Source organism: Staurois parvus, unplaced genomic scaffold, assembly GCF_062004578.1.
Source record: "Staurois parvus isolate SC_StPar_1 unplaced genomic scaffold, SC_StPar_1.0 ptg000213l, whole genome shotgun sequence".
In the NCBI taxonomy this organism is placed as follows: domain Eukaryota; kingdom Metazoa; phylum Chordata; class Amphibia; order Anura; family Ranidae; genus Staurois; species Staurois parvus.
Window position 1 is genome coordinate 1,727,681 of NW_028318009.1, and position 288,358 is coordinate 2,016,038.

Below are 288,358 nucleotides of genomic sequence, written 5' to 3' on the forward strand. Positions count from 1 at the left end.
GTTGTAAAATGAATCACATGCAGGTACAATGCAATACATATTTAAAGGGAATTATAATAGTTATGGGTTTATTTGGTTTTAAATGTTTTTACTATTTATGTAAAATTTTTGCATTTCAAAGAAACACTTAAAACAGGGTTAGGGAAGGAAAATGTCCAAAGCATTATACATCCCCTTTAAAGCTCCATAATATATGTTTTTTTTCTCTATAGTCCCCAGTGCTGCAGGCATATAGCCGGTGTTAGTAGTGCCTGCGGGCCGCAGTGGCCCTAGCGGTAAGCTTAAACGATCAGCCCCTGGGCTTTCAATCAACCTACTGCCTTAGACAGATGTCACCAGAACAGATTCACCCATTAAAAGATTTACCCTCACTTCCTGTTCCTGGGACTCAAAAATATTGGATTTCCCTTCACTTTCTGTACCAGAGACAGAGGTCACTAGGACAGCTAGAGAGGGCAAAACCCTCCACTGGGGACACTGACCAAAGTAAACAAAAATGTGAACTTACCTTCTCTCCTCGGCTCTCCTTTCCTCTTCCTCCTTCACCATAGCTCTCCTTTCCTCTTCCTCCTTCGCCATGGCTCTCCTTTCCTCTTCCTCCTTCTCCATGGCTCTTCTTTCCTCTTCCTCCCTCTCCTTCACTCTCCTTTCCTCTTCCTCCCTCTCATACATTTGGCCTTGTATGGCCTCTGCAATGATCCTGTTGACAAAATAAATAGAGATTAGTAAGATTTTACAAATTATACATTTGTATAAGGCATCATCACATACAATATAATACATGTAAAAAGGGAAATATAATGGCTATGGGTTTATTCCATTGAACATGTTATACTTTTTTTTACCAGACATATTGTTACTATTTATATCAAATCTTTGCATTTTAAATAAACACTGAAAACAAGGTTCTTCCATGAAGCAGAACTCATAGAGCTCTATAGGTTTTGTAATGAGAGAGCTCAGCAACATCTGATTACTTCCAGACACTCTCTCTGGCTAAAACTTTGTATGGCCCGTGTGAACAGAGCAGGTAGGAGAGGGGGCGGAGTCACTGCTCTGACTCTTACTTTTGTAAGCTTCAGCATCTGCAAACAGGCTTATTTCACCAAAGAGATAGACGTTTGGGAAAACATGTAAAAAGGGCCCAGAGCTCCAACTGATGGCTGGAATTAAAAGTACTATTTTTTTAAATCAAATATTTCCTATTTACCCAATTTATAGTTTTTGGGTTTTTTTTTCACAAAATGGAAAAAAAAAAATGTATAATCCATGATATCCCTTAAAAAGTTACATAAAATTACTTTTTTCCTCTTGAGTCCCTAGTGCTAAAGGTATAGCGGCTATTTGTCTCAGAACTGCCCCAGGGCCATTAGAAAACAACAGCCGGTCCCAGTGGTGTCTGTGGGTTCCAGCGGCTTTAGTGCTAGGCCAGGAGCTTAAACAATCAGCCCCTGGGCTTCCAATCATGCTACCGCCTTAGACAGGTGTCACCAGAACAGATTCACCCATTGAAAGATTTCCCCTCATCTCCTGATCCTGGGACCGCTCACAAATATTGGATTTCCCATCACTTTCTGTACCCGAGACAGAGGTCACAGGACAGCTAGAGAGGGCAAATCTTTCCAGGGGGGACACCGAGCTCTATACAAACTTGCAGGGGTTCTGACTCAAATAGAGGTTTGGGCTTCACAAGCAAGCTGAGACTTGTTTACAAGGAACAATGTGTACTTACCTCCACTCTTCAATTCTCATCCTTGTATCTCTCCTTTCCTGTTCTTCTAGTGAGATTCTGACATCAATGCCAGGCACCTCAATGTCGTGCTCCTCACTGCTGCAAGACAAATAAGAAAAAACAACATTAGTTTTCAAGTTTTTATCATTGAAAGTAAGAAAAAACAATTTGGCCTCATTCACAGGGACATCGGCATTTACACCAGAACGGTACAGCCATTCACTTGTATGGCCGGCTGTATGCGCCACCTACGGCTCCCCAGGTACAGGAAAGCACCAGGAATTTTACACCTGGGGAGTTCAGAGCTACTAAACATCCGTGTGCTTGAGGCCTTTCTGAGCCTATGCTTCTGGGTCGGGCCAGCTAGGTGCACGTTTAATAACATCCAGCAATGAATTTAGCACCAATTTCTTTTATTTACCCACCTGGCTCCATAGATTCTTAATCATGTGTATGAAAAAGTGATGACTGCACATCAAATATGCTAAAAAGAGACCCTATCACCTTGCCCAAGAAGGGAAAAGTGACAATGTCTGTGGAAAAGGCATCCCCGACCCCATGTACACACCTTATCTGCATTCTGTCATAGCTCCCTGCTTCTCTACAGCCGGCAAGAATGTCTGTCACTTCCTGACATGGAGGAGCAAGTCGCCTACTTACCTGTGATAGTACCCAGGCCCAGCAGCCAATCACTTGGGTCTAGGCACTGTCACATGACTGAGGAAGTGACTTCACCACTCCTAGGTCATCATCAGAGCTGATCTCAGGCCCAGTGGTCAAGAAACAAGGAACTGAGGGATCGCAGGTACAAATATGGGAGGTATGGGGATCAGGAGCCTGAACATGTGAGCTGTCAGTCACTTGACTATCTCTCTTCCAATCACAGAGCTCTCTCTACTTCATTAAGCAGGAAGAACTTCTTGGGGCATTGCAGGTTCCACACCATAGCCCACATTTTATGATTGGGCTGTAAAATGTGGATATCTGTTCGTCGTTATAAACCAGCCCCTAAGATTTTCTATCTTACTCAAAGTGAATATCTAACTTACCTTCTCAGCAGTCGTGAAAGGAGTGCTCTTGCACTCCTGTCAGTGGTCCTTCTGATCATCTTGAGAAATAGTTTTTAGTCTCTCTGTTAAGAAATAAGAGAAAAATGTTAGAATTACATTCTACAACAATTCAGATAAACTCTACGCAAAGTACATAAGTGTTTTTAGGACACAGTCCTCTTTGAAGGACTCAAACTTTTCCTTTTAAGTCTTAGATAGAGTAAGGCATGGCTGTGACCCCTGTCTGTTTTATTTTTCTTTGTCTTCCATTAGATAGTTTTCATTGCACTTCCTGCCCAGGAGACACAGCGGGAAATAAGAGGAGATCTCTCCAAAGCCAGAGGATATCCCGCCTTAGACGGATGTCACCAAAACAGATTCGTCTATGGGAAGATTCTCCATCTTTCTGGTGACCTGCCCCCTTCTCATCTCAAGGTAAGGATTAGTAGCCCATCATTGGTATTCGGGGGAGTATTAGTGCCACAAGGGCAAGATACAAGCAAACAACGGGCCGCATCTGGCCAGAGTTTACAGACCACTGAGCTAGAGTCTCTGAGAAGCGAAATAGCAATCAAATATTGGAATTTCCATCACTCTCTGTCTTTGTGACAATAATCACCAGGACAAATAGAGTGAATCTACTTAACGGGGGTCACTTGGCGTTATAACAACTTAGCCGGGGTTCTAACCTTACTTTACTCTATTCAAAACTAGAAAAAAAAAGTTCTGACTATATATACCCCTTAAATTTGTAAGTGAGGGGAAGGCACCTCAAAGGAGACACAGACAGCAATACAAACCTGACAGAGGATCTAATCTTCCCCAACTATCTAAATGGAAATTGTGGAGTACCACTTTAAGTCAGATAGATAATCCTCTGCCATAGTTCTAATATGGAGAATGTAGGAATATGTGAATGATGGTCAAGGTGTGTCCCATAGTGATCTATCTATCTATCTATCTATCTATCTATGTTTTTGTGGGGGTGGGGATCTATTGTTGCTGGGGTGTAATGTTTCTGGGGGGTCAATTGTTGCTGGCAGGGATCTACTGTTGAAGGAGAGATCTATTGTTGCTGTCTGCTGGAGGGTCTATTGATGCTGGCTGCGAGGAGACCTATTGTCTGCAGGGGGTCTATTGTTTTTGGCTGTAGGGGATCTATTTTACTGCTTTTCTTGTTATCATTAAGAAATACCATACAAAGTACCAAGGAACAGTGCTCAGATGTGGGTAGGGGTGGAAACAAGGGGTGACTCGGAATGGGGGTGTTCCTGCACTTATTCTCTAAGAAGAAAAGCTCTGTATGTACCATAGATTGTAGACTAGAACTTTCACACAGACTAAATAATATTCACTGATTTGGGTTGTTTTTTTTACAAAGAAGTGTAGCAGATTACATTTTGGCGTCCATTTATGAAGAAAGATTTTACAACAGAAGCTATGAAAAATGTGGGGGTTTTTTTCAAATTTTTCGGGCTTTTTTCATTTAGCAAAATCATTAAAAACCCAGCTCTGATTAAAGACTACCAAAAGAAAGTTCTGTCTGTGTCTATAAAATGGTCAAAATTTCCTTTGGGTACAGTCTCGCATGACCGAGTAATTGCCATTCAAAGTGTGACAGCGCTGAAAGCTGAATATTGTCCTGAGCAGGAAGGGGGTGAAAGTGTCCGGTACTGAGGGGGTTAAATCAAATATTCATTGTAGCCCAGTGACTGTAACCCTCAATTCTCCATGGACACGCCTGCAAATAACTGTCACTGGTTGGCTTTGCTAAAAATAACTCACTTGCAAAGGTCAGTGAAAAATCAGGTTGTGGGAGTGCTAGGTGTATGAAATGGGCCCCTTAGAGCAACACTGCAGGGGCCCTTATTACAAATGATAGCAGTGCTGGAAGGTATAGAGCTGAATGACACTGGAAGGTCAGGGGCAATAATAACAGGAAAAGGATTATTTGCTGTAAATATGTATGTAGAAAATACAATGAAATCTTACCAGAACAGAATCCGCTGTCCTCTGAATAAAGGTTAAATAGGTTCGTAAACCAGAAATAAAACCAGAAATCGCTCTGTCTGCAGCTGATGGCTATGCGCTTGTGTTCACGAAGACGTCCAAGACAGAAATGACTCAGTAGCTCTACCTCAGCCAACACCTAGATATTAGCCCCGCCCCCCTCACTGTGGTCGGCCCCGCCCCCTCACTGTGGTCAGCCCCGCCCCCTCACTGTGGTTAGCTCCGCCCCCTCACTGTGGTTAACTGTCAATCAACTTTTTTTATTTATTCAAAACTTTATTGACAAAACGACAAGCTAACAATATATGGATTCATTGGTATGAGTGGGATTACAGTGATTTTTCCATTAACATTTGATAATCAGTAAACATTTTGAAATGAGAATAGGAGTCATTTTACGAGTGAAGATTCATATCTGTGCGTGCGTCATCAGGCATTTGTTTGTGCATTTTTGCATGTTTTTAAGCATATTTTTGATGCAGTTTTATGCATTTTTTTTCGTAGGAGAAGACTTACACAAACAACACTACCAAAATGTACCAAAAAAAACAAATGTACAATTTGTCAAGTTTTATTATTTCAAATATGAATGATGTGCTTCTGTTTGGCCCAATCTGAAATTAATAATAAAATTTCATAATATTCAATAAAAAATATAATCTTAAATTAATTCTACCCATATCTTCTAATTTTCTTTATGGATTTTGTATGACAATATTGGAAAAGGTGATGGATAGAAATAGACAGATAGATAGTTTTGGAAATCAGCCATAGCCTGTGTCTCCTGACTGCATGCTGTGGAGGTGAAAAGTCTTGTGAATGATCCGGTATTCATTAATGAACTATTCATCTTATTTAAAATCTTTAATTTGTATGTACCTTGAATCCATTGGGCTGATTTAACCCTTTACTGCCAGAGTTTTTTTTTTGTTTTTTTTTCAGATGTTAAATTGTACATTTTATTCTCCCAGGCATTGTATATTTTCTGTCATGAGCAGGATGATAGTTATGCTTGGCTCCTCCCACTACACCCGCTGGATGGCAGTTATGTCTAGCCCCTCCCACTACTCATTCAAACAGCTACAGAGCTGCCAGCTGTAATTTCTTCTGTGCGATACAGACTGTACCTCCCTAGCTATCCAATCTAATCAATTGTTGTTATTTCTAATCTGTATAATGGACTCATATTTGGTCTAATATTATTAATAAATTATTAATAATAATCAATAAAAATGATAATCTTAAATTAATTATACCCAAATCTTTTATTATTATTTTTAATGTTTTTTTTATTAAAATATGGGAAAAGTGGTAGATATAGATAGATGGATTTTTTTTTTAATTAGTCATAGCTTGTGTATTAAAGCCTTTCCCCTGACTGCATGCCAGAGCCTTGTGAATGGTCCATTTTTCATTAATCAGTTAATACAGCTTATTTAAAATCTTTCATTTTGATGCACCTTTATGAAGGCCATAGACGGTTTGTTTATCGGCCGATTTCTCGTCAGAAAGAATAATCGGCTGATTTTCGCACTGTTAGTAGGGCAATGACATTGTCCAATTTTCACAGTTCCTCCCTGTTTTTTTTTATCTGTCATGCTGGAAAATTTGTGAAAAACAGCCGATTTTCACAATCATTGGTGGCAACATCGGTTTACAGAACAAACGATGTTTCGTTTTTCGTGGAAAAAAAAAATCGTCCGATAAACGAACCGTCTATGGCCTGCATAAGTGTATGATTGATTTAGCCCCTTCACTGCCAGAGCCATTTTTCTTAAAATTGCTAGAAAGGTAAGTTAGAATTCCACTTTGGATAAACTAGGACTTTGGGGGGGGGGGGTGCTATCTTTAGGGCTGCTTTTTAAATCAACAGAAATACGCATTTATTAGCCAATTTTAAAATGTTAGCCACTGTGTGGAGCCTGCTATGCCCTATGGAGTTCTCTTTGCTTAATGCAGCAGAGAGAGCTTCATGATTGAACTAGAACCAGTGATATGACTTTGATGGGTCATATAAATAGGAATCCATGACAATTTTTTTTTTTTTTGCACTATTCCATGCAGAGTAGTATCCCCTGACCCCCATGAACCCTCTGTACCTGCACTGCCTCCCGGATTCCACCACAACCAGCACTAAAATAGGTCAATGACCTGGGGAATGGTGAGGACACTTTCCCAGTTATGTGGCAGTGATTAGACCAAGTGATTGGCTGCTAGACCCAGGTAACATCACATGGGAGCAGGTCACATGCTATTTCATATCCAGAAATAGGGAGTATTCTTGCGGGCTCTCAAAACCAAGCAGTAATTGATAAAAGAAAAATGGCGATAAATGCATTGGTGCATAGAGTTTGTATTTGATGCTTGTCACAAAGGCAGAAAAGCACAACCTGTATTTAAATATCTCTCATAATTTGTTATTAGGAGGATTCTCAGCATAAAATCCACTGCTGGGTTTACGTGCGGAGAAAAGGCAGTGCCGACACATCTATGGGAGAGGCATGCCCCAATTTGTACCAACCCTGGAATGGTAAGTTGAGGGTTCACGTTGAATAAGATGGGAAGTTTTGGTTACAATGGATGCTCCAGTTGCAGTAAATGCTTGACTTTTATTTGTTTATTTGACTGTTGTTAATACGAGGGGGATCTAATGTACGTGACGTTTTAGGCTCTCATGGCAAGTGGAAATCTTTAGATATTAAAGCTCTAGATATTAGACTTTATCTGTGATCGAGTTTCAAACTCCTCAAAAACTAGTTCAGAGTCCATCAGTTCAATCAAGTATTTAACAATCCAACTGGTCAACCTGTAGAGAGAGCTTCCAGGAACCCTAAAATTGGATATTACTAAAAGCTGAGCTTGCTGACCTGCTGCTGGAGTTCCACTTTAACGAGCAGATGAACCTAATAAAATGAGCACTGTGTGTATCTGAGTATTAGCAAACTAATCAGTCTCTATTGCTTCCATGTAATGAATCGGTTATGTTATGGAGCTGAAAGATGTATATGATAAACTACAAATTTGGTGACGTCACTGCACTTGAGTAGCATTTTGACCACCCTCATGATTCATGAGAAAATGACAGGTATACTCCACGACTCCCACTCCAAATTCCTCAAAGTTTGGAGCCCATGGTGGACTTACGCTGTCCCTACTCTGCCTCCCTCCATTCTGGGTATCCCAGATCGCTGTGTCCAGGAACAGGCACCCTTTAGTGCAGGCAGTGGAATCCCTGCTGGCTGTAAGTGCTCAATACACTTTGATCTTTGGTTTTGCTCCCCTGCAGCTTCTTTCTTGCTTGCTTCGCAGGGTTGAGATTGAGTGCATTCTTCATTGCTTTGGACTGAACCAGATGGGCCAGATTTTGACTCTCATTTCTCTCTCTCCCACTCTCTCTCTCGTTCTCTCTCGTTTTCTATTGTTCTCTCTCTCATTCTCTCCCACTCTCTTTCTCTCTCACGTCCTCTATTGTTCTCTCTCTCTTGTGCTCTATCTCTTTCTCTCTCGTGCTCTCTCTCTCACTCTCTCTCGTTCTCTCTCGTTCTCTCCCGTGCTCCCTCTCATTCTCTCTCTCGTGCGCTTTCTCTCTCTCTCCCATGTGTTCTCTCACTTTTTCTCGTTCTCTTTCTTCCTCTCGTGTTTTCTCTCTCTTATGCACTCTCTCTCTCAGGCCTTCTTTCTCTCTCACTCATGCATTCTCTCTCTCATGCTTTCTCACTCTCTCTCTCCCTCTCTCTCTCTCTCTCGTGTGTTCACTCTCTCTTTCTCATGCTCTCTGTCGTTCTCTCTCTTGTCAATGTTTTTTTTTGTTTTTTTTTCTTGGGCCTGTTATCGTCTGTTTGCTGTATTGCTTACCTCTCAAGTTGGGCTGCTTTGGTTGTCCCAAAAGAAAATAAAATGTATCATACATCCAAATTATGTGATGACAGAATGTGGTTGTGCTGACGCTGTCCATAACTATTACATACAGCTTAAAGGCATCTCCCAAGCATGTCATTGAAAGGATTCGTGATTTTCCCATGTTGCCCTCGAAGTCATAAAAAAAGAGGTCCCACTCCCTTATGAATAAATTGTTTATTTACATTGGATTGGATGGATGTCCTCCACAGTAGTGGCCTAACACCTCTACCTTTTGTTTTTCAACCCCTTGCCTATTAGCAGACTACAGAAGCTGATAAGCAGCACAAACAACAACCACGGAGGGACTTGAACCCTCAATCTTCTGACCTGAAATCAGACGCCTTATCCATTAGGCCACGTGGTCTTTTGTTAACCACATCCCCGCCGCCCTATAGCAGACCATACATGTACATATATGAATATATTTAAAGACACCCCCCATATCCAGCAAAGAGACAGCTGGATATGGGTTTTGTCCCTTTGCTGGATATGGGGGTGTGTCTTTGCTGGACTGGACTGTCTTTGCTGGATATGGGGGTGTGTTTTTGCTGGACTGAACTGTCTTTGCTGGATATGGGGATGTCTCTTGCTGGATATAGGGGATGTCTCTAAGCAAGTGGGGTCTGTTCCTTTCTTCTTTTTACTTTTGTAAGAATTTTTACATGTCTGTTATCATTATTCTGCAATAAACAGTTGAATTGTGTTTTTTCAAACAAGCCGCGGTTTGTCCTCATTGGGACCCTTTGACCTGAAATCAGACGCCTTATCCATTAGTCCACGTGGTCTTTTGTTAACCACATCCCCGCCGCCCTATAGCAGACCATACATGTACATATATGAATATATTTAAAGACACCCCCCATATCCAGCAAAGAGACAGCTGGATATGGGTTTTGTCCCTTTGCTGGATATGGGGGTGTGTCTTTGCCGGACTGGACTGTCTTTGCTGGATATGGGGGTGTGTTTTTGCTGGACTGAACTGTCTTTGCTAGATATGAGGATGTCTCTTGCTGGATATAGGATATGTCTCTAAGCAAGTGGGGTCTGTTCCTTTCTTCTTTTTACTTTTGTAAGAATTTTTACATGTCTGTTATCATTATTCTGCAATAAACAGTTGAATTGTGTTTTTTCAAACAAGCCGCGGTTTGTCCTCATTGGGACCCTTTGACCTGAAATCAGACGCCTTATCCATTAGTCCACGTGGTCTTTTGTTAACCACATCCCCGCCGCCCTATAGCAGACCATACATGTACATATATGAATATATTTAAAGACACCCCCCATATCCAGCAAAGAGACAGCTGGATATGGGTTTTGTCCCTTTGCTGGATATGGGGGTGTGTCTTTGCCGGACTGGACTGTCTTTGCTGGATATGGGGGTGTGTTTTTGCTGGACTGAACTGTCTTTGCTGGATATGGGGATGTCTCTTGCTGGATATAGGATATGTCTCTAAGCAAGTGGGGTCTGTTCCTTTCTTCTTTTTACTTTTGTAAGAATTTTTATATGTCTGTTATCATTATTCTGCAATAAACGGTTGAATTGTGTTTTTTCAAACAAGCCGCGGTTTGTACTCATTGGGACCCTTTGACCTGAAATCAGACGGCTTATCCATTAGTCCACGTGGTCTTTTGTTAACCACATCCCCGCCGCCCTATAGCAGACCATACATGTACATATATGAATATATTTAAAGACACCCCCCATATTCAGCAAAGAGACAGCTGGATATGGGTTTTGTCCCTTTGCTGGATATGGGGGTGTGTCTTTGCCGGACTGGACTGTCTTTGCTGGATATGGGGGTGTGTTTTTGCTGGACTGAACTGTCTTTGCTGGATATGTGGATGTCTCTTGCTGGATATAGGGGATGTCTCTAAGCAAGTGGGGTCTGTTCCTTTCTTCTTTTTACTTTTGTAAGAATTTTTACATGTCTGTTATCATTATTCTGCAATAAACGGTTGAATTGTGTTTTTTCAAACAAGCCGCAGTTTGTCCTCATTGGGACGCTTTGACCTAAGGGATCTCTTTCCCTTGGTCTCTCCTCCCTTTTTCTATGCTCTAGTTGGTTCCAAGGACACCACAGTGTTATTTTCACATGTGAGTCGGTAATTAGTATGTCACCAGTATCTGGGGTTATTTTTGTTGAAATCCCCTTATCTACAATTCACCATTACATATGGTTGAGGGCATCCCGTTTTTTTATTTTTTTGTTAGATGCTGTGAAGGGCTGGGGAGACATTTGGGTCTATTAGACCCCTAATGTCTCCATAAAATTGCTGTAACAGCTGTTGCCACCATGCATTGACAAACGCAAGCCCAGGGTGAGCACGTGTATGTAAGCAGTGCTCATGGCAGTAGGCTGAGTTAAAGTCCACTTTACCAGATACCCAATTTATGCCGGGGTTATGGGTCTGTAACTATGGAATTCCCAGGATGACAGGGAATAGCGGGGACGAAATGACATCTAGGCATAATAGTTCCTTGTGCCCAGATGGAGATATTATTACGGGAATTGGCATTGTTTCCTGCCTGACTGCCCCAGATCTGATGTTGGATCCGTCTGCCAGAAATACTGTTAGTCTCTGCGCTTTGGCCCTTAGGGGTATCTGATGTTGCTGAACAAATGTTGTGTCAATGAAGCAACTGCAGGCTCCAGAGTCAATAATAGCTGTAACTGGTAGGGTTCTTCCTGAGAGCTGAAGTGAAACGGAGATGGTGAGCTGAGCAGGGTTGACAGCAGGCATTTTAGCAGGCAAGGTTGGCAGAGACTTACTTGATTTTGCAGGGCAGTTTCGCACGTAGTGCCCAGGTTCTCCGAAGCAGAGGCATAGGTTGCCCTGTCAGCGGCGTTGCCGCTCTTCCGGAGTGAGGGTGGTACGTAGTAACCCAATTTGCTTGGGTTCAGACCCGTCAGAACTAGGAAGAGCCATGGCCAGACACAACAGAGGTCCTGTGTTCGATTCTGAATCCTTACATTGGTGGAGGCAGTTCAGAGTGGTGGGGGGATGACAAAATTACTGAAACCATTCCCCCGTATGGCCCCCCGTAGCACAGCCAGCACAAAACTCCCAAATTCCCCCTCATAGCACAAGTCCTCCCCCCAGTACAAATCTCCCCAAATCCCCCTTCCTAACACAAATCCCCCCTAAAAAAAATTCCCTTCCGAGCACAAAACCCCCCTGCACAAATCCCACCCAATTCCCCCTTCCTCACACAAATCCCCCCTCAATAAAAATTTCCCTTCCTAGCACAAAACCCCCCAAGCACAAATCCCCCCAAATCCCCCTTCCTAACTCAAATCCCCCCTCAAAAAAGTTCCTTCCCAACACAAAGCCCCGAATTCCCCCCTCCAAAAACAATTTCCCTTCCTAGCACAAATCACCCTTCCTAGCACATATTGCCACCCTCCCCACCTCTCACTAATCCTCTGCTCCTTGCCCCTTCCTAGCACATATTCAGAATCGGAAAACAGTTCAAAAATCTTCGGAGCGGTTCTTTCTTTTGTTTCTTCTGGTTTCCTGCTCCTTCTTCATGCTGCTTGGCATTCCTTGCCTTCTCTAATTCTTTCATCTCCTTCTTCTTCATCTCCTCTTTTTTCACTTTCTCCTCTTTTCCCTTCTTCATCCTTTCCTGTATCTCCTTCCTCTTCTTTTCAAAGTCCTTCCAGTCCAGTTCTCCAACCTTCTCTAATTCGATCATCAGCTTCTTCTTCATCTCCTCATATTTTTTCACTTTCTCCTCTTTTGCCTTCCTTCTCTCCTCTGCTGTCTTGTTAATATCGCTTAAGCACTCCTTTCTGTACTTCTCATCTTTCTTCTCTTTTATTATCTGTTTCTTCCTTTCCTCTTCTTTCTTCTTTTCCTTTTGGTCTCTCTTCTTCACTTTCCCCATCTGTTTGATACTCTTCATCTCTTTCTTCATTTCACATTGTTGGTCTACCGTCCAGATGATTTCTTTTACCCACTCTTCTTGCTCCATGCTCCTTGCTCCTTCACATTCCGGTATACCACACCACTCTATCAGATAGTTTACCTCCTTCTGTTTTTCCTTTTCCTCCTTTATCTTTCTCTCCTCATCTTTCTTCATCTGCTTGTTTCTCTCCTTTTCACTCATGCCCTCTATTTCCTTTTTCCGTCTTGCCTCCATCTCCGTCTTCTGTGCTAGCACCCGATGGAGGGATCTTGCAGTCTGCGGTAGATCATGCCACTTCCTTATGTTCTCCCACTTTTCCTTCACCTTTCTCGTCTTCTCACATACTTTCTCGTGGCTAGGCAGATCCATGAACTGTAGTTCCTCATCTTCATCAATGAATTCTTCCTCTTGCTCTGTTCCGTGTCTCTTCTCTTGTTTCATCATCTTCCTCTCCACTTCATAGTACATTTCTAACTCTGAGTAGAGGGCATTCCATTTCTCTGCTTGCTGCTTGTTCACTGTCCCCTTCTTAATTGCCTTCCATTCTTTTTTCAGCAGCTTCTTCATCTTCTCCAGTAACACCTTCTCTTTCTCCTTCTCCTCCTCTTCTTTCTTCAGCCTTTCCTCTATCTCCTTCTTCTTCTTTTCAAAACCCTCCATTATCTTCCAGTACAGTTCTCCAGCCCTCTCTTCCTTTTCCTCCTTTATCTTTCTCTCCTCATCTTTCTTCATCTGCTTGTTTCTCTCCTTTTCACTCATGCCCTCTATTTCCTTTTTCCGTCTTGCCTCCATCTCCGTCTTCTGTGCTAGCACCCGATGGAGGGATCTTGCAGTCTGCGGTAGATCGTGCCACTTCCTTATGTTCTCCCACTTTTCCTTCACCTTTCTCGTCTTCTCACATACTTTCTCGTGGCTAGGCAGATCCATGAACTGTAGTTCCTCATCTTCATCAATGAATTCTTCCTCTTGCTCTGTTCCGTGTCTCTTCTCTTGTTTCATCATCTTCCTCTCCACTTCATAGTACATTTCTAACTCTGAGTAGAGGGCATTCCATTTCTCTGCTTGCTGCTTGTTCACTGTCCCCTTCTTAATTGCCTTCCATTCTTTTTTCAGCAGCTTCTTCATCTTCTCCAGTAACACCTTCTCTTTCTCCTTCTCCTCCTCTTCTTTCTTCAGCCTTTCCTCTATCTCCTTCTTCTTCTTTTCAAAACCCTCCATTATCTTCCAGTACAGTTCTCCAGCCCTCTCGTGTTCAAACTTTTTTCCAATCTTATTTGCTTCCAACCTCCTTATTCTGTTTGCCTTTCTCTCCTCCAGCCACTTCTTGTCGGCTTCTCTTATCTTTCTGCGGCTTAGTACTGTTTTGCTGTGCACTATGAGTGTGGGGTTGCCTCGGTTGAATTCATATTTTTCAAATTCTTCCACCGATTTATTCTCCGGAATGCTGTAAGAGAAATAAGAAAAGATTAGTCTCTCATTTCTTCAAGTTTTTGTCATTGGAAAAAAGAAAAAACTAATTTTAAGCCTGGACTGCTGGGCCGGACCATCAAGGTGCCCTTATATTAATATCCACCAATGCATTTAGCGCCATTTTTCTTTTATCAATTACTGCTTGGTTTCGAGAGCCCGCAAGAATACTCCCTCCCTATGAAATAGCATGTGACCTGCTCCCATGTGATGGTACCCGGGTCTAGCAGCCAATCACTTGGTCTAATCACTGCCACATAACTGGGAAAGTGTCTTCACCATTCCCCAGGTCATTGACCTATGTTAGTGCTGGTTGTGGTGGAATCTGGGAGGCAGTGCAGGTACAGAGGGTTTATGGGGGTCGGGGGATACTACTCTGCATGGAATAGTGCAAAAAAACAAAAAAATAGTCATGGATTCCTATTTATATGACCCATCAAAGTCATATCACTGGTTCTAGTTCAATCATGAAGCTCTCTCTTGTGCATTAAGCAAAGAGAACTCCATAGGGCATAGCAGGCTCCACACAGTGGCTAACCTTTTAAAATGGGCTAATAAATGCAGATTTCTGTTGATTTAAAAAGCAGCCCTAAAGATAGTAGCCCCCCCCAAAAGTCCTAGTTTACCCAAAGTGGAATTCTAACTTACCTTTCTAGCAATTCTAAGAAAAGAGGCATGCCGGTTCTGTACATTGTGTTCCGAATCCTGATTTGTCGTTGTGTTTTCTCCGCAACCCTCCTGTTGAAAAAATAAATAGAGATGAGTACGATCTGGGTTGTAAAATGAATCACATGCAGGTACAATGCAATACATATTTAAAGGGAATTATAATAGTTATGGGTTTATTTGGTTTTAAATGTTTTTACTATTTATGTAAAATTTTTGCATTTCAAAGAAACACTTAAAACAGGGTTAGGGAAGGAAAATGTCCAAAGCATTATACATCCCCTTTAAAGCTCCATAATATATGTTTTTTTTCTCTATAGTCCCCAGTGCTGCAGGCATATAGCCGGTGTTAGTAGTGCCTGCGGGCCGCAGTGGCCCTAGCGGTAAGCTTAAACGATCAGCCCCTGGGCTTTCAATCAGCCTTCTGCCTTAGACAGATGTCACCAGAACAGATTCACCCATTAAAAGATTTACCCTCACTTCCTGTTCCTGGGACTCAAAAATATTGGATTTCCCTTCACTTTCTGTACCAGAGACAGAGGTCACTAGGACAGCTAGAGAGGGCAAAACCCTCCACTGGGGACACTGACCAAAGTAAACAAAAATGTGAACTTACCTTCTCACCTCGGCTCTCCTTTCCTCTTCCTCCTTCACCATAGCTCTCCTTTCCTCTTCCTCCTTCGCCATGGCTCTCCTTTCCTCTTCCTCCTTCTCCATGGCTCTTCTTTCCTCTTCCTCCCTCTCCTTCACTCTCCTTTCCTCTTCCTCCCTCTCATACATTTGGCCTTGTATGGCCTCTGCAATGATCCTGTTGACAAAATAAATAGAGATTAGTAAGATTTTACAAATTATACATTTGTATAAGGCATCATCACATACAATATAATACATGTAAAAAGGGAAATATAATGGCTATGGGTTTATTCCATTGAATATGTTATACTTTTTTTTACCAGACATATTGTTACTATTTATATCAAATCTTTGCATTTTAAATAAACACTGAAAACAAGGTTCTTCCATGAAGCAGAACTCATAGAGCTCTATAGGTTTTGTAATGAGAGAGCTCAGCAACATCTGATTACTTCCAGACACTCTCTCTGGCTAAAACTTTGTATGGCCCGTGTGAACAGAGCAGGTAGGAGAGGGGGCGGAGTCACTGCTCTGACTCTTACTTTTGTAAGCTTCAGCATCTGCAAACAGGCTTATTTCACCAAAGAGATAGACGTTTGGGAAAACATGTAAAAAGGGCCCAGAGCTCCAACTGATGGCTGGAATTAAAAGTACTATTTTTTTTAATCAAATATTTCCTATTTACCCAATTTATAGTTTTTGGGGTTTTTTTTCACAAAATGAAAAAAAAAAATGTATAATCCATGATATCCCTTAAAAAGCTACATAAAATTACTTTTTTCCTCTTGAGTCCCTAGTGCTAAAGGTATAGCGGCTATTTGTCTCAGAACTGCCCCAGGGCCATTAGAAAACAACAGCCGGTCCCAGTGGTGTCTGTGGGTTCCAGCGGCTTTAGTGCTAGGCCAGGAGCTTAAACAATCAGCCCCTGGGCTTCCAATCATGCTACCGCCTTAGACAGGTGTCACCAGAACAGATTCACCCATTGAAAGATTTCCCCTCATCTCCTGATCCTGGGACCGCTCACAAATATTGGATTTCCCATCACTTTCTGTACCCGAGACAGAGGTCACAGGACAGCTAGAGAGGGCAAATCTTTCCAGAGGGGACACCGAGCTCTATACAAACTTGCAGGGGTTCTGACTCAAATAGAGGTTTGGGCTTCACAAGCAAGCTGAGACTTGTTTACAAGGAACAATGTGTACTTACCTCCACTCTTCAATTCTCATCCTTGTATCTCTCCTTTCCTGTTCTTCTAGTGAGATTCTGACATCAATGCCAGGCACCTCAATGTCGTGCTCCTCACTGCTGCAAGACAAATAAGAAAAAACAACATTAGTTTTCAAGTTTTTATCATTGAAAGTAAGAAAAAACAATTTGGCCTCATTCACAGGGACATCGGCATTTACACCAGAACGGTACAGCCATTCACTTGTATGGCCGGCTGTATGCGCCACCTACGGCTCCCCAGGTACAGGAAAGCACCAGGAATTTTACACCTGGGGAGTTCTGAGCTACTAAACATCCGTGTGCTTGAGGCCTTTCTGAGCCTATGCTTCTGGGTCGGGCCAGCTAGGTGCACGTTTAATAACATCCAGCAATGAATTTAGCACTAATTTCTTTTATTTACCCACCTGGCTCCATAGATTCTTAATCATGTGTATGAAAAAGTGATGACTGCACATCAAATATGCTAAAAAGAGACCCTATCACCTTGCCCATGAAGGGAAAAGTGACAATGTCTGTGGAAAAGGCATCCCCGACCCCATGTACACACCTTATCTGCATTCTGTCATAGCTCCCTGCTTCTCTACAGCCGGCAAGAATGTCTGTCACTTCCTGACATGGAGGAGCAAGTCACCTACTTACCTGTGATAGTACCCAGGCCCAGCAGCCAATCACTTGGGTCTAGGCACTGTCACATGACTGAGGAAGTGACTTCACCACTCCTAGGTCATCATCAGAGCTGATCTCAGGCCCAGTGGTCAAGAAACAAGGAACTGAGGGATCGCAGGTACAAATATGGGAGGTATGGGGATCAGGAGCCTGAACATGTGAGCTGTCAGTCACTTGACTATCTCTCTTCCAATCACAGAGCTCTCTCTACTTCATTAAGCAGGAAGAACTTCTTGGGGCATTGCAGGTTCCACACCATAGCCCACATTTTATGATTGGGCTGTAAAATGTGGATATCTGTTCGTCGTTATAAACCAGCCCCTAAGATTTTCTATCTTACTCAAAGTGAATATCTAACTTACCTTCTCAGCAGTCGTGAAAGGAGTGCTCTTGCACTCCTGTCAGTGGTCCTTCTGATCATCTTGAGAAATAGTTTTTAATCTCTCTGTTAAGAAATAAGAGAAAAATGTTAGAATTACATTCTACAACAATTCAGATAAACTCTACGCAAAGTACATAAGTGTTTTTAGGACACAGTCCTCTTTGAAGGACTCAAACTTTTCCTTTTAAGTCTTAGATAGAGTAAGGCATGGCTGTGACCCCTGTCTGTTTTATTTTTCTTTGTCTTCCATTAGATAGTTTTCATTGCACTTCCTGCCCAGGAGACACAGCGGGAAATAAGAGGAAATCTCTCCAAAGCCAGAGGATATCCCGCCTTAGACGGATGTCACCAAAACAGATTCGTCTATGGGAAGATTCTCCATCTTTCTGGTGACCTGCCCCCTTCTCATCTCAAGGTAAGGATTAGTAGCCCATCATTGGTATTCGGGGGAGTATTAGTGCCACAAGGGCAAGATACAGGCAAACAACGGGCCGCATCTGGCCAGAGTTTACAGACCACTGAGCTAGAGTCTCTGAGAAGCGAAATAGCAATCAAATATTGGAATTTCCATCACTCTCTGTCTTTGTGACAATAATCACCAGGACAAATAGAGTGAATCTACTTAGCGGGGGTCACTTGGCGTTATAACAACTTAGCCGGGGTTCTAACCTTACTTTACTCTATTCAAAACTAGAAAAAAAAAGTTCTGACTATATATACCCTTTAAATTTGTAAGTGAGGGGAAGGTACCTCAAAGGAGACACAGACAGCAATACAAACCTGACAGAGGATCTAATCTTCCCCAACTATCTAAATGGAAATTGTGGAGTACCACTTTAAGTCAGATAGATAATCCTCTGCCATAGTTCTAATATGGAGAATGTAGGAATATGTGAATGATGGTCAAGGTGTGTCCCATAGTGATCTATCTATCTATCTATCTATCTATCTATCTATCTATGTTTTTGTGGGGGTGGGGATCTATTGTTGCTGGGGTGTAATGTTTCTGGGGGGTCAATTGTTGCTGGCAGGGATCTACTGTTGAAGGAGAGATCTATTGTTGCTGTCTGCTGGAGGGTCTATTGATGCTGGCTGCGAGGAGACCTATTGTCTGCAGGGGGTCTATTGTTTTTGGCTGTAGGGGATCTATTTTACTGCTTTTCTTGTTATCATTAAGAAATACCATACAAAGTACCAAGGAACAGTGCTCAGATGTGGGTAGGGGTGGAAACAAGGGGTGACTCGGAATGGGGGTGTTCCTGCACTTATTCTCTAAGAAGAAAAGCTCTGTATGTACCATAGATTGTAGACTAGAACTTTCACACAGACTAAATAATATTCACTGATTTGGGTTGTTTTTTTTACAAAGAAGTGTAGCAGATTACATTTTGGCGTCCATTTATGAAGAAAGCTTTTACAACAGAAGCTATGAAAAATGTGGGGTTTTTTTTCAAATTTTTCGGGCTTTTTTCATTTAGCAAAATCATTAAAAACCCAGCTCTGATTAAAGACCACCAAAAGAAAGTTCTGTCTGTGTCTATAAAATGGTCAAAATTTCCTTTGGGTACAGTCTCGCATGACCGAGTAATTGCCATTCAAAGTGTGACAGCGCTGAAAGCTGAATATTGTCCTGAGCAGGAAGGGGGTGAAAGTGTCCGGTACTGAGGGGGTTAAATCAAATATTCATTGTAGCCCAGTGACTGTAATCCTCAATTCTCCATGGACACGCCTGCAAATAACTGTCACTGGTTGGCTTTGCTAAAAATAACTCACTTGCAAAGGTCAGTGAAAAATCAGGGTGTGGGAGTGCTAGGTGTATGAAATGGGCCCCTTAGAGCAACACTGCAGGGGCCCTTATTACAAATGATAGCAGTGCTGGAAGGTATAGAGCTGAATGACACTGGAAGGTCAGGGGCAATAATAACAGGAAAAGGATTATTTTCTGTAAATATGTATGTAGAAAATACAATGAAATCTTACCAGAACAGAATCCGCTGTCCTCTGAATAAAGGTTAAATAGGTTCGTAAACCAGAAATAAAACCAGAAATCGCTCTGTCTGCAGCTGATGGCTATGCGCTTGTGTTCACGAAGACGTCCAAGACAGAAATGACTCAGTAGCTCTACCTCAGCCAACACCTAGATATTAGCCCCGCCCCCCTCACTGTGGTCGGCCCCGCCCCCTCACTGTGGTTAGCTCCGCCCCCTCACTGTGGTTAACTGTCAATCAACTTTTTTTATTTATTCAAAACTTTATTGACAAAACGACAAGCTAACAATATATGGATTCATTGGTATGAGTGGGATTACAGTGATTTTTCCATTAACATTTGATAATCAGTAAACATTTTGAAATGAGAATAGGAGTCATTTTACGAGTGAAGATTCATATCTGTGCGTGCGTCATCAGGCATTTGTTTGTGCATTTTTGCATGTTTTTAAGCATATTTTTGATGCAGTTTTATGCATTTTTTTTCGTAGGAGAAGACTTACACAAACAACACTACCAAAATGTACCAAAAAAACCAAATGTACAATTTGTCAAGTTTTATTATTTCAAATATGAATGATGTGCTTCTGTTTGGCCCAATCTGAAATTAATAATAACATTTCATAATATTCAATAAAAAATATAATCTTAAATTAATTCTACCCATATCTTCTAATTTTCTTTATGGATTTTGTATGACAATATTGGAAAATGTGATGGATAGAAATAGACAGATAGATAGTTTTGGAAATCAGCCATAGCCTGTGTCTCCTGACTGCATGCTGTGGAGGTGAAGAGTCTTGTGAATGATCCGGTATTCATTAATGAACTATTCATCTTATTTAAAATCTTTAATTTGTATGTACCTTGAATCCATTGGGCTGATTTAACCCTTTACTGCCAGAGTTTTTTTTTTGTTTTTTTTTCAGATGTTAAATTGTACATTTTATTCTCCCAGGCATTGTATATTTTCTGTCATGAGCAGGATGATAGTTATGCTTGGCTCCTCCCACTACACCCGCTGGATGGCAGTTATGTCTAGCCCCTCCCACTACTCATTCAAAGAGCTACAGAGCTGCCAGCTGTAATTTCTTCTGTGCGATACAGACTGTACCTCCCTAGCTATCCAATCTAATCAATTGTTGTTATTTCTAATCTGTATAATGGACTCATATTTGGTCTAATATTATTAATAAATTATTAATAATAATCAATAAAAATGATAATCTTAAATTAATTATACCCAAATCTTTTATTATTATTTTTAATGTTTTTTTTATTAAAATATGGGAAAAGTGGTAGATATAGATAGATGGATTTTTTTTTTTTAATTAGTCATAGCTTGTGTATTAAAGCCTTTCCCCTGACTGCATGCCAGAGCCTTGTGAATGGTCCATTTTTCATTAATCAGTTAATACAGCTTATTTAAAATCTTTCATTTTGATGCACCTTTATGAAGGCCATAGACGGTTTGTTTATCGGCCGATTTCTCGTCAGAAAGAATAATCGGCTGATTTTCGCACTGTTAGTAGGGCAATGACATTGTCCAATTTTCACAGTTCCTCCCTGTTTTTTTTATCTGTCATGCTGGAAAATTTGTGAAAAACGGCCGATTTTCACAATCATTGGTGGCAACATCGGTTTACAGAACAAACGATGTTTCGTTTTTCGTGGAAAAAAAAAAACGTCCGATAAACGAAACGTCTATGGCCTGCATAAGTGTATGATTGATTTAGCCCCTTCACTGCCAGAGCCATTTTTCTTAAAATTGCTAGAAAGGTAAGTTAGAATTCCACTTTGGATAAACTAGGACTTGGGGGGGGGGGGTGCTATCTTTAGGGCTATGCCCTATGGAGTTCTCTTTGTTTAATGCAGCAGAGAGAGCTTCATGATTGATCTAGAACCAGTGATATGACTTTGATGGGTCATATAAATAGGAATCCATGACAATTTTTTTTTTTTTGCACTATTCCATGCAGAGTAGTATCCCCTGACCCCCATAAACCCTCTGTACCTGCACTGCCTCCCAGATTCCACCACAACCAGCACTAAAATAGGTCAATGACCTGGGGAATGGTGAGGACACTTTCCCAGTTATGTGGCAGTGATTAGACCAAGTGATTGGCTGCTAGACCCAGGTAACATCACATGGGAGCAGGTCACATGCTATTTCATATCCAGAAATAGGGAGTATTCTTGCGGGCTCTCGAAACCAAGCAGTAATTGATAAAAGAAAAATGGCGCTAAATGCATTGGTGCATAGAGTTTGTATTTGATGCTTGTCACACTGGCAGAAAAGCACAACCTGTATTTAAATATCTCTCATAATTTGTTATTAGGAGGATTCTCAGCATAAAATCCACTGCTGGGTTTACGTGCGGAGAAAAGGCAGTGCCGACACATCTATGGGAGAGGCATGCCCCAATTTGTACCAACCCTGGAATGGTAAGTTGAGGGTTCACGTTGAATAAGATGGGAAGTTTTGGTTACAATGGATGCTCCAGTTGCAGTAAATGCTTGACTTTTATTTGTTTATTTGACTGTTGTTAATACGAGGGGGATCTAATGTACGTGACGTTTTAGGCTCTCATGGCAAGTGGAAATCTTTAGATATTAAAGCTCTAGATATTAGACTTTATCTGTGGTCGAGTTTCAAACTCCTCAAAAACTAGTTCAGAGTCCATCAGTTCAATCAAGTATTTAACAATCCAACTGGTCAACCTGTAGAGAGAGCTTCCAGGAACCCTAAAATTGGATATTACTAAAAGCTGAGCTTGCTGACCTGCTGCTGGAGTTCCACTTTAACGAGCAGATGAACCTAATAAAATGAGCACTGTGTGTATCTGAGTATTAGCAAACTAATCAGTCTCTATTGCTCCCATGTAATGAATCGGTTATGTTATGGAGCTGAAAGATGTATATGATAAACTACAAATTTGGTGACGTCACTGCACTTGAGTAGCATTTTGACCACCCTCATGATTCATGAGAAAATGACAGGTATACTCCACGACTCCCACTCCAAATTCCTCAAAGTTTGGAGCCCATGGTGGACTTACGCTGTCCCTACTCTGCCTCCCTCCATTCTGGGTATCCCAGATCGCTGTGTCCAGGAACAGGCACCCTTTAGTGCAGGCAGTGGAATCCCTGCTGGCTGTAAGTGCTCAATACACTTTGATCTTTGGTTTTCCTCCCCTGCAGCTTCTTTCTTGCTTGCTTCGCAGGGTTGAGATTGAGTGCATTCTTCATTGCTTTGTACTGAACCAGATGGGCCAGCTTTTGACTCTCATTTCTCTCTCTCCCACTCTCTCTCTCGTTCTCTCTCGTTTTCTATTGTTCTCTCTCTCATTCTCTCCCACTCTCTTTCTCTCTCACGTCCTCTATTGTTCTCTCTCTCTCGTGCTCTATCTCTTTCTCTCTCATGCTCTCTCTCTCACTCTCTCGTTCTCTCCCGTGCTCCCTCTCATTCTTTCTCTCGTGCGCTTTCTCTCTCTCTCCCATGTGTTCTCTCACTTTTTCTCGTTCTCTTTCTTCCTCTCGTGTTTTCTCTCTCTTATGCACTCTCTCTCTCAGGCCTTCTTTCTCTCTCACTCATGCATTCTCTCTCTCATGCTTTCTCACTCTCTCTCTCCCTCTCTCTCTCTCGTGTGTTCACTCTCTCTTTCTCATGCTCTCTGTCGTTCTCTCTCTCTCTCTTGTCAATGTTTTTTTTTGTTTTTTTTTCTTGGGCCTATTATCGTCTGTTTGCTGTATTGCTTACCTCTCAAGTTGGGCTGCTTTGGTTGTCCCAAAAGAAAATAAAATGTATCATACATCCAAATTATGTGATGACAGAATGTGGTTGTGCTGACGCTGTCCATAACTATTACATACAGCTTAAAGGCATCTCCCAAGCATGTCATTGAAAGGATTCGTGATTTTCCCATGTTGCCCTCGAAGTCATAAAAAAAGAGGTCCCACTCCCTTATGAATAAATTGTTTATTTACATTGGATTGGATGGATGTCCTCCACAGTAGTGGCCTAACACCTCTACCTTTTGTTTTTCAACCCCTTGCCTATTAGCAGACTACAGAAGCTGATAAGCAGCACAAACAACAACCACGGAGGGACTTGAACCCTCAATCTTCTGACCTGAAATCAGACGCCTTATCCATTAGGCCACGTGGTCTTTTGTTAACCACATCCCCGCCGCCCTATAGCAGACCATACATGTACATATATGAATATATTTAAAGACACCCCCCATATCCAGCAAAGAGACAGCTGGATATGGGTTTTGTCCCTTTGCTGGATATGGGGGTGTGTCTTTGCTGGACTGGACTGTCTTTGCTGGATATGGGGGTGTGTTTTTGCTGGACTGAACTGTCTTTGCTGGATATGGGGATGTCTCTTGCTGGATATAGGGGATGTCTCTAAGCAAGTGGGGTCTGTTCCTTTCTTCTTTTTACTTTTGTAAGAATTTTTACATGTCTGTTATCATTATTCTGCAATAAACGGTTAAATTGTGTTTTTTCAAACAAGCCGCGGTTTGTCCTCATTGGGACCCTTTGACCTGAAATTAGAAGCCTTATCCATTAGTCCACGTGGTCTTTTGTTAACAACATCCCCGCCGCCCTATAGCAGACCATACATGTACATATATGAATATATTTAAAGACACCCCCCATATCCAGCAAAGAGACAGCTGGATATGGGTTTTGTCCCTTTGCTGGATATGGGGGTGTGTCTTTGCCGGACTGGACTGTCTTTGCTGGATATGGGGGTGTGTTTTTGCTGGACTGAACTGTCTTTGCTGGATATGGGGATGTCTCTTGCTGGATATAGGGGATGTCTCTAAGCAAGTGGGGTCTGTTCCTTTCTTCTTTTTACTTTTGTAAGAATTTTTACATGTCTGTTATCATTATTCTGCAATAAACAGTTGAATTGTGTTTTTTCAAACAAACCGCGGTTTGTCCTCATTGGGACCCTTTGACCTGAAATCAGACGCCTTATCCATTAGTCCACGTGGTCTTTTGTTAACCACATCCCCCCGCCCTATAGCAGACCATACATGTACATATATGAATATATTTAAAGACACCCCCCATATCCAGCAAAGAGACAGCTGGATATGGGTTTTGTCCCTTTGCTGGATATGGGGGTGTGTCTTTGCCGGACTGGACTGTCTTTGCTGGATATGGGGGTGTGTTTTTGCTGGACTGAACTGTCTTTGCTGGATATGGGGATGTCTCTTGCTGGATATAGGGGATGTCTCTAAGCAAGTGGGGTCTGTTCCTTTCTTCTTTTTACTTTTGTAAGAATTTTTACATGTCTGTTATCATTATTCTGCAATAAACGGTTGAATTGTGTTTTTTCAAACAAGCCGCGGTTTGTCCTCATTGGGACCCTTTGACCTGAAATCAGACGCCTTATCCATTAGTCCACGTGGTCTTTTGTTAACCACATCCCCGCCGCCCTATAGCAGACCATACATGTACATATATGAATATATTTAAAGACACCCCCCATATCCAGCAAAGAGACAGCTGGATATGGGTTTTGTCCCTTTGCTGGATATGGGGGTGTGTCTTTGCTGGACTGTCTTTGCTGGATATGTGGGTGTGTTTTTGCTGGACTGAACTGTCTTTGCTGGATATGGGGATGTCTCTTGCTGGATATAGGGGATGTCTCTAAGCAAGTGGGGTCTGTTCCTTTCTTCTTTTTACTTTTGTAAGAATTTTTACATGTCTGTTATCATTATTCTGCAATAAACGGTTGAATTGTGTTTTTTCAAACAAGCCGCGGTTTGTCCTCATTGGGACCCTTTGACCTGAAATCAGACGCCTTATCCATTAGTCCACGTGGTCTTTTGTTAACCACATCCCGCCGCCCTATAGCAGACCATACATGTACATATATGAATATATTTAAAGACACCCCCCATATCCAGCAAAGAGACAGCTGGATATGGGTTTTGTCTCTTTGCTGGATATGGGGGTGTGTCTTTGCCGGACTGGACTGTCTTTGCTGGATATGGGGGTGTGTTTTTGCTGGACTAAACTGTCTTTGCTGGATATGGGGATGTCTCTTGCTGGATATAGGGGATGTCTCTAAGCAAGTGGGGTCTGTTCCTTTCTTCTTTTTACTTTTGTAAGAATTTTTACATGTCTGTTATCATTATTCTGCAATAAACGGTTGAATTGTGTTTTTTCAAACAAGCCGCGGTTTGTCCTCATTGGGACCCTTTGACCTGAAATCAGACGCCTTATCCATTAGTCCACGTGGTCTTTTGTTAACCACATCCCCGCCGCCCTATAGCAGACCATACATGTACATATATGAATATATTTAAAGACACCCCCAATATCCAGCAAAGAGACAGCTGGATATGGGTTTTGTCCCTTTGCTGGATATGGGGGTGTGTCTTTGCTGGACTGGACTGTCTTTGCTGGATATGGGGGTGTGTTTTTGCTGGACTGAACTGTCTTTGCTGGATATGGGGATGTCTCTTGCTGGATATAGGGGATGTCTCTAAGCAAGTGGGGTCTGTTCCTTTCTTCTTTTTACTTTTGTAAGAATTTTTACATGTCTGTTATCATTATGCTGCAATAAACGGTTGAATTGTGTTTTTTCAAACAAGCCGCGGTTTGTCCTCATTGGGACCCTTTGACCTAAGGGATCTCTTTCCCTTGGTCTCTCCTCCCTTTTTCTATGCTCTAGTTGGTTCCAAGGACACCACAGTGTGATTTTCACATGTGAGTCGGTAATTAGTATGTCACCAGTATCTGGGGTTATTTTTGTTGAAATCCCCTTATCTACAATTCACCATTACATATGGTTGAGGGCATCCCGGTTTTTTTTTTTTTTGTTAGATGCTGTGAAGGGCTGGGGAGACATTTGGGTCTATTAGACCCCTAATGTCTCCATAAAATTGCTGTAACAGCTGTTGCCACCATGCATTGACAAACGCAAGCCCAGGGTGAGCACGTGTATGTAAGCAGTGCTCATGGCAGTAGGCTGAGTTAAAGTCCACTTTACCAGATACCCAATTTATGCCGGGGTTATGGGTCTGTAACTATGGAATTCTCAGGATGACAGGGAATAGCGGGGACGAAATGACATCTAGGCATAATAGTTCCTTGTGCCCAGATGGAGATATTATTACGGGAATTGGCATTGTTTCCTGCGTGACTGCCCCAGATCTGATGTTGGATCCGTCTGCCAGAAATACTGTTAGTCTCTGCGCTTTGGCCCTTAGGGGTATCTGATGTTGCTGAACAAATGTTGTGTCAATGAAGCAACTGCAGGCTCCAGAGTCAATAATAGCTGTAACTGGTAGGGTTCTTCCTGAGAGCTGAAGTGAAACGGAGATGGTGAGCTGAGCAGGGTTGACAGCAGGCATTTTAGCAGGCAAGGTTGGCAGAGACTTACTTGATTTTGCAGGGCAGTTTCGCACGTAGTGCCCAGGTTCTCCGAAGTAGAGGCATAGGTTGCCCTGTCAGCGGCGTTGCCGCTCTTCCGGAGTGAGAGTGGTACGTAGTAACCCAATTTGCTTGGGTTCAGACCCGTCAGAACTAGGAAGAGCCATGGCCAGACACAACAGAGGTCCTGTGTTCGATTCTGAATCCTTACATTGGTGGAGGCAGTTCAGAGTGGTGGGGGGATGACAAAATTACTGAAACCATTCCCCCGTATGGCCCCCCGTAGCACAGCCAGCACAAAACTCCCAAATTCCCCGTCATAGCACAAATCCTCCCCCCAGTACAAATCTCCCCAAATCCCCCTTCCTAACACAAATCCCCCCTAAAAAAAATTCCCTTCCGAGCACAAAACCCCCCTGCACAAATCCCACCCAATTCCCCCTTCCTCACACAAATCCCCCCTCAATAAAAATTCCCCTTCCTAGCACAAAACCCCCCAAGCACAAATCCCCCCAAATCCCCCTTCCTAACACAAATCCCTCCTCAAAAAAAATTTCCCTTCCTAGCACAAAGTCCCGAATGCACAAATCCCCCTTCCTAACTCAAATCCCCCCTCAAAAAAGTTCCTTCCTAACACAAAGCCCCGAATTCCCCCCTCCAAAAACAATTTCCCTTCCTAGCACAAATCACCCTTCCTAGCACATATTGCCACCCTCCCCACCTCTCACTAATCCTCTGCTCCTTGCCCCTTCCTAGCACATATTCAGAATCGGAAAACAGTTCAAAAATCTTCGGAGCGGTTCTTTCTTTTGTTTCTTCTGGTTTCCTGCTCCTTCTTCATGCTGCTTGGCATTCCTTGCCTTCTCTAATTCTTTCATCTCCTTCTCCTTCATCTCCTCTTTTTTCACTTTCTCCTCTTTTCCCTTCTTCATCCTTTCCTGTATCTCCTTCCTCTTCTTTTCAAAGTCCTTCCAGTCCAGTTCTCCAACCTTCTCTAATTCGATCATCAGCTTCTTCTTCATCTCCTCATATTTTTTCACTTTCTCCTCTTTTGCTTTCCTTCTCTCCTCTGCTGTCTTGTTAATATCGCTTAAGCACTCCTTTCTGTACTTCTCATCTTTCTTCTCTTTTATTATCTGTTTCTTCCTTTCCTCTTCTTTCTTCTTTTCCTTTTGGTCTCTCTTCTTCACTTTCCCCATCTGTTTGATACTCTTCATCTCTTTCTTCATTTCACATTGTTGGTCTACCGTCCAGATGATTTCTTTTACCCACTCTTCTTGCTCCATGCTCCTTGCTCCTTCACAATCCGGTATACCACACCACTCTATCAGATAGTTTACCTCCTTCTGTTTTTCCTTTTCCTCCTTTATCTTTCTCTCCTCATCTTTCTTCATCTGCTTGTTTCTCTCCTTTTCACTCATGCCCTCTATTTCCTTTTTCCGTCTTGCCTCCATCTCCGTCTTCTGTGCTAGCACCCGATGGAGGGATCTTGCAGTCTGCGGTAGATCATGCCACTTCCTTATGTTCTCCCACTTTTCCTTCACCTTTCTCGTCTGCTCACATACTTTCTCGTGGCTAGGCAGATCCATGAACTGTAGTTCCTCATCTTCATCAATGAATTCTTCCTCTTGCTCTGTTCCGTGTCTCTTCTCTTGTTTCATCATCTTCCTCTCCACTTCATAGTACATTTCTAACTCTGAGTAGAGGGCATTCCATTTCTCTGCTTGCTGCTTGTTCACTGTCCCCTTCTTAATTGCCTTCCATTCTTTTTTCAGCAGCTTCTTCATCTTCTCCAGTAACACCTTCTCTTTCTCCTTCTCCTCCTCTTCTTTCTTCAGCCTTTCCTCTATCTCCTTCTTCTTCTTTTCAAAACCCTCCATTATCTTCCAGTACAGTTCTCCAGCCCTCTCTTCCTTTTCCTCCTTTATCTTTCTCTCCTCATCTTTCTTCATCTGCTTGTTTCTCTCCTTTTCACTCATGCCCTCTATTTCCTTTTTCCGTCTTGCCTCCATCTCCGTCTTCTGTGCTAGCACCCGATGGAGGGATCTTGCAGTCTGCGGTAGATCGTGCCACTTCCTTATGTTCTCCCACTTTTCCTTCACCTTTCTCGTCTTCTCACATACTTTCTCGTGGCTAGGCAGATCCATGAACTGTAGTTCCTCATCTTCATCAATGAATTCTTCCTCTTGCTCTGTTCCGTGTCTCTTCTCTTGTTTCATCATCTTCCTCTCCACTTCATAGTACATTTCTAACTCTGAGTAGAGGGCATTCCATTTCTCTGCTTGCTGCTTGTTCACTGTCCCCTTCTTAATTGCCTTCCATTCTTTTTTCAGCAGCTTCTTCATCTTCTCCAGTAACACCTTCTCTTTCTCCTTCTCCTCCTCTTCTTTCTTCAGCCTTTCCTCTATCTCCTTCTTCTTCTTTTCAAAACCCTCCATTATCTTCCAGTACAGTTCTCCAGCCCTCTCGTGTTCAAACTTTTTTCCAATCTTATTTGCTTCCAACCTCCTTATTCTGTTTGCCTTTCTCTCCTCCAGCCACTTCTTGTCGGCTTCTCTTATCTTTCTGCGGCTTAGTACTGTTTTGCTGTGCACTATGAGTGTGGGGTTGCCTCGGTTGAATTCATATTTTTCAAATTCTTCCACCGATTTATTCTCCGGAATGCTGTAAGAGAAATAAAAAAAGATTAGTCTCTCATTTCTTCAAGTTTTTGTCATTGGAAAAAAGAAAAAACTAATTTTAAGCCTGGACTGCTGGGCCGGACCATCAAGGTGCCCTTATATTAATATCCACCAATGCATTTAGCGCCATTTTTCTTTTATCAATTACTGCTTGGTTTCGAGAGCCCGCAAGAATACTCCCTATTTCTGTATATGAAATAGCATGTGACCTGCTCCCATGTGATGGTACCCGGGTCTAGCAGCCAATCACTTGGTCTAATCACTGCCACATAACTGGGAAAGTGTCTTCACCATTCCCCAGGTCATTGACCTATTTTAGTGCTGGTTGTGGTGGAATCTGGGAGGCAGTGCAGGTACAGAGGGTTTATGGGGGTCGGGGGATACTACTCTGCATGGAATAGTGCAAAAAAACAAAAAAATATTCATGGATTCCTATTTATATGACCCATCAAAGTCATATCACTGGTTCTAGTTCAATCATGAAGCTCTCTCTTGTGCATTAAGCAAAGAGAACTCCATAGGGCATAGCAGGCTCCACACAGTGGCTAACCTTTTAAAATGGGCTAATAAATGCGGATTTCTGTTGATTTAAAAAGCAGCCCTAAAGATAGTAGCCCCCCCCAAAAGTCCTAGTTTACCCAAAGTGGAATTCTAACTTACCTTTCTAGCAATTCTAAGAAAAAAGGCATGCCGGTTCTGTACATTGTGTTCCGAATCCTGATTTGTCGTTGTGTTTTCTCCGCAACCCTCCTGTTGAAAAAATAAATAGAGATGAGTACGATCTGGGTTGTAAAATGAATCACATGCAGGTACAATGCAATACATATTTAAAGGGAATTATAATAGTTATGGGTTTATTTGGTTTTAAATGTTTTTACTATTTATGTAAAATTTTTGCATTTCAAAGAAACACTTAAAACAGGGTTAGGGAAGGAAAATGTCCAAAGCATTATACATCCCCTTTAAAGCTCCATAATATATGTTTTTTTTCTCTATAGTCCCCAGTGCTGCAGGCATATAGCCGGTGTTAGTAGTGCCTGCGGGCCGCAGTGGCCCTAGCGGTAAGCTTAAACGATCAGCCCCTGGGCTTTCAATCAACCTACTGCCTTAGACAGATGTCACCAGAACAGATTCACCCATTAAAAGATTTACCCTCACTTCCTGTTCCTGGGACTCAAAAATATTGGATTTCCCTTCACTTTCTGTACCAGAGACAGAGGTCACTAGGACAGCTAGAGAGGGCAAAACCCTCCACTGGGGACACTGACCAAAGTAAACAAAAATGTGAACTTACCTTCTCTCCTCGGCTCTCCTTTCCTCTTCCTCCTTCACCATAGCTCTCCTTTCCTCTTCCTCCTTCGCCATGGCTCTCCTTTCCTCTTCCTCCTTCTCCATGGCTCTTCTTTCCTCTTCCTCCCTCTCCTTCACTCTCCTTTCCTCTTCCTCCCTCTCATACATTTGGCCTTGTATGGCCTCTGCAATGATCCTGTTGACAAAATAAATAGAGATTAGTAAGATTTTACAAATTATACATTTGTATAAGGCATCATCACATACAATATAATACATGTAAAAAGGGAAATATAATGGCTATGGGTTTATTCCATTGAACATGTTATACTTTTTTTTACCAGACATATTGTTACTATTTATATCAAATCTTTGCATTTTAAATAAACACTGAAAACAAGGTTCTTCCATGAAGCAGAACTCATAGAGCTCTATAGGTTTTGTAATGAGAGAGCTCAGCAACATCTGATTACTTCCAGACACTCTCTCTGGCTAAAACTTTGTATGGCCCGTGTGAACAGAGCAGGTAGGAGAGGGGGCGGAGTCACTGCTCTGACTCTTACTTTTGTAAGCTTCAGCATCTGCAAACAGGCTTATTTCACCAAAGAGATAGACGTTTGGGAAAACATGTAAAAAGGGCCCAGAGCTCCAAATGATGGCTGGAATTAAAAGTACTATTTTTTTAAATCAAATATTTCCTATTTACCCAATTTATAGTTTTTGGGGTTTTTTTTCACAAAATGAAAAAAAAAAAATGTATAATCCATGATATCCCTTAAAAAGTTACATAAAATTACTTTTTTCCTCTTGAGTCCCTAGTGCTAAAGGTATAGCGGCTATTTGTCTCAGAACTGCCCCAGGGCCATTAGAAAACAACAGCCGGTCCCAGTGGTGTCTGTGGGTTCCAGCGGCTTTAGTGCTAGGCCAGGAGCTTAAACAATCAGCCCCTGGGCTTCCAATCATGCTACCGCCTTAGACAGGTGTCACCAGAACAGATTCACCCATTGAAAGATTTCCCCTCATCTCCTGATCCTGGGACCGCTCACAAATATTGGATTTCCCATCACTTTCTGTACCCGAGACAGAGGTCACAGGACAGCTAGAGAGGGCAAATCTTTCCAGGGGGGACACCGAGCTCTATACAAACTTGCAGGGGTTCTGACTCAAATAGAGGTTTGGGCTTCACAAGCAAGCTGAGACTTGTTTACAAGGAACAATGTGTACTTACCTCCACTCTTCAATTCTCATCCTTGTATCTCTCCTTTCCTGTTCTTCTAGTGAGATTCTGACATCAATGCCAGGCACCTCAATGTCGTGCTCCTCACTGCTGCAAGACAAATAAGAAAAAACAACATTAGTTTTCAAGTTTTTATCATTGAAAGTAAGAAAAAACAATTTGGCCTCATTCACAGGGACATCGGCATTTACACCAGAACGGTACAGCCATTCACTTGTATGGCCGGCTGTATGCGCCACCTACGGCTCCCCAGGTACAGGAAAGCACCAGGAATTTTACACCTGGGGAGTTCTGAGCTACTAAACATCCGTGTGCTTGAGGCCTTTCTGAGCCTATGCTTCTGGGTCGGGCCAGCTAGGTGCACGTTTAATAACATCCAGCAATGAATTTAGCACCAATTTCTTTTATTTACCCACCTGGCTCCATAGATTCTTAATCATGTGTATGAAAAAGTGATGACTGCACATCAAATATGCTAAAAAGAGACCCTATCACCTTGCCCATGAAGGGAAAAGTGACAATGTCTGTGGAAAAGGCATCCCCGACCCCATGTACACACCTTATCTGCATTCTGTCATAGCTCCCTGCTTCTCTACAGCCGGCAAGAATGTCTGTCACTTCCTGACATGGAGGAGCAAGTCACCTACTTACCTGTGATAGTACCCAGGCCCAGCAGCCAATCACTTGGGTCTAGGCACTGTCACATGACTGAGGAAGTGACTTCACCACTCCTAGGTCATCATCAGAGCTGATCTCAGGCCCAGTGGTCAAGAAACAAGGAACTGAGGGATCGCAGGTACAAATATGGGAGGTATGGGGATCAGGAGCCTGAACATGTGAGCTGTCAGTCACTTGACTATCTCTCTTCCAATCACAGAGCTCTCTCTACTTCATTAAGCAGGAAGAACTTCTTGGGGCATTGCAGGTTCCACACCATAGCCCACATTTTATGATTGGGCTGTAAAATGTGGATATCTGTTCGTCGTTATAAACCAGCCCCTAAGATTTTCTATCTTACTCAAAGTGAATATCTAACTTACCTTCTCAGCAGTCGTGAAAGGAGTGCTCTTGCACTCCTGTCAGTGGTCCTTCTGATCATCTTGAGAAATAGTTTTTAATCTCTCTGTTAAGAAATAAGAGAAAAATGTTAGAATTACATTCTACAACAATTCAGATAAACTCTACGCAAAGTACATAAGTGTTTTTAGGACACAGTCCTCTTTGAAGGACTCAAACTTTTCCTTTTAAGTCTTAGATAGAGTAAGGCATGGCTGTGACCCCTGTCTGTTTTATTTTTCTTTGTCTTCCATTAGATAGTTTTCATTGCACTTCCTGCCCAGGAGACACAGCGGGAAATAAGAGGAAATCTCTCCAAAGCCAGAGGATATCCCGCCTTAGACGGATGTCACCAAAACAGATTCGTCTATGGGAAGATTCTCCATCTTTCTGGTAATCTGCCCCCTTCTCATCTCAAGGTAAGGATTAGTAGCCCATCATTGGTATTCGGGGGAGTATTAGTGCCACAAGGGCAAGATACAGGCAAACAACGGGCCGCATCTGGCCAGAGTTTACAGACCACTGAGCTAGAGTCTCTGAGAAGCGAAATAGCAATCAAATATTGGAATTTCCATCACTCTCTGTCTTTGTGACAATAATCACCAGGACAAATAGAGTGAATCTACTTAGCGGGGGTCACTTGGCGTTATAACAACTTAGCCGGGGTTCTAACCTTACTTTACTCTATTCAAAACTAGAAAAAAAAAGTTCTGACTATATATACCCTTTAAATTTGTAAGTGAGGGGAAGGTACCTCAAAGGAGACACAGACAGCAATACAAACCTGACAGAGGATCTAATCTTCCCCAACTATCTAAATGGAAATTGTGGAGTACCACTTTAAGTCAGATAGATAATCCTCTGCCATAGTTCTAATATGGAGAATGTAGGAATATGTGAATGATGGTCAAGGTGTGTCCCATAGTGATCTATCTATCTATCTATCTATCTATCTATGTTTTTGTGGGGGTGGGGATCTATTGTTGCTGGGGTGTAATGTTTCTGGGGGGTCAATTGTTGCTGGCAGGGATCTACTGTTGAAGGAGAGATCTATTGTTGCTGTCTGCTGGAGGGTCTATTGATGCTGGCTGCGAGGAGACCTATTGTCTGCAGGGGGTCTATTGTTTTTGGCTGTAGGGGATCTATTTTACTGCTTTTCTTGTTATCATTAAGAAATACCATACAAAGTACCAAGGAACAGTGCTCAGATGTGGGTAGGGGTGGAAACAAGGGGTGACTCGGAATGGGGGTGTTCCTGCACTTATTCTCTAAGAAGAAAAGCTCTGTATGTACCATAGATTGTAGACTAGAACTTTCACACAGACTAAATAATATTCACTGATTTGGGTTGTTTTTTTTACAAAGAAGTGTAGCAGATTACATTTTGGCGTCCATTTATGAAGAAAGCTTTTACAACAGAAGCTATGAAAAATGTGGGGTTTTTTTTCAAATTTTTCGGGCTTTTTTCATTTAGCAAAATCATTAAAAACCCAGCTCTGATTAAAGACCACCAAAAGAAAGTTCTGTCTGTGTCTATAAAATGGTCAAAATTTCCTTTGGGTACAGTCTCGCATGACCGAGTAATTGCCATTCAAAGTGTGACAGCGCTGAAAGCTGAATATTGTCCTGAGCAGGAAGGGGGTGAAAGTGTCCGGTACTGAGGGGGTTAAATCAAATATTCATTGTAGCCCAGTGACTGTAATCCTCAATTCTCCATGGACACGCCTGCAAATAACTGTCACTGGTTGGCTTTGCTAAAAATAACTCACTTGCAAAGGTCAGTGAAAAATCAGGGTGTGGGAGTGCTAGGTGTATGAAATGGGCCCCTTAGAGCAACACTGCAGGGGCCCTTATTACAAATGATAGCAGTGCTGGAAGGTATAGAGCTGAATGACACTGGAAGGTCAGGGGCAATAATAACAGGAAAAGGATTATTTTCTGTAAATATGTATGTAGAAAATACAATGAAATCTTACCAGAACAGAATCCGCTGTCCTCTGAATAAAGGTTAAATAGGTTCGTAAACCAGAAATAAAACCAGAAATCGCTCTGTCTGCAGCTGATGGCTATGCGCTTGTGTTCACGAAGACGTCCAAGACAGAAATGACTCAGTAGCTCTACCTCAGCCAACACCTAGATATTAGCCCCGCCCCCCTCACTGTGGTCGGCCCCGCCCCCTCACTGTGGTTAGCTCCGCCCCCTCACTGTGGTTAACTGTCAATCAACTTTTTTTATTTATTCAAAACTTTATTGACAAAACGACAAGCTAACAATATATGGATTCATTGGTATGAGTGGGATTACAGTGATTTTTCCATTAACATTTGATAATCAGTAAACATTTTGAAATGAGAATAGGAGTCATTTTACCAGTGAAGATTCATATCTGTGCGTGCGTCATCAGGCATTTGTTTGTGCATTTTTGCATGTTTTTAAGCATATTTTTGATGCAGTTTTATGCATTTTTTTTCGTAGGAGAAGACTTACACAAACAACACTACCAAAATGTACCAAAAAAACCAAATGTACAATTTGTCAAGTTTTATTATTTCAAATATGAATGATGTGCTTCTGTTTGGCCCAATCTGAAATTAATAATAACATTTCATAATATTCAATAAAAAATATAATCTTAAATTAATTCTACCCATATCTTCTAATTTTCTTTATGGATTTTGTATGACAATATTGGAAAATGTGATGGATAGAAATAGACAGATAGATAGTTTTGGAAATCAGCCATAGCCTGTGTCTCCTGACTGCATGCTGTGGAGGTGAAGAGTCTTGTGAATGATCCGGTATTCATTAATGAACTATTCATCTTATTTAAAATCTTTAATTTGTATGTACCTTGAATCCATTGGGCTGATTTAACCCTTTACTGCCAGAGTTTTTTTTTTGTTTTTTTTTCAGATGTTAAATTGTACATTTTATTCTCCCAGGCATTGTATATTTTCTGTCATGAGCAGGATGATAGTTATGCTTGGCTCCTCCCACTACACCCGCTGGATGGCAGTTATGTCTAGCCCCTCCCACTACTCATTCAAACAGCTACAGAGCTGCCAGCTGTAATTTCTTCTGTGCGATACAGACTGTACCTCCCTAGCTATCCAATCTAATCAATTGTTGTTATTTCTAATCTGTATAATGGACTCATATTTGGTCTAATATTATTAATAAATTATTAATAATAATCAATAAAAATGATAATCTTAAATTAATTATACCCAAATCTTTTATTATTATTTTTAATGTTTTTTTTATTAAAATATGGGAAAAGTGGTAGATATAGATAGATGGATTTTTTTTTTAATTAGTCATAGCTTGTGTATTAAAGCCTTTCCCCTGACTGCATGCCAGAGCCTTGTGAATGGTCCATTTTTCATTAATCAGTTAATACAGCTTATTTAAAATCTTTCATTTTGATGCACCTTTATGAAGGCCATAGACGGTTTGTTTATCGGCCGATTTCTCGTCAGAAAGAATAATCGGCTGATTTTCGCACTGTTAGTAGGGCAATGACATTGTCCAATTTTCACAGTTCCTCCCTGTTTTTTTTATCTGTCATGCTGGAAAATTTGTGAAAAACGGCCGATTTTCACAATCATTGGTGGCAACATCGGTTTACAGAACAAACGATGTTTCGTTTTTCGTGGAAAAAAAAAAACGTCCGATAAACGAAACGTCTATGGCCTGCATAAGTGTATGATTGATTTAGCCCCTTCACTGCCAGAGCCATTTTTCTTAAAATTGCTAGAAAGGTAAGTTAGAATTCCACTTTGGATAAACTAGGACTTGGGGGGGGGGGGTGCTATCTTTAGGGCTATGCCCTATGGAGTTCTCTTTGTTTAATGCAGCAGAGAGAGCTTCATGATTGATCTAGAACCAGTGATATGACTTTGATGGGTCATATAAATAGGAATCCATGACAATTTTTTTTTTTTTGCACTATTCCATGCAGAGTAGTATCCCCTGACCCCCATAAACCCTCTGTACCTGCACTGCCTCCCAGATTCCACCACAACCAGCACTAAAATAGGTCAATGACCTGGGGAATGGTGAGGACACTTTCCCAGTTATGTGGCAGTGATTAGACCAAGTGATTGGCTGCTAGACCCAGGTAACATCACATGGGAGCAGGTCACATGCTATTTCATATCCAGAAATAGGGAGTATTCTTGCGGGCTCTCGAAACCAAGCAGTAATTGATAAAAGAAAAATGGCGCTAAATGCATTGGTGCATAGAGTTTGTATTTGATGCTTGTCACACTGGCAGAAAAGCACAACCTGTATTTAAATATCTCTCATAATTTGTTATTAGGAGGATTCTCAGCATAAAATCCACTGCTGGGTTTACGTGCGGAGAAAAGGCAGTGCCGACACATCTATGGGAGAGGCATGCCCCAATTTGTACCAACCCTGGAATGGTAAGTTGAGGGTTCACGTTGAATAAGATGGGAAGTTTTGGTTACAATGGATGCTCCAGTTGCAGTAAATGCTTGACTTTTATTTGTTTATTTGACTGTTGTTAATACGAGGGGGATCTAATGTACGTGACGTTTTAGGCTCTCATGGCAAGTGGAAATCTTTAGATATTAAAGCTCTAGATATTAGACTTTATCTGTGGTCGAGTTTCAAACTCCTCAAAAACTAGTTCAGAGTCCATCAGTTCAATCAAGTATTTAACAATCCAACTGGTCAACCTGTAGAGAGAGCTTCCAGGAACCCTAAAATTGGATATTACTAAAAGCTGAGCTTGCTGACCTGCTGCTGGAGTTCCACTTTAACGAGCAGATGAACCTAATAAAATGAGCACTGTGTGTATCTGAGTATTAGCAAACTAATCAGTCTCTATTGCTCCCATGTAATGAATCGGTTATGTTATGGAGCTGAAAGATGTATATGATAAACTACAAATTTGGTGACGTCACTGCACTTGAGTAGCATTTTGACCACCCTCATGATTCATGAGAAAATGACAGGTATACTCCACGACTCCCACTCCAAATTCCTCAAAGTTTGGAGCCCATGGTGGACTTACGCTGTCCCTACTCTGCCTCCCTCCATTCTGGGTATCCCAGATCGCTGTGTCCAGGAACAGGCACCCTTTAGTGCAGGCAGTGGAATCCCTGCTGGCTGTAAGTGCTCAATACACTTTGATCTTTGGTTTTCCTCCCCTGCAGCTTCTTTCTTGCTTGCTTCGCAGGGTTGAGATTGAGTGCATTCTTCATTGCTTTGGACTGAACCAGATGGGCCAGCTTTTGACTCTCATTTCTCTCTCTCCCACTCTCTCTCTCGTTCTCTCTCGTTTTCTATTGTTCTCTCTCTCATTCTCTCCCACTCTCTTTCTCTCTCACGTCCTCTATTGTTCTCTCTCTCTCGTGCTCTATCTCTTTCTCTCTCATGCTCTCTCTCTCACTCTCTCGTTCTCTCCCGTGCTCCCTCTCATTCTTTCTCTCGTGCGCTTTCTCTCTCTCTCCCATGTGTTCTCTCACTTTTTCTCGTTCTCTTTCTTCCTCTCGTGTTTTCTCTCTCTTATGCACTCTCTCTCTCAGGCCTTCTTTCTCTCTCACTCATGCATTCTCTCTCTCATGCTTTCTCACTCTCTCTCTCCCTCTCTCTCTCTCGTGTGTTCACTCTCTCTTTCTCATGCTCTCTGTCGTTCTCTCTCTCTCTCTTGTCAATGTTTTTTTTTGTTTTTTTTTCTTGGGCCTATTATCGTCTGTTTGCTGTATTGCTTACCTCTCAAGTTGGGCTGCTTTGGTTGTCCCAAAAGAAAATTAAATGTATCATACATCCAAATTATGTGATGACAGAATGTGGTTGTGCTGACGCTGTCCATAACTATTACATACAGCTTAAAGGCATCTCCCAAGCATGTCATTGAAAGGATTCGTGATTTTCCCATGTTGCCCTCGAAGTCATAAAAAAAGAGGTCCCACTCCCTTATGAATAAATTGTTTATTTACATTGGATTGGATGGATGTCCTCCACAGTAGTGGCCTAACACCTCTACCTTTTGTTTTTCAACCCCTTGCCTATTAGCAGACTACAGAAGCTGATAAGCAGCACAAACAACAACCACGGAGGGACTTGAACCCTCAATCTTCTGACCTGAAATCAGACGCCTTATCCATTAGGCCACGTGGTCTTTTGTTAACCACATCCCCGCCGCCCTATAGCAGACCATACATGTACATATATGAATATATTTAAAGACACCCCCCATATCCAGCAAAGAGACAGCTGGATATGGGTTTTGTCCCTTTGCTGGATATGGGGGTGTGTCTTTGCTGGACTGGACTGTCTTTGCTGGATATGGGGGTGTGTTTTTGCTGGACTGAACTGTCTTTGCTGGATATGGGGATGTCTCTTGCTGGATATAGGGGATGTCTCTAAGCAAGTGGGGTCTGTTCCTTTCTTCTTTTTACTTTTGTAAGAATTTTTACATGTCTGTTATCATTATTCTGCAATAAACGGTTAAATTGTGTTTTTTCAAACAAGCCGCGGTTTGTCCTCATTGGGACCCTTTGACCTGAAATTAGAAGCCTTATCCATTAGTCCACGTGGTCTTTTGTTAACAACATCCCCGCCGCCCTATAGCAGACCATACATGTACATATATGAATATATTTAAAGACACCCCCCATATCCAGCAAAGAGACAGCTGGATATGGGTTTTGTCCCTTTGCTGGATATGGGGGTGTGTCTTTGCCGGACTGGACTGTCTTTGCTGGATATGGGGGTGTGTTTTTGCTGGACTGAACTGTCTTTGCTGGATATGGGGATGTCTCTTGCTGGATATAGGGGATGTCTCTAAGCAAGTGGGGTCTGTTCCTTTCTTCTTTTTACTTTTGTAAGAATTTTTACATGTCTGTTATCATTATTCTGCAATAAACAGTTGAATTGTGTTTTTTCAAACAAACCGCGGTTTGTCCTCATTGGGACCCTTTGACCTGAAATCAGACGCCTTATCCATTAGTCCACGTGGTCTTTTGTTAACCACATCCCCCCGCCCTATAGCAGACCATACATGTACATATATGAATATATTTAAAGACACCCCCCATATCCAGCAAAGAGACAGCTGGATATGGGTTTTGTCCCTTTGCTGGATATGGGGGTGTGTCTTTGCCGGACTGGACTGTCTTTGCTGGATATGGGGGTGTGTTTTTGCTGGACTGAACTGTCTTTGCTGGATATGGGGATGTCTCTTGCTGGATATAGGGGATGTCTCTAAGCAAGTGGGGTCTGTTCCTTTCTTCTTTTTACTTTTGTAAGAATTTTTACATGTCTGTTATCATTATTCTGCAATAAACGGTTGAATTGTGTTTTTTCAAACAAGCCGCGGTTTGTCCTCATTGGGACCCTTTGACCTGAAATCAGACGCCTTATCCATTAGTCCACGTGGTCTTTTGTTAACCACATCCCCGCCGCCCTATAGCAGACCATACATGTACATATATGAATATATTTAAAGACACCCCCCATATCCAGCAAAGAGACAGCTGGATATGGGTTTTGTCCCTTTGCTGGATATGGGGGTGTGTCTTTGCTGGACTGTCTTTGCTGGATATGTGGGTGTGTTTTTGCTGGACTGAACTGTCTTTGCTGGATATGGGGATGTCTCTTGCTGGATATAGGGGATGTCTCTAAGCAAGTGGGGTCTGTTCCTTTCTTCTTTTTACTTTTGTAAGAATTTTTACATGTCTGTTATCATTATTCTGCAATAAACGGTTGAATTGTGTTTTTTCAAACAAGCCGCGGTTTGTCCTCATTGGGACCCTTTGACCTGAAATCAGACGCCTTATCCATTAGTCCACGTGGTCTTTTGTTAACCACATCCCGCCGCCCTATAGCAGACCATACATGTACATATATGAATATATTTAAAGACACCCCCCATATCCAGCAAAGAGACAGCTGGATATGGGTTTTGTCTCTTTGCTGGATATGGGGGTGTGTCTTTGCCGGACTGGACTGTCTTTGCTGGATATGGGGGTGTGTTTTTGCTGGACTAAACTGTCTTTGCTGGATATGGGGATGTCTCTTGCTGGATATAGGGGATGTCTCTAAGCAAGTGGGGTCTGTTCCTTTCTTCTTTTTACTTTTGTAAGAATTTTTACATGTCTGTTATCATTATTCTGCAATAAACGGTTGAATTGTGTTTTTTCAAACAAGCCGCGGTTTGTCCTCATTGGGACCCTTTGACCTGAAATCAGACGCCTTATCCATTAGTCCACGTGGTCTTTTGTTAACCACATCCCCGCCGCCCTATAGCAGACCATACATGTACATATATGAATATATTTAAAGACACCCCCAATATCCAGCAAAGAGACAGCTGGATATGGGTTTTGTCCCTTTGCTGGATATGGGGGTGTGTCTTTGCTGGACTGGACTGTCTTTGCTGGATATGGGGGTGTGTTTTTGCTGGACTGAACTGTCTTTGCTGGATATGGGGATGTCTCTTGCTGGATATAGGGGATGTCTCTAAGCAAGTGGGGTCTGTTCCTTTCTTCTTTTTACTTTTGTAAGAATTTTTACATGTCTGTTATCATTATGCTGCAATAAACGGTTGAATTGTGTTTTTTCAAACAAGCCGCGGTTTGTCCTCATTGGGACCCTTTGACCTAAGGGATCTCTTTCCCTTGGTCTCTCCTCCCTTTTTCTATGCTCTAGTTGGTTCCAAGGACACCACAGTGTGATTTTCACATGTGAGTCGGTAATTAGTATGTCACCAGTATCTGGGGTTATTTTTGTTGAAATCCCCTTATCTACAATTCACCATTACATATGGTTGAGGGCATCCCGGTTTTTTTTTTTTTTGTTAGATGCTGTGAAGGGCTGGGGAGACATTTGGGTCTATTAGACCCCTAATGTCTCCATAAAATTGCTGTAACAGCTGTTGCCACCATGCATTGACAAACGCAAGCCCAGGGTGAGCACGTGTATGTAAGCAGTGCTCATGGCAGTAGGCTGAGTTAAAGTCCACTTTACCAGATACCCAATTTATGCCGGGGTTATGGGTCTGTAACTATGGAATTCTCAGGATGACAGGGAATAGCGGGGACGAAATGACATCTAGGCATAATAGTTCCTTGTGCCCAGATGGAGATATTATTACGGGAATTGGCATTGTTTCCTGCGTGACTGCCCCAGATCTGATGTTGGATCCGTCTGCCAGAAATACTGTTAGTCTCTGCGCTTTGGCCCTTAGGGGTATCTGATGTTGCTGAACAAATGTTGTGTCAATGAAGCAACTGCAGGCTCCAGAGTCAATAATAGCTGTAACTGGTAGGGTTCTTCCTGAGAGCTGAAGTGAAACGGAGATGGTGAGCTGAGCAGGGTTGACAGCAGGCATTTTAGCAGGCAAGGTTGGCAGAGACTTACTTGATTTTGCAGGGCAGTTTCGCACGTAGTGCCCAGGTTCTCCGAAGTAGAGGCATAGGTTGCCCTGTCAGCGGCGTTGCCGCTCTTCCGGAGTGAGAGTGGTACGTAGTAACCCAATTTGCTTGGGTTCAGACCCGTCAGAACTAGGAAGAGCCATGGCCAGACACAACAGAGGTCCTGTGTTCGATTCTGAATCCTTACATTGGTGGAGGCAGTTCAGAGTGGTGGGGGGATGACAAAATTACTGAAACCATTCCCCCGTATGGCCCCCCGTAGCACAGCCAGCACAAAACTCCCAAATTCCCCGTCATAGCACAAATCCTCCCCCCAGTACAAATCTCCCCAAATCCCCCTTCCTAACACAAATCCCCCCTAAAAAAAATTCCCTTCCGAGCACAAAACCCCCCTGCACAAATCCCACCCAATTCCCCCTTCCTCACACAAATCCCCCCTCAATAAAAATTTCCCTTCCTAGCACAAAACCCCCCAAGCACAAATCCCCCCAAATCCCCCTTCCTAACACAAATCCCTCCTCAAAAAAAATTTCCCTTCCTAGCACAAAGTCCCGAATGCACAAATCCCCCTTCCTAACTCAAATCCCCCCTCAAAAAAGTTCCTTCCTAACACAAAGCCCCGAATTCCCCCCTCCAAAAACAATTTCCCTTCCTAGCACAAATCACCCTTCCTAGCACATATTGCCACCCTCCCCACCTCTCACTAATCCTCTGCTCCTTGCCCCTTCCTAGCACATATTCAGAATCGGAAAACAGTTCAAAAATCTTCGGAGCGGTTCTTTCTTTTGTTTCTTCTGGTTTACTGCTCCTTCTTCATGCTGCTTGGCATTCCTTGCCTTCTCTAATTCTTTCATCTCCTTCTCCTTCATCTCCTCTTTTTTCACTTTCTCCTCTTTTCCCTTCTTCATCCTTTCCTGTATCTCCTTCCTCTTCTTTTCAAAGTCCTTCCAGTCCAGTTCTCCAACCTTCTCTAATTCGATCATCAGCTTCTTCTTCATCTCCTCATATTTTTTCACTTTCTCCTCTTTTGCTTTCCTTCTCTCCTCTGCTGTCTTGTTAATATCGCTTAAGCACTCCTTTCTGTACTTCTCATCTTTCTTCTCTTTTATTATCTGTTTCTTCCTTTCCTCTTCTTTCTTCTTTTCCTTTTGGTCTCTCTTCTTCACTTTCCCCATCTGTTTGATACTCTTCATCTCTTTCTTCATTTCACATTGTTGGTCTACCGTCCAGATGATTTCTTTTACCCACTCTTCTTGCTCCATGCTCCTTGCTCCTTCACAATCCGGTATACCACACCACTCTATCAGATAGTTTACCTCCTTCTGTTTTTCCTTTTCCTCCTTTATCTTTCTCTCCTCATCTTTCTTCATCTGCTTGTTTCTCTCCTTTTCACTCATGCCCTCTATTTCCTTTTTCCGTCTTGCCTCCATCTCCGTCTTCTGTGCTAGCACCCGATGGAGGGATCTTGCAGTCTGCGGTAGATCATGCCACTTCCTTATGTTCTCCCACTTTTCCTTCACCTTTCTCGTCTGCTCACATACTTTCTCGTGGCTAGGCAGATCCATGAACTGTAGTTCCTCATCTTCATCAATGAATTCTTCCTCTTGCTCTGTTCCGTGTCTCTTCTCTTGTTTCATCATCTTCCTCTCCACTTCATAGTACATTTCTAACTCTGAGTAGAGGGCATTCCATTTCTCTGCTTGCTGCTTGTTCACTGTCCCCTTCTTAATTGCCTTCCATTCTTTTTTCAGCAGCTTCTTCATCTTCTCCAGTAACACCTTCTCTTTCTCCTTCTCCTCCTCTTCTTTCTTCAGCCTTTCCTCTATCTCCTTCTTCTTCTTTTCAAAACCCTCCATTATCTTCCAGTACAGTTCTCCAGCCCTCTCTTCCTTTTCCTCCTTTATCTTTCTCTCCTCATCTTTCTTCATCTGCTTGTTTCTCTCCTTTTCACTCATGCCCTCTATTTCCTTTTTCCGTCTTGCCTCCATCTCCGTCTTCTGTGCTAGCACCCGATGGAGGGATCTTGCAGTCTGCGGTAGATCGTGCCACTTCCTTATGTTCTCCCACTTTTCCTTCACCTTTCTCGTCTTCTCACATACTTTCTCGTGGCTAGGCAGATCCATGAACTGTAGTTCCTCATCTTCATCAATGAATTCTTCCTCTTGCTCTGTTCCGTGTCTCTTCTCTTGTTTCATCATCTTCCTCTCCACTTCATAGTACATTTCTAACTCTGAGTAGAGGGCATTCCATTTCTCTGCTTGCTGCTTGTTCACTGTCCCCTTCTTAATTGCCTTCCATTCTTTTTTCAGCAGCTTCTTCATCTTCTCCAGTAACACCTTCTCTTTCTCCTTCTCCTCCTCTTCTTTCTTCAGCCTTTCCTCTATCTCCTTCTTCTTCTTTTCAAAACCCTCCATTATCTTCCAGTACAGTTCTCCAGCCCTCTCGTGTTCAAACTTTTTTCCAATCTTATTTGCTTCCAACCTCCTTATTCTGTTTGCCTTTCTCTCCTCCAGCCACTTCTTGTCGGCTTCTCTTATCTTTCTGCGGCTTAGTACTGTTTTGCTGTGCACTATGAGTGTGGGGTTGCCTCGGTTGAATTCATATTTTTCAAATTCTTCCACCGATTTATTCTCCGGAATGCTGTAAGAGAAATAAAAAAAGATTAGTCTCTCATTTCTTCAAGTTTTTGTCATTGGAAAAAAGAAAAAACTAATTTTAAGCCTGGACTGCTGGGCCGGACCATCAAGGTGCCCTTATATTAATATCCACCAATGCATTTAGCGCCATTTTTCTTTTATCAATTACTGCTTGGTTTCGAGAGCCCGCAAGAATACTCCCTATTTCTGTATATGAAATAGCATGTGACCTGCTCCCATGTGATGGTACCCGGGTCTAGCAGCCAATCACTTGGTCTAATCACTGCCACATAACTGGGAAAGTGTCTTCACCATTCCCCAGGTCATTGACCTATTTTAGTGCTGGTTGTGGTGGAATCTGGGAGGCAGTGCAGGTACAGAGGGTTTATGGGGGTCGGGGGATACTACTCTGCATGGAATAGTGCAAAAAAACAAAAAAATATTCATGGATTCCTATTTATATGACCCATCAAAGTCATATCACTGGTTCTAGTTCAATCATGAAGCTCTCTCTTGTGCATTAAGCAAAGAGAACTCCATAGGGCATAGCAGGCTCCACACAGTGGCTAACCTTTTAAAATGGGCTAATAAATGCGGATTTCTGTTGATTTAAAAAGCAGCCCTAAAGATAGTAGCCCCCCCCAAAAGTCCTAGTTTACCCAAAGTGGAATTCTAACTTACCTTTCTAGCAATTCTAAGAAAAAAGGCATGCCGGTTCTGTACATTGTGTTCCGAATCCTGATTTGTCGTTGTGTTTTCTCCGCAACCCTCCTGTTGAAAAAATAAATAGAGATGAGTACGATCTGGGTTGTAAAATGAATCACATGCAGGTACAATGCAATACATATTTAAAGGGAATTATAATAGTTATGGGTTTATTTGGTTTTAAATGTTTTTACTATTTATGTAAAATTTTTGCATTTCAAAGAAACACTTAAAACAGGGTTAGGGAAGGAAAATGTCCAAAGCATTATACATCCCCTTTAAAGCTCCATAATATATGTTTTTTTTCTCTATAGTCCCCAGTGCTGCAGGCATATAGCCGGTGTTAGTAGTGCCTGCGGGCCGCAGTGGCCCTAGCGGTAAGCTTAAACGATCAGCCCCTGGGCTTTCAATCAACCTACTGCCTTAGACAGATGTCACCAGAACAGATTCACCCATTAAAAGATTTACCCTCACTTCCTGTTCCTGGGACTCAAAAATATTGGATTTCCCTTCACTTTCTGTACCAGAGACAGAGGTCACTAGGACAGCTAGAGAGGGCAAAACCCTCCACTGGGGACACTGACCAAAGTAAACAAAAATGTGAACTTACCTTCTCTCCTCGGCTCTCCTTTCCTCTTCCTCCTTCACCATAGCTCTCCTTTCCTCTTCCTCCTTCGCCATGGCTCTCCTTTCCTCTTCCTCCTTCTCCATGGCTCTTCTTTCCTCTTCCTCCCTCTCCTTCACTCTCCTTTCCTCTTCCTCCCTCTCATACCTTTGGCCTTGTATGGCCTCTGCAATGATCCTGTTGACAAAATAAATAGAGATTAGTAAGATTTTACAAATTATACATTTGTATAAGGCATCATCACATACAATATAATACATGTAAAAAGGGAAATATAATGGCTATGGGTTTATTCCATTGAACATGTTATACTTTTTTTTACCAGACATATTGTTACTATTTATATCAAATCTTTGCATTTTAAATAAACACTGAAAACAAGGTTCTTCCATGAAGCAGAACTCATAGAGCTCTATAGGTTTTGTAATGAGAGAGCTCAGCAACATCTGATTACTTCCAGACACTCTCTCTGGCTAAAACTTTGTATGGCCCGTGTGAACAGAGCAGGTAGGAGAGGGGGCGGAGTCACTGCTCTGACTCTTACTTTTGTAAGCTTCAGCATCTGCAAACAGGCTTATTTCACCAAAGAGATAGACGTTTGGGAAAACATGTAAAAAGGGCCCAGAGCTCCAACTGATGGCTGGAATTAAAAGTACTATTTTTTTAAATCAAATATTTCCTATTTACCCAATTTATAGTTTTTGGGGTTTTTTTTCACAAAATGGAAAAAAAAAAATGTATAATCCATGATATCCCTTAAAAAGTTACATAAAATTACTTTTTTCCTCTTGAGTCCCTAGTGCTAAAGGTATAGCGGCTATTTGTCTCAGAACTGCCCCAGGGCCATTAGAAAACAACAGCCGGTCCCAGTGGTGTCTGTGAGTTCCAGCGGCTTTAGTGCTAGGCCAGGAGCTTAAACAATCAGCCCCTGGGCTTCCAATCATGCTACCGCCTTAGACAGGTGTCACCAGAACAGATTCACCCATTGAAAGATTTCCCCTCATCTCCTGATCCTGGGACCGCTCACAAATATTGGATTTCCCATCACTTTCTGTACCCGAGACAGGTCACAGGACAGCTAGAGAGGGCAAATCTTTCCAGGGGGGACACCGAGCTCTATACAAACTTGCAGGGGTTCTGACTCAAATAGAGGTTTGGGCTTCACAAGCAAGCTGAGACTTGTTTACAAGGAACAATGTGTACTTACCTCCACTCTTCAATTCTCATCCTTGTATCTCTCCTTTCCTGTTCTTCTAGTGAGATTCTGACATCAATGCCAGGCACCTCAATGTCGTGCTCCTCACTGCTGCAAGACAAATAAGAAAAAACAACATTAGTTTTCAAGTTTTTATCATTGAAAGTAAGAAAAAACAATTTGGCCTCATTCACAGGGACATCGGCATTTACACCAGAACGGTACAGCCATTCACTTGTATGGCCGGCTGTATGCGCCACCTACGGCTCCCCAGGTACAGGAAAGCACCAGGAATTTTACACCTGGGGAGTTCAGAGCTACTAAACATCCGTGTGCTTGAGGCCTTTCTGAGCCTATGCTTCTGGGTCGGGCCAGCTAGGTGCACGTTTAATAACATCCAGCAATGAATTTAGCACCAATTTCTTTTATTTACCCACCTGGCTCCATAGATTCTTAATCATGTGTATGAAAAAGTGATGACTGCACATCAAATATGCTAAAAAGAGACCCTATCACCTTGCCCAAGAAGGGAAAAGTGACAATGTCTGTGGAAAAGGCATCCCCGACCCCATGTACACACCTTATCTGCATTCTGTCATAGCTCCCTGCTTCTCTACAGCCGGCAAGAATGTCTGTCACTTCCTGACATGGAGGAGCAAGTCGCCTACTTACCTGTGATAGTACCCAGGCCCAGCAGCCAATCACTTGGGTCTAGGCACTGTCACATGACTGAGGAAGTGACTTCACCACTCCTAGGTCATCATCAGAGCTGATCTCAGGCCCAGTGATCAAGAAACAAGGAACTGAGGGATCGCAGGTACAAATATGGGAGGTATGGGGATCAGGAGCCTGAACATGTGAGCTGTCAGTCACTTGACTATCTCTCTTCCAATCACAGAGCTCTCTCTACTTCATTAAGCAGGAAGAACTTCTTGGGGCATTGCAGGTTCCACACCATAGCCCACATTTTATGATTGGGCTGTAAAATGTGGATATCTGTTCGTCGTTATAAACCAGCCCCTAAGATTTTCTATCTTACTCAAAGTGAATATCTAACTTACCTTCTCAGCAGTCGTGAAAGGAGTGCTCTTGCACTCCTGTCAGTGGTCCTTCTGATCATCTTGAGAAATAGTTTTTAGTCTCTCTGTTAAGAAATAAGAGAAAAATGTTAGAATTACATTCTACAACAATTCAGATAAACTCTACGCAAAGTACATAAGTGTTTTTAGGACACAGTCCTCTTTGAAGGACTCAAACTTTTCCTTTTAAGTCTTAGATAGAGTAAGGCATGGCTGTGACCCCTGTCTGTTTTATTTTTCTTTGTCTTCCATTAGATAGTTTTCATTGCACTTCCTGCCCAGGAGACACAGCGGGAAATAAGAGGAGATCTCTCCAAAGCCAGAGGATATCCCGCCTTAGACGGATGTCACCAAAACAGATTCGTCTATGGGAAGATTCTCCATCTTTCTGGTGACCTGCCCCCTTCTCATCTCAAGGTAAGGATTAGTAGCCCATCATTGGTATTCGGGGGAGTATTAGTGCCACAAGGGCAAGATACAAGCAAACAACGGGCCGCATCTGGCCAGAGTTTACAGACCACTGAGCTAGAGTCTCTGAGAAGCGAAATAGCAATCAAATATTGGAATTTCCATCACTCTCTGTCTTTGTGACAATAATCACCAGGACAAATAGAGTGAATCTACTTAACGGGGGTCACTTGGCGTTATAACAACTTAGCCGGGGTTCTAACCTTACTTTACTCTATTCAAAACTAGAAAAAAAAAGTTCTGACTATATATACCCCTTAAATTTGTAAGTGAGGGGAAGGCACCTCAAAGGAGACACAGACAGCAATACAAACCTGACAGAGGATCTAATCTTCCCCAACTATCTAAATGGAAATTGTGGAGTACCACTTTAAGTCAGATAGATAATCCTCTGCCATAGTTCTAATATGGAGAATGTAGGAATATGTGAATGATGGTCAAGGTGTGTCCCATAGTGATCTATCTATCTATCTATCTATCTATCTATCTATCTATCTATGTTTTTGTGGGGGTGGGGATCTATTGTTGCTGGGGTGTAATGTTTCTGGGGGGTCAATTGTTGCTGGCAGGGATCTACTGTTGAAGGAGAGATCTATTGTTGCTGTCTGCTGGAGGGTCTATTGATGCTGGCTGCGAGGAGACCTATTGTCTGCAGGGGGTCTATTGTTTTTGGCTGTAGGGGATCTATTTTACTGCTTTTCTTGTTATCATTAAGAAATACCATACAAAGTACCAAGGAACAGTGCTCAGATGTGGGTAGGGGTGGAAACAAGGGGTGACTCGGAATGGGGGTGTTCCTGCACTTATTCTCTAAGAAGAAAAGCTCTGTATGTACCATAGATTGTAGACTAGAACTTTCACACAGACTAAATAATATTCACTGATTTGGGTTGTTTTTTTTTACAAAGAAGTGTAGCAGATTACATTTTGGCGTCCATTTATGAAGAAAGATTTTACAACAGAAGCTATGAAAAATGTGGGGTTTTTTTCAAATTTTTCGGGCTTTTTTCATTTAGCAAAATCATTAAAAACCCAGCTCTGATTAAAGACTACCAAAAGAAAGTTCTGTCTGTGTCTATAAAATGGTCAAAATTTCCTTTGGGTACAGTCTCGCATGACCGAGTAATTGCCATTCAAAGTGTGACAGCGCTGAAAGCTGAATATTGTCCTGAGCAGGAAGGGGGTGAAAGTGTCCGGTACTGAGGGGGTTAAATCAAATATTCATTGTAGCCCAGTGACTGTAACCCTCAATTCTCCATGGACACGCCTGCAAATAACTGTCACTGGTTGGCTTTGCTAAAAATAACTCACTTGCAAAGGTCAGTGAAAAATCAGGTTGTGGGAGTGCTAGGTGTATGAAATGGGCCCCTTAGAGCAACACTGCAGGGGCCCTTATTACAAATGATAGCAGTGCTGGAAGGTATAGAGCTGAATGACACTGGAAGGTCAGGGGCAATAATAACAGGAAAAGGATTATTTGCTGTAAATATGTATGTAGAAAATACAATGAAATCTTACCAGAACAGAATCCGCTGTCCTCTGAATAAAGGTTAAATAGGTTCGTAAACCAGAAATAAAACCAGAAATCGCTCTGTCTGCAGCTGATGGCTATGCGCTTGTGTTCACGAAGACGTCCAAGACAGAAATGACTCAGTAGCTCTACCTCAGCCAACACCTAGATATTAGCCCCGCCCCCCTCACTGTGGTCGGCCCCGCCCCCTCACTGTGGTCAGCCCCGCCCCCTCACTGTGGTTAGCTCCGCCCCCTCACTGTGGTTAACTGTCAATCAACTTTTTTTATTTATTCAAAACTTTATTGACAAAACGACAAGCTAACAATATATGGATTCATTGGTATGAGTGGGATTACAGTGATTTTTCCATTAACATTTGATAATCAGTAAACATTTTGAAATGAGAATAGGAGTCATTTTACGAGTGAAGATTCATATCTGTGCGTGCGTCATCAGGAATTTGTTTGTGCATTTTTGCATGTTTTTAAGCATATTTTTGATGCAGTTTTATGCATTTTTTTTCGTAGGAGAAGACTTACACAAACAACACTACCAAAATGTACCAAAAAAAACAAATGTACAATTTGTCAAGTTTTATTATTTCAAATATGAATGATGTGCTTCTGTTTGGCCCAATCTGAAATTAATAATAAAATTTCATAATATTCAATAAAAAATATAATCTTAAATTAATTCTACCCATATCTTCTAATTTTCTTTATGGATTTTGTATGACAATATTGGAAAAGGTGATGGATAGAAATAGACAGATAGATAGTTTTGGAAATCAGCCATAGCCTGTGTCTCCTGACTGCATGCTGTGGAGGTGAAAAGTCTTGTGAATGATCCGGTATTCATTAATGAACTATTCATCTTATTTAAAATCTTTAATTTGTATGTACCTTGAATCCATTGGGCTGATTTAACCCTTTACTGCCAGAGTTTTTTTTTTGTTTTTTTTTCAGATGTTAAATTGTACATTTTATTCTCCCAGGCATTGTATATTTTCTGTCATGAGCAGGATGATAGTTATGCTTGGCTCCTCCCACTACACCCGCTGGATGGCAGTTATGTCTAGCCCCTCCCACTACTCATTCAAACAGCTACAGAGCTGCCAGCTGTAATTTCTTCTGTGCGATACAGACTGTACCTCCCTAGCTATCCAATCTAATCAATTGTTGTTATTTCTAATCTGTATAATGGACTCATATTTGGTCTAATATTATTAATAAATTATTAATAATAATCAATAAAAATGATAATCTTAAATTAATTATACCCAAATCTTTTATTATTATTTTTAATGTTTTTTTTATTAAAATATGGGAAAAGTGGTAGATATAGATAGATGGATTTTTTTTTTAATTAGTCATAGCTTGTGTATTAAAGCCTTTCCCCTGACTGCATGCCAGAGCCTTGTGAATGGTCCATTTTTCATTAATCAGTTAATACAGCTTATTTAAAATCTTTCATTTTGATGCACCTTTATGAAGGCCATAGACGGTTTGTTTATCGGCCGATTTCTCGTCAGAAAGAATAATCGGCTGATTTTCGCACTGTTAGTAGGGCAATGACATTGTCCAATTTTCACAGTTCCTCCCTGTTTTTTTTTATCTGTCATGCTGGAAAATTTGTGAAAAACAGCCGATTTTCACAATCATTGGTGGCAACATCGGTTTACAGAACAAACGATGTTTCGTTTTTCGTGGAAAAAAAAAATCGTCCGATAAACGAACCGTCTATGGCCTGCATAAGTGTATGATTGATTTAGCCCCTTCACTGCCAGAGCCATTTTTCTTAAAATTGCTAGAAAGGTAAGTTAGAATTCCACTTTGGATAAACTAGGACTTTGGGGGGGGGGGTGCTATCTTTAGGGCTGCTTTTTAAATCAACAGAAATACGCATTTATTAGCCAATTTTAAAATGTTAGCCACTGTGTGGAGCCTGCTATGCCCTATGGAGTTCTCTTTGCTTAATGCAGCAGAGAGAGCTTCATGATTGAACTAGAACCAGTGATATGACTTTGATGGGTCATATAAATAGGAATCCATGACAATTTTTTTTTTTTTTGCACTATTCCATGCAGAGTAGTATCCCCTGACCCCCATGAACCCTCTGTACCTGCACTGCCTCCCGGATTCCACCACAACCAGCACTAAAATAGGTCAATGACCTGGGGAATGGTGAGGACACTTTCCCAGTTATGTGGCAGTGATTAGACCAAGTGATTGGCTGCTAGACCCAGGTAACATCACATGGGAGCAGGTCACATGCTATTTCATATCCAGAAATAGGGAGTATTCTTGCGGGCTCTCAAAACCAAGCAGTAATTGATAAAAGAAAAATGGCGATAAATGCATTGGTGCATAGAGTTTGTATTTGATGCTTGTCACAAAGGCAGAAAAGCACAACCTGTATTTAAATATCTCTCATAATTTGTTATTAGGAGGATTCTCAGCATAAAATCCACTGCTGGGTTTACGTGCGGAGAAAAGGCAGTGCCGACACATCTATGGGAGAGGCATGCCCCAATTTGTACCAACCCTGGAATGGTAAGTTGAGGGTTCACGTTGAATAAGATGGGAAGTTTTGGTTACAATGGATGCTCCAGTTGCAGTAAATGCTTGACTTTTATTTGTTTATTTGACTGTTGTTAATACGAGGGGGATCTAATGTACGTGACGTTTTAGGCTCTCATGGCAAGTGGAAATCTTTAGATATTAAAGCTCTAGATATTAGACTTTATCTGTGATCGAGTTTCAAACTCCTCAAAAACTAGTTCAGAGTCCATCAGTTCAATCAAGTATTTAACAATCCAACTGGTCAACCTGTAGAGAGAGCTTCCAGGAACCCTAAAATTGGATATTACTAAAAGCTGAGCTTGCTGACCTGCTGCTGGAGTTCCACTTTAACGAGCAGATGAACCTAATAAAATGAGCACTGTGTGTATCTGAGTATTAGCAAACTAATCAGTCTCTATTGCTTCCATGTAATGAATCGGTTATGTTATGGAGCTGAAAGATGTATATGATAAACTACAAATTTGGTGACGTCACTGCACTTGAGTAGCATTTTGACCACCCTCATGATTCATGAGAAAATGACAGGTATACTCCACGACTCCCACTCCAAATTCCTCAAAGTTTGGAGCCCATGGTGGACTTACGCTGTCCCTACTCTGCCTCCCTCCATTCTGGGTATCCCAGATCGCTGTGTCCAGGAACAGGCACCCTTTAGTGCAGGCAGTGGAATCCCTGCTGGCTGTAAGTGCTCAATACACTTTGATCTTTGGTTTTGCTCCCCTGCAGCTTCTTTCTTGCTTGCTTCGCAGGGTTGAGATTGAGTGCATTCTTCATTGCTTTGGACTGAACCAGATGGGCCAGATTTTGACTCTCATTTCTCTCTCTCCCACTCTCTCTCTCGTTCTCTCTCGTTTTCTATTGTTCTCTCTCTCATTCTCTCCCACTCTCTTTCTCTCTCACGTCCTCTATTGTTCTCTCTCTCATTCTCTCCCACTCTCTTTCTCTCTCACGTCCTCTATTGTTCTCTCTCTCTTGTGCTCTATCTCTTTCTCTCTCGTGCTCTCTCTCTCACTCTCTCTCGTTCTCTCTCGTTCTCTCCCGTGCTCCCTCTCATTCTCTCTCTCGTGCGCTTTCTCTCTCTCTCCCATGTGTTCTCTCACTTTTTCTCGTTCTCTTTCTTCCTCTCGTGTTTTCTCTCTCTTATGCACTCTCTCTCTCAGGCCTTCTTTCTCTCTCACTCATGCATTCTCTCTCTCATGCTTTCTCACTCTCTCTCTCCCTCTCTCTCTCTCTCTCGTGTGTTCACTCTCTCTTTCTCATGCTCTCTGTCGTTCTCTCTCTTGTCAATGTTTTTTTTTGTTTTTTTTTCTTGGGCCTGTTATCGTCTGTTTGCTGTATTGCTTACCTCTCAAGTTGGGCTGCTTTGGTTGTCCCAAAAGAAAATAAAATGTATCATACATCCAAATTATGTGATGACAGAATGTGGTTGTGCTGACGCTGTCCATAACTATTACATACAGCTTAAAGGCATCTCCCAAGCATGTCATTGAAAGGATTCGTGATTTTCCCATGTTGCCCTCGAAGTCATAAAAAAAGAGGTCCCACTCCCTTATGAATAAATTGTTTATTTACATTGGATTGGATGGATGTCCTCCACAGTAGTGGCCTAACACCTCTACCTTTTGTTTTTCAACCCCTTGCCTATTAGCAGACTACAGAAGCTGATAAGCAGCACAAACAACAACCACGGAGGGACTTGAACCCTCAATCTTCTGACCTGAAATCAGACGCCTTATCCATTAGGCCACGTGGTCTTTTGTTAACCACATCCCCGCCGCCCTATAGCAGACCATACATGTACATATATGAATATATTTAAAGACACCCCCCATATCCAGCAAAGAGACAGCTGGATATGGGTTTTGTCCCTTTGCTGGATATGGGGGTGTGTCTTTGCTGGACTGGACTGTCTTTGCTGGATATGGGGGTGTGTTTTTGCTGGACTGAACTGTCTTTGCTGGATATGGGGATGTCTCTTGCTGGATATAGGGGATGTCTCTAAGCAAGTGGGGTCTGTTCCTTTCTTCTTTTTACTTTTGTAAGAATTTTTACATGTCTGTTATCATTATTCTGCAATAAACAGTTGAATTGTGTTTTTTCAAACAAGCCGCGGTTTGTCCTCATTGGGACCCTTTGACCTGAAATCAGACGCCTTATCCATTAGTCCACGTGGTCTTTTGTTAACCACATCCCCGCCGCCCTATAGCAGACCATACATGTACATATATGAATATATTTAAAGACACCCCCCATATCCAGCAAAGAGACAGCTGGATATGGGTTTTGTCCCTTTGCTGGATATGGGGGTGTGTCTTTGCCGGACTGGACTGTCTTTGCTGGATATGGGGGTGTGTTTTTGCTGGACTGAACTGTCTTTGCTGGATATGAGGATGTCTCTTGCTGGATATAGGATATGTCTCTAAGCAAGTGGGGTCTGTTCCTTTCTTCTTTTTACTTTTGTAAGAATTTTTACATGTCTGTTATCATTATTCTGCAATAAACAGTTGAATTGTGTTTTTTCAAACAAGCCGCGGTTTGTCCTCATTGGGACCCTTTGACCTGAAATCAGACGCCTTATCCATTAGTCCACGTGGTCTTTTGTTAACCACATCCCCGCCGCCCTATAGCAGACCATACATGTACATATATGAATATATTTAAAGACACCCCCCATATCCAGCAAAGAGACAGCTGGATATGGGTTTTGTCCCTTTGCTGGATATGGGGGTGTGTCTTTGCCGGACTGGACTGTCTTTGCTGGATATGGGGGTGTGTTTTTGCTGGACTGAACTGTCTTTGCTGGATATGGGGATGTCTCTTGCTGGATATAGGATATGTCTCTAAGCAAGTGGGGTCTGTTCCTTTCTTCTTTTTACTTTTGTAAGAATTTTTATATGTCTGTTATCATTATTCTGCAATAAACGGTTGAATTGTGTTTTTTCAAACAAGCCGCGGTTTGTACTCATTGGGACCCTTTGACCTGAAATCAGACGGCTTATCCATTAGTCCACGTGGTCTTTTGTTAACCACATCCCCGCCGCCCTATAGCAGACCATACATGTACATATATGAATATATTTAAAGACACCCCCCATATTCAGCAAAGAGACAGCTGGATATGGGTTTTGTCCCTTTGCTGGATATGGGGGTGTGTCTTTGCCGGACTGGACTGTCTTTGCTGGATATGGGGGTGTGTTTTTGCTGGACTGAACTGTCTTTGCTGGATATGTGGATGTCTCTTGCTGGATATAGGGGATGTCTCTAAGCAAGTGGGGTCTGTTCCTTTCTTCTTTTTACTTTTGTAAGAATTTTTACATGTCTGTTATCATTATTCTGCAATAAACGGTTGAATTGTGTTTTTTCAAACAAGCCGCAGTTTGTCCTCATTGGGACGCTTTGACCTAAGGGATCTCTTTCCCTTGGTCTCTCCTCCCTTTTTCTATGCTCTAGTTGGTTCCAAGGACACCACAGTGTTATTTTCACATGTGAGTCGGTAATTAGTATGTCACCAGTATCTGGGGTTATTTTTGTTGAAATCCCCTTATCTACAATTCACCATTACATATGGTTGAGGGCATCCCGTTTTTTTATTTTTTTGTTAGATGCTGTGAAGGGCTGGGGAGACATTTGGGTCTATTAGACCCCTAATGTCTCCATAAAATTGCTGTAACAGCTGTTGCCACCATGCATTGACAAACGCAAGCCCAGGGTGAGCACGTGTATGTAAGCAGTGCTCATGGCAGTAGGCTGAGTTAAAGTCCACTTTACCAGATACCCAATTTATGCCGGGGTTATGGGTCTGTAACTATGGAATTCCCAGGATGACAGGGAATAGCGGGGACGAAATGACATCTAGGCATAATAGTTCCTTGTGCCCAGATGGAGATATTATTACGGGAATTGGCATTGTTTCCTGCGTGACTGCCCCAGATCTGATGTTGGATCCGTCTGCCAGAAATACTGTTAGTCTCTGCGCTTTGGCCCTTAGGGGTATCTGATGTTGCTGAACAAATGTTGTGTCAATGAAGCAACTGCAGGCTCCAGAGTCAATAATAGCTGTAACTGGTAGGGTTCTTCCTGAGAGCTGAAGTGAAACGGAGATGGTGAGCTGAGCAGGGTTGACAGCAGGCATTTTAGCAGGCAAGGTTGGCAGAGACTTACTTGATTTTGCAGGGCAGTTTCGCACGTAGTGCCCAGGTTCTCCGAAGCAGAGGCATAGGTTGCCCTGTCAGCGGCGTTGCCGCTCTTCCGGAGTGAGGGTGGTACGTAGTAACCCAATTTGCTTGGGTTCAGACCCGTCAGAACTAGGAAGAGCCATGGCCAGACACAACAGAGGTCCTGTGTTCGATTCTGAATCCTTACATTGGTGGAGGCAGTTCAGAGTGGTGGGGGGATGACAAAATTACTGAAACCATTCCCCCGTATGGCCCCCCGTAGCACAGCCAGCACAAAACTCCCAAATTCCCCCTCATAGCACAAGTCCTCCCCCCAGTACAAATCTCCCCAAATCCCCCTTCCTAACACAAATCCCCCCTAAAAAAAATTCCCTTCCGAGCACAAAACCCCCCTGCACAAATCCCACCCAATTCCCCCTTCCTCACACAAATCCCCCCTCAATAAAAATTTCCCTTCCTAGCACAAAACCCCCCAAGCACAAATCCCCCCAAATCCCCCTTCCTAACTCAAATCCCCCCTCAAAAAAGTTCCTTCCCAACACAAAGCCCCGAATTCCCCCCTCCAAAAACAATTTCCCTTCCTAGCACAAATCACCCTTCCTAGCACATATTGCCACCCTCCCCACCTCTCACTAATCCTCTGCTCCTTGCCCCTTCCTAGCACATATTCAGAATCGGAAAACAGTTCAAAAATCTTCGGAGCGGTTCTTTCTTTTGTTTCTTCTGGTTTCCTGCTCCTTCTTCATGCTGCTTGGCATTCCTTGCCTTCTCTAATTCTTTCATCTCCTTCTTCTTCATCTCCTCTTTTTTCACTTTCTCCTCTTTTCCCTTCTTCATCCTTTCCTGTATCTCCTTCCTCTTCTTTTCAAAGTCCTTCCAGTCCAGTTCTCCAACCTTCTCTAATTCGATCATCAGCTTCTTCTTCATCTCCTCATATTTTTTCACTTTCTCCTCTTTTGCCTTCCTTCTCTCCTCTGCTGTCTTGTTAATATCGCTTAAGCACTCCTTTCTGTACTTCTCATCTTTCTTCTCTTTTATTATCTGTTTCTTCCTTTCCTCTTCTTTCTTCTTTTCCTTTTGGTCTCTCTTCTTCACTTTCCCCATCTGTTTGATACTCTTCATCTCTTTCTTCATTTCACATTGTTGGTCTACCGTCCAGATGATTTCTTTTACCCACTCTTCTTGCTCCATGCTCCTTGCTCCTTCACATTCCGGTATACCACACCACTCTATCAGATAGTTTACCTCCTTCTGTTTTTCCTTTTCCTCCTTTATCTTTCTCTCCTCATCTTTCTTCATCTGCTTGTTTCTCTCCTTTTCACTCATGCCCTCTATTTCCTTTTTCCGTCTTGCCTCCATCTCCGTCTTCTGTGCTAGCACCCGATGGAGGGATCTTGCAGTCTGCGGTAGATCATGCCACTTCCTTATGTTCTCCCACTTTTCCTTCACCTTTCTCGTCTTCTCACATACTTTCTCGTGGCTAGGCAGATCCATGAACTGTAGTTCCTCATCTTCATCAATGAATTCTTCCTCTTGCTCTGTTCCGTGTCTCTTCTCTTGTTTCATCATCTTCCTCTCCACTTCATAGTACATTTCTAACTCTGAGTAGAGGGCATTCCATTTCTCTGCTTGCTGCTTGTTCACTGTCCCCTTCTTAATTGCCTTCCATTCTTTTTTCAGCAGCTTCTTCATCTTCTCCAGTAACACCTTCTCTTTCTCCTTCTCCTCCTCTTCTTTCTTCAGCCTTTCCTCTATCTCCTTCTTCTTCTTTTCAAAACCCTCCATTATCTTCCAGTACAGTTCTCCAGCCCTCTCTTCCTTTTCCTCCTTTATCTTTCTCTCCTCATCTTTCTTCATCTGCTTGTTTCTCTCCTTTTCACTCATGCCCTCTATTTCCTTTTTCCGTCTTGCCTCCATCTCCGTCTTCTGTGCTAGCACCCGATGGAGGGATCTTGCAGTCTGCGGTAGATCGTGCCACTTCCTTATGTTCTCCCACTTTTCCTTCACCTTTCTCGTCTTCTCACATACTTTCTCGTGGCTAGGCAGATCCATGAACTGTAGTTCCTCATCTTCATCAATGAATTCTTCCTCTTGCTCTGTTCCGTGTCTCTTCTCTTGTTTCATCATCTTCCTCTCCACTTCATAGTACATTTCTAACTCTGAGTAGAGGGCATTCCATTTCTCTGCTTGCTGCTTGTTCACTGTCCCCTTCTTAATTGCCTTCCATTCTTTTTTCAGCAGCTTCTTCATCTTCTCCAGTAACACCTTCTCTTTCTCCTTCTCCTCCTCTTCTTTCTTCAGCCTTTCCTCTATCTCCTTCTTCTTCTTTTCAAAACCCTCCATTATCTTCCAGTACAGTTCTCCAGCCCTCTCGTGTTCAAACTTTTTTCCAATCTTATTTGCTTCCAACCTCCTTATTCTGTTTGCCTTTCTCTCCTCCAGCCACTTCTTGTCGGCTTCTCTTATCTTTCTGCGGCTTAGTACTGTTTTGCTGTGCACTATGAGTGTGGGGTTGCCTCGGTTGAATTCATATTTTTCAAATTCTTCCACCGATTTATTCTCCGGAATGCTGTAAGAGAAATAAGAAAAGATTAGTCTCTCATTTCTTCAAGTTTTTGTCATTGGAAAAAAGAAAAAACTAATTTTAAGCCTGGACTGCTGGGCCGGACCATCAAGGTGCCCTTATATTAATATCCACCAATGCATTTAGCGCCATTTTTCTTTTATCAATTACTGCTTGGTTTCGAGAGCCCGCAAGAATACTCCCTCCCTATGAAATAGCATGTGACCTGCTCCCATGTGATGGTACCCGGGTCTAGCAGCCAATCACTTGGTCTAATCACTGCCACATAACTGGGAAAGTGTCTTCACCATTCCCCAGGTCATTGACCTATGTTAGTGCTGGTTGTGGTGGAATCTGGGAGGCAGTGCAGGTACAGAGGGTTTATGGGGGTCGGGGGATACTACTCTGCATGGAATAGTGCAAAAAAACAAAAAAATAGTCATGGATTCCTATTTATATGACCCATCAAAGTCATATCACTGGTTCTAGTTCAATCATGAAGCTCTCTCTTGTGCATTAAGCAAAGAGAACTCCATAGGGCATAGCAGGCTCCACACAGTGGCTAACCTTTTAAAATGGGCTAATAAATGCAGATTTCTGTTGATTTAAAAAGCAGCCCTAAAGATAGTAGCCCCCCCCAAAAGTCCTAGTTTACCCAAAGTGGAATTCTAACTTACCTTTCTAGCAATTCTAAGAAAAAAGGCATGCCGGTTCTGTACATTGTGTTCCGAATCCTGATTTGTCGTTGTGTTTTCTCCGCAACCCTCCTGTTGAAAAAATAAATAGAGATGAGTACGATCTGGGTTGTAAAATGAATCACATGCAGGTACAATGCAATACATATTTAAAGGGAATTATAATAGTTATGGGTTTATTTGGTTTTAAATGTTTTTACTATTTATGTAAAATTTTTGCATTTCAAAGAAACACTTAAAACAGGGTTAGGGAAGGAAAATGTCCAAAGCATTATACATCCCCTTTAAAGCTCCATAATATATGTTTTTTTTCTCTATAGTCCCCAGTGCTGCAGGCATATAGCCGGTGTTAGTAGTGCCTGCGGGCCGCAGTGGCCCTAGCGGTAAGCTTAAACGATCAGCCCCTGGGCTTTCAATCAACCTACTGCCTTAGACAGATGTCACCAGAACAGATTCACCCATTAAAAGATTTACCCTCACTTCCTGTTCCTGGGACTCAAAAATATTGGATTTCCCTTCACTTTCTGTACCAGAGACAGAGGTCACTAGGACAGCTAGAGAGGGCAAAACCCTCCACTGGGGACACTGACCAAAGTAAACAAAAATGTGAACTTACCTTCTCTCCTCGGCTCTCCTTTCCTCTTCCTCCTTCACCATAGCTCTCCTTTCCTCTTCCTCCTTCGCCATGGCTCTCCTTTCCTCTTCCTCCTTCTCCATGGCTCTTCTTTCCTCTTCCTCCCTCTCCTTCACTCTCCTTTCCTCTTCCTCCCTCTCATACATTTGGCCTTGTATGGCCTCTGCAATGATCCTGTTGACAAAATAAATAGAGATTAGTAAGATTTTACAAATTATACATTTGTATAAGGCATCATCACATACAATATAATACATGTAAAAAGGGAAATATAATGGCTATGGGTTTATTCCATTGAATATGTTATACTTTTTTTTACCAGACATATTGTTACTATTTATATCAAATCTTTGCATTTTAAATAAACACTGAAAACAAGGTTCTTCCATGAAGCAGAACTCATAGAGCTCTATAGGTTTTGTAATGAGAGAGCTCAGCAACATCTGATTACTTCCAGACACTCTCTCTGGCTAAAACTTTGTATGGCCCGTGTGAACAGAGCAGGTAGGAGAGGGGGCGGAGTCACTGCTCTGACTCTTACTTTTGTAAGCTTCAGCATCTGCAAACAGGCTTATTTCACCAAAGAGATAGACGTTTGGGAAAACATGTAAAAAGGGCCCAGAGCTCCAACTGATGGCTGGAATTAAAAGTACTATTTTTTTTAATCAAATATTTCCTATTTACCCAATTTATAGTTTTTGGGGTTTTTTTTCACAAAATGAAAAAAAAAAATGTATAATCCATGATATCCCTTAAAAAGCTACATAAAATTACTTTTTTCCTCTTGAGTCCCTAGTGCTAAAGGTATAGCGGCTATTTGTCTCAGAACTGCCCCAGGGCCATTAGAAAACAACAGCCGGTCCCAGTGGTGTCTGTGGGTTCCAGCGGCTTTAGTGCTAGGCCAGGAGCTTAAACAATCAGCCCCTGGGCTTCCAATCATGCTACCGCCTTAGACAGGTGTCACCAGAACAGATTCACCCATTGAAAGATTTCCCCTCATCTCCTGATCCTGGGACCGCTCACAAATATTGGATTTCCCATCACTTTCTGTACCCGAGACAGAGGTCACAGGACAGCTAGAGAGGGCAAATCTTTCCAGAGGGGACACCGAGCTCTATACAAACTTGCAGGGGTTCTGACTCAAATAGAGGTTTGGGCTTCACAAGCAAGCTGAGACTTGTTTACAAGGAACAATGTGTACTTACCTCCACTCTTCAATTCTCATCCTTGTATCTCTCCTTTCCTGTTCTTCTAGTGAGATTCTGACATCAATGCCAGGCACCTCAATGTCGTGCTCCTCACTGCTGCAAGACAAATAAGAAAAAACAACATTAGTTTTCAAGTTTTTATCATTGAAAGTAAGAAAAAACAATTTGGCCTCATTCACAGGGACATCGGCATTTACACCAGAACGGTACAGCCATTCACTTGTATGGCCGGCTGTATGCGCCACCTACGGCTCCCCAGGTACAGGAAAGCACCAGGAATTTTACACCTGGGGAGTTCTGAGCTACTAAACATCCGTGTGCTTGAGGCCTTTCTGAGCCTATGCTTCTGGGTCGGGCCAGCTAGGTGCACGTTTAATAACACCCAGCAATGAATTTAGCACCAATTTCTTTTATTTACCCACCTGGCTCCATAGATTCTTAATCATGTGTATGAAAAAGTGATGACTGCACATCAAATATGCTAAAAAGAGACCCTATCACCTTGCCCAAGAAGGGAAAAGTGACAATGTCTGTGGAAAAGGCATCCCCGACCCCATGTACACACCTTATCTGCATTCTGTCATAGCTCCCTGCTTCTCTACAGCCGGCAAGAATGTCTGTCACTTCCTGACATGGAGGAGCAAGTCACCTACTTACCTGTGATAGTACCCAGGCCCAGCAGCCAATCACTTGGGTCTAGGCACTGTCACATGACTGAGGAAGTGACTTCACCACTCCTAGGTCATCATCAGAGCTGATCTCAGGCCCAGTGGTCAAGAAACAAGGAACTGAGGGATCGCAGGTACAAATATGGGAGGTATGGGGATCAGGAGCCTGAACATGTGAGCTGTCAGTCACTTGACTATCTCTCTTCCAATCACAGAGCTCTCTCTACTTCATTAAGCAGGAAGAACTTCTTGGGGCATTGCAGGTTCCACACCATAGCCCACATTTTATGATTGGGCTGTAAAATGTGGATATCTGTTCGTCGTTATAAACCAGCCCCTAAGATTTTCTATCTTACTCAAAGTGAATATCTAACTTACCTTCTCAGCAGTCGTGAAAGGAGTGCTCTTGCACTCCTGTCAGTGGTCCTTCTGATCATCTTGAGAAATAGTTTTTAATCTCTCTGTTAAGAAATAAGAGAAAAATGTTAGAATTACATTCTACAACAATTCAGATAAACTCTACGCAAAGTACATAAGTGTTTTTAGGACACAGTCCTCTTTGAAGGACTCAAACTTTTCCTTTTAAGTCTTAGATAGAGTAAGGCATGGCTGTGACCCCTGTCTGTTTTATTTTTCTTTGTCTTCCATTAGATAGTTTTCATTGCACTTCCTGCCCAGGAGACACAGCGGGAAATAAGAGGAGATCTCTCCAAAGCCAGAGGATATCCCGCCTTAGACGGATGTCACCAAAACAGATTCGTCTATGGGAAGATTCTCCATCTTTCTGGTGACCTGCCCCCTTCTCATCTCAAGGTAAGGATTAGTAGCCCATCATTGGTATTCGGGGGAGTATTAGTGCCACAAGGGCAAGATACAGGCAAACAACGGGCCGCATCTGGCCAGAGTTTACAGACCACTGAGCTAGAGTCTCTGAGAAGCGAAATAGCAATCAAATATTGGAATTTCCATCACTCTCTGTCTTTGTGACAATAATCACCAGGACAAATAGAGTGAATCTACTTAACGGGGGTCACTTGGCGTTATAACAACTTAGCCGGGGTTCTAACCTTACTTTACTCTATTCAAAACTAGAAAAAAAAAGTTCTGACTATATATACCCCTTAAATTTGTAAGTGAGGGGAAGGCACCTCAAAGGAGACACAGACAGCAATACAAACCTGACAGAGGATCTAATCTTCCCCAACTATCTAAATGGAAATTGTGGAGTACCACTTTAAGTCAGATAGATAATCCTCTGCCATAGTTCTAATATGGAGAATGTAGGAATATGTGAATGATGGTCAAGGTGTGTCCCATAGTGATCTATCTATCTATCTATCTATCTATCTATCTATCTATCTATCTATGTTTTTGTGGGGGTGGGGATCTATTGTTGCTGGGGTGTAATGTTTCTGGGGGGTCAATTGTTGCTGGCAGGGATCTACTGTTGAAGGAGAGATCTATTGTTGCTGTCTGCTGGAGGGTCTATTGATGCTGGCTGCGAGGAGACCTATTGTCTGCAGGGGGTCTATTGTTTTTGGCTGTAGGGGATCTATTTTACTGCTTTTCTTGTTATCATTAAGAAATACCATACAAAGTACCAAGGAACAGTGCTCAGATGTGGGTAGGGGTGGAAACAAGGGGTGACTCGGAATGGGGGTGTTCCTGCACTTATTCTCTAAGAAGAAAAGCTCTGTATGTACCATAGATTGTAGACTAGAACTTTCACACAGACTAAATAATATTCACTGATTTGGGTTGTTTTTTTTACAAAGAAGTGTAGCAGATTACATTTTGGCGTCCATTTATGAAGAAAGATTTTACAACAGAAGCTATGAAAAATGTGGGGGTTTTTTTCAAATTTTTCGGGCTTTTTTCATTTAGCAAAATCATTAAAAACCCAGCTCTGATTAAAGACTACCAAAAGAAAGTTCTGTCTGTGTCTATAAAATGGTCAAAATTTCCTTTGGGTACAGTCTCGCATGACCGAGTAATTGCCATTCAAAGTGTGACAGCGCTGAAAGCTGAATATTGTCCTGAGCAGGAAGGGGGTGAAAGTGTCCGGTACTGAGGGGGTTAAATCAAATATTCATTGTAGCCCAGTGACTGTAACCCTCAATTCTCCATGGACACGCCTGCAAATAACTGTCACTGGTTGGCTTTGCTAAAAATAACTCACTTGCAAAGGTCAGTGAAAAATCAGGTTGTGGGAGTGCTAGGTGTATGAAATGGGCCCCTTAGAGCAACACTGCAGGGGCCCTTATTACAAATGATAGCAGTGCTGGAAGGTATAGAGCTGAATGACACTGGAAGGTCAGGGGCAATAATAACAGGAAAAGGATTATTTGCTGTAAATATGTATGTAGAAAATACAATGAAATCTTACCAGAACAGAATCCGCTGTCCTCTGAATAAAGGTTAAATAGGTTCGTAAACCAGAAATAAAACCAGAAATCGCTCTGTCTGCAGCTGATGGCTATGCGCTTGTGTTCACGAAGACGTCCAAGACAGAAATGACTCAGTAGCTCTACCTCAGCCAACACCTAGATATTAGCCCCGCCCCCCTCACTGTGGTCGGCCCCGCCCCCTCACTGTGGTCAGCCCCGCCCCCTCACTGTGGTTAGCTCCGCCCCCTCACTGTGGTTAACTGTCAATCAACTTTTTTTATTTATTCAAAACTTTATTGACAAAACGACAAGCTAACAATATATGGATTCATTGGTATGAGTGGGATTACAGTGATTTTTCCATTAACATTTGATAATCAGTAAACATTTTGAAATGAGAATAGGAGTCATTTTACGAGTGAAGATTCATATCTGTGCGTGCGTCATCAGGAATTTGTTTGTGCATTTTTGCATGTTTTTAAGCATATTTTTGATGCAGTTTTATGCATTTTTTTTCGTAGGAGAAGACTTACACAAACAACACTACCAAAATGTACCAAAAAAAACAAATGTACAATTTGTCAAGTTTTATTATTTCAAATATGAATGATGTGCTTCTGTTTGGCCCAATCTGAAATTAATAATAAAATTTCATAATATTCAATAAAAAATATAATCTTAAATTAATTCTACCCATATCTTCTAATTTTCTTTATGGATTTTGTATGACAATATTGGAAAAGGTGATGGATAGAAATAGACAGATAGATAGTTTTGGAAATCAGCCATAGCCTGTGTCTCCTGACTGCATGCTGTGGAGGTGAAAAGTCTTGTGAATGATCCGGTATTCATTAATGAACTATTCATCTTATTTAAAATCTTTAATTTGTATGTACCTTGAATCCATTGGGCTGATTTAACCCTTTACTGCCAGAGTTTTTTTTTTGTTTTTTTTTCAGATGTTAAATTGTACATTTTATTCTCCCAGGCATTGTATATTTTCTGTCATGAGCAGGATGATAGTTATGCTTGGCTCCTCCCACTACACCCGCTGGATGGCAGTTATGTCTAGCCCCTCCCACTACTCATTCAAACAGCTACAGAGCTGCCAGCTGTAATTTCTTCTGTGCGATACAGACTGTACCTCCCTAGCTATCCAATCTAATCAATTGTTGTTATTTCTAATCTGTATAATGGACTCATATTTGGTCTAATATTATTAATAAATTATTAATAATAATCAATAAAAATGATAATCTTAAATTAATTATACCCAAATCTTTTATTATTATTTTTAATGTTTTTTTTATTAAAATATGGGAAAAGTGGTAGATATAGATAGATGGATTTTTTTTTTAATTAGTCATAGCTTGTGTATTAAAGCCTTTCCCCTGACTGCATGCCAGAGCCTTGTGAATGGTCCATTTTTCATTAATCAGTTAATACAGCTTATTTAAAATCTTTCATTTTGATGCACCTTTATGAAGGCCATAGACGGTTTGTTTATCGGCCGATTTCTCGTCAGAAAGAATAATCGGCTGATTTTCGCACTGTTAGTAGGGCAATGACATTGTCCAATTTTCACAGTTCCTCCCTGTTTTTTTTTATCTGTCATGCTGGAAAATTTGTGAAAAACAGCCGATTTTCACAATCATTGGTGGCAACATCGGTTTACAGAACAAACGATGTTTCGTTTTTCGTGGAAAAAAAAAATCGTCCGATAAACGAACCGTCTATGGCCTGCATAAGTGTATGATTGATTTAGCCCCTTCACTGCCAGAGCCATTTTTCTTAAAATTGCTAGAAAGGTAAGTTAGAATTCCACTTTGGATAAACTAGGACTTTGGGGGGGGGGGTGCTATCTTTAGGGCTGCTTTTTAAATCAACAGAAATACGCATTTATTAGCCAATTTTAAAATGTTAGCCACTGTGTGGAGCCTGCTATGCCCTATGGAGTTCTCTTTGCTTAATGCAGCAGAGAGAGCTTCATGATTGAACTAGAACCAGTGATATGACTTTGATGGGTCATATAAATAGGAATCCATGACAATTTTTTTTTTTTTTGCACTATTCCATGCAGAGTAGTATCCCCTGACCCCCATGAACCCTCTGTACCTGCACTGCCTCCCGGATTCCACCACAACCAGCACTAAAATAGGTCAATGACCTGGGGAATGGTGAGGACACTTTCCCAGTTATGTGGCAGTGATTAGACCAAGTGATTGGCTGCTAGACCCAGGTAACATCACATGGGAGCAGGTCACATGCTATTTCATATCCAGAAATAGGGAGTATTCTTGCGGGCTCTCAAAACCAAGCAGTAATTGATAAAAGAAAAATGGCGATAAATGCATTGGTGCATAGAGTTTGTATTTGATGCTTGTCACAAAGGCAGAAAAGCACAACCTGTATTTAAATATCTCTCATAATTTGTTATTAGGAGGATTCTCAGCATAAAATCCACTGCTGGGTTTACGTGCGGAGAAAAGGCAGTGCCGACACATCTATGGGAGAGGCATGCCCCAATTTGTACCAACCCTGGAATGGTAAGTTGAGGGTTCACGTTGAATAAGATGGGAAGTTTTGGTTACAATGGATGCTCCAGTTGCAGTAAATGCTTGACTTTTATTTGTTTATTTGACTGTTGTTAATACGAGGGGGATCTAATGTACGTGACGTTTTAGGCTCTCATGGCAAGTGGAAATCTTTAGATATTAAAGCTCTAGATATTAGACTTTATCTGTGATCGAGTTTCAAACTCCTCAAAAACTAGTTCAGAGTCCATCAGTTCAATCAAGTATTTAACAATCCAACTGGTCAACCTGTAGAGAGAGCTTCCAGGAACCCTAAAATTGGATATTACTAAAAGCTGAGCTTGCTGACCTGCTGCTGGAGTTCCACTTTAACGAGCAGATGAACCTAATAAAATGAGCACTGTGTGTATCTGAGTATTAGCAAACTAATCAGTCTCTATTGCTTCCATGTAATGAATCGGTTATGTTATGGAGCTGAAAGATGTATATGATAAACTACAAATTTGGTGACGTCACTGCACTTGAGTAGCATTTTGACCACCCTCATGATTCATGAGAAAATGACAGGTATACTCCACGACTCCCACTCCAAATTCCTCAAAGTTTGGAGCCCATGGTGGACTTACGCTGTCCCTACTCTGCCTCCCTCCATTCTGGGTATCCCAGATCGCTGTGTCCAGGAACAGGCACCCTTTAGTGCAGGCAGTGGAATCCCTGCTGGCTGTAAGTGCTCAATACACTTTGATCTTTGGTTTTGCTCCCCTGCAGCTTCTTTCTTGCTTGCTTCGCAGGGTTGAGATTGAGTGCATTCTTCATTGCTTTGGACTGAACCAGATGGGCCAGATTTTGACTCTCATTTCTCTCTCTCCCACTCTCTCTCTCGTTCTCTCTCGTTTTCTATTGTTCTCTCTCTCATTCTCTCCCACTCTCTTTCTCTCTCACGTCCTCTATTGTTCTCTCTCTCATTCTCTCCCACTCTCTTTCTCTCTCACGTCCTCTATTGTTCTCTCTCTCTTGTGCTCTATCTCTTTCTCTCTCGTGCTCTCTCTCTCACTCTCTCTCGTTCTCTCTCGTTCTCTCCCGTGCTCCCTCTCATTCTCTCTCTCGTGCGCTTTCTCTCTCTCTCCCATGTGTTCTCTCACTTTTTCTCGTTCTCTTTCTTCCTCTCGTGTTTTCTCTCTCTTATGCACTCTCTCTCTCAGGCCTTCTTTCTCTCTCACTCATGCATTCTCTCTCTCATGCTTTCTCACTCTCTCTCTCCCTCTCTCTCTCTCTCTCGTGTGTTCACTCTCTCTTTCTCATGCTCTCTGTCGTTCTCTCTCTTGTCAATGTTTTTTTTTGTTTTTTTTTCTTGGGCCTGTTATCGTCTGTTTGCTGTATTGCTTACCTCTCAAGTTGGGCTGCTTTGGTTGTCCCAAAAGAAAATAAAATGTATCATACATCCAAATTATGTGATGACAGAATGTGGTTGTGCTGACGCTGTCCATAACTATTACATACAGCTTAAAGGCATCTCCCAAGCATGTCATTGAAAGGATTCGTGATTTTCCCATGTTGCCCTCGAAGTCATAAAAAAAGAGGTCCCACTCCCTTATGAATAAATTGTTTATTTACATTGGATTGGATGGATGTCCTCCACAGTAGTGGCCTAACACCTCTACCTTTTGTTTTTCAACCCCTTGCCTATTAGCAGACTACAGAAGCTGATAAGCAGCACAAACAACAACCACGGAGGGACTTGAACCCTCAATCTTCTGACCTGAAATCAGACGCCTTATCCATTAGGCCACGTGGTCTTTTGTTAACCACATCCCCGCCGCCCTATAGCAGACCATACATGTACATATATGAATATATTTAAAGACACCCCCCATATCCAGCAAAGAGACAGCTGGATATGGGTTTTGTCCCTTTGCTGGATATGGGGGTGTGTCTTTGCTGGACTGGACTGTCTTTGCTGGATATGGGGGTGTGTTTTTGCTGGACTGAACTGTCTTTGCTGGATATGGGGATGTCTCTTGCTGGATATAGGGGATGTCTCTAAGCAAGTGGGGTCTGTTCCTTTCTTCTTTTTACTTTTGTAAGAATTTTTACATGTCTGTTATCATTATTCTGCAATAAACAGTTGAATTGTGTTTTTTCAAACAAGCCGCGGTTTGTCCTCATTGGGACCCTTTGACCTGAAATCAGACGCCTTATCCATTAGTCCACGTGGTCTTTTGTTAACCACATCCCCGCCGCCCTATAGCAGACCATACATGTACATATATGAATATATTTAAAGACACCCCCCATATCCAGCAAAGAGACAGCTGGATATGGGTTTTGTCCCTTTGCTGGATATGGGGGTGTGTCTTTGCCGGACTGGACTGTCTTTGCTGGATATGGGGGTGTGTTTTTGCTGGACTGAACTGTCTTTGCTGGATATGAGGATGTCTCTTGCTGGATATAGGATATGTCTCTAAGCAAGTGGGGTCTGTTCCTTTCTTCTTTTTACTTTTGTAAGAATTTTTACATGTCTGTTATCATTATTCTGCAATAAACAGTTGAATTGTGTTTTTTCAAACAAGCCGCGGTTTGTCCTCATTGGGACCCTTTGACCTGAAATCAGACGCCTTATCCATTAGTCCACGTGGTCTTTTGTTAACCACATCCCCGCCGCCCTATAGCAGACCATACATGTACATATATGAATATATTTAAAGACACCCCCCATATCCAGCAAAGAGACAGCTGGATATGGGTTTTGTCCCTTTGCTGGATATGGGGGTGTGTCTTTGCCGGACTGGACTGTCTTTGCTGGATATGGGGGTGTGTTTTTGCTGGACTGAACTGTCTTTGCTGGATATGGGGATGTCTCTTGCTGGATATAGGATATGTCTCTAAGCAAGTGGGGTCTGTTCCTTTCTTCTTTTTACTTTTGTAAGAATTTTTATATGTCTGTTATCATTATTCTGCAATAAACGGTTGAATTGTGTTTTTTCAAACAAGCCGCGGTTTGTACTCATTGGGACCCTTTGACCTGAAATCAGACGGCTTATCCATTAGTCCACGTGGTCTTTTGTTAACCACATCCCCGCCGCCCTATAGCAGACCATACATGTACATATATGAATATATTTAAAGACACCCCCCATATTCAGCAAAGAGACAGCTGGATATGGGTTTTGTCCCTTTGCTGGATATGGGGGTGTGTCTTTGCCGGACTGGACTGTCTTTGCTGGATATGGGGGTGTGTTTTTGCTGGACTGAACTGTCTTTGCTGGATATGTGGATGTCTCTTGCTGGATATAGGGGATGTCTCTAAGCAAGTGGGGTCTGTTCCTTTCTTCTTTTTACTTTTGTAAGAATTTTTACATGTCTGTTATCATTATTCTGCAATAAACGGTTGAATTGTGTTTTTTCAAACAAGCCGCAGTTTGTCCTCATTGGGACGCTTTGACCTAAGGGATCTCTTTCCCTTGGTCTCTCCTCCCTTTTTCTATGCTCTAGTTGGTTCCAAGGACACCACAGTGTTATTTTCACATGTGAGTCGGTAATTAGTATGTCACCAGTATCTGGGGTTATTTTTGTTGAAATCCCCTTATCTACAATTCACCATTACATATGGTTGAGGGCATCCCGTTTTTTTATTTTTTTGTTAGATGCTGTGAAGGGCTGGGGAGACATTTGGGTCTATTAGACCCCTAATGTCTCCATAAAATTGCTGTAACAGCTGTTGCCACCATGCATTGACAAACGCAAGCCCAGGGTGAGCACGTGTATGTAAGCAGTGCTCATGGCAGTAGGCTGAGTTAAAGTCCACTTTACCAGATACCCAATTTATGCCGGGGTTATGGGTCTGTAACTATGGAATTCCCAGGATGACAGGGAATAGCGGGGACGAAATGACATCTAGGCATAATAGTTCCTTGTGCCCAGATGGAGATATTATTACGGGAATTGGCATTGTTTCCTGCGTGACTGCCCCAGATCTGATGTTGGATCCGTCTGCCAGAAATACTGTTAGTCTCTGCGCTTTGGCCCTTAGGGGTATCTGATGTTGCTGAACAAATGTTGTGTCAATGAAGCAACTGCAGGCTCCAGAGTCAATAATAGCTGTAACTGGTAGGGTTCTTCCTGAGAGCTGAAGTGAAACGGAGATGGTGAGCTGAGCAGGGTTGACAGCAGGCATTTTAGCAGGCAAGGTTGGCAGAGACTTACTTGATTTTGCAGGGCAGTTTCGCACGTAGTGCCCAGGTTCTCCGAAGCAGAGGCATAGGTTGCCCTGTCAGCGGCGTTGCCGCTCTTCCGGAGTGAGGGTGGTACGTAGTAACCCAATTTGCTTGGGTTCAGACCCGTCAGAACTAGGAAGAGCCATGGCCAGACACAACAGAGGTCCTGTGTTCGATTCTGAATCCTTACATTGGTGGAGGCAGTTCAGAGTGGTGGGGGGATGACAAAATTACTGAAACCATTCCCCCGTATGGCCCCCCGTAGCACAGCCAGCACAAAACTCCCAAATTCCCCCTCATAGCACAAGTCCTCCCCCCAGTACAAATCTCCCCAAATCCCCCTTCCTAACACAAATCCCCCCTAAAAAAAATTCCCTTCCGAGCACAAAACCCCCCTGCACAAATCCCACCCAATTCCCCCTTCCTCACACAAATCCCCCCTCAATAAAAATTTCCCTTCCTAGCACAAAACCCCCCAAGCACAAATCCCCCCAAATCCCCCTTCCTAACTCAAATCCCCCCTCAAAAAAGTTCCTTCCCAACACAAAGCCCCGAATTCCCCCCTCCAAAAACAATTTCCCTTCCTAGCACAAATCACCCTTCCTAGCACATATTGCCACCCTCCCCACCTCTCACTAATCCTCTGCTCCTTGCCCCTTCCTAGCACATATTCAGAATCGGAAAACAGTTCAAAAATCTTCGGAGCGGTTCTTTCTTTTGTTTCTTCTGGTTTCCTGCTCCTTCTTCATGCTGCTTGGCATTCCTTGCCTTCTCTAATTCTTTCATCTCCTTCTTCTTCATCTCCTCTTTTTTCACTTTCTCCTCTTTTCCCTTCTTCATCCTTTCCTGTATCTCCTTCCTCTTCTTTTCAAAGTCCTTCCAGTCCAGTTCTCCAACCTTCTCTAATTCGATCATCAGCTTCTTCTTCATCTCCTCATATTTTTTCACTTTCTCCTCTTTTGCCTTCCTTCTCTCCTCTGCTGTCTTGTTAATATCGCTTAAGCACTCCTTTCTGTACTTCTCATCTTTCTTCTCTTTTATTATCTGTTTCTTCCTTTCCTCTTCTTTCTTCTTTTCCTTTTGGTCTCTCTTCTTCACTTTCCCCATCTGTTTGATACTCTTCATCTCTTTCTTCATTTCACATTGTTGGTCTACCGTCCAGATGATTTCTTTTACCCACTCTTCTTGCTCCATGCTCCTTGCTCCTTCACATTCCGGTATACCACACCACTCTATCAGATAGTTTACCTCCTTCTGTTTTTCCTTTTCCTCCTTTATCTTTCTCTCCTCATCTTTCTTCATCTGCTTGTTTCTCTCCTTTTCACTCATGCCCTCTATTTCCTTTTTCCGTCTTGCCTCCATCTCCGTCTTCTGTGCTAGCACCCGATGGAGGGATCTTGCAGTCTGCGGTAGATCATGCCACTTCCTTATGTTCTCCCACTTTTCCTTCACCTTTCTCGTCTTCTCACATACTTTCTCGTGGCTAGGCAGATCCATGAACTGTAGTTCCTCATCTTCATCAATGAATTCTTCCTCTTGCTCTGTTCCGTGTCTCTTCTCTTGTTTCATCATCTTCCTCTCCACTTCATAGTACATTTCTAACTCTGAGTAGAGGGCATTCCATTTCTCTGCTTGCTGCTTGTTCACTGTCCCCTTCTTAATTGCCTTCCATTCTTTTTTCAGCAGCTTCTTCATCTTCTCCAGTAACACCTTCTCTTTCTCCTTCTCCTCCTCTTCTTTCTTCAGCCTTTCCTCTATCTCCTTCTTCTTCTTTTCAAAACCCTCCATTATCTTCCAGTACAGTTCTCCAGCCCTCTCTTCCTTTTCCTCCTTTATCTTTCTCTCCTCATCTTTCTTCATCTGCTTGTTTCTCTCCTTTTCACTCATGCCCTCTATTTCCTTTTTCCGTCTTGCCTCCATCTCCGTCTTCTGTGCTAGCACCCGATGGAGGGATCTTGCAGTCTGCGGTAGATCGTGCCACTTCCTTATGTTCTCCCACTTTTCCTTCACCTTTCTCGTCTTCTCACATACTTTCTCGTGGCTAGGCAGATCCATGAACTGTAGTTCCTCATCTTCATCAATGAATTCTTCCTCTTGCTCTGTTCCGTGTCTCTTCTCTTGTTTCATCATCTTCCTCTCCACTTCATAGTACATTTCTAACTCTGAGTAGAGGGCATTCCATTTCTCTGCTTGCTGCTTGTTCACTGTCCCCTTCTTAATTGCCTTCCATTCTTTTTTCAGCAGCTTCTTCATCTTCTCCAGTAACACCTTCTCTTTCTCCTTCTCCTCCTCTTCTTTCTTCAGCCTTTCCTCTATCTCCTTCTTCTTCTTTTCAAAACCCTCCATTATCTTCCAGTACAGTTCTCCAGCCCTCTCGTGTTCAAACTTTTTTCCAATCTTATTTGCTTCCAACCTCCTTATTCTGTTTGCCTTTCTCTCCTCCAGCCACTTCTTGTCGGCTTCTCTTATCTTTCTGCGGCTTAGTACTGTTTTGCTGTGCACTATGAGTGTGGGGTTGCCTCGGTTGAATTCATATTTTTCAAATTCTTCCACCGATTTATTCTCCGGAATGCTGTAAGAGAAATAAGAAAAGATTAGTCTCTCATTTCTTCAAGTTTTTGTCATTGGAAAAAAGAAAAAACTAATTTTAAGCCTGGACTGCTGGGCCGGACCATCAAGGTGCCCTTATATTAATATCCACCAATGCATTTAGCGCCATTTTTCTTTTATCAATTACTGCTTGGTTTCGAGAGCCCGCAAGAATACTCCCTCCCTATGAAATAGCATGTGACCTGCTCCCATGTGATGGTACCCGGGTCTAGCAGCCAATCACTTGGTCTAATCACTGCCACATAACTGGGAAAGTGTCTTCACCATTCCCCAGGTCATTGACCTATGTTAGTGCTGGTTGTGGTGGAATCTGGGAGGCAGTGCAGGTACAGAGGGTTTATGGGGGTCGGGGGATACTACTCTGCATGGAATAGTGCAAAAAAACAAAAAAATAGTCATGGATTCCTATTTATATGACCCATCAAAGTCATATCACTGGTTCTAGTTCAATCATGAAGCTCTCTCTTGTGCATTAAGCAAAGAGAACTCCATAGGGCATAGCAGGCTCCACACAGTGGCTAACCTTTTAAAATGGGCTAATAAATGCAGATTTCTGTTGATTTAAAAAGCAGCCCTAAAGATAGTAGCCCCCCCCAAAAGTCCTAGTTTACCCAAAGTGGAATTCTAACTTACCTTTCTAGCAATTCTAAGAAAAGAGGCATGCCGGTTCTGTACATTGTGTTCCGAATCCTGATTTGTCGTTGTGTTTTCTCCGCAACCCTCCTGTTGAAAAAATAAATAGAGATGAGTACGATCTGGGTTGTAAAATGAATCACATGCAGGTACAATGCAATACATATTTAAAGGGAATTATAATAGTTATGGGTTTATTTGGTTTTAAATGTTTTTACTATTTATGTAAAATTTTTGCATTTCAAAGAAACACTTAAAACAGGGTTAGGGAAGGAAAATGTCCAAAGCATTATACATCCCCTTTAAAGCTCCATAATATATGTTTTTTTTCTCTATAGTCCCCAGTGCTGCAGGCATATAGCCGGTGTTAGTAGTGCCTGCGGGCCGCAGTGGCCCTAGCGGTAAGCTTAAACGATCAGCCCCTGGGCTTTCAATCAGCCTTCTGCCTTAGACAGATGTCACCAGAACAGATTCACCCATTAAAAGATTTACCCTCACTTCCTGTTCCTGGGACTCAAAAATATTGGATTTCCCTTCACTTTCTGTACCAGAGACAGAGGTCACTAGGACAGCTAGAGAGGGCAAAACCCTCCACTGGGGACACTGACCAAAGTAAACAAAAATGTGAACTTACCTTCTCTCCTCGGCTCTCCTTTCCTCTTCCTCCTTCACCATAGCTCTCCTTTCCTCTTCCTCCTTCGCCATGGCTCTCCTTTCCTCTTCCTCCTTCTCCATGGCTCTTCTTTCCTCTTCCTCCCTCTCCTTCACTCTCCTTTCCTCTTCCTCCCTCTCATACATTTGGCCTTGTATGGCCTCTGCAATGATCCTGTTGACAAAATAAATAGAGATTAGTAAGATTTTACAAATTATACATTTGTATAAGGCATCATCACATACAATATAATACATGTAAAAAGGGAAATATAATGGCTATGGGTTTATTCCATTGAATATGTTATACTTTTTTTTACCAGACATATTGTTACTATTTATATCAAATCTTTGCATTTTAAATAAACACTGAAAACAAGGTTCTTCCATGAAGCAGAACTCATAGAGCTCTATAGGTTTTGTAATGAGAGAGCTCAGCAACATCTGATTACTTCCAGACACTCTCTCTGGCTAAAACTTTGTATGGCCCGTGTGAACAGAGCAGGTAGGAGAGGGGGCGGAGTCACTGCTCTGACTCTTACTTTTGTAAGCTTCAGCATCTGCAAACAGGCTTATTTCACCAAAGAGATAGACGTTTGGGAAAACATGTAAAAAGGGCCCAGAGCTCCAACTGATGGCTGGAATTAAAAGTACTATTTTTTTTAATCAAATATTTCCTATTTACCCAATTTATAGTTTTTGGGGTTTTTTTTCACAAAATGAAAAAAAAAAATGTATAATCCATGATATCCCTTAAAAAGCTACATAAAATTACTTTTTTCCTCTTGAGTCCCTAGTGCTAAAGGTATAGCGGCTATTTGTCTCAGAACTGCCCCAGGGCCATTAGAAAACAACAGCCGGTCCCAGTGGTGTCTGTGGGTTCCAGCGGCTTTAGTGCTAGGCCAGGAGCTTAAACAATCAGCCCCTGGGCTTCCAATCATGCTACCGCCTTAGACAGGTGTCACCAGAACAGATTCACCCATTGAAAGATTTCCCCTCATCTCCTGATCCTGGGACCGCTCACAAATATTGGATTTCCCATCACTTTCTGTACCCGAGACAGAGGTCACAGGACAGCTAGAGAGGGCAAATCTTTCCAGAGGGGACACCGAGCTCTATACAAACTTGCAGGGGTTCTGACTCAAATAGAGGTTTGGGCTTCACAAGCAAGCTGAGACTTGTTTACAAGGAACAATGTGTACTTACCTCCACTCTTCAATTCTCATCCTTGTATCTCTCCTTTCCTGTTCTTCTAGTGAGATTCTGACATCAATGCCAGGCACCTCAATGTCGTGCTCCTCACTGCTGCAAGACAAATAAGAAAAAACAACATTAGTTTTCAAGTTTTTATCATTGAAAGTAAGAAAAAACAATTTGGCCTCATTCACAGGGACATCGGCATTTACACCAGAACGGTACAGCCATTCACTTGTATGGCCGGCTGTATGCGCCACCTACGGCTCCCCAGGTACAGGAAAGCACCAGGAATTTTACACCTGGGGAGTTCTGAGCTACTAAACATCCGTGTGCTTGAGGCCTTTCTGAGCCTATGCTTCTGGGTCGGGCCAGCTAGGTGCACGTTTAATAACACCCAGCAATGAATTTAGCACCAATTTCTTTTATTTACCCACCTGGCTCCATAGATTCTTAATCATGTGTATGAAAAAGTGATGACTGCACATCAAATATGCTAAAAAGAGACCCTATCACCTTGCCCAAGAAGGGAAAAGTGACAATGTCTGTGGAAAAGGCATCCCCGACCCCATGTACACACCTTATCTGCATTCTGTCATAGCTCCCTGCTTCTCTACAGCCGGCAAGAATGTCTGTCACTTCCTGACATGGAGGAGCAAGTCACCTACTTACCTGTGATAGTACCCAGGCCCAGCAGCCAATCACTTGGGTCTAGGCACTGTCACATGACTGAGGAAGTGACTTCACCACTCCTAGGTCATCATCAGAGCTGATCTCAGGCCCAGTGGTCAAGAAACAAGGAACTGAGGGATCGCAGGTACAAATATGGGAGGTATGGGGATCAGGAGCCTGAACATGTGAGCTGTCAGTCACTTGACTATCTCTCTTCCAATCACAGAGCTCTCTCTACTTCATTAAGCAGGAAGAACTTCTTGGGGCATTGCAGGTTCCACACCATAGCCCACATTTTATGATTGGGCTGTAAAATGTGGATATCTGTTCGTCGTTATAAACCAGCCCCTAAGATTTTCTATCTTACTCAAAGTGAATATCTAACTTACCTTCTCAGCAGTCGTGAAAGGAGTGCTCTTGCACTCCTGTCAGTGGTCCTTCTGATCATCTTGAGAAATAGTTTTTAATCTCTCTGTTAAGAAATAAGAGAAAAATGTTAGAATTACATTCTACAACAATTCAGATAAACTCTACGCAAAGTACATAAGTGTTTTTAGGACACAGTCCTCTTTGAAGGACTCAAACTTTTCCTTTTAAGTCTTAGATAGAGTAAGGCATGGCTGTGACCCCTGTCTGTTTTATTTTTCTTTGTCTTCCATTAGATAGTTTTCATTGCACTTCCTGCCCAGGAGACACAGCGGGAAATAAGAGGAGATCTCTCCAAAGCCAGAGGATATCCCGCCTTAGACGGATGTCACCAAAACAGATTCGTCTATGGGAAGATTCTCCATCTTTCTGGTGACCTGCCCCCTTCTCATCTCAAGGTAAGGATTAGTAGCCCATCATTGGTATTCGGGGGAGTATTAGTGCCACAAGGGCAAGATACAGGCAAACAACGGGCCGCATCTGGCCAGAGTTTACAGACCACTGAGCTAGAGTCTCTGAGAAGCGAAATAGCAATCAAATATTGGAATTTCCATCACTCTCTGTCTTTGTGACAATAATCACCAGGACAAATAGAGTGAATCTACTTAACGGGGGTCACTTGGCGTTATAACAACTTAGCCGGGGTTCTAACCTTACTTTACTCTATTCAAAACTAGAAAAAAAAAGTTCTGACTATATATACCCCTTAAATTTGTAAGTGAGGGGAAGGCACCTCAAAGGAGACACAGACAGCAATACAAACCTGACAGAGGATCTAATCTTCCCCAACTATCTAAATGGAAATTGTGGAGTACCACTTTAAGTCAGATAGATAATCCTCTGCCATAGTTCTAATATGGAGAATGTAGGAATATGTGAATGATGGTCAAGGTGTGTCCCATAGTGATCTATCTATCTATCTATCTATCTATCTATCTATCTATCTATCTATGTTTTTGTGGGGGTGGGGATCTATTGTTGCTGGGGTGTAATGTTTCTGGGGGGTCAATTGTTGCTGGCAGGGATCTACTGTTGAAGGAGAGATCTATTGTTGCTGTCTGCTGGAGGGTCTATTGATGCTGGCTGCGAGGAGACCTATTGTCTGCAGGGGGTCTATTGTTTTTGGCTGTAGGGGATCTATTTTACTGCTTTTCTTGTTATCATTAAGAAATACCATACAAAGTACCAAGGAACAGTGCTCAGATGTGGGTAGGGGTGGAAACAAGGGGTGACTCGGAATGGGGGTGTTCCTGCACTTATTCTCTAAGAAGAAAAGCTCTGTATGTACCATAGATTGTAGACTAGAACTTTCACACAGACTAAATAATATTCACTGATTTGGGTTGTTTTTTTTACAAAGAAGTGTAGCAGATTACATTTTGGCGTCCATTTATGAAGAAAGATTTTACAACAGAAGCTATGAAAAATGTGGGGGTTTTTTTCAAATTTTTCGGGCTTTTTTCATTTAGCAAAATCATTAAAAACCCAGCTCTGATTAAAGACTACCAAAAGAAAGTTCTGTCTGTGTCTATAAAATGGTCAAAATTTCCTTTGGGTACAGTCTCGCATGACCGAGTAATTGCCATTCAAAGTGTGACAGCGCTGAAAGCTGAATATTGTCCTGAGCAGGAAGGGGGTGAAAGTGTCCGGTACTGAGGGGGTTAAATCAAATATTCATTGTAGCCCAGTGACTGTAACCCTCAATTCTCCATGGACACGCCTGCAAATAACTGTCACTGGTTGGCTTTGCTAAAAATAACTCACTTGCAAAGGTCAGTGAAAAATCAGGTTGTGGGAGTGCTAGGTGTATGAAATGGGCCCCTTAGAGCAACACTGCAGGGGCCCTTATTACAAATGATAGCAGTGCTGGAAGGTATAGAGCTGAATGACACTGGAAGGTCAGGGGCAATAATAACAGGAAAAGGATTATTTGCTGTAAATATGTATGTAGAAAATGCAATGAAATCTTACCAGAACAGAATCCGCTGTCCTCTGAATAAAGGTTAAATAGGTTCGTAAACCAGAAATAAAACCAGAAATCGCTCTGTCTGCAGCTGATGGCTATGCGCTTGTGTTCACGAAGACGTCCAAGACAGAAATGACTCAGTAGCTCTACCTCAGCCAACACCTAGATATTAGCCCCGCCCCCCTCACTGTGGTCGGCCCCGCCCCCTCACTGTGGTCGGCCCCGCCCCCTCACTGTGGTCGGCCCCGCCCCCTCACTGTGGTTAACTGTCAATCAACTTTTTTTATTTATTCAAAACTTTATTGACAAAACGACAAGCTAACAATATATGGATTCATTGGTATGAGTGGGATTACAGTGATTTTTCCATTAACATTTGATAATCAGTAAACATTTTGAAATGAGAATAGGAGTCATTTTACCAGTGAAGATTCATATCTGTGCGTGCGTCATCAGGCATTTGTTTGTGCATTTTTGCATGTTTTTAAGCATATTTTTGATGCAGTTTTATGCATTTTTTTTCGTAGGAGAAGACTTACACAAACAACACTACCAAAATGTACCAAAAAAACCAAATGTACAATTTGTCAAGTTTTATTATTTCAAATATGAATGATGTGCTTCTGTTTGGCCCAATCTGAAATTAATAATAACATTTCATAATATTCAATAAAAAATATAATCTTAAATTAATTCTACCCATATCTTCTAATTTTCTTTATGAATTTTGTATGACAATATTGGAAAATGTGATGGATAGAAATAGACAGATAGATAGTTTTGGAAATCAGCCATAGCCTGTGTCTCCTGACTGCATGCTGTGGAGGTGAAGAGTCTTGTGAATGATCCGGTATTCATTAATGAACTATTCATCTTATTTAAAATCTTTAATTTGTATGTACCTTGAATCCATTGGGCTGATTTAACCCTTTACTGCCAGAGTTTTTTTCAGATGTTAAATTGTACATTTTATTCTCCCAGGCATTGTATATTTTCTGTCATGAGCAGGATGATAGTTATGCTTGGCTCCTCCCACTACACCCGCTGGATGGCAGTTATGTCTAGCCCCTCCCACTACTCATTCAAACAGCTACAGAGCTGCCAGCTGTAATTTCTTCTGTGCGATACAGACTGTACCTCCCTAGCTATCCAATCTAATCAATTGTTGTTATTTCTAATCTGTATAATGGACTCATATTTGGTCTAATATTATTAATAAATTATTAATAATAATCAATAAAAATGATAATCTTAAATTAATTATACCCAAATCTTTTATTATTATTTTTAATGTTTTTTTTATTAAAATATGGGAAAAGTGGTAGATATAGATAGATGGATTTTTTTTTTAATTAGTCATAGCTTGTGTATTAAAGCCTTTCCCCTGACTGCATGCCAGAGCCTTGTGAATGGTCCATTTTTCATTAATCAGTTAATACAGCTTATTTAAAATCTTTCATTTTGATGCACCTTTATGAAGGCCATAGACGGTTTGTTTATCGGCCGATTTCTCGTCAGAAAGAATAATCGGCTGATTTTCGCACTGTTAGTAGGGCAATAACATTGTCCAATTTTCACAGTTCCTCCCTGTTTTTTTTATCTGTCATGCTGGAAAATTTGTGAAAAACGGCCGATTTTCACAATCATTGGTGGCAACATCGGTTTACAGAACAAACGATGTTTCGTTTTTCGTGGAAAAAAAAATCGTCCGATAAACGAACCGTCTATGGCCTGCATAAGTGTATGATTGATTTAGCCCCTTCACTGCCAGAGCCATTTTTCTTAAAATTGCTAGAAAGGTAAGTTAGAATTCCACTTTGGATAAACTAGGACTTTGGGGGGGGGGGGTGCTATCTTTAGGGCTGCTTTTTAAATCAACAGAAATACGCATTTATTAGCCAATTTTAAAATGTTAGCCACTGTGTGGAGCCTGCTATGCCCTATGGAGTTCTCTTTGCTTAATGCAGCAGAGAGAGCTTCATGATTGAACTAGAACCAGTGATATGACTTTGATGGGTCATATAAATAGGAATCCATGACAATTTTTTTTTTTTGCACTATTCCATGCAGAGTAGTATCCCCTGACCCCCATGAACCCTCTGTACCTGCACTGCCTCCCAGATTCCACCACAACCAGCACTAAAATAGGTCAATGACCTGGGGAATGGTGAGGACACTTTCCCAGTTATGTGGCAGTGATTAGACCAAGTGATTGGCTGCTAGACCCAGGTAACATCACATGGGAGCAGGTCACATGCTATTTCATATCCAGAAATAGGGAGTATTCTTGCGGGCTCTCAAAACCAAGCAGTAATTGATAAAAGAAAAATGGCGATAAATGCATTGGTGCATAGAGTTTGTATTTGATGCTTGTCACAAAGGCAGAAAAGCACAACCTGTATTTAAATATCTCTCATAATTTGTTATTAGGAGGATTCTCAGCATAAAATCCACTGCTGGGTTTACGTGCGGAGAAAAGGCAGTGCCGACACATCTATGGGAGAGGCATGCCCCAATTTGTACCAACCCTGGAATGGTAAGTTGAGGGTTCACGTTGAATAAGATGGGAAGTTTTGGTTACAATGGATGCTCCAGTTGCTGTAAATGCTTGACTTTAATTTGTTTATTTGACTGTTGTTAATACGAGGGGGATCTAATGTACGTGACGTTTTAGGCTCTCATGGCAAGTGGAAATCTTTAGATATTAAAGCTCTAGATATTAGACTTTATCTGTGATCGAGTTTCAAACTCCTCAAAAACTAGTTCAGAGTCCATCAGTTCAATCAAGTATTTAACAATCCAACTGGTCAACCTGTAGAGAGAGCTTCCAGGAACCCTAAAATTGGATATTACTAAAAGCTGAGCTTGCTGACCTGCTGCTGGAGTTCCACTTTAACGAGCAGATGAACCTAATAAAATGAGCACTGTGTGTATCTGAGTATTAGCAAACTAATCAGTCTCCATTGCTTCCATGTAATGAATCGGTTATGTTATGGAGCTGAAAGATGTATATGATAAACTACAAATTTGGTGACGTCACTGCACTTGAGTAGCATTTTGACCACCCTCATGATTCATGAGAAAATGACAGGTATACTCCACGACTCCCACTCCAAATTCCTCAAAGTTTGGAGCCCATGGTGGACTTACGCTGTCCCTACTCTGCCTCCCTCCATTCTGGGTATCCCAGATCGCTGTGTCCAGGAACAGGCACCCTTTAGTGCAGGCAGTGGAATCCCTGCTGGCTGTAAGTGCTCAATACACTTTGATCTTTGGTTTTCCTCCCCTGCAGCTTCTTTCTTGCTTGCTTCGCAGGGTTGAGATTGAGTGCATTCTTCATTGCTTTGGACTGAACCAGATGGGCCAGCTTTTGACTCTCATTTCTCTCTCTCCCACTCTCTCTCTCGTTCTCTCTCGTTTTCTATTGTTCTCTCTCTCATTCTCTCCCACTCTCTTTCTCTCTCACGTCCTCTATTGTTCTCTCTCTCTCTTGTGCTCTATCTCTTTCTCTCGTGCTCTCTCTCTCACTCTCTCTCGTTCTCTCTCGTGCTTTCTTCCTCTCGTGTTTTCTCTCTCTTATGCACTCTCTCTCTCAGGCCTTCTTTCTCTCTCACTCATGCATTCTCTCTCTCATGCTTTCTCACTCTCTCTCTCCCTCTCTCTCTCTCTCTCTCTCTCGTGTGTTCACTCTCTCTTTCTCATGCTCTCTGTCGTTCTCTCTCTCTTGTCAATGTTTTTTTTTGTTTTTTTTTCTTGGGCCTGTTATCGTCTGTTTGCTGTATTGCTTACCTCTCAAGTTGGGCTGCTTTGGTTGTCCCAAAAGAAAATAAAATGTATCATACATCCAAATTATGTGATGACAGAATGTGGTTGTGCTGACGCTGTCCATAACTATTACATACAGCTTAAAGGCATCTCCCAAGCATGTCATTGAAAGGATTCGTGATTTTCCCATGTTGCCCTCGAAGTCATAAAAAAAGAGGTCCCACTCCCTTATGAATAAATTGTTTATTTACATTGGATTGGATGGATGTCCTCCACAGTAGTGGCCTAACACCTCTACCTTTTGTTTTTCAACCCCTTGCCTATTAGCAGACTACAGAAGCTGATAAGCAGCACAAACAACAACCACGGAGGGACTTGAACCCTCAATCTTCTGACCTGAAATCAGACGCCTTATCCATTAGGCCACGTGGTCTTTTGTTAACCACATCCCCGCCGCCCTATAGCAGACCATACATGTACATATATGAATATATTTAAAGACACCCCCCATATCCAGCAAAGAGACAGCTGGATATGGGTTTTGTCCCTTTGCTGGATATGGGGGTGTGTCTTTGCCGGACTGGACTGTCTTTGCTGGATATGGGGGTGTGTTTTTGCTGGACTGAACTGTCTTTGCTGGATATGGGGATGTCTCTTGCTGGATATAGGGGATGTCTCTAAGCAAGTGGGGTCTGTTCCTTTCTTCTTTTTACTTTGTAAGAATTTTTACATGTCTGTTATCATTATTCTGCAATAAACGGTTGAATTGTGTTTTTTCAAACAAGCCGCGGTTTGTCCTCATTGGGACCCTTTGACCTGAAATCAGACGCCTTATCCATTAGTCCACGTGGTCTTTTGTTAACCACATCCCCGCCGCCCTATAGCAGACCATACATGTACATATATGAATATATTTAAAGACACCCCCCATATCCAGCAAAGAGACAGCTGGATATGGGTTTTGTCCCTTTGCTGGATATGGGTGTGTGTCTTTGCCGGACTGGACTGTCTTTGCTGGATATGGGGGTGTGTTTTTGCTGGACTGAACTGTCTTTGCTGGATATGGGGATGTCTCTTGCTGGATATAGGGGATGTCTCTAAGCAAGTGGGGTCTGTTCCTTTCTTCTTTTTACTTTTGTAAGAATTTTTACATGTCTGTTATCATCATTCTGCAATAAACAGTTGAATTGTGTTTTTTCAAACAAGCCGCGGTTTGTCCTCATTGGGACCCTTTGACCTGAAATCAGACGCCTTATCCATTAGTCCACGTGGTCTTTTGTTAACCACATCCCGCCGCCCTATAGCAGACCACACATGTACATATATGAATATATTTAAAGACACCCCCCATATCCAGCAAAGAGACAGCTGGATATGGGTTTTGTCCCTTTGCTGGATATGGGGGTGTGTCTTTGCCGGACTGGACTGTCTTTGCTGGATAAGGGGGTGTGTTTTTGCTGGACTGAACTGTCTTTGCTGGATATGGGGATGTCTCTTGCTGGATATAGGGGATGTCTCTAAGCAAGTGTGGTCTGTTCCTTTCTTCTTTTTACTTTTGTAAGAATTTTTACATGTCTGTTATCATTATTCTGCAATAAACGGTTGAATTGTGTTTTTTCAAACAAGCCGCGGTTTGTCCTCATTGGGACCCTTTGACCTGAAATCAGACGCCTTATCCATTAGTCCACGTGGTCTTTTGTTAACCACATCCCCGCCGCCCTATAGCAGACCATACATGTACATATATGAATATATTTAAAGACACCCCCCATATTCAGCAAAGAGACAGCTGGATATGGTTTTTGTCCCTTTGCTGGATATGGGGGTGTGTCTTTGCCGGACTGGACTGTCTTTGCTGGATATGGGGGTGTGTTTTTGCTGGACTGAACTGTCTTTGCTGGATATGGGGATGTCTCTTGCTGGATATAAGGGATGTCTCTAAGCAAGTGGGGTCTGTTCCTTTCTTCTTTTTACTTTTGTAAGAATTTTTACATGTCTGTTATCATTATTCTGCAATAAACGGTTGAATTGTGTTTTTTCAAACAAGCCGCGGTTTGTCCTCATTGGGACCCTTTGACCTAAGGGATCTCTTTCCCTTGGTCTCTCCTCCCTTTTTCTATGCTCTAGTTGGTTCCAAGGACACCACAGTGTGATTTTCACATGTGAGTCGGTAATTAGTATGTCACCAGTATCTGGGGTTATTTTTGTTGAAATCCCCTTATCTACAATTCACCATTACATATGGTTGAGGGCATCCCGTTTTTTTATTTTTTTGTTAGATGCTGTGAAGGGCTGGGGAGACATTTGGGTCTATTAGACCCCTAATGTCTCCATAAAATTGCTGTAACAGCTGTATCCACCATGCATTGACAAACGCAAGCCCAGGGTGAGCACGTGTATGTAAGCAGTGGTCATGGCAGTAGGCTGAGTTAAAGTCCACTTTACCAGATACCCAATTTATGCCGGGGTTATGGGTCTGTAACTATGGAATTCCCAGGATGACAGGGAATAGCGGGGACGAAATGACATCTAGGCATAATAGTTCCTTGTGCCCAGATGGAGATATTATTACGGGAATTGGCATTGTTTCCTGCGTGACTGCCCCAGATCTGATGTTGGATCCGTCTGCCAGAAATACTGTTAGTCTCTGCGCTTTGGCCCTTAGGGGTATCTGATGTTGCTGAACAAATGTTGTGTCAATGAAGCAACTGCAGGCTCCAGAGTCAATAATAGCTGTAACTGGTAGGGTTCTTCCTGAGAGCAGAACTAGGAAGAGCCATGGCCAGACACAACAGAGGTCCTGTGTTCGATTCTGAATCCTTACATTGGTGGAGGCAGTTCAGAGTGGTGGGGGGATGACAAAATTACTGAAACCATTCCCCCGTATGGCCCCCCGTAGCACAGCCAGCACAAAACTCCCAAATTCCCCCTCATAGCACAAGTCCTCCCCCCAGCACAAATCTCCCCAAATCCCCCTTCCTAACACAAATCCCCCCTAAAAAAAATTCCCTTCCGAGCACAAAACCCCCCTGCACAAATCCCACCCAATTCCCCCTTCCTCACACAAATCCCCCCTCAATAAAAATTTCCCTTCCTAGCACAAAACCCCCCAAGCACAAATCCCCCCAAATCCCCCTTCCTAACACAAATCCCCCCTCAAAAAAAATTTCCCTTCCTAGCACAAAGTCCCAAATGCACAAATCCCCCTTCCTAACTCAAATCCCCCCTCAAAAAAGTTCCTTCCCAACACAAAGCCCCGAATTCCCCCCTCCAAAAACAATTTCCCTTCCTAGCACAAATCACCCTTCCTAGCACATATTGCCACCCTCCCCACCTCTCACTAATCCTCTGCTCCTTGCCCCTTCCTAGCACATATTCAGAATCGGAAAACAGTTCAAAAATCTTCGGAGCGGTTCTTTCTTTTGTTTCTTCTGGTTTCCTGCTCCTTCTTCATGCTGCTTGGCATTCCTTGCCTTCTCTAATTCTTTCATCTCCTTCTTCTTCATCTCCTCTTTTTTCACTTTCTCCTCTTTTCCCTTCTTCATCCTTTCCTGTATCTCCTTCCTCTTCTTTTCAAAGTCCTTCCAGTCCAGTTCTCCAACCTTCTCTAATTCGATCATCAGCTTCTTCTTCATCTCCTCATATTTTTTCACTTTCTCCTCTTTTGCCTTCCTTCTCTCCTCTGCTGTCTTGTTAATATCGCTTAAGCACTCCTTTCTGTACTTCTCATCTTTCTTCTCTTTTATTATCTGTTTCTTCCTTTCCTCTTCTTTCTTCTTTTCCTTTTGGTCTCTCTTCTTCACTTTCCCCATCTGTTTGATACTCTTCATCTCTTTCTTCATTTCACATTGTTGGTCTACCGTCCAGATGATTTCTTTTACCCACTCTTCTTGCTCCATGCTCCTTGCTCCTTCACATTCCGGTATACCGCACCACTTTATCAGATAGTTTACCTCCTTCTGTTTTTCCTTTTCCTCCTTTATCTTTCTCTCCTCATCTTTCTTCATCTGCTTGTTTCTCTCCTTTTCACTCATGCCCTCTATTTCCTTTTTCCGTCTTGCCTCCATCTCCGTCTTCTGTGCTAGCACCCGATGGAGGGATCTTGCAGTCTGCGGTAGATCGTGCCACTTCCTTATGTTCTCCCACTTTTCCTTCACCTTTCTCGTCTTCTCACATACTTTCTCGTGGCTAGGCAGATCCATGAACTGTAGTTCCTCATCTTCATCAATGAATTCTTCCTCTTGCTCTGTTCCGTGTCTCTTCTCTTGTTTCATCATCTTCCTCTCCACTTCATAGTACATTTCTAACTCTGAGTAGAGGGCATTCCATTTCTCTGCTTGCTGCTTGTTCACTGTCCCCTTCTTAATTGCCTTCCATTCTTTTTTCAGCAGCTTCTTCATCTTCTCCAGTAACACCTTCTCTTTCTCCTTCTCCTCCTCTTCTTTCTTCAGCCTTTCCTCTATCTCCTTCTTCTTCTTTTCAAAACCCTCCATTATCTTCCAGTACAGTTCTCCAGCCCTCTCTTCCTTTTCCTCCTTTATCTTTCTCTCCTCATCTTTCTTCATCTGCTTGTTTCTCTCCTTTTCACTCATGCCCTCTATTTCCTTTTTCCGTCTTGCCTCCATCTCCGTCTTCTGTGCTAGCACCCGATGGAGGGATCTTGCAGTCTGCGGTAGATCGTGCCACTTCCTTATGTTCTCCCACTTTTCCTTCACCTTTCTCGTCTTCTCACATACTTTCTCGTGGCTAGGCAGATCCATGAACTGTAGTTCCTCATCTTCATCAATGAATTCTTCCTCTTGCTCTGTTCCGTGTCTCTTCTCTTGTTTCATCATCTTCCTCTCCACTTCATAGTACATTTCTAACTCTGAGTAGAGGGCATTCCATTTCTCTGCTTGCTGCTTGTTCACTGTCCCCTTCTTAATTGCCTTCCATTCTTTTTTCAGCAGCTTCTTCATCTTCTCCAGTAACACCTTCTCTTTCTCCTTCTCCTCCTCTTCTTTCTTCAGCCTTTCCTCTATCTCCTTCTTCTTCTTTTCAAAACCCTCCATTATCTTCCAGTACAGTTCTCCAGCCCTCTCGTGTTCAAACTTTTTTCCAATCTTATTTGCTTCCAACCTCCTTATTCTGTTTGCCTTTCTCTCCTCCAGCCACTTCTTTTCGGCTTCTCTTATCTTTCTGCGGCTTAGTACTGTTTTGCTGTGCACTATGAGTGTGGGGTTGCCTCGGTTGAATTCATATTTTTCAAATTCTTCCACCGATTTATTCTCCGGAATGCTGTAAGAGAAATAAAAAAAGATTAGTCTCTCATTTCCTCAAGTTTTTGTCATTGGAAAAAAGAAAAAACTAATTTTAAGCCTGGACTGGTGGGCCGGACCATCAAGGTGCCCTTATATTAATATCCACCAATGCATTTAGCGCCATTTTTCTTTTATCAATTACTGCTTGGTTTCGAGAGCCCGCAAGAATACTCCCTATTTCTGTATATGAAATAGCATGTGACCTGCTCCCATGTGATGGTACCCGGGTCTAGCAGCCAATCACTTGGTCTAATCACTGCCACATAACTGGGAAAGTGTCTTCACCATTCCCCAGGTCATTGACCTATTTTAGTGCTGGTTGTGGTGGAATCTGGGAGGCAGTGCAGGTACAGAGGGTTTATGGGGGTCGGGGGATACTACTCTGCATGGAATAGTGCAAAAAAACAAAAAAATATTCATGGATTCCTATTTATATGACCCATCAAAGTCATATCACTGGTTCTAGTTCAATCATGAAGCTCTCTCTTGTGCATTAAGCAAAGAGAACTCCATAGGGCATAGCAGGCTCCACACAGTGGCTAACCTTTTAAAATGGGCTAATAAATGCAGATTTCTGTTGATTTAAAAAGCAGCCCTAAAGATAGTAGCCCCCCCCAAAAGTCCTAGTTTACCCAAAGTGGAATTCTAACTTACCTTTCTAGCAATTCTAAGAAAAGAGGCATGCCGGTTCTGTACATTGTGTTCCGAATCCTGATTTGTCGTTGTGTTTTCTCCGCAACCCTCCTGTTGAAAAAATAAATAGAGATGAGTACGATCTGGGTTGTAAAATGAATCACATGCAGGTACAATGCAATACATATTTAAAGGGAATTATAATAGTTATGGGTTTATTTGGTTTTAAATGTTTTTACTATTTATGTAAAATTTTTGCATTTCAAAGAAACACTTAAAACAGGGTTAGGGAAGGAAAATGTCCAAAGCATTATACATTCCCTTTAAAGCTCCATAATATATGTTTTTTTTCTCTATAGTCCCCAGTGCTGCAGGCATATAGCCGGTGTTAGTAGTGCCTGCGGGCCGCAGTGGCCCTAGCGGTAAGCTTAAACGATCAGCCCCTGGGCTTTCAATCAACCTACTGCCTTAGACAGATGTCACCAGAACAGATTCACCCATTAAAAGATTTACCCTCACTTCCTGTTCCTGGGACTCAAAAATATTGGATTTCCCTTCACTTTCTGTACCAGAGACAGAGGTCACTAGGACAGCTAGAGAGGGCAAAACCCTCCACTGGGGACACTGACCAAAGTAAACAAAAATGTGAACTTACCTTCTCTCCTCGGCTCTCCTTTCCTCTTCCTCCTTCACCATAGCTCTCCTTTCCTCTTCCTCCTTCGCCATGGCTCTCCTTTCCTCTTCCTCCTTCTCCATGGCTCTTCTTTCCTCTTCCTCCCTCTCCTTCACTCTCCTTTCCTCTTCCTCCCTCTCATACATTTGGCCTTGTATGGCCTCTGCAATGATCCTGTTGACAAAATAAATAGAGATTAGTAAGATTTTACAAATTATACATTTGTATAAGGCATCATCACATACAATATAATACATGTAAAAAGGGAAATATAATGGCTATGGGTTTATTCCATTGAATATGTTATACTTTTTTTTACCAGACATATTGTTACTATTTATATCAAATCTTTGCATTTTAAATAAACACTGAAAACAAGGTTCTTCCATGAAGCAGAACTCATAGAGCTCTATAGGTTTTGTAATGAGAGAGCTCAGCAACATCTGATTACTTCCAGACACTCTCTCTGGCTAAAACTTTGTATGGCCCGTGTGAACAGAGCAGGTAGGAGAGGGGGCGGAGTCACTGCTCTGACTCTTACTTTTGTAAGCTTCAGCATCTGCAAACAGGCTTATTTCACCAAAGAGATAGACGTTTGGGAAAACATGTAAAAAGGGCCCCAGAGCTCCAACTGATGGCTGGAATTAAAAGTACTATTTTTTTTAATCAAATATTTCCTATTTACCCAATTTATAGTTTTTGGGGTTTTTTTTCACAAAATGAAAAAAAAAAAATGTATAATCCATGATATCCCTTAAAAAGTTACATAAAATTACTTTTTTCCTCTTGAGTCCCTAGTGCTAAAGGTATAGCGGCTATTTGTCTCAGAACTGCCCCAGGGCCATTAGAAAACAACAGCCGGTCCCAGTGGTGTCTGTGGGTTCCAGCGGCTTTAGTGCTAGGCCAGGAGCTTAAACAATCAGCCCCTGGGCTTCCAATCATGCTACCGCCTTAGACAGGTGTCACCAGAACAGATTCACCCATTGAAAGATTTCCCCTCATCTCCTGATCCTGGGACCGCTCACAAATATTGGATTTCCCATCACTTTCTGTACCCGAGACAGAGGTCACAGGACAGCTAGAGAGGGCAAATCTTTCCAGGGGGGACACCGAGCTCTATACAAACTTGCAGGGGTTCTGACTCAAATAGAGGTTTGGGCTTCACAAGCAAGCTGAGACTTGTTTACAAGGAACAATGTGTACTTACCTCCACTCTTCAATTCTCATCCTTGTATCTCTCCTTTCCTGTTCTTCTAGTGAGATTCTGACATCAATGCCAGGCACCTCAATGTCGTGCTCCTCACTGCTGCAAGACAAATAAGAAAAAACAACATTAGTTTTCAAGTTTTTATCATTGAAAGTAAGAAAAAACAATTTGGCCTCATTCACAGGGACATCGGCATTTACACCAGAACGGTACAGCCATTCACTTGTATGGCCGGCTGTATGCGCCACCTACGGCTCCCCAGGTACAGGAAAGCACCAGGAATTTTACACCTGGGGAGTTCTGAGCTACTAAACATCCGTGTGCTTGAGGCCTTTCTGAGCCTATGCTTCTGGGTCGGGCCAGCTAGGTGCACGTTTAATAACATCCAGCAATGAATTTAGCACCAATTTCTTTTATTTACCCACCTGGCTCCATAGATTCTTAATCATGTGTATGAAAAAGTGATGACTGCACATCAAATATGCTAAAAAGAGACCCTATCACCTTGCCCAAGAAGGGAAAAGTGACAATGTCTGTGGAAAAGGCATCCCCGACCCCATGTACACACCTTATCTGCATTCTGTCATAGCTCCCTGCTTCTCTACAGCCGGCAAGAATGTCTGTCACTTCCTGACATGGAGGAGCAAGTCACCTACTTACCTGTGATAGTACCCAGGCCCAGCAGCCAATCACTTGGGTCTAGGCACTGTCACATGACTGAGGAAGTGACTTCACCACTCCTAGGTCATCATCAGAGCTGATCTCAGGCCCAGTGGTCAAGAAACAAGGAACTGAGGGATCGCAGGTACAAATATGGGAGGTATGGGGATCAGGAGCCTGAACATGTGAGCTGTCAGTCACTTGACTATCTCTCTTCCAATCACAGAGCTCTCTCTACTTCATTAAGCAGGAAGAACTTCTTGGGGCATTGCAGGTTCCACACCATAGCCCACATTTTATGATTGGGCTGTAAAATGTGGATATCTGTTCGTCGTTATAAACCAGCCCCTAAGATTTTCTATCTTACTCAAAGTGAATATCTAACTTACCTTCTCAGCAGTCGTGAAAGGAGTGCTCTTGCACTCCTGTCAGTGGTCCTTCTGATCATCTTGAGAAATAGTTTTTAGTCTCTCTGTTAAGAAATAAGAGAAAAATGTTAGAATTACATTCTACAACAATTCAGATAAACTCTACGCAAAGTACATAAGTGTTTTTAGGACACAGTCCTCTTTGAAGGACTCAAACTTTTCCTTTTAAGTCTTAGATAGAGTAAGGCATGGCTGTGACCCCTGTCTGTTTTATTTTTCTTTGTCTTCCATTAGATAGTTTTCATTGCACTTCCTGCCCAGGAGACACAGCGGGAAATAAGAGGAGATCTCTCCAAAGCCAGAGGATATCCCGCCTTAGACGGATGTCACCAAAACAGATTCGTCTATGGGAAGATTCTCCATCTTTCTGGTGACCTGCCCCCTTCTCATCTCAAGGTAAGGATTAGTAGCCCATCATTGGTATTCGGGGGAGTATTAGTGCCACAAGGGCAAGATACAGGCAAACAACGGGCCGCATCTGGCCAGAGTTTACAGACCACTGAGCTAGAGTCTCTGAGAAGCGAAATAGCAATCAAATATTGGAATTTCCATCACTCTCTGTCTTTGTGACAATAATCACCAGGACAAATAGAGTGAATCTACTTAACGGGGGTCACTTGGCGTTATAACAACTTAGCCGGGGTTCTAACCTTACTTTACTCTATTCAAAACTAGAAAAAAAAAGTTCTGACTATATATACCCCTTAAATTTGTAAGTGAGGGGAAGGCACCTCAAAGGAGACACAGACAGCAATACAAACCTGACAGAGGATCTAATCTTCCCCAACTATCTAAATGGAAATTGTGGAGTACCACTTTAAGTCAGATAGATAATCCTCTGCCATAGTTCTAATATGGAGAATGTAGGAATATGTGAATGATGGTCAAGGTGTGTCCCATAGTGATCTATCTATCTATCTATCTATCTATCTATCTATCTATCTATCTATGTTTTTGTGGGGGTGGGGACCTATTGTTGCTGGGGTGTAATGTTTCTGGGGGGTCAATTGTTGCTGGCAGGGATCTACTGTTGAAGGAGAGATCTATTGTTGCTGTCTGCTGGAGGGTCTATTGATGCTGGCTGCGAGGAGACCTATTGTCTGCAGGGGGTCTATTGTTTTTGGCTGTAGGGGATCTATTTTACTGCTTTTCTTGTTATCATTAAGAAATACCATACAAAGTACCAAGGAACAGTGCTCAGATGTGGGTAGGGGTGGAAACAAGGGGTGACTCGGAATGGGGGTGTTCCTGCACTTATTCTCTGAGAAGAAAAGCTCTGTATGTACCATAGATTGTAGACTAGAACTTTCACACAGACTAAATAATATTCACTGATTTGGGTTGTTTTTTTTACAAAGAAGTGTAGCAGATTACATTTTGGCGTCCATTTATGAAGAAAGCTTTTACAACAGAAGCTATGAAAAATGTGGGTTTTTTTTTCAAATTTTTCGGGCTTTTTTCATTTAGCAAAATCATTAAAAACCCAGCTCTGATTAAAGACCACCAAAAGAAAGTTCTGTCTGTGTCTATAAAATGGTCAAAATTTCCTTTGGGTACAGTCTCGCATGACCGAGTAATTGCCATTCAAAGTGTGACAGCGCTGAAAGCTGAATATTGTCCTGAGCAGGAAGGGGGTGAAAGTGTCCAGTACTGAGGGGGTTAAATCAAATATTCATTGTAGCCCAGTGACTGTAATCCTCAATTCTCCATGGACACGCCTGCAAATAACTGTCACTGGTTGGCTTTGCTAAAAATAACTCACTTGCAAAGGTCAGTGAAAAATCAGGGTGTGGGAGTGCTAGGTGTATGAAATGGGCCCCTTAGAGCAACACTGCAGGGGCCCTTATTACAAATGATAGCAGTGCTGGAAGGTATAGAGCTGAATGACACTGGAAGGTCAGGGGCAATAATAACAGGAAAAGGATTATTTGCTGTAAATATGTATGTAGAAAATACAATGAAATCTTACCAGAACAGAATCCGCTGTCCTCTGAATAAAGGTTAAATAGGTTCGTAAACCAGAAATAAAACCAGAAATCGCTCTGTCTGCAGCTGATGGCTATGCGCTTGTGTTCACGAAGACGTCCAAGACAGAAATGACTCAGTAGCTCTACCTCAGCCAACACCTAGATATTAGCCCCGCCCCCTCACTGTGGTCGGCCCCGCCCCCTCACTGTGATCGGCCCCCGCCCCCTCACTGTGGTTAGCTCCGCCCCCTCACTGTGGTTAACTGTCAATCAACTTTTTTTATTTATTCAAAACTTTATTGACAAAACGACAAGCTAACAATATATGGATTCATTGGTATGAGTGGGATTACAGTGATTTTTCCATTAACATTTGATAATCAGTAAACATTTTGAAATGAGAATAGGAGTCATTTTACCAGTGAAGATTCATATCTGTGCGTGCGTCATCAGGCATTTGTTTGTGCATTTTTGCATGTTTTTAAGCATATTTTTGATGCAGTTTTCTGCATTTTTTTTCGTAGGAGAAGACTTACACAAACAACACTACCAAAATGTACCAAAAAAACCAAATGTACAATTTGTCAAGTTTTATTATTTCAAATATGAATGATGTGCTTCTGTTTGGCCCAATCTGAAATTAATAATAAAATTTCATAATATTCAATAAAAAATATAATCTTAAATTAATTCTACCCATATCTTCTAATTTTCTTTATGGATTTTGTATGACAATATTGGAAAATGTGATGGATAGAAATAGACAGATAGATAGTTTTGGAAATCAGCCATAGCCTGTGTCTCCTGACTGCATGCTGTGGAGGTGAAGAGTCTTGTGAATGATCCGGTATTCATTAATGAACTATTCATCTTATTTAAAATCTTTAATTTGTATGTACCTTGAATCCATTGGGCTGATTTAACCCTTTACTGCCAGAGTTTTTTTTTTGTTTTTTTTTTCAGATGTTAAATTGTACATTTTATTCTCCCAGGCATTGTATATTTTCTGTCATGAGCAGGATGATAGTTATGCTTGGCTCCTCCCACTACACCCGCTGGATGGCAGTTATGTCTAGCCCCTCCCACTACTCATTCAAACAGCTACAGAGCTGCCAGCTGTAATTTCTTCTGTGCGATACAGACTGTACCTCCCTAGCTATCCAATCTAATCAATTGTTGTTATTTCTAATCTGTATAATGGACTCATATTTGGTCTAATATTATTAATAAATTATTAATAATAATCAATAAAAATGATAATCTTAAATTAATTATACCCAAATCTTTTATTATTATTTTTAATGTTTTTTTTATTAAAATATGGGAAAAGTGGTAGATATAGATAGATGGATTTTTTTTTTAATTAGTCATAGCTTGTGTATTAAAGCCTTTCCCCTGACTGCATGCCAGAGCCTTGTGAATGGTCCATTTTTCATTAATCAGTTAATACAGCTTATTTAAAATCTTTCATTTTGATGCACCTTTATGAAGGCCATAGACGGTTTGTTTATCGGCCGATTTCTCGTCAGAAAGAATAATCGGCTGATTTTCGCACTGTTAGTAGGGCAATAACATTGTCCAATTTTCACAGTTCCTCCCTGTTTTTTTTATCTGTCATGCTGGAAAATTTGTGAAAAACGGCCGATTTTCACAATCATTGGTGGCAACATCGGTTTACAGAACAAACGATGTTTCGTTTTTCGTGGAAAAAAAAAATCGTCCGATAAACGAACCGTGTATGGCCTGCATAAGTGTATGATTGATTTAGCCCCTTCACTGCCAGAGCCATTTTTCTTAAAATTGCTAGAAAGGTAAGTTAGAATTCCACTTTGGATAAACTAGGACTTTGGGGGGGGGGGGGGGTGCTATCTTTAGGGCTGCTTTTTAAATCAACAGAAATACGCATTTATTAGCCAATTTTAAAATGTTAGCCACTGTGTGGAGCCTGCTATGCCCTATGGAGTTCTCTTTGCTTAATGCAGCAGAGAGAGCTTCATGATTGAACTAGAACCAGTGATATGACTTTGATGGGTCATATAAATAGGAATCCATGACAATTTTTTTTTTTTGCACTATTCCATGCAGAGTAGTATCCCCTGACCCCCATGAACCCTCTGTACCTGCACTGCCTCCCAGATTCCACCACAACCAGCACTAAAATAGGTCAATGACCTGGGGAATGGTGAGGACACTTTCCCAGTTATGTGGCAGTGATTAGACCAAGTGATTGGCTGCTAGACCCAGGTAACATCACATGGGAGCAGGTCACATGCTATTTCACATCCAGAAATAGGGAGTATTCTTGCGGGCTCTCAAAACCAAGCAGTAATTGATAAAAGAAAAATGGCGATAAATGCATTGGTGCATAGAGTTTGTATTTGATGCTTGTCACAAAGGCAGAAAAGCACAACCTGTATTTAAATATCTCTCATAATTTGTTATTAGGAGGATTTTCAGCATAAAATCCACTGCTGGGTTTACGTGCGGAGAAAAGGCAGTGCCGACACATCTATGGGAGAGGCATGCCCCAATTTGTACCAACCCTGGAATGGTAAGTTGAGGGTTCACGTTGAATAAGATGGGAAGTTTTGGTTACAATGGATGCTCCAGTAGCTGTAAATGCTTGACTTTTATTTGTTTATTTGACTGTTGTTAATACGAGGGGGATCTAATGTACGTGACGTTTTAGGCTCTCATGGCAAGTGGAAATCTTTAGATATTAAAGCTCTAGATATTAGACTTTATCTGTGATCGAGTTTCAAACTCCTCAAAAACTAGTTCAGAGTCCATCAGTTCAATCAAGTATTTAACAATCCAACTGGTCAACCTGTAGAGAGAGCTTCCAGGAACCCTAAAATTGGATATTACTAAAAGCTGAGCTTGCTGACCTGCTGCTGGAGTTCCACTTTAACGAGCAGATGAACCTAATAAAATGAGCACTGTGTGTATCTGAGTATTAGCAAACTAATCAGTCTCTATTGCTTCCATGTAATGAATCGGTTATGTTATGGAGCTGAAAGATGTATATGATAAACTACAAATTTGGTGACGTCACTGCACTTGAGTAGCATTTTGACCACCCTCATGATTCATGAGAAAATGACAGGTATACTCCACGACTCCCACTCCAAATTCCTCAAAGTTTGGAGCCCATGGTGGACTTACGCTGTCCCTACTCTGCCTCCCTCCATTCTGGGTATCCCAGATCGCTGTGTCCAGGAACAGGCACCCTTTAGTGCAGGCAGTAGAATCCCTGCTGGCTGTAAGTGCTCAATACACTTTGATCTTTGGTTTTCCTCCCCTGCAGCTTCTTTCTTGCTTGCTTCGCAGGGTTGAGATTGAGTGCATTCTTCATTGCTTTGGACTGAACCAGATGGGCCAGCTTTTGACTCTCATTTCTCTCTCTCCCACTCTCTCTCTCGTTCTCTCTCGTTTTCTATTGTTCTCTCTCTCATTCTCTCCCACTCTCTTTCTCTCTCACGTCCTCTATTGTTCTCTCTCTCTCGTGCTCTATCTCTTTCTCGTGCTCTCTCTCTCACTCTCTCTCGTTCTCTCTCGTTCTCTCCCGTGCTCCCTCTCATTCTCTCTCTCGTGCGCTTTCTCTCTCTCTCCCATGTGTTCTCTCACTTTTTCTCGTTCTCTTTCTTCCTCTCGTGTTTTCTCTCTCTTATGCACTCTCTCTCAGGCCTTCTTTCTCTCTCACTCATGCATTCTCTCTCTCATGCTTTCTCACTCTCTCTCTCCCTCTCTCTCTCTCTCTCGTGTGTTCACTCTCTCTTTCTCATGCTCTCTGTCGTTCTCTCTCTCTCTCTTGTCAATGTTTTTTTTTTTTTTTTTTTCTTGGGCCTGTTATCGTCTGTTTTCTGTATTGCTTACCTCTCAAGTTGGGCTGCTTTGGTTGTCCCAAAAGAAAATAAAATGTATGATACATCCAAATTATGTGATGACAGAATGTGGTTGTGCTGACGCTGTCCATAACTATTACATACAGCTTAAAGGCATCTCCCAAGCATGTCATTGAAAGGATTCGTGATTTTCCCATGTTGCCCTCGAAGTCATAAAAAAAGAGGTCCCACTCCCTTATGAATAAATTGTTTATTTACATTGGATTGGATGGATGTCCTCCACAGTAGTGGCCTAACACCTCTACCTTTTGTTTTTCAACCCCTTGCCTATTAGCAGACTACAGAAGCTGATAAGCAGCACAAACAACAACCACGGAGGGACTTGAACCCTCAATCTTCCGACCTGAAATCAGACGCCTTATCCATTAGGCCACGTGGTCTTTTGTTAACCACATCCCCGCCGCCCTATAGCAGACCATACATGTACATATATGAATATATTTAAAGACACCCCCCATATCCAGCAAAGAGACAGCTGGATATGGGTTTTGTCCCTTTGCTGGATATGGGGGTGTGTCTTTGCTGGACTGGACTGTCTTTGCTGGATATGGGGGTGTGTTTTTGCTGGACTGAACTGTCTTTGCTGGATATGGGGATGTCTCTTGCTGGATATAGGGGATGTCTCTAAGCAAGTGGGGTCTGTTCCTTTCTTCTTTTTACTTTTGTAAGAATTTTTATATGTCTGTTATCATTATTCTGCAATAAACGGTTGAATTGTGTTTTTTCAAACAAGCCGCGGTTTGTACTCATTGGGACCCTTTGACCTGAAATCAGACGGCTTATCCATTAGTCCACGTGGTCTTTTGTTAACCACATCCCCGCCGCCCTATAGCAGACCATACATGTACATATATGAATATATTTAAAGACACCCCCCATATTCAGCAAAGAGACAGCTGGATATGGGTTTTGTCCCTTTGCTGGATATGGGGGTGTGTCTTTGCCTGACTGGACTGTCTTTGCTGGATATGGGGGTGTGTTTTTGCTGGACTGAACTGTCTTTGCTGGATATGTGGATGTCTCTTGCTGGATATAGGGGATGTCTCTAAGCAAGTGGGGTCTGTTCCTTTCTTCTTTTTACTTTTGTAAGAATTTTTACATGTCTGTTATCATTATTCTGCAATAAACGGTTGAATTGTGTTTTTTCAAACAAGCCGCGGTTTGTACTCATTGGGACCCTTTGACCTGAAATCAGACACCTTATCCATTAGTCCACGTGGTCTTTTGTTAACCACATCCCCGCCGCCCTATAGCAGACCATACATGTACATATATGAATATATTTAAAGACACCCCCCATATCCAGCAAAGAGACAGCTGGATATGGGTTTTGTCCCTTTGCTGGATATGGGGGTGTGTCTTTGCCGGACTGGACTGTCTTTGCTGGATAAGGGGGTGTGTTTTTGCTGGACTGAACTTTCTTTGCTGGATATGGGGATGTCTCTTACTGGATTAGGGGATGTCTCTAAGCAAGTGGGGTCTGTTCCTTTCTTCTTTTTACTTTTGTAAGAATTTTTACATGTCTGTTATCATTATTCTGCAATAAACGGTTGAATTGTGTTTTTTCAAACAAGCCGCAGTTTGTCCTCATTGGGACCCTTTGACCTGAAATCAGACGCCTTATCCATTAGTCCACGTGGTCTTTTGTTAACCACATCCCCGCCGCCCTATAGCAGACCATACATGTACATATATGAATATATTTAAAGACACCCCCCATATTCAGCAAAGAGACAGCTGGATATGGGTTTTGTCCCTTTGCTGGATATGGGGGTGTGTCTTTGCCGGACTGGACTGTCTTTGCTGGATATGGGGGTGTGTTTTTGCTGGACTGAACTGTCTTTGCTGGATATGTGGATGTCTCTTGCTGGATATAGGGGATGTCTCTAAGCAAGTGGGGTCTGTTCCTTTCTTCTTTTTACTTTTGTAAGAATTTTTATATGTCTGTTATCATTATTCTGCAATAAACGGTTGAATTGTGTTTTTTCAAACAAGCCGCGGTTTGTCCTCATTGGGACCCTTTGACCTAAGGGATCTCTTTCCCTTGGTCTCTCCTCCCTTTTTCTATGCTCTAGTTGGTTCCAAGGACACCACAGTGTGATTTTCACATGTGAGTCGGTAATTAGTATGTCACCAGTATCTGGGGTTATTTTTGTTGAAATCCCCTTATCTACAATTCACCATTACATATGGTTGAGGGCATCCCGTTTTTTTATTTTTTTGTTAGATGCTGTGAAGGGCTGGGGAGACATTTGGGTCTATTAGACCCCTAATGTCTCCATAAAATTGCTGTAACAGCTGTTGCCACCATGCATTGACAAACGCAAGCCCAGGGTGAGCACGTGTATGTAAGCAGTGCTCATGGCAGTAGGCTGAGTTAAAGTCCACTTTACCAGATACCCAATTTATGCCGGGGTTATGGGTCTGTAACTATGGAATTCCCAGGATGACAGGGAATAGCGGGGACGAAATGACATCTAGGCATAATAGTTCCTTGTGCCCAGATGGAGATAATATTACGGGAATTGGCATTGTTTCCTGCGTGACTGCCCCAGATCTGATGTTGGATCCGTCTGCCAGAAATACTGTTAGTCTCTGCGCTTTGGCCCTTAGGGGTATCTGATGTTGCTGAACAAATGTTGTGTCAATGAAGCAACTGCAGGCTCCAGAGTCAATAATAGCTGTAACTGGTAGGGTTCTTCCTGAGAGCTGAAGTGAAACGGAGATGGTGAGCTGAGCAGGGTTGACAGCAGGCATTTTAGCAGGCAAGGTTGGCAGAGACTTACTTGATTTTGCAGGGCAGTTTCGCACGTAGTGCCCAGGTTCTCCGAAGTAGAGGCATAGGTTGCCCTGTCAGCGGCGTTGCCGCTCTTCCGGAGTGAGGGTGGTACGTAGTAACCCAATTTGCTTGGGTTCAGACCCGTCAGAACTAGGAAGAGCCATGGCCAGACACAACAGAGGTCCTGTGTTCGATTCTGAATCCTTACATTGGTGGAGGCAGTTCAGAGTGGTGGGGGGATGACAAAATTACTGAAACCATTCCCCCGTATGGCCCCCCGTAGCACAGCCAGCACAAAACTCCCAAATTCCCCCTCATAGCACAAGTCCTCCCCCCAGTACAAATCTCCCCAAATCCCCCTTCCTAACACAAATCCCCCCTAAAAAAAATTCCCTTCCGAGCACAAAACCCCCCTGCACAAATCCCACCCAATTCCCCCTTCCTCACACAAATCCCCCCTCAATAAAAATTTCCCTTCCTAGCACAAAACCCCCCAAGCACAAATCCCCCCAAATCCCCCTTCCTAACTCAAATCCCCCCTCAAAAAAGTTCCTTCCCAACACAAAGCCCCAAATTCCCCCCTCCAAAAACAATTTCCCTTCCTAGCACAAATCACCCTTCCTAGCACATATTGCCACCCTCCCCACCTCTCACTAATCCTCTGCTCCTTGCCCCTTCCTAGCACATATTCAGAATCGGAAAACAGTTCAAAAATCTTCGGAGCGGTTCTTTCTTTTGTTTCTTCTGGTTTACTGCTCCTTCTTCATGCTGCTTGGCATTCCTTGCCTTCTCTAATTCTTTCATCTCCTTCTCCTTCATCTCCTCTTTTTTCACTTTCTCCTCTTTTCCCTTCTTCATCCTTTCCTGTATCTCCCTCCTCTTCTTTTCAAAGTCCTTCCAGTCCAGTTCTCCAACCTTCTCTAATTCGATCATCAGCTTCTTCTTCATCTCCTCATATTTTTTCACTTTCTCCTCTTTTGCCTTCCTTCTCTCCTCTGCTGTCTTGTTAATATCGCTTAAGCACTCCTTTCTGTACTTCTCATCTTTCTTCTCTTTTATTATCTGTTTCTTCCTTTCCTCTTCTTTCTTCTTTTCCTTTTGGTCTCTCTTCTTCACTTTCCCCATCTGTTTGATACTCTTCATCTCTTTCTTCATTTCACATTGTTGGTCTACCGTCCAGATGATTTCTTTTACCCACTCTTCTTGCTCCATGCTCCTTGCTCCTTCACATTCCGGTATACCACACCACTCTATCAGATAGTTTACCTCCTTCTGTTTTTCCTTTTCCTCCTTTATCTTTCTCTCCTCATCTTTCTTCATCTGCTTGTTTCTCTCCTTTTCACTCATGCCCTCTATTTCCTTTTTCCGTCTTGCCTCCATCTCCGTCTTCTGTGCTAGCACCCGATGGAGGGATCTTGCAGTCTGCGGTAGATCATGCCACTTCCTTATGTTCTCCCACTTTTCCTTCACCTTTCTCGTCTTCTCACATACTTTCTCGTGGCTAGGCAGATCCATGAACTGTAGTTCCTCATCTTCATCAATGAATTCTTCCTCTTGCTCTGTTCCGTGTCTCTTCTCTTGTTTCATCATCTTCCTCTCCACTTCATAGTACATTTCTAACTCTGAGTAGAGGGCATTCCATTTCTCTGCTTGCTGCTTGTTCACTGTCCCCTTCTTAATTGCCTTCCATTCTTTTTTCAGCAGCTTCTTCATCTTCTCCAGTAACACCTTCTCTTTCTCCTTCTCCTCCTCTTCTTTCTTCAGCCTTTCCTCTATCTCCTTCTTCTTCTTTTCAAAACCCTCCATTATCTTCCAGTACAGTTCTCCAGCCCTCTCTTCCTTTTCCTCCTTTATCTTTCTCTCCTCATCTTTCTTCATCTGCTTGTTTCTCTCCTTTTCACTCATGCCCTCTATTTCCTTTTTCCGTCTTGCCTCCATCTCCGTCTTCTGTGCTAGCACCCGATGGAGGGATCTTGCAGTCTGCGGTAGATCGTGCCACTTCCTTATGTTCTCCCACTTTTCCTTCACCTTTCTCGTCTTCTCACATACTTTCTCGTGGCTAGGCAGATCCATGAACTGTAGTTCCTCATCTTCATCAATGAATTCTTCCTCTTGCTCTGTTCCGTGTCTCTTCTCTTGTTTCATCATCTTCCTCTCCACTTCATAGTACATTTCTAACTCTGAGTAGAGGGCATTCCATTTCTCTGCTTGCTGCTTGTTCACTGTCCCCTTCTTAATTGCCTTCCATTCTTTTTTCAGCAGCTTCTTCATCTTCTCCAGTAACACCTTCTCTTTCTCCTTCTCCTCCTCTTCTTTCTTCAGCCTTTCCTCTATCTCCTTCTTCTTCTTTTCAAAACCCTCCATTATCTTCCAGTACAGTTCTCCAGCCCTCTCGTGTTCAAACTTTTTTCCAATCTTATTTGCTTCCAACCTCCTTATTCTGTTTGCCTTTCTCTCCTCCAGCCACTTCTTGTCGGCTTCTCTTATCTTTCTGCGGCTTAGTACTGTTTTGCTGTGCACTATGAGTGTGGGGTTGCCTCGGTTGAATTCATATATTTCAAATTCTTCCACCGATTTATTCTCCGGAATGCTGTAAGAGAAATAAAAAAAGATTAGTCTCTCATTTCTTCAGGTTTTTGTCATTGGAAAAAAGAAAAAACGAATTTTAAGCCTGGACTGCTGGGCCGGACCATCAAGGTGCCCTTATATTAATATCCACCAATGCATTTAGCGCCATTTTTCTTTTATCAATTACTGCTTGGTTTCGAGAGCCCGCAAGAATACTCCCTATTTCTGTATATGAAATAGCATGTGACCTGCTCCCATGTGATGGTACCCGGGTCTAGCAGCCAATCACTTGCTCTAATCACTGCCACATAACTGGGAAAGTGTCTTCACCATTCCCCAGGTCATTTACCTATTTTAGTGCTGGTTGTGGTGGAATCTGGGAGGCAGTGCAGGTACAGAGGGTTTATGGGGGTCGGGGGATACTACTCTGCATGGAATAGTGCAAAAAAACAAAAAAATATTCATGGATTCCTATTTATATGACCCATCAAAGTCATATCACTGGTTCTAGTTCAATCATGAAGCTCTCTCTTGTGCATTAAACAAAGAGAACTCCATAGGGCATAGCAGGCTCCACACAGTGGCTAACCTTTTAAAATGGGCTAATAAATGCAGATTTCTGTTGATTTAAAAAGCAGCCCTAAAGATAGTTGCCCCCCCCAAAAGTCCTAGTTTACCCAAAGTGGAATTCTAACTTACCTTTCTAGCAATTCTAAGAAAAAAGGCATGCCGGTTCTGTACATTGTGTTCCGAATCCTGATTTGTCGTTGTGTTTTCTCCGCAACCCTCCTGTTGAAAAAATAAATAGAGATGAGTACGATCTGGGTTGTAAAATGAATCACATGCAGGTACAATGCAATACATATTTAAAGGGAATTATAATAGTTATGGGTTTATTTGGTTTTAAATGTTTTTACTATTTATGTAAAATTTTTGCATTTCAAAGAAACACTTAAAACAGGGTTAGGGAAGGAAAATGTCCAAAGCATTATACATTCCCTTTAAAGCTCCATAATATATGTTTTTTTTCTCTATAGTCCCCAGTGCTGCAGGCATATAGCCGGTGTTAGTAGTGCCTGCGGGCCGCAGTGGCCCTAGCGGTAAGCTTAAACGATCAGCCCCTGGGCTTTCAATCAACCTACTGCCTTAGACAGATGTCACCAGAACAGATTCACCTATTAAAAGATTTACCCTCACTTCCTGTGCCTGGGACTCAAAAATATTGGATTTCCCTTCACTTTCTGTACCAGAGACAGAGGTCACTAGGACAGCTAGAGAGGGCAAAACCCTCCACTGGGGACACTGACCAAAGTAAACAAAAATGTGAACTTACCTTCTCTCCTCGGCTCTCCTTTCCTCTTCCTCCTTCACCATAGCTCTCCTTTCCTCTTCCTCCTTCGCCATGGCTCTCCTTTCCTCTTCCTCCTTCTCCATGGCTCTTCTTTCCTCTTCCTCCCTCTCCTTCACTCTCCTTTCCTCTTCCTCCCTCTCATACATTTGGCCTTGTATGGCCTCTGCAATGATCCTGTTGACAAAATAAATAGAGATTAGTAAGATTTTACAAATTATACATTTGTATAAGGCATCATCACATACAATATAATACATGTAAAAAGGGAAATATAATGGCTATGGGTTTATTCCATTGAATATGTTATACTTTTTTTTACCAGACATATTGTTACTATTTATATCAAATCTTTGCATTTTAAATAAACACTGAAAACAAGGTTCTTCCATGAAGCAGAACTCATAGAGCTCTATAGGTTTTGTAATGAGAGAGCTCAGCAACATCTGATTACTTCCAGACACTCTCTCTGGCTAAAACTTTGTATGGCCCGTGTGAACAGAGCAGGTAGGAGAGGGGGCGGAGTCACTGCTCTGACTCTTACTTTTGTAAGCTTCAGCATCTGCAAACAGGCTTATTTCACCAAAGAGATAGACGTTTGGGAAAACATGTAAAAAGGGCCCAGAGCTCCAACTGATGGCTGGAATTAAAAGTACTATTTTTTTTAATCAAATATTTCCTATTTACCCAATTTATAGTTTTTGGGTTTTTTTTTCACAAAATGAAAAAAAAAAAATGTATAATCCATGATATCCCTTAAAAAGTTACATAAAATTACTTTTTTCCTCTTGAGTCCCTAGTGCTAAAGGTATAGCGGCTATTTGTCTCAGAACTGCCCCAGGGCCATTAGAAAACAACAGCCGGTCCCAGTGGTGTCTGTGGGTTCCAGCGGCTTTAGTGCTAGGCCAGGAGCTTAAACAATCAGCCCCTGGGCTTCCAATCATGCTACCGCCTTAGACAGGTGTCACCAGAACAGATTCACCCATTGAAAGATTTCCCCTCATCTCCTGATCCTGGGACCGCTCACAAATATTGGATTTCCCATCACTTTCTGTACCCGAGACAGAGGTCACAGGACAGCTAGAGAGGGCAAATCTTTCCAGGGGGGACACCGAGCTCTATACAAACTTGCAGGGGTTCTGACTCAAATAGAGGTTTGGGCTTCACAAGCAAGCTGAGACTTGTTTACAAGGAACAATGTGTACTTACCTCCACTCTTCAATTCTCATCCTTGTATCTCTCCTTTCCTGTTCTTCTAGTGAGATTCTGACATCAATGCCAGGCACCTCAATGTCGTGCTCCTCACTGCTGCAAGACAAATAAGAAAAAACAACATTAGTTTTCAAGTTTTTATCATTGAAAGTAAGAAAAAACAATTTGGCCTCATTCACAGGGACATCGGCATTTACACCAGAACGGTACAGCCATTCACTTGTATGGCCGGCTGTATGCGCCACCTACGGCTCCCCAGGTACAGGAAAGCACCAGGAATTTTACACCTGGGGAGTTCTGAGCTACTAAACATCCGTGTGCTTGAGGCCTTTCTGAGCCTATGCTTCTGGGTCGGGCCAGCTAGGTGCACGTTTAATAACATCCAGCAATGAATTTAGCACCAATTTCTTTTATTTACCCACCTGGCTCCATAGATTCTTAATCATGTGTATGAAAAAGTGATGACTGCACATCAAATATGCTAAAAAGAGACCCTATCACCTTGCCCAAGAAGGGAAAAGTGACAATGTCTGTGGAAAAGGCATCCCCGACCCCATGTACACACCTTATCTGCATTCTGTCATAGCTCCCTGCTTCTCTACAGCCGGCAAGAATGTCTGTCACTTCCTGACATGGAGGAGCAAGTCACCTACTTACCTGTGATAGTACCCAGGCCCAGCAGCCAATCACTTGGGTCTAGGCACTGTCACATGACTGAGGAAGTGACTTCACCACTCCTAGGTCATCATCAGAGCTGATCTCAGGCCCAGTGGTCAAGAAACAAGGAACTGAGGGATCGCAGGTACAAATATGGGAGGTATGGGGATCAGGAGCCTGAACATGTGAGCTGTCAGTCACTTGACTATCTCTCTTCCAATCACAGAGCTCTCTCTACTTCATTAAGCAGGAAGAACTTCTTGGGGCATTGCAGGTTCCACACCATAGCCCACATTTTATGATTGGGCTGTAAAATGTGGATATCTGTTCGTCGTTATAAACCAGCCCCTAAGATTTTCTATCTTACTCAAAGTGAATATCTAACTTACCTTCTCAGCAGTCGTGAAAGGAGTGCTCTTGCACTCCTGTCAGTGGTCCTTCTGATCATCTTGAGAAATAGTTTTTAGTCTCTCTGTTAAGAAATAAGAGAAAAATGTTAGAATTACATTCTACAACAATTCAGATAAACTCTACGCAAAGTACATAAGTGTTTTTAGGACACAGTCCTCTTTGAAGGACTCAAACTTTTCCTTTTAAGTCTTAGATAGAGTAAGGCATGGCTGTGACCCCTGTCTGTTTTATTTTTCTTTGTCTTCCATTAGATAGTTTTCATTGCACTTCCTGCCCAGGAGACACAGCGGGAAATAAGAGGAGATCTCTCCAAAGCCAGAGGATATCCCGCCTTAGACGGATGTCACCAAAACAGATTCGTCTATGGGAAGATTCTCCATCTTTCTGGTGACCTGCCCCCTTCTCATCTCAAGGTAAGGATTAGTAGCCCATCATTGGTATTCGGGGGAGTATTAGTGCCACAAGGGCAAGATACAGGCAAACAACGGGCCGCATCTGGCCAGAGTTTACAGACCACTGAGCTAGAGTCTCTGAGAAGCGAAATAGCAATCAAATATTGGAATTTCCATCACTCTCTGTCTTTGTGACAATAATCACCAGGACAAATAGAGTGAATCTACTTAACGGGGGTCACTTGGCGTTATAACAACTTAGCCGGGGTTCTAACCTTACTTTACTCTATTCAAAACTAGAAAAAAAAAGTTCTGACTATATATACCCCTTAAATTTGTAAGTGAGGGGAAGGCACCTCAAAGGAGACACAGACAGCAATACAAACCTGACAGAGGATCTAATCTTCCCCAACTATCTAAATGGAAATTGTGGAGTACCACTTTAAGTCAGATAGATAATCCTCTGCCATAGTTCTAATATGGAGAATGTAGGAATATGTGAATGATGGTCAAGGTGTGTCCCATAGTGATCTATCTATCTATCTATCTATCTATCTATCTATCTATCTATCTATGTTTTTGTGGGGGTGGGGACCTATTGTTGCTGGGGTCTAATGTTTCTGGGGGGTCAATTGTTGCTGGCAGGGATCTACTGTTGAAGGAGAGATCTATTGTTGCTGTCTGCTGGAGGGTCTATTGATGCTGGCTGCGAGGAGACCTATTGTCTGCAGGGGGTCTATTGTTTTTGGCTGTAGGGGATCTATTTTACTGCTTTTCTTGTTATCATTAAGAAATACCATACAAAGTACCAAGGAACAGTGCTCAGATGTGGGTAGGGGTGGAAACAAGGGTGACTCGGAATGGGGGTGTTCCTGCACTTATTCTCTGAGAAGAAAAGCTCTGTATGTACCATAGATTGTAGACTAGAACTTTCACACAGACTAAATAATATTCACTGATTTGGGTTGTTTTTTTTACAAAGAAGTGTAGCAGATTACATTTTGGCGTCCATTTATGAAGAAAGCTTTTACAACAGAAGCTATGAAAAATGTGGGGTTTTTTTTCAAATTTTTCGGGCTTTTTTCATTTAGCAAAATCATTAAAAACCCAGCTCTGATTAAAGACCACCAAAAGAAAGTTCTGTCTGTGTCTATAAAATGGTCAAAATTTCCTTTGGGTACAGTCTCGCATGACCGAGTAATTGCCATTCAAAGTGTGACAGCGCTGAAAGCTGAATATTGTCCTGAGCAGGAAGGGGGTGAAAGTGTCCGGTACTGAGGGGGTTAAATCAAATATTCATTGTAGCCCAGTGACTGTAATCCTCAATTCTCCATGGACACGCCTGCAAATAACTGTCACTGGTTGGCTTTGCTAAAAATAACTCACTTGCAAAGGTCAGTGAAAAATCAGGGTGTGGGAGTGCTAGGTGTATGAAATGGGCCCCTTAGAGCAACACTGCAGGGGCCCTTATTACAAATGATAGCAGTGCTGGAAGGTATAGAGCTGAATGACACTGGAAGGTCAGGGGCAATAATAACAGGAAAAGGATTATTTGCTGTAAATATGTATGTAGAAAATGCAATGAAATCTTACCAGAACAGAATCCGCTGTCCTCTGAATAAAGGTTAAATAGGTTCGTAAACCAGAAATAAAACCAGAAATCGCTCTGTCTGCAGCTGATGGCTATGCGCTTGTGTTCACGAAGACGTCCAAGACAGAAATGACTCAGTAGCTCTACCTCAGCCAACACCTAGATATTAGCCCCGCCCCCCTCACTGTGGTCGGCCCCGCCCCCTCACTGTGGTCGGCCCCGCCCCCTCACTGTGGTCGGCCCCGCCCCCTCGCTGTGGTTAACTGTCAATCAACTTTTTTTATTTATTCAAAACTTTATTGACAAAACGACAAGCTAACAATATATGGATTCATTGGTATGAGTGGGATTACAGTGATTTTTCCATTAACATTTGATAATCAGTAAACATTTTGAAATGAGAATAGGAGTCATTTTACCAGTGAAGATTCATATCTGTGCGTGCGTCATCAGGCATTTGTTTGTGCATTTTTGCATGTTTTTAAGCATATTTTTGATGCAGTTTTATGCATTTTTTTTCGTAGGAGAAGACTTACACAAACAACACTACCAAAATGTACCAAAAAAACCAAATGTACAATTTGTCAAGTTTTATTATTTCAAATATGAATGATGTGCTTCTGTTTGGCCCAATCTGAAATTAATAATAAAATTTCATAATATTCAATAAAAAATATAATCTTAAATTAATTCTACCCATATCTTCTAATTTTCTTTATGGATTTTGTATGACAATATTGGAAAATGTGATGGATAGAAATAGACAGATAGATAGTTTTGGAAATCAGCCATAGCCTGTGTCTCCTGACTGCATGCTGTGGAGGTGAAGAGTCTTGTGAATGATCCGGTATTCATTAATGAACTATTCATCTTATTTAAAATCTTTAATTTGTATGTACCTTGAATCCATTGGGCTGATTTAACCCTTTACTGCCAGAGTTTTTTTTTTTTTTTTTTTTCCAGATGTTAAATTGTACATTTTATTCTCCCAGGCATTGTATATTTTCTGTCATGAGCAGGATGATAGTTATGCTTGGCTCCTCCCACTACACCCGCTGGATGGCAGTTATGTCTAGCCCCTCCCACTACTCATTCAAACAGCTACAGAGCTGCCAGCTGTAATTTCTTCTGTGCGATACAGACTGTACCTCCCTAGCTATCCAATCTAATCAATTGTTGTTATTTCTAATCTGTATAATGGACTCATATTTGGTCTAATATTATTAATAAATTATTAATAATAATCAATAAAAATGATAATCTTAAATTAATTATACCCAAATCTTTTATTATTATTTTTAATGTTTTTTTTATTAAAATATGGGAAAAGTGGTAGATATAGATAGATGGATTTTTTTTTTAATTAGTCATAGCTTGTGTATTAAAGCCTTTCCCCTGACTGCATGCCAGAGCCTTGTGAATGGTCCATTTTTCATTAATCAGTTAATACAGCTTATTTAAAATCTTTCATTTTGATGCACCTTTATGAAGGCCATAGACGGTTTGTTTATCGGCCGATTTCTCGTCAGAAAGAATAATCGGCTGATTTTCGCACTGTTAGTAGGGCAATGACATTGTCCAATTTTCACAGTTCCTCCCTGTTTTTTTTATCTGTCATGCTGGAAAATTTGTGAAAAACGGCCGATTTTCACAATCATTGGTGGCAACATCGGTTTACAGAACAAACGATGTTTTGTTTTTCGTGGAAAAAAAAAATCGTCCGATAAACGAACCGTCTATGGCCTGCATAAGTGTATGATTGATTTAGCCCCTTCACTGCCAGAGCCATTTTTCTTAAAATTGCTAGAAAGGTAAGTTAGAATTCCACTTTGGATAAACTAGGACTTTGGGGGGGGGGGGGGTGCTATCTTTAGGGCTGCTTTTTAAATCAACAGAAATACGCATTTATTAGCCAATTTTAAAATGTTAGCCACTGTGTGGAGCCTGCTATGCCCTATGGAGTTCTCTTTGCTTAATGCAGCAGAGAGAGCTTCATGATTGAACTAGAACCAGTGATATGACTTTGATGGGTCATATAAATAGGAATCCATGACAATTTTTTTTTTTTGCACTATTCCATGCAGAGTAGTATCCCCTGACCCCCATGAACCCTCTGTACCTGCACTGCCTCCCAGATTCCACCACAACCAGCACTAAAATAGGTCAATGACCTGGGGAATGGTGAGGACACTTTCCCAGTTATGTGGCAGTGATTAGACCAAGTGATTGGCTGCTAGACCCAGGTAACATCACATGGGAGCAGGTCACATGCTATTTCATATCCAGAAATAGGGAGTATTCTTGCGGGCTCTCAAAACCAAGCAGTAATTGATAAAAGAAAAATGGCGATAAATGCATTGGTGCATAGAGTTTGTATTTGATGCTTGTCACAAAGGCAGAAAAGCACAACCTGTATTTAAATATCTCTCATAATTTGTTATTAGGAGGATTCTCAGCATAAAATCCACTGCTGGGTTTACGTGCGGAGAAAAGGCAGTGCCGACACATCTATGGGAGAGGCATGCCCCAATTTGTACCAACCCTGGAATGGTAAGTTGAGGGTTCACGTTGAATAAGATGGGAAGTTTTGGTTACAATGGATGCTCCAGTAGCTGTAAATGCTTGACTTTTATTTGTTTATTTGACTGTTGTTAATACGAGGGGGATCTAATGTACGTGACGTTTTAGGCTCTCATGGCAAGTGGAAATCTTTAGATATTAAAGCTCTAGATATTAGACTTTATCTGTGATCGAGTTTCAAACTCCTCAAAAACTAGTTCAGAGTCCATCAGTTCAATCAAGTATTTAACAATCCAACTGGTCAACCTGTAGAGAGAGCTTCCAGGAACCCTAAAATTGGATATTACTAAAAGCTGAGCTTGCTGACCTGCTGCTGGAGTTCCACTTTAACGAGCAGATGAACCTAATAAAATGAGCACTGTGTGTATCTGAGTATTAGCAAACTAATCAGTCTCTATTGCTTCCATGTAATGAATCGGTTATGTTATGGAGCTGAAAGATGTATATGATAAACTACAAATTTGGTGACGTCACTGCACTTGAGTAGCATTTTGACCACCCTCATGATTCATGAGAAAATGACAGGTATACTCCACGACTCCCACTCCAAATTCCTCAAAGTTTGGAGCCCATGGTGGACTTACGCTGTCCCTACTCTGCCTCCCTCCATTCTGGGTATCCCAGATCGCTGTGTCCAGGAACAGGCACCCTTTAGTGCAGGCAGTGGAATCCCTGCTGGCTGTAAGTGCTCAATACACTTTGATCTTTGGTTTTCCTCCCCTGCAGCTTCTTTCTTGCTTGCTTCGCAGGGTTGAGATTGAGTGCATTCTTCATTGCTTTGGACTGAACCAGATGGGCCAGCTTTTGACTTTCATTTCTCTCTCTCCCACTCTCTCTCTCGTTCTCTCTCGTTTTCTATTGTTCTCTCTCTCATTCTCTCCCACTCTCTTTCTCTCTCACGTCCTCTATTGTTCTCTCTCTCTCGTGCTCTATCTCTTTCTCTCTCGTGCTCTCTCTCTCACTCTCTCTCGTTCTCTCCCGTGCTCCCTCTCATTCTCTCTCTCGTGCGCTTTCTCTCTCTCTCCCATGTGTTCTCTCACTTTTTCTCGTTCTCTTTCTTCCTCTCGTGTTTTCTCTCTCTTATGCACTCTCTCTCTCAGGCCTTCTTTCTCTCTCACTCATGCATTCTCTCTCTCATGCTTTCTCACTCTCTCTCTCCCTCTCTCTCTCTCTCTCTCGTGTGTTCACTCTCTCTTTCTCATGCTCTCTGTCGTTCTCTCTCTCTCTCTTGTCAATGTTTTTTTTTGTTTTTTTTTCTTGGGCCTGTTATCGTCTGTTTGCTGTATTGCTTACCTCTCAAGTTGGGCTGCTTTGGTTGTCCCAAAAGAAAATAAAATGTATGATACATCCAAATTATGTGATGACAGAATGTGGTTGTGCTGACGCTGTCCATAACTATTACATACAGCTTAAAGGCATCTCCCAAGCATGTCATTGAAAGGATTCGTGATTTTCCCATGTTGCCCTCGAAGTCATAAAAAAAGAGGTCCCACTCCCTTATGAATAAATTGTTTATTTACATTGGATTGGATGGATGTCCTCCACAGTAGTGGCCTAACACCTCTACCTTTTGTTTTTCAACCCCTTGCCTATTAGCAGACTACAGAAGCTGATAAGCAGCACAAACAACAACCACGGAGGGACTTGAACCCTCAATCTTCCGACCTGAAATCAGACGCCTTATCCATTAGGCCACGTGGTCTTTTGTTAACCACATCCCCGCCGCCCTATAGCAGACCATACATGTACATATATGAATATATTTAAAGACACCCCCCATATCCAGCAAAGAGACAGCTGGATATGGGTTTTGTCCCTTTGCTGGATATGGGGGTGTGTCTTTGCTGGACTGGACTGTCTTTGCTGGATATGGGGGTGTGTTTTTGCTGGACTGAACTGTCTTTGCTGGATATGGGGATGTCTCTTGCTGGATATAGGGGATGTCTCTAAGCAAGTGGGGTCTGTTCCTTTCTTCTTTTTACTTTTGTAAGAATTTTTACATGTCTGTTATCATTATTCTGCAATAAACAGTTGAATTGTGTTTTTTCAAACAAGCCGCGGTTTGTCCTCATTGGGACCCTTTGACCTGAAATCAGACGCCTTATCCATTAGTCCACGTGGTCTTTTGTTAACCACATCCCCGCCACCCTATAGCAGACCATACATGTACATATATGAATATATTTAAAGACACCCCCCATATTCAGCAAAGAGACAGCTGGATATGGGTTTTGTCCCTTTGCTGGATATGGGGGTGTGTCTTTGCCGGACTGGACTGTCTTTGCTGGATATGGGGGTGTGTTTTTGCTGGACTGAACTGTCTTTGCTGGATATGTGGATGTCTCTTGCTGGATATAGGGGATGTCTCTAAGCAAGTGGGGTCTGTTCCTTTCTTCTTTTTACTTTTGTAAGAATTTTTATATGTCTGTTATCATTATTCTGCAATAAACGGTTGAATTGTGTTTTTTCAAACAAGCCGCGGTTTGTACTCATTGGAACCCTTTGACCTGAAATCAGACGGCTTATCCATTAGTCCACGTGGTCTTTTGTTAACCACATCCCCGCCGCCCTATAGCAGACCATACATGTACATATATGAATATATTTAAAGACACCCCCCATATTCAGCAAAGAGACAGCTGGATATGGGTTTTGTCCCTTTGCTGGATATGGGGGTGTGTCTTTGCCGGACTGGACTGTCTTTGCTGGATATGGGGGTGTGTTTTTGCTGGACTGAACTGTCTTTGCTGGATATGTGGATGTCTCTTGCTGGATATAGGGGATGTCTCTAAGCAAGTGGGGTCTGTTCCTTTCTTCTTTTTACTTTTGTAAGAATTTTTACATGTCTGTTATCATTATTCTGCAATAAACGGTTGAATTGTGTTTTTTCAAACAAGCCGCGGTTTGTACTCATTGGGACCCTTTGACCTGAAATCAGACGCCTTATCCATTAGTCCACGTGGTCTTTTGTTAACCACATCCCCGCCGCCCTATAGCAGACCATACATGTACATATATGAATATATTTAAAGACACCCCCCATATCCAGCAAAGAGACAGCTGGATATGGGTTTTGTCCCTTTGCTGGATATGGGGGTGTGTCTTTGCCGGACTGGACTGTCTTTGCTGGATAAGGGGGTGTGTTTTTGCTGGACTGAACTGTCTTTGCTGGATATGGGGATGTCTCTTACTGGATATAGGGGATGTCTCTAAGCAAGTGGGGTCTGTTCCTTTCTTCTTTTTACTTTTGTAAGAATTTTTACATGTCTGTTATCATTATTCTGCAATAAACGGTTGAATTGTGTTTTTTCAAACAAGCCGCGGTTTGTCCTCATTGGGACCCTTTGACCTAAGGGATCTCTTTCCCTTGGTCTCTCCTCCCTTTTTCTATGCTCTAGTTGGTTCCAAGGACACCACAGTGTGATTTTCACATGTGAGTCGGTAATTAGTATGTCACCAGTATCTGGGGTTATTTTTGTTGAAATCCCCTTATCTACAATTCACCATTACATATGGTTGAGGGCATCCCGTTTTTTTATTTTTTTGTTAGATGCTGTGAAGGGCTGGGGAGACATTTGGGTCTATTAGACCCCTAATGTCTCCATAAAATTGCTGTAACAGCTGTTGCCACCATGCATTGACAAACGCAAGCCCAGGGTGAGCACGTGTATGTAAGCAGTGCTCATGGCAGTAGGCTGAGTTAAAGTCCACTTTACCAGATACCCAATTTATGCCGGGGTTATGGGTCTGTAACTATGGAATTCCCAGGATGACAGGGAATAGCGGGGACGAAATGACATCTAGGCATAATAGTTCCTTGTGCCCAGATGGAGATAATATTACGGGAATTGGCATTGTTTCCTGCGTGACTGCCCCAGATCTGATGTTGGATCCGTCTGCCAGAAATACTGTTAGTCTCTGCGCTTTGGCCCTTAGGGGTATCTGATGTTGCTGAACAAATGTTGTGTCAATGAAGCAACTGCAGGCTCCAGAGTCAATAATAGCTGTAACTGGTAGGGTTCTTCCTGAGAGCTGAAGTGAAACGGAGATGGTGAGCTGAGCAGGGTTGACAGCAGGCATTTTAGCAGGCAAGGTTGGCAGAGACTTACTTGATTTTGCAGGGCAGTTTCGCACGTAGTGCCCAGGTTCTCCGAAGTAGAGGCATAGGTTGCCCTGTCAGCGGCGTTGCCGCTCTTCCGGAGTGAGGGTGGTACGTAGTAACCCAATTTGCTTGGGTTCAGACCCGTCAGAACTAGGAAGAGCCATGGCCAGACACAACAGAGGTCCTGTGTTCGATTCTGAATCCTTACATTGGTGGAGGCAGTTCAGAGTGGTGGGGGGATGACAAAATTACTGAAACCATTCCCCCGTATGGCCCCCCGTAGCACAGCCAGCACAAAACTCCCAAATTCCCCCTCATAGCACAAGTCCTCCCCCCAGTACAAATCTCCCCAAATCGCCCTTCCTAACACAAATCCCCCCTAAAAAAAATTCCCTTCCGAGCACAAAACCCCCCTGCACAAATCCCACCCAATTCCCCCTTCCTCACACAAATCCCCCCTCAATAAAAATTTCCCTTCCTAGCACAAAACCCCCCAAGCACAAATCCCCCCAAATCCCCCTTCCTAACTCAAATCCCCCCTCAAAAAAGTTCCTTCCCAACACAAAGCCCCAAATTCCCCCCTCCAAAAACAATTTCCCTTCCTAGCACAAATCACCCTTCCTAGCACATATTGCCACCCTCCCCACCTCTCACTAATCCTCTGCTCCTTGCCCCTTCCTAGCACATATTCAGAATCGGAAAACAGTTCAAAAATCTTCGGAGCGGTTCTTTCTTTTGTTTCTTCTGGTTTCCTGCTCCTTCTTCATGCTGCTTGGCATTCCTTGCCTTCTCTAATTCTTTCATCTCCTTCTTCTTCATCTCCTCTTTTTTCACTTTCTCCTCTTTTCCCTTCTTCATCCTTTCCTGTATCTCCTTCCTCTTCTTTTCAAAGTCCTTCCAGTCCAGTTCTCCAACCTTCTCTAATTCGATCATCAGCTTCTTCTTCATCTCCTCATATTTTTTCACTTTCTCCTCTTTTGCCTTCCTTCTCTCCTCTGCTGTCTTGTTAATATCGCTTAAGCACTCCTTTCTGTACTTCTCATCTTTCTTCTCTTTTATTATCTGTTTCTTCCTTTCCTCTTCTTTCTTCTTTTCCTTTTGGTCTCTCTTCTTCACTTTCCCCATCTGTTTGATACTCTTCATCTCTTTCTTCATTTCACATTGTTGGTCTACCGTCCAGATGATTTCTTTTACCCACTCTTCTTGCTCCATGCTCCTTGCTCCTTCACATTCCGGTATACCACACCACTCTATCAGATAGTTTACCTCCTTCTGTTTTTCCTTTTCCTCCTTTATCTTTCTCTCCTCATCTTTCTTCATCTGCTTGTTTCTCTCCTTTTCACTCATGCCCTCTATTTCCTTTTTCCGTCTTGCCTCCATCTCCGTCTTCTGTGCTAGCACCCGATGGAGGGATCTTGCAGTCTGCGGTAGATCATGCCACTTCCTTATGTTCTCCCACTTTTCCTTCACCTTTCTCATCTTCTCACATACTTTCTCGTGGCTAGGCAGATCCATGAACTGTAGTTCCTCATCTTCATCAATGAATTCTTCCTCTTGCTCTGTTCCGTGTCTCTTCTCTTGTTTCATCATCTTCCTCTCCACTTCATAGTACATTTCTAACTCTGAGTAGAGGGCATTCCATTTCTCTGCTTGCTGCTTGTTCACTGTCCCCTTCTTAATTGCCTTCCATTCTTTTTTCAGCAGCTTCTTCATCTTCTCCAGTAACACCTTCTCTTTCTCCTTCTCCTCCTCTTCTTTCTTCAGCCTTTCCTCTATCTCCTTCTTCTTCTTTTCAAAACCCTCCATTATCTTCCAGTACAGTTCTCCAGCCCTCTCTTCCTTTTCCTCCTTTATCTTTCTCTCCTCATCTTTCTTCATCTGCTTGTTTCTCTCCTTTTCACTCATGCCCTCTATTTCCTTTTTCCGTCTTGCCTCCATCTCCGTCTTCTGTGCTAGCACCCGATGGAGGGATCTTGCAGTCTGCGGTAGATCGTGCCACTTCCTTATGTTCTCCCACTTTTCCTTCACCTTTCTCGTCTTCTCACATACTTTCTCGTGGCTAGGCAGATCCATGAACTGTAGTTCCTCATCTTCATCAATGAATTCTTCCTCTTGCTCTGTTCCGTGTCTCTTCTCTTGTTTCATCATCTTCCTCTCCACTTCATAGTACATTTCTAACTCTGAGTAGAGGGCATTCCATTTCTCTGCTTGCTGCTTGTTCACTGTCCCCTTCTTAATTGCCTTCCATTCTTTTTTCAGCAGCTTCTTCATCTTCTCCAGTAACACCTTCTCTTTCTCCTTCTCCTCCTCTTCTTTCTTCAGCCTTTCCTCTATCTCCTTCTTCTTCTTTTCAAAACCCTCCATTATCTTCCAGTACAGTTCTCCAGCCCTCTCGTGTTCAAACTTTTTTCCAATCTTATTTGCTTCCAACCTCCTTATTCTGTTTGCCTTTCTCTCCTCCAGCCACTTCTTGTCGGCTTCTCTTATCTTTCTGCGGCTTAGTACTGTTTTGCTGTGCACTATGAGTGTGGGGTTGCCTCGGTTGAATTCATATATTTCAAATTCTTCCACCGATTTATTCTCCGGAATGCTGTAAGAGAAATAAAAAAAGATTAGTCTCTCATTTCTTCAAGTTTTTGTCATTGGAAAAAAGAAAAAACGAATTTTAAGCCTGGACTGCTGGGCCGGACCATCAAGGTGCCCTTATATTAATATCCACCAATGCATTTAGCGCCATTTTTCTTTTATCAATTACTGCTTGGTTTCGAGAGCCCGCAAGAATACTCCCTATTTCTGTATATGAAATAGCATGTGACCTGCTCCCATGTGATGGTACCCGGGTCTAGCAGCCAATCACTTGGTCTAATCACTGCCACATAACTGGGAAAGTGTCTTCACCATTCCCCAGGTCATTGACCTATTTTAGTGCTGGTTGTGGTGGAATCTGGGAGGCAGTGCAGGTACAGAGGGTTTATGGGGGTCGGGGGATACTACTCTGCATGGAATAGTGCAAAAAAACAAAAAAATATTCATGGATTCCTATTTATATGACCCATCAAAGTCATATCACTGGTTCTAGTTCAATCATGAATTTCTCTCTTGTGCATTAAACAAAGAGAACTCCATAGGGCATAGCAGGCTCCACACAGTGGCTAACCTTTTAAAATGGGCTAATAAATGCAGATTTCTGTTGATTTAAAAAGCAGCCCTAAAGATAGTAGCCCCCCCCAAAAGTCCTAGTTTACCCAAAGTGGAATTCTAACTTACCTTTCTAGCAATTCTAAGAAAAAAGGCATGCCGGTTCTGTACATTGTGTTCCGAATCCTGATTTGTCGTTGTGTTTTCTCCGCAACCCTCCTGTTGAAAAAATAAATAGAGATGAGTACGATCTGGGTTGTAAAATGAATCACATGCAGGTACAATGCAATACATATTTAAAGGGAATTATAATAGTTATGGGTTTATTTGGTTTTAAATGTTTTTACTATTTATGTAAAATTTTTGCATTTCAAAGAAACACTTAAAACAGGGTTAGGGAAGGAAAATGTCCAAAGCATTATACATTCCCTTTAAAGCTCCATAATATATGTTTTTTTTCTCTATAGTCCCCAGTGCTGCAGGCATATAGCCGGTGTTAGTAGTGCCTGCGGGCCGCAGTGGCCCTAGCGGTAAGCTTAAACGATCAGCCCCTGGGCTTTCAATCAACCTACTGCCTTAGACAGATGTCACCAGAACAGATTCACCCATTAAAAGATTTACCCTCACTTCCTGTGCCTGGGACTCAAAAATATTGGATTTCCCTTCACTTTCTGTACCAGAGACAGAGGTCACTAGGACAGCTAGAGAGGGCAAAACCCTCCACTGGGGACACTGACCAAAGTAAACAAAAATGTGAACTTACCTTCTCTCCTCGGCTCTCCTTTCCTCTTCCTCCTTCACCATAGCTCTCCTTTCCTCTTCCTCCTTCGCCATGGCTCTCCTTTCCTCTTCCTCCTTCTCCATGGCTCTTCTTTCCTCTTCCTCCCTCTCCTTCACTCTCCTTTCCTCTTCCTCCCTCTCATACATTTGGCCTTGTATGGCCTCTGCAATGATCCTGTTGACAAAATAAATAGAGATTAGTAAGATTTTACAAATTATACATTTGTATAAGGCATCATCACATACAATATAATACATGTAAAAAGGGAAATATAATGGCTATGGGTTTATTCCATTGAATATGTTATACTTTTTTTTACCAGACATATTGTTACTATTTATATCAAATCTTTGCATTTTAAATAAACACTGAAAACAAGGTTCTTCCATGAAGCAGAACTCATAGAGCTCTATAGGTTTTGTAATGAGAGAGCTCAGCAACATCTGATTACTTCCAGACACTCTCTCTGGCTAAAACTTTGTATGGCCCGTGTGAACAGAGCAGGTAGGAGAGGGGGCGGAGTCACTGCTCTGACTCTTACTTTTGTAAGCTTCAGCATCTGCAAACAGGCTTATTTCACCAAAGAGATAGACGTTTGGGAAAACATGTAAAAAGGGCCCAGAGCTCCAACTGATGGCTGGAATTAAAAGTACTATTTTTTTTAATCAAATATTTCCTATTTACCCAATTTATAGTTTTTGGGTTTTTTTTTCACAAAATGAAAAAAAAAAAATGTATAATCCATGATATCCCTTAAAAAGTTACATAAAATTACTTTTTTCCTCTTGAGTCCCTAGTGCTAAAGGTATAGCGGCTATTTGTCTCAGAACTGCCCCAGGGCCATTAGAAAACAACAGCCGGTCCCAGTGGTGTCTGTGGGTTCCAGCGGCTTTAGTGCTAGGCCAGGAGCTTAAACAATCAGCCCCTGGGCTTCCAATCATGCTACCGCCTTAGACAGGTGTCACCAGAACAGATTCACCCATTGAAAGATTTCCCCTCATCTCCTGATCCTGGGACCGCTCACAAATATTGGATTTCCCATCACTTTCTGTACCCGAGACAGAGGTCACAGGACAGCTAGAGAGGGCAAATCTTTCCAGGGGGGACACCGAGCTCTATACAAACTTGCAGGGGTTCTGACTCAAATAGAGGTTTGGGCTTCACAAGCAAGCTGAGACTTGTTTACAAGGAACAATGTGTACTTACCTCCACTCTTCAATTCTCATCCTTGTATCTCTCCTTTCCTGTTCTTCTAGTGAGATTCTGACATCAATGCCAGGCACCTCAATGTCGTGCTCCTCACTGCTGCAAGACAAATAAGAAAAAACAACATTAGTTTTCAAGTTTTTATCATTGAAAGTAAGAAAAAACAATTTGGCCTCATTCACAGGGACATCGGCATTTACACCAGAACGGTACAGCCATTCACTTGTATGGCCGGCTGTATGCGCCACCTACGGCTCCCCAGGTACAGGAAAGCACCAGGAATTTTACACCTGGGGAGTTCTGAGCTACTAAACATCCGCGTGCTTGAGGCCTTTCTGAGCCTATGCTTCTGGGTCGGGCCAGCTAGGTGCACGTTTAATAACATCCAGCAATGAATTTAGCACCAATTTCTTTTATTTACCCACCTGGCTCCATAGATTCTTAATCATGTGTATGAAAAAGTGATGACTGCACATCAAATATGCTAAAAAGAGACCCTATCACCTTGCCCAAGAAGGGAAAAGTGACAATGTCTGTGGAAAAGGCATCCCCGACCCCATGTACACACCTTATCTGCATTCTGTCATAGCTCCCTGCTTCTCTACAGCCGGCAAGAATGTCTGTCACTTCCTGACATGGAGGAGCAAGTCACCTACTTACCTGTGATAGTACCCAGGCCCAGCAGCCAATCACTTGGGTCTAGGCACTGTCACATGACTGAGGAAGTGACTTCACCACTCCTAGGTCATCATCAGAGCTGATCTCAGGCCCAGTGGTCAAGAAACAAGGAACTGAGGGATCGCAGGTACAAATATGGGAGGTATGGGAATCAGGAGCCTGAACATGTGAGCTGTCAGTCACTTGACTATCTCTCTTCCAATCACAGAGCTCTCTCTACTTCATTAAGCAGGAAGAACTTCTTGGGGCATTGCAGGTTCCACACCATAGCCCACATTTTATGATTGGGCTGTAAAATGTGGATATCTGTTCGTCGTTATAAACCAGCCCCTAAGATTTTCTATCTTACTCAAAGTGAATATCTAACTTACCTTCTCAGCAGTCGTGAAAGGAGTGCTCTTGCACTCCTGTCAGTGGTCCTTCTGATCATCTTGAGAAATAGTTTTTAGTCTCTCTGTTAAGAAATAAGAGAAAAATGTTAGAATTACATTCTACAACAATTCAGATAAACTCTACGCAAAGTACATAAGTGTTTTTAGGACACAGTCCTCTTTGAAGGACTCAAACTTTTCCTTTTAAGTCTTAGATAGAGTAAGGCATGGCTGTGACCCCTGTCTGTTTTATTTTTCTTTGTCTTCCATTAGATAGTTTTCATTGCACTTCCTGCCCAGGAGACACAGCGGGAAATAAGAGGAGATCTCTCCAAAGCCAGAGGATATCCCGCCTTAGACGGATGTCACCAAAACAGATTCGTCTATGGGAAGATTCTCCATCTTTCTGGTGACCTGCCCCCTTCTCATCTCAAGGTAAGGATTAGTAGCCCATCATTGGTATTCGGGGGAGTATTAGTGCCACAAGGGCAAGATACAGGCAAACAACGGGCTGCATCTGGCCAGAGTTTACAGACCACTGAGCTAGAGTCTCTGAGAAGCGAAATAGCAATCAAATATTGGAATTTCCATCACTCTCTGTCTTTGTGACAATAATCACCAGGACAAATAGAGTGAATCTACTTAACGGGGGTCACTTGGCGTTATAACAACTTAGCCGGGGTTCTAACCTTACTTTACTCTATTCAAAACTAGAAAAAAAAAGTTCTGACTATATATACCCCTTAAATTTGTAAGTGAGGGGAAGGCACCTCAAAGGAGACACAGACAGCAATACAAACCTGACAGAGGATCTAATCTTCCCCAACTATCTAAATGGAAATTGTGGAGTACCACTTTAAGTCAGATAGATAATCCTCTGCCATAGTTCTAATATGGAGAATGTAGGAATATGTGAATGATGGTCAAGGTGTGTCCCATAGTGATCTATCTATCTATCTATCTATCTATCTATCTATCTATCTATCTATCTATCTATCTATCTATCTATGTTTTTGTGGGGGTGGGGACCTATTGTTGCTGGGGTGTAATGTTTCAGGGGGGTCAATTGTTGCTGGCAGGGATCTACTGTTGAAGGAGAGATCTATTGTTGCTGTCTGCTGGAGGGTCTATTGATGCTGGCTGCGAGGAGACCTATTGTCTGCAGGGGGTCTATTGTTTTTGGCTGTAGGGGATCTATTTTACTGCTTTTCTTGTTATCATTAAGAAATACCATACAAAGTACCAAGGAACAGTGCTCAGATGTGGGTAGGGGTGGAAACAAGGGGTGACTCGGAATGGGGGTGTTCCTGCACTTATTCTCTGAGAAGAAAAGCTCTGTATGTACCATAGATTGTAGACTAGAACTTTCACACAGACTAAATAATATTCACTGATTTGGGTTGTTTTTTTTACAAAGAAGTGTAGCAGATTACATTTTGGCGTCCATTTATGAAGAAAGCTTTTACAACAGAAGCTATGAAAAATGTGGGGTTTTTTTTCAAATTTTTCGGGCTTTTTTCATTTAGCAAAATCATTAAAAACCCAGCTCTGATTAAAGACCACCAAAAGAAAGTTCTGTCTGTGTCTATAAAATGGTCAAAATTTCCTTTGGGTACAGTCTCGCATGACCGAGTAATTGCCATTCAAAGTGTGACAGCGCTGAAAGCTGAATATTGTCCTGAGCAGGAAGGGGGTGAAAGTGTCCGGTACTGAGGGGGTTAAATCAAATATTCATTGTAGCCCAGTGACTGTAATCCTCAATTCTCCATGGACACGCCTGCAAATAACTGTCACTGGTTGGCTTTGCTAAAAATAACTCACTTGCAAAGGTCAGTGAAAAATCAGGGTGTGGGAGTGCTAGGTGTATGAAATGGGCCCCTTAGAGCAACACTGCAGGGGCCCTTATTACAAATGATAGCAGTGCTGGAAGGTATAGAGCTGAATGACACTGGAAGGTCAGGGGCAATAATAACAGGAAAAGGATTATTTGCTGTAAATATGTATGTAGAAAATGCAATGAAATCTTACCAGAACAGAATCCGCTGTCCTCTGAATAAAGGTTAAATAGGTTCGTAAACCAGAAATAAAACCAGAAATCGCTCTGTCTGCAGCTGATGGCTATGCGCTTGTGTTCACGAAGACGTCCAAGACAGAAATGACTCAGTAGCTCTACCTCAGCCAACACCTAGATATTAGCCCCGCCCCCCTCACTGTGGTCGGCCCCGCCCCCTCACTGTGGTCGGCTCCGCCCCCTCACTGTGGTCGGCCCCGCCCCCTCACTGTGGTTAACTGTCAATCAACTTTTTTTATTTATTCAAAACTTTATTGACAAAACGACAAGCTAACAATATATGGATTCATTGGTATGAGTGGGATTACAGTGATTTTTCCATTAACATTTGATAATCAGTAAACATTTTGAAATGAGAATAGGAGTCATTTTACCAGTGAAGATTCATATCTGTGCGTGCGTCATCAGGCATTTGTTTGTGCATTTTTGCATGTTTTTAAGCATATTTTTGATGCAGTTTTATGCATTTTTTTTCGTAGGAGAAGACTTACACAAACAACACTACCAAAATGTACCAAAAAAACCAAATGTACAATTTGTCAAGTTTTATTATTTCAAATATGAATGATGTGCTTCTGTTTGGCCCAATCTGAAATTAATAATAAAATTTCATAATATTCAATAAAAAATATAATCTTAAATTAATTCTACCCATATCTTCTAATTTTCTTTATGGATTTTGTATGACAATATTGGAAAATGTGATGGATAGAAATAGACAGAGATAGTTTTGGAAATCAGCCATAGCCTGTGTCTCCTGACTGCATGCTGTGGAGGTGAAGAGTCTTGTGAATGATCCGGTATTCATTAATGAACTATTCATCTTATTTAAAATCTTTAATTTGTATGTACCTTGAATCCATTGGGCTGATTTAACCCTTTACTGCCAGAGTTTTTTTTTTGTTTTTTTTTCAGATGTTAAATTGTACATTTTATTCTCCCAGGCATTGTATATTTTCTGTCATGAGCAGGATGATAGTTATGCTTGGCTCCTCCCACTACACCCGCTGGATGGCAGTTATGTCTAGCCCCTCCCACTACTCATTCAAACAGCTACAGAGCTGCCAGCTGTAATTTCTTCTGTGCGATACAGACTGTACCTCCCTAGCTATCCAATCTAATCAATTGTTGTTATTTCTAATCTGTATAATGGACTCATATTTGGTCTAATATTATTAATAAATTATTAATAATAATCAATAAAAATGATAATCTTAAATTAATTATACCCAAATCTTTTATTATTATTTTTAATGTTTTTTTTATTAAAATATGGGAAAAGTGGTAGATATAGATAGATGGATTTTTTTTTTAATTAGTCATAGCTTGTGTATTAAAGCCTTTCCCCTGACTGCATGCCAGAGCCTTGTGAATGGTCCATTTTTCATTAATCAGTTAATACAGCTTATTTAAAATCTTTCATTTTGATGCACCTTTATGAAGGCCATAGACGGTTTGTTTATCGGCCGATTTCTCGTCAGAAAGAATAATCGGCTGATTTTCGCACTGTTAGTAGGGCAATGACATTGTCCAATTTTCACAGTTCCTCCCTGTTTTTTTTATCTGTCATGCTGGAAAATTTGTGAAAAACGGCCGATTTTCACAATCATTGGTGGCAACATCTGTTTACAGAACAAACGATGTTTTGTTTTTCGTGGAAAAAAAAAATCGTCCGATAAACGAACCGTCTATGGCCTGCATAAGTGTATGATTGATTTAGCCCCTTCACTGCCAGAGCCATTTTTCTTAAAATTGCTAGAAAGGTAAGTTAGAATTCCACTTTGGATAAACTAGGACTTTGGGGGGGGGGGGGTGCTATCTTTAGGGCTGCTTTTTAAATCAACAGAAATACGCATTTATTAGCCAATTTTAAAATGTTAGCCACTGTGTGGAGCCTGCTATGCCCTATGGAGTTCTCTTTGCTTAATGCAGCAGAGAGAGCTTCATGATTGAACTAGAACCAGTGATATGACTTTGATGGGTCATATAAATAGGAATCCATGACAATTTTTTTTTTTTGCACTATTCCATGCAGAGTAGTATCCCCTGACCCCCATAAACCCTCTGTGCCTGCACTGCCTCCCAGATTCCACCACAACCAGCACTAAAATAGGTCAATGACCTGGGGAATGGTGAGGACACTTTCCCAGTTATGTGGCAGTGATTAGACCAAGTGATTGGCTGCTAGACCCAGGTAACATCACATGGGAGCAGGTCACATGCTATTTCATATCCAGAAATAGGGAGTATTCTTGCGGGCTCTCAAAACCAAGCAGTAATTGATAAAAGAAAAATGGCGATAAATGCATTGGTGCATAGAGTTTGTATTTGATGCTTGTCACAAAGGCAGAAAAGCACAACCTGTATTTAAATATCTCTCATAATTTGTTATTAGGAGGATTCTCAGCATAAAATCCACTGCTGGGTTTACGTGCGGAGAAAAGGCAGTGCCGACACATCTATGGGAGAGGCATGCCCCAATTTGTACCAACCCTGGAATGGTAAGTTGAGGGTTCACGTTGAATAAGATGGGAAGTTTTGGTTACAATGGATGCTCCAGTAGCTGTAAATGCTTGACTTTTATTTGTTTATTTGACTGTTGTTAATACGAGGGGGATCTAATGTACGTGACGTTTTAGGCTCTCATGGCAAGTGGAAATCTTTAGATATTAAAGCTCTAGATATTAGACTTTATCTGTGATCGAGTTTCAAACTCCTCAAAAACTAGTTCAGAGTCCATCAGTTCAATCAAGTATTTAACAATCCAACTGGTCAACCTGTAGAGAGAGCTTCCAGGAACCCTAAAATTGGATATTACTAAAAGCTGAGCTTGCTGACCTGCTGCTGGAGTTCCACTTTAACGAGCAGATGAACCTAATAAAATGAGCACTGTGTGTATCTGAGTATTAGCAAACTAATCAGTCTCTATTGCTTCCATGTAATGAATCGGTTATGTTATGGAGCTGAAAGATGTATATGATAAACTACAAATTTGGTGACGTCACTGCACTTGAGTAGCATTTTGACCACCCTCATGATTCATGAGAAAATGACAGGTATACTCCACGACTCCCACTCCAAATTCCTCAAAGTTTGGAGCCCATGGTGGACTTACGCTGTCCCTACTCTGCCTCCCTCCATTCTGGGTATCCCAGATCGCTGTGTCCAGGAACAGGCACCCTTTAGTGCAGGCAGTGGAATCCCTGCTGGCTGTAAGTGCTCAATACACTTTGATCTTTGGTTTTCCTCCCCTGCAGCTTCTTTCTTGCTTGCTTCGCAGGGTTGAGATTGAGTGCATTCTTCATTGCTTTGGACTGAACCAGATGGGCCAGCTTTTGACTCTCATTTCTCTCTCTCCCACTCTCTCTCTCGTTCTCTCTCGTTTTCTATTGTTCTCTCTCTCATTCTCTCCCACTCTCTTTCTCTCTCACGTCCTCTATTGTTCTCTCTCTCTCGTGCTCTATCTCTTTCTCTCTCGTGCTCTCTCTCTCACTCTCTCTCGTTCTCTCCCGTGCTCCCTCTCATTCTCTCTCTCGTGCGCTTTCTCTCTCTCTCCCATGTGTTCTCTCACTTTTTCTCGTTCTCTTTCTTCCTCTCGTGTTTTCTCTCTCTCTCTCAGGCCTTCTTTCTCTCTCACTCATGCATTCTCTCTCTCATGCTTTCTCACTCTCTCTCTCTCTCTCTCTCTCTCTCTCTCTCTCTCGTGTGTTCACTCTCTCTTTCTCATGCTCTCTGTCGTTCTCTCTCTCTCTCTTGTCAATGTTTTTTTTTGTTTTTTTTTCTTGGGCCTGTTATCGTCTGTTTGCTGTATTGCTTACCTCTCAAGTTGGGCTGCTTTGGTTGTCCCAAAAGAAATAAAATGTATCATACATCCAAATTATGTGATGACAGAATGTGGTTGTGCTGACGCTGTCCATAACTATTACATACAGCTTAAAGGCATCTCCCAAGCATGTCATTGAAAGGATTCGTGATTTTCCCATGTTGCCCTCGAAGTCATAAAAAAAGAGGTCCCACTCCCTTATGAATAAATTGTTTATTTACATTGGATTGGATGGATGTCCTCCACAGTAGTGGCCTAACACCTCTACCTTTTGTTTTTCAACCCCTTGCCTATTAGCAGACTACAGAAGCTGATAAGCAGCACAAACAACAACCACGGAGGGACTTGAACCCTCAATCTTCCGACCTGAAATCAGACGCCTTATCCATTAGGCCACGTGGTCTTTTGTTAACCACATCCCCGCCGCCCTATAGCAGACCATACATGTACATATATGAATATATTTAAAGACACCCCCCATATCCAGCAAAGAGACAGCTGGATATGGGTTTTGTCCCTTTGCTGGATATGGGGGTGTGTCTTTGCTGGACTGGACTGTCTTTGCTGGATATGGGGGTGTGTTTTTGCTGGACTGAACTGTCTTTGCTGGATATGGGGATGTCTCTTGCTGGATATAGGGGATGTCTCTAAGCAAGTGGGGTCTGTTCCTTTCTTCTTTTTACTTTTGTAAGAATTTTTACATGTCTGTTATCATTATTCTGCAATAAACAGTTGAATTGTGTTTTTTCAAACAAGCCGCGGTTTGTCCTCATTGGGACCCTTTGACCTGAAATCAGACGCCTTATCCATTAGTCCACGTGGTCTTTTGTTAACCACATCCCCGCCACCCTATAGCAGACCATACATGTACATATATGAATATATTTAAAGACACCCCCCATATTCAGCAAAGAGACAGCTGGATATGGGTTTTGTCCCTTTGCTGGATATGGGGGTGTGTCTTTGCCGGACTGGACTGTCTTTGCTGGATATGGGGGTGTGTTTTTGCTGGACTGAACTGTCTTTGCTGGATATGTGGATGTCTCTTGCTGGATATAGGGGATGTCTCTAAGCAAGTGGGGTCTGTTCCTTTCTTCTTTTTACTTTTGTAAGAATTTTTATATGTCTGTTATCATTATTCTGCAATAAACGGTTGAATTGTGTTTTTTCAAACAAGCCGCGGTTTGTACTCATTGGGACCCTTTGACCTGAAATCAGACGGCTTATCCATTAGTCCACGTGGTCTTTTGTTAACCACATCCCCGCCGCCCTATAGCAGACCATACATGTACATATATGAATATATTTAAAGACACCCCCCATATTCAGCAAAGAGACAGCTGGATATGGGTTTTGTCCCTTTGCTGGATATGGGGGTGTGTCTTTGCCGGACTGGACTGTCTTTGCTGGATATGGGGGTGTGTTTTTGCTGGACTGAACTGTCTTTGCTGGATATGTGGATGTCTCTTGCTGGATATAGGGGATGTCTCTAAGCAAGTGGGGTCTGTTAAATTCTTCTTTTTACTTTTGTAAGAATTTTTACATGTCTGTTATCATTATTCTGCAATAAACGGTTGAATTGTGTTTTTTCAAACAAGCCGCGGTTTGTACTCATTGGGACCCTTTGACCTGAAATCAGACGCCTTATCCATTAGTCCACGTGGTCTTTTGTTAACCACATCCCCGCCGCCCTATAGCAGACCATACATGTACATATATGAATATATTTAAAGACACCCCCCATATCCAGCAAAGAGACAGCTGGATATGGGTTTTGTCCCTTTGCTGGATATGGGGGTGTGTCTTTGCCGGACTGGACTGTCTTTGCTGGATAAGGGGGTGTGTTTTTGCTGGACTGAACTGTCTTTGCTGGATATGGGGATGTCTCTTACTGGATATAGGGGATGTCTCTAAGCAAGTGGGGTCTGTTCCTTTCTTCTTTTTACTTTTGTAAGAATTTTTACATGTCTGTTATCATTATTCTGCAATAAACGGTTGAATTGTGTTTTTTCAAACAAGCCGCGGTTTGTCCTCATTGGGACCCTTTGACCTGAAATCAGACGCCTTATCCATTAGTCCACGTGGTCTTTTGTTAACCACATCCCCGCCGCCCTATAGCAGACCATACATGTACATATATGAATATATTTAAAGACACCCCCCATATTCAGCAAAGAGACAGCTGGATATGGGTTTTGTCCCTTTGCTGGATATGGGGGTGTGTCTTTGCCGGACTGGACTGTCTTTGCTGGATATGGGGGTGTGTTTTTGCTGGACTGAACTGTCTTTGCTGGATATGTGGATGTCTCTTGCTGGATATAGGGGATGTCTCTAAGCAAGTGGGGTCTGTTCCTTTCTTCTTTTTACTTTTGTAAGAATTTTTATATGTCTGTTATCATTATTCTGCAATAAACGGTTGAATTGTGTTTTTTCAAACAAGCCGCGGTTTGTCCTCATTGGGACCCTTTGACCTAAGGGATCTCTTTCCCTTGGTCTCTCCTCCCTTTTTCTATGCTCTAGTTGGTTCCAAGGACACCACAGTGTGATTTTCACATGTGAGTCGGTAATTAGTATGTCACCAGTATCTGGGGTTATTTTTGTTGAAATCCCCTTATCTACAATTCACCATTACATATGGTTGAGGGCATCCCGTTTTTTTATTTTTTTGTTAGATGCTGTGAAGGGCTGGGGAGACATTTGGGTCTATTAGACCCCTAATGTCTCCATAAAATTGCTGTAACAGCTGTTGCCACCATGCATTGACAAACGCAAGCCCAGGGTGAGCACGTGTATGTAAGCAGTGCTCATGGCAGTAGGCTGAGTTAAAGTCCACTTTACCAGATACCCAATTTATGCCGGGGTTATGGGTCTGTAACTATGGAATTCCCAGGATGACAGGGAATAGCGGGGACGAAATGACATCTAGGCATAATAGTTCCTTGTGCCCAGATGGAGATATTATTACGGGAATTGGCATTGTTTCCTGCGTGACTGCCCCAGATCTGATGTTGGATCCGTCTGCCAGAAATACTGTTAGTCTCTGCGCTTTGGCCCTTAGGGGTATCTGATGTTGCTGAACAAATGTTGTGTCAATGAAGCAACTGCAGGCTCCAGAGTCAATAATAGCTGTAACTGGTAGGGTTCTTCCTGAGAGCTGAAGTGAAACGGAGATGGTGAGCTGAGCAGGGTTGACAGCAGGCATTTTAGCAGGCAAGGTTGGCAGAGACTTACTTGATTTTGCAGGGCAGTTTCGCACGTAGTGCCCAGGTTCTCCGAAGTAGAGGCATAGGTTGCCCTGTCAGCGGCGTTGCCGCTCTTCCGGAGTGAGGGTGGTACGTAGTAACCCAATTTGCTTGGGTTCAGACCCGTCAGAACTAGGAAGAGCCATGGCCAGACACAACAGAGGTCCTGTGTTCGATTCTGAATCCTTACATTGGTGGAGGCAGTTCAGAGTGGTGGGGGGATGACAAAATTACTGAAACCATTCCCCCGTATGGCCCCCCGTAGCACAGCCAGCACAAAACTCCCAAATTCCCCCTCATAGCACAAGTCCTCCCCCCAGTACAAATCTCCCCAAATCCCCCTTCCTAACACAAATCCCCCCTAAAAAAAATTCCCTTCCGAGCACAAAACCCCCCTGCACAAATCCCACCCAATTCCCCCTTCCTCACACAAATCCCCCCTCAATAAAAATTTCCCTTCCTAGCACAAAACCCCCCAAGCACAAATCCCCCCAAATCCCCCTTCCTAACTCAAATCCCCCCTCAAAAAAGTTCCTTCCCAACACAAAGCCCCGAATTCCCCCCTCCAAAAACAATTTCCCTTCCTAGCACAAATCACCCTTCCTAGCACATATTGCCACCCTCCCCACCTCTCACTAATCCTCTGCTCCTTGCCCCTTCCTAGCACATATTCAGAATCGGAAAACAGTTCAAAAATCTTCGGAGCGGTTCTTTCTTTTGTTTCTTCTGGTTTCCTGCTCCTTCTTCATGCTGCTTGGCATTCCTTGCCTTCTCTAATTCTTTCATCTCCTTCTTCTTCATCTCCTCTTTTTTCACTTTCTCCTCTTTTCCCTTCTTCATCCTTTCCTGTATCTCCTTCCTCTTCTTTTCAAAGTCCTTCCAGTCCAGTTCTCCAACCTTCTCTAATTCGATCATCAGCTTCTTCTTCATCTCCTCATATTTTTTCACTTTCTCCTCTTTTGCCTTCCTTCTCTCCTCTGCTGTCTTGTTAATATCGCTTAAGCACTCCTTTCTGTACTTCTCATCTTTCTTCTCTTTTATTATCTGTTTCTTCCTTTCCTCTTCTTTCTTCTTTTCCTTTTGGTCTCTCTTCTTCACTTTCCCCATCTGTTTGATACTCTTCATCTCTTTCTTCATTTCACATTGTTGGTCTACCGTCCAGATGATTTCTTTTACCCACTCTTCTTGCTCCATGCTCCTTGCTCCTTCACATTCCGGTATACCACACCACTCTATCAGATAGTTTACCTCCTTCTGTTTTTCCTTTTCCTCCTTTATCTTTCTCTCCTCATCTTTCTTCATCTGCTTGTTTCTCTCCTTTTCACTCATGCCCTCTATTTCCTTTTTCCGTCTTGCCTCCATCTCCGTCTTCTGTGCTAGCACCCGATGGAGGGATCTTGCAGTCTGCGGTAGATCATGCCACTTCCTTATGTTCTCCCACTTTTCCTTCACCTTTCTCGTCTTCTCACATACTTTCTCGTGGCTAGGCAGATCCATGAACTGTAGTTCCTCATCTTCATCAATGAATTCTTCCTCTTGCTCTGTTCCGTGTCTCTTCTCTTGTTTCATCATCTTCCTCTCCACTTCATAGTACATTTCTAACTCTGAGTAGAGGGCATTCCATTTCTCTGCTTGCTGCTTGTTCACTGTCCCCTTCTTAATTGCCTTCCATTCTTTTTTCAGCAGCTTCTTCATCTTCTCCAGTAACACCTTCTCTTTCTCCTTCTCCTCCTCTTCTTTCTTCAGCCTTTCCTCTATCTCCTTCTTCTTCTTTTCAAAACCCTCCATTATCTTCCAGTACAGTTCTCCAGCCCTCTCTTCCTTTTCCTCCTTTATCTTTCTCTCCTCATCTTTCTTCATCTGCTTGTTTCTCTCCTTTTCACTCATGCCCTCTATTTCCTTTTTCCGTCTTGCCTCCATCTCCGTCTTCTGTGCTAGCACCCGATGGAGGGATCTTGCAGTCTGCGGTAGATCGTGCCACTTCCTTATGTTCTCCCACTTTTCCTTCACCTTTCTCGTCTTCTCACATACTTTCTCGTGGCTAGGCAGATCCATGAACTGTAGTTCCTCATCTTCATCAATGAATTCTTCCTCTTGCTCTGTTCCGTGTCTCTTCTCTTGTTTCATCATCTTCCTCTCCACTTCATAGTACATTTCTAACTCTGAGTAGAGGGCATTCCATTTCTCTGCTTGCTGCTTGTTCACTGTCCCCTTCTTAATTGCCTTCCATTCTTTTTTCAGCAGCTTCTTCATCTTCTCCAGTAACACCTTCTCTTTCTCCTTCTCCTCCTCTTCTTTCTTCAGCCTTTCCTCTATCTCCTTCTTCTTCTTTTCAAAACCCTCCATTATCTTCCAGTACAGTTCTCCAGCCCTCTCGTGTTCAAACTTTTTTCCAATCTTATTTGCTTCCAACCTCCTTATTCTGTTTGCCTTTCTCTCCTCCAGCCACTTCTTGTCGGCTTCTCTTATCTTTCTGCGGCTTAGTACTGTTTTGCTGTGCACTATGAGTGTGGGGTTGCCTCGGTTGAATTCATATATTTCAAATTCTTCCACCGATTTATTCTCCGGAATGCTGTAAGAGAAATAAAAAAAGATTAGTCTCTCATTTCTTCAAGTTTTTGTCATTGGAAAAAAGAAAAAACTAATTTTAAGCCTGGACTGCTGGGCCGGACCATCAAGGTGCCCTTATATTAATATCCACCAATGCATTTAGCGCCATTTTTCTTTTATCAATTACTGCTTGGTTTCGAGAGCCCGCAAGAATACTCCCTATTTCTGTATATGAAATAGCATGTGACCTGCTCCCATGTGATGGTACCCGGGTCTAGCAGCCAATCACTTGGTCTAATCACTGCCACATAACTGGGAAAGTGTCTTCACCATTCCCCAGGTCATTGACCTATTTTAGTGCTGGTTGTGGTGGAATCTGGGAGGCAGTGCAGGTACAGAGGGTTTATGGGGGTCGGGGGATACTACTCTGCATGGAATAGTGCAAAAAAACAAAAAAATATTCATGGATTCCTATTTATATGACCCATCAAAGTCATATCACTGGTTCTAGTTCAATCATGAAGCTCTCTCTTGTGCATTAAGCAAAGAGAACTCCATAGGGCATAGCAGGCTCCACACAGTGGCTAACCTTTTAAAATGGGCTAATAAATGCAGATTTCTGTTGATTTAAAAAGCAGCCCTAAAGATAGTAGCCCCCCCCAAAAGTCCTAGTTTACCCAAAGTGGAATTCTAACTTACCTTTCTAGCAATTCTAAGAAAAAAGGCATGCCGGTTCTGTACATTGTGTTCCGAATCCTGATTTGTCGTTGTGTTTTCTCCGCAACCCTCCTGTTGAAAAAATAAATAGAGATGAGTACGATCTGGGTTGTAAAATGAATCACATGCAGGTACAATGCAATACATATTTAAAGGGAATTATAATAGTTATGGGTTTATTTGGTTTTAAATGTTTTTACTATTTATGTAAAATTTTTGCATTTCAAAGAAACACTTAAAACAGGGTTAGGGAAGGAAAATGTCCAAAGCATTATACATTCCCTTTAAAGCTCCATAATATATGTTTTTTTTCTCTATAGTCCCCAGTGCTGCAGGCATATAGCCGGTGTTAGTAGTGCCTGCGGGCCGCAGTGGCCCTAGCGGTAAGCTTAAACGATCAGCCCCTGGGCTTTCAATCAACCTACTGCCTTAGACAGATGTCACCAGAACAGATTCACCCATTAAAAGATTTACCCTCACTTCCTGTGCCTGGGACTCAAAAATATTGGATTTCCCTTCACTTTCTGTACCAGAGACAGAGGTCACTAGGACAGCTAGAGAGGGCAAAACCCTCCACTGGGGACACTGACCAAAGTAAACAAAAATGTGAACTTACCTTCTCTCCTCGGCTCTCCTTTCCTCTTCCTCCTTCACCATAGCTCTCCTTTCCTCTTCCTCCTTCGCCATGGCTCTCCTTTCCTCTTCCTCCTTCTCCATGGCTCTTCTTTCCTCTTCCTCCCTCTCCTTCACTCTCCTTTCCTCTTCCTCCCTCTCATACATTTGGCCTTGTATGGCCTCTGCAATGATCCTGTTGACAAAATAAATAGAGATTAGTAAGATTTTACAAATTATACATTTGTATAAGGCATCATCACATACAATATAATACATGTAAAAAGGGAAATATAATGGCTATGGGTTTATTCCATTGAATATGTTATACTTTTTTTTACCAGACATATTGTTACTATTTATATCAAATCTTTGCATTTTAAATAAACACTGAAAACAAGGTTCTTCCATGAAGCAGAACTCATAGAGCTCTATAGGTTTTGTAATGAGAGAGCTCAGCAACATCTGATTACTTCCAGACACTCTCTCTGGCTAAAACTTTGTATGGCCCGTGTGAACAGAGCAGGTAGGAGAGGGGGCGGAGTCACTGCTCTGACTCTTACTTTTGTAAGCTTCAGCATCTGCAAACAGGCTTATTTCACCAAAGAGATAGACGTTTGGGAAAACATGTAAAAAGGGCCCAGAGCTCCAACTGATGGCTGGAATTAAAAGTACTATTTTTTTTAATCAAATATTTCCTATTTACCCAATTTATAGTTTTTGGGTTTTTTTTTCACAAAATGAAAAAAAAAAAATGTATAATCCATGATATCCCTTAAAAAGTTACATAAAATTACTTTTTTCCTCTTGAGTCCCTAGTGCTAAAGGTATAGCGGCTATTTGTCTCAGAACTGCCCCAGGGCCATTAGAAAACAACAGCCGGTCCCAGTGGTGTCTGTGGGTTCCAGCGGCTTTAGTGCTAGGCCAGGAGCTTAAACAATCAGCCCCTGGGCTTCCAATCATGCTACCGCCTTAGACAGGTGTCACCAGAACAGATTCACCCATTGAAAGATTTCCCCTCATCTCCTGATCCTGGGACCGCTCACAAATATTGGATTTCCCATCACTTTCTGTACCCGAGACAGAGGTCACAGGACAGCTAGAGAGGGCAAATCTTTCCAGGGGGGACACCGAGCTCTATACAAACTTGCAGGGGTTCTGACTCAAATAGAGGTTTGGGCTTCACAAGCAAGCTGAGACTTGTTTACAAGGAACAATGTGTACTTACCTCCACTCTTCAATTCTCATCCTTGTATCTCTCCTTTCCTGTTCTTCTAGTGAGATTCTGACATCAATGCCAGGCACCTCAATGTCGTGCTCCTCACTGCTGCAAGACAAATAAGAAAAAACAACATTAGTTTTCAAGTTTTTATCATTGAAAGTAAGAAAAAACAATTTGGCCTCATTCACAGGGACATCGGCATTTACACCAGAACGGTACAGCCATTCACTTGTATGGCCGGCTGTATGCGCCACCTACGGCTCCCCAGGTACAGGAAAGCACCAGGAATTTTACACCTGGGGAGTTCTGAGCTACTAAACATCCGTGTGCTTGAGGCCTTTCTGAGCCTATGCTTCTGGGTCGGGCCAGCTAGGTGCACGTTTAATAACATCCAGCAATGAATTTAGCACCAATTTCTTTTATTTACCCACCTGGCTCCATAGATTCTTAATCATGTGTATGAAAAAGTGATGACTGCACATCAAATATGCTAAAAAGAGACCCTATCACCTTGCCCAAGAAGGGAAAAGTGACAATGTCTGTGGAAAAGGCATCCCCGACCCCATGTACACACCTTATCTGCATTCTGTCATAGCTCCCTGCTTCTCTACAGCCGGCAAGAATGTCTGTCACTTCCTGACATGGAGGAGCAAGTCACCTACTTACCTGTGATAGTACCCAGGCCCAGCAGCCAATCACTTGGGTCTAGGCACTGTCACATGACTGAGGAAGTGACTTCACCACTCCTAGGTCATCATCAGAGCTGATCTCAGGCCCAGTGGTCAAGAAACAAGGAACTGAGGGATCGCAGGTACAAATATGGGAGGTATGGGAATCAGGAGCCTGAACATGTGAGCTGTCAGTCACTTGACTATCTCTCTTCCAATCACAGAGCTCTCTCTACTTCATTAAGCAGGAAGAACTTCTTGGGGCATTGCAGGTTCCACACCATAGCCCACATTTTATGATTGGGCTGTAAAATGTGGATATCTGTTCGTCGTTATAAACCAGCCCCTAAGATTTTCTATCTTACTCAAAGTGAATATCTAACTTACCTTCTCAGCAGTCGTGAAAGGAGTGCTCTTGCACTCCTGTCAGTGGTCCTTCTGATCATCTTGAGAAATAGTTTTTAGTCTCTCTGTTAAGAAATAAGAGAAAAATGTTAGAATTACATTCTACAACAATTCAGATAAACTCTACGCAAAGTACATAAGTGTTTTTAGGACACAGTCCTCTTTGAAGGACTCAAACTTTTCCTTTTAAGTCTTAGATAGAGTAAGGCATGGCTGTGACCCCTGTCTGTTTTATTTTTCTTTGTCTTCCATTAGATAGTTTTCATTGCACTTCCTGCCCAGGAGACACAGCGGGAAATAAGAGGAGATCTCTCCAAAGCCAGAGGATATCCCGCCTTAGACGGATGTCACCAAAACAGATTCGTCTATGGGAAGATTCTCCATCTTTCTGGTGACCTGCCCCCTTCTCATCTCAAGGTAAGGATTAGTAGCCCATCATTGGTATTCGGGGGAGTATTAGTGCCACAAGGGCAAGATACAGGCAAACAACGGGCTGCATCTGGCCAGAGTTTACAGACCACTGAGCTAGAGTCTCTGAGAAGCGAAATAGCAATCAAATATTGGAATTTCCATCACTCTCTGTCTTTGTGACAATAATCACCAGGACAAATAGAGTGAATCTACTTAACGGGGGTCACTTGGCGTTATAACAACTTAGCCGGGGTTCTAACCTTACTTTACTCTATTCAAAACTAGAAAAAAAAAGTTCTGACTATATATACCCCTTAAATTTGTAAGTGAGGGGAAGGCACCTCAAAGGAGACACAGACAGCAATACAAACCTGACAGAGGATCTAATCTTCCCCAACTATCTAAATGGAAATTGTGGAGTACCACTTTAAGTCAGATAGATAATCCTCTGCCATAGTTCTAATATGGAGAATGTAGGAATATGTGAATGATGGTCAAGGTGTGTCCCATAGTGATCTATCTATCTATCTATCTATCTATCTATCTATCTATGTTTTTGTGGGGGTGGGGACCTATTGTTGCTGGGGTGTAATGTTTCAGGGGGGTCAATTGTTGCTGGCAGGGATCTACTGTTGAAGGAGAGATCTATTGTTGCTGTCTGCTGGAGGGTCTATTGATGCTGGCTGCGAGGAGACCTATTGTCTGCAGGGGGTCTATTGTTTTTGGCTGTAGGGGATCTATTTTACTGCTTTTCTTGTTATCATTAAGAAATACCATACAAAGTACCAAGGAACAGTGCTCAGATGTGGGTAGGGGTGGAAACAAGGGGTGACTCGGAATGGGGGTGTTCCTGCACTTATTCTCTGAGAAGAAAAGCTCTGTATGTACCATAGATTGTAGACTAGAACTTTCACACAGACTAAATAATATTCACTGATTTGGGTTGTTTTTTTTACAAAGAAGTGTAGCAGATTACATTTTGGCGTCCATTTATGAAGAAAGCTTTTACAACAGAAGCTATGAAAAATGTGGGGTTTTTTTTCAAATTTTTCGGGCTTTTTTCATTTAGCAAAATCATTAAAAACCCAGCTCTGATTAAAGACCACCAAAAGAAAGTTCTGTCTGTGTCTATAAAATGGTCAAAATTTCCTTTGGGTACAGTCTCGCATGACCGAGTAATTGCCATTCAAAGTGTGACAGCGCTGAAAGCTGAATATTGTCCTGAGCAGGAAGGGGGTGAAAGTGTCCGGTACTGAGGGGGTTAAATCAAATATTCATTGTAGCCCAGTGACTGTAATCCTCAATTCTCCATGGACACGCCTGCAAATAACTGTCACTGGTTGGCTTTGCTAAAAATAACTCACTTGCAAAGGTCAGTGAAAAATCAGGGTGTGGGAGTGCTAGGTGTATGAAATGGGCCCCTTAGAGCAACACTGCAGGGGCCCTTATTACAAATGATAGCAGTGCTGGAAGGTATAGAGCTGAATGACACTGGAAGGTCAGGGGCAATAATAACAGGAAAAGGATTATTTGCTGTAAATATGTATGTAGAAAATGCAATGAAATCTTACCAGAACAGAATCCGCTGTCCTCTGAATAAAGGTTAAATAGGTTCGTAAACCAGAAATAAAACCAGAAATCGCTCTGTCTGCAGCTGATGGCTATGCGCTTGTGTTCACGAAGACGTCCAAGACAGAAATGACTCAGTAGCTCTACCTCAGCCAACACCTAGATATTAGCCCCGCCCCCCTCACTGTGGTCGGCCCCGCCCCCTCACTGTGGTCGGCCCCGCCCCCTCACTGTGGTCGGCCCCGCCCCCTCACTGTGGTTAACTGTCAATCAACTTTTTTTATTTATTCAAAACTTTATTGACAAAACGACAAGCTAACAATATATGGATTCATTGGTATGAGTGGGATTACAGTGATTTTTCCATTAACATTTGATAATCAGTAAACATTTTGAAATGAGAATAGGAGTCATTTTACCAGTGAAGATTCATATCTGTGCGTGCGTCATCAGGCATTTGTTTGTGCATTTTTGCATGTTTTTAAGCATATTTTTGATGCAGTTTTATGCATTTTTTTTCGTAGGAGAAGACTTACACAAACAACACTACCAAAATGTACCAAAAAAACCAAATGTACAATTTGTCAAGTTTTATTATTTCAAATATGAATGATGTGCTTCTGTTTGGCCCAATCTGAAATTAATAATAACATTTCATAATATTCAATAAAAAATATAATCTTAAATTAATTCTACCCATATCTTCTAATTTTCTTTATGGATTTTGTATGACAATATTGGAAAATGTGATGGATAGAAATAGACAGATAGATAGTTTTGGAAATCAGCCATAGCCTGTGTCTCCTGACTGCATGCTGTGGAGGTGAAGAGTCTTGTGAATGATCCGGTATTCATTAATGAACTATTCATCTTATTTAAAATCTTTAATTTGTATGTACCTTGAATCCATTGGGCTGATTTAACCCTTTACTGCCAGAGTTTTTTTTTTGTTTTTTTTTCAGATGTTAAATTGTACATTTTATTCTCCCAGGCATTGTATATTTTCTGTCATGAGCAGGATGATAGTTATGCTTGGCTCCTCCCACTACACCCGCTGGATGGCAGTTATGTCTAGCCCCTCCCACTACTCATTCAAACAGCTACAGAGCTGCCAGCTGTAATTTCTTCTGTGCGATACAGACTGTACCTCCCTAGCTATCCAATCTAATCAATTGTTGTTATTTCTAATCTGTATAATGGACTCATATTTGGTCTAATATTATTAATAAATTATTAATAATAATCAATAAAAATGATAATCTTAAATTAATTATACCCAAATCTTTTATTATTATTTTTAATGTTTTTTTTATTAAAATATGGGAAAAGTGGTAGATATAGATAGATGGATTTTTTTTTTAATTAGTCATAGCTTGTGTATTAAAGCCTTTCCCCTGACTGCATGCCAGAGCCTTGTGAATGGTCCATTTTTCATTAATCAGTTAATACAGCTTATTTAAAATCTTTCATTTTGATGCACCTTTATGAAGGCCATAGACGGTTTGTTTATCGGCCGATTTCTCGTCAGAAAGAATAATCGGCTGATTTTCGCACTGTTAGTAGGGCAATGACATTGTCCAATTTTCACAGTTCCTCCCTGTTTTTTTTATCTGTCATGCTGGAAAATTTGTGAAAAACGGCCGATTTTCACAATCATTGGTGGCAACATCGGTTTACAGAACAAACGATGTTTCGTTTTTCGTGGAAAAAAAAAATCGTCCGATAAACGAACCGTCTATGGCCTGCATAAGTGTATGATTGATTTAGCCCCTTCACTGCCAGAGCCATTTTTCTTAAAATTGCTAGAAAGGTAAGTTAGAATTCCACTTTGGATAAACTAGGACTTGGGGGGGGGGGGTGCTATCTTTAGGGCTGCTTTTTAAATCAACAGAAATACGCATTTATTAGCCAATTTTAAAATGTTAGCCACTGTGTGGAGCCTGCTATGCCCTATGGAGTTCTCTTTGCTTAATGCAGCAGAGAGAGCTTCATGATTGAACTAGAACCAGTGATATGACTTTGATGGGTCATATAAATAGGAATCCATGACAATTTTTTTTTTTTGCACTATTCCATGCAGAGTAGTATCCCCTGACCCCCATGAACCCTCTGTACCTGCACTGCCTCCCAGATTCCACCACAACCAGCACTAAAATAGGTCAATGACCTGGGGAATGGTGAGGACACTTTCCCAGTTATGTGGCAGTGATTAGACCAAGTGATTGGCTGCTAGACCCAGGTAACATCACATGGGAGCAGGTCACATGCTATTTCATATCCAGAAATAGGGAGTATTCTTGCGGGCTCTCAAAACCAAGCAGTAATTGATAAAAGAAAAATGGCGATAAATGCATTGGTGCATAGAGTTTGTATTTGATGCTTGTCACAAAGGCAGAAAAGCACAACCTGTATTTAAATATCTCTCATAATTTGTTATTAGGAGGATTCTCAGCATAAAATCCACTGCTGGGTTTACGTGCGGAGAAAAGGCAGTGCCGACACATCTATGGGAGAGGCATGCCCCAATTTGTACCAACCCTGGAATGGTAAGTTGAGGGTTCACGTTGAATAAGATGGGAAGTTTTGGTTACAATGGATGCTCCAGTAGCTGTAAATGCTTGACTTTTATTTGTTTATTTGACTGTTGTTAATACGAGGGGGATCTAATGTACGTGACGTTTTAGGCTCTCATGGCAAGTGGAAATCTTTAGATATTAAAGCTCTAGATATTAGACTTTATCTGTGATCGAGTTTCAAACTCCTCAAAAACTAGTTCAGAGTCCATCAGTTCAATCAAGTATTTAACAATCCAACTGGTCAACCTGTAGAGAGAGCTTCCAGGAACCCTAAAATTGGATATTACTAAAAGCTCAGCTTGCTGACCTGCTGCTGGAGTTCCACTTTAACGAGCAGATGAACCTAATAAAATGAGCACTGTGTGTATCTGAGTATTAGCAAACTAATCAGTCTCTATTGCTTCCATGTAATGAATCGGTTATGTTATGGAGCTGAAAGATGTATATGATAAACTACAAATTTGGTGACGTCACTGCACTTGAGTAGCATTTTGACCACCCTCATGATTCATGAGAAAATGACAGGTATACTCCACGACTCCCACTCCAAATTCCTCAAAGTTTGGAGCCCATGGTGGACTTACGCTGTCCCTACTCTGCCTCCCTCCATTCTGGGTATCCCAGATCGCTGTGTCCAGGAACAGGCACCCTTTAGTGCAGGCAGTAGAATCCCTGCTGGCTGTAAGTGCTCAATACACTTTGATCTTTGGTTTTCCTCCCCTGCAGCTTCTTTCTTGCTTGCTTCGCAGGGTTGAGATTGAGTGCATTCTTCATTGCTTTGGACTGAACCAGATGGGCCAGCTTTTGACTCTCATTTCTCTCTCTCCCACTCTCTCTCTCGTTCTCTCTCGTTTTCTATTGTTCTCTCTCTCATTCTCTCCCACTCTCTTTCTCTCTCACGTCCTCTATTGTTCTCTCTCTCTCGTGCTCTATCTCTTTCTCGTGCTCTCTCTCTCACTCTCTCTCGTTCTCTCTCGTTCTCTCCCGTGCTCCCTCTCATTCTCTCTCTCGTGCGCTTTCTCTCTCTCTCCCATGTGTTCTCTCACTTTTTCTCGTTCTCTTTCTTCCTCTCGTGTTTTCTCTCTCTTATGCACTCTCTCTCAGGCCTTCTTTCTCTCTCACTCATGCATTCTCTCTCTCATGCTTTCTCACTCTCTCTCTCCCTCTCTCTCTCTCTCTCGTGTGTTCACTCTCTCTTTCTCATGCTCTCTGTCGTTCTCTCTCTCTCTCTTGTCAATGTTTTTTTTTTTTTTTTTTTCTTGGGCCTGTTATCGTCTGTTTTCTGTATTGCTTACCTCTCAAGTTGGGCTGCTTTGGTTGTCCCAAAAGAAAATAAAATGTATGATACATCCAAATTATGTGATGACAGAATGTGGTTGTGCTGACGCTGTCCATAACTATTACATACAGCTTAAAGGCATCTCCCAAGCATGTCATTGAAAGGATTCGTGATTTTCCCATGTTGCCCTCGAAGTCATAAAAAAAGAGGTCCCACTCCCTTATGAATAAATTGTTTATTTACATTGGATTGGATGGATGTCCTCCACAGTAGTGGCCTAACACCTCTACCTTTTGTTTTTCAACCCCTTGCCTATTAGCAGACTACAGAAGCTGATAAGCAGCACAAACAACAACCACGGAGGGACTTGAACCCTCAATCTTCCGACCTGAAATCAGACGCCTTATCCATTAGGCCACGTGGTCTTTTGTTAACCACATCCCCGCCGCCCTATAGCAGACCATACATGTACATATATGAATATATTTAAAGACACCCCCCATATCCAGCAAAGAGACAGCTGGATATGGGTTTTGTCCCTTTGCTGGATATGGGGGTGTGTCTTTGCTGGACTGGACTGTCTTTGCTGGATATGGGGGTGTGTTTTTGCTGGACTGAACTGTCTTTGCTGGATATGGGGATGTCTCTTGCTGGATATAGGGGATGTCTCTAAGCAAGTGGGGTCTGTTCCTTTCTTCTTTTTACTTTTGTAAGAATTTTTATATGTCTGTTATCATTATTCTGCAATAAACGGTTGAATTGTGTTTTTTCAAACAAGCCGCGGTTTGTACTCATTGGGACCCTTTGACCTGAAATCAGACGGCTTATCCATTAGTCCACGTGGTCTTTTGTTAACCACATCCCCGCCGCCCTATAGCAGACCATACATGTACATATATGAATATATTTAAAGACACCCCCCATATTCAGCAAAGAGACAGCTGGATATGGGTTTTGTCCCTTTGCTGGATATGGGGGTGTGTCTTTGCCTGACTGGACTGTCTTTGCTGGATATGGGGGTGTGTTTTTGCTGGACTGAACTGTCTTTGCTGGATATGTGGATGTCTCTTGCTGGATATAGGGGATGTCTCTAAGCAAGTGGGGTCTGTTCCTTTCTTCTTTTTACTTTTGTAAGAATTTTTACATGTCTGTTATCATTATTCTGCAATAAACGGTTGAATTGTGTTTTTTCAAACAAGCCGCGGTTTGTACTCATTGGGACCCTTTGACCTGAAATCAGACACCTTATCCATTAGTCCACGTGGTCTTTTGTTAACCACATCCCCGCCGCCCTATAGCAGACCATACATGTACATATATGAATATATTTAAAGACACCCCCCATATCCAGCAAAGAGACAGCTGGATATGGGTTTTGTCCCTTTGCTGGATATGGGGGTGTGTCTTTGCCGGACTGGACTGTCTTTGCTGGATAAGGGGGTGTGTTTTTGCTGGACTGAACTTTCTTTGCTGGATATGGGGATGTCTCTTACTGGATTAGGGGATGTCTCTAAGCAAGTGGGGTCTGTTCCTTTCTTCTTTTTACTTTTGTAAGAATTTTTACATGTCTGTTATCATTATTCTGCAATAAACGGTTGAATTGTGTTTTTTCAAACAAGCCGCAGTTTGTCCTCATTGGGACCCTTTGACCTGAAATCAGACGCCTTATCCATTAGTCCACGTGGTCTTTTGTTAACCACATCCCCGCCGCCCTATAGCAGACCATACATGTACATATATGAATATATTTAAAGACACCCCCCATATTCAGCAAAGAGACAGCTGGATATGGGTTTTGTCCCTTTGCTGGATATGGGGGTGTGTCTTTGCCGGACTGGACTGTCTTTGCTGGATATGGGGGTGTGTTTTTGCTGGACTGAACTGTCTTTGCTGGATATGTGGATGTCTCTTGCTGGATATAGGGGATGTCTCTAAGCAAGTGGGGTCTGTTCCTTTCTTCTTTTTACTTTTGTAAGAATTTTTATATGTCTGTTATCATTATTCTGCAATAAACGGTTGAATTGTGTTTTTTCAAACAAGCCGCGGTTTGTCCTCATTGGGACCCTTTGACCTAAGGGATCTCTTTCCCTTGGTCTCTCCTCCCTTTTTCTATGCTCTAGTTGGTTCCAAGGACACCACAGTGTGATTTTCACATGTGAGTCGGTAATTAGTATGTCACCAGTATCTGGGGTTATTTTTGTTGAAATCCCCTTATCTACAATTCACCATTACATATGGTTGAGGGCATCCCGTTTTTTTATTTTTTTGTTAGATGCTGTGAAGGGCTGGGGAGACATTTGGGTCTATTAGACCCCTAATGTCTCCATAAAATTGCTGTAACAGCTGTTGCCACCATGCATTGACAAACGCAAGCCCAGGGTGAGCACGTGTATGTAAGCAGTGCTCATGGCAGTAGGCTGAGTTAAAGTCCACTTTACCAGATACCCAATTTATGCCGGGGTTATGGGTCTGTAACTATGGAATTCCCAGGATGACAGGGAATAGCGGGGACGAAATGACATCTAGGCATAATAGTTCCTTGTGCCCAGATGGAGATATTATTACGGGAATTGGCATTGTTTCCTGCGTGACTGCCCCAGATCTGATGTTGGATCCGTCTGCCAGAAATACTGTTAGTCTCTGCGCTTTGGCCCTTAGGGGTATCTGATGTTGCTGAACAAATGTTGTGTCAATGAAGCAACTGCAGGCTCCAGAGTCAATAATAGCTGTAACTGGTAGGGTTCTTCCTGAGAGCTGAAGTGAAACGGAGATGGTGAGCTGAGCAGGGTTGACAGCAGGCATTTTAGCAGGCAAGGTTGGCAGAGACTTACTTGATTTTGCAGGGCAGTTTCGCACGTAGTGCCCAGGTTCTCCGAAGTAGAGGCATAGGTTGCCCTGTCAGCGGCGTTGCCGCTCTTCCGGAGTGAGGGTGGTACGTAGTAACCCAATTTGCTTGGGTTCAGACCCGTCAGAACTAGGAAGAGCCATGGCCAGACACAACAGAGGTCCTGTGTTCGATTCTGAATCCTTACATTGGTGGAGGCAGTTCAGAGTGGTGGGGGGATGACAAAATTACTGAAACCATTCCCCCGTATGGCCCCCCGTAGCACAGCCAGCACAAAACTCCCAAATTCCCCCTCATAGCACAAGTCCTCCCCCCAGTACAAATCTCCCCAAATCCCCCTTCCTAACACAAATCCCCCCTAAAAAAAATTCCCTTCCGAGCACAAAACCCCCCTGCACAAATCCCACCCAATTCCCCCTTCCTCACACAAATCCCCCCTCAATAAAAATTTCCCTTCCTAGCACAAAACCCCCCAAGCACAAATCCCCCCAAATCCCCCTTCCTAACTCAAATCCCCCCTCAAAAAAGTTCCTTCCCAACACAAAGCCCCGAATTCCCCCCTCCAAAAACAATTTCCCTTCCTAGCACAAATCACCCTTCCTAGCACATATTGCCACCCTCCCCACCTCTCACTAATCCTCTGCTCCTTGCCCCTTCCTAGCACATATTCAGAATCGGAAAACAGTTCAAAAATCTTCGGAGCGGTTCTTTCTTTTGTTTCTTCTGGTTTCCTGCTCCTTCTTCATGCTGCTTGGCATTCCTTGCCTTCTCTAATTCTTTCATCTCCTTCTTCTTCATCTCCTCTTTTTTCACTTTCTCCTCTTTTCCCTTCTTCATCCTTTCCTGTATCTCCTTCCTCTTCTTTTCAAAGTCCTTCCAGTCCAGTTCTCCAACCTTCTCTAATTCGATCATCAGCTTCTTCTTCATCTCCTCATATTTTTTCACTTTCTCCTCTTTTGCCTTCCTTCTCTCCTCTGCTGTCTTGTTAATATCGCTTAAGCACTCCTTTCTGTACTTCTCATCTTTCTTCTCTTTTATTATCTGTTTCTTCCTTTCCTCTTCTTTCTTCTTTTCCTTTTGGTCTCTCTTCTTCACTTTCCCCATCTGTTTGATACTCTTCATCTCTTTCTTCATTTCACATTGTTGGTCTACCGTCCAGATGATTTCTTTTACCCACTCTTCTTGCTCCATGCTCCTTGCTCCTTCACATTCCGGTATACCACACCACTCTATCAGATAGTTTACCTCCTTCTGTTTTTCCTTTTCCTCCTTTATCTTTCTCTCCTCATCTTTCTTCATCTGCTTGTTTCTCTCCTTTTCACTCATGCCCTCTATTTCCTTTTTCCGTCTTGCCTCCATCTCCGTCTTCTGTGCTAGCACCCGATGGAGGGATCTTGCAGTCTGCGGTAGATCATGCCACTTCCTTATGTTCTCCCACTTTTCCTTCACCTTTCTCGTCTTCTCACATACTTTCTCGTGGCTAGGCAGATCCATGAACTGTAGTTCCTCATCTTCATCAATGAATTCTTCCTCTTGCTCTGTTCCGTGTCTCTTCTCTTGTTTCATCATCTTCCTCTCCACTTCATAGTACATTTCTAACTCTGAGTAGAGGGCATTCCATTTCTCTGCTTGCTGCTTGTTCACTGTCCCCTTCTTAATTGCCTTCCATTCTTTTTTCAGCAGCTTCTTCATCTTCTCCAGTAACACCTTCTCTTTCTCCTTCTCCTCCTCTTCTTTCTTCAGCCTTTCCTCTATCTCCTTCTTCTTCTTTTCAAAACCCTCCATTATCTTCCAGTACAGTTCTCCAGCCCTCTCTTCCTTTTCCTCCTTTATCTTTCTCTCCTCATCTTTCTTCATCTGCTTGTTTCTCTCCTTTTCACTCATGCCCTCTATTTCCTTTTTCCGTCTTGCCTCCATCTCCGTCTTCTGTGCTAGCACCCGATGGAGGGATCTTGCAGTCTGCGGTAGATCGTGCCACTTCCTTATGTTCTCCCACTTTTCCTTCACCTTTCTCGTCTTCTCACATACTTTCTCGTGGCTAGGCAGATCCATGAACTGTAGTTCCTCATCTTCATCAATGAATTCTTCCTCTTGCTCTGTTCCGTGTCTCTTCTCTTGTTTCATCATCTTCCTCTCCACTTCATAGTACATTTCTAACTCTGAGTAGAGGGCATTCCATTTCTCTGCTTGCTGCTTGTTCACTGTCCCCTTCTTAATTGCCTTCCATTCTTTTTTCAGCAGCTTCTTCATCTTCTCCAGTAACACCTTCTCTTTCTCCTTCTCCTCCTCTTCTTTCTTCAGCCTTTCCTCTATCTCCTTCTTCTTCTTTTCAAAACCCTCCATTATCTTCCAGTACAGTTCTCCAGCCCTCTCGTGTTCAAACTTTTTTCCAATCTTATTTGCTTCCAACCTCCTTATTCTGTTTGCCTTTCTCTCCTCCAGCCACTTCTTGTCGGCTTCTCTTATCTTTCTGCGGCTTAGTACTGTTTTGCTGTGCACTATGAGTGTGGGGTTGCCTCGGTTGAATTCATATATTTCAAATTCTTCCACCGATTTATTCTCCGGAATGCTGTAAGAGAAATAAAAAAAGATTAGTCTCTCATTTCTTCAAGTTTTTGTCATTGGAAAAAAGAAAAAACTAATTTTAAGCCTGGACTGCTGGGCCGGACCATCAAGGTGCCCTTATATTAATATCCACCAATGCATTTAGCGCCATTTTTCTTTTATCAATTACTGCTTGGTTTCGAGAGCCCGCAAGAATACTCCCTATTTCTGTATATGAAATAGCATGTGACCTGCTCCCATGTGATGGTACCCGGGTCTAGCAGCCAATCACTTGGTCTAATCACTGCCACATAACTGGGAAAGTGTCTTCACCATTCCCCAGGTCATTGACCTATTTTAGTGCTGGTTGTGGTGGAATCTGGGAGGCAGTGCAGGTACAGAGGGTTTATGGGGGTCGGGGGATACTACTCTGCATGGAATAGTGCAAAAAAACAAAAAAATATTCATGGATTCCTATTTATATGACCCATCAAAGTCATATCACTGGTTCTAGTTCAATCATGAAGCTCTCTCTTGTGCATTAAGCAAAGAGAACTCCATAGGGCATAGCAGGCTCCACACAGTGGCTAACCTTTTAAAATGGGCTAATAAATGCAGATTTCTGTTGATTTAAAAAGCAGCCCTAAAGATAGTAGCCCCCCCCAAAAGTCCTAGTTTACCCAAAGTGGAATTCTAACTTACCTTTCTAGCAATTCTAAGAAAAAAGGCATGCCGGTTCTGTACATTGTGTTCCGAATCCTGATTTGTCGTTGTGTTTTCTCCGCAACCCTCCTGTTGAAAAAATAAATAGAGATGAGTACGATCTGGGTTGTAAAATGAATCACATGCAGGTACAATGCAATACATATTTAAAGGGAATTATAATAGTTATGGGTTTATTTGGTTTTAAATGTTTTTATTATTTATGTAAAATTTTTGCATTTCAAAGAAACACTTAAAACAGGGTTAGGGAAGGAAAATGTCCAAAGCATTATACATTCCCTTTAAAGCTCCATAATATATGTTTTTTTTCTCTATAGTCCCCAGTGCTGCAGGCATATAGCCGGTGTTAGTAGTGCCTGCGGGCCGCAGTGGCCCTAGCGGTAAGCTTAAACAATCAGCCCCTGGGCTTTCAATCAACCTACTGCCTTAGACAGATGTCACCAGAACAGATTCACCCATTAAAAGATTTACCCTCACTTCCTGTTCCTGGGACTCAAAAATATTGGATTTCCCTTCACTTTCTGTACCAGAGACAGAGGTCACTAGGACAGCTAGAGAGGGCAAAACCCTCCACTGGGGACACTGACCAAAGTAAACAAAAATGTGAACTTACCTTCTCTCCTCGGCTCTCCTTTCCTCTTCCTCCTTCACCATAGCTCTCCTTTCCTCTTCCTCCTTCGCCATGGCTCTCCTTTCCTCTTCCTCCTTCTCCATGGCTCTTCTTTCCTCTTCCTCCCTCTCCTTCACTCTCCTTTCCTCTTCCTCCCTCTCATACATTTGGCCTTGTATGGCCTCTGCAATGATCCTGTTGACAAAATAAATAGAGATTAGTAAGATTTTACAAATTATACATTTGTATAAGGCATCATCACATACAATATAATACATGTAAAAAGGGAAATATAATGGCTATGGGTTTATTCCATTGAATATGTTATACTTTTTTTTACCAGACATATTGTTACTATTTATATCAAATCTTTGCATTTTAAATAAACACTGAAAACAAGGTTCTTCCATGAAGCAGAACTCATAGAGCTCTATAGGTTTTGTAATGAGAGAGCTCAGCAACATCTGATTACTTCCAGACACTCTCTCTGGCTAAAACTTTGTATGGCCCGTGTGAACAGAGCAGGTAGGAGAGGGGGCGGAGTCACTGCTCTGACTCTTACTTTTGTAAGCTTCAGCATCTGCAAACAGGCTTATTTCACCAAAGAGATAGACGTTTGGGAAAACATGTAAAAAGGGCCCAGAGCTCCAACTGATGGCTGGAATTAAAAGTACTATTTTTTTAAATCAAATATTTCCTATTTACCCAATTTATAGTTTTTGGGTTTTTTTTTCACAAAATGAAAAAAAAAAATGTATAATCCATGATATCCCTTAAAAAGTTACATAAAATTACTTTTTTCCTCTTGAGTCCCTAGTGCTAAAGGTATAGCAGCTATTTGTCTCAGAACTGCCCCAGGGCCATTAGAAAACAACAGCCGGTCCCAGTGGTGTCTGTGGGTTCCAGCGGCTTTAGTGCTAGGCCAGGAGCTTAAACAATCAGCCCCTGGGCTTCCAATCATGCTACCGCCTTAGACAGGTGTCACCAGAACAGATTCACCCATTGAAAGATTTCCCCTCATCTCCTGATCCTGGGACCGCTCACAAATATTGGATTTCCCATCACTTTCTGTACCCGAGACAGAGGTCACAGGACAGCTAGAGAGGGCAAATCTTTCCAGGGGGGACACCGAGCTCTATACAAACTTGCAGGGGTTCTGACTCAAATAGAGGTTTGGGCTTCACAAGCAAGCTGAGACTTGTTTACAAGGAACAATGTGTACTTACCTCCACTCTTCAATTCTCATCCTTGTATCTCTCCTTTCCTGTTCTTCTAGTGAGATTCTGACATCAATGCCAGGCACCTCAATGTCGTGCTCCTCACTGCTGCAAGACAAATAAGAAAAAACAACATTAGTTTTCAAGTTTTTATCATTGAAAGTAAGAAAAAACAATTTGGCCTCATTCACAGGGACATCGGCATTTACACCAGAACGGTACAGCCATTCACTTGTATGGCCGGCTGTATGCGCCACCTACGGCTCCCCAGGTACAGGAAAGCACCAGGAATTTTACACCTGGGGAGTTCTGAGCTACTAAACATCCGTGTGCTTGAGGCCTTTCTGAGCCTATGCTTCTGGGTCGGGCCAGCTAGGTGCACGTTTAATAACATCCAGCAATGAATTTAGCACCAATTTCTTTTATTTACCCACCTGGCTCCATAGATTCTTAATCATGTGTATGAAAAAGTGATGACTGCACATCAAATATGCTAAAAAGAGACCCTATCACCTTGCCCAAGAAGGGAAAAGTGACAATGTCTGTGGAAAAGGCATCCCCGACCCCATGTACACACCTTATCTGCATTCTGTCATAGCTCCCTGCTTCTCTACAGCCGACAAGAATGTCTGTCACTTCCTGACATGGAGGAGCAAGTCACCTACTTACCTGTGATAGTACCCAGGCCCAGCAGCCAATCACTTGGGTCTAGGCACTGTCACATGACTGAGGAAGTGACTTCACCACTCCTAGGTCATCATCAGAGCTGATCTCAGGCCCAGTGGTCAAGAAACAAGGAACTGAGGGATCGCAGGTACAAATATGGGAGGTATGGGGATCAGGAGCCTGAACATGTGAGCTGTCAGTCACTTGACTATCTCTCTTCCAATCACAGAGCTCTCTCTACTTCATTAAGCAGGAAGAACTTCTTGGGGCATTGCAGGTTCCACACCATAGCCCACATTTTATGATTGGGCTGTAAAATGTGGATATCTGTTCGTCGTTATAAACCAGCCCCTAAGATTTTCTATCTTACTCAAAGTGAATATCTAACTTACCTTCTCAGCAGTCGTGAAAGGAGTGCTCTTGCACTCCTGTCAGTGGTCCTTCTGATCATCTTGAGAAATAGTTTTTAGTCTCTCTGATAAGAAATAAGAGAAAAATGTTAGAATTACATTCTACAACAATTCAGATAAACTCTACGCAAAGTACATAAGTGTTTTTAGGACACAGTCCTCTTTGAAGGACTCAAACTTTTCCTTTTAAGTCTTAGATAGAGTAAGGAATGGCTGTGACCCCTGTCTGTTTTATTTTTCTTTGTCTTCCATTAGATAGTTTTCATTGCACTTCCTGCCCAGGAGACACAGCGGGAAATAAGAGGAGATCTCTCCAAAGCCAGAGGATATCCCGCCTTAGACGGATGTCACCAAAACAGATTCGTCTATGGGAAGATTCTCCATCTTTCTGGTGACCTGCCCCCTTTTCATCTCAAGGTAAGGATTAGTAGCCCATCATTGGTATTCGGGGGAGTATTAGTGCCACAAGGGCAAGATACAGGCAAACAACGGGCCGCATCTGGCCAGAGTTTACAGACCATTGAGCTAGAGTCTCTGAGAAGCGAAATAGCAATCAAATATTGGAATTTCCATCACTCTCTGTCTTTGTGACAATAATCACCAGGACAAATAGAGTGAATCTACTTAACGGGGGTCACTTGGCGTTATAACAACTTAGCCGGGGTTCTAACCTTACTTTACTCTATTCAAAACTAGAAAAAAAAAGTTCTGACTATATATACCCCTTAAATTTGTAAGTGAGGGGAAGGCACCTCAAAGGAGACACAGACAGCAATACAAACCTGACAGAGGATCTAATCTTCCCCAACTATCTAAATGGAAATTGTGGAGTACCACTTTAAGTCAGATAGATAATCCTCTGCCATAGTTCTAATATGGAGAATGTAGGAATATGTGAATGATGGTCAAGGTGTGTCCCATAGTGATCTATCTATCTATCTATCTATCTATCTATCTATCTATCTATCTATCTATCTATGTTTTTGTGGGGGTGGGGACCTATTGTTGCTGGGGTCTAATGTTTCTGAGGGGTCAATTGTTGCTGGCAGGGATCTACTATTGAAGGAGAGATCTATTGTTGCTGTCTGCTGGAGGGTCTATTGATGCTGGCTGCGAGGAGACCTATTGTCTGCAGGGGGTCTATTGTTTTTGGCTGTAGGGGATCTATTTTACTGCTTTTCTTGTTATCATTAAGAAATACCATACAAAGTACCAAGGAACAGTGCTCAGATGTGGGTAGGGGTGGAAACAAGGGGTGACTCGGAAAGGGGGTGTTCCTGCACTTATTCTCTGAGAAGAAAAGCTCTGTATGTACCATAGATTGTAGACTAGAACTTTCACACAGACTAAATAATATTCACTGATTTGGGTTGTTTTTTTTACAAAGAAGTGTAGCAGATTACATTTTGGCGTCCATTTATGAAGAAAGCTTTTACAACAGAAGCTATGAAAAATGTGGGGTTTTTTTTCAAATTTTTCGGGCTTTTTTCATTTAGCAAAATCATTAAAAACCCAGCTCTGATTAAAGACCACCAAAAGAAAGTTCTGTCTGTGTCTATAAAATGGTCAAAATTTCCTTTGGGTACAGTCTCGCATGACCGAGTAATTGCCATTCAAAGTGTGACAGCGCTGAAAGCTGAATATTGTCCTGAGCAGGAAGGGGGTGAAAGTGTCCGGTACTGAGGGGGTTAAATCAAATATTCATTGTAGCCCAGTGACTGTAATCCTCAATTCTCCATGGACACGCCTGCAAATAACTGTCACTGGTTGGCTTTGCTAAAAATAACTCACTTGCAAAGGTCAGTGAAAAATCAGGGTGTGGGAGTGCTAGGTGTATGAAATGGGCCCCTTAGAGCAACACTGCAGGGGCCCTTATTACAAATGATAGCAGTGCTGGAAGGTATAGAGCTGAATGACACTGGAAGGTCAGGGGCAATAATAACAGGAAAAGGATTATTTGCTGTAAATATGTATCTAGAAAATGCAATGAAATCTTACCAGAACAGAATCCGCTGTCCTCTGAATAAAGGTTAAATAGGTTCGTAAACCAGAAATAAAACCAGAAATCGCTCTGTCTGCAGCTGATGGCTATGCGCTTGTGTTCACGAAGACGTCCAAGACAGAAATGAGAGCTGTGGTCAGCCCCGCCCCCTCACTGTGGTCGGCCCCGCCCCCTCACTGTGGTTAGCTCCGCCCCCTCACTGTGGTTAACTGTCAATCAACTTTTTTTATTTATTCAAAACTTTATTGACAAAACGACAAGCTAACAATATATGGATTCATTGGTATGAGTGGGATTACAGTGATTTTTCCATTAACATTTGATAATCAGTAAACATTTTGAAATGAGAATAGGAGTCATTTTACCAGTGAAGATTCATATCTGTGCGTGCGTCATCAGGCATTTGTTTGTGCATTTTTGCATGTTTTTAAGCATATTTTTGATGCAGTTTTATGCATTTTTTTTCGTAGGAGAAGACTTACACAAACAACACTACCAAAATGTACCAAAAAAACCAAATGTACAATTTGTCAAGTTTTATTATTTCAAATATGAATGATGTGCTTCTGTTTGGCCCAATCTGAAATTAATAATAAAATTTCATAATATTCAATAAAAAATATAATCTTAAATTAATTCTACCCATATCTTCTCATTTTCTTTATGGATTTTGTATGACAATATTGGAAAATGTGATGGATAGAAATAGACAGATAGATAGTTTTGGAAATCAGCCATAGCCTGTGTCTCCTGACTGCATGCTGTGGAGGTGAAGAGTCTTGTGAATGATCCGGTATTCATTAATGAACTATTCATCTTATTTAAAATCTTTAATTTGTATGTACCTTGAATCCATTGGGCTGATTTAACCCTTTACTGCCAGAGTTTTTTTTTTTTCAGATGTTAAATTGTACATTTTATTCTCCCAGGCATTGTATATTTTCTGTCATGAGCAGGATGATAGTTATGCTTGGCTCCTCCCACTACACCCGCTGGATGGCAGTTATGTCTAGCCCCTCCCACTACTCATTCAAACAGCTACAGAGCTGCCAGCTGTAATTTCTTCTGTGCGATACAGACTGTACCTCCCTAGCTATCCAATCTAATCAATTGTTGTTATTTCTAATCTGTATAATGGACTCATATTTGGTCTAATATTATTAATAAATTATTAATAATAATCAATAAAAATGATAATCTTAAATTAATTATACCCAAATCTTTTATTATTATTTTTAATGTTTTTTTTATTAAAATATGGGAAAAGTGGTAGATATAGATAGATGGATTTTTTTTTTAATTAGTCATAGCTTGTGTATTAAAGCCTTTCCCCTGACTGCATGCCAGAGCCTTGTGAATGGTCCATTTTTCATTAATCAGTTAATACAGCTTATTTAAAATCTTTCATTTTGATGCACCTTTATGAAGGCCATAGACGGTTTGTTTATCGGCCGATTTCTCGTCAGAAAGAATAATCGGCTGATTTTCGCACTGTTAGTAGGGCAATGACATTGTCCAATTTTCACAGTTCCTCCCTGTTTTTTTTATCTGTCATGCTGGAAAATTTGTGAAAAACGGCCGATTTTCGCAATCATTGGTGGCAACATCGGTTTACAGAACGAACGATGTTTCGTTTTTCGTGGAAAAAAAAAATCGTCCGATAAACGAACCGTCTATGGCCTGCATAAGTGTATGATTGATTTAGCCCCTTCACTGCCAGAGCCATTTTTCTTAAAATTGCTAGAAAGGTAAGTTAGAATTCCACTTTGGATAAACTAGGACTTGGGGGGGGGGGGGGTGCTATCTTTAGGGCTGCTTTTTAAATCAACAGAAATACGCATTTATTAGCCAATTTTAAAATGTTAGCCACTGTGTGGAGCCTGCTATGCCCTATGGAGTTCTCTTTGCTTAATGCAGCAGAGAGAGCTTCATGATTGAACTAGAACCAGTGATATGACTTTGATGGGTCATATAAATAGGAATCCATGACAATTTTTTTTTTTTTGCACTATTCCATGCAGAGTAGTATCCCCTGACCCCCATAAACCCTCTGTACCTGCACTGCCTCCCAGATTCCACCACAACCAGCACTAAAATAGGTCAATGACCTGGGGAATGGTGAGGACACTTTCCCAGTTATGTGGCAGTGATTAGACCAAGTGATTGGCTGCTAGACCCAGGTAACATCACATGGGAGCAGGTCACATGCTATTTCATATCCAGAAATAGGGAGTATTCTTGCGGGCTCTCAAAACCAAGCAGTAATTGATAAAAGAAAAATGGCGATAAATGCATTGGTGCATAGAGTTTGTATTTGATGCTTGTCACAAAGGCAGAAAAGCACAACCTGTATTTAAATATCTCTCATAATTTGTTATTAGGAGGATTCTCAGCATAAAATCCACTGCTGGGTTTACGTGCGGAGAAAAGGCAGTGCCGACACATCTATGGGAGAGGCATGCCCCAATTTGTACCAACCCTGGAATGGTAAGTTGAGGGTTCACGTTGAATAAGATGGGAAGTTTTGGTTACAATGGATGCTCCAGTAGCTGTAAATGCTTGACTTTTATTTGTTTATTTGACTGTTGTTAATACGAGGGGGATCTAATGTACATGACGTTTTAGGCTCTCATGGCAAGTGGAAATCTTTAGATATTAAAGCTCTAGATATTAGACTTTATCTGTGATCGAGTTTCAAACTCCTCAAAAACTAGTTCAGAGTCCATCAGTTCAATCAAGTATTTAACAATCCAACTGGTCAACCTGTAGAGAGAGCTTCCAGGAACCCTAAAATTGGATATTACTAAAAGCTCAGCTTGCTGACCTGCTGCTGGAGTTCCACTTTAACGAGCAGATGAACCTAATAAAATGAGCACTGTGTGTATCTGAGTATTAGCAAACTAATCAGTCTCTATTGCTTCCATGTAATGAATCGGTTATGTTATGGAGCTGAAAGATGTATATGATAAACTACAAATTTGGTGACGTCACTGCACTTGAGTAGCATTTTGACCACCCTCATGATTCATGAGAAAATGACAGGTATACTCCACGACTCCCACTCCAAATTCCTCAAAGTTTGGAGCCCATGGTGGACTTACGCTGTCCCTACTCTGCCTCCCTCCATTCTGGGTATCCCAGATCGCTGTGTCCAGGAACAGGCACCCTTTAGTGCAGGCAGTGGAATCCCTGCTGGCTGTAAGTGCTCAATACACTTTGATCTTTGGTTTTCCTCCCCTGCAGCTTCTTTCTTGCTTGCTTCGCAGGGTTGAGATTGAGTGCATTCTTCATTGCTTTGGACTGAACCAGATGGGCCAGCTTTTGACTCTCATTTCTCTCTCTCCCACTCTCTCTCTCGTTCTCTCTCGTTTTCTATTGTTCTCTCTCTCATTCTCTCCCACTCTCTTTCTCTCTCACGTCCTCTATTGTTCTCTCTCTCTCGTGCTCTATCTCTTTCTCTCTCGTGCTCTCTCTCTCACTCTCTCTCGTTCTCTCCCGTGCTCCCTCTCATTCTCTCTCTCGTGCGCTTTCTCTCTCTCTCCCATGTGTTCTCTCACTTTTTCTCGTTCTCTTTCTTCCTCTCGTGTTTTCTCTCTCTTATGCACTCTCTCTCTCAGGCCTTCTTTCTCTCTCACTCATGCATTCTCTCTCTCATGCTTTCTCACTCTCTCTCTCCCTCTCTCTCTCTCTCTCTCGTGTGTTCACTCTCTCTTTCTCATGCTCTCTGTCGTTCTCTCTCTCTCTCTTGTCAATGTTTTTTTTTGTTTTTTTTTCTTGGGCCTGTTATCGTCTGTTTGCTGTATTGCTTACCTCTCAAGTTGGGCTGCTTTGGTTGTCCCAAAAGAAAATAAAATGTATCATACATCCAAATTATGTGATGACAGAATGTGGTTGTGCTGACGCTGTCCATAACTATTACATACAGCTTAAAGGCATCTCCCAAGCATGTCATTGAAAGGATTCGTGATTTTCCCATGTTGCCCTCGAAGTCATAAAAAAAGAGGTCCCACTCCCTTATGAATAAATTGTTTATTTACATTGGATTGGATGGATGTCCTCCACAGTAGTGGCCTAACACCTCTACCTTTTGTTTTTCAACCCCTTGCCTATTAGCAGACTACAGAAGCTGATAAGCAGCACAAACAACAACCACGGAGGGACTTGAACCCTCAATCTTCCGACCTGAAATCAGACGCCTTATCCATTAGGCCACGTGGTCTTTTGTTAACCACATCCCCGCCGCCCTATAGCAGACCATACATGTACATATATGAATATATTTAAAGACACCCCCCATATCCAGCAAAGAGACAGCTGGATATGGGTTTTGTCCCTTTGCTGGATATGGGGGTGTGTCTTTGCTGGACTGGACTGTCTTTGCTGGATATGGGGGTGTGTTTTTGCTGGACTGAACTGTCTTTGCTGGATATGGGGATGTCTCTTGCTGGATATAGGGGATGTCTCTAAGCAAGTGGGGTCTGTTCCTTTCTTCTTTTTACTTTTGTAAGAATTTTTACATGTCTGTTATCATTATTCTGCAATAAACAGTTGAATTGTGTTTTTTCAAACAAGCCGCGGTTTGTCCTCATTGGGACCCTTTGACCTGAAATCAGACGCCTTATCCATTAGTCCACGTGGTCTTTTGTTAACCACATCCCCGCCACCCTATAGCAGACCATACATGTACATATATGAATATATTTAAAGACACCCCCCATATTCAGCAAAGAGACAGCTGGATATGGGTTTTGTCCCTTTGCTGGATATGGGGGTGTGTCTTTGCCGGACTGGACTGTCTTTGCTGGATATGGGGGTGTGTTTTTGCTGGACTGAACTGTCTTTGCTGGATATGTGGATGTCTCTTGCTGGATATAGGGGATGTCTCTAAGCAAGTGGGGTCTGTTCCTTTCTTCTTTTTACTTTTGTAAGAATTTTTATATGTCTGTTATCATTATTCTGCAATAAACGGTTGAATTGTGTTTTTTCAAACAAGCCGCGGTTTGTACTCATTGGGACCCTTTGACCTGAAATCAGACGGCTTATCCATTAGTCCACGTGGTCTTTTGTTAACCACATCCCCGCCGCCCTATAGCAGACCATACATGTACATATATGAATATATTTAAAGACACCCCCCATATTCAGCAAAGAGACAGCTGGATATGGGTTTTGTCCCTTTGCTGGATATGGGGGTGTGTCTTTGCCGGACTGGACTGTCTTTGCTGGATATGGGGGTGTGTTTTTGCTGGACTGAACTGTCTTTGCTGGATATGTGGATGTCTCTTGCTGGATATAGGGGATGTCTCTAAGCAAGTGGGGTCTGTTCCTTTCTTCTTTTTACTTTTGTAAGAATTTTTATATGTCTGTTATCATTATTCTGCAATAAACGGTTGAATTGTGTTTTTTCAAACAAGCCGCGGTTTGTACTCATTGGGACCCTTTGACCTGAAATCAGACGGCTTATCCATTAGTCCATGTGGTCTTTTGTTAACCACATCCCCGCCGCCCTATAGCAGACCATACATGTACATATATGAATATATTTAAAGACACCCCCCATATTCAGCAAAGAGACAGCTGGATATGGGTTTTGTCCCTTTGCTGGATATGGGGGTGTGTCTTTGCCGGACTGGACTGTCTTTGCTGGATATGGGGGTGTGTTTTTGCTGGACTGAACTGTCTTTGCTGGATATGGGGATGTCTCTTACTGGATATAGGGGATGTCTCTAAGCAAGTGGGGTCTGTTCCTTTCTTCTTTTTACTTTTGTAAGAATTTTTATATGTCTGTTATCATTATTCTGCAATAAACGGTTGAATTGTGTTTTTTCAAACAAGCCGCGGTTTGTCCTCATTGGGACCCTTTGACCTAAGGGATCTCTTTCCCTTGGTCTCTCCTCCCTTTTTCTATGCTCTAGTTGGTTCCAAGGACACCACAGTGTGATTTTCACATGTGAGTCGGTAATTAGTATGTCACCAGTATCTGGGGTTATTTTTGTTGAAATCCCCTTATCTACAATTCACCATTACATATGGTTGAGGGCATCCCGTTTTTTTATTTTTTTGTTAGATGCTGTGAAGGGCTGGGGAGACATTTGGGTCTATTAGACCCCTAATGTCTCCATAAAATTGCTGTAACAGCTGTTGCCACCATGCATTGACAAACGCAAGCCCAGGGTGAGCACGTGTATGTAAGCAGTGCTCATGGCAGTAGGCTGAGTTAAAGTCCACTTTACCAGATACCCAATTTATGCCGGGGTTATGGGTCTGTAACTATGGAATTCCCAGGATGACAGGGAATAGCGGGGACGAAATGACATCTAGGCATAATAGTTCCTTGTGCCCAGATGGAGATATTATTACGGGAATTGGCATTGTTTCCTGCGTGACTGCCCCAGATCTGATGTTGGATCCGTCTGCCAGAAATACTGTTAGTCTCTGCGCTTTGGCCCTTAGGGGTATCTGATGTTGCTGAACAAATGTTGTGTCAATGAAGCAACTGCAGGCTCCAGAGTCAATAATAGCTGTAACTGGTAGGGTTCTTCCTGAGAGCTGAAGTGAAACGGAGATGGTGAGCTGAGCAGGGTTGACAGCAGGCATTTTAGCAGGCAAGGTTGGCAGAGACTTACTTGATTTTGCAGGGCAGTTTCGCACGTAGTGCCCAGGTTCTCCGAAGTGGAGGCATAGGTTGCCCTGTCAGCGGCGTTGCCGCTCTTCCGGAGTGAGGGTGGTACGTAGTAACCCAATTTGCTTGGGTTCAGACCCGTCAGAACTAGGAAGAGCCATGGCCAGACACAACAGAGGTCCTGTGTTCGATTCTGAATCCTTACATTGGTGGAGGCAGTTCAGAGTGGTGGGGGGATGACAAAATTACTGAAACCATTCCCCCGTATGGCCCCCCGTAGCACAGCCAGCACAAAACTCCCAAATTCCCCCTCATAGCACAAGTCCTCCCCCCAGTACAAATCTCCCCAAATCCCCCTTCCTAACACAAATCCCCCCTAAAAAAAATTCCCTTCCGAGCACAAAACCCCCCTGCACAAATCCCACCCAATTCCCCCTTCCTCACACAAATCCCCCCTCAATAAAAATTTCCCTTCCTAGCACAAAACCCCCCAAGCACAAATCCCCCCAAATCCCCCTTCCTAACTCAAATCCCCCCTCAAAAAAGTTCCTTCCCAACACAAAGCCCCGAATTCCCCCCTCCAAAAACAATTTCCCTTCCTAGCACAAATCACCCTTCCTAGCACATATTGCCACCCTCCCCACCTCTCACTAATCCTCTGCTCCTTGCCCCTTCCTAGCACATATTCAGAATCGGAAAACAGTTCAAAAATCTTCGGAGCGGTTCTTTCTTTTGTTTCTTCTGGTTTCCTGCTCCTTCTTCATGCTGCTTGGCATTCCTTGCCTTCTCTAATTCTTTCATCTCCTTCTTCTTCATCTCCTCTTTTTTCACTTTCTCCTCTTTTCCCTTCTTCATCCTTTCCTGTATCTCCTTCCTCTTCTTTTCAAAGTCCTTCCAGTCCAGTTCTCCAACCTTCTCTAATTCGATCATCAGCTTCTTCTTCATCTCCTCATATTTTTTCACTTTCTCCTCTTTTGCCTTCCTTCTCTCCTCTGCTGTCTTGTTAATATCGCTTAAGCACTCCTTTCTGTACTTCTCATCTTTCTTCTCTTTTATTATCTGTTTCTTCCTTTCCTCTTCTTTCTTCTTTTCCTTTTGGTCTCTCTTCTTCACTTTCCCCATCTGTTTGATACTCTTCATCTCTTTCTTCATTTCACATTGTTGGTCTACCGTCCAGATGATTTCTTTTACCCACTCTTCTTGCTCCATACTCCTTGCTCCTTCACATTCCGGTATACCACACCACTCTATCAGATAGTTTACCTCCTTCTGTTTTTCCTTTTCCTCCTTTATCTTTCTCTCCTCATCTTTCTTCATCTGCTTGTTTCTCTCCTTTTCACTCATGCCCTCTATTTCCTTTTTCCGTCTTGCCTCCATCTCCGTCTTCTGTGCTAGCACCCGATGGAGGGATCTTGCAGTCTGCGGTAGATCATGCCACTTCCTTATGTTCTCCCACTTTTCCTTCACCTTTCTCGTCTTCTCACATACTTTCTCGTGGCTAGGCAGATCCATGAACTGTAGTTCCTCATCTTCATCAATGAATTCTTCCTCTTGCTCTGTTCCGTGTCTCTTCTCTTGTTTCATCATCTTCCTCTCCACTTCATAGTACATTTCTAACTCTGAGTAGAGGGCATTCCATTTCTCTGCTTGCTGCTTGTTCACTGTCCCCTTCTTAATTGCCTTCCATTCTTTTTTCAGCAGCTTCTTCATCTTCTCCAGTAACACCTTCTCTTTCTCCTTCTCCTCCTCTTCTTTCTTCAGCCTTTCCTCTATCTCCTTCTTCTTCTTTTCAAAACCCTCCATTATCTTCCAGTACAGTTCTCCAGCCCTCTCTTCCTTTTCCTCCTTTATCTTTCTCTCCTCATCTTTCTTCATCTGCTTGTTTCTCTCCTTTTCACTCATGCCCTCTATTTCCTTTTTCCGTCTTGCCTCCATCTCCGTCTTCTGTGCTAGCACCCGATGGAGGGATCTTGCAGTCTGCGGTAGATCGTGCCACTTCCTTATGTTCTCCCACTTTTCCTTCACCTTTCTCGTCTTCTCACATACTTTCTCGTGGCTAGGCAGATCCATGAACTGTAGTTCCTCATCTTCATCAATGAATTCTTCCTCTTGCTCTGTTCCGTGTCTCTTCTCTTGTTTCATCATCTTCCTCTCCACTTCATAGTACATTTCTAACTCTGAGTAGAGGGCATTCCATTTCTCTGCTTGCTGCTTGTTCACTGTCCCCTTCTTAATTGCCTTCCATTCTTTTTTCAGCAGCTTCTTCATCTTCTCCAGTAACACCTTCTCTTTCTCCTTCTCCTCCTCTTCTTTCTTCAGCCTTTCCTCTATCTCCTTCTTCTTCTTTTCAAAACCCTCCATTATCTTCCAGTACAGTTCTCCAGCCCTCTCGTGTTCAAACTTTTTTCCAATCTTATTTGCTTCCAACCTCCTTATTCTGTTTGCCTTTCTCTCCTCCAGCCACTTCTTGTCGGCTTCTCTTATCTTTCTGCGGCTTAGTACTGTTTTGCTGTGCACTATGAGTGTGGGGTTGCCTCGGTTGAATTCATATATTTCAAATTCTTCCACCGATTTATTCTCCGGAATGCTGTAAGAGAAATAAAAAAAGATTAGTCTCTCATTTCTTCAAGTTTTTGTCATTGGAAAAAAGAAAAAACTAATTTTAAGCCTGGACTGCTGGGCCGGACCATCAAGGTGCCCTTATATTAATATCCACCAATGCATTTAGCGCCATTTTTCTTTTATCAATTACTGCTTGGTTTCGAGAGCCCGCAAGAATACTCCCTATTTCTGTATATGAAATAGCATGTGACCTGCTCCCATGTGATGGTACCCGGGTCTAGCAGCCAATCACTTGGTCTAATCACTGCCACATAACTGGGAAAGTGTCTTCACCATTCCCCAGGTCATTGACCTATTTTAGTGCTGGTTGTGGTGGAATCTGGGAGGCAGTGCAGGTACAGAGGGTTTATGGGGGTCGGGGGATACTACTCTGCATGGAATAGTGCAAAAAAACAAAAAAATATTCATGGATTCCTATTTATATGACCCATCAAAGTCATATCACTGGTTCTAGTTCAATCATGAAGCTCTCTCTTGTGCATTAAGCAAAGAGAACTCCATAGGGCATAGCAGGCTCCACACAGTGGCTAACCTTTTAAAATGGGCTAATAAATGCAGATTTCTGTTGATTTAAAAAGCAGCCCTAAAGATAGTAGCCCCCCCCAAAAGTCCTAGTTTACCCAAAGTGGAATTCTAACTTACCTTTCTAGCAATTCTAAGAAAAAAGGCATGCCGGTTCTGTACATTGTGTTCCGAATCCTGATTTGTCGTTGTGTTTTCTCCGCAACCCTCCTGTTGAAAAAATAAATAGAGATGAGTACGATCTGGGTTGTAAAATGAATCACATGCAGGTACAATGCAATACATATTTAAAGGGAATTATAATAGTTATGGGTTTATTTGGTTTTAAATGTTTTTACTATTTATGTAAAATTTTTGCATTTCAAAGAAACACTTAAAACAGGGTTAGGGAAGGAAAATGTCCAAAGCATTATACATCCCCTTTAAAGCTCCATAATATATGTTTTTTTTCTCTATAGTCCCCAGTGCTGCAGGCATATAGCCGGTGTTAGTAGTGCCTGCGGGCCGCAGTGGCCCTAGCGGTAAGCTTAAACGATCAGCCCCTGGGCTTTCAATCAGCCTTCTGCCTTAGACAGATGTCACCAGAACAGATTCACCCATTAAAAGATTTACCCTCACTTCCTGTTCCTGGGACTCAAAAATATTGGATTTCCCTTCACTTTCTGTACCAGAGACAGAGGTCACTAGGACAGCTAGAGAGGGCAAAACCCTCCACTGGGGACACTGACCAAAGTAAACAAAAATGTGAACTTACCTTCTCACCTCGGCTCTCCTTTCCTCTTCCTCCTTCACCATAGCTCTCCTTTCCTCTTCCTCCTTCGCCATGGCTCTCCTTTCCTCTTCCTCCTTCTCCATGGCTCTTCTTTCCTCTTCCTCCCTCTCCTTCACTCTCCTTTCCTCTTCCTCCCTCTCATACATTTGGCCTTGTATGGCCTCTGCAATGATCCTGTTGACAAAATAAATAGAGATTAGTAAGATTTTACAAATTATACATTTGTATAAGGCATCATCACATACAATATAATACATGTAAAAAGGGAAATATAATGGCTATGGGTTTATTCCATTGAATATGTTATACTTTTTTTTACCAGACATATTGTTACTATTTATATCAAATCTTTGCATTTTAAATAAACACTGAAAACAAGGTTCTTCCATGAAGCAGAACTCATAGAGCTCTATAGGTTTTGTAATGAGAGAGCTCAGCAACATCTGATTACTTCCAGACACTCTCTCTGGCTAAAACTTTGTATGGCCCGTGTGAACAGAGCAGGTAGGAGAGGGGGCGGAGTCACTGCTCTGACTCTTACTTTTGTAAGCTTCAGCATCTGCAAACAGGCTTATTTCACCAAAGAGATAGACGTTTGGGAAAACATGTAAAAAGGGCCCAGAGCTCCAACTGATGGCTGGAATTAAAAGTACTATTTTTTTAAATCAAATATTTCCTATTTACCCAATTTATAGTTTTTGGGTTTTTTTTTCACAAAATGAAAAAAAAAAATGTATAATCCATGATATCCCTTAAAAAGCTACATAAAATTACTTTTTTCCTCTTGAGTCCCTAGTGCTAAAGGTATAGCGGCTATTTGTCTCAGAACTGCCCCAGGGCCATTAGAAAACAACAGCCGGTCCCAGTGGTGTCTGTGGGTTCCAGCGGCTTTAGTGCTAGGCCAGGAGCTTAAACAATCAGCCCCTGGGCTTCCAATCATGCTACCGCCTTAGACAGGTGTCACCAGAACAGATTCACCCATTGAAAGATTTCCCCTCATCTCCTGATCCTGGGACCGCTCACAAATATTGGATTTCCCATCACTTTCTGTACCCGAGACAGAGGTCACAGGACAGCTAGAGAGGGCAAATCTTTCCAGAGGGGACACCGAGCTCTATACAAACTTGCAGGGGTTCTGACTCAAATAGAGGTTTGGGCTTCACAAGCAAGCTGAGACTTGTTTACAAGGAACAATGTGTACTTACCTCCACTCTTCAATTCTCATCCTTGTATCTCTCCTTTCCTGTTCTTCTAGTGAGATTCTGACATCAATGCCAGGCACCTCAATGTCGTGCTCCTCACTGCTGCAAGACAAATAAGAAAAAACAACATTAGTTTTCAAGTTTTTATCATTGAAAGTAAGAAAAAACAATTTGGCCTCATTCACAGGGACATCGGCATTTACACCAGAACGGTACAGCCATTCACTTGTATGGCCGGCTGTATGCGCCACCTACGGCTCCCCAGGTACAGGAAAGCACCAGGAATTTTACACCTGGGGAGTTCTGAGCTACTAAACATCCGTGTGCTTGAGGCCTTTCTGAGCCTATGCTTCTGGGTCGGGCCAGCTAGGTGCACGTTTAATAACATCCAGCAATGAATTTAGCACTAATTTCTTTTATTTACCCACCTGGCTCCATAGATTCTTAATCATGTGTATGAAAAAGTGATGACTGCACATCAAATATGCTAAAAAGAGACCCTATCACCTTGCCCATGAAGGGAAAAGTGACAATGTCTGTGGAAAAGGCATCCCCGACCCCATGTACACACCTTATCTGCATTCTGTCATAGCTCCCTGCTTCTCTACAGCCGGCAAGAATGTCTGTCACTTCCTGACATGGAGGAGCAAGTCACCTACTTACCTGTGATAGTACCCAGGCCCAGCAGCCAATCACTTGGGTCTAGGCACTGTCACATGACTGAGGAAGTGACTTCACCACTCCTAGGTCATCATCAGAGCTGATCTCAGGCCCAGTGGTCAAGAAACAAGGAACTGAGGGATCGCAGGTACAAATATGGGAGGTATGGGGATCAGGAGCCTGAACATGTGAGCTGTCAGTCACTTGACTATCTCTCTTCCAATCACAGAGCTCTCTCTACTTCATTAAGCAGGAAGAACTTCTTGGGGCATTGCAGGTTCCACACCATAGCCCACATTTTATGATTGGGCTGTAAAATGTGGATATCTGTTCGTCGTTATAAACCAGCCCCTAAGATTTTCTATCTTACTCAAAGTGAATATCTAACTTACCTTCTCAGCAGTCGTGAAAGGAGTGCTCTTGCACTCCTGTCAGTGGTCCTTCTGATCATCTTGAGAAATAGTTTTTAATCTCTCTGTTAAGAAATAAGAGAAAAATGTTAGAATTACATTCTACAACAATTCAGATAAACTCTACGCAAAGTACATAAGTGTTTTTAGGACACAGTCCTCTTTGAAGGACTCAAACTTTTCCTTTTAAGTCTTAGATAGAGTAAGGCATGGCTGTGACCCCTGTCTGTTTTATTTTTCTTTGTCTTCCATTAGATAGTTTTCATTGCACTTCCTGCCCAGGAGACACAGCGGGAAATAAGAGGAAATCTCTCCAAAGCCAGAGGATATCCCGCCTTAGACGGATGTCACCAAAACAGATTCGTCTATGGGAAGATTCTCCATCTTTCTGGTGACCTGCCCCCTTCTCATCTCAAGGTAAGGATTAGTAGCCCATCATTGGTATTCGGGGGAGTATTAGTGCCACAAGGGCAAGATACAGGCAAACAACGGGCCGCATCTGGCCAGAGTTTACAGACCACTGAGCTAGAGTCTCTGAGAAGCGAAATAGCAATCAAATATTGGAATTTCCATCACTCTCTGTCTTTGTGACAATAATCACCAGGACAAATAGAGTGAATCTACTTAGCGGGGGTCACTTGGCGTTATAACAACTTAGCCGGGGTTCTAACCTTACTTTACTCTATTCAAAACTAGAAAAAAAAAGTTCTGACTATATATACCCTTTAAATTTGTAAGTGAGGGGAAGGTACCTCAAAGGAGACACAGACAGCAATACAAACCTGACAGAGGATCTAATCTTCCCCAACTATCTAAATGGAAATTGTGGAGTACCACTTTAAGTCAGATAGATAATCCTCTGCCATAGTTCTAATATGGAGAATGTAGGAATATGTGAATGATGGTCAAGGTGTGTCCCATAGTGATCTATCTATCTATCTATCTATCTATCTATCTATCTATGTTTTTGTGGGGGTGGGGATCTATTGTTGCTGGGGTGTAATGTTTCTGGGGGGTCAATTGTTGCTGGCAGGGATCTACTGTTGAAGGAGAGATCTATTGTTGCTGTCTGCTGGAGGGTCTATTGATGCTGGCTGCGAGGAGACCTATTGTCTGCAGGGGGTCTATTGTTTTTGGCTGTAGGGGATCTATTTTACTGCTTTTCTTGTTATCATTAAGAAATACCATACAAAGTACCAAGGAACAGTGCTCAGATGTGGGTAGGGGTGGAAACAAGGGGTGACTCGGAATGGGGGTGTTCCTGCACTTATTCTCTAAGAAGAAAAGCTCTGTATGTACCATAGATTGTAGACTAGAACTTTCACACAGACTAAATAATATTCACTGATTTGGGTTGTTTTTTTTACAAAGAAGTGTAGCAGATTACATTTTGGCGTCCATTTATGAAGAAAGCTTTTACAACAGAAGCTATGAAAAATGTGGGGTTTTTTTTCAAATTTTTCGGGCTTTTTTCATTTAGCAAAATCATTAAAAACCCAGCTCTGATTAAAGACCACCAAAAGAAAGTTCTGTCTGTGTCTATAAAATGGTCAAAATTTCCTTTGGGTACAGTCTCGCATGACCGAGTAATTGCCATTCAAAGTGTGACAGCGCTGAAAGCTGAATATTGTCCTGAGCAGGAAGGGGGTGAAAGTGTCCGGTACTGAGGGGGTTAAATCAAATATTCATTGTAGCCCAGTGACTGTAATCCTCAATTCTCCATGGACACGCCTGCAAATAACTGTCACTGGTTGGCTTTGCTAAAAATAACTCACTTGCAAAGGTCAGTGAAAAATCAGGGTGTGGGAGTGCTAGGTGTATGAAATGGGCCCCTTAGAGCAACACTGCAGGGGCCCTTATTACAAATGATAGCAGTGCTGGAAGGTATAGAGCTGAATGACACTGGAAGGTCAGGGGCAATAATAACAGGAAAAGGATTATTTTCTGTAAATATGTATGTAGAAAATACAATGAAATCTTACCAGAACAGAATCCGCTGTCCTCTGAATAAAGGTTAAATAGGTTCGTAAACCAGAAATAAAACCAGAAATCGCTCTGTCTGCAGCTGATGGCTATGCGCTTGTGTTCACGAAGACGTCCAAGACAGAAATGACTCAGTAGCTCTACCTCAGCCAACACCTAGATATTAGCCCCGCCCCCCTCACTGTGGTCGGCCCCGCCCCCTCACTGTGGTTAGCTCCGCCCCCTCACTGTGGTTAACTGTCAATCAACTTTTTTTATTTATTCAAAACTTTATTGACAAAACGACAAGCTAACAATATATGGATTCATTGGTATGAGTGGGATTACAGTGATTTTTCCATTAACATTTGATAATCAGTAAACATTTTGAAATGAGAATAGGAGTCATTTTACCAGTGAAGATTCATATCTGTGCGTGCGTCATCAGGCATTTGTTTGTGCATTTTTGCATGTTTTTAAGCATATTTTTGATGCAGTTTTATGCATTTTTTTTCGTAGGAGAAGACTTACACAAACAACACTACCAAAATGTACCAAAAAAACCAAATGTACAATTTGTCAAGTTTTATTATTTCAAATATGAATGATGTGCTTCTGTTTGGCCCAATCTGAAATTAATAATAACATTTCATAATATTCAATAAAAAATATAATCTTAAATTAATTCTACCCATATCTTCTAATTTTCTTTATGGATTTTGTATGACAATATTGGAAAATGTGATGGATAGAAATAGACAGATAGATAGTTTTGGAAATCAGCCATAGCCTGTGTCTCCTGACTGCATGCTGTGGAGGTGAAGAGTCTTGTGAATGATCCGGTATTCATTAATGAACTATTCATCTTATTTAAAATCTTTAATTTGTATGTACCTTGAATCCATTGGGCTGATTTAACCCTTTACTGCCAGAGTTTTTTTTTTGTTTTTTTTTCAGATGTTAAATTGTACATTTTATTCTCCCAGGCATTGTATATTTTCTGTCATGAGCAGGATGATAGTTATGCTTGGCTCCTCCCACTACACCCGCTGGATGGCAGTTATGTCTAGCCCCTCCCACTACTCATTCAAAGAGCTACAGAGCTGCCAGCTGTAATTTCTTCTGTGCGATACAGACTGTACCTCCCTAGCTATCCAATCTAATCAATTGTTGTTATTTCTAATCTGTATAATGGACTCATATTTGGTCTAATATTATTAATAAATTATTAATAATAATCAATAAAAATGATAATCTTAAATTAATTATACCCAAATCTTTTATTATTATTTTTAATGTTTTTTTTATTAAAATATGGGAAAAGTGGTAGATATAGATAGATGGATTTTTTTTTTTTAATTAGTCATAGCTTGTGTATTAAAGCCTTTCCCCTGACTGCATGCCAGAGCCTTGTGAATGGTCCATTTTTCATTAATCAGTTAATACAGCTTATTTAAAATCTTTCATTTTGATGCACCTTTATGAAGGCCATAGACGGTTTGTTTATCGGCCGATTTCTCGTCAGAAAGAATAATCGGCTGATTTTCGCACTGTTAGTAGGGCAATGACATTGTCCAATTTTCACAGTTCCTCCCTGTTTTTTTTATCTGTCATGCTGGAAAATTTGTGAAAAACGGCCGATTTTCACAATCATTGGTGGCAACATCGGTTTACAGAACAAACGATGTTTCGTTTTTCGTGGAAAAAAAAAAACGTCCGATAAACGAAACGTCTATGGCCTGCATAAGTGTATGATTGATTTAGCCCCTTCACTGCCAGAGCCATTTTTCTTAAAATTGCTAGAAAGGTAAGTTAGAATTCCACTTTGGATAAACTAGGACTTGGGGGGGGGGGGTGCTATCTTTAGGGCTATGCCCTATGGAGTTCTCTTTGTTTAATGCAGCAGAGAGAGCTTCATGATTGATCTAGAACCAGTGATATGACTTTGATGGGTCATATAAATAGGAATCCATGACAATTTTTTTTTTTTTGCACTATTCCATGCAGAGTAGTATCCCCTGACCCCCATAAACCCTCTGTACCTGCACTGCCTCCCAGATTCCACCACAACCAGCACTAAAATAGGTCAATGACCTGGGGAATGGTGAGGACACTTTCCCAGTTATGTGGCAGTGATTAGACCAAGTGATTGGCTGCTAGACCCAGGTAACATCACATGGGAGCAGGTCACATGCTATTTCATATCCAGAAATAGGGAGTATTCTTGCGGGCTCTCGAAACCAAGCAGTAATTGATAAAAGAAAAATGGCGCTAAATGCATTGGTGCATAGAGTTTGTATTTGATGCTTGTCACACTGGCAGAAAAGCACAACCTGTATTTAAATATCTCTCATAATTTGTTATTAGGAGGATTCTCAGCATAAAATCCACTGCTGGGTTTACGTGCGGAGAAAAGGCAGTGCCGACACATCTATGGGAGAGGCATGCCCCAATTTGTACCAACCCTGGAATGGTAAGTTGAGGGTTCACGTTGAATAAGATGGGAAGTTTTGGTTACAATGGATGCTCCAGTTGCAGTAAATGCTTGACTTTTATTTGTTTATTTGACTGTTGTTAATACGAGGGGGATCTAATGTACGTGACGTTTTAGGCTCTCATGGCAAGTGGAAATCTTTAGATATTAAAGCTCTAGATATTAGACTTTATCTGTGGTCGAGTTTCAAACTCCTCAAAAACTAGTTCAGAGTCCATCAGTTCAATCAAGTATTTAACAATCCAACTGGTCAACCTGTAGAGAGAGCTTCCAGGAACCCTAAAATTGGATATTACTAAAAGCTGAGCTTGCTGACCTGCTGCTGGAGTTCCACTTTAACGAGCAGATGAACCTAATAAAATGAGCACTGTGTGTATCTGAGTATTAGCAAACTAATCAGTCTCTATTGCTCCCATGTAATGAATCGGTTATGTTATGGAGCTGAAAGATGTATATGATAAACTACAAATTTGGTGACGTCACTGCACTTGAGTAGCATTTTGACCACCCTCATGATTCATGAGAAAATGACAGGTATACTCCACGACTCCCACTCCAAATTCCTCAAAGTTTGGAGCCCATGGTGGACTTACGCTGTCCCTACTCTGCCTCCCTCCATTCTGGGTATCCCAGATCGCTGTGTCCAGGAACAGGCACCCTTTAGTGCAGGCAGTGGAATCCCTGCTGGCTGTAAGTGCTCAATACACTTTGATCTTTGGTTTTCCTCCCCTGCAGCTTCTTTCTTGCTTGCTTCGCAGGGTTGAGATTGAGTGCATTCTTCATTGCTTTGTACTGAACCAGATGGGCCAGCTTTTGACTCTCATTTCTCTCTCTCCCACTCTCTCTCTCGTTCTCTCTCGTTTTCTATTGTTCTCTCTCTCATTCTCTCCCACTCTCTTTCTCTCTCACGTCCTCTATTGTTCTCTCTCTCTCGTGCTCTATCTCTTTCTCTCTCATGCTCTCTCTCTCACTCTCTCGTTCTCTCCCGTGCTCCCTCTCATTCTTTCTCTCGTGCGCTTTCTCTCTCTCTCCCATGTGTTCTCTCACTTTTTCTCGTTCTCTTTCTTCCTCTCGTGTTTTCTCTCTCTTATGCACTCTCTCTCTCAGGCCTTCTTTCTCTCTCACTCATGCATTCTCTCTCTCATGCTTTCTCACTCTCTCTCTCCCTCTCTCTCTCTCGTGTGTTCACTCTCTCTTTCTCATGCTCTCTGTCGTTCTCTCTCTCTCTCTTGTCAATGTTTTTTTTTGTTTTTTTTTCTTGGGCCTATTATCGTCTGTTTGCTGTATTGCTTACCTCTCAAGTTGGGCTGCTTTGGTTGTCCCAAAAGAAAATAAAATGTATCATACATCCAAATTATGTGATGACAGAATGTGGTTGTGCTGACGCTGTCCATAACTATTACATACAGCTTAAAGGCATCTCCCAAGCATGTCATTGAAAGGATTCGTGATTTTCCCATGTTGCCCTCGAAGTCATAAAAAAAGAGGTCCCACTCCCTTATGAATAAATTGTTTATTTACATTGGATTGGATGGATGTCCTCCACAGTAGTGGCCTAACACCTCTACCTTTTGTTTTTCAACCCCTTGCCTATTAGCAGACTACAGAAGCTGATAAGCAGCACAAACAACAACCACGGAGGGACTTGAACCCTCAATCTTCTGACCTGAAATCAGACGCCTTATCCATTAGGCCACGTGGTCTTTTGTTAACCACATCCCCGCCGCCCTATAGCAGACCATACATGTACATATATGAATATATTTAAAGACACCCCCCATATCCAGCAAAGAGACAGCTGGATATGGGTTTTGTCCCTTTGCTGGATATGGGGGTGTGTCTTTGCTGGACTGGACTGTCTTTGCTGGATATGGGGGTGTGTTTTTGCTGGACTGAACTGTCTTTGCTGGATATGGGGATGTCTCTTGCTGGATATAGGGGATGTCTCTAAGCAAGTGGGGTCTGTTCCTTTCTTCTTTTTACTTTTGTAAGAATTTTTACATGTCTGTTATCATTATTCTGCAATAAACGGTTAAATTGTGTTTTTTCAAACAAGCCGCGGTTTGTCCTCATTGGGACCCTTTGACCTGAAATTAGAAGCCTTATCCATTAGTCCACGTGGTCTTTTGTTAACAACATCCCCGCCGCCCTATAGCAGACCATACATGTACATATATGAATATATTTAAAGACACCCCCCATATCCAGCAAAGAGACAGCTGGATATGGGTTTTGTCCCTTTGCTGGATATGGGGGTGTGTCTTTGCCGGACTGGACTGTCTTTGCTGGATATGGGGGTGTGTTTTTGCTGGACTGAACTGTCTTTGCTGGATATGGGGATGTCTCTTGCTGGATATAGGGGATGTCTCTAAGCAAGTGGGGTCTGTTCCTTTCTTCTTTTTACTTTTGTAAGAATTTTTACATGTCTGTTATCATTATTCTGCAATAAACAGTTGAATTGTGTTTTTTCAAACAAACCGCGGTTTGTCCTCATTGGGACCCTTTGACCTGAAATCAGACGCCTTATCCATTAGTCCACGTGGTCTTTTGTTAACCACATCCCCCCGCCCTATAGCAGACCATACATGTACATATATGAATATATTTAAAGACACCCCCCATATCCAGCAAAGAGACAGCTGGATATGGGTTTTGTCCCTTTGCTGGATATGGGGGTGTGTCTTTGCCGGACTGGACTGTCTTTGCTGGATATGGGGGTGTGTTTTTGCTGGACTGAACTGTCTTTGCTGGATATGGGGATGTCTCTTGCTGGATATAGGGGATGTCTCTAAGCAAGTGGGGTCTGTTCCTTTCTTCTTTTTACTTTTGTAAGAATTTTTACATGTCTGTTATCATTATTCTGCAATAAACGGTTGAATTGTGTTTTTTCAAACAAGCCGCGGTTTGTCCTCATTGGGACCCTTTGACCTGAAATCAGACGCCTTATCCATTAGTCCACGTGGTCTTTTGTTAACCACATCCCCGCCGCCCTATAGCAGACCATACATGTACATATATGAATATATTTAAAGACACCCCCCATATCCAGCAAAGAGACAGCTGGATATGGGTTTTGTCCCTTTGCTGGATATGGGGGTGTGTCTTTGCTGGACTGTCTTTGCTGGATATGTGGGTGTGTTTTTGCTGGACTGAACTGTCTTTGCTGGATATGGGGATGTCTCTTGCTGGATATAGGGGATGTCTCTAAGCAAGTGGGGTCTGTTCCTTTCTTCTTTTTACTTTTGTAAGAATTTTTACATGTCTGTTATCATTATTCTGCAATAAACGGTTGAATTGTGTTTTTTCAAACAAGCCGCGGTTTGTCCTCATTGGGACCCTTTGACCTGAAATCAGACGCCTTATCCATTAGTCCACGTGGTCTTTTGTTAACCACATCCCGCCGCCCTATAGCAGACCATACATGTACATATATGAATATATTTAAAGACACCCCCCATATCCAGCAAAGAGACAGCTGGATATGGGTTTTGTCTCTTTGCTGGATATGGGGGTGTGTCTTTGCCGGACTGGACTGTCTTTGCTGGATATGGGGGTGTGTTTTTGCTGGACTAAACTGTCTTTGCTGGATATGGGGATGTCTCTTGCTGGATATAGGGGATGTCTCTAAGCAAGTGGGGTCTGTTCCTTTCTTCTTTTTACTTTTGTAAGAATTTTTACATGTCTGTTATCATTATTCTGCAATAAACGGTTGAATTGTGTTTTTTCAAACAAGCCGCGGTTTGTCCTCATTGGGACCCTTTGACCTGAAATCAGACGCCTTATCCATTAGTCCACGTGGTCTTTTGTTAACCACATCCCCGCCGCCCTATAGCAGACCATACATGTACATATATGAATATATTTAAAGACACCCCCAATATCCAGCAAAGAGACAGCTGGATATGGGTTTTGTCCCTTTGCTGGATATGGGGGTGTGTCTTTGCTGGACTGGACTGTCTTTGCTGGATATGGGGGTGTGTTTTTGCTGGACTGAACTGTCTTTGCTGGATATGGGGATGTCTCTTGCTGGATATAGGGGATGTCTCTAAGCAAGTGGGGTCTGTTCCTTTCTTCTTTTTACTTTTGTAAGAATTTTTACATGTCTGTTATCATTATGCTGCAATAAACGGTTGAATTGTGTTTTTTCAAACAAGCCGCGGTTTGTCCTCATTGGGACCCTTTGACCTAAGGGATCTCTTTCCCTTGGTCTCTCCTCCCTTTTTCTATGCTCTAGTTGGTTCCAAGGACACCACAGTGTGATTTTCACATGTGAGTCGGTAATTAGTATGTCACCAGTATCTGGGGTTATTTTTGTTGAAATCCCCTTATCTACAATTCACCATTACATATGGTTGAGGGCATCCCGGTTTTTTTTTTTTTTGTTAGATGCTGTGAAGGGCTGGGGAGACATTTGGGTCTATTAGACCCCTAATGTCTCCATAAAATTGCTGTAACAGCTGTTGCCACCATGCATTGACAAACGCAAGCCCAGGGTGAGCACGTGTATGTAAGCAGTGCTCATGGCAGTAGGCTGAGTTAAAGTCCACTTTACCAGATACCCAATTTATGCCGGGGTTATGGGTCTGTAACTATGGAATTCTCAGGATGACAGGGAATAGCGGGGACGAAATGACATCTAGGCATAATAGTTCCTTGTGCCCAGATGGAGATATTATTACGGGAATTGGCATTGTTTCCTGCGTGACTGCCCCAGATCTGATGTTGGATCCGTCTGCCAGAAATACTGTTAGTCTCTGCGCTTTGGCCCTTAGGGGTATCTGATGTTGCTGAACAAATGTTGTGTCAATGAAGCAACTGCAGGCTCCAGAGTCAATAATAGCTGTAACTGGTAGGGTTCTTCCTGAGAGCTGAAGTGAAACGGAGATGGTGAGCTGAGCAGGGTTGACAGCAGGCATTTTAGCAGGCAAGGTTGGCAGAGACTTACTTGATTTTGCAGGGCAGTTTCGCACGTAGTGCCCAGGTTCTCCGAAGTAGAGGCATAGGTTGCCCTGTCAGCGGCGTTGCCGCTCTTCCGGAGTGAGAGTGGTACGTAGTAACCCAATTTGCTTGGGTTCAGACCCGTCAGAACTAGGAAGAGCCATGGCCAGACACAACAGAGGTCCTGTGTTCGATTCTGAATCCTTACATTGGTGGAGGCAGTTCAGAGTGGTGGGGGGATGACAAAATTACTGAAACCATTCCCCCGTATGGCCCCCCGTAGCACAGCCAGCACAAAACTCCCAAATTCCCCGTCATAGCACAAATCCTCCCCCCAGTACAAATCTCCCCAAATCCCCCTTCCTAACACAAATCCCCCCTAAAAAAAATTCCCTTCCGAGCACAAAACCCCCCTGCACAAATCCCACCCAATTCCCCCTTCCTCACACAAATCCCCCCTCAATAAAAATTCCCCTTCCTAGCACAAAACCCCCCAAGCACAAATCCCCCCAAATCCCCCTTCCTAACACAAATCCCTCCTCAAAAAAAATTTCCCTTCCTAGCACAAAGTCCCGAATGCACAAATCCCCCTTCCTAACTCAAATCCCCCCTCAAAAAAGTTCCTTCCTAACACAAAGCCCCGAATTCCCCCCTCCAAAAACAATTTCCCTTCCTAGCACAAATCACCCTTCCTAGCACATATTGCCACCCTCCCCACCTCTCACTAATCCTCTGCTCCTTGCCCCTTCCTAGCACATATTCAGAATCGGAAAACAGTTCAAAAATCTTCGGAGCGGTTCTTTCTTTTGTTTCTTCTGGTTTCCTGCTCCTTCTTCATGCTGCTTGGCATTCCTTGCCTTCTCTAATTCTTTCATCTCCTTCTCCTTCATCTCCTCTTTTTTCACTTTCTCCTCTTTTCCCTTCTTCATCCTTTCCTGTATCTCCTTCCTCTTCTTTTCAAAGTCCTTCCAGTCCAGTTCTCCAACCTTCTCTAATTCGATCATCAGCTTCTTCTTCATCTCCTCATATTTTTTCACTTTCTCCTCTTTTGCTTTCCTTCTCTCCTCTGCTGTCTTGTTAATATCGCTTAAGCACTCCTTTCTGTACTTCTCATCTTTCTTCTCTTTTATTATCTGTTTCTTCCTTTCCTCTTCTTTCTTCTTTTCCTTTTGGTCTCTCTTCTTCACTTTCCCCATCTGTTTGATACTCTTCATCTCTTTCTTCATTTCACATTGTTGGTCTACCGTCCAGATGATTTCTTTTACCCACTCTTCTTGCTCCATGCTCCTTGCTCCTTCACAATCCGGTATACCACACCACTCTATCAGATAGTTTACCTCCTTCTGTTTTTCCTTTTCCTCCTTTATCTTTCTCTCCTCATCTTTCTTCATCTGCTTGTTTCTCTCCTTTTCACTCATGCCCTCTATTTCCTTTTTCCGTCTTGCCTCCATCTCCGTCTTCTGTGCTAGCACCCGATGGAGGGATCTTGCAGTCTGCGGTAGATCATGCCACTTCCTTATGTTCTCCCACTTTTCCTTCACCTTTCTCGTCTGCTCACATACTTTCTCGTGGCTAGGCAGATCCATGAACTGTAGTTCCTCATCTTCATCAATGAATTCTTCCTCTTGCTCTGTTCCGTGTCTCTTCTCTTGTTTCATCATCTTCCTCTCCACTTCATAGTACATTTCTAACTCTGAGTAGAGGGCATTCCATTTCTCTGCTTGCTGCTTGTTCACTGTCCCCTTCTTAATTGCCTTCCATTCTTTTTTCAGCAGCTTCTTCATCTTCTCCAGTAACACCTTCTCTTTCTCCTTCTCCTCCTCTTCTTTCTTCAGCCTTTCCTCTATCTCCTTCTTCTTCTTTTCAAAACCCTCCATTATCTTCCAGTACAGTTCTCCAGCCCTCTCTTCCTTTTCCTCCTTTATCTTTCTCTCCTCATCTTTCTTCATCTGCTTGTTTCTCTCCTTTTCACTCATGCCCTCTATTTCCTTTTTCCGTCTTGCCTCCATCTCCGTCTTCTGTGCTAGCACCCGATGGAGGGATCTTGCAGTCTGCGGTAGATCGTGCCACTTCCTTATGTTCTCCCACTTTTCCTTCACCTTTCTCGTCTTCTCACATACTTTCTCGTGGCTAGGCAGATCCATGAACTGTAGTTCCTCATCTTCATCAATGAATTCTTCCTCTTGCTCTGTTCCGTGTCTCTTCTCTTGTTTCATCATCTTCCTCTCCACTTCATAGTACATTTCTAACTCTGAGTAGAGGGCATTCCATTTCTCTGCTTGCTGCTTGTTCACTGTCCCCTTCTTAATTGCCTTCCATTCTTTTTTCAGCAGCTTCTTCATCTTCTCCAGTAACACCTTCTCTTTCTCCTTCTCCTCCTCTTCTTTCTTCAGCCTTTCCTCTATCTCCTTCTTCTTCTTTTCAAAACCCTCCATTATCTTCCAGTACAGTTCTCCAGCCCTCTCGTGTTCAAACTTTTTTCCAATCTTATTTGCTTCCAACCTCCTTATTCTGTTTGCCTTTCTCTCCTCCAGCCACTTCTTGTCGGCTTCTCTTATCTTTCTGCGGCTTAGTACTGTTTTGCTGTGCACTATGAGTGTGGGGTTGCCTCGGTTGAATTCATATTTTTCAAATTCTTCCACCGATTTATTCTCCGGAATGCTGTAAGAGAAATAAAAAAAGATTAGTCTCTCATTTCTTCAAGTTTTTGTCATTGGAAAAAAGAAAAAACTAATTTTAAGCCTGGACTGCTGGGCCGGACCATCAAGGTGCCCTTATATTAATATCCACCAATGCATTTAGCGCCATTTTTCTTTTATCAATTACTGCTTGGTTTCGAGAGCCCGCAAGAATACTCCCTATTTCTGTATATGAAATAGCATGTGACCTGCTCCCATGTGATGGTACCCGGGTCTAGCAGCCAATCACTTGGTCTAATCACTGCCACATAACTGGGAAAGTGTCTTCACCATTCCCCAGGTCATTGACCTATTTTAGTGCTGGTTGTGGTGGAATCTGGGAGGCAGTGCAGGTACAGAGGGTTTATGGGGGTCGGGGGATACTACTCTGCATGGAATAGTGCAAAAAAACAAAAAAATATTCATGGATTCCTATTTATATGACCCATCAAAGTCATATCACTGGTTCTAGTTCAATCATGAAGCTCTCTCTTGTGCATTAAGCAAAGAGAACTCCATAGGGCATAGCAGGCTCCACACAGTGGCTAACCTTTTAAAATGGGCTAATAAATGCGGATTTCTGTTGATTTAAAAAGCAGCCCTAAAGATAGTAGCCCCCCCCAAAAGTCCTAGTTTACCCAAAGTGGAATTCTAACTTACCTTTCTAGCAATTCTAAGAAAAAAGGCATGCCGGTTCTGTACATTGTGTTCCGAATCCTGATTTGTCGTTGTGTTTTCTCCGCAACCCTCCTGTTGAAAAAATAAATAGAGATGAGTACGATCTGGGTTGTAAAATGAATCACATGCAGGTACAATGCAATACATATTTAAAGGGAATTATAATAGTTATGGGTTTATTTGGTTTTAAATGTTTTTACTATTTATGTAAAATTTTTGCATTTCAAAGAAACACTTAAAACAGGGTTAGGGAAGGAAAATGTCCAAAGCATTATACATCCCCTTTAAAGCTCCATAATATATGTTTTTTTTCTCTATAGTCCCCAGTGCTGCAGGCATATAGCCGGTGTTAGTAGTGCCTGCGGGCCGCAGTGGCCCTAGCGGTAAGCTTAAACGATCAGCCCCTGGGCTTTCAATCAACCTACTGCCTTAGACAGATGTCACCAGAACAGATTCACCCATTAAAAGATTTACCCTCACTTCCTGTTCCTGGGACTCAAAAATATTGGATTTCCCTTCACTTTCTGTACCAGAGACAGAGGTCACTAGGACAGCTAGAGAGGGCAAAACCCTCCACTGGGGACACTGACCAAAGTAAACAAAAATGTGAACTTACCTTCTCTCCTCGGCTCTCCTTTCCTCTTCCTCCTTCACCATAGCTCTCCTTTCCTCTTCCTCCTTCGCCATGGCTCTCCTTTCCTCTTCCTCCTTCTCCATGGCTCTTCTTTCCTCTTCCTCCCTCTCCTTCACTCTCCTTTCCTCTTCCTCCCTCTCATACATTTGGCCTTGTATGGCCTCTGCAATGATCCTGTTGACAAAATAAATAGAGATTAGTAAGATTTTACAAATTATACATTTGTATAAGGCATCATCACATACAATATAATACATGTAAAAAGGGAAATATAATGGCTATGGGTTTATTCCATTGAACATGTTATACTTTTTTTTACCAGACATATTGTTACTATTTATATCAAATCTTTGCATTTTAAATAAACACTGAAAACAAGGTTCTTCCATGAAGCAGAACTCATAGAGCTCTATAGGTTTTGTAATGAGAGAGCTCAGCAACATCTGATTACTTCCAGACACTCTCTCTGGCTAAAACTTTGTATGGCCCGTGTGAACAGAGCAGGTAGGAGAGGGGGCGGAGTCACTGCTCTGACTCTTACTTTTGTAAGCTTCAGCATCTGCAAACAGGCTTATTTCACCAAAGAGATAGACGTTTGGGAAAACATGTAAAAAGGGCCCAGAGCTCCAAATGATGGCTGGAATTAAAAGTACTATTTTTTTAAATCAAATATTTCCTATTTACCCAATTTATAGTTTTTGGGGTTTTTTTTCACAAAATGAAAAAAAAAAAATGTATAATCCATGATATCCCTTAAAAAGTTACATAAAATTACTTTTTTCCTCTTGAGTCCCTAGTGCTAAAGGTATAGCGGCTATTTGTCTCAGAACTGCCCCAGGGCCATTAGAAAACAACAGCCGGTCCCAGTGGTGTCTGTGGGTTCCAGCGGCTTTAGTGCTAGGCCAGGAGCTTAAACAATCAGCCCCTGGGCTTCCAATCATGCTACCGCCTTAGACAGGTGTCACCAGAACAGATTCACCCATTGAAAGATTTCCCCTCATCTCCTGATCCTGGGACCGCTCACAAATATTGGATTTCCCATCACTTTCTGTACCCGAGACAGAGGTCACAGGACAGCTAGAGAGGGCAAATCTTTCCAGGGGGGACACCGAGCTCTATACAAACTTGCAGGGGTTCTGACTCAAATAGAGGTTTGGGCTTCACAAGCAAGCTGAGACTTGTTTACAAGGAACAATGTGTACTTACCTCCACTCTTCAATTCTCATCCTTGTATCTCTCCTTTCCTGTTCTTCTAGTGAGATTCTGACATCAATGCCAGGCACCTCAATGTCGTGCTCCTCACTGCTGCAAGACAAATAAGAAAAAACAACATTAGTTTTCAAGTTTTTATCATTGAAAGTAAGAAAAAACAATTTGGCCTCATTCACAGGGACATCGGCATTTACACCAGAACGGTACAGCCATTCACTTGTATGGCCGGCTGTATGCGCCACCTACGGCTCCCCAGGTACAGGAAAGCACCAGGAATTTTACACCTGGGGAGTTCTGAGCTACTAAACATCCGTGTGCTTGAGGCCTTTCTGAGCCTATGCTTCTGGGTCGGGCCAGCTAGGTGCACGTTTAATAACATCCAGCAATGAATTTAGCACCAATTTCTTTTATTTACCCACCTGGCTCCATAGATTCTTAATCATGTGTATGAAAAAGTGATGACTGCACATCAAATATGCTAAAAAGAGACCCTATCACCTTGCCCATGAAGGGAAAAGTGACAATGTCTGTGGAAAAGGCATCCCCGACCCCATGTACACACCTTATCTGCATTCTGTCATAGCTCCCTGCTTCTCTACAGCCGGCAAGAATGTCTGTCACTTCCTGACATGGAGGAGCAAGTCACCTACTTACCTGTGATAGTACCCAGGCCCAGCAGCCAATCACTTGGGTCTAGGCACTGTCACATGACTGAGGAAGTGACTTCACCACTCCTAGGTCATCATCAGAGCTGATCTCAGGCCCAGTGGTCAAGAAACAAGGAACTGAGGGATCGCAGGTACAAATATGGGAGGTATGGGGATCAGGAGCCTGAACATGTGAGCTGTCAGTCACTTGACTATCTCTCTTCCAATCACAGAGCTCTCTCTACTTCATTAAGCAGGAAGAACTTCTTGGGGCATTGCAGGTTCCACACCATAGCCCACATTTTATGATTGGGCTGTAAAATGTGGATATCTGTTCGTCGTTATAAACCAGCCCCTAAGATTTTCTATCTTACTCAAAGTGAATATCTAACTTACCTTCTCAGCAGTCGTGAAAGGAGTGCTCTTGCACTCCTGTCAGTGGTCCTTCTGATCATCTTGAGAAATAGTTTTTAATCTCTCTGTTAAGAAATAAGAGAAAAATGTTAGAATTACATTCTACAACAATTCAGATAAACTCTACGCAAAGTACATAAGTGTTTTTAGGACACAGTCCTCTTTGAAGGACTCAAACTTTTCCTTTTAAGTCTTAGATAGAGTAAGGCATGGCTGTGACCCCTGTCTGTTTTATTTTTCTTTGTCTTCCATTAGATAGTTTTCATTGCACTTCCTGCCCAGGAGACACAGCGGGAAATAAGAGGAAATCTCTCCAAAGCCAGAGGATATCCCGCCTTAGACGGATGTCACCAAAACAGATTCGTCTATGGGAAGATTCTCCATCTTTCTGGTAATCTGCCCCCTTCTCATCTCAAGGTAAGGATTAGTAGCCCATCATTGGTATTCGGGGGAGTATTAGTGCCACAAGGGCAAGATACAGGCAAACAACGGGCCGCATCTGGCCAGAGTTTACAGACCACTGAGCTAGAGTCTCTGAGAAGCGAAATAGCAATCAAATATTGGAATTTCCATCACTCTCTGTCTTTGTGACAATAATCACCAGGACAAATAGAGTGAATCTACTTAGCGGGGGTCACTTGGCGTTATAACAACTTAGCCGGGGTTCTAACCTTACTTTACTCTATTCAAAACTAGAAAAAAAAAGTTCTGACTATATATACCCTTTAAATTTGTAAGTGAGGGGAAGGTACCTCAAAGGAGACACAGACAGCAATACAAACCTGACAGAGGATCTAATCTTCCCCAACTATCTAAATGGAAATTGTGGAGTACCACTTTAAGTCAGATAGATAATCCTCTGCCATAGTTCTAATATGGAGAATGTAGGAATATGTGAATGATGGTCAAGGTGTGTCCCATAGTGATCTATCTATCTATCTATCTATGTTTTTGTGGGGGTGGGGATCTATTGTTGCTGGGGTGTAATGTTTCTGGGGGGTCAATTGTTGCTGGCAGGGATCTACTGTTGAAGGAGAGATCTATTGTTGCTGTCTGCTGGAGGGTCTATTGATGCTGGCTGCGAGGAGACCTATTGTCTGCAGGGGGTCTATTGTTTTTGGCTGTAGGGGATCTATTTTACTGCTTTTCTTGTTATCATTAAGAAATACCATACAAAGTACCAAGGAACAGTGCTCAGATGTGGGTAGGGGTGGAAACAAGGGGTGACTCGGAATGGGGGTGTTCCTGCACTTATTCTCTAAGAAGAAAAGCTCTGTATGTACCATAGATTGTAGACTAGAACTTTCACACAGACTAAATAATATTCACTGATTTGGGTTGTTTTTTTTACAAAGAAGTGTAGCAGATTACATTTTGGCGTCCATTTATGAAGAAAGCTTTTACAACAGAAGCTATGAAAAATGTGGGGTTTTTTTTCAAATTTTTCGGGCTTTTTTCATTTAGCAAAATCATTAAAAACCCAGCTCTGATTAAAGACCACCAAAAGAAAGTTCTGTCTGTGTCTATAAAATGGTCAAAATTTCCTTTGGGTACAGTCTCGCATGACCGAGTAATTGCCATTCAAAGTGTGACAGCGCTGAAAGCTGAATATTGTCCTGAGCAGGAAGGGGGTGAAAGTGTCCGGTACTGAGGGGGTTAAATCAAATATTCATTGTAGCCCAGTGACTGTAATCCTCAATTCTCCATGGACACGCCTGCAAATAACTGTCACTGGTTGGCTTTGCTAAAAATAACTCACTTGCAAAGGTCAGTGAAAAATCAGGGTGTGGGAGTGCTAGGTGTATGAAATGGGCCCCTTAGAGCAACACTGCAGGGGCCCTTATTACAAATGATAGCAGTGCTGGAAGGTATAGAGCTGAATGACACTGGAAGGTCAGGGGCAATAATAACAGGAAAAGGATTATTTTCTGTAAATATGTATGTAGAAAATACAATGAAATCTTACCAGAACAGAATCCGCTGTCCTCTGAATAAAGGTTAAATAGGTTCGTAAACCAGAAATAAAACCAGAAATCGCTCTGTCTGCAGCTGATGGCTATGCGCTTGTGTTCACGAAGACGTCCAAGACAGAAATGACTCAGTAGCTCTACCTCAGCCAACACCTAGATATTAGCCCCGCCCCCCTCACTGTGGTCGGCCCCGCCCCCTCACTGTGGTTAGCTCCGCCCCCTCACTGTGGTTAACTGTCAATCAACTTTTTTTATTTATTCAAAACTTTATTGACAAAACGACAAGCTAACAATATATGGATTCATTGGTATGAGTGGGATTACAGTGATTTTTCCATTAACATTTGATAATCAGTAAACATTTTGAAATGAGAATAGGAGTCATTTTACCAGTGAAGATTCATATCTGTGCGTGCGTCATCAGGCATTTGTTTGTGCATTTTTGCATGTTTTTAAGCATATTTTTGATGCAGTTTTATGCATTTTTTTTCGTAGGAGAAGACTTACACAAACAACACTACCAAAATGTACCAAAAAAACCAAATGTACAATTTGTCAAGTTTTATTATTTCAAATATGAATGATGTGCTTCTGTTTGGCCCAATCTGAAATTAATAATAACATTTCATAATATTCAATAAAAAATATAATCTTAAATTAATTCTACCCATATCTTCTAATTTTCTTTATGGATTTTGTATGACAATATTGGAAAATGTGATGGATAGAAATAGACAGATAGATAGTTTTGGAAATCAGCCATAGCCTGTGTCTCCTGACTGCATGCTGTGGAGGTGAAGAGTCTTGTGAATGATCCGGTATTCATTAATGAACTATTCATCTTATTTAAAATCTTTAATTTGTATGTACCTTGAATCCATTGGGCTGATTTAACCCTTTACTGCCAGAGTTTTTTTTTTGTTTTTTTTTCAGATGTTAAATTGTACATTTTATTCTCCCAGGCATTGTATATTTTCTGTCATGAGCAGGATGATAGTTATGCTTGGCTCCTCCCACTACACCCGCTGGATGGCAGTTATGTCTAGCCCCTCCCACTACTCATTCAAACAGCTACAGAGCTGCCAGCTGTAATTTCTTCTGTGCGATACAGACTGTACCTCCCTAGCTATCCAATCTAATCAATTGTTGTTATTTCTAATCTGTATAATGGACTCATATTTGGTCTAATATTATTAATAAATTATTAATAATAATCAATAAAAATGATAATCTTAAATTAATTATACCCAAATCTTTTATTATTATTTTTAATGTTTTTTTTATTAAAATATGGGAAAAGTGGTAGATATAGATAGATGGATTTTTTTTTTTTAATTAGTCATAGCTTGTGTATTAAAGCCTTTCCCCTGACTGCATGCCAGAGCCTTGTGAATGGTCCATTTTTCATTAATCAGTTAATACAGCTTATTTAAAATCTTTCATTTTGATGCACCTTTATGAAGGCCATAGACGGTTTGTTTATCGGCCGATTTCTCGTCAGAAAGAATAATCGGCTGATTTTCGCACTGTTAGTAAGGCAATGACATTGTCCAATTTTCACAGTTCCTCCCTGTTTTTTTTATCTGTCATGCTGGAAAATTTGTGAAAAACGGCCGATTTTCACAATCATTGGTGGCAACATCGGTTTACAGAACAAACGATGTTTCGTTTTTCGTGGAAAAAAAAAAACGTCCGATAAACGAAACGTCTATGGCCTGCATAAGTGTATGATTGATTTAGCCCCTTCACTGCCAGAGCCATTTTTCTTAAAATTGCTAGAAAGGTAAGTTAGAATTCCACTTTGGATAAACTAGGACTTGGGGGGGGGGGGGTGCTATCTTTAGGGCTATGCCCTATGGAGTTCTCTTTGTTTAATGCAGCAGAGAGAGCTTCATGATTGATCTAGAACCAGTGATATGACTTTGATGGGTCATATAAATAGGAATCCATGACAATTTTTTTTTTTTTGCACTATTCCATGCAGAGTAGTATCCCCCGACCCCCATAAACCCTCTGTACCTGCACTGCCTCCCAGATTCCACCACAACCAGCACTAAAATAGGTCAATGACCTGGGGAATGGTGAGGACACTTTCCCAGTTATGTGGCAGTGATTAGACCAAGTGATTGGCTGCTAGACCCAGGTAACATCACATGGGAGCAGGTCACATGCTATTTCATATCCAGAAATAGGGAGTATTCTTGCGGGCTCTCGAAACCAAGCAGTAATTGATAAAAGAAAAATGGCGCTAAATGCATTGGTGCATAGAGTTTGTATTTGATGCTTGTCACACTGGCAGAAAAGCACAACCTGTATTTAAATATCTCTCATAATTTGTTATTAGGAGGATTCTCAGCATAAAATCCACTGCTGGGTTTACGTGCGGAGAAAAGGCAGTGCCGACACATCTATGGGAGAGGCATGCCCCAATTTGTACCAACCCTGGAATGGTAAGTTGAGGGTTCACGTTGAATAAGATGGGAAGTTTTGGTTACAATGGATGCTCCAGTTGCAGTAAATGCTTGACTTTTATTTGTTTATTTGACTGTTGTTAATACGAGGGGGATCTAATGTACGTGACGTTTTAGGCTCTCATGGCAAGTGGAAATCTTTAGATATTAAAGCTCTAGATATTAGACTTTATCTGTGGTCGAGTTTCAAACTCCTCAAAAACTAGTTCAGAGTCCATCAGTTCAATCAAGTATTTAACAATCCAACTGGTCAACCTGTAGAGAGAGCTTCCAGGAACCCTAAAATTGGATATTACTAAAAGCTGAGCTTGCTGACCTGCTGCTGGAGTTCCACTTTAACGAGCAGATGAACCTAATAAAATGAGCACTGTGTGTATCTGAGTATTAGCAAACTAATCAGTCTCTATTGCTCCCATGTAATGAATCGGTTATGTTATGGAGCTGAAAGATGTATATGATAAACTACAAATTTGGTGACGTCACTGCACTTGAGTAGCATTTTGACCACCCTCATGATTCATGAGAAAATGACAGGTATACTCCACGACTCCCACTCCAAATTCCTCAAAGTTTGGAGCCCATGGTGGACTTACGCTGTCCCTACTCTGCCTCCCTCCATTCTGGGTATCCCAGATCGCTGTGTCCAGGAACAGGCACCCTTTAGTGCAGGCAGTGGAATCCCTGCTGGCTGTAAGTGCTCAATACACTTTGATCTTTGGTTTTCCTCCCCTGCAGCTTCTTTCTTGCTTGCTTCGCAGGGTTGAGATTGAGTGCATTCTTCATTGCTTTGTACTGAACCAGATGGGCCAGCTTTTGACTCTCATTTCTCTCTCTCCCACTCTCTCTCTCGTTCTCTCTCGTTTTCTATTGTTCTCTCTCTCATTCTCTCCCACTCTCTTTCTCTCTCACGTCCTCTATTGTTCTCTCTCTCTCGTGCTCTATCTCTTTCTCTCTCATGCTCTCTCTCTCACTCTCTCGTTCTCTCCCGTGCTCCCTCTCATTCTTTCTCTCGTGCGCTTTCTCTCTCTCTCCCATGTGTTCTCTCACTTTTTCTCGTTCTCTTTCTTCCTCTCGTGTTTTCTCTCTCTTATGCACTCTCTCTCTCAGGCCTTCTTTCTCTCTCACTCATGCATTCTCTCTCTCATGCTTTCTCACTCTCTCTCTCCCTCTCTCTCTCTCGTGTGTTCACTCTCTCTTTCTCATGCTCTCTGTCGTTCTCTCTCTCTCTCTTGTCAATGTTTTTTTTTGTTTTTTTTTCTTGGGCCTATTATCGTCTGTTTGCTGTATTGCTTACCTCTCAAGTTGGGCTGCTTTGGTTGTCCCAAAAGAAAATAAAATGTATCATACATCCAAATTATGTGATGACAGAATGTGGTTGTGCTGACGCTGTCCATAACTATTACATACAGCTTAAAGGCATCTCCCAAGCATGTCATTGAAAGGATTCGTGATTTTCCCATGTTGCCCTCGAAGTCATAAAAAAAGAGGTCCCACTCCCTTATGAATAAATTGTTTATTTACATTGGATTGGATGGATGTCCTCCACAGTAGTGGCCTAACACCTCTACCTTTTGTTTTTCAACCCCTTGCCTATTAGCAGACTACAGAAGCTGATAAGCAGCACAAACAACAACCACGGAGGGACTTGAACCCTCAATCTTCTGACCTGAAATCAGACGCCTTATCCATTAGGCCACGTGGTCTTTTGTTAACCACATCCCCGCCGCCCTATAGCAGACCATACATGTACATATATGAATATATTTAAAGACACCCCCCATATCCAGCAAAGAGACAGCTGGATATGGGTTTTGTCCCTTTGCTGGATATGGGGGTGTGTCTTTGCTGGACTGTCTTTGCTGGATATGTGGGTGTGTTTTTGCTGGACTGAACTGTCTTTGCTGGATATGGGGATGTCTCTTGCTGGATATAGGGGATGTCTCTAAGCAAGTGGGGTCTGTTCCTTTCTTCTTTTTACTTTTGTAAGAATTTTTACATGTCTGTTATCATTATTCTGCAATAAACGGTTGAATTGTGTTTTTTCAAACAAGCCGCGGTTTGTCCTCATTGGGACCCTTTGACCTGAAATCAGACGCCTTATCCATTAGTCCACGTGGTCTTTTGTTAACCACATCCCGCCGCCCTATAGCAGACCATACATGTACATATATGAATATATTTAAAGACACCCCCCATATCCAGCAAAGAGACAGCTGGATATGGGTTTTGTCTCTTTGCTGGATATGGGGGTGTGTCTTTGCCGGACTGGACTGTCTTTGCTGGATATGGGGGTGTGTTTTTGCTGGACTAAACTGTCTTTGCTGGATATGGGGATGTCTCTTGCTGGATATAGGGGATGTCTCTAAGCAAGTGGGGTCTGTTCCTTTCTTCTTTTTACTTTTGTAAGAATTTTTACATGTCTGTTATCATTATTCTGCAATAAACGGTTGAATTGTGTTTTTTCAAACAAGCCGCGGTTTGTCCTCATTGGGACCCTTTGACCTGAAATCAGACGCCTTATCCATTAGTCCACGTGGTCTTTTGTTAACCACATCCCCGCCGCCCTATAGCAGACCATACATGTACATATATGAATATATTTAAAGACACCCCCAATATCCAGCAAAGAGACAGCTGGATATGGGTTTTGTCCCTTTGCTGGATATGGGGGTGTGTCTTTGCTGGACTGGACTGTCTTTGCTGGATATGGGGGTGTGTTTTTGCTGGACTGAACTGTCTTTGCTGGATATGGGGATGTCTCTTGCTGGATATAGGGGATGTCTCTAAGCAAGTGGGGTCTGTTCCTTTCTTCTTTTTACTTTTGTAAGAATTTTTACATGTCTGTTATCATTATGCTGCAATAAACGGTTGAATTGTGTTTTTTCAAACAAGCCGCGGTTTGTCCTCATTGGGACCCTTTGACCTAAGGGATCTCTTTCCCTTGGTCTCTCCTCCCTTTTTCTATGCTCTAGTTGGTTCCAAGGACACCACAGTGTGATTTTCACATGTGAGTCGGTAATTAGTATGTCACCAGTATCTGGGGTTATTTTTGTTGAAATCCCCTTATCTACAATTCACCATTACATATGGTTGAGGGCATCCCGGTTTTTTTTTTTTTTGTTAGATGCTGTGAAGGGCTGGGGAGACATTTGGGTCTATTAGACCCCTAATGTCTCCATAAAATTGCTGTAACAGCTGTTGCCACCATGCATTGACAAACGCAAGCCCAGGGTGAGCACGTGTATGTAAGCAGTGCTCATGGCAGTAGGCTGAGTTAAAGTCCACTTTACCAGATACCCAATTTATGCCGGGGTTATGGGTCTGTAACTATGGAATTCTCAGGATGACAGGGAATAGCGGGGACGAAATGACATCTAGGCATAATAGTTCCTTGTGCCCAGATGGAGATATTATTACGGGAATTGGCATTGTTTCCTGCGTGACTGCCCCAGATCTGATGTTGGATCCGTCTGCCAGAAATACTGTTAGTCTCTGCGCTTTGGCCCTTAGGGGTATCTGATGTTGCTGAACAAATGTTGTGTCAATGAAGCAACTGCAGGCTCCAGAGTCAATAATAGCTGTAACTGGTAGGGTTCTTCCTGAGAGCTGAAGTGAAACGGAGATGGTGAGCTGAGCAGGGTTGACAGCAGGCATTTTAGCAGGCAAGGTTGGCAGAGACTTACTTGATTTTGCAGGGCAGTTTCGCACGTAGTGCCCAGGTTCTCCGAAGTAGAGGCATAGGTTGCCCTGTCAGCGGCGTTGCCGCTCTTCCGGAGTGAGAGTGGTACGTAGTAACCCAATTTGCTTGGGTTCAGACCCGTCAGAACTAGGAAGAGCCATGGCCAGACACAACAGAGGTCCTGTGTTCGATTCTGAATCCTTACATTGGTGGAGGCAGTTCAGAGTGGTGGGGGGATGACAAAATTACTGAAACCATTCCCCCGTATGGCCCCCCGTAGCACAGCCAGCACAAAACTCCCAAATTCCCCGTCATAGCACAAATCCTCCCCCCAGTACAAATCTCCCCAAATCCCCCTTCCTAACACAAATCCCCCCTAAAAAAAATTCCCTTCCGAGCACAAAACCCCCCTGCACAAATCCCACCCAATTCCCCCTTCCTCACACAAATCCCCCCTCAATAAAAATTCCCCTTCCTAGCACAAAACCCCCCAAGCACAAATCCCCCCAAATCCCCCTTCCTAACACAAATCCCTCCTCAAAAAAAATTTCCCTTCCTAGCACAAAGTCCCGAATGCACAAATCCCCCTTCCTAACTCAAATCCCCCCTCAAAAAAGTTCCTTCCTAACACAAAGCCCCGAATTCCCCCCTCCAAAAACAATTTCCCTTCCTAGCACAAATCACCCTTCCTAGCACATATTGCCACCCTCCCCACCTCTCACTAATCCTCTGCTCCTTGCCCCTTCCTAGCACATATTCAGAATCGGAAAACAGTTCAAAAATCTTCGGAGCGGTTCTTTCTTTTGTTTCTTCTGGTTTCCTGCTCCTTCTTCATGCTGCTTGGCATTCCTTGCCTTCTCTAATTCTTTCATCTCCTTCTCCTTCATCTCCTCTTTTTTCACTTTCTCCTCTTTTCCCTTCTTCATCCTTTCCTGTATCTCCTTCCTCTTCTTTTCAAAGTCCTTCCAGTCCAGTTCTCCAACCTTCTCTAATTCGATCATCAGCTTCTTCTTCATCTCCTCATATTTTTTCACTTTCTCCTCTTTTGCTTTCCTTCTCTCCTCTGCTGTCTTGTTAATATCGCTTAAGCACTCCTTTCTGTACTTCTCATCTTTCTTCTCTTTTATTATCTGTTTCTTCCTTTCCTCTTCTTTCTTCTTTTCCTTTTGGTCTCTCTTCTTCACTTTCCCCATCTGTTTGATACTCTTCATCTCTTTCTTCATTTCACATTGTTGGTCTACCGTCCAGATGATTTCTTTTACCCACTCTTCTTGCTCCATGCTCCTTGCTCCTTCACAATCCGGTATACCACACCACTCTATCAGATAGTTTACCTCCTTCTGTTTTTCCTTTTCCTCCTTTATCTTTCTCTCCTCATCTTTCTTCATCTGCTTGTTTCTCTCCTTTTCACTCATGCCCTCTATTTCCTTTTTCCGTCTTGCCTCCATCTCCGTCTTCTGTGCTAGCACCCGATGGAGGGATCTTGCAGTCTGCGGTAGATCATGCCACTTCCTTATGTTCTCCCACTTTTCCTTCACCTTTCTCGTCTGCTCACATACTTTCTCGTGGCTAGGCAGATCCATGAACTGTAGTTCCTCATCTTCATCAATGAATTCTTCCTCTTGCTCTGTTCCGTGTCTCTTCTCTTGTTTCATCATCTTCCTCTCCACTTCATAGTACATTTCTAACTCTGAGTAGAGGGCATTCCATTTCTCTGCTTGCTGCTTGTTCACTGTCCCCTTCTTAATTGCCTTCCATTCTTTTTTCAGCAGCTTCTTCATCTTCTCCAGTAACACCTTCTCTTTCTCCTTCTCCTCCTCTTCTTTCTTCAGCCTTTCCTCTATCTCCTTCTTCTTCTTTTCAAAACCCTCCATTATCTTCCAGTACAGTTCTCCAGCCCTCTCTTCCTTTTCCTCCTTTATCTTTCTCTCCTCATCTTTCTTCATCTGCTTGTTTCTCTCCTTTTCACTCATGCCCTCTATTTCCTTTTTCCGTCTTGCCTCCATCTCCGTCTTCTGTGCTAGCACCCGATGGAGGGATCTTGCAGTCTGCGGTAGATCGTGCCACTTCCTTATGTTCTCCCACTTTTCCTTCACCTTTCTCGTCTTCTCACATACTTTCTCGTGGCTAGGCAGATCCATGAACTGTAGTTCCTCATCTTCATCAATGAATTCTTCCTCTTGCTCTGTTCCGTGTCTCTTCTCTTGTTTCATCATCTTCCTCTCCACTTCATAGTACATTTCTAACTCTGAGTAGAGGGCATTCCATTTCTCTGCTTGCTGCTTGTTCACTGTCCCCTTCTTAATTGCCTTCCATTCTTTTTTCAGCAGCTTCTTCATCTTCTCCAGTAACACCTTCTCTTTCTCCTTCTCCTCCTCTTCTTTCTTCAGCCTTTCCTCTATCTCCTTCTTCTTCTTTTCAAAACCCTCCATTATCTTCCAGTACAGTTCTCCAGCCCTCTCGTGTTCAAACTTTTTTCCAATCTTATTTGCTTCCAACCTCCTTATTCTGTTTGCCTTTCTCTCCTCCAGCCACTTCTTGTCGGCTTCTCTTATCTTTCTGCGGCTTAGTACTGTTTTGCTGTGCACTATGAGTGTGGGGTTGCCTCGGTTGAATTCATATTTTTCAAATTCTTCCACCGATTTATTCTCCGGAATGCTGTAAGAGAAATAAAAAAAGATTAGTCTCTCATTTCTTCAAGTTTTTGTCATTGGAAAAAAGAAAAAACTAATTTTAAGCCTGGACTGCTGGGCCGGACCATCAAGGTGCCCTTATATTAATATCCACCAATGCATTTAGCGCCATTTTTCTTTTATCAATTACTGCTTGGTTTCGAGAGCCCGCAAGAATACTCCCTATTTGACCTATTTTATTGCTGGTTGTGGTGGAATCTGGGAGGCAGTGCAGGTACAGAGGGTTTATGGGGGTCGGGGGATACTACTCTGCATGGAATAGTGCAAAAAAACAAAAAAATATTCCTGGATTCCTATTTATATGACCCATCAAAGTCATATCACTGGTTCTAGTTCAATCATGAAGCTCTCTCTTGTGCATTAAGCAAAGAGAACTCCATAGGGCATAGCAGGCTCCACACAGTGGCTAACCTTTTAAAATGGGCTAATAAATGCGGATTTCTGTTGATTTAAAAAGCAGCCCTAAAGATAGTAGCCCCCCCCAAAAGTCCTAGTTTACCCAAAGTGGAATTCTAACTTACCTTTCTAGCAATTCTAAGAAAAAAGGCATGCCGGTTCTGTACATTGTGTTCCGAATCCTGATTTGTCGTTGTGTTTTCTCCGCAACCCTCCTGTTGAAAAAATAAATAGAGATGAGTACGATCTGGGTTGTAAAATGAATCACATGCAGGTACAATGCAATACATATTTAAAGGGAATTATAATAGTTATGGGTTTATTTGGTTTTAAATGTTTTTACTATTTATGTAAAATTTTTGCATTTCAAAGAAACACTTAAAACAGGGTTAGGGAAGGAAAATGTCCAAAGCATTATACATCCCCTTTAAAGCTCCATAATATATGTTTTTTTTCTCTATAGTCCCCAGTGCTGCAGGCATATAGCCGGTGTTAGTAGTGCCTGCGGGCCGCAGTGGCCCTAGCGGTAAGCTTAAACGATCAGCCCCTGGGCTTTCAATCAACCTACTGCCTTAGACAGATGTCACCAGAACAGATTCACCCATTAAAAGATTTACCCTCACTTCCTGTTCCTGGGACTCAAAAATATTGGATTTCCCTTCACTTTCTGTACCAGAGACAGAGGTCACTAGGACAGCTAGAGAGGGCAAAACCCTCCACTGGGGACACTGACCAAAGTAAACAAAAATGTGAACTTACCTTCTCTCCTCGGCTCTCCTTTCCTCTTCCTCCTTCACCATAGCTCTCCTTTCCTCTTCCTCCTTCGCCATGGCTCTCCTTTCCTCTTCCTCCTTCTCCATGGCTCTTCTTTCCTCTTCCTCCCTCTCCTTCACTCTCCTTTCCTCTTCCTCCCTCTCATACATTTGGCCTTGTATGGCCTCTGCAATGATCCTGTTGACAAAATAAATAGAGATTAGTAAGAATTTACAAATTATACATTTGTATAAGGCATCATCACATACAATATAATACATGTAAAAAGGGAAATATAATGGCTATGGGTTTATTCCATTGAACATGTTATACTTTTTTTTACCAGACATATTGTTACTATTTATATCAAATCTTTGCATTTTAAATAAACACTGAAAACAAGGTTCTTCCATGAAGCAGAACTCATAGAGCTCTATAGGTTTTGTAATGAGAGAGCTCAGCAACATCTGATTACTTCCAGACACTCTCTCTGGCTAAAACTTTGTATGGCCCGTGTGAACAGAGCAGGTAGGAGAGGGGGCGGAGTCACTGCTCTGACTCTTACTTTTGTAAGCTTCAGCATCTGCAAACAGGCTTATTTCACCAAAGAGATAGACGTTTGGGAAAACATGTAAAAAGGGCCCAGAGCTCCAACTGATGGCTGGAATTAAAAGTACTATTTTTTTAAATCAAATATTTCCTATTTACCCAATTTATAGTTTTTGGGGTTTTTTTTCACAAAATGAAAAAAAAAAAATGTATAATCCATGATATCCCTTAAAAAGTTACATAAAATTACTTTTTTCCTCTTGAGTCCCTAGTGCTAAAGGTATAGCGGCTATTTGTCTCAGAACTGCCCCAGGGCCATTAGAAAACAACAGCCGGTCCCAGTGGTGTCTGTGGGTTCCAGCGGCTTTAGTGCTAGGCCAGGAGCTTAAACAATCAGCCCCTGGGCTTCCAATCATGCTACCGCCTTAGACAGGTGTCACCAGAACAGATTCACCCATTGAAAGATTTCCCCTCATCTCCTGATCCTGGGACCGCTCACAAATATTGGATTTCCCATCACTTTCTGTACCCGAGACAGAGGTCACAGGACAGCTAGAGAGGGCAAATCTTTCCAGGGGGGACACCGAGCTCTATACAAACTTGCAGGGGTTCTGACTCAAATAGAGGTTTGGGCTTCACAAGCAAGCTGAGACTTGTTTACAAGGAACAATGTGTACTTACCTCCACTCTTCAATTCTCATCCTTGTATCTCTCCTTTCCTGTTCTTCTAGTGAGATTCTGACATCAATGCCAGGCACCTCAATGTCGTGCTCCTCACTGCTGCAAGACAAATAAGAAAAAACAACATTAGTTTTCAAGTTTTTATCATTGAAAGTAAGAAAAAACAATTTGGCCTCATTCACAGGGACATCGGCATTTACACCAGAACGGTACAGCCATTCACTTGTATGGCCGGCTGTATGCGCCACCTACGGCTCCCCAGGTACAGGAAAGCACCAGGAATTTTACACCTGGGGAGTTCTGAGCTACTAAACATCCGTGTGCTTGAGGCCTTTCTGAGCCTATGCTTCTGGGTCGGGCCAGCTAGGTGCACGTTTAATAACATCCAGCAATGAATTTAGCACTAATTTCTTTTATTTACCCACCTGGCTCCATAGATTCTTAATCATGTGTATGAAAAAGTGATGACTGCACATCAAATATGCTAAAAAGAGACCCTATCACCTTGCCCATGAAGGGAAAAGTGACAATGTCTGTGGAAAAGGCATCCCCGACCCCATGTACACACCTTATCTGCATTCTGTCATAGCTCCCTGCTTCTCTACAGCCGGCAAGAATGTCTGTCACTTCCTGACATGGAGGAGCAAGTCACCTACTTACCTGTGATAGTACCCAGGCCCAGCAGCCAATCACTTGGGTCTAGGCACTGTCACATGACTGAGGAAGTGACTTCACCACTCCTAGGTCATCATCAGAGCTGATCTCAGGCCCAGTGGTCAAGAAACAAGGAACTGAGGGATCGCAGGTACAAATATGGGAGGTATGGGGATCAGGAGCCTGAACATGTGAGCTGTCAGTCACTTGACTATCTCTCTTCCAATCACAGAGCTCTCTCTACTTCATTAAGCAGGAAGAACTTCTTGGGGCATTGCAGGTTCCACACCATAGCCCACATTTTATGATTGGGCTGTAAAATGTGGATATCTGTTCGTCGTTATAAACCAGCCCCTAAGATTTTCTATCTTACTCAAAGTGAATATCTAACTTACCTTCTCAGCAGTCGTGAAAGGAGTGCTCTTGCACTCCTGTCAGTGGTCCTTCTGATCATCTTGAGAAATAGTTTTTAATCTCTCTGTTAAGAAATAAGAGAAAAATGTTAGAATTACATTCTACAACAATTCAGATAAACTCTACGCAAAGTACATAAGTATTTTTAGGACACAGTCCTCTTTGAAGGACTCAAACTTTTCCTTTTAAGTCTTAGATAGAGTAAGGCATGGCTGTGACCCCTGTCTGTTTTATTTTTCTTTGTCTTCCATTAGATAGTTTTCATTGCACTTCCTGCCCAGGAGACACAGCGGGAAATAAGAGGAAATCTCTCCAAAGCCAGAGGATATCCCGCCTTAGACGGATGTCACCAAAACAGATTCGTCTATGGGAAGATTCTCCATCTTTCTGGTGACCTGCCCCCTTCTCATCTCAAGGTAAGGATTAGTAGCCCATCATTGGTATTCGGGGGAGTATTAGTGCCACAAGGGCAAGATACAGGCAAACAACGGGCCGCATCTGGCCAGAGTTTACAGACCACTGAGCTAGAGTCTCTGAGAAGCGAAATAGCAATCAAATATTGGAATTTCCATCACTCTCTGTCTTTGTGACAATAATCACCAGGACAAATAGAGTGAATCTACTTAGCGGGGGTCACTTGGCGTTATAACAACTTAGCCGGGGTTCTAACCTTACTTTACTCTATTCAAAACTAGAAAAAAAAAGTTCTGACTATATATACCCTTTAAATTTGTAAGTGAGGGGAAGGTACCTCAAAGGAGACACAGACAGCAATACAAACCTGACAGAGGATCTAATCTTCCCCAACTATCTAAATGGAAATTGTGGAGTACCACTTTAAGTCAGATAGATAATCCTCTGCCATAGTTCTAATATGGAGAATGTAGGAATATGTGAATGATGGTCAAGGTGTGTCCCATAGTGATCTATCTATCTATCTATCTATGTTTTTGTGGGGGTGGGGATCTATTGTTGCTGGGGTGTAATGTTTCTGGGGGGTCAATTGTTGCTGGCAGGGATCTACTGTTGAAGGAGAGATCTATTGTTGCTGTCTGCTGGAGGGTCTATTGATGCTGGCTGCGAGGAGACCTATTGTCTGCAGGGGGTCTATTGTTTTTGGCTGTAGGGGATCTATTTTACTGCTTTTCTTGTTATCATTAAGAAATACCATACAAAGTACCAAGGAACAGTGCTCAGATGTGGGTAGGGGTGGAAACAAGGGGTGACTCGGAATGGGGGTGTTCCTGCACTTATTCTCTAAGAAGAAAAGCTCTGTATGTACCATAGATTGTAGACTAGAACTTTCACACAGACTAAATAATATTCACTGATTTGGGTTGTTTTTTTTACAAAGAAGTGTAGCAGATTACATTTTGGCGTCCATTTATGAAGAAAGCTTTTACAACAGAAGCTATGAAAAATGTGGGGTTTTTTTTCAAATTTTTCGGGCTTTTTTCATTTAGCAAAATCATTAAAAACCCAGCTCTGATTAAAGACCACCAAAAGAAAGTTCTGTCTGTGTCTATAAAATGGTCAAAATTTCCTTTGGGTACAGTCTCGCATGACCGAGTAATTGCCATTCAAAGTGTGACAGCGCTGAAAGCTGAATATTGTCCTGAGCAGGAAGGGGGTGAAAGTGTCCGGTACTGAGGGGGTTAAATCAAATATTCATTGTAGCCCAGTGACTGTAATCCTCAATTCTCCATGGACACGCCTGCAAATAACTGTCACTGGTTGGCTTTGCTAAAAATAACTCACTTGCAAAGGTCAGTGAAAAATCAGGGTGTGGGAGTGCTAGGTGTATGAAATGGGCCCCTTAGAGCAACACTGCAGGGGCCCTTATTACAAATGATAGCAGTGCTGGAAGGTATAGAGCTGAATGACACTGGAAGGTCAGGGGCAATAATAACAGGAAAAGGATTATTTGCTGTAAATATGTATGTAGAAAATGCAATGAAATCTTACCAGAACAGAATCCGCTGTCCTCTGAATAAAGGTTAAATAGGTTCGTAAACCAGAAATAAAACCAGAAATCGCTCTGTCTGCAGCTGATGGCTATGCGCTTGTGTTCACGAAGACGTCCAAGACAGAAATGACTCAGTAGCTCTACCTCAGCCAACACCTAGATATTAGCCCCGCCCCCCTCACTGTGGTCGGCCCCGCCCCCTCACTGTGGTTAGCTCCGCCCCCTCACTGTGGTTAACTGTCAATCAACTTTTTTTATTTATTCAAAACTTTATTGACAAAACGACAAGCTAACAATATATGGATTCATTGGTATGAGTGGGATTACAGTGATTTTTCCATTAACATTTGATAATCAGTAAACATTTTGAAATGAGAATAGGAGTCATTTTACCAGTGAAGATTCATATCTGTGCGTGCGTCATCAGGCATTTGTTTGTGCATTTTTGCATGTTTTTAAGCATATTTTTGATGCAGTTTTATGCATTTTTTTTCGTAGGAGAAGACTTACACAAACAACACTACCAAAATGTACCAAAAAAACCAAATGTACAATTTGTCAAGTTTTATTATTTCAAATATGAATGATGTGCTTCTGTTTGGCCCAATCTGAAATTAATAATAAAATTTCATAATATTCAATAAAAAATATAATCTTAAATTAATTCTACCCATATCTTCTAATTTTCTTTATGGATTTTGTATGACAATATTGGAAAATGTGATGGATAGAAATAGACAGATAGATAGTTTTGGAAATCAGCCATAGCCTGTGTCTCCTGACTGCATGCTGTGGAGGTGAAGAGTCTTGTGAATGATCCGGTATTCATTAATGAACTTCATCTTATTTAAAATCTTTAATTTGTATGTACCTTGAATCCATTGGGCTGATTTAACCCTTTACTGCCAGAGTTTTTTTTTTGTTTTTTTTTCAGATGTTAAATTGTACATTTTATTCTCCCAGGCATTGTATATTTTCTGTCATGAGCAGGATGATAGTTATGCTTGGCTCCTCCCACTACACCCGCTGGATGGCAGTTATGTCTAGCCCCTCCCACTACTCATTCAAACAGCTACAGAGCTGCCAGCTGTAATTTCTTCTGTGCGATACAGACTGTACCTCCCTAGCTATCCAATCTAATCAATTGTTGTTATTTCTAATCTGTATAATGGACTCATATTTGGTCTAATATTATTAATAAATTATTAATAATAATCAATAAAAATGATAATCTTAAATTAATTATACCCAAATCTTTTATTATTATTTTTAATGTTTTTTTTATTAAAATATGGGAAAAGTGGTAGATATAGATAGATGGATTTTTTTTTTAATTAGTCATAGCTTGTGTATTAAAGCCTTTCCCCTGACTGCATGCCAGAGCCTTGTGAATGGTCCATTTTTCATTAATCAGTTAATACAGCTTATTTAAAATCTTTCATTTTGATGCACCTTTATGAAGGCCATAGACGGTTTGTTTATCGGCCGATTTCTCGTCAGAAAGAATAATCGGCTGATTTTCGCACTGTTAGTAGGGCAATGACATTGTCCAATTTTCACAGTTCCTCCCTGTTTTTTTTATCTGTCATGCTGGAAAATTTGTGAAAAACGGCCGATTTTCACAATCATTGGTGGCAACATCGGTTTACAGAACAAACGATGTTTCGTTTTTCGTGGAAAAAAAAAAACGTCCGATAAACGAAACGTCTATGGCCTGCATAAGTGTATGATTGATTTAGCCCCTTCACTGCCAGAGCCATTTTTCTTAAAATTGCTAGAAAGGTAAGTTAGAATTCCACTTTGGATAAACTAGGACTTGGGGGGGGGGGGTGCTATCTTTAGGGCTATGCCCTATGGAGTTCTCTTTGTTTAATGCAGCAGAGAGAGCTTCATGATTGATCTAGAACCAGTGATATGACTTTGATGGGTCATATAAATAGGAATCCATGACAATTTTTTTTTTTTTGCACTATTCCATGCAGAGTAGTATCCCCTGACCCCCATAAACCCTCTGTACCTGCACTGCCTCCCAGATTCCACCACAACCAGCACTAAAATAGGTCAATGACCTGGGGAATGGTGAGGACACTTTCCCAGTTATGTGGCAGTGATTAGACCAAGTGATTGGCTGCTAGACCCAGGTAACATCACATGGGAGCAGGTCACATGCTATTTCATATCCAGAAATAGGGAGTATTCTTGCGGGCTCTCGAAACCAAGCAGTAATTGATAAAAGAAAAATGGCGCTAAATGCATTGGTGCATAGAGTTTGTATTTGATGCTTGTCACACTGGCAGAAAAGCACAACCTGTATTTAAATATCTCTCATAATTTGTTATTAGGAGGATTCTCAGCATAAAATCCACTGCTGGGTTTACGTGCGGAGAAAAGGCAGTGCCGACACATCTATGGGAGAGGCATGCCCCAATTTGTACCAACCCTGGAATGGTAAGTTGAGGGTTCACGTTGAATAAGATGGGAAGTTTTGGTTACAATGGATGCTCCAGTTGCAGTAAATGCTTGACTTTTATTTGTTTATTTGACTGTTGTTAATACGAGGGGGATCTAATGTACGTGACGTTTTAGGCTCTCATGGCAAGTGGAAATCTTTAGATATTAAAGCTCTAGATATTAGACTTTATCTGTGGTCGAGTTTCAAACTCCTCAAAAACTAGTTCAGAGTCCATCAGTTCAATCAAGTATTTAACAATCCAACTGGTCAACCTGTAGAGAGAGCTTCCAGGAACCCTAAAATTGGATATTACTAAAAGCTGAGCTTGCTGACCTGCTGCTGGAGTTCCACTTTAACGAGCAGATGAACCTAATAAAATGAGCACTGTGTGTATCTGAGTATTAGCAAACTAATCAGTCTCTATTGCTCCCATGTAATGAATCGGTTATGTTATGGAGCTGAAAGATGTATATGATAAACTACAAATTTGGTGACGTCACTGCACTTGAGTAGCATTTTGACCACCCTCATGATTCATGAGAAAATGACAGGTATACTCCACGACTCCCACTCCAAATTCCTCAAAGTTTGGAGCCCATGGTGGACTTACGCTGTCCCTACTCTGCCTCCCTCCATTCTGGGTATCCCAGATCGCTGTGTCCAGGAACAGGCACCCTTTAGTGCAGGCAGTGGAATCCCTGCTGGCTGTAAGTGCTCAATACACTTTGATCTTTGGTTTTCCTCCCCTGCAGCTTCTTTCTTGCTTGCTTCGCAGGGTTGAGATTGAGTGCATTCTTCATTGCTTTGTACTGAACCAGATGGGCCAGCTTTTGACTCTCATTTCTCTCTCTCCCACTCTCTCTCTCTCGTTCTCTCTCGTTTTCTATTGTTCTCTCTCTCATTCTCTCCCACTCTCTTTCTCTCTCACGTCCTCTATTGTTCTCTCTCTCTCGTGCTCTATCTCTTTCTCTCTCATGCTCTCTCTCTCACTCTCTCGTTCTCTCCCGTGCTCCCTCTCATTCTTTCTCTCGTGCGCTTTCTCTCTCTCTCCCATGTGTTCTCTCACTTTTTCTCGTTCTCTTTCTTCCTCTCGTGTTTTCTCTCTCTTATGCACTCTCTCTCTCAGGCCTTCTTTCTCTCTCACTCATGCATTCTCTCTCTCATGCTTTCTCACTCTCTCTCTCCCTCTCTCTCTCTCGTGTGTTCACTCTCTCTTTCTCATGCTCTCTGTCGTTCTCTCTCTCTCTCTTGTCAATGTTTTTTTTTGTTTTTTTTTCTTGGGCCTATTATCGTCTGTTTGCTGTATTGCTTACCTCTCAAGTTGGGCTGCTTTGGTTGTCCCAAAAGAAAATAAAATGTATCATACATCCAAATTATGTGATGACAGAATGTGGTTGTGCTGACGCTGTCCATAACTATTACATACAGCTTAAAGGCATCTCCCAAGCATGTCATTGAAAGGATTCGTGATTTTCCCATGTTGCCCTCGAAGTCATAAAAAAAGAGGTCCCACTCCCTTATGAATAAATTGTTTATTTACATTGGATTGGATGGATGTCCTCCACAGTAGTGGCCTAACACCTCTACCTTTTGTTTTTCAACCCCTTGCCTATTAGCAGACTACAGAAGCTGATAAGCAGCACAAACAACAACCACGGAGGGACTTGAACCCTCAATCTTCTGACCTGAAATCAGACGCCTTATCCATTAGGCCACGTGGTCTTTTGTTAACCACATCCCCGCCGCCCTATAGCAGACCATACATGTACATATATGAATATATTTAAAGACACCCCCCATATCCAGCAAAGAGACAGCTGGATATGGGTTTTGTCCCTTTGCTGGATATGGGGGTGTGTCTTTGCTGGACTGGACTGTCTTTGCTGGATATGGGGGTGTGTTTTTGCTGGACTGAACTGTCTTTGCTGGATATGGGGATGTCTCTTGCTGGATATAGGGGATGTCTCTAAGCAAGTGGGGTCTGTTCCTTTCTTCTTTTTACTTTTGTAAGAATTTTTACATGTCTGTTATCATTATTCTGCAATAAACGGTTAAATTGTGTTTTTTCAAACAAGCCGCGGTTTGTCCTCATTGGGACCCTTTGACCTGAAATTAGAAGCCTTATCCATTAGTCCACGTGGTCTTTTGTTAACAACATCCCCGCCGCCCTATAGCAGACCATACATGTACATATATGAATATATTTAAAGACACCCCCCATATCCAGCAAAGAGACAGCTGGATATGGGTTTTGTCCCTTTGCTGGATATGGGGGTGTGTCTTTGCCGGACTGGACTGTCTTTGCTGGATATGGGGGTGTGTTTTTGCTGGACTGAACTGTCTTTGCTGGATATGGGGATGTCTCTTGCTGGATATAGGGGATGTCTCTAAGCAAGTGGGGTCTGTTCCTTTCTTCTTTTTACTTTTGTAAGAATTTTTACATGTCTGTTATCATTATTCTGCAATAAACAGTTGAATTGTGTTTTTTCAAACAAACCGCGGTTTGTCCTCATTGGGACCCTTTGACCTGAAATCAGACGCCTTATCCATTAGTCCACGTGGTCTTTTGTTAACCACATCCCCCCGCCCTATAGCAGACCATACATGTACATATATGAATATATTTAAAGACACCCCCCATATCCAGCAAAGAGACAGCTGGATATGGGTTTTGTCCCTTTGCTGGATATGGGGGTGTGTCTTTGCCGGACTGGACTGTCTTTGCTGGATATGGGGGTGTGTTTTTGCTGGACTGAACTGTCTTTGCTGGATATGGGGATGTCTCTTGCTGGATATAGGGGATGTCTCTAAGCAAGTGGGGTCTGTTCCTTTCTTCTTTTTACTTTTGTAAGAATTTTTACATGTCTGTTATCATTATTCTGCAATAAACGGTTGAATTGTGTTTTTTCAAACAAGCCGCGGTTTGTCCTCATTGGGACCCTTTGACCTGAAATCAGACGCCTTATCCATTAGTCCACGTGGTCTTTTGTTAACCACATCCCCGCCGCCCTATAGCAGACCATACATGTACATATATGAATATATTTAAAGACACCCCCCATATCCAGCAAAGAGACAGCTGGATATGGGTTTTGTCCCTTTGCTGGATATGGGGGTGTGTCTTTGCTGGACTGTCTTTGCTGGATATGTGGGTGTGTTTTTGCTGGACTGAACTGTCTTTGCTGGATATGGGGATGTCTCTTGCTGGATATAGGGGATGTCTCTAAGCAAGTGGGGTCTGTTCCTTTCTTCTTTTTACTTTTGTAAGAATTTTTACATGTCTGTTATCATTATTCTGCAATAAACGGTTGAATTGTGTTTTTTCAAACAAGCCGCGGTTTGTCCTCATTGGGACCCTTTGACCTGAAATCAGACGCCTTATCCATTAGTCCACGTGGTCTTTTGTTAACCACATCCCGCCGCCCTATAGCAGACCATACATGTACATATATGAATATATTTAAAGACACCCCCCATATCCAGCAAAGAGACAGCTGGATATGGGTTTTGTCTCTTTGCTGGATATGGGGGTGTGTCTTTGCCGGACTGGACTGTCTTTGCTGGATATGGGGGTGTGTTTTTGCTGGACTAAACTGTCTTTGCTGGATATGGGGATGTCTCTTGCTGGATATAGGGGATGTCTCTAAGCAAGTGGGGTCTGTTCCTTTCTTCTTTTTACTTTTGTAAGAATTTTTACATGTCTGTTATCATTATTCTGCAATAAACGGTTGAATTGTGTTTTTTCAAACAAGCCGCGGTTTGTCCTCATTGGGACCCTTTGACCTGAAATCAGACGCCTTATCCATTAGTCCACGTGGTCTTTTGTTAACCACATCCCCGCCGCCCTATAGCAGACCATACATGTACATATATGAATATATTTAAAGACACCCCCAATATCCAGCAAAGAGACAGCTGGATATGGGTTTTGTCCCTTTGCTGGATATGGGGGTGTGTCTTTGCTGGACTGGACTGTCTTTGCTGGATATGGGGGTGTGTTTTTGCTGGACTGAACTGTCTTTGCTGGATATGGGGATGTCTCTTGCTGGATATAGGGGATGTCTCTAAGCAAGTGGGGTCTGTTCCTTTCTTCTTTTTACTTTTGTAAGAATTTTTACATGTCTGTTATCATTATGCTGCAATAAACGGTTGAATTGTGTTTTTTCAAACAAGCCGCGGTTTGTCCTCATTGGGACCCTTTGACCTAAGGGATCTCTTTCCCTTGGTCTCTCCTCCCTTTTTCTATGCTCTAGTTGGTTCCAAGGACACCACAGTGTGATTTTCACATGTGAGTCGGTAATTAGTATGTCACCAGTATCTGGGGTTATTTTTGTTGAAATCCCCTTATCTACAATTCACCATTACATATGGTTGAGGGCATCCCGGTTTTTTTTTTTTTTGTTAGATGCTGTGAAGGGCTGGGGAGACATTTGGGTCTATTAGACCCCTAATGTCTCCATAAAATTGCTGTAACAGCTGTTGCCACCATGCATTGACAAACGCAAGCCCAGGGTGAGCACGTGTATGTAAGCAGTGCTCATGGCAGTAGGCTGAGTTAAAGTCCACTTTACCAGATACCCAATTTATGCCGGGGTTATGGGTCTGTAACTATGGAATTCTCAGGATGACAGGGAATAGCGGGGACGAAATGACATCTAGGCATAATAGTTCCTTGTGCCCAGATGGAGATATTATTACGGGAATTGGCATTGTTTCCTGCGTGACTGCCCCAGATCTGATGTTGGATCCGTCTGCCAGAAATACTGTTAGTCTCTGCGCTTTGGCCCTTAGGGGTATCTGATGTTGCTGAACAAATGTTGTGTCAATGAAGCAACTGCAGGCTCCAGAGTCAATAATAGCTGTAACTGGTAGGGTTCTTCCTGAGAGCTGAAGTGAAACGGAGATGGTGAGCTGAGCAGGGTTGACAGCAGGCATTTTAGCAGGCAAGGTTGGCAGAGACTTACTTGATTTTGCAGGGCAGTTTCGCACGTAGTGCCCAGGTTCTCCGAAGTAGAGGCATAGGTTGCCCTGTCAGCGGCGTTGCCGCTCTTCCGGAGTGAGAGTGGTACGTAGTAACCCAATTTGCTTGGGTTCAGACCCGTCAGAACTAGGAAGAGCCATGGCCAGACACAACAGAGGTCCTGTGTTCGATTCTGAATCCTTACATTGGTGGAGGCAGTTCAGAGTGGTGGGGGGATGACAAAATTACTGAAACCATTCCCCCGTATGGCCCCCCGTAGCACAGCCAGCACAAAACTCCCAAATTCCCCGTCATAGCACAAATCCTCCCCCCAGTACAAATCTCCCCAAATCCCCCTTCCTAACACAAATCCCCCCTAAAAAAAATTCCCTTCCGAGCACAAAACCCCCCTGCACAAATCCCACCCAATTCCCCCTTCCTCACACAAATCCCCCCTCAATAAAAATTCCCCTTCCTAGCACAAAACCCCCCAAGCACAAATCCCCCCAAATCCCCCTTCCTAACACAAATCCCTCCTCAAAAAAAATTTCCCTTCCTAGCACAAAGTCCCGAATGCACAAATCCCCCTTCCTAACTCAAATCCCCCCTCAAAAAAGTTCCTTCCTAACACAAAGCCCCGAATTCCCCCCTCCAAAAACAATTTCCCTTCCTAGCACAAATCACCCTTCCTAGCACATATTGCCACCCTCCCCACCTCTCACTAATCCTCTGCTCCTTGCCCCTTCCTAGCACATATTCAGAATCGGAAAACAGTTCAAAAATCTTCGGAGCGGTTCTTTCTTTTGTTTCTTCTGGTTTCCTGCTCCTTCTTCATGCTGCTTGGCATTCCTTGCCTTCTCTAATTCTTTCATCTCCTTCTCCTTCATCTCCTCTTTTTTCACTTTCTCCTCTTTTCCCTTCTTCATCCTTTCCTGTATCTCCTTCCTCTTCTTTTCAAAGTCCTTCCAGTCCAGTTCTCCAACCTTCTCTAATTCGATCATCAGCTTCTTCTTCATCTCCTCATATTTTTTCACTTTCTCCTCTTTTGCTTTCCTTCTCTCCTCTGCTGTCTTGTTAATATCGCTTAAGCACTCCTTTCTGTACTTCTCATCTTTCTTCTCTTTTATTATCTGTTTCTTCCTTTCCTCTTCTTTCTTCTTTTCCTTTTGGTCTCTCTTCTTCACTTTCCCCATCTGTTTGATACTCTTCATCTCTTTCTTCATTTCACATTGTTGGTCTACCGTCCAGATGATTTCTTTTACCCACTCTTCTTGCTCCATGCTCCTTGCTCCTTCACATTCCGGTATACCACACCACTCTATCAGATAGTTTACCTCCTTCTGTTTTTCCTTTTCCTCCTTTATCTTTCTCTCCTCATCTTTCTTCATCTGCTTGTTTCTCTCCTTTTCACTCATGCCCTCTATTTCCTTTTTCCGTCTTGCCTCCATCTCCGTCTTCTGTGCTAGCACCCGATGGAGGGATCTTGCAGTCTGCGGTAGATCATGCCACTTCCTTATGTTCTCCCACTTTTCCTTCACCTTTCTCGTCTGCTCACATACTTTCTCGTGGCTAGGCAGATCCATGAACTGTAGTTCCTCATCTTCATCAATGAATTCTTCCTCTTGCTCTGTTCCGTGTCTCTTCTCTTGTTTCATCATCTTCCTCTCCACTTCATAGTACATTTCTAACTCTGAGTAGAGGGCATTCCATTTCTCTGCTTGCTGCTTGTTCACTGTCCCCTTCTTAATTGCCTTCCATTCTTTTTTCAGCAGCTTCTTCATCTTCTCCAGTAACACCTTCTCTTTCTCCTTCTCCTCCTCTTCTTTCTTCAGCCTTTCCTCTATCTCCTTCTTCTTCTTTTCAAAACCCTCCATTATCTTCCAGTACAGTTCTCCAGCCCTCTCTTCCTTTTCCTCCTTTATCTTTCTCTCCTCATCTTTCTTCATCTGCTTGTTTCTCTCCTTTTCACTCATGCCCTCTATTTCCTTTTTCCGTCTTGCCTCCATCTCCGTCTTCTGTGCTAGCACCCGATGGAGGGATCTTGCAGTCTGCGGTAGATCGTGCCACTTCCTTATGTTCTCCCACTTTTCCTTCACCTTTCTCGTCTTCTCACATACTTTCTCGTGGCTAGGCAGATCCATGAACTGTAGTTCCTCATCTTCATCAATGAATTCTTCCTCTTGCTCTGTTCCGTGTCTCTTCTCTTGTTTCATCATCTTCCTCTCCACTTCATAGTACATTTCTAACTCTGAGTAGAGGGCATTCCATTTCTCTGCTTGCTGCTTGTTCACTGTCCCCTTCTTAATTGCCTTCCATTCTTTTTTCAGCAGCTTCTTCATCTTCTCCAGTAACACCTTCTCTTTCTCCTTCTCCTCCTCTTCTTTCTTCAGCCTTTCCTCTATCTCCTTCTTCTTCTTTTCAAAACCCTCCATTATCTTCCAGTACAGTTCTCCAGCCCTCTCGTGTTCAAACTTTTTTCCAATCTTATTTGCTTCCAACCTCCTTATTCTGTTTGCCTTTCTCTCCTCCAGCCACTTCTTGTCGGCTTCTCTTATCTTTCTGCGGCTTAGTACTGTTTTGCTGTGCACTATGAGTGTGGGGTTGCCTCGGTTGAATTCATATTTTTCAAATTCTTCCACCGATTTATTCTCCGGAATGCTGTAAGAGAAATAAAAAAAGATTAGTCTCTCATTTCTTCAAGTTTTTGTCATTGGAAAAAAGAAAAAACTAATTTTAAGCCTGGACTGCTGGGCCGGACCATCAAGGTGCCCTTATATTAATATCCACCAATGCATTTAGCGCCATTTTTCTTTTATCAATTACTGCTTGGTTTCGAGAGCCCGCAAGAATACTCCCTATTTCTGTATATGAAATAGCATGTGACCTGCTCCCATGTGATGGTACCCGGGTCTAGCAGCCAATCACTTGGTCTAATCACTGCCACATAACTGGGAAAGTGTCTTCACCATTCCCCAGGTCATTGACCTATTTTAGTGCTGGTTGTGGTGGAATCTGGGAGGCAGTGCAGGTACAGAGGGTTTATGGGGGTCGGGGGATACTACTCTGCATGGAATAGTGCAAAAAAACAAAAAAATATTCATGGATTCCTATTTATATGACCCATCAAAGTCATATCACTGGTTCTAGTTCAATCATGAAGCTCTCTCTTGTGCATTAAGCAAAGAGAACTCCATAGGGCATAGCAGGCTCCACACAGTGGCTAACCTTTTAAAATGGGCTAATAAATGCGGATTTCTGTTGATTTAAAAAGCAGCCCTAAAGATAGTAGCCCCCCCCAAAAGTCCTAGTTTACCCAAAGTGGAATTCTAACTTACCTTTCTAGCAATTCTAAGAAAAAAGGCATGCTGGTTCTGTACATTGTGTTCCGAATCCTGATTTGTCGTTGTGTTTTCTCCGCAACCCTCCTGTTGAAAAAATAAATAGAGATGAGTACGATCTGGGTTGTAAAATGAATCACATGCAGGTACAATGCAATACATATTTAAAGGGAATTATAATAGTTATGGGTTTATTTGGTTTTAAATGTTTTTACTATTTATGTAAAATTTTTGCATTTCAAAGAAACACTTAAAACAGGGTTAGGGAAGGAAAATGTCCAAAGCATTATACATCCCCTTTAAAGCTCCATAATATATGTTTTTTTTCTCTATAGTCCCCAGTGCTGCAGGCATATAGCCGGTGTTAGTAGTGCCTGCGGGCCGCAGTGGCCCTAGCGGTAAGCTTAAACGATCAGCCCCTGGGCTTTCAATCAACCTACTGCCTTAGACAGATGTCACCAGAACAGATTCACCCATTAAAAGATTTACCCTCACTTCCTGTTCCTGGGACTCAAAAATATTGGATTTCCCTTCACTTTCTGTACCAGAGACAGAGGTCACTAGGACAGCTAGAGAGGGCAAAACCCTCCACTGGGGACACTGACCAAAGTAAACAAAAATGTGAACTTACCTTCTCTCCTCGGCTCTCCTTTCCTCTTCCTCCTTCACCATAGCTCTCCTTTCCTCTTCCTCCTTCGCCATGGCTCTCCTTTCCTCTTCCTCCTTCTCCATGGCTCTTCTTTCCTCTTCCTCCCTCTCCTTCACTCTCCTTTCCTCTTCCTCCCTCTCATACATTTGGCCTTGTATGGCCTCTGCAATGATCCTGTTGACAAAATAAATAGAGATTAGTAAGATTTTACAAATTATACATTTGTATAAGGCATCATCACATACAATATAATACATGTAAAAAGGGAAATATAATGGCTATGGGTTTATTCCATTGAACATGTTATACTTTTTTTTACCAGACATATTGTTACTATTTATATCAAATCTTTGCATTTTAAATAAACACTGAAAACAAGGTTCTTCCATGAAGCAGAACTCATAGAGCTCTATAGGTTTTGTAATGAGAGAGCTCAGCAACATCTGATTACTTCCAGACACTCTCTCTGGCTAAAACTTTGTATGGCCCGTGTGAACAGAGCAGGTAGGAGAGGGGGCGGAGTCACTGCTCTGACTCTTACTTTTGTAAGCTTCAGCATCTGCAAACAGGCTTATTTCACCAAAGAGATAGACGTTTGGGAAAACATGTAAAAAGGGCCCAGAGCTCCAACTGATGGCTGGAATTAAAAGTACTATTTTTTTAAATCAAATATTTCCTATTTACCCAATTTATAGTTTTTGGGTTTTTTTTTCACAAAATGAAAAAAAAAAAATGTATAATCCATGATATCCCTTAAAAAGTTACATAAAATTACTTTTTTCCTCTTGAGTCCCTAGTGCTAAAGGTATAGCGGCTATTTGTCTCAGAACTGCCCCAGGGCCATTAGAAAACAACAGCCGGTCCCAGTGGTGTCTGTGGGTTCCAGCGGCTTTAGTGCTAGGCCAGGAGCTTAAACAATCAGCCCCTGGGCTTCCAATCATGCTACCGCCTTAGACAGGTGTCACCAGAACAGATTCACCCATTGAAAGATTTCCCCTCATCTCCTGATCCTGGGACCGCTCACAAATATTGGATTTCCCATCACTTTCTGTACCCGAGACAGAGGTCACAGGACAGCTAGAGAGGGCAAATCTTTCCAGGGGGGACACCGAGCTCTATACAAACTTGCAGGGGTTCTGACTCAAATAGAGGTTTGGGCTTCACAAGCAAGCTGAGACTTGTTTACAAGGAACAATGTGTACTTACCTCCACTCTTCAATTCTCATCCTTGTATCTCTCCTTTCCTGTTCTTCTAGTGAGATTCTGACATCAATGCCAGGCACCTCAATGTCGTGCTCCTCACTGCTGCAAGACAAATAAGAAAAAACAACATTAGTTTTCAAGTTTTTATCATTGAAAGTAAGAAAAAACAATTTGGCCTCATTCACAGGGACATCGGCATTTACACCAGAACGGTACAGCCATTCACTTGTATGGCCGGCTGTATGCGCCACCTACGGCTCCCCAGGTACAGGAAAGCACCAGGAATTTTACACCTGGGGAGTTCTGAGCTACTAAACATCCGTGTGCTTGAGGCCTTTCTGAGCCTATGCTTCTGGGTCGGGCCAGCTAGGTGCACGTTTAATAACATCCAGCAATGAATTTAGCACTAATTTCTTTTATTTACCCACCTGGCTCCATAGATTCTTAATCATGTGTATGAAAAAGTGATGACTGCACATCAAATATGCTAAAAAGAGACCCTATCACCTTGCCCATGAAGGGAAAAGTGACAATGTCTGTGGAAAAGGCATCCCCGACCCCATGTACACACCTTATCTGCATTCTGTCATAGCTCCCTGCTTCTCTACAGCCGGCAAGAATGTCTGTCACTTCCTGACATGGAGGAGCAAGTCACCTACTTACCTGTGATAGTACCCAGGCCCAGCAGCCAATCACTTGGGTCTAGGCACTGTCACATGACTGAGGAAGTGACTTCACCACTCCTAGGTCATCATCAGAGCTGATCTCAGGCCCAGTGGTCAAGAAACAAGGAACTGAGGGATCGCAGGTACAAATATGGGAGGTATGGGGATCAGGAGCCTGAACATGTGAGCTGTCAGTCACTTGACTATCTCTCTTCCAATCACAGAGCTCTCTCTACTTCATTAAGCAGGAAGAACTTCTTGGGGCATTGCAGGTTCCACACCATAGCCCACATTTTATGATTGGGCTGTAAAATGTGGATATCTGTTCGTCGTTATAAACCAGCCCCTAAGATTTTCTATCTTACTCAAAGTGAATATCTAACTTACCTTCTCAGCAGTCGTGAAAGGAGTGCTCTTGCACTCCTGTCAGTGGTCCTTCTGATCATCTTGAGAAATAGTTTTTAATCTCTCTGTTAAGAAATAAGAGAAAAATGTTAGAATTACATTCTACAACAATTCAGATAAACTCTACGCAAAGTACATAAGTGTTTTTAGGACACAGTCCTCTTTGAAGGACTCAAACTTTTCCTTTTAAGTCTTAGATAGAGTAAGGCATGGCTGTGACCCCTGTCTGTTTTATTTTTCTTTGTCTTCCATTAGATAGTTTTCATTGCACTTCCTGCCCAGGAGACACAGCGGGAAATAAGAGGAAATCTCTCCAAAGCCAGAGGATATCCCGCCTTAGACGGATGTCACCAAAACAGATTCGTCTATGGGAAGATTCTCCATCTTTCTGGTGACCTGCCCCCTTCTCATCTCAAGGTAAGGATTAGTAGCCCATCATTGGTATTCGGGGGAGTATTAGTGCCACAAGGGCAAGATACAGGCAAACAACGGGCCGCATCTGGCCAGAGTTTACAGACCACTGAGCTAGAGTCTCTGAGAAGCGAAATAGCAATCAAATATTGGAATTTCCATCACTCTCTGTCTTTGTGACAATAATCACCAGGACAAATAGAGTGAATCTACTTAGCGGGGGTCACTTGGCGTTATAACAACTTAGCCAGGGTTCTAACCTTACTTTACTCTATTCAAAACTAGAAAAAAAAAGTTCTGACTATATATACCCTTTAAATTTGTAAGTGAGGGGAAGGTACCTCAAAGGAGACACAGACAGCAATACAAACCTGACAGAGGATCTAATCTTCCCCAACTATCTAAATGGAAATTGTGGAGTACCACTTTAAGTCAGATAGATAATCCTCTGCCATAGTTCTAATATGGAGAATGTAGGAATATGTGAATGATGGTCAAGGTGTGTCCCATAGTGATCTATCTATCTATCTATCTATCTATCTATGTTTTTGTGGGGGTGGGGATCTATTGTTGCTGGGGTGTAATGTTTCTGGGGGGTCAATTGTTGCTGGCAGGGATCTACTGTTGAAGGAGAGATCTATTGTTGCTGTCTGCTGGAGGGTCTATTGATGCTGGCTGCGAGGAGACCTATTGTCTGCAGGGGGTCTATTGTTTTTGGCTGTAGGGGATCTATTTTACTGCTTTTCTTGTTATCATTAAGAAATACCATACAAAGTACCAAGGAACAGTGCTCAGATGTGGGTAGGGGTGGAAACAAGGGGTGACTCGGAATGGGGGTGTTCCTGCACTTATTCTCTAAGAAGAAAAGCTCTGTATGTACCATAGATTGTAGACTAGAACTTTCACACAGACTAAATAATATTCACTGATTTGGGTTGTTTTTTTTACAAAGAAGTGTAGCAGATTACATTTTGGCGTCCATTTATGAAGAAAGCTTTTACAACAGAAGCTATGAAAAATGTGGGGTTTTTTTTCAAATTTTTCGGGCTTTTTTCATTTAGCAAAATCATTAAAAACCCAGCTCTGATTAAAGACCACCAAAAGAAAGTTCTGTGATGCGATAACCTCCCTCCAGGACTCCTGGGTGCTCCTGCCTGTTCCCTCAAAAGGTGGCTTGCGGACTTCTCCTTACAACACGCCCTTGTCCAGTGAATGGATGAGTTGCTTTTCACTTGCTTGCCGAGCTATATTTCACAATGGTGCTTGGAGTAAAGACTTGGGGGTAGGTGCTCCTTCTAGTAGCCGCGTGGTGTCAGATGCTGTAATCAGAATCCTCACATCTCCGGGGGGGGGGGGAGTCCTCTATTAGATTGGTTAACGTGGGCCACGATTTCAACCAATGAAAGAACGCCTCTCGGAACGCCGGATGACCGATCGGTCGATTTTCTAATCGTTATTCCCACCTTTACCAAGAATAAATACCAGATTGGAAATTCCTCCTGTTACAAGCGATTCCCGTTGAGTGTACCTCCTGCCTTAGTAATCCTGTGCATTCCTGCCAGCATCTTGTCTCTCTTCCCCCTCTGCACTTCAGTTGCTCGTGAGGGGGAAGAGAGACAAGATGCTGGCAGGAATGCACAGGATTACTAAGGCAGGAGGTACACTCAACGGGAATCGCTTGTAACAGGAGGAATTTCCAATCTGGTATTTATTCTTGGTAAAGGTGGGAATAACGATTAGAAAATCGACCGATCGGTCATCCGGCGTTCCGAGAGGCGTTCTTTCATTGGTTGAAATCGTGGCCCACGTTAACCAATCTAATAGAGGACTCCCCCCCCCCCCGGAGATGTGAGGATTCTGATTACAGCATCTGACACCACGCGGCTACTAGAAGGAGCACCTACCCCCAAGTCTTTACTCCAAGCACCATTGTGAAATATAGCTCGGCAAGCAAGTGAAAAGCAACTCATCCATTCACTGGACAAGGGCGTGTTGTAAGGAGAAGTCCGCAAGCCACCTTTTGAGGGAACAGGCAGGAGCACCCAGGAGTCCTGGAGGGAGGTTATCGCATCACAGACCTTTTCCTAGCGATCCAGAGGGGAATATATGTTATACAAACGCTCATTTACCTGTGCGTTCTGGTGAGTGTGCATTTCTTCTGCACCATTCCGCACAACGCCTGAATACGAATTAAAGGAGAGCACTTGAAGTCACTTTATATTTATTATTATCAACTGCTACATGGACTAATTCCTCTATTTATTGTATATGTATCAGTTCCTCATCTACTCATAGCGCTGCATTTTTATGATATATTGGTTTTTAGGGGGTTTGGTTACCTTATGTTCAGCTGCTATTTATTCTTTATAGGTGCGCTCGTTTACATCTCTCTTTTTACAAAAGAAAGTTCTGTCTGTGTCTATAAAATGGTCAAAATTTCCTTTGGGTACAGTCTCGCATGACCGAGTAATTGCCATTCAAAGTGTGACAGCGCTGAAAGCTGAATATTGTCCTGAGCAGGAAGGGGGTGAAAGTGTCCGGTACTGAGGGGGTTAAATCAAATATTCATTGTAGCCCAGTGACTGTAATCCTCAATTCTCCATGGACACGCCTGCAAATAACTGTCACTGGTTGGCTTTGCTAAAAATAACTCACTTGCAAAGGTCAGTGAAAAATCAGGGTGTGGGAGTGCTAGGTGTATGAAATGGGCCCCTTAGAGCAACACTGCAGGGGCCCTTATTACAAATGATAGCAGTGCTGGAAGGTATAGAGCTGAATGACACTGGAAGGTCAGGGGCAATAATAACAGGAAAAGGATTATTTTCTGTAAATATGTATGTAGAAAATACAATGAAATCTTACCAGAACAGAATCCGCTGTCCTCTGAATAAAGGTTAAATAGGTTCGTAAACCAGAAATAAAACCAGAAATCGCTCTGTCTGCAGCTGATGGCTATGCGCTTGTGTTCACGAAGACGTCCAAGACAGAAATGACTCAGTAGCTCTACCTCAGCCAACACCTAGATATTAGCCCCGCCCCCTCACTGTGGTCGGCCCCGCCCCCTCACTGTGGTCGGCCCCGCCCCCTCACTGTGGTTAACTGTCAATCAACTTTTTTTATTTATTCAAAACTTTATTGACAAAACGACAAGCTAACAATATATGGATTCATTGGTATGAGTGGGATTACAGTGATTTTTCCATTAACATTTGATAATCAGTAAACATTTTGAAATGAGAATAGGAGTCATTTTACCAGTGAAGATTCATATCTGTGCGTGCGTCATCAGGCATTTGTTTGTGCATTTTTGCATGTTTTTAAGCATATTTTTGATGCAGTTTTATGCATTTTTTTTCGTAGGAGAAGACTTACACAAACAACACTACCAAAATGTACCAAAAAAACCAAATGTACAATTTGTCAAGTTTTATTATTTCAAATATGAATGATGTGCTTCTGTTTGGCCCAATCTGAAATTAATAATAAAATTTCATAATATTCAATAAAAAATATAATCTTAAATTAATTCTACCCATATCTTCTAATTTTCTTTATGGATTTTGTATGACAATATTGGAAAATGTGATGGATAGAAATAGACAGATAGATAGTTTTGGAAATCAGCCATAGCCTGTGTCTCCTGACTGCATGCTGTGGAGGTGAAGAGTCTTGTGAATGATCCGGTATTCATTAATGAACTATTCATCTTATTTAAAATCTTTAATTTGTATGTACCTTGAATCCATTGGGCTGATTTAACCCTTTACTGCCAGAGTTTTTTTTTTGTTTTTTTTTCAGATGTTAAATTGTACATTTTATTCTCCCAGGCATTGTATATTTTCTGTCATGAGCAGGATGATAGTTATGCTTGGCTCCTCCCACTACACCCGCTGGATGGCAGTTATGTCTAGCCCCTCCCACTACTCATTCAAACAGCTACAGAGCTGCCAGCTGTAATTTCTTCTGTGCGATACAGACTGTACCTCCCTAGCTATCCAATCTAATCAATTGTTGTTATTTCTAATCTGTATAATGGACTCATATTTGGTCTAATATTATTAATAAATTATTAATAATAATCAATAAAAATGATAATCTTAAATTAATTATACCCAAATCTTTTATTATTATTTTTAATGTTTTTTTTATTAAAATATGGGAAAAGTGGTAGATATAGATAGATGGATTTTTTTTTTTTAATTAGTCATAGCTTGTGTATTAAAGCCTTTCCCCTGACTGCATGCCAGAGCCTTGTGAATGGTCCATTTTTCATTAATCAGTTAATACAGCTTATTTAAAATCTTTCATTTTGATGCACCTTTATGAAGGCCATAGACGGTTTGTTTATCGGCCGATTTCTCGTCAGAAAGAATAATCGGCTGATTTTCGCACTGTTAGTAGGGCAATGACATTGTCCAATTTTCACAGTTCCTCCCTGTTTTTTTTATCTGTCATGCTGGAAAATTTGTGAAAAACGGCCGATTTTCACAATCATTGGTGGCAACATCGGTTTACAGAACAAACGATGTTTCGTTTTTCGTGGAAAAAAAAAAACGTCCGATAAACGAAACGTCTATGGCCTGCATAAGTGTATGATTGATTTAGCCCCTTCACTGCCAGAGCCATTTTTCTTAAAATTGCTAGAAAGGTAAGTTAGAATTCCACTTTGGATAAACTAGGACTTGGGGGGGGGGGGGTGCTATCTTTAGGGCTATGCCCTATGGAGTTCTCTTTGTTTAATGCAGCAGAGAGAGCTTCATGATTGATCTAGAACCAGTGATATGACTTTGATGGGTCATATAAATAGGAATCCATGACAATTTTTTTTTTTTTGCACTATTCCATGCAGAGTAGTATCCCCTGACCCCCATAAACCCTCTGTACCTGCACTGCCTCCCAGATTCCACCACAACCAGCACTAAAATAGGTCAATGACCTGGGGAATGGTGAGGACACTTTCCCAGTTATGTGGCAGTGATTAGACCAAGTGATTGGCTGCTAGACCCAGGTAACATCACATGGGAGCAGGTCACATGCTATTTCATATCCAGAAATAGGGAGTATTCTTGCGGGCTCTCGAAACCAAGCAGTAATTGATAAAAGAAAAATGGCGCTAAATGCATTGGTGCATAGAGTTTGTATTTGATGCTTGTCACACTGGCAGAAAAGCACAACCTGTATTTAAATATCTCTCATAATTTGTTATTAGGAGGATTCTCAGCATAAAATCCACTGCTGGGTTTACGTGCGGAGAAAAGGCAGTGCCGACACATCTATGGGAGAGGCATGCCCCAATTTGTACCAACCCTGGAATGGTAAGTTGAGGGTTCACGTTGAATAAGATGGGAAGTTTTGGTTACAATGGATGCTCCAGTTGCAGTAAATGCTTGACTTTTATTTGTTTATTTGACTGTTGTTAATACGAGGGGGATCTAATGTACGTGACGTTTTAGGCTCTCATGGCAAGTGGAAATCTTTAGATATTAAAGCTCTAGATATTAGACTTTATCTGTGGTCGAGTTTCAAACTCCTCAAAAACTAGTTCAGAGTCCATCAGTTCAATCAAGTATTTAACAATCCAACTGGTCAACCTGTAGAGAGAGCTTCCAGGAACCCTAAAATTGGATATTACTAAAAGCTGAGCTTGCTGACCTGCTGCTGGAGTTCCACTTTAACGAGCAGATGAACCTAATAAAATGAGCACTGTGTGTATCTGAGTATTAGCAAACTAATCAGTCTCTATTGCTCCCATGTAATGAATCGGTTATGTTATGGAGCTGAAAGATGTATATGATAAACTACAAATTTGGTGACGTCACTGCACTTGAGTAGCATTTTGACCACCCTCATGATTCATGAGAAAATGACAGGTATACTCCACGACTCCCACTCCAAATTCCTCAAAGTTTGGAGCCCATGGTGGACTTACGCTGTCCCTACTCTGCCTCCCTCCATTCTGGGTATCCCAGATCGCTGTGTCCAGGAACAGGCACCCTTTAGTGCAGGCAGTGGAATCCCTGCTGGCTGTAAGTGCTCAATACACTTTGATCTTTGGTTTTCCTCCCCTGCAGCTTCTTTCTTGCTTGCTTCGCAGGGTTGAGATTGAGTGCATTCTTCATTGCTTTGTACTGAACCAGATGGGCCAGCTTTTGACTCTCATTTCTCTCTCTCCCACTCTCTCTCTCGTTCTCTCTCGTTTTCTATTGTTCTCTCTCTCATTCTCTCCCACTCTCTTTCTCTCTCACGTCCTCTATTGTTCTCTCTCTCTCGTGCTCTATCTCTTTCTCTCTCATGCTCTCTCTCTCACTCTCTCGTTCTCTCCCGTGCTCCCTCTCATTCTTTCTCTCGTGCGCTTTCTCTCTCTCTCCCATGTGTTCTCTCACTTTTTCTCGTTCTCTTTCTTCCTCTCGTGTTTTCTCTCTCTTATGCACTCTCTCTCTCAGGCCTTCTTTCTCTCTCACTCATGCATTCTCTCTCTCATGCTTTCTCACTCTCTCTCTCCCTCTCTCTCTCTCGTGTGTTCACTCTCTCTTTCTCATGCTCTCTGTCGTTCTCTCTCTCTCTCTTGTCAATGTTTTTTTTTGTTTTTTTTTCTTGGGCCTATTATCGTCTGTTTGCTGTATTGCTTACCTCTCAAGTTGGGCTGCTTTGGTTGTCCCAAAAGAAAATAAAATGTATCATACATCCAAATTATGTGATGACAGAATGTGGTTGTGCTGACGCTGTCCATAACTATTACATACAGCTTAAAGGCATCTCCCAAGCATGTCATTGAAAGGATTCGTGATTTTCCCATGTTGCCCTCGAAGTCATAAAAAAAGAGGTCCCACTCCCTTATGAATAAATTGTTTATTTACATTGGATTGGATGGATGTCCTCCACAGTAGTGGCCTAACACCTCTACCTTTTGTTTTTCAACCCCTTGCCTATTAGCAGACTACAGAAGCTGATAAGCAGCACAAACAACAACCACGGAGGGACTTGAACCCTCAATCTTCTGACCTGAAATCAGACGCCTTATCCATTAGGCCACGTGGTCTTTTGTTAACCACATCCCCGCCGCCCTATAGCAGACCATACATGTACATATATGAATATATTTAAAGACACCCCCCATATCCAGCAAAGAGACAGCTGGATATGGGTTTTGTCCCTTTGCTGGATATGGGGGTGTGTCTTTGCTGGACTGGACTGTCTTTGCTGGATATGGGGGTGTGTTTTTGCTGGACTGAACTGTCTTTGCTGGATATGGGGATGTCTCTTGCTGGATATAGGGGATGTCTCTAAGCAAGTGGGGTCTGTTCCTTTCTTCTTTTTACTTTTGTAAGAATTTTTACATGTCTGTTATCATTATTCTGCAATAAACGGTTAAATTGTGTTTTTTCAAACAAGCCGCGGTTTGTCCTCATTGGGACCCTTTGACCTGAAATTAGAAGCCTTATCCATTAGTCCACGTGGTCTTTTGTTAACAACATCCCCGCCGCCCTATAGCAGACCATACATGTACATATATGAATATATTTAAAGACACCCCCCATATCCAGCAAAGAGACAGCTGGATATGGGTTTTGTCCCTTTGCTGGATATGGGGGTGTGTCTTTGCCGGACTGGACTGTCTTTGCTGGATATGGGGGTGTGTTTTTGCTGGACTGAACTGTCTTTGCTGGATATGGGGATGTCTCTTGCTGGATATAGGGGATGTCTCTAAGCAAGTGGGGTCTGTTCCTTTCTTCTTTTTACTTTTGTAAGAATTTTTACATGTCTGTTATCATTATTCTGCAATAAACAGTTGAATTGTGTTTTTTCAAACAAACCGCGGTTTGTCCTCATTGGGACCCTTTGACCTGAAATCAGACGCCTTATCCATTAGTCCACGTGGTCTTTTGTTAACCACATCCCCCCGCCCTATAGCAGACCATACATGTACATATATGAATATATTTAAAGACACCCCCCATATCCAGCAAAGAGACAGCTGGATATGGGTTTTGTCCCTTTGCTGGATATGGGGGTGTGTCTTTGCCGGACTGGACTGTCTTTGCTGGATATGGGGGTGTGTTTTTGCTGGACTGAACTGTCTTTGCTGGATATGGGGATGTCTCTTGCTGGATATAGGGGATGTCTCTAAGCAAGTGGGGTCTGTTCCTTTCTTCTTTTTACTTTTGTAAGAATTTTTACATGTCTGTTATCATTATTCTGCAATAAACGGTTGAATTGTGTTTTTTCAAACAAGCCGCGGTTTGTCCTCATTGGGACCCTTTGACCTGAAATCAGACGCCTTATCCATTAGTCCACGTGGTCTTTTGTTAACCACATCCCCGCCGCCCTATAGCAGACCATACATGTACATATATGAATATATTTAAAGACACCCCCCATATCCAGCAAAGAGACAGCTGGATATGGGTTTTGTCCCTTTGCTGGATATGGGGGTGTGTCTTTGCTGGACTGTCTTTGCTGGATATGTGGGTGTGTTTTTGCTGGACTGAACTGTCTTTGCTGGATATGGGGATGTCTCTTGCTGGATATAGGGGATGTCTCTAAGCAAGTGGGGTCTGTTCCTTTCTTCTTTTTACTTTTGTAAGAATTTTTACATGTCTGTTATCATTATTCTGCAATAAACGGTTGAATTGTGTTTTTTCAAACAAGCCGCGGTTTGTCCTCATTGGGACCCTTTGACCTGAAATCAGACGCCTTATCCATTAGTCCACGTGGTCTTTTGTTAACCACATCCCGCCGCCCTATAGCAGACCATACATGTACATATATGAATATATTTAAAGACACCCCCCATATCCAGCAAAGAGACAGCTGGATATGGGTTTTGTCTCTTTGCTGGATATGGGGGTGTGTCTTTGCCGGACTGGACTGTCTTTGCTGGATATGGGGGTGTGTTTTTGCTGGACTAAACTGTCTTTGCTGGATATGGGGATGTCTCTTGCTGGATATAGGGGATGTCTCTAAGCAAGTGGGGTCTGTTCCTTTCTTCTTTTTACTTTTGTAAGAATTTTTACATGTCTGTTATCATTATTCTGCAATAAACGGTTGAATTGTGTTTTTTCAAACAAGCCGCGGTTTGTCCTCATTGGGACCCTTTGACCTGAAATCAGACGCCTTATCCATTAGTCCACGTGGTCTTTTGTTAACCACATCCCCGCCGCCCTATAGCAGACCATACATGTACATATATGAATATATTTAAAGACACCCCCAATATCCAGCAAAGAGACAGCTGGATATGGGTTTTGTCCCTTTGCTGGATATGGGGGTGTGTCTTTGCTGGACTGGACTGTCTTTGCTGGATATGGGGGTGTGTTTTTGCTGGACTGAACTGTCTTTGCTGGATATGGGGATGTCTCTTGCTGGATATAGGGGATGTCTCTAAGCAAGTGGGGTCTGTTCCTTTCTTCTTTTTACTTTTGTAAGAATTTTTACATGTCTGTTATCATTATGCTGCAATAAACGGTTGAATTGTGTTTTTTCAAACAAGCCGCGGTTTGTCCTCATTGGGACCCTTTGACCTAAGGGATCTCTTTCCCTTGGTCTCTCCTCCCTTTTTCTATGCTCTAGTTGGTTCCAAGGACACCACAGTGTGATTTTCACATGTGAGTCGGTAATTAGTATGTCACCAGTATCTGGGGTTATTTTTGTTGAAATCCCCTTATCTACAATTCACCATTACATATGGTTGAGGGCATCCCGGTTTTTTTTTTTTTTGTTAGATGCTGTGAAGGGCTGGGGAGACATTTGGGTCTATTAGACCCCTAATGTCTCCATAAAATTGCTGTAACAGCTGTTGCCACCATGCATTGACAAACGCAAGCCCAGGGTGAGCACGTGTATGTAAGCAGTGCTCATGGCAGTAGGCTGAGTTAAAGTCCACTTTACCAGATACCCAATTTATGCCGGGGTTATGGGTCTGTAACTATGGAATTCTCAGGATGACAGGGAATAGCGGGGACGAAATGACATCTAGGCATAATAGTTCCTTGTGCCCAGATGGAGATATTATTACGGGAATTGGCATTGTTTCCTGCGTGACTGCCCCAGATCTGATGTTGGATCCGTCTGCCAGAAATACTGTTAGTCTCTGCGCTTTGGCCCTTAGGGGTATCTGATGTTGCTGAACAAATGTTGTGTCAATGAAGCAACTGCAGGCTCCAGAGTCAATAATAGCTGTAACTGGTAGGGTTCTTCCTGAGAGCTGAAGTGAAACGGAGATGGTGAGCTGAGCAGGGTTGACAGCAGGCATTTTAGCAGGCAAGGTTGGCAGAGACTTACTTGATTTTGCAGGGCAGTTTCGCACGTAGTGCCCAGGTTCTCCGAAGTAGAGGCATAGGTTGCCCTGTCAGCGGCGTTGCCGCTCTTCCGGAGTGAGAGTGGTACGTAGTAACCCAATTTGCTTGGGTTCAGACCCGTCAGAACTAGGAAGAGCCATGGCCAGACACAACAGAGGTCCTGTGTTCGATTCTGAATCCTTACATTGGTGGAGGCAGTTCAGAGTGGTGGGGGGATGACAAAATTACTGAAACCATTCCCCCGTATGGCCCCCCGTAGCACAGCCAGCACAAAACTCCCAAATTCCCCGTCATAGCACAAATCCTCCCCCCAGTACAAATCTCCCCAAATCCCCCTTCCTAACACAAATCCCCCCTAAAAAAAATTCCCTTCCGAGCACAAAACCCCCCTGCACAAATCCCACCCAATTCCCCCTTCCTCACACAAATCCCCCCTCAATAAAAATTCCCCTTCCTAGCACAAAACCCCCCAAGCACAAATCCCCCCAAATCCCCCTTCCTAACACAAATCCCTCCTCAAAAAAAATTTCCCTTCCTAGCACAAAGTCCCGAATGCACAAATCCCCCTTCCTAACTCAAATCCCCCCTCAAAAAAGTTCCTTCCTAACACAAAGCCCCGAATTCCCCCCTCCAAAAACAATTTCCCTTCCTAGCACAAATCACCCTTCCTAGCACATATTGCCACCCTCCCCACCTCTCACTAATCCTCTGCTCCTTGCCCCTTCCTAGCACATATTCAGAATCGGAAAACAGTTCAAAAATCTTCGGAGCGGTTCTTTCTTTTGTTTCTTCTGGTTTCCTGCTCCTTCTTCATGCTGCTTGGCATTCCTTGCCTTCTCTAATTCTTTCATCTCCTTCTCCTTCATCTCCTCTTTTTTCACTTTCTCCTCTTTTCCCTTCTTCATCCTTTCCTGTATCTCCTTCCTCTTCTTTTCAAAGTCCTTCCAGTCCAGTTCTCCAACCTTCTCTAATTCGATCATCAGCTTCTTCTTCATCTCCTCATATTTTTTCACTTTCTCCTCTTTTGCTTTCCTTCTCTCCTCTGCTGTCTTGTTAATATCGCTTAAGCACTCCTTTCTGTACTTCTCATCTTTCTTCTCTTTTATTATCTGTTTCTTCCTTTCCTCTTCTTTCTTCTTTTCCTTTTGGTCTCTCTTCTTCACTTTCCCCATCTGTTTGATACTCTTCATCTCTTTCTTCATTTCACATTGTTGGTCTACCGTCCAGATGATTTCTTTTACCCACTCTTCTTGCTCCATGCTCCTTGCTCCTTCACAATCCGGTATACCACACCACTCTATCAGATAGTTTACCTCCTTCTGTTTTTCCTTTTCCTCCTTTATCTTTCTCTCCTCATCTTTCTTCATCTGCTTGTTTCTCTCCTTTTCACTCATGCCCTCTATTTCCTTTTTCCGTCTTGCCTCCATCTCCGTCTTCTGTGCTAGCACCCGATGGAGGGATCTTGCAGTCTGCGGTAGATCATGCCACTTCCTTATGTTCTCCCACTTTTCCTTCACCTTTCTCGTCTGCTCACATACTTTCTCGTGGCTAGGCAGATCCATGAACTGTAGTTCCTCATCTTCATCAATGAATTCTTCCTCTTGCTCTGTTCCGTGTCTCTTCTCTTGTTTCATCATCTTCCTCTCCACTTCATAGTACATTTCTAACTCTGAGTAGAGGGCATTCCATTTCTCTGCTTGCTGCTTGTTCACTGTCCCCTTCTTAATTGCCTTCCATTCTTTTTTCAGCAGCTTCTTCATCTTCTCCAGTAACACCTTCTCTTTCTCCTTCTCCTCCTCTTCTTTCTTCAGCCTTTCCTCTATCTCCTTCTTCTTCTTTTCAAAACCCTCCATTATCTTCCAGTACAGTTCTCCAGCCCTCTCTTCCTTTTCCTCCTTTATCTTTCTCTCCTCATCTTTCTTCATCTGCTTGTTTCTCTCCTTTTCACTCATGCCCTCTATTTCCTTTTTCCGTCTTGCCTCCATCTCCGTCTTCTGTGCTAGCACCCGATGGAGGGATCTTGCAGTCTGCGGTAGATCGTGCCACTTCCTTATGTTCTCCCACTTTTCCTTCACCTTTCTCGTCTTCTCACATACTTTCTCGTGGCTAGGCAGATCCATGAACTGTAGTTCCTCATCTTCATCAATGAATTCTTCCTCTTGCTCTGTTCCGTGTCTCTTCTCTTGTTTCATCATCTTCCTCTCCACTTCATAGTACATTTCTAACTCTGAGTAGAGGGCATTCCATTTCTCTGCTTGCTGCTTGTTCACTGTCCCCTTCTTAATTGCCTTCCATTCTTTTTTCAGCAGCTTCTTCATCTTCTCCAGTAACACCTTCTCTTTCTCCTTCTCCTCCTCTTCTTTCTTCAGCCTTTCCTCTATCTCCTTCTTCTTCTTTTCAAAACCCTCCATTATCTTCCAGTACAGTTCTCCAGCCCTCTCGTGTTCAAACTTTTTTCCAATCTTATTTGCTTCCAACCTCCTTATTCTGTTTGCCTTTCTCTCCTCCAGCCACTTCTTGTCGGCTTCTCTTATCTTTCTGCGGCTTAGTACTGTTTTGCTGTGCACTATGAGTGTGGGGTTGCCTCGGTTGAATTCATATTTTTCAAATTCTTCCACCGATTTATTCTCCGGAATGCTGTAAGAGAAATAAAAAAAGATTAGTCTCTCATTTCTTCAAGTTTTTGTCATTGGAAAAAAGAAAAAACTAATTTTAAGCCTGGACTGCTGGGCCGGACCATCAAGGTGCCCTTATATTAATATCCACCAATGCATTTAGCGCCATTTTTCTTTTATCAATTACTGCTTGGTTTCGAGAGCCCGCAAGAATACTCCCTATTTCTGTATATGAAATAGCATGTGACCTGCTCCCATGTGATGGTACCCGGGTCTAGCAGCCAATCACTTGGTCTAATCACTGCCACATAACTGGGAAAGTGTCTTCACCATTCCCCAGGTCATTGACCTATTTTAGTGCTGGTTGTGGTGGAATCTGGGAGGCAGTGCAGGTACAGAGGGTTTATGGGGGTTGGGGGATACTACTCTGCATGGAATAGTGCAAAAAAACAAAAAAATATTCATGGATTCCTATTTATATGACCCATCAAAGTCATATCACTGGTTCTAGTTCAATCATGAAGCTCTCTCTTGTGCATTAAGCAAAGAGAACTCCATAGGGCATAGCAGGCTCCACACAGTGGCTAACCTTTTAAAATGGGCTAATAAATGCGGATTTCTGTTGATTTAAAAAGCAGCCCTAAAGATAGTAGCCCCCCCCCAAAAGTCCTAGTTTACCCAAAGTGGAATTCTAACTTACCTTTCTAGCAATTCTAAGAAAAAAGGCATGCCGGTTCTGTACATTGTGTTCCGAATCCTGATTTGTCGTTGTGTTTTCTCCGCAACCCTCCTGTTGAAAAAATAAATAGAGATGAGTACGATCTGGGTTGTAAAATGAATCACATGCAGGTACAATGCAATACATATTTAAAGGGAATTATAATAGTTATGGGTTTATTTGGTTTTAAATGTTTTTACTATTTATGTAAAATTTTTGCATTTCAAAGAAACACTTAAAACAGGGTTAGGGAAGGAAAATGTCCAAAGCATTATACATCCCCTTTAAAGCTCCATAATATATGTTTTTTTTCTCTATAGTCCCCAGTGCTGCAGGCATATAGCCGGTGTTAGTAGTGCCTGCGGGCCGCAGTGGCCCTAGCGGTAAGCTTAAACGATCAGCCCCTGGGCTTTCAATCAACCTACTGCCTTAGACAGATGTCACCAGAACAGATTCACCCATTAAAAGATTTACCCTCACTTCCTGTTCCTGGGACTCAAAAATATTGGATTTCCCTTCACTTTCTGTACCAGAGACAGAGGTCACTAGGACAGCTAGAGAGGGCAAAACCCTCCACTGGGGACACTGACCAAAGTAAACAAAAATGTGAACTTACCTTCTCTCCTCGGCTCTCCTTTCCTCTTCCTCCTTCACCATAGCTCTCCTTTCCTCTTCCTCCTTCGCCATGGCTCTCCTTTCCTCTTCCTCCTTCTCCATGGCTCTTCTTTCCTCTTCCTCCCTCTCCTTCACTCTCCTTTCCTCTTCCTCCCTCTCATACATTTGGCCTTGTATGGCCTCTGCAATGATCCTGTTGACAAAATAAATAGAGATTAGTAAGATTTTACAAATTATACATTTGTATAAGGCATCATCACATACAATATAATACATGTAAAAAGGGAAATATAATGGCTATGGGTTTATTCCATTGAACATGTTATACTTTTTTTTACCAGACATATTGTTACTATTTATATCAAATCTTTGCATTTTAAATAAACACTGAAAACAAGGTTCTTCCATGAAGCAGAACTCATAGAGCTCTATAGGTTTTGTAATGAGAGAGCTCAGCAACATCTGATTACTTCCAGACACTCTCTCTGGCTAAAACTTTGTATGGCCCGTGTGAACAGAGCAGGTAGGAGAGGGGGCGGAGTCACTGCTCTGACTCTTACTTTTGTAAGCTTCAGCATCTGCAAACAGGCTTATTTCACCAAAGAGATAGACGTTTGGGAAAACATGTAAAAAGGGCCCAGAGCTCCAACTGATGGCTGGAATTAAAAGTACTATTTTTTTAAATCAAATATTTCCTATTTACCCAATTTATAGTTTTTGGGGTTTTTTTTCACAAAATGAAAAAAAAAAAATGTATAATCCATGATATCCCTTAAAAAGTTACATAAAATTACTTTTTTCCTCTTGAGTCCCTAGTGCTAAAGGTATAGCGGCTATTTGTCTCAGAACTGCCCCAGGGCCATTAGAAAACAACAGCCGGTCCCAGTGGTGTCTGTGGGTTCCAGCGGCTTTAGTGCTAGGCCAGGAGCTTAAACAATCAGCCCCTGGGCTTCCAATCATGCTACCGCCTTAGACAGGTGTCACCAGAACAGATTCACCCATTGAAAGATTTCCCCTCATCTCCTGATCCTGGGACCGCTCACAAATATTGGATTTCCCATCACTTTCTGTACCCGAGACAGAGGTCACAGGACAGCTAGAGAGGGCAAATCTTTCCAGGGGGGACACCGAGCTCTATACAAACTTGCAGGGGTTCTGACTCAAATAGAGGTTTGGGCTTCACAAGCAAGCTGAGACTTGTTTACAAGGAACAATGTGTACTTACCTCCACTCTTCAATTCTCATCCTTGTATCTCTCCTTTCCTGTTCTTCTAGTGAGATTCTGACATCAATGCCAGGCACCTCAATGTCGTGCTCCTCACTGCTGCAAGACAAATAAGAAAAAACAACATTAGTTTTCAAGTTTTTATCATTGAAAGTAAGAAAAAACAATTTGGCCTCATTCACAGGGACATCGGCATTTACACCAGAACGGTACAGCCATTCACTTGTATGGCCGGCTGTATGCGCCACCTACGGCTCCCCAGGTACAGGAAAGCACCAGGAATTTTACACCTGGGGAGTTCTGAGCTACTAAACATCCGTGTGCTTGAGGCCTTTCTGAGCCTATGCTTCTGGGTCGGGCCAGCTAGGTGCACGTTTAATAACATCCAGCAATGAATTTAGCACTAATTTCTTTTATTTACCCACCTGGCTCCATAGATTCTTAATCATGTGTATGAAAAAGTGATGACTGCACATCAAATATGCTAAAAAGAGACCCTATCACCTTGCCCATGAAGGGAAAAGTGACAATGTCTGTGGAAAAGGCATCCCCGACCCCATGTACACACCTTATCTGCATTCTGTCATAGCTCCCTGCTTCTCTACAGCCGGCAAGAATGTCTGTCACTTCCTGACATGGAGGAGCAAGTCACCTACTTACCTGTGATAGTACCCAGGCCCAGCAGCCAATCACTTGGGTCTAGGCACTGTCACATGACTGAGGAAGTGACTTCACCACTCCTAGGTCATCATCAGAGCTGATCTCAGGCCCAGTGGTCAAGAAACAAGGAACTGAGGGATCGCAGGTACAAATATGGGAGGTATGGGGATCAGGAGCCTGAACATGTGAGCTGTCAGTCACTTGACTATCTCTCTTCCAATCACAGAGCTCTCTCTACTTCATTAAGCAGGAAGAACTTCTTGGGGCATTGCAGGTTCCACACCATAGCCCACATTTTATGATTGGGCTGTAAAATGTGGATATCTGTTCGTCGTTATAAACCAGCCCCTAAGATTTTCTATCTTACTCAAAGTGAATATCTAACTTACCTTCTCAGCAGTCGTGAAAGGAGTGCTCTTGCACTCCTGTCAGTGGTCCTTCTGATCATCTTGAGAAATAGTTTTTAATCTCTCTGTTAAGAAATAAGAGAAAAATGTTAGAATTACATTCTACAACAATTCAGATAAACTCTACGCAAAGTACATAAGTGTTTTTAGGACACAGTCCTCTTTGAAGGACTCAAACTTTTCCTTTTAAGTCTTAGATAGAGTAAGGCATGGCTGTGACCCCTGTCTGTTTTATTTTTCTTTGTCTTCCATTAGATAGTTTTCATTGCACTTCCTGCCCAGGAGACACAGCGGGAAATAAGAGGAAATCTCTCCAAAGCCAGAGGATATCCCGCCTTAGACGGATGTCACCAAAACAGATTCGTCTATGGGAAGATTCTCCATCTTTCTGGTGACCTGCCCCCTTCTCATCTCAAGGTAAGGATTAGTAGCCCATCATTGGTATTCGGGGGAGTATTAGTGCCACAAGGGCAAGATACAGGCAAACAACGGGCCGCATCTGGCCAGAGTTTACAGACCACTGAGCTAGAGTCTCTGAGAAGCGAAATAGCAATCAAATATTGGAATTTCCATCACTCTCTGTCTTTGTGACAATAATCACCAGGACAAATAGAGTGAATCTACTTAGCGGGGGTCACTTGGCGTTATAACAACTTAGCCGGGGTTCTAACCTTACTTTACTCTATTCAAAACTAGAAAAAAAAAGTTCTGACTATATATACCCTTTAAATTTGTAAGTGAGGGGAAGGTACCTCAAAGGAGACACAGACAGCAATACAAACCTGACAGAGGATCTAATCTTCCCCAACTATCTAAATGGAAATTGTGGAGTACCACTTTAAGTCAGATAGATAATCCTCTGCCATAGTTCTAATATGGAGAATGTAGGAATATGTGAATGATGGTCAAGGTGTGTCCCATAGTGATCTATCTATCTATCTATCTATCTATCTATGTTTTTGTGGGGGTGGGGATCTATTGTTGCTGGGGTGTAATGTTTCTGGGGGGTCAATTGTTGCTGGCAGGGATCTACTGTTGAAGGAGAGATCTATTGTTGCTGTCTGCTGGAGGGTCTATTGATGCTGGCTGCGAGGAGACCTATTGTCTGCAGGGGGTCTATTGTTTTTGGCTGTAGGGGATCTATTTTACTGCTTTTCTTGTTATCATTAAGAAATACCATACAAAGTACCAAGGAACAGTGCTCAGATGTGGGTAGGGGTGGAAACAAGGGGTGACTCGGAATGGGGGTGTTCCTGCACTTATTCTCTAAGAAGAAAAGCTCTGTATGTACCATAGATTGTAGACTAGAACTTTCACACAGACTAAATAATATTCACTGATTTGGGTTGTTTTTTTTACAAAGAAGTGTAGCAGATTACATTTTGGCGTCCATTTATGAAGAAAGCTTTTACAACAGAAGCTATGAAAAATGTGGGGTTTTTTTTCAAATTTTTCGGGCTTTTTTCATTTAGCAAAATCATTAAAAACCCAGCTCTGATTAAAGACCACCAAAAGAAAGTTCTGTCTGTGTCTATAAAATGGTCAAAATTTCCTTTGGGTACAGTCTCGCATGACCGAGTAATTGCCATTCAAAGTGTGACAGCGCTGAAAGCTGAATATTGTCCTGAGCAGGAAGGGGGTGAAAGTGTCCGGTACTGAGGGGGTTAAATCAAATATTCATTGTAGCCCAGTGACTGTAATCCTCAATTCTCCATGGACACGCCTGCAAATAACTGTCACTGGTTGGCTTTGCTAAAAATAACTCACTTGCAAAGGTCAGTGAAAAATCAGGGTGTGGGAGTGCTAGGTGTATGAAATGGGCCCCTTAGAGCAACACTGCAGGGGCCCTTATTACAAATGATAGCAGTGCTGGAAGGTATAGAGCTGAATGACACTGGAAGGTCAGGGGCAATAATAACAGGAAAAGGATTATTTTCTGTAAATATGTATGTAGAAAATACAATGAAATCTTACCAGAACAGAATCCGCTGTCCTCTGAATAAAGGTTAAATAGGTTCGTAAACCAGAAATAAAACCAGAAATCGCTCTGTCTGCAGCTGATGGCTATGCGCTTGTGTTCACGAAGACGTCCAAGACAGAAATGACTCAGTAGCTCTACCTCAGCCAACACCTAGATATTAGCCCCGCCCCCTCACTGTGGTCGGCCCCGCCCCCTCACTGTGGTCGGCCCCGCCCCCTCACTGTGGTTAACTGTCAATCAACTTTTTTTATTTATTCAAAACTTTATTGACAAAACGACAAGCTAACAATATATGGATTCATTGGTATGAGTGGGATTACAGTGATTTTTCCATTAACATTTGATAATCAGTAAACATTTTGAAATGAGAATAGGAGTCATTTTACCAGTGAAGATTCATATCTGTGCGTGCGTCATCAGGCATTTGTTTGTGCATTTTTGCATGTTTTTAAGCATATTTTTGATGCAGTTTTATGCATTTTTTTTCGTAGGAGAAGACTTACACAAACAACACTACCAAAATGTACCAAAAAAACCAAATGTACAATTTGTCAAGTTTTATTATTTCAAATATGAATGATGTGCTTCTGTTTGGCCCAATCTGAAATTAATAATAACATTTCATAATATTCAATAAAAAATATAATCTTAAATTAATTCTACCCATATCTTCTAATTTTCTTTATGGATTTTGTATGACAATATTGGAAAATGTGATGGATAGAAATAGACAGATAGATAGTTTTGGAAATCAGCCATAGCCTGTGTCTCCTGACTGCATGCTGTGGAGGTGAAGAGTCTTGTGAATGATCCGGTATTCATTAATGAACTATTCATCTTATTTAAAATCTTTAATTTGTATGTACCTTGAATCCATTGGGCTGATTTAACCCTTTACTGCCAGAGTTTTTTTTTTGTTTTTTTTTCAGATGTTAAATTGTACATTTTATTCTCCCAGGCATTGTATATTTTCTGTCATGAGCAGGATGATAGTTATGCTTGGCTCCTCCCACTACACCCGCTGGATGGCAGTTATGTCTAGCCCCTCCCACTACTCATTCAAACAGCTACAGAGCTGCCAGCTGTAATTTCTTCTGTGCGATACAGACTGTACCTCCCTAGCTATCCAATCTAATCAATTGTTGTTATTTCTAATCTGTATAATGGACTCATATTTGGTCTAATATTATTAATAAATTATTAATAATAATCAATAAAAATGATAATCTTAAATTAATTATACCCAAATCTTTTATTATTATTTTTAATGTTTTTTTTATTAAAATATGGGAAAAGTGGTAGATATAGATAGATGGATTTTTTTTTTAATTAGTCATAGCTTGTGTATTAAAGCCTTTCCCCTGACTGCATGCCAGAGCCTTGTGAATGGTCCATTTTTCATTAATCAGTTAATACAGCTTATTTAAAATCTTTCATTTTGATGCACCTTTATGAAGGCCATAGACGGTTTGTTTATCGGCCGATTTCTCGTCAGAAAGAATAATCGGCTGATTTTCGCACTGTTAGTAGGGCAATGACATTGTCCAATTTTCACAGTTCCTCCCTGTTTTTTTTATCTGTCATGCTGGAAAATTTGTGAAAAACGGCCGATTTTCACAATCATTGGTGGCAACATCGGTTTACAGAACAAACGATGTTTCGTTTTTCGTGGAAAAAAAAAAACGTCCGATAAACGAAACGTCTATGGCCTGCATAAGTGTATGATTGATTTAGCCCCTTCACTGCCAGAGCCATTTTTCTTAAAATTGCTAGAAAGGTAAGTTAGAATTCCACTTTGGATAAACTAGGACTTGGGGGGGGGGGTGCTATCTTTAGGGCTATGCCCTATGGAGTTCTCTTTGTTTAATGCAGCAGAGAGAGCTTCATGATTGATCTAGAACCAGTGATATGACTTTGATGGGTCATATAAATAGGAATCCATGACAATTTTTTTTTTTTTGCACTATTCCATGCAGAGTAGTATCCCCTGACCCCCATAAACCCTCTGTACCTGCACTGCCTCCCAGATTCCACCACAACCAGCACTAAAATAGGTCAATGACCTGGGGAATGGTGAGGACACTTTCCCAGTTATGTGGCAGTGATTAGACCAAGTGATTGGCTGCTAGACCCAGGTAACATCACATGGGAGCAGGTCACATGCTATTTCATATCCAGAAATAGGGAGTATTCTTGCGGGCTCTCGAAACCAAGCAGTAATTGATAAAAGAAAAATGGCGCTAAATGCATTGGTGCATAGAGTTTGTATTTGATGCTTGTCACACTGGCAGAAAAGCACAACCTGTATTTAAATATCTCTCATAATTTGTTATTAGGAGGATTCTCAGCATAAAATCCACTGCTGGGTTTACGTGCGGAGAAAAGGCAGTGCCGACACATCTATGGGAGAGGCATGCCCCAATTTGTACCAACCCTGGAATGGTAAGTTGAGGGTTCACGTTGAATAAGATGGGAAGTTTTGGTTACAATGGATGCTCCAGTTGCAGTAAATGCTTGACTTTTATTTGTTTATTTGACTGTTGTTAATACGAGGGGGATCTAATGTACGTGACGTTTTAGGCTCTCATGGCAAGTGGAAATCTTTAGATATTAAAGCTCTAGATATTAGACTTTATCTGTGGTCGAGTTTCAAACTCCTCAAAAACTAGTTCAGAGTCCATCAGTTCAATCAAGTATTTAACAATCCAACTGGTCAACCTGTAGAGAGAGCTTCCAGGAACCCTAAAATTGGATATTACTAAAAGCTGAGCTTGCTGACCTGCTGCTGGAGTTCCACTTTAACGAGCAGATGAACCTAATAAAATGAGCACTGTGTGTATCTGAGTATTAGCAAACTAATCAGTCTCTATTGCTCCCATGTAATGAATCGGTTATGTTATGGAGCTGAAAGATGTATATGATAAACTACAAATTTGGTGACGTCACTGCACTTGAGTAGCATTTTGACCACCCTCATGATTCATGAGAAAATGACAGGTATACTCCACGACTCCCACTCCAAATTCCTCAAAGTTTGGAGCCCATGGTGGACTTACGCTGTCCCTACTCTGCCTCCCTCCATTCTGGGTATCCCAGATCGCTGTGTCCAGGAACAGGCACCCTTTAGTGCAGGCAGTGGAATCCCTGCTGGCTGTAAGTGCTCAATACACTTTGATCTTTGGTTTTCCTCCCCTGCAGCTTCTTTCTTGCTTGCTTCGCAGGGTTGAGATTGAGTGCATTCTTCATTGCTTTGTACTGAACCAGATGGGCCAGCTTTTGACTCTCATTTCTCTCTCTCCCACTCTCTCTCTCGTTCTCTCTCGTTTTCTATTGTTCTCTCTCTCATTCTCTCCCACTCTCTTTCTCTCTCACGTCCTCTATTGTTCTCTCTCTCTCGTGCTCTATCTCTTTCTCTCTCATGCTCTCTCTCTCACTCTCTCGTTCTCTCCCGTGCTCCCTCTCATTCTTTCTCTCGTGCGCTTTCTCTCTCTCTCCCATGTGTTCTCTCACTTTTTCTCGTTCTCTTTCTTCCTCTCGTGTTTTCTCTCTCTTATGCACTCTCTCTCTCAGGCCTTCTTTCTCTCTCACTCATGCATTCTCTCTCTCATGCTTTCTCACTCTCTCTCTCCCTCTCTCTCTCTCGTGTGTTCACTCTCTCTTTCTCATGCTCTCTGTCGTTCTCTCTCTCTCTCTTGTCAATGTTTTTTTTTGTTTTTTTTTCTTGGGCCTATTATCGTCTGTTTGCTGTATTGCTTACCTCTCAAGTTGGGCTGCTTTGGTTGTCCCAAAAGAAAATAAAATGTATCATACATCCAAATTATGTGATGACAGAATGTGGTTGTGCTGACGCTGTCCATAACTATTACATACAGCTTAAAGGCATCTCCCAAGCATGTCATTGAAAGGATTCGTGATTTTCCCATGTTGCCCTCGAAGTCATAAAAAAAGAGGTCCCACTCCCTTATGAATAAATTGTTTATTTACATTGGATTGGATGGATGTCCTCCACAGTAGTGGCCTAACACCTCTACCTTTTGTTTTTCAACCCCTTGCCTATTAGCAGACTACAGAAGCTGATAAGCAGCACAAACAACAACCACGGAGGGACTTGAACCCTCAATCTTCTGACCTGAAATCAGACGCCTTATCCATTAGGCCACGTGGTCTTTTGTTAACCACATCCCCGCCGCCCTATAGCAGACCATACATGTACATATATGAATATATTTAAAGACACCCCCCATATCCAGCAAAGAGACAGCTGGATATGGGTTTTGTCCCTTTGCTGGATATGGGGGTGTGTCTTTGCTGGACTGGACTGTCTTTGCTGGATATGGGGGTGTGTTTTTGCTGGACTGAACTGTCTTTGCTGGATATGGGGATGTCTCTTGCTGGATATAGGGGATGTCTCTAAGCAAGTGGGGTCTGTTCCTTTCTTCTTTTTACTTTTGTAAGAATTTTTACATGTCTGTTATCATTATTCTGCAATAAACGGTTAAATTGTGTTTTTTCAAACAAGCCGCGGTTTGTCCTCATTGGGACCCTTTGACCTGAAATTAGAAGCCTTATCCATTAGTCCACGTGGTCTTTTGTTAACAACATCCCCGCCGCCCTATAGCAGACCATACATGTACATATATGAATATATTTAAAGACACCCCCCATATCCAGCAAAGAGACAGCTGGATATGGGTTTTGTCCCTTTGCTGGATATGGGGGTGTGTCTTTGCCGGACTGGACTGTCTTTGCTGGATATGGGGGTGTGTTTTTGCTGGACTGAACTGTCTTTGCTGGATATGGGGATGTCTCTTGCTGGATATAGGGGATGTCTCTAAGCAAGTGGGGTCTGTTCCTTTCTTCTTTTTACTTTTGTAAGAATTTTTACATGTCTGTTATCATTATTCTGCAATAAACAGTTGAATTGTGTTTTTTCAAACAAACCGCGGTTTGTCCTCATTGGGACCCTTTGACCTGAAATCAGACGCCTTATCCATTAGTCCACGTGGTCTTTTGTTAACCACATCCCCCCGCCCTATAGCAGACCATACATGTACATATATGAATATATTTAAAGACACCCCCCATATCCAGCAAAGAGACAGCTGGATATGGGTTTTGTCCCTTTGCTGGATATGGGGGTGTGTCTTTGCCGGACTGGACTGTCTTTGCTGGATATGGGGGTGTGTTTTTGCTGGACTGAACTGTCTTTGCTGGATATGGGGATGTCTCTTGCTGGATATAGGGGATGTCTCTAAGCAAGTGGGGTCTGTTCCTTTCTTCTTTTTACTTTTGTAAGAATTTTTACATGTCTGTTATCATTATTCTGCAATAAACGGTTGAATTGTGTTTTTTCAAACAAGCCGCGGTTTGTCCTCATTGGGACCCTTTGACCTGAAATCAGACGCCTTATCCATTAGTCCACGTGGTCTTTTGTTAACCACATCCCCGCCGCCCTATAGCAGACCATACATGTACATATATGAATATATTTAAAGACACCCCCCATATCCAGCAAAGAGACAGCTGGATATGGGTTTTGTCCCTTTGCTGGATATGGGGGTGTGTCTTTGCTGGACTGTCTTTGCTGGATATGTGGGTGTGTTTTTGCTGGACTGAACTGTCTTTGCTGGATATGGGGATGTCTCTTGCTGGATATAGGGGATGTCTCTAAGCAAGTGGGGTCTGTTCCTTTCTTCTTTTTACTTTTGTAAGAATTTTTACATGTCTGTTATCATTATTCTGCAATAAACGGTTGAATTGTGTTTTTTCAAACAAGCCGCGGTTTGTCCTCATTGGGACCCTTTGACCTGAAATCAGACGCCTTATCCATTAGTCCACGTGGTCTTTTGTTAACCACATCCCGCCGCCCTATAGCAGACCATACATGTACATATATGAATATATTTAAAGACACCCCCCATATCCAGCAAAGAGACAGCTGGATATGGGTTTTGTCTCTTTGCTGGATATGGGGGTGTGTCTTTGCCGGACTGGACTGTCTTTGCTGGATATGGGGGTGTGTTTTTGCTGGACTAAACTGTCTTTGCTGGATATGGGGATGTCTCTTGCTGGATATAGGGGATGTCTCTAAGCAAGTGGGGTCTGTTCCTTTCTTCTTTTTACTTTTGTAAGAATTTTTACATGTCTGTTATCATTATTCTGCAATAAACGGTTGAATTGTGTTTTTTCAAACAAGCCGCGGTTTGTCCTCATTGGGACCCTTTGACCTGAAATCAGACGCCTTATCCATTAGTCCACGTGGTCTTTTGTTAACCACATCCCCGCCGCCCTATAGCAGACCATACATGTACATATATGAATATATTTAAAGACACCCCCAATATCCAGCAAAGAGACAGCTGGATATGGGTTTTGTCCCTTTGCTGGATATGGGGGTGTGTCTTTGCTGGACTGGACTGTCTTTGCTGGATATGGGGGTGTGTTTTTGCTGGACTGAACTGTCTTTGCTGGATATGGGGATGTCTCTTGCTGGATATAGGGGATGTCTCTAAGCAAGTGGGGTCTGTTCCTTTCTTCTTTTTACTTTTGTAAGAATTTTTACATGTCTGTTATCATTATGCTGCAATAAACGGTTGAATTGTGTTTTTTCAAACAAGCCGCGGTTTGTCCTCATTGGGACCCTTTGACCTAAGGGATCTCTTTCCCTTGGTCTCTCCTCCCTTTTTCTATGCTCTAGTTGGTTCCAAGGACACCACAGTGTGATTTTCACATGTGAGTCGGTAATTAGTATGTCACCAGTATCTGGGGTTATTTTTGTTGAAATCCCCTTATCTACAATTCACCATTACATATGGTTGAGGGCATCCCGGTTTTTTTTTTTTTTGTTAGATGCTGTGAAGGGCTGGGGAGACATTTGGGTCTATTAGACCCCTAATGTCTCCATAAAATTGCTGTAACAGCTGTTGCCACCATGCATTGACAAACGCAAGCCCAGGGTGAGCACGTGTATGTAAGCAGTGCTCATGGCAGTAGGCTGAGTTAAAGTCCACTTTACCAGATACCCAATTTATGCCGGGGTTATGGGTCTGTAACTATGGAATTCTCAGGATGACAGGGAATAGCGGGGACGAAATGACATCTAGGCATAATAGTTCCTTGTGCCCAGATGGAGATATTATTACGGGAATTGGCATTGTTTCCTGCGTGACTGCCCCAGATCTGATGTTGGATCCGTCTGCCAGAAATACTGTTAGTCTCTGCGCTTTGGCCCTTAGGGGTATCTGATGTTGCTGAACAAATGTTGTGTCAATGAAGCAACTGCAGGCTCCAGAGTCAATAATAGCTGTAACTGGTAGGGTTCTTCCTGAGAGCTGAAGTGAAACGGAGATGGTGAGCTGAGCAGGGTTGACAGCAGGCATTTTAGCAGGCAAGGTTGGCAGAGACTTACTTGATTTTGCAGGGCAGTTTCGCACGTAGTGCCCAGGTTCTCCGAAGTAGAGGCATAGGTTGCCCTGTCAGCGGCGTTGCCGCTCTTCCGGAGTGAGAGTGGTACGTAGTAACCCAATTTGCTTGGGTTCAGACCCGTCAGAACTAGGAAGAGCCATGGCCAGACACAACAGAGGTCCTGTGTTCGATTCTGAATCCTTACATTGGTGGAGGCAGTTCAGAGTGGTGGGGGGATGACAAAATTACTGAAACCATTCCCCCGTATGGCCCCCCGTAGCACAGCCAGCACAAAACTCCCAAATTCCCCGTCATAGCACAAATCCTCCCCCCAGTACAAATCTCCCCAAATCCCCCTTCCTAACACAAATCCCCCCTAAAAAAAATTCCCTTCCGAGCACAAAACCCCCCTGCACAAATCCCACCCAATTCCCCCTTCCTCACACAAATCCCCCCTCAATAAAAATTCCCCTTCCTAGCACAAAACCCCCCAAGCACAAATCCCCCCAAATCCCCCTTCCTAACACAAATCCCTCCTCAAAAAAAATTTCCCTTCCTAGCACAAAGTCCCGAATGCACAAATCCCCCTTCCTAACTCAAATCCCCCCTCAAAAAAGTTCCTTCCTAACACAAAGCCCCGAATTCCCCCCTCCAAAAACAATTTCCCTTCCTAGCACAAATCACCCTTCCTAGCACATATTGCCACCCTCCCCACCTCTCACTAATCCTCTGCTCCTTGCCCCTTCCTAGCACATATTCAGAATCGGAAAACAGTTCAAAAATCTTCGGAGCGGTTCTTTCTTTTGTTTCTTCTGGTTTCCTGCTCCTTCTTCATGCTGCTTGGCATTCCTTGCCTTCTCTAATTCTTTCATCTCCTTCTCCTTCATCTCCTCTTTTTTCACTTTCTCCTCTTTTCCCTTCTTCATCCTTTCCTGTATCTCCTTCCTCTTCTTTTCAAAGTCCTTCCAGTCCAGTTCTCCAACCTTCTCTAATTCGATCATCAGCTTCTTCTTCATCTCCTCATATTTTTTCACTTTCTCCTCTTTTGCTTTCCTTCTCTCCTCTGCTGTCTTGTTAATATCGCTTAAGCACTCCTTTCTGTACTTCTCATCTTTCTTCTCTTTTATTATCTGTTTCTTCCTTTCCTCTTCTTTCTTCTTTTCCTTTTGGTCTCTCTTCTTCACTTTCCCCATCTGTTTGATACTCTTCATCTCTTTCTTCATTTCACATTGTTGGTCTACCGTCCAGATGATTTCTTTTACCCACTCTTCTTGCTCCATGCTCCTTGCTCCTTCACAATCCGGTATACCACACCACTCTATCAGATAGTTTACCTCCTTCTGTTTTTCCTTTTCCTCCTTTATCTTTCTCTCCTCATCTTTCTTCATCTGCTTGTTTCTCTCCTTTTCACTCATGCCCTCTATTTCCTTTTTCCGTCTTGCCTCCATCTCCGTCTTCTGTGCTAGCACCCGATGGAGGGATCTTGCAGTCTGCGGTAGATCATGCCACTTCCTTATGTTCTCCCACTTTTCCTTCACCTTTCTCGTCTGCTCACATACTTTCTCGTGGCTAGGCAGATCCATGAACTGTAGTTCCTCATCTTCATCAATGAATTCTTCCTCTTGCTCTGTTCCGTGTCTCTTCTCTTGTTTCATCATCTTCCTCTCCACTTCATAGTACATTTCTAACTCTGAGTAGAGGGCATTCCATTTCTCTGCTTGCTGCTTGTTCACTGTCCCCTTCTTAATTGCCTTCCATTCTTTTTTCAGCAGCTTCTTCATCTTCTCCAGTAACACCTTCTCTTTCTCCTTCTCCTCCTCTTCTTTCTTCAGCCTTTCCTCTATCTCCTTCTTCTTCTTTTCAAAACCCTCCATTATCTTCCAGTACAGTTCTCCAGCCCTCTCTTCCTTTTCCTCCTTTATCTTTCTCTCCTCATCTTTCTTCATCTGCTTGTTTCTCTCCTTTTCACTCATGCCCTCTATTTCCTTTTTCCGTCTTGCCTCCATCTCCGTCTTCTGTGCTAGCACCCGATGGAGGGATCTTGCAGTCTGCGGTAGATCGTGCCACTTCCTTATGTTCTCCCACTTTTCCTTCACCTTTCTCGTCTTCTCACATACTTTCTCGTGGCTAGGCAGATCCATGAACTGTAGTTCCTCATCTTCATCAATGAATTCTTCCTCTTGCTCTGTTCCGTGTCTCTTCTCTTGTTTCATCATCTTCCTCTCCACTTCATAGTACATTTCTAACTCTGAGTAGAGGGCATTCCATTTCTCTGCTTGCTGCTTGTTCACTGTCCCCTTCTTAATTGCCTTCCATTCTTTTTTCAGCAGCTTCTTCATCTTCTCCAGTAACACCTTCTCTTTCTCCTTCTCCTCCTCTTCTTTCTTCAGCCTTTCCTCTATCTCCTTCTTCTTCTTTTCAAAACCCTCCATTATCTTCCAGTACAGTTCTCCAGCCCTCTCGTGTTCAAACTTTTTTCCAATCTTATTTGCTTCCAACCTCCTTATTCTGTTTGCCTTTCTCTCCTCCAGCCACTTCTTGTCGGCTTCTCTTATCTTTCTGCGGCTTAGTACTGTTTTGCTGTGCACTATGAGTGTGGGGTTGCCTCGGTTGAATTCATATTTTTCAAATTCTTCCACCGATTTATTCTCCGGAATGCTGTAAGAGAAATAAAAAAAGATTAGTCTCTCATTTCTTCAAGTTTTTGTCATTGGAAAAAAGAAAAAACTAATTTTAAGCCTGGACTGCTGGGCCGGACCATCAAGGTGCCCTTATATTAATATCCACCAATGCATTTAGCGCCATTTTTCTTTTATCAATTACTGCTTGGTTTCGAGAGCCCACAAGAATACTCCCTATTTCTGTATATGAAATAGCATGTGACCTGCTCCCATGTGATGGTACCCGGGTCTAGCAGCCAATCACTTGGTCTAATCACTGCCACATAACTGGGAAAGTGTCTTCACCATTCCCCAGGTCATTGACCTATTTTAGTGCTGGTTGTGGTGGAATCTGGGAGGCAGTGCAGGTACAGAGGGTTTATGGGGGTCGGGGGATACTACTCTGCATGGAATAGTGCAAAAAAACAAAAAAATATTCATGGATTCCTATTTATATGACCCATCAAAGTCATATCACTGGTTCTAGTTCAATCATGAAGCTCTCTCTTGTGCATTAAGCAAAGAGAACTCCATAGGGCATAGCAGGCTCCACACAGTGGCTAACCTTTTAAAATGGGCTAATAAATGCGGATTTCTGTTGATTTAAAAAGCAGCCCTAAAGATAGTAGCCCCCCCCAAAAGTCCTAGTTTACCCAAAGTGGAATTCTAACTTACCTTTCTAGCAATTCTAAGAAAAAAGGCATGCCGGTTCTGTACATTGTGTTCCGAATCCTGATTTGTCGTTGTGTTTTCTCCGCAACCCTCCTGTTGAAAAAATAAATAGAGATGAGTACGATCTGGGTTGTAAAATGAATCACATGCAGGTACAATGCAATACATATTTAAAGGGAATTATAATAGTTATGGGTTTATTTGGTTTTAAATGTTTTTACTATTTATGTAAAATTTTTGCATTTCAAAGAAACACTTAAAACAGGGTTAGGGAAGGAAAATGTCCAAAGCATTATACATCCCCTTTAAAGCTCCATAATATATGTTTTTTTTCTCTATAGTCCCCAGTGCTGCAGGCATATAGCCGGTGTTAGTAGTGCCTGCGGGCCGCAGTGGCCCTAGCGGTAAGCTTAAACGATCAGCCCCTGGGCTTTCAATCAACCTACTGCCTTAGACAGATGTCACCAGAACAGATTCACCCATTAAAAGATTTACCCTCACTTCCTGTTCCTGGGACTCAAAAATATTGGATTTCCCTTCACTTTCTGTACCAGAGACAGAGGTCACTAGGACAGCTAGAGAGGGCAAAACCCTCCACTGGGGACACTGACCAAAGTAAACAAAAATGTGAACTTACCTTCTCTCCTCGGCTCTCCTTTCCTCTTCCTCCTTCACCATAGCTCTCCTTTCCTCTTCCTCCTTCGCCATGGCTCTCCTTTCCTCTTCCTCCTTCTCCATGGCTCTTCTTTCCTCTTCCTCCCTCTCCTTCACTCTCCTTTCCTCTTCCTCCCTCTCATACATTTGGCCTTGTATGGCCTCTGCAATGATCCTGTTGACAAAATAAATAGAGATTAGTAAGATTTTACAAATTATACATTTGTATAAGGCATCATCACATACAATATAATACATGTAAAAAGGGAAATATAATGGCTATGGGTTTATTCCATTGAACATGTTATACTTTTTTTTACCAGACATATTGTTACTATTTATATCAAATCTTTGCATTTTAAATAAACACTGAAAACAAGGTTCTTCCATGAAGCAGAACTCATAGAGCTCTATAGGTTTTGTAATGAGAGAGCTCAGCAACATCTGATTACTTCCAGACACTCTCTCTGGCTAAAACTTTGTATGGCCCGTGTGAACAGAGCAGGTAGGAGAGGGGGCGGAGTCACTGCTCTGACTCTTACTTTTGTAAGCTTCAGCATCTGCAAACAGGCTTATTTCACCAAAGAGATAGACGTTTGGGAAAACATGTAAAAAGGGCCCAGAGCTCCAACTGATGGCTGGAATTAAAAGTACTATTTTTTTAAATCAAATATTTCCTATTTACCCAATTTATAGTTTTTGGGGTTTTTTTTCACAAAATGAAAAAAAAAAAATGTATAATCCATGATATCCCTTAAAAAGTTACATAAAATTACTTTTTTCCTCTTGAGTCCCTAGTGCTAAAGGTATAGCGGCTATTTGTCTCAGAACTGCCCCAGGGCCATTAGAAAACAACAGCCGGTCCCAGTGGTGTCTGTGGGTTCCAGCGGCTTTAGTGCTAGGCCAGGAGCTTAAACAATCAGCCCCTGGGCTTCCAATCATGCTACCGCCTTAGACAGGTGTCACCAGAACAGATTCACCCATTGAAAGATTTCCCCTCATCTCCTGATCCTGGGACCGCTCACAAATATTGGATTTCCCATCACTTTCTGTACCCGAGACAGAGGTCACAGGACAGCTAGAGAGGGCAAATCTTTCCAGGGGGGACACCGAGCTCTATACAAACTTGCAGGGGTTCTGACTCAAATAGAGGTTTGGGCTTCACAAGCAAGCTGAGACTTGTTTACAAGGAACAATGTGTACTTACCTCCACTCTTCAATTCTCATCCTTGTATCTCTCCTTTCCTGTTCTTCTAGTGAGATTCTGACATCAATGCCAGGCACCTCAATGTCGTGCTCCTCACTGCTGCAAGACAAATAAGAAAAAACAACATTAGTTTTCAAGTTTTTATCATTGAAAGTAAGAAAAAACAATTTGGCCTCATTCACAGGGACATCGGCATTTACACCAGAACGGTACAGCCATTCACTTGTATGGCCGGCTGTATGCGCCACCTACGGCTCCCCAGGTACAGGAAAGCACCAGGAATTTTACACCTGGGGAGTTCTGAGCTACTAAACATCCGTGTGCTTGAGGCCTTTCTGAGCCTATGCTTCTGGGTCGGGCCAGCTAGGTGCACGTTTAATAACATCCAGCAATGAATTTAGCACTAATTTCTTTTATTTACCCACCTGGCTCCATAGATTCTTAATCATGTGTATGAAAAAGTGATGACTGCACATCAAATATGCTAAAAAGAGACCCTATCACCTTGCCCATGAAGGGAAAAGTGACAATGTCTGTGGAAAAGGCATCCCCGACCCCATGTACACACCTTATCTGCATTCTGTCATAGCTCCCTGCTTCTCTACAGCCGGCAAGAATGTCTGTCACTTCCTGACATGGAGGAGCAAGTCACCTACTTACCTGTGATAGTACCCAGGCCCAGCAGCCAATCACTTGGGTCTAGGCACTGTCACATGACTGAGGAAGTGACTTCACCACTCCTAGGTCATCATCAGAGCTGATCTCAGGCCCAGTGGTCAAGAAACAAGGAACTGAGGGATCGCAGGTACAAATATGGGAGGTATGGGGATCAGGAGCCTGAACATGTGAGCTGTCAGTCACTTGACTATCTCTCTTCCAATCACAGAGCTCTCTCTACTTCATTAAGCAGGAAGAACTTCTTGGGGCATTGCAGGTTCCACACCATAGCCCACATTTTATGATTGGGCTGTAAAATGTGGATATCTGTTCGTCGTTATAAACCAGCCCCTAAGATTTTCTATCTTACTCAAAGTGAATATCTAACTTACCTTCTCAGCAGTCGTGAAAGGAGTGCTCTTGCACTCCTGTCAGTGGTCCTTCTGATCATCTTGAGAAATAGTTTTTAATCTCTCTGTTAAGAAATAAGAGAAAAATGTTAGAATTACATTCTACAACAATTCAGATAAACTCTACGCAAAGTACATAAGTGTTTTTAGGACACAGTCCTCTTTGAAGGACTCAAACTTTTCCTTTTAAGTCTTAGATAGAGTAAGGCATGGCTGTGACCCCTGTCTGTTTTATTTTTCTTTGTCTTCCATTAGATAGTTTTCATTGCACTTCCTGCCCAGGAGACACAGCGGGAAATAAGAGGAAATCTCTCCAAAGCCAGAGGATATCCCGCCTTAGACGGATGTCACCAAAACAGATTCGTCTATGGGAAGATTCTCCATCTTTCTGGTGACCTGCCCCCTTCTCATCTCAAGGTAAGGATTAGTAGCCCATCATTGGTATTCGGGGGAGTATTAGTGCCACAAGGGCAAGATACAGGCAAACAACGGGCCGCATCTGGCCAGAGTTTACAGACCACTGAGCTAGAGTCTCTGAGAAGCGAAATAGCAATCAAATATTGGAATTTCCATCACTCTCTGTCTTTGTGACAATAATCACCAGGACAAATAGAGTGAATCTACTTAGCGGGGGTCACTTGGCGTTATAACAACTTAGCCAGGGTTCTAACCTTACTTTACTCTATTCAAAACTAGAAAAAAAAAGTTCTGACTATATATACCCTTTAAATTTGTAAGTGAGGGGAAGGTACCTCAAAGGAGACACAGACAGCAATACAAACCTGACAGAGGATCTAATCTTCCCCAACTATCTAAATGGAAATTGTGGAGTACCACTTTAAGTCAGATAGATAATCCTCTGCCATAGTTCTAATATGGAGAATGTAGGAATATGTGAATGATGGTCAAGGTGTGTCCCATAGTGATCTATCTATCTATGTTTTTGTGGGGGTGGGGATCTATTGTTGCTGGGGTGTAATGTTTCTGGGGGGTCAATTGTTGCTGGCAGGGATCTACTGTTGAAGGAGAGATCTATTGTTGCTGTCTGCTGGAGGGTCTATTGATGCTGGCTGCGAGGAGACCTATTGTCTGCAGGGGGTCTATTGTTTTTGGCTGTAGGGGATCTATTTTACTGCTTTTCTTGTTATCATTAAGAAATACCATACAAAGTACCAAGGAACAGTGCTCAGATGTGGGTAGGGGTGGAAACAAGGGTGACTCGGAATGGGGGTGTTCCTGCACTTATTCTCTGAGAAGAAAAGCTCTGTATGTACCATAGATTGTAGACTAGAACTTTCACACAGACTAAATAATATTCACTGATTTGGGTTGTTTTTTTTACAAAGAAGTGTAGCAGATTACATTTTGGCGTCCATTTATGAAGAAAGCTTTTACAACAGAAGCTATGAAAAATGTGGGGTTTTTTTTCAAATTTTTCGGGCTTTTTTCATTTAGCAAAATCATTAAAAACCCAGCTCTGATTAAAGACCACCAAAAGAAAGTTCTGTCTGTGTCTATAAAATGGTCAAAATTTCCTTTGGGTACAGTCTCGCATGACCGAGTAATTGCCATTCAAAGTGTGACAGCGCTGAAAGCTGAATATTGTCCTGAGCAGGAAGGGGGTGAAAGTGTCCGGTACTGAGGGGGTTAAATCAAATATTCATTGTAGCCCAGTGACTGTAATCCTCAATTCTCCATGGACACGCCTGCAAATAACTGTCACTGGTTGGCTTTGCTAAAAATAACTCACTTGCAAAGGTCAGTGAAAAATCAGGGTGTGGGAGTGCTAGGTGTATGAAATGGGCCCCTTAGAGCAACACTGCAGGGGCCCTTATTACAAATGATAGCAGTGCTGGAAGGTATAGAGCTGAATGACACTGGAAGGTCAGGGGCAATAATAACAGGAAAAGGATTATTTTCTGTAAATATGTATGTAGAAAATACAATGAAATCTTACCAGAACAGAATCCGCTGTCCTCTGAATAAAGGTTAAATAGGTTCGTAAACCAGAAATAAAACCAGAAATCGCTCTGTCTGCAGCTGATGGCTATGCGCTTGTGTTCACGAAGACGTCCAAGACAGAAATGACTCAGTAGCTCTACCTCAGCCAACACCTAGATATTAGCCCCGCCCCCCTCACTGTGGTCGGCCCCGCCCCCTCACTGTGGTTAGCTCCGCCCCCTCACTGTGGTTGACTGTCAATCAACTTTTTTTATTTATTCAAAACTTTATTGACAAAACGACAAGCTAACAATATATGGATTCATTGGTATGAGTGGGATTACAGTGATTTTTCCATTAACATTTGATAATCAGTAAACATTTTGAAATGAGAATAGGAGTCATTTTACCAGTGAAGATTCATATCTGTGCGTGCGTCATCAGGCATTTGTTTGTGCATTTTTGCATGTTTTTAAGCATATTTTTGATGCAGTTTTATGCATTTTTTTTCGTAGGAGAAGACTTACACAAACAACACTACCAAAATGTACCAAAAAAACCAAATGTACAATTTGTCAAGTTTTATTATTTCAAATATGAATGATGTGCTTCTGTTTGGCCCAATCTGAAATTAATAATAAAATTTCATAATATTCAATAAAAAATATAATCTTAAATTAATTCTACCCATATCTTCTAATTTTCTTTATGGATTTTGTATGACAATATTGGAAAATGTGATGGATAGAAATAGACAGATAGATAGTTTTGGAAATCAGCCATAGCCTGTGTCTCCTGACTGCATGCTGTGGAGGTGAAGAGTCTTGTGAATGATCCGGTATTCATTAATGAACTATTCATCTTATTTAAAATCTTTAATTTGTATGTACCTTGAATCCATTGGGCTGATTTAACCCTTTACTGCCAGAGTTTTTTTTTTGTTTTTTTTTCAGATGTTAAATTGTACATTTTATTCTCCCAGGCATTGTATATTTTCTGTCATGAGCAGGATGATAGTTATGCTTGGCTCCTCCCACTACACCCGCTGGATGGCAGTTATGTCTAGCCCCTCCCACTACTCATTCAAACAGCTACAGAGCTGCCAGCTGTAATTTCTTCTGTGCGATACAGACTGTACCTCCCTAGCTATCCAATCTAATCAATTGTTGTTATTTCTAATCTGTATAATGGACTCATATTTGGTCTAATATTATTAATAAATTATTAATAATAATCAATAAAAATGATAATCTTAAATTAATTATACCCAAATCTTTTATTATTATTTTTAATGTTTTTTTTATTAAAATATGGGAAAAGTGGTAGATATAGATAGATGGATTTTTTTTTTAATTAGTCATAGCTTGTGTATTAAAGCCTTTCCCCTGACTGCATGCCAGAGCCTTGTGAATGGTCCATTTTTCATTAATCAGTTAATACAGCTTATTTAAAATCTTTCATTTTGATGCACCTTTATGAAGGCCATAGACGGTTTGTTTATCGGCCGATTTCTCGTCAGAAAGAATAATCGGCTGATTTTCGCACTGTTAGTAGGGCAATGACATTGTCCAATTTTCACAGTTCCTCCCTGTTTTTTTTATCTGTCATGCTGGAAAATTTGTGAAAAACGGCCGATTTTCACAATCATTGGTGGCAACATCGGTTTACAGAACAAACGATGTTTCGTTTTTCGTGGAAAAAAAAAATCGTCCGATAAACGAACCGTCTATGGCCTGCATAAGTGTATGATTGATTTAGCCCCTTCACTGCCAGAGCCATTTTTCTTAAAATTGCTAGAAAGGTAAGTTAGAATTCCACTTTGGATAAACTAGGACTTTGGGGGGGGGGGGTGCTATCTTTAGGGCTGCTTTTTAAATCAACAGAAATACGCATTTATTAGCCAATTTTAAAATGTTAGCCACTGTGTGGAGCCTGCTATGCCCTATGGAGTTCTCTTTGCTTAATGCAGCAGAGAGAGCTTCATGATTGAACTAGAACCAGTGATATGACTTTGATGGGTCATATAAATAGGAATCCATGACAATTTTTTTTTTTTGCACTATTCCATGCAGAGTAGTATCCCCTGACCCCCATGAACCCTCTGTACCTGCACTGCCTCCCAGATTCCACCACAACCAGCACTAAAATAGGTCAATGACCTGGGGAATGGTGAGGACACTTTCCCAGTTATGTGGCAGTGATTAGACCAAGTGATTGGCTGCTAGACCCAGGTAACATCACATGGGAGCAGGTCACATGCTATTTCATATCCAGAAATAGGGAGTATTCTTGCGGGCTCTCGAAACCAAGCAGTAATTGATAAAAGAAAAATGGCGCTAAATGCATTGGTGCATAGAGTTTGTATTTGATGCTTGTCACACTGGCAGAAAAGCACAACCTGTATTTAAATATCTCTCATAATTTGTTATTAGGAGGATTCTCAGCATAAAATCCACTGCTGGGTTTACGTGCGGAGAAAAGGCAGTGCCGACACATCTATGGGAGAGGCATGCCCCAATTTGTACCAACCCTGGAATGGTAAGTTGAGGGTTCACGTTGAATAAGATGGGAAGTTTTGGTTACAATGGATGCTCCAGTTGCAGTAAATGCTTGACTTTTATTTGTTTATTTGACTGTTGTTAATACGAGGGGGATCTAATGTACGTGACGTTTTAGGCTCTCATGGCAAGTGGAAATCTTTAGATATTAAAGCTCTAGATATTAGACTTTATCTGTGATCGAGTTTCAAACTCCTCAAAAACTAGTTCAGAGTCCATCAGTTCAATCAAGTATTTAACAATCCAACTGGTCAACCTGTAGAGAGAGCTTCCAGGAACCCTAAAATTGGATATTACTAAAAGCTGAGCTTGCTGACCTGCTGCTGGAGTTCCACTTTAACGAGCAGATGAACCTAATAAAATGAGCACTGTGTGTATCTGAGTATTAGCAAACTAATCAGTCTCTATTGCTTCCATGTAATGAATCGGTTATGTTATGGAGCTGAAAGATGTATATGATAAACTACAAATTTGGTGACGTCACTGCACTTGAGTAGCATTTTGACCACCCTCATGATTCATGAGAAAATGACAGGTATACTCCACGACTCCCACTCCAAATTCCTCAAAGTTTGGAGCCCATGGTGGACTTACGCTGTCCCTACTCTGCCTCCCTCCATTCTGGGTATCCCAGATCGCTGTGTCCAGGAAACAGGCACCCTTTAGTGCAGGCAGTGGAATCCCTGCTGGCTGTAAGTGCTCAATACACTTTGATCTTTGGTTTTCCTCCCCTGCAGCTTCTTTCTTGCTTGCTTCGCAGGGTTGAGATTGAGTGCATTCTTCATTGCTTTGGACTGAACCAGATGGGCCAGCTTTTGACTCTCATTTCTCTCTCTCCCACTCTCTCTCTCGTTCTCTCTCGTTTTCTATTGTTCTCTCTCTCATTCTCTCCCACTCTCTTTCTCTCTCACGTCCTCTATTGTTCTCTCTCTCTCGTGCTCTATCTCTTTCTCTCTCGTGCTCTCTCTCTCACTCTCTCTCGTTCTCTCCCGTGCTCCCTCTCATTCTCTCTCTCGTGCGCTTTCTCTCTCTCTCCCATGTGTTCTCTCACTTTTTCTCGTTCTCTTTCTTCCTCTCGTGTTTTCTCTCTCTTATGCACTCTCTCTCTCAGGCCTTCTTTCTCTCTCACTCATGCATTCTCTCTCTCATGCTTTCTCACTCTCTCTCTCCCTCTCTCTCTCTCTCTCTCGTGTGTTCACTCTCTCTTTCTCATGCTCTCTGTCGTTCTCTCTCTCTCTCTTGTCAATGTTTTTTTTTGTTTTTTTTTCTTGGGCCTGTTATCGTCTGTTTGCTGTATTGCTTACCTCTCAAGTTGGGCTGCTTTGGTTGTCCCAAAAGAAAATAAAATGTATCATACATCCAAATTATGTGATGACAGAATGTGGTTGTGCTGACGCTGTCCATAACTATTACATACAGCTTAAAGGCATCTCCCAAGCATGTCATTGAAAGGATTCGTGATTTTCCCATGTTGCCCTCGAAGTCATAAAAAAAGAGGTCCCACTCCCTTATGAATAAATTGTTTATTTACATTGGATTGGATGGATGTCCTCCACAGTAGTGGCCTAACACCTCTACCTTTTGTTTTTCAACCCCTTGCCTATTAGCAGACTACAGAAGCTGATAAGCAGCACAAACAACAACCACGGAGGGACTTGAACCCTCAATCTTCCGACCTGAAATCAGACGCCTTATCCATTAGGCCACGTGGTCTTTTGTTAACCACATCCCCGCCGCCCTATAGCAGACCATACATGTACATATATGAATATATTTAAAGACACCCCCCATATCCAGCAAAGAGACAGCTGGATATGGGTTTTGTCCCTTTGCTGGATATGGGGGTGTGTCTTTGCTGGACTGGACTGTCTTTGCTGGATATGGGGGTGTGTTTTTGCTGGACTAAACTGTCTTTGCTGGATATGGGGATGTCTCTTGCTGGATATAGGGGATGTCTCTAAGCAAGTGGGGTCTGTTCCTTTCTTCTTTTTACTTTTGTAAGAATTTTTATATGTCTGTTATCATTATTCTGCAATAAACGGTTGAATTGTGTTTTTTCAAACAAGCCGCGGTTTGTACTCATTGGGACCCTTTGACCTGAAATCAGACGGCTTATCCATTAGTCCACGTGGTCTTTTGTTAACCACATCCCCGCCGCCCTATAGCAGACCATACATGTACATATATGAATATATTTAAAGACACCCCCCATATTCAGCAAAGAGACAGCTGGATATGGGTTTTGTCCCTTTGCTGGATATGGGGGTGTGTCTTTGCCTGACTGGACTGTCTTTGCTGGATATGGGGGTGTGTTTTTGCTGGACTGAACTGTCTTTGCTGGATATGTGGATGTCTCTTGCTGGATATAGGGGATGTCTCTAAGCAAGTGGGGTCTGTTCCTTTCTTCTTTTTACTTTTGTAAGAATTTTTACATGTCTGTTATCATTATTCTGCAATAAACGGTTGAATTGTGTTTTTTCAAACAAGCCGCGGTTTGTACTCATTGGGACCCTTTGACCTGAAATCAGACGCCTTATCCATTAGTCCACGTGGTCTTTTGTTAACCACATCCCCGCCGCCCTATAGCAGACCATACATGTACATATATGAATATATTTAAAGACACCCCCCATATTCAGCAAAGAGACAGCTGGATATGGGTTTTGTCCCTTTGCTGGATATGGGGGTGTGTCTTTGCCGGACTGGACTGTCTTTGCTGGATATGGGGGTGTGTTTTTGCTGGACTGAACTGTCTTTGCTGGATATGTGGATGTCTCTTGCTGCATATAGGGGATGTCTCTAAGCAAGTGGGGTCTGTTCCTTTCTTCTTTTTACTTTTGTAACTATTTTTATATGTCTGTTATCATTATTCTGCAATAAACGGTTGAATTGTGTTTTTTCAAACAAGCCGCGGTTTGTCCTCATTGGGACCCTTTGACCTAAGGGATCTCTTTCCCTTGGTCTCTCCTCCCTTTTTCTATGCTCTAGTTGGTTCCAAGGACACCACAGTGTGATTTTCACATGTGAGTCGGTAATTAGTATGTCACCAGTATCTGGGGTTATTTTTGTTGAAATCCCCTTATCTACAATTCACCATTACATATGGTTGAGGGCATCCCGTTTTTTTATTTTTTTGTTAGATGCTGTGAAGGGCTGGGGAGACATTTGGGTCTATTAGACCCCTAATGTCTCCATAAAATTGCTGTAACAGCTGTTGCCACCATGCATTGACAAACGCAAGCCCAGGGTGAGCACGTGTATGTAAGCAGTGCTCATGGCAGTAGGCTGAGTTAAAGTCCACTTTACCAGATACCCAATTTATGCCGGGGTTATGGGTCTGTAACTATGGAATTCCCAGGATGACAGGGAATAGCGGGGACGAAATGACATCTAGGCATAATAGTTCCTTGTGCCCAGATGGAGATATTATTACGGGAATTGGCATTGTTTCCTGCGTGACTGCCCCAGATCTGATGTTGGATCCGTCTGCCAGAAATACTGTTAGTCTCTGCGCTTTGGCCCTTAGGGGTATCTGATGTTGCTGAACAAATGTTGTGTCAATGAAGCAACTGCAGGCTCCAGAGTCAATAATAGCTGTAACTGGTAGGGTTCTTCCTGAGAGCTGAAGTGAAACGGAGATGGTGAGCTGAGCAGGGTTGACAGCAGGCATTTTAGCAGGCAAGGTTGGCAGAGACTTACTTGATTTTACAGGGCAGTTTCGCACGTAGTGCCCAGGTTCTCCGAAGTAGAGGCATAGGTTGCCCTGTCAGCGGCGTTGCCGCTCTTCCGGAGTGAGGGTGGTACGTAGTAACCCAATTTGCTTGGGTTCAGACCCGTCAGAACTAGGAAGAGCCATGGCCAGACACAACAGAGGTCCTGTGTTCGATTCTGAATCCTTACATTGGTGGAGGCAGTTCAGAGTGGTGGGGGGATGACAAAATTACTGAAACCATTCCCCCGTATGGCCCCCCGTAGCACAGCCAGCACAAAACTCCCAAATTCCCCCTCATAGCACAAGTCCTCCCCCCAGTACAAATCTCCCCAAATCCCCCTTCCTAACACAAATCCCCCCTAAAAAAAATTCCCTTCCGAGCACAAAACCCCCCTGCACAAATCCCACCCAATTCCCCCTTCCTCACACAAATCCCCCCTCAATAAAAATTTCCCTTCCTAGCACAAAACCCCCCAAGCACAAATCCCCCCAAATCCCCCTTCCTAACTCAAATCCCCCCTCAAAAAAGTTCCTTCCCAACACAAAGCCCCGAATTCCCCCCTCCAAAAACTATTTCCCTTCCTAGCACAAATCACCCTTCCTAGCACATATTGCCACCCTCCCCACCTCTCACTAATCCTCTGCTCCTTGCCCCTTCCTAGCACATATTCAGAATCGGAAAACAGTTCAAAAATCTTCGGAGCGGTTCTTTCTTTTGTTTCTTCTGGTTTCCTGCTCCTTCTTCATGCTGCTTGGCATTCCTTGCCTTCTCTAATTCTTTCATCTCCTTCTTCTTCATCTCCTCTTTTTTCACTTTCTCCTCTTTTCCCTTCTTCATCCTTTCCTGTATCTCCTTCCTCTTCTTTTCAAAGTCCTTCCAGTCCAGTTCTCCAACCTTCTCTAATTCGATCATCAGCTTCTTCTTCATCTCCTCATATTTTTTCACTTTCTCCTCTTTTGCCTTCCTTCTCTCCTCTGCTGTCTTGTTAATATCGCTTAAGCACTCCTTTCTGTACTTCTCATCTTTCTTCTCTTTTATTATCTGTTTCTTCCTTTCCTCTTCTTTCTTCTTTTCCTTTTGGTCTCTCTTCTTCACTTTCCCCATCTGTTTGATACTCTTCATCTCTTTCTTCATTTCACATTGTTGGTCTACCGTCCAGATGATTTCTTTTACCCACTCTTCTTGCTCCATGCTCCTTGCTCCTTCACATTCCGGTATACCACACCACTCTATCAGATAGTTTACCTCCTTCTGTTTTTCCTTTTCCTCCTTTATCTTTCTCTCCTCATCTTTCTTCATCTGCTTGTTTCTCTCCTTTTCACTCATGCCCTCTATTTCCTTTTTCCGTCTTGCCTCCATCTCCGTCTTCTGTGCTAGCACCCGATGGAGGGATCTTGCAGTCTGCGGTAGATCGTGCCACTTCCTTATGTTCTCCCACTTTTCCTTCACCTTTCTCGTCTTCTCACATACTTTCTCGTGGCTAGGCAGATCCATGAACTGTAGTTCCTCATCTTCATCAATGAATTCTTCCTCTTGCTCTGTTCCGTGTCTCTTCTCTTGTTTCATCATCTTCCTCTCCACTTCATAGTACATTTCTAACTCTGAGTAGAGGGCATTCCATTTCTCTGCTTGCTGCTTGTTCACTGTCCCCTTCTTAATTGCCTTCCATTCTTTTTTCAGCAGCTTCTTCATCTTCTCCAGTAACACCTTCTCTTTCTCCTTCTCCTCCTCTTCTTTCTTCAGCCTTTCCTCTATCTCCTTCTTCTTCTTTTCAAAACCCTCCATTATCTTCCAGTACAGTTCTCCAGCCCTCTCTTCCTTTTCCTCCTTTATCTTTCTCTCCTCATCTTTCTTCATCTGCTTGTTTCTCTCCTTTTCACTCATGCCCTCTATTTCCTTTTTCCGTCTTGCCTCCATCTCCGTCTTCTGTGCTAGCACCCGATGGAGGGATCTTGCAGTCTGCGGTAGATCGTGCCACTTCCTTATGTTCTCCCACTTTTCCTTCACCTTTCTCGTCTTCTCACATACTTTCTCGTGGCTAGGCAGATCCATGAACTGTAGTTCCTCATCTTCATCAATGAATTCTTCCTCTTGCTCTGTTCCGTGTCTCTTCTCTTGTTTCATCATCTTCCTCTCCACTTCATAGTACATTTCTAACTCTGAGTAGAGGGCATTCCATTTCTCTGCTTGCTGCTTGTTCACTGTCCCCTTCTTAATTGCCTTCCATTCTTTTTTCAGCAGCTTCTTCATCTTCTCCAGTAACACCTTCTCTTTCTCCTTCTCCTCCTCTTCTTTCTTCAGCCTTTCCTCTATCTCCTTCTTCTTCTTTTCAAAACCCTCCATTATCTTCCAGTACAGTTCTCCAGCCCTCTCGTGTTCAAACTTTTTTCCAATCTTATTTGCTTCCAACCTCCTTATTCTGTTTGCCTTTCTCTCCTCCAGCCACTTCTTGTCGGCTTCTCTTATCTTTCTGCGGCTTAGTACTGTTTTGCTGTGCACTATGAGTGTGGGGTTGCCTCGGTTGAATTCATATTTTTCAAATTCTTCCACCGATTTATTCTCCGGAATGCTGTAAGAGAAATAAAAAAAGATTAGTCTCTCATTTCTTCAAGTTTTTGTCATTGGAAAAAGAAAAAACTAATTTTAAGCCTGGACTGCTGGGCCGGACCATCAAGGTGCCCTTATATTAATATCCACCAATGCATTTAGCGCCATTTTTCTTTTATCAATTACTGCTTGGTTTCGAGAGCCCGCAAGAATACTCCCTATTTCTGTATATGAAATAGCATGTGACCTGCTCCCATGTGATGGTACCCGGGTCTAGCAGCCAATCACTTGCTCTAATCACTGCCACATAACTGGGAAAGTGTCTTCACCATTCCCCAGGTCATTGACCTATTTTAGTGCTGGTTGTGGTGGAATCTGGGAGGCAGTGCAGGTACAGAGGGTTTATGGGGGTCGGGGGATACTACTCTGCATGGAATAGTGCAAAAAAACAAAAAAATATTCATGGATTCCTATTTATATGACCCATCAAAGTCATATCACTGGTTCTAGTTCAATCATGAAGCTCTCTCTTGTGCATTAAGCAAAGAGAACTCCATAGGGCATTGCAGGCTCCACACAGTGGCTAACCTTTTAAAATGGGCTAATAAATGCAGATTTCTGTTGATTTAAAAAGCAGCCCTAAAGATAGTAGCCCCCCCCAAAAGTCCTAGTTTACCCAAAGTGGAATTCTAACTTACCTTTCTAGCAATTCTAAGAAAAAAGGCATGCCGGTTCTGTACATTGTGTTCCGAATCCTGATTTGTCGTTGTGTTTTCTCCGCAACCCTCCTGTTGAAAAAATAAATAGAGATGAGTACGATCTGGGTTGTAAAATGAATCACATGCAGGTACAATGCAATACATATTTAAAGGGAATTATAATAGTTATGGGTTTATTTGGTTTTAAATGTTTTTACTATTTATGTAAAATTTTTGCATTTCAAAGAAACACTTAAAACAGGGTTAGGGAAGGAAAATGTCCAAAGCATTATACATTCCCTTTAAAGCTCCATAATATATGTTTTTTTTCTCTATAGTCCCCAGTGCTGCAGGCATATAGCCGGTGTTAGTAGTGCCTGCGGGCCGCAGTGGCCCTAGCGGTAAGCTTAAACGATCAGCCCCTGGGCTTTCAATCAACCTACTGCCTTAGACAGATGTCACCAGAACAGATTCACCCATTAAAAGATTTACCCTCACTTCCTGTTCCTGGGACTCAAAAATATTGGATTTCCCTTCACTTTCTGTACCAGAGACAGAGGTCACTAGGACAGCTAGAGAGGGCAAAACCCTCCACTGGGGACACTGACCAAAGTAAACAAAAATGTGAACTTACCTTCTCTCCTCGGCTCTCCTTTCCTCTTCCTCCTTCACCATAGCTCTCCTTTCCTCTTCCTCCTTCGCCATGGCTCTCCTTTCCTCTTCCTCCTTCTCCATGGCTCTTCTTTCCTCTTCCTCCCTCTCCTTCACTCTCCTTTCCTCTTCCTCCCTCTCATACATTTGGCCTTGTATGGCCTCTGCAATGATCCTGTTGACAAAATAAATAGAGATTAGTAAGATTTTACAAATTATACATTTGTATAAGGCATCATCACATACAATATAATACATGTAAAAAGGGAAATATAATGGCTATGGGTTTATTCCATTGAATATGTTATACTTTTTTTTACCAGACATATTGTTACTATTTATATCAAATCTTTGCATTTTAAATAAACACTGAAAACAAGGTTCTTCCATGAAGCAGAACTCATAGAGCTCTATAGGTTTTGTAATGAGAGAGCTCAGCAACATCTGATTACTTCCAGACACTCTCTCTGGCTAAAACTTTGTATGGCCCGTGTGAACAGAGCAGGTAGGAGAGGGGGCGGAGTCACTGCTCTGACTCTTACTTTTGTAAGCTTCAGCATCTGCAAACAGGCTTATTTCACCAAAGAGATAGACGTTTGGGAAAACATGTAAAAAGGGCCCAGAGCTCCAACTGATGGCTGGAATTAAAAGTACTATTTTTTTTAATCAAATATTTCCTATTTACCCAATTTATAGTTTTTGGGGTTTTTTTTCACAAAATGAAAAAAAAAAAATGTATAATCCATGATATCCCTTAAAAAGTTACATAAAATTACTTTTTTCCTCTTGAGTCCCTAGTGCTAAAGGTATAGCGGCTATTTGTCTCAGAACTGCCCCAGGGCCATTAGAAAACAACAGCCGGTCCCAGTGGTGTCTGTGGGTTCCAGCGGCTTTAGTGCTAGGCCAGGAGCTTAAACAATCAGCCCCTGGGCTTCCAATCATGCTACCGCCTTAGACAGGTGTCACCAGAACAGATTCACCCATTGAAAGATTTCCCCTCATCTCCTGATCCTGGGACCGCTCACAAATATTGGATTTCCCATCACTTTCTGTACCCGAGACAGAGGTCACAGGACAGCTAGAGAGGGCAAATCTTTCCAGGGGGGACACCGAGCTCTATACAAACTTGCAGGGGTTCTGACTCAAATAGAGGTTTGGGCTTCACAAGCAAGCTGAGACTTGTTTACAAGGAACAATGTGTACTTACCTCCACTCTTCAATTCTCATCCTTGTATCTCTCCTTTCCTGTTCTTCTAGTGAGATTCTGACATCAATGCCAGGCACCTCAATGTCGTGCTCCTCACTGCTGCAAGACAAATAAGAAAAAACAACATTAGTTTTCAAGTTTTTATCATTGAAAGTAAGAAAAAACAATTTGGCCTCATTCACAGGGACATCGGCATTTACACCAGAACGGTACAGCCATTCACTTGTATGGCCGGCTGTATGCGCCACCTACGGCTCCCCAGGTACAGGAAAGCACCAGGAATTTTACACCTGGGGAGTTCTGAGCTACTAAACATCCGTGTGCTTGAGGCCTTTCTGAGCCTATGCTTCTGGGTCGGGCCAGCTAGGTGCACGTTTAATAACATCCAGCAATGAATTTAGCACCAATTTCTTTTATTTACCCACCTGGCTCCATAGATTCTTAATCATGTGTATGAAAAAGTGATGACTGCACATCAAATATGCTAAAAAGAGACCCTATCACCTTGCCCAAGAAGGGAAAAGTGACAATGTCTGTGGAAAAGGCATCCCCGACCCCATGTACACACCTTATCTGCATTCTGTCATAGCTCCCTGCTTCTCTACAGCCGGCAAGAATGTCTGTCACTTCCTGACATGGAGGAGCAAGTCACCTACTTACCTGTGATAGTACCCAGGCCCAGCAGCCAATCACTTGGGTCTAGGCACTGTCACATGACTGAGGAAGTGACTTCACCACTCCTAGGTCATCATCAGAGCTGATCTCAGGCCCAGTGGTCAAGAAACAAGGAACTGAGGGATCGCAGGTACAAATATGGGAGGTATGGGGATCAGGAGCCTGAACATGTGAGCTGTCAGTCACTTGACTATCTCTCTTCCAATCACAGAGCTCTCTCTACTTCATTAAGCAGGAAGAACTTCTTGGGGCATTGCAGGTTCCACACCATAGCCCACATTTTATGATTGGGCTGTAAAATGTGGATATCTGTTCGTCGTTATAAACCAGCCCCTAAGATTTTCTATCTTACTCAAAGTGAATATCTAACTTACCTTCTCAGCAGTCGTGAAAGGAGTGCTCTTGCACTCCTGTCAGTGGTCCTTCTGATCATCTTGAGAAATAGTTTTTAGTCTCTCTGTTAAGAAATAAGAGAAAAATGTTAGAATTACATTCTACAACAATTCAGATAAACTCTACGCAAAGTACATAAGTGTTTTTAGGACACAGTCCTCTTTGAAGGACTCAAACTTTTCCTTTTAAGTCTTAGATAGAGTAAGGCATGGCTGTGACCCCTGTCTGTTTTATTTTTCTTTGTCTTCCATTAGATAGTTTTCATTGCACTTCCTGCCCAGGAGACACAGCGGGAAATAAGAGGAGATCTCTCCAAAGCTAGAGGATATCCCGCCTTAGACGGATGTCACCAAAACAGATTCGTCTATGGGAAGATTCTCCATCTTTCTGGTGACCTGCCCCCTTCTCATCTCAAGGTAAGGATTAGTAGCCCATCATTGGTATTCGGGGGAGTATTAGTGCCACAAGGGCAAGATACAGGCAAACAACGGGCCGCATCTGGCCAGAGTTTACAGACCACTGAGCTAGAGTCTCTGAGAAGCGAAATAGCAATCAAATATTGGAATTTCCATCACTCTCTGTCTTTGTGACAATAATCACCAGGACAAATAGAGTGAATCTACTTAACGGGGGTCACTTGGCGTTATAACAACTTAGCCGGGGTTCTAACCTTACTTTACTCTATTCAAAACTAGAAAAAAAAAGTTCTGACTATATATACCCCTTAAATTTGTAAGTGAGGGGAAGGCACCTCAAAGGAGACACAGACAGCAATACAAACCTGACAGAGGATCTAATCTTCCCCAACTATCTAAATGGAAATTGTGGAGTACCACTTTAAGTCAGATAGATAATCCTCTGCCATAGTTCTAATATGAAGAATGTAGGAATATGTGAATGATGGTCAAGGTGTGTCCCATAGTGATCTATCTATCTATCTATCTATCTATCTATGTTTTTGTGGGGGTGGGGACCTATTGTTGCTGGGGTCTAATGTTTCTGGGGGGTCAATTGTTGCTGGCAGGGATCTACTGTTGAAGGAGAGATCTATTGTTGCTGTCTGCTGGAGGGTCTATTGATGCTGGCTGCGAGGAGACCTATTGTCTGCAGGGGGTCTATTGTTTTTGGCTGTAGGGGATCTATTTTACTGCTTTTCTTGTTATCATTAAGAAATACCATACAAAGTACCAAGGAACAGTGCTCAGATGTGGGTAGGGGTGGAAACAAGGGGTGACTCGGAAAGGGGGTGTTCCTGCACTTATTCTCTGAGAAGAAAAGCTCTGTATGTACCATAGATTGTAGACTAGAACTTTCACACAGACTAAATAATATTCACTGATTTGGGTTGTTTTTTTTACAAAGAAGTGTAGCAGATTACATTTTGGCGTCCATTTATGAAGAAAGCTTTTACAACAGAAGCTATGAAAAATGTGGGGTTTTTTTTCAAATTTTTCGGGCTTTTTTCATTTAGCAAAATCATTAAAAACCCAGCTCTGATTAAAGACCACCAAAAGAAAGTTCTGTCTGTGTCTATAAAAATGGTCAAAATTTCCTTTGGGTACAGTCTTGCATGACCGAGTAATTGCCATTCAAAGTGTGACAGCGCTGAAAACTGAATATTGTCCTGAGCAGGAAGGGGGTGAAAGTGTCTGGTACTGAGGGGGTTAAATCAAATATTCATTGTAGCCCAGTGACTGTAATCCTCAATTCTCCATGGACACGCCTGCAAATAACTGTCACTGGTTGGCTTTGCTAAAAATAACTCACTTGCAAAGGTCAGTGAAAAATCAGGGTGTGGGAGTGCTAGGTGTATGAAATGGGCCCCTTAGAGCAACACTGCAGGGGCCCTTATTACAAATGATAGCAGTGCTGGAAGGTATAGAGCTGAATGACACTGGAAGGTCAGGGGCAATAATAACAGGAAAAGGATTATTTGCTGTAAATATGTATGTAGAAAATACAATGAAATCTTACCAGAACAGAATCCGCTGTCCTCTGAATAAAGGTTAAATAGGTTCGTAAACCAGAAATAAAACCAGAAATCGCTCTGTCTGCAGCTGATGGCTATGCGCTTGTGTTCACGAAGACGTCCAAGACAGAAATGACTCAGTAGCTCTACCTCAGCCAACACCTAGATATTAGCCCCGCCCCCCTCACTGTGGTCGGCCCCGCCCCCTCACTGTGGTCGGCCCCGCCCCCTCACTGTGGTCGGCCCCGCCCCCTCACTGTGGTTAACTGTCAATCAACTTTTTTTATTTATTCAAAACTTTATTGACAAAACGACAAGCTAACAATATATGGATTCATTGGTATGAGTGGGATTACAGTGATTTTTCCATTAACATTTGATAATCAGTAAACATTTTGAAATGAGAATAGGAGTCATTTTACCAGTGAAGATTCATATCTGTGCGTGCGTCATCAGGCATTTGTTTGTGCATTTTTGCATGTTTTTAAGCATATTTTTGATGCAGTTTTATGCATTTTTTTTCGTAGGAGAAGACTTACACAAACAACACTACCAAAATGTACCAAAAAAACCAAATGTACAATTTGTCAAGTTTTATTATTTCAAATATGAATGATGTGCTTCTGTTTGGCCCAATCTGAAATTAATAATAAAATTTCATAATATTCAATAAAAAATATAATCTTAAATTAATTCTACCCATATCTTCTAATTTTCTTTATGGATTTTGTATGACAATATTGGAAAATGTGATGGATAGAAATAGACAGATAGATAGTTTTGGAAATCAGCCATAGCCTGTGTCTCCTGACTGCATGCTGTGGAGGTGAAGAGTCTTGTGAATGATCCGGTATTCATTAATGAACTATTCATCTTATTTAAAATCTTTAATTTGTATGTACCTTGAATCCATTGGGCTGATTTAACCCTTTACTGCCAGAGTTTTTTTTTTGTTTTTTTTTCAGATGTTAAATTGTACATTTTATTCTCCCAGGCATTGTATATTTTCTGTCATGAGCAGGATGATAGTTATGCTTGGCTCCTCCCACTACACCCGCTGGATGGCAGTTATGTCTAGCCCCTCCCACTACTCATTCAAACAGCTACAGAGCTGCCAGCTGTAATTTCTTCTGTGCGATACAGACTGTACCTCCCTAGCTATCCAATCTAATCAATTGTTGTTATTTCTAATCTGTATAATGGACTCATATTTGGTCTAATATTATTAATAAATTATTAATAATAATCAATAAAAATGATAATCTTAAATTAATTATACCCAAATCTTTTATTATTATTTTTAATGTTTTTTTTATTAAAATATGGGAAAAGTGGTAGATATAGATAGATGGATTTTTTTTTTAATTAGTCATAGCTTGTGTATTAAAGCCTTTCCCCTGACTGCATGCCAGAGCCTTGTGAATGGTCCATTTTTCATTAATCAGTTAATACAGCTTATTTAAAATCTTTCATTTTGATGCACCTTTATGAAGGCCATAGACGGTTTGTTTATCGGCCGATTTCTCGTCAGAAAGAATAATCGGCTGATTTTCGCACTGTTAGTAGGGCAATGACATTGTCCAATTTTCACAGTTCCTCCCTGTTTTTTTTATCTGTCATGCTGGAAAATTTGTGAAAAACGGCCGATTTTCACAATCATTGGTGGCAACATCGGTTTACAGAACAAACGATGTTTTGTTTTTCGTGGAAAAAAAAAATTGTCCGATAAACGAACCGTCTATGGCCTGCATAAGTGTATGATTGATTTAGCCCCTTCACTGCCAGAGCCATTTTTCTTAAAATTGCTAGAAAGGTAAGTTAGAATTCCACTTTGGATAAACTAGGACTTTGGGGGGGGGGTGCTATCTTTAGGGCTGCTTTTTAAATCAACAGAAATACGCATTTATTAGCCAATTTTAAAATGTTAGCCACTGTGTGGAGCCTGCTATGCCCTATGGAGTTCTCTTTGCTTAATGCAGCAGAGAGAGCTTCATGATTGAACTAGAACCAGTGATATGACTTTGATGGGTCATATAAATAGGAATCCATGACAATTTTTTTTTTTTGCACTATTCCATGCAGAGTAGTATCCCCTGACCCCCATGAACCCTCTGTACCTGCACTGCCTCCCAGATTCCACCACAACCAGCACTAAAATAGGTCAATGACCTGGGGAATGGTGAGGACACTTTCCCAGTTATGTGGCAGTGATTAGACCAAGTGATTGGCTGCTAGACCCAGGTAACATCACATGGGAGCAGGTCACATGCTATTTCATATCCAGAAATAGGGAGTATTCTTGCGGGCTCTCAAAACCAAGCAGTAATTGATAAAAGAAAAATGGCGATAAATGCATTGGTGCATAGAGTTTGTATTTGATGCTTGTCACAAAGGCAGAAAAGCACAACCTGTATTTAAATATCTCTCATAATTTGTTATTAGGAGGATTCTCAGCATAAAATCCACTGCTGGGTTTACGTGCGGAGAAAAGGCAGTGCCGACACATCTATGGGAGAGGCATGCCCCAATTTGTACCAACCCTGGAATGGTAAGTTGAGGGTTCACGTTGAATAAGATGGGAAGTTTTGGTTACAATGGATGCTCCAGTAGCTGTAAATGCTTGACTTTTATTTGTTTATTTGACTGTTGTTAATACGAGGGGGATCTAATGTACGTGACGTTTTAGGCTCTCATGGCAAGTGGAAATCTTTAGATATTAAAGCTCTAGATATTAGACTTTATCTGTGATCGAGTTTCAAACTCCTCAAAAACTAGTTCAGAGTCCATCAGTTCAATCAAGTATTTAACAATCCAACTGGTCAACCTGTAGAGAGAGCTTCCAGGAACCCTAAAATTGGATATTACTAAAAGCTGAGCTTGCTGACCTGCTGCTGGAGTTCCACTTTAACGAGCAGATGAACCTAATAAAATGAGCACTGTGTGTATCTGAGTATTAGCAAACTAATCAGTCTCTATTGCTTCCATGTAATGAATCGGTTATGTTATGGAGCTGAAAGATGTATATGATAAACTACAAATTTGGTGACGTCACTGCACTTGAGTAGCATTTTGACCACCCTCATGATTCATGAGAAAATGACAGGTATACTCCACGACTCCCACTCCAAATTCCTCAAAGTTTGGAGCCCATGGTGGACTTACGCTGTCCCTACTCTGCCTCCCTCCATTCTGGGTATCCCAGATCGCTGTGTCCAGGAACAGGCACCCTTTAGTGCAGGCAGTGGAATCCCTGCTGGCTGTAAGTGCTCAATACACTTTGATCTTTGGTTTTCCTCCCCTGCAGCTTCTTTCTTGCTTGCTTCGCAGGGTTGAGATTGAGTGCATTCTTCATTGCTTTGGACTGAACCAGATGGGCCAGCTTTTGACTCTCATTTCTCTCTCTCCCACTCTCTCTCTCGTTCTCTCTCGTTTTCTATTGTTCTCTCTCTCATTCTCTCCCACTCTCTTTCTCTCTCACGTCCTCTATTGTTCTCTCTCTCTCGTGCTCTATCTCTTTCTCTCTCGTGCTCTCTCTCTCACTCTCTCTCGTTCTCTCCCGTGCTACCTCTCATTCTCTCTCTCGTGCGCTTTCTCTCTCTCTCCCATGTGTTCTCTCACTTTTTCTCGTTCTCTTTCTTCCTCTCGTGTTTTCTCTCTCTTATGCACTCTCTCTCTCAGGCCTTCTTTCTCTCTCACTCATGCATTCTCTCTCTCATGCTTTCTCACTCTCTCTCTCCCTCTCTCTCTCTCTCTCTCTCGTGTGTTCACTCTCTCTTTCTCATGCTCTCTGTCGTTCTCTCTCTCTCTCTTGTCAATGTTTTTTTTTGTTTTTTTTTCTTGGGCCTGTTATCGTCTGTTTGCTGTATTGCTTACCTCTCAAGTTGGGCTGCTTTGGTTGTCCCAAAAGAAAATAAAATGTATCATACATCCAAATTATGTGATGACAGAATGTGGTTGTGCTGACGCTGTCCATAACTATTACATACAGCTTAAAGGCATCTCCCAAGCATGTCATTGAAAGGATTCGTGATTTTCCCATGTTGCCCTCGAAGTCATAAAAAAAGAGGTCCCACTCCCTTATGAATAAATTGTTTATTTACATTGGATTGGATGGATGTCCTCCACAGTAGTGGCCTAACACCTCTACCTTTTGTTTTTCAACCCCTTGCCTATTAGCAGACTACAGAAGCTGATAAGCAGCACAAACAACAACCACGGAGGGACTTGAACCCTCAATCTTCCGACCTGAAATCAGACGCCTTATCCATTAGGCCACGTGGTCTTTTGTTAACCACATCCCCGCCGCCCTATAGCAGACCATACATGTACATATATGAATATATTTAAAGACACCCCCCATATCCAGCAAAGAGACAGCTGGATATGGGTTTTGTCCCTTTGCTGGATATGGGGGTGTGTCTTTGCTGGACTGGACTGTCTTTGCTGGATATGGGGGTGTGTTTTTGCTGGACTGAACTGTCTTTGCTGGATATGGGGATGTCTCTTGCTGGATATAGGGGATGTCTCTAAGCAAGTGGGGTCTGTTCCTTTCTTCTTTTTACTTTTGTAAGAATTTTTACATGTCTGTTATCATTATTCTGCAATAAACAGTTGAATTGTGTTTTTTCAAACAAGCCGCGGTTTGTCCTCATTGGGACCCTTTGACCTGAAATCAGACGCCTTATCCATTAGTCCACGTGGTCTTTTGTTAACCACATCCCCGCCACCCTATAGCAGACCATACATGTACATATATGAATATATTTAAAGACACCCCCCATATTCAGCAAAGAGACAGCTGGATATGGGTTTTGTCCCTTTGCTGGATATGGGGGTGTGTCTTTGCCGGACTGGACTGTCTTTGCTTGATATGGGGGTGTGTTTTTGCTGGACTGAACTGTCTTTGCTGGATATGTGGATGTCTCTTGCTGGATATAGGGGATGTCTCTAAGCAAGTGGGGTCTGTTCCTTTCTTCTTTTTACTTTTGTAAGAATTTTTATATGTCTGTTATCATTATTCTGCAATAAACGGTTGAATTGTGTTTTTTCAAACAAGCCGCGGTTTGTACTCATTGGGACCCTTTGACCTGAAATCAGACGGCTTATCCATTAGTCCACGTGGTCTTTTGTTAACCACATCCCCGCCGCCCTATAGCAGACCATACATGTACATATATGAATATATTTAAAGACACCCCCCATATTCAGCAAAGAGACAGCTGGATATGGGTTTTGTCCCTTTGCTGGATATGGGGGTGTGTCTTTGCCGGACTGGACTGTCTTTGCTGGATATGGGGGTGTGTTTTTGCTGGACTGAACTGTCTTTGCTGGATATGTGGATGTCTCTTGCTGGATATAGGGGATGTCTCTAAGCAAGTGGGGTCTGTTAAATTCTTCTTTTTACTTTTGTAAGAATTTTTACATGTCTGTTATCATTATTCTGCAATAAACGGTTGAATTGTGTTTTTTCAAACAAGCCGCGGTTTGTACTCATTGGGACCCTTTGACCTGAAATCAGACGCCTTATCCATTAGTCCACGTGGTCTTTTGTTAACCACATCCCCGCCGCCCTATAGCAGACCATACATGTACATATATGAATATATTTAAAGACACCCCCCATATCCAGCAAAGAGACAGCTGGATATGGGTTTTGTCCCTTTGCTGGATATGGGGGTGTGTCTTTGCCGGACTGGACTGTCTTTGCTGGATATGGGGGTGTGTTTTTGCTGGACTGAACTGTCTTTGCTGGATATGTGGATGTCTCTTGCTGGATATAGGGGATGTCTCTAAGCAAGTGGGGTCTGTTCCTTTCTTCTTTTTACTTTTGTAAGAATTTTTATATGTCTGTTATCATTATTCTGCAATAAACGGTTGAATTGTGTTCTTTCAAACAAGCCGCGGTTTGTCCTCATTGGGACCCTTTGACCTAAGGGATCTCTTTCCCTTGGTCTCTCCTCCCTTTTTCTATGCTCTAGTTGGTTCCAAGGACACCACAGTGTGATTTTCACATGTGAGTCGGTAATTAGTATGTCACCAGTATCTGGGGTTATTTTTGTTGAAATCCCCTTATCTACAATTCACCATTACATATGGTTGAGGGCATCCCGTTTTTTTATTTTTTTGTTAGATGCTGTGAAGGGCTGGGGAGACATTTGGGTCTATTAGACCCCTAATGTCTCCATAAAATTGCTGTAACAGCTGTTGCCACCATGCATTGACAAACGCAAGCCCAGGGTGAGCACGTGTATGTAAGCAGTGCTCATGGCAGTAGGCTGAGTTAAAGTCCACTTTACCAGATACCCAATTTATGCCGGGGTTATGGGTCTGTAACTATGGAATTCCCAGGATGACAGGGAATAGCGGGGACGAAATGACATCTAGGCATAATAGTTCCTTGTGCCCAGATGGAGATATTATTACGGGAATTGGCATTGTTTCCTGCGTGACTGCCCCAGATCTGATGTTGGATCCGTCTGCCAGAAATACTGTTAGTCTCTGCGCTTTGGCCCTTAGGGGTATCTGATGTTGCTGAACAAATGTTGTGTCAATGAAGCAACTGCAGGCTCCAGAGTCAATAATAGCTGTAACTGGTAGGGTTCTTCCTGAGAGCTGAAGTGAAACGGAGATGGTGAGCTGAGCAGGGTTGACAGCAGGCATTTTAGCAGGCAAGGTTGGCAGAGACTTACTTGATTTTGCAGGGCAGTTTCGCACGTAGTGCCCAGGTTCTCCGAAGTAGAGGCATAGGTTGCCCTGTCAGCGGCGTTGCCGCTCTTCCGGAGTGAGGGTGGTACGTAGTAACCCAATTTGCTTGGGTTCAGACCCGTCAGAACTAGGAAGAGCCATGGCCAGACACAACAGAGGTCCTGTGTTCGATTCTGAATCCTTACATTGGTGGAGGCAGTTCAGAGTGGTGGGGGGATGACAAAATTACTGAAACCATTCCCCCGTATGGCCCCCCGTAGCACAGCCAGCACAAAACTCCCAAATTCCCCCTCATAGCACAAGTCCTCCCCCCAGTACAAATCTCCCCAAATCCCCCTTCCTAACACAAATCCCCCCTAAAAAAAATTCCCTTCCGAGCACAAAACCCCCCTGCACAAATCCCACCCAATTCCCCCTTCCTCACACAAATCCCCCCTCAATAAAAATTTCCCTTCCTAGCACAAAACCCCCCAAGCACAAATCCCCCCAAATCCCCCTTCCTAACTCAAATCCCCCCTCAAAAAAGTTCCTTCCCAACACAAAGCCCCGAATTCCCCCCTCCAAAAACAATTTCCCTTCCTAGCACAAATCACCCTTCCTAGCACATATTGCCACCCTCCCCACCTCTCACTAATCCTCTGCTCCTTGCCCCTTCCTAGCACATATTCAGAATCGGAAAACAGTTCAAAAATCTTCGGAGCGGTTCTTTCTTTTGTTTCTTCTGGTTTCCTGCTCCTTCTTCATGCTGCTTGGCATTCCTTGCCTTCTCTAATTCTTTCATCTCCTTCTTCTTCATCTCCTCTTTTTTCACTTTCTCCTCTTTTCCCTTCTTCATCCTTTCCTGTATCTCCCTCCTCTTCTTTTCAAAGTCCTTCCAGTCCAGTTCTCCAACCTTCTCTAATTCGATCATCAGCTTCTTCTTCATCTCCTCATATTTTTTCACTTTCTCCTCTTTTGCCTTCCTTCTCTCCTCTGCTGTCTTGTTAATATCGCTTAAGCACTCCTTTCTGTACTTCTCATCTTTCTTCTCTTTTATTATCTGTTTCTTCCTTTCCTCTTCTTTCTTCTTTTCCTTTTGGTCTCTCTTCTTCACTTTCCCCATCTGTTTGATACTCTTCATCTCTTTCTTCATTTCACATTGTTGGTCTACCGTCCAGATGATTTCTTTTACCCACTCTTCTTGCTCCATGCTCCTTGCTCCTTCACATTCCGGTATACCACACCACTCTATCAGATAGTTTACCTCCTTCTGTTTTTCCTTTTCCTCCTTTATCTTTCTCTCCTCATCTTTCTTCATCTGCTTGTTTCTCTCCTTTTCACTCATGCCCTCTATTTCCTTTTTCCGTCTTGCCTCCATCTCCGTCTTCTGTGCTAGCACCCGATGGAGGGATCTTGCAGTCTGCGGTAGATCATGCCACTTCCTTATGTTCTCCCACTTTTCCTTCACCTTTCTCGTCTTCTCACATACTTTCTCGTGGCTAGGCAGATCCATGAACTGTAGTTCCTCATCTTCATCAATGAATTCTTCCTCTTGCTCTGTTCCGTGTCTCTTCTCTTGTTTCATCATCTTCCTCTCCACTTCATAGTACATTTCTAACTCTGAGTAGAGGGCATTCCATTTCTCTGCTTGCTGCTTGTTCACTGTCCCCTTCTTAATTGCCTTCCATTCTTTTTTCAGCAGCTTCTTCATCTTCTCCAGTAACACCTTCTCTTTCTCCTTCTCCTCCTCTTCTTTCTTCAGCCTTTCCTCTATCTCCTTCTTCTTCTTTTCAAAACCCTCCATTATCTTCCAGTACAGTTCTCCAGCCCTCTCTTCCTTTTCCTCCTTTATCTTTCTCTCCTCATCTTTCTTCATCTGCTTGTTTCTCTCCTTTTCACTCATGCCCTCTATTTCCTTTTTCCGTCTTGCCTCCATCTCCGTCTTCTGTGCTAGCACCCGATGGAGGGATCTTGCAGTCTGCGGTAGATCGTGCCACTTCCTTATGTTCTCCCACTTTTCCTTCACCTTTCTCGTCTTCTCACATACTTTCTCGTGGCTAGGCAGATCCATGAACTGTAGTTCCTCATCTTCATCAATGAATTCTTCCTCTTGCTCTGTTCCGTGTCTCTTCTCTTGTTTCATCATCTTCCTCTCCACTTCATAGTACATTTCTAACTCTGAGTAGAGGGCATTCCATTTCTCTGCTTGCTGCTTGTTCACTGTCCCCTTCTTAATTGCCTTCCATTCTTTTTTCAGCAGCTTCTTCATCTTCTCCAGTAACACCTTCTCTTTCTCCTTCTCCTCCTCTTCTTTCTTCAGCCTTTCCTCTATCTCCTTCTTCTTCTTTTCAAAACCCTCCATTATCTTCCAGTACAGTTCTCCAGCCCTCTCGTGTTCAAACTTTTTTCCAATCTTATTTGCTTCCAACCTCCTTATTCTGTTTGCCTTTCTCTCCTCCAGCCACTTCTTGTCGGCTTCTCTTATCTTTCTGCGGCTTAGTACTGTTTTGCTGTGCACTATGAGTGTGGGGTTGCCTCGGTTGAATTCATATTTTTCAAATTCTTCCACCGATTTATTCTCCGGAATGCTGTAAGAGAAATAAAAAAAGATTAGTCTCTCATTTCTTCAAGTTTTTGTCATTGGAAAAAAGAAAAAACTAATTTTAAGCCTGGACTGCTGGGCCGGACCATCAAGGTGCCCTTATATTAATATCCACCAATGCATTTAGCGCCATTTTTCTTTTATCAATTACTGCTTGGTTTCGAGAGCCCGCAAGAATACTCCCTATTTCTGTATATGAAATAGCATGTGACCTGCTCCCATGTGATGGTACCCGGGTCTAACAGCCAATCACTTGGTCTAATCACTGCCACATAACTGGGAAAGTGTCTTCACCATTCCCCAGGTCATTGACCTATTTTAGTGCTGGTTGTGGTGGAATCTGGGAGGCAGTGCAGGTACAGAGGGTTTATGGGGGTCAGGGGATACTACTCTGCATGGAATAGTGCAAAAAAACAAAAAAATATTCATGGATTCCTATTTATATGACCCATCAAAGTCATATCACTGGTTCTAGTTCAATCATGAAGCTCTCTCTTGTGCATTAAGCAAAGAGAACTCCATAGGGCATAGCAGGCTCCACACAGTGGCTAACCTTTTAAAATGGGCTAATAAATGCAGATTTCTGTTGATTTAAAAAGCAGCCCTAAAGATAGTAGCCCCCCCCAAAAGTCCTAGTTTACCCAAAGTGGAATTCTAACTTACCTTTCTAGCAATTCTAAGAAAAAAGGCATGCCGGTTCTGTACATTGTGTTCCGAATCCTGATTTGTCGTTGTGTTTTCTCCGCAACCCTCCTGTTGAAAAAATAAATAGAGATGAGTACGATCTGGGTTGTAAAATGAATCACATGCAGGTACAATGCAATACATATTTAAAGGGAATTATAATAGTTATGGGTTTATTTGGTTTTAAATGTTTTTACTATTTATGTAAAATTTTTGCATTTCAAAGAAACACTTAAAACAGGGTTAGGGAAGGAAAATGTCCAAAGCATTATACATTCCCTTTAAAGCTCCATAATATATGTTTTTTTTCTCTATAGTCCCCAGTGCTGCAGGCATATAGCCGGTGTTAGTAGTGCCTGCGGGCCGCAGTGGCCCTAGCGGTAAGCTTAAACGATCAGCCCCTGGGCTTTCAATCAACCTACTGCCTTAGACAGATGTCACCAGAACAGATTCACCCATTAAAAGATTTACCCTCACTTCCTGTTCCTGGGACTCAAAAATATTGGATTTCCCTTCACTTTCTGTACCAGAGACAGAGGTCACTAGGACAGCTAGAGAGGGCAAAACCCTCCACTGGGGACACTGACCAAAGTAAACAAAAATGTGAACTTACCTTCTCTCCTCGGCTCTCCTTTCCTCTTCCTCCTTCACCATAGCTCTCCTTTCCTCTTCCTCCTTCGCCATGGCTCTCCTTTCCTCTTCCTCCTTCTCCATGGCTCTTCTTTCCTCTTCCTCCCTCTCCTTCACTCTCCTTTCCTCTTCCTCCCTCTCATACATTTGGCCTTGTATGGCCTCTGCAATGATCCTGTTGACAAAATAAATAGAGATTAGTAAGATTTTACAAATTATACATTTGTATAAGGCATCATCACATACAATATAATACATGTAAAAAGGGAAATATAATGGCTATGGGTTTATTCCATTGAATATGTTATACTTTTTTTTACCAGACATATTGTTACTATTTATATCAAATCTTTGCATTTTAAATAAACACTGAAAACAAGGTTCTTCCATGAAGCAGAACTCATAGAGCTCTATAGGTTTTGTAATGAGAGAGCTCAGCAACATCTGATTACTTCCAGACACTCTCTCTGGCTAAAACTTTGTATGGCCCGTGTGAACAGAGCAGGTAGGAGAGGGGGCGGAGTCACTGCTCTGACTCTTACTTTTGTAAGCTTCAGCATCTGCAAACAGGCTTATTTCACCAAAGAGATAGACGTTTGGGAAAACATGTAAAAAGGGCCCAGAGCTCCAACTGATGGCTGGAATTAAAAGTACTATTTTTTTAAATCAAATATTTCCTATTTACCCAATTTATAGTTTTTGGGTTTTTTTTTCACAAAATGAAAAAAAAAAAATGTATAATCCATGATATCCCTTAAAAAGTTACATAAAATTACTTTTTTCCTCTTGAGTCCCTAGTGCTAAAGGTATAGCGGCTATTTGTCTCAGAACTGCCCCAGGGCCATTAGAAAACAACAGCCGGTCCCAGTGGTGTCTGTGGGTTCCAGCGGCTTTAGTGCTAGGCCAGGAGCTTAAACAATCAGCCCCTGGGCTTCCAATCATGCTACCGCCTTAGACAGGTGTCACCAGAACAGATTCACCCATTGAAAGATTTCCCCTCATCTCCTGATCCTGGGACCGCTCACAAATATTGGATTTCCCATCACTTTCTGTACCCGAGACAGAGGTCACAGGACAGCTAGAGAGGGCAAATCTTTCCAGGGGGGACACGGAGCTCTATACAAACTTGCAGGGGTTCTGACTCAAATAGAGGTTTGGGCTTCACAAGCAAGCTGAGACTTGTTTACAAGGAACAATGTGTACTTACCTCCACTCTTCAATTCTCATCCTTGTATCTCTCCTTTCCTGTTCTTCTAGTGAGATTCTGACATCAATGCCAGGCACCTCAATGTCGTGCTCCTCACTGCTGCAAGACAAATAAGAAAAAACAACATTAGTTTTCAAGTTTTTATCATTGAAAGTAAGAAAAAACAATTTGGCCTCATTCACAGGGACATCGGCATTTACACCAGAACGGTACAGCCATTCACTTGTATGGCCGGCTGTATGCGCCACCTACGGCTCCCCAGGTACAGGAAAGCACCAGGAATTTTACACCTGGGGAGTTCTGAGCTACTAAACATCCGTGTGCTTGAGGCCTTTCTGAGCCTATGCTTCTGGGTCGGGCCAGCTAGGTGCACGTTTAATAACATCCAGCAATGAATTTAGCACCAATTTCTTTTATTTACCCACCTGGCTCCATAGATTCTTAATCATGTGTATGAAAAAGTGATGACTGCACATCAAATATGCTAAAAAGAGACCCTATCACCTTGCCCAAGAAGGGAAAAGTGACAATGTCTGTGGAAAAGGCATCCCCGACCCCATGTACACACCTTATCTGCATTCTGTCATAGCTCCCTGCTTCTCTACAGCCGACAAGAATGTCTGTCACTTCCTGACATGGAGGAGCAAGTCACCTACTTACCTGTGATAGTACCCAGGCCCAGCAGCCAATCACTTGGGTCTAGGCACTGTCACATGACTGAGGAAGTGACTTCACCACTCCTAGGTCATCATCAGAGCTGATCTCAGGCCCAGTGGTCAAGAAACAAGGAACTGAGGGATCGCAGGTACAAATATGGGAGGTATGGGGATCAGGAGCCTGAACATGTGAGCTGTCAGTCACTTGACTATCTCTCTTCCAATCACAGAGCTCTCTCTACTTCATTAAGCAAGAAGAACTTCTTGGGGCATTGCAGGTTCCACACCATAGCCCACATTTTATGATTGGGCTGTAAAATGTGGATATCTGTTCGTCGTTATAAACCAGCCCCTAAGATTTTCTATCTTACTCAAAGTGAATATCTAACTTACCTTCTCAGCAGTCGTGAAAGGAGTGCTCTTGCACTCCTGTCAGTGGTCCTTCTGATCATCTTGAGAAATAGTTTTTAGTCTCTCTGTTAAGAAATAAGAGAAAAATGTTAGAATTACATTCTACAACAATTCAGATAAACTCTACGCAAAGTACATAAGTGTTTTTAGGACACAGTCCTCTTTGAAGGACTCAAACTTTTCCTTTTAAGTCTTAGATAGAGTAAGGCATGGCTGTGACCCCTGTCTGTTTTATTTTTCTTTGTCTTCCATTAGATAGTTTTCATTGCACTTCCTGCCCAGGAGACACAGCGGGAAATAAGAGGAGATCTCTCCAAAGCCAGAGGATATCCCGCCTTAGACGGATGTCACCAAAACAGATTCGTCTATGGGAAGATTCTCCATCTTTCTGGTGACCTGCCCCCTTCTCATCTCAAGGTAAGGATTAGTAGCCCATCATTGGTATTCGGGGGAGTATTAGTGCCACAAGGGCAAGATACAGGCAAACAACGGGCCGCATCTGGCCAGAGTTTACAGACCACTGAGCTAGAGTCTCTGAGAAGCGAAATAGCAATCAAATATTGGAATTTCCATCACTCTCTGTCTTTGTGACAATAATCACCAGGACAAATAGAGTGAATCTACTTAACGGGGGTCACTTGGCGTTATAACAACTTAGCCGGGGTTCTAACCTTACTTTACTCTATTCAAAACTAGAAAAAAAAAGTTCTGACTATATATACCCCTTAAATTTGTAAGTGAGGGGAAGGCACCTCAAAGGAGACACAGACAGCAATACAAACCTGACAGAGGATCTAATCTTCCCCAACTATCTAAATGGAAATTGTGGAGTACCACTTTAAGTCAGATAGATAATCCTCTGCCATAGTTCTAATATGGAGAATGTAGGAATATGTGAATGATGGTCAAGGTGTGTCCCATATTGATCTATCTATCTATCTATCTATCTATCTATCTATCTATCTATCTATCTATCTATCTATCTATGTTTTTGTGGGGGTGGGGACCTATTGTTGCTGGGGTCTAATGTTTCTGGGGGGTCAATTGTTGCTGGCAGGGATCTACTGTTGAAGGAGAGATCTATTGTTGCTGTCTGCTGGAGGGTCTATTGATGCTGGCTGCGAGGAGACCTATTGTCTGCAGGGGGTCTATTGTTTTTGGCTGTAGGGGATCTATTTTACTGCTTTTCTTGTTATCATTAAGAAATACCATACAAAGTACCAAGGAACAGTGCTCAGATGTGGGTAGGGGTGGAAACAAGGGTGACTCGGAATGGGGGTGTTCCTGCACTTATTCTCTGAGAAGAAAAGCTCTGTATGTACCATAGATTGTAGACTAGAACTTTCACACAGACTAAATAATATTCACTGATTTGGGTTGTTTTTTTTACAAAGAAGTGTAGCAGATTACATTTTGGCGTCCATTTATGAAGAAAGCTTTTACAACAGAAGCTATGAAAAATGTGGGGTTTTTTTTCAAATTTTTCGGGCTTTTTTCATTTAGCAAAATCATTAAAAACCCAGCTCTGATTAAAGACCACCAAAAGAAAGTTCTGTCTGTGTCTATAAAATGGTCAAAATTTCCTTTGGGTACAGTCTCGCATGACCGAGTAATTGCCATTCAAAGTGTGACAGCGCTGAAAGCTGAATATTGTCCTGAGCAGGAAGGGGGTGAAAGTGTCCGGTACTGAGGGGGTTAAATCAAATATTCATTGTAGCCCAGTGACTGTAATCCTCAATTCTCCATGGACACGCCTGCAAATAACTGTCACTGGTTGGCTTTGCTAAAAATAACTCACTTGCAAAGGTCAGTGAAAAATCAGGGTGTGGGAGTGCTAGGTGTATGAAATGGGCCCCTTAGAGCAACACTGCAGGGGCCCTTATTACAAATGATAGCAGTGCTGGAAGGTATAGAGCTGAATGACACTGGAAGGTCAGGGGCAATAATAACAGGAAAAGGATTATTTGCTGTAAATATGTATGTAGAAAATGCAATGAAATCTTACCAGAACAGAATCCGCTGTCCTCTGAATAAAGGTTAAATAGGTTTGTAAACCAGAAATAAAACCAGAAATCGCTCTGTCTGCAGCTGATGGCTATGCGCTTGTGTTCACGAAGACGTCCAAGACAGAAATGACTCAGTAGCTCTACCTCAGCCAACACCTAGATATTAGCCCCGCCCCCTCACTGTGGTCGGCCCCGCCCCCTCACTGTGGTCGGCCCCGCCCCCTCACTGTGGTCGGCCCCGCCCCCTCGCTGTGGTTAACTGTCAATCAACTTTTTTTATTTATTCAAAACTTTATTGACAAAACGACAAGCTAACAATATATGGATTCATTGGTATGAGTGGGATTACAGTGATTTTTCCATTAACATTTGATAATCAGTAAACATTTTGAAATGAGAATAGGAGTCATTTTACCAGTGAAGATTCATATCTGTGCGTGCGTCATCAGGCATTTGTTTGTGCATTTTTGCATGTTTTTAAGCATATTTTTGATGCAGTTTTATGCATTTTTTTTCGTAGGAGAAGACTTACACAAACAACACTACCAAAATGTACCAAAAAAACCAAATGTACAATTTGTCAAGTTTTATTATTTCAAATATGAATGATGTGCTTCTGTTTGGCCCAATCTGAAATTAATAATAAAATTTCATAATATTCAATAAAAAATATAATCTTAAATTAATTCTACCCATATCTTCTAATTTTCTTTATGGATTTTGTATGACAATATTGGAAAATGTGATGGATAGAAATAGACAGATAGATAGTTTTGGAAATCAGCCATAGCCTGTGTCTCCTGACTGCATGCTGTGGAGGTGAAGAGTCTTGTGAATGATCCGGTATTCATTAATGAACTATTCATCTTATTTAAAATCTTTAATTTGTATGTACCTTGAATCCATTGGGCTGATTTAACCCTTTACTGCCAGAGTTTTTTTTTTTTTTTTTTTCCAGATGTTAAATTGTACATTTTATTCTCCCAGGCATTGTATATTTTCTGTCATGAGCAGGATGATAGTTATGCTTGGCTCCTCCCACTACACCCGCTGGATGGCAGTTATGTCTAGCCCCTCCCACTACTCATTCAAACAGCTACAGAGCTGCCAGCTGTAATTTCTTCTGTGCGATACAGACTGTACCTCCCTAGCTATCCAATCTAATCAATTGTTGTTATTTCTAATCTGTATAATGGACTCATATTTGGTCTAATATTATTAATAAATTATTAATAATAATCAATAAAAATGATAATCTTAAATTAATTATACCCAAATCTTTTATTATTATTTTTAATGTTTTTTTTATTAAAATATGGGAAAAGTGGTAGATATAGATAGATGGATTTTTTTTTTAATTAGTCATAGCTTGTGTATTAAAGCCTTTCCCCTGACTGCATGCCAGAGCCTTGTGAATGGTCCATTTTTCATTAATCAGTTAATGCAGCTTATTTAAAATCTTTCATTTTGATGCACCTTTATGAAGGCCATAGACGGTTTTTTTATCGGCCGATTTCTCGTCAGAAAGAATAATCGGCTGATTTTCGCACTGTTAGTAGGGCAATGACATTGTCCAATTTTCACAGTTCCTCCCTGTTTTTTTTATCTGTCATGCTGGAAAATTTGTGAAAAACGGCCGATTTTCGCAATCATTGGTGGCAACATCGGTTTACAGAACGAACGATGTTTCGTTTTTCGTGGGGAAAAAAAATCGTCCGATAAACGAACCGTCTATGGCCTGCATAAGTGTATGATTGATTTAGCCCCTTCACTGCCAGAGCCATTTTTCTTAAAATTGCTAGAAAGGTAAGTTAGAATTCCACTTTGGATAAACTAGGACTTTGGGGGGGGGGGGGGGGTGCTATCTTTAGGGCTGCTTTTTAAATCAACAGAAGTACGCATTTATTAGCCAATTTTAAAATGTTAGCCACTGTGTGGAGCCTGCTATGCCCTATGGAGTTCTCTTTGCTTAATGCAGCAGGGAGAGCTTCATGATTGAACTAGAACCAGTGATATGACTTTGATGGGTCATATAAATAGGAATCCATGACAATTTTTTTTTTTGCACTATTCCATGCAGAGTAGTATCCCCTGACCCCCATAAACCCTCTGTACCTGCACTGCCTCCCAGATTCCACCACAACCAGCACTAAAATAGGTCAATGACCTGGGGAATGGCGAGGACACTTTCCCAGTTATTTGGCAGTGATTAGACCAAGTGATTGGCTGCTAGACCCAGGTAACATCACATGGGAGCAGGTCACATGCTATTTCATATCCAGAAATAGGGAGTATTCTTGCGGGCTCTCGAAACCAAGCAGTAATTGATAAAAGAAAAATGGCGCTAAATGCATTGGTGGATATTAATATAAGGGCACCTTGATGGTCCGGCCCAGCAGTCCAGGCTTAAAATTAGTTTTTTCTTTTTTCCAATAGAGTTTGTATTTGATGCTTGTCACACTGGCAGAAAAGCACAACCTGTATTTAAATATCTCTCATAATTTGTTATTAGGAGGATTCTCAGCATAAAATCCACTGCTGGGTTTACGTGCGGAGAAAAGGCAGTGCCGACACATCTATGGGAGAGGCATGCCCCAATTTGTACCAACCCTGGAATGGTAAGTTGAGGGTTCACGTTGAATAAGATGGGAAGTTTTGGTTACAATGGATGCTCCAGTTGCAGTAAATGCTTGACTTTTATTTGTTTATTTGACTGTTGTTAATACGAGGGGGATCTAATGTACGTGACGTTTTAGGCTCTCATGGCAAGTGGAAATCTTTAGATATTAAAGCTCTAGATATTAGACTTTATCTGTGGTCGAGTTTCAAACTCCTCAAAAACTAGTTCAGAGTCCATCAGTTCAATCAAGTATTTAACAATCCAACTGGTCAACCTGTAGAGAGAGCTTCCAGGAACCCTAAAATTGGATATTACTAAAAGCTGAGCTTGCTGACCTGCTGCTGGAGTTCCACTTTAACGAGCAGATGAACCTAATAAAATGAGCACTGTGTGTATCTGAGTATTAGCAAACTAATCAGTCTCTATTGCTTCCATGTAATGAATCGGTTATGTTATGGAGCTGAAAGATGTATATGATAAACTACAAATTTGGTGACGTCACTGCACTTGAGGAGCATTTTGACCACCCTCATGATTCATGAGAAAATGACAGGTATACTCCACGATTCCCACTCCGAATTCCTCAAAGTTTGGAGCCCATGGTGGACTTACGCTGTCCCTACTCTGCCTCCCTCCATTCTGGGTATCCCAGATCGCTGTAGAATGTCCTCTGACTCGTAAGCTCCTTCTTTTACTCCTTTCTAACTTTCTTCCTCTCACTCCCTCTTCTCCTCTTGTTTTTCTGTCCTCTTCCTTTCCATCTTTTTCGCCTTTCCCCACCTTCCCTTTCCGCTCTCACCCCTTTTTTAAATTTTTTTTTTCTTTCTTTATTTTCCTTCCTGTTTACCAAGGGAAGACCCACCCCCTTCACCTTGGCTCTCACTGCCGGATGCTATTGCTTTGCTATGTTTTGGATCTCTTTGAAATTGTAATTGGTTTCCTGCCATCGGCTTTCTTTTCTGTTCCTGTCCCCTGTGCTATTTGCTGAGTTTTTACTCTATTGTCATTACTCAATAAAACCCATTGTTCCAGAAACAGCAGTATTCGGCATCACAAGCACAGGGAAAGTGGAGTATTTCTGCCTTGTACAGGTAATGGAAGTATAAGGCTCCCTTCAACCGTGTGCAACTTGTCATGCGACTTTGGACACTAAACTTGCATGACAAGTAGCATCTCATGTTTTCCAATGAGTGCCATTCATATCTATGTGACTTAAAGTTGCAGCAACTTCAAAGTAGTTCAGCACTGCTTTGGTCTGGCTTTTGTGCATCTTGAGGTCCATAGATTTCAATGTTAACCCTAACATGAAAGTCACAGCTGAATTTTGTACATGCGACAGTTGTGCAACAGTTGTCTATTATCTTTTGTCAAAGCCAAAGTAGCTACCAAGTTGCACTCCAAAGTCGCACAGCTTTGGAGTCGCACAAGTGTGACTGGAACCTGATCATTTTTTACCCAAAGGATAGTCTTTAAGCATTCGAACAATATAAGCTGCTCCTTCAGCTGTGTCGCAAGTGACGTGTGTAAAAAGATTTGTGTTTTGAAGACAAGTTTGGGCCTCTGCTCCTTTCTGCTGATCTCTGTGCTTATCTGTTTAGAGGGCCGAAAGTCATTGGTTGGTCAGCAGTCTTCCTCTCCCTGACTTGTATTTGCCTGACGTCTGATGAGACTTCAGAGGCTCTAGGACAAAGAGGAAATGTGAAGTAATTTGTTTAGGCACTCTACTTCACAAATATTGCTGCTCCAGGATATCCAGAGATGGGAGCAATAGTTGGACCTTGCGCTTGTAACTTGTGGAATGAAAGTTAAAATACAGCATTATGTAACAGTAATATTACGTTTGTATGTGATCATAATGTAAGGTGGTACGGATTATGAGCCAGAAGGTTAAGAAGACTAACGTCTATGTCTTAGCTGGTCTACGGACACAAGTTCTTCTGGAAAGTTCAAGTGAATGACCAGGCCATCTGGTCATTCACTGGAATAGACACTTGATCTGTGTTCACAGTTTATTTCCCTTCAAGCTGGTAACATATATGTATATTTTTTTCCAGTGAGAATATCTAATCTAATGTGAGTTCTGGGAACTGAAGCTGTCCAAGACCCTACAAAAATAGAAGGCCATGTCCGAGCACAGGTGGCAAAGCGACAGAAGTAAGTAAACCTATGTCATCTTCCTGTTTCTCTTTTGGGGACTTTCAAACCAAAAAATCAGTCAGTACATTAGATCAAGGGTCAAGCTGTTGGATGTTTTCCATCTCATCCCGTCTATCCGTACACATGCTGAGTTCATTTTGGTTAAAAAGCTGGACTACTGAACCCAAGTCCAAGAAGTATCTGATTCACATAGCTTTCAAAGGGCAGCTTCTCTTCACTTTTACCTTTTTGATACCTTTGTCAAGGATGCTACTGGTAGCAGGAGCACCAGTAGATTAGATATTCTCACTAGAAAAAATTATACATATATGTTACCAGCTTGAAGGGAAATAAACTGTAAACACAGATCAAGAGCACCCATTTTTCTCAGTGGAAGTAGCCAAGTATAGACTGCAAATTCTTCTTTCTTTATCTTTTAAGAAACACCCTTCAAATTGAGACGTCCCATCCCAGGCTTTGGCTTCCTTGGGGGGATCTGAGGCTCAAAGTCTGCCAAATTCTCAGACAAGTATTTCTGTGTTCCCCCACTCTTCAGAGTGGAGGAAAGTTTGGCCACAGGAAGTGTACAGTATGTCATTCCCTCTCTTCATCAGGCAGACTGTCTGGCTTCTGTAGACATCAAAGCACGTATCTACTATGACTACGCTTTCTTGTCTGAACCTCGGGTGGTCACCATCTGAATGGGATTCAGTCAGGACAATGCCATGGCCATCCAATAGTCAAGGAGGAACCAGAAGTCTCACTACAGCAAGAGAGGTAGATCCCATCCTGGGCAGAACATCCTGTTCCTGCCTTATCCGCTGTGTAGACCATTGGCAGGCAGACTTCCTCTTTCAATAGTTCCTGGACCCAGGAATTGGTCCCTACTTTAAGGTGTTGCGGGTAGTTACCTCCTGGTCTCCAGATTCAAGTACAAATTGGACAGGTTTGTGTCCAGGAACAGGCACCCTTTAGTGCAGTCAGTGGAATCCCTGCTGGCTGTAAGTGCTCAATACACTTTGATCTTTGGTTTTCCTCCCCTGCAGCTTCTTTCTTGCTTGCTTCGCAGGGTTGAGATTGAGTGCATTCTGGTGGTCCTCATTGCTTTGGACTGAACCAGATGGGCCAGCTTTTGACTCTCATTCCTCTCTCTCTCATTCTCTCTCTCCCGCTCTCTCTCGTGCTCTCTCTCTCTCGTTCTCTCTTGTTCTCTCTCTCTAGTTCTCTCCCACTCTCTCTCTCGTTTTCTCGTTCTCTCTTTCGTTCTCTCTCTCCCACTCTCTCGCTCTCTCTCGTGCTTTCTCTTTCTCTCTCTTGCTCTCTCTCCCGTGCTCTCTCTTATGCTCCATCTCTCTCGTGCATTCTCTCTCTTTCTCTCTCTCGTGCTCTCTCTCTCGTGCTTTCTCTCTCCCTCTCTCGTGCCGTCTCTCTCTTGTTCTCTCTCTGTCTCTCGCTCTCTATGTCTCTCGTGCTTTCTCTCTCTTGCTCTCTCTCTCTAGTTCTCTCTCTCGTTCTTTTTCTCTCTTTCCCGCTCTTGCGTTCTTTCTCCCATGCCCCCCCCCCCTCTCTCATTCTCTCCCTCTCTCACTCTCATGCTTTCTCTCTCTTTCTCACTCACTCATTCTCTCTCTCCCACCCCCTCTCTCTGTCTCTCTCTCTCTCTCCTGTTCTCTCTCCCACTGTCGCTATCTCTTTCTCTCTCATGCTCTCTCTCTCTCTCTCTCTCTTGTGCTTTCTCTCTCCCTCTCGCGTGCTGTCTCTCTCTCGTTTTCTCTCTGTCTTTCGTTCTCTCGTGCTTTCTCTCCCGTGCATTCTCTCACTCTCTCTCGTTCTTTCTCTCTCTCTCTCTCTTGCTCTCTCTGTCTATTGTTCTCTATTTTTCTCTCTAGTTCTCTCTCTCTTCTGCTCTCTCTCTCTCTCTCGCGTTCTCTCTCTTTCTCGTGGTTTTTCTCTCTCTCTCCCATGCTCTCTCTCTCTCTCCCTCATACCCCCCTCTCTCATTCTCCCTCTCTGTCTCTCTTGCTCTCTCTCTCTCGTTCTCTCTCCCGTTTGCTCTCTCTCGCTCTCTCTCTCTCTCTCTCGTGCTTTTTCTCTCTCGCTCTCTCATGCTTTCTGTCTCTCTTGCTCTCTCTCGTGCTCTCTCTCTCTTTATTTCTCTTTTGTGCTTTCTCTCTCCCTCTCTCGGGATGTCTCTCTCTTACTCTCTCTCTGTCTTTCGTTCTATCGTGCATTCTCACTCTCTCTCGTTCTCTCTCTCTTGCTCTAGTTCTCTATTGTTCCATCTCTCTTGTTCTCTCTCTCCCTCGCTCTCTCTCTCGCTCTCTCTCTCCCGCTCTCTCTCATGCTTTCTCTCTCGCATGCTTTCTCTCTCGCATGCTTTCTCTCTCTCTCTCACACACACATGCTCTCTCTCTCTCATGCTCGCTCTTGCTTTCTCTCCCCTCTCTCTCTTGCTCTCTCTCCCCCGTTCTCTCTTGCTCCCTCTCTTTCCCTCCCCCCCCTCTCTCGTGCTTTCTCTTTCTCGCCATGTCATGCCCTTTCTCTCTCTCATGCATTCTCTCGCTCTCTCTCTCACTCATTCTCTCTCGTTCTCTCCCTCATGCTTTCTCTCTCTCTCATTCTCTCTCGCTCTCTCTCTCTCATGCACTCTCTCTTGCTCTCTCTCGTTCTCGCTCCCGTTCTCTCTTGTTCTCTCTGTCTCTCATGCTTTCTCTTTCTCGCTCTCTCATGCTCTCTCTCTCTCATGCTCTCTCTCTAATACTCTCACTCTCATGCTCTCTCTCTCTTTCTCTCTTGTGCTTTCTCTCTCCCTCTCTCGTGCGGTCTCTCTCGTTCTCTCTCTGTCTGTCGTTCTCTCTTGCATTCCCCCCTCTCTCTCTTGCTCTCTCTCCCGTTCTCTCTATCTCCCGTTCTCTCTCTCTCGTGCTTTCTCTCTCTCACTCTCACGCTCTCTCTCATGCTCTCTCTCATGCTCTCTCTCTCTCATGCTTTCTGTCTCATGCTCTCTCTCATTCTCTCTCTCGTGCTCTCTCTCTTTCTCTTTCATGCTTTCTCTCTCCCTCTCTCGTGCTGTCTCTCTCTCGTTCTTTCTCTGTCTTCCGTTCTCTTGTGCTTTCTCTCTCTCGTGCATTCTCTCACTCTCTCTCGTTCTCTCTCTCTCTCGTTCTCTATTGTTCTACCTCTCGTTCTCTCCACTGCGCTCTCTCTCTTGCTCTCTCTCATGCTCTCTCTCTCTTGCTCTCTCTCACATGCTCTCTCTCATGCTCGCTCTTGTGTTCTCTCTCCCTCTCTATCTCTTGCTCTCTCTCCCGTTCTCTCTTGTTCTCTCTCCCTCGTTCCCCCCTCTCGCTCCTCCCCTTCTCTCTCTCTCGCTTTCTCTGTCCTGCTCTTTCTCTCTGTCTTGCTCAGGCTTTCTCTCTCTCACTCATTCTCTCTCATTCTCTCCCTCACGCTTTCTCTCTTTCTCTCATTCTCTCTCTCGCTCTCTCTCATGTGCTCTCGCTCTCTCGTTCTCTCTCCCGTTCTCTCTTGCTCTCTCTCTCGTTCTCCCCCCCCATGCTTTCTCTTTCTCACTCTCTCTTGCTCTCTCTCATGCTCTCTCTCTCCCTCTCTCTCTCTCATGCTCTCTCTCTCTCTAATGCCCTCACTGTCATGCTCTCTCTCACTTTCTTTCTCTTGTGCTTTCTCTCTCCCTCTGTTGTGCTGTCTCTCTCGTTCTCTCTCTGTTGTTCTCTCGTGCTTGATCTCTCTCTCTTGCATTATCTCACTTTCTCTCTCTCTTGCTCCCCCCCACATGCTCTCTCTCTCTCTCTCCCCCCCTATCCCTCATGCTTTCTCTCTCTCTATTGCTTTCTCTCTCTCTCATGTTCTCTCTCGATCTCTCGCTCTCTCTCGTTATCTCTCTCGTTCTCTCCCCCACTCTATCTCGTTCTCTCTCGTTCGCTCTCTCTCTCTCTCTCTCTCTCTCTCTCTCTCGTGCTTTCTCTTTCTCGCGCTATCATGCTCTCTCTCCCTCACACTCTCTCTCCCCTCTCCCTCACACTTGCCCTCTCCCTCTTTCTCACTCATTCTCTCTCCTCTCTCGTTCTCTCTTGTTCTCTCTCCCATTCTCTCCCCCCACTCTCTCTCTTGCTCTCTCTCTCGTGCTTTCTCTTTCTCCCTCTCTCATGCTCTCTCTTGCATGCGCTCTCTCTCTCTCTTTCTCTCTCTCTCTCTCTCTTTCGCATGCTCTCTCTCTCATTCTCTCTCTCATGCTCTTTCTCTCTTTCTTTCTCTCCCGTGCTTTCTCTCTCCCTCTCTCGTGCTGCCTCTCTCTCGTTCTGTCTCTGTATTTTGTTCTCTTGTGCTTTATCTCTCTCGTGCATTCTCTCACTCTCTCTCTTGTTCTCTCTCTCTTGCTCTCTCTCGTTCTCTATGCTCTCTCTCTTTCTCTCTCTCCCGCTCTCTCTCGTTCTCTCTCTTTCTTGCTCTCTCTCTCTCTATTGCTCTCTCTCTCTCTCGTTCTCTCTCCCGTTCTCTCTTGCTCTCTCTCTCTCATGCTTTTTCTTTTTCGTTCTCTCATGCTCTCTCTCTCTCTCTCTCTCTCTCATGCTCTCTCTCTTTTTTCTCTCTCATGCTTTCTCCCTCCCTCTCTCGTGCTGTCTCTCTCTCGTTCTCTCTCTGTCTTGCGTTCTCTCGTGCTTTCTCTCTCGTGCGTTATCTCACTCTCCCTCGTTCTCTCTCTCCCTCTTGCTCTCTCTCGCTTGCTCTCTATTGTTCTCTCTCTCGTTCTCTCCCGCTCTCTCTCTCGGTCTCTCTCTCCCGCTCTCTCTCTCTCTCGTTCTCTCTCTCATGATTTCTCTCTCTCACACGCTTTCTCTTGCTTTCTCTCTCTCACATGCGTTTTCATGCTCTCTCTCTCTCTTGCTCTCTCCTGTCCTCTCTTGTTCTCTCTCTCGTTCTCTCTCCCCCATTCTCTCTCTCTCGTGCTTTCTCTTTCTTGCTCTGTCACGCTCTCTCTCTCGTGCTTTCTCTTTCTCTCGCTCATTCTCTCTCTCTTGCTCTCTCTCTCTCCTGTTCTCTCGTGTTCTCTCTCTCTTACTCTCTCTCATGATTTCTCTCATTCTCTCTCTCTTGTTCTCTGTCTCCCGCTCTCTCTCTCTCGTGCTTTCTCTTTCTCGCTCTGTCATGCTCTCTCCCATGCTCTCTCTCTCTCTTTCTTTCTCTCTTGTGCTTTCTCTCTCCCTCTCTCATGCTGCCTCGTTCTCTTTCTGTCTTTCGTTCTCTTGTGCTTTCTCTCTCTCCCGTGCATTCTCTCTCTCTCTCTCTCTCTCTCTCTCACTCTCTTGTGCTTTCTCTCTCGTGTGCTCTCTCTCTCGTTTTCTCTCCCATTCTCTCTTGTTCTCTCTCTCTCTCTCGTTCTCCCCCCCTCTCTCTCTCTCATGCTCTCTCTTATTCTCTCTCTCTCTTTCTCTCTCCCGTTCTCTCTTGTTCTCTCTCTTTATCTCTCTCTAACACTTGCTCTCTCTCATGCTCTCTCATTCTTTCTCTCGTTCTCTTTCTCTCTCTTGCTCTCTCCCTTGTTCTCTCTCTCGTTCTCTCTCTCTTGCTTTCTCTTTCTTGCTCTCTCATGCTCTCTCTCTATCTCTCATGCTCTCCTTTCTCTCTCTTGCTTTCTCTCTCCCTCTCTCGTGCTCTCTCTCTCGTTCTCTCTGTATTTCGTTCTCTCGTGCTTTCTCTCTCTCTCGTGCATTCTTTCACTTTCTCTCTCTCTTGTTCTCTCTATTGTTCTCTCTCGTTCTCTCTGTCCCGCTCTTTTTCTCTCTCTCTCTCATGCCCCCCCCGCATGCTCTCTCTCTCTCATGCTTCATTTCTCTCCCGTTCTCTCTTCTCTCTCTCTCGTGTTCTCTCTTCTCTCTCTTTCTCTCTTTCGTGCTTTCTCTTTCTCGCTCTTTCATGCTCTCTCTCTCATGCTCTCTCGTGCTCTTTCTCACTCTCATGCTCTCTCTCTCATGCTTTCTCTCTCTCACACACACACACACATTCTCTCTCTCTCTCGTTCTCTCTTGTTCTCTCTCTCCCACTCTCTCATTCACTCTCTCTCTCATGCTCTCTCTCATACGCTCTCTCTCGTGCTTTCTATCTCCTTCTTTCATGCTGTCTCTCTCTCGTTCTCTCTCTGTC